At 35.9% G+C, this 288,358-nt stretch overlaps 4 protein-coding genes and 7 long non-coding RNA genes across 11 annotated transcripts; 8 read left to right on the top strand and 3 right to left on the bottom strand.

Moving 5' to 3' along the window:
• Window positions 1-11,045: 11,045 nt before the first annotated feature.
• On the top strand, window positions 11,046-12,180 carry LOC119188349. Its single transcript, XM_037438582.1, has 2 exons — window positions 11,046-11,332; window positions 11,728-12,180. The coding sequence occupies exons 1-2, from the start codon at window positions 11,049-11,051 to the stop codon at window positions 11,744-11,746; spliced, it is 303 nt and encodes a 100-aa protein (XP_037294479.1). The 5' UTR covers window positions 11,046-11,048; the 3' UTR covers window positions 11,747-12,180.
• Window positions 12,181-52,029: 39,849 nt separating this feature from the next.
• On the bottom strand, window positions 52,030-96,562 carry LOC115445261 (receptor-type guanylate cyclase Gyc76C). Its single transcript, XM_037438654.1, has 14 exons — window positions 96,306-96,562; window positions 95,869-96,003; window positions 87,676-87,798; window positions 80,008-80,121; window positions 79,469-79,594; window positions 69,836-69,964; window positions 69,181-69,310; window positions 64,826-64,948; window positions 64,360-64,449; window positions 59,990-60,113; window positions 56,731-56,819; window positions 54,235-54,364; window positions 53,857-53,948; window positions 52,030-53,529 (listed from the first exon to the last, which is right to left on the bottom strand). The coding sequence occupies exons 2-14, from the start codon at window positions 95,952-95,954 to the stop codon at window positions 53,368-53,370; spliced, it is 1,518 nt and encodes a 505-aa protein (XP_037294551.1). The 5' UTR covers window positions 95,955-96,003; window positions 96,306-96,562; the 3' UTR covers window positions 52,030-53,367.
• Window positions 96,563-125,278: 28,716 nt separating this feature from the next.
• LOC115445257 (alkaline phosphatase, tissue-nonspecific isozyme) lies at window positions 125,279-167,965 on the bottom strand. Its single transcript, XM_030171471.2, has 9 exons — window positions 167,829-167,965; window positions 136,535-136,614; window positions 136,012-136,185; window positions 135,409-135,601; window positions 134,890-135,053; window positions 133,883-134,216; window positions 132,968-133,173; window positions 131,809-131,917; window positions 125,279-128,783 (listed from the first exon to the last, which is right to left on the bottom strand). The coding sequence occupies exons 1-9, from the start codon at window positions 167,896-167,898 to the stop codon at window positions 128,596-128,598; spliced, it is 1,518 nt and encodes a 505-aa protein (XP_030027331.1). The 5' UTR covers window positions 167,899-167,965; the 3' UTR covers window positions 125,279-128,595.
• A 12,041-nt stretch (window positions 167,966-180,006) lies between these two features.
• On the bottom strand, window positions 180,007-284,598 carry LOC115445250 (atrial natriuretic peptide receptor 2). Its single transcript, XM_037438534.1, has 11 exons — window positions 284,511-284,598; window positions 275,696-275,788; window positions 268,966-269,079; window positions 267,123-267,347; window positions 265,337-265,465; window positions 259,310-259,439; window positions 193,365-193,606; window positions 190,300-190,394; window positions 189,491-189,709; window positions 188,970-189,061; window positions 180,007-180,825 (listed from the first exon to the last, which is right to left on the bottom strand). The coding sequence occupies exons 3-11, from the start codon at window positions 269,046-269,048 to the stop codon at window positions 180,700-180,702; spliced, it is 1,341 nt and encodes a 446-aa protein (XP_037294431.1). The 5' UTR covers window positions 269,049-269,079; window positions 275,696-275,788; window positions 284,511-284,598; the 3' UTR covers window positions 180,007-180,699.
• Window positions 198,927-201,263, top strand: LOC119189317. Its single transcript, XR_005112335.1, has 2 exons — window positions 198,927-199,209; window positions 200,419-201,263. It is a non-coding gene; the product is annotated as an uncharacterized LOC119189317 (long non-coding RNA).
• On the top strand, window positions 208,523-212,478 carry LOC119189313. The gene is made up of 2 exons (XR_005112331.1): window positions 208,523-208,807; window positions 211,828-212,478. It is a non-coding gene; the product is annotated as an uncharacterized LOC119189313 (long non-coding RNA).
• LOC115445255 lies at window positions 224,147-225,747 on the top strand. Its single transcript, XR_003938807.2, has 2 exons — window positions 224,147-224,392; window positions 225,036-225,747. It is a non-coding gene; the product is annotated as an uncharacterized LOC115445255 (long non-coding RNA).
• Window positions 232,661-235,257, top strand: LOC119189315. The gene is made up of 2 exons (XR_005112333.1): window positions 232,661-232,939; window positions 234,622-235,257. It is a non-coding gene; the product is annotated as an uncharacterized LOC119189315 (long non-coding RNA).
• On the top strand, window positions 238,888-242,790 carry LOC119189314. Its single transcript, XR_005112332.1, has 2 exons — window positions 238,888-239,163; window positions 242,160-242,790. It is a non-coding gene; the product is annotated as an uncharacterized LOC119189314 (long non-coding RNA).
• Window positions 244,605-247,286, top strand: LOC119189316. The gene is made up of 2 exons (XR_005112334.1): window positions 244,605-244,875; window positions 245,691-247,286. It is a non-coding gene; the product is annotated as an uncharacterized LOC119189316 (long non-coding RNA).
• On the top strand, window positions 251,400-254,147 carry LOC115445254. Its single transcript, XR_003938806.2, has 2 exons — window positions 251,400-251,651; window positions 253,944-254,147. It is a non-coding gene; the product is annotated as an uncharacterized LOC115445254 (long non-coding RNA).
• Window positions 284,599-288,358: the final 3,760 nt, after the last annotated feature.

Raw genomic sequence — 288,358 nt, 5'->3', positions numbered from 1 at the left:
TCTCTTTTTCTTCTAGATTTTTCACGAAGTGCTTTCAATTTTACAATTTTCTTTATTTTTAATTTTTTCCTTAACGTCCTTGGCGTCAACACTGGCGATATTTCCTAAAATATTAATTATTTTATTATAATATGTAGGTAGGTATATAAAAGTCATAAATAACACAGAGTAGCGCGCGATTAAATTGGGAGTAAAATTCCCGCCATAAGCCTGCCGCTCCGCTGGCCGTGCCGGCGACGCGCCGTTGTTCGGCCGGCGCCCGCTCCTCGGGCCCCCAGCTCGTCCTCCATCGGCGCGCAACGACGTGACTCAAGCGCTCCGTAACGCGACCGCGACACAGTGTGGACTGTGCGGTGCGCGGCCCCGCCGTTTTTTGTATCACACTATACTTATTTGAATTTGTATTGTTATAAGTAGACATTAGCTACAACAGTAAAAATCTTAAACAATCCAATATTAGAAACAATACTAGAGAGATACATACAATTGTAGCTATTGTGATGTATTTCACTACTACAGCAGCTTCATGGAGTTGGGGTTCTTCCATAATATTTTTTGAAAATATCCCAGTAGATGTAGATGGTATGGATTCATTACCGTATTTACATTTTATAGAACATTAAAGCTGAAAAACGCATATTGTTGTCATTAGTTTTAAATTTGCTTTAGAGGTTTAATTCGGTATCAGGATCTATAAAGGCGTTCAGTGATTATTGAGATTTCTAATTTATAGTCAGAGCGCCCTATTTCGCCTACGGGAGTGAATCCGTCTTTTAAAATTAAAACGGGATTCTAATTAAAGGATAGCTTTAAAAGCCGTATAGGTAAATAAGGGATTTTTTGGCTCTTTTACCTACACGGTTATCAAGCTGCCCTTAGATTAGTATCCTCGTAATTTCAATAAGACGGATATACCCTTATATATAATATTATCTTTTTATTTGTTCTAGCTAGCTTTAATGACTCTAAACACTACCATACCAAAAAATTGCCTAAGGGTGATTGGTAATTGCATCAAATCCAACCTTTTATCTAGGATTTAATAATGATTGCATGTTCATTAGCACCATACAAAATATAAAATAGGCAAGAATAATAATACAAGTCGATAAATAAAAATAATATAATATAATAAAAATATTACTCACAGCTGCAGCCAAAATTCAAATTTCTTCACATGGCAAGGCCACTTTTGGCACCTTACTAACTTCCTCTTCAGTATTTAAAAACTGAAATCAATAATACTGGTATCAATAATATTATAAAGACAGCAAATAGCCAAATTACGAATTATTACATGATTAAATATTTAAGCAATTTAGACAAAAAATAATCCAATACATTATCATAATTATATTAGCAAAACATTTATATTTACTTAGAAAAATATTATTTATTTATCCATAGATCCGCACGGCTCTTGCACCCAAATAAATCATATGTTTTCTCTAACTATTATGTTTGTACCTATATATATCGATTCATTATATAAATTTTATATGCGAAAATGTATGTACTATTCCTGATTTGTACCTATCTATTACGTATGTTTAATAATTAGTAATATTTTCACTGAGCACAACAATAAAATACACACACCACTCGCTATACACATTACTAATGGTACTCGCTATACACATAACTAAGATTCATTTTCAAATGATATGCCTATGAAACGAAAAGTGAGCGTTGCTTTTGGCGAGTGTGGTTGATTATGTTGTGAGTCACGGCATTCCCGACCTTGTTCATTCAACATTACATTATTCATCGTATGTTATTCTGATAAAGGTTATCAAGCTATTTCTGTTACATCAATTATAGTATTCATAAATATAGATAATTACCGCTGACATATCATTATCAGTCTTAGTTATAAACTTGTTTTACCAACATATTTTTTAAGGTTATATTATCGTTGATCGATGAAATTATTATCAAAACCATATTTGGTTAAACCGAATGTGTTTTTCCTAAATTCCACCTTACGTTTGCAACTTCTTGCAAGTTTTTTGTGAATGAAGTTACCTAAGGTTTCAAAATAAACCTTAATATGAGGGGATATCCCCCTATTGGGTGTAAGCCTATCGCCATATCGGGTACAAATTTTAGACTCTGGGTTGATACTTAGTAGAATAATATAATCCGAAAGCGATAAGTTCAGAGTGTGTGTTATGGCGCAGGTTTCCGTGCGCGCGCACGGCGCGGCTGCTGGCGCAGTGAGCCGCGAGCGTGGGCGCGCACGACGCCGTGCGATCGTGTAGTTATAGCATGATGATATATAGCCTATAGCACTCCAGGAACAAAGGTCTATTCAACACAAAAATATATTTTCAGTTCGAATCGGTAGTTCCTGAGATTAGCCATTACTGCTCCGCTCCTATTGAATATAGCGTGATGATATATAGCCTATAGCTCTCCACGCACAAAGGGCTATCCAACACAAAATTAATTTTTCAGTTTGGACCGGTAGTTCCTGAGATTAGCCATTACTGCCCCGCTCCTATTGGGTATAGCGTGATGATATATAGCCTATAGCACTCCACGAATAAAGGTCCAACGCAAAAGATTTTTTCAGTTTGGACCGGTAGTTCCTGAGATTAGCCATTACTGCCCCGCTCCTATTGAGTATAGCGTGATGATATATAGCCTATAGCACTCCACGAACAAAGGGCTATCCAACGCAAAAAGAATTTTCAGTTTGGACCGGTAGTTCCTGAGATTAGCGCGTTCAAACAAAACAAAAACAAACGCGGAAACAAACAAACAAACAAACAAACTCTTCAGCTTTATATAATAGTATAGATATAGATAATACCTCCGGTTCAGAGAGAAATGGGAAGAACCGGATTTTTTTACCTTTAACCTTGAATAAAATTTTTTGCACACATTGGATCGATGGGGTTTTTTGACATTTTATTGATAATGATGTATTTAACGTCTATACCAATATTCAGCTCTACGCGAATTTTTCCCCTAACCCAAAGGTTTTTTTTTATCTATTTTGACTGGACTAGTAATGTCGTTTCTCATTTATTAATAATGCCAAAATTCAACAGTTAAAACACCATTAATCGCGATTGCCTCCAAACTATAAAATTTCGTTATTTAGTTCTCTACGCCGACGATATGCATATTGTAACAAATATAAGAATTATCGTCATAGCATAGACGTGCGCGCATCAATTTTAATTTCATTTTCTATTATACACTCAGCAGCGGTACGATGGTATTACGTAACTTCATTGCAGATAGCCAGCAGGCCTACAACTGATATCGATCTATGCATTCGATCCCAAGCCCCGCCTCCCAAACGTAGTATTAAATTTTTTGCCAAGCTATTTTAACTCTTAAGGTGGTCGAGCGGCAACTTTTCCGATTGTACTTACGCATGGAATGATAATCTTGTTATTTTTATACTATTATCACTTCTATAGTCACACGCTAAACAGCACCATATTGAAAAGATTTAGTAAAGTTATTTACAATTTTCATAGTTTTAGAACATTTTCAAAGCAACCGATACTAAGCACAACCACTATACGACAGAGGGTTACGTCAAAATTTCTTTAGCACTTCCAGCCTCGATAAAACCGTCACGCACTACGAGACGGCAATAATATATTTCTATCCCCTTCTTTCACAGGCAATACTGCTATAAGGCATCCCTTTCTGTGGGACTAAATAGGAGCTATAACAGCAGTCTATACTTTATTCCGTCTATGGTGTTATTTATATATTTGGTTAAACCGAATGTGTTTTTCCTAAATTCCACCTTACGTTTGCAACTTTTGCAAGATTTTTGTTAATGAAGTTACTTAAGGTTTCAAAATGAACTTTATATCATTGAAATAAGATTCATTTTCAAATGATATATATAAAACGAGCGGTGAGCGTTGCATTTGGCGAGTGTGGTTGATTATGTCGTGAGTCACGGCATTCCCGACCTTCTTCATTCAACATTACATTATGCAACGTATGTTATTCTGATAAAGGTTATCAAACTATTTCTGTTACATCTATAATATTATTAATAAATATAGATAATTAAACGCTGACATATCATTATCAGTCTTACTTATAAACTTGTTTTAGCGTTAAGAGGTGGTTAAGAATTGGTTAACACGACCACATTGACGCCAACGCGGTCAATGTTGTGACGTTAAATAACATATAATAGAGAGTTGGAAACCATTCTGTATTAATAATACAAAACCTTGTGTTATTATATCTAAATAATATAAGATCAGCCCTATATTATATACTGTCCCATTGCTGAGCACGGGCCTCCTCTACAACTGAGGGATTAGGCCTTCGTCCACCACGCTGGCCTAGTGCGGATCGGAATGACTCACACCCTCGAAATTCCTATACAGAATTTCTCAGGAATGCAGGTTTCTTCACGGAGTTTTCCTTCACTGTTAAAGCAAGCGGCAATTCACAAAGAATACACACATAATTTTAGAAAAGTCAGAGGTGTGTGCCGTTGCATTTTGAAACTGCGGACATTCGTATAGGCAGTCCGTTCCACAACCAACTAGGCTATCGCTGCCGTAACTAAATAATGTAAAAAAAAGAAAACAACAAGGACAATCTATGAAATTTGGCAAAATAGGGAATTTTTACTTGGCTTGGTAGGACAAAAAAGCATCACACAACATTGCCCGCGGTGGCAGTCGATGTGTTAAATGGCTGTCAAATACATCACTGGTTGCCTAGTTTGAACTTAATCAAAAGGCAAGATGGCGGGTTTTGACTTACAGCTGATCGAGTAAATTTGTATTTCAACTAATCATAGCTTTGCGAATTTTTATAAGTAAGACTGTGTAAGTATAATTTTGTGTAATTTTTTTTAAGAAAAAATTATACGGCTTTAGAAACCACTAGTAACCAAAAAATAACTTATCATTATCTACTTATATACTGGTTACCAATTTTGGAGTCGGTGACTAATTAAAATTGCTAGTTAAGCTAGATATTTACATGCACACATGTACGATAACTTGCCCTCCTTTTTTGAAGTCGGTTAATAAATAATATCGTATCCATATTCTTTAAAGATATTTCGTTGTTTTTAGAAGTAAACGCTGAAAATGTTAAACTGATTTGGATGAATATTAGTTACTAAAACGGTAGCAATTTCATAAAACAAAACACATTATAACGCACCTTTATAATAACAATGACGTAATGCGACCATTAATTGAAAAACAAATTCATACTTAGTCATTTTAAAAAATACATACTTAAGGAAATTTCGTAAGTTTTTGCATACGTCATTGAAAATCTAGGATGTGACTAGGCAATTACAACTTCGAAAATAGGTTTTATAAATATTATTAAATATGGTGATTTCATTCCCATCACCAATCATTACCGCATATACTTTCACAGTTTTTTATAATAATATCAGCCCTGTATTATTTACTGTCCCACTGCTGGGCACCGGCCTCCTCTACTACTAAGAGGGATCAGGCCTTAGTCCACCAGGCTGGCCTAGTGCGGATTGGTAGACTTCACACACCCTCAAAATCCCTATAGATTACTTCTCAACTATGCAGGTTTCCTCACGATATTTTCCTTCACCGTCAAAGCAGGCAATAATTCACAAAGAATACACACATTATTATAGAAATATCAGAGATATGCCCTTGTTTTGAACCTGCGGACATTCGTCTCGGCAGTCCGTCCCACATCCAGCTACGTTAACGTGGAACATTTTTTTAATTGCATTTGTATAAAAAATTACTTTGTATGAAAACTCGATAAAAGTAAATTTTCAAAATAATACTCTATTTTGCGAACAATGCAAATCAATTTTATCTGCTTGCCAATACTGAAATGCGTGGAGTATGTGTGAGTAAAACTGATTTAGCGTGTTTTATTTTATTGATGCAATTTGTAGAGATAAGCTGAGACAGTCCGTCATAAAATGTGGTGTAAGAAAGTATCGCCATATACGCAACATTATCTCGTACATTACCTAATATTCATAATACTTACTATTTATTTATTCATTTCATATACAGACTTAGAAATTGAGAAAATTACACCATCTAATTATAAGTTTAAGTCGAAAACTTTCTTTTTAACCAATCAATAAGTTTACGCATATTTGGTGTATTTAATGGTGTATACGGATTTACTCGGTCATTAGGAAATGATTATAACATTTTTTGTATATTATACTAAGTACCTATAGTTATGTATCGTTACTGTTGTAAAATCTTATCAGATCTAATATAATTCTCTGTGGTTTGATAGATGCTATAATTGTGTAATTATTGTATTTTTGTGTAAACGATAATAAAAAATAAAAAAAGGCATACAGTATTTTATTAGCACTCCAAACTAAGCTGCGCTTGTATTGGGCTGCCGTAATAAAAGTTACAATGCAAGATTAGCCGCAAACAGAAAACAATGCAATTTAACCACTAAGTACTCACTGCAACTATTAAAAACTGAGATGTTTGAACATATACTTTAAAAATAAACGCGGCAGTACACAAGGTCTTAAACCACAGCGGCCCACGCGTCGCGTTTCGGGATTAGCTTGTGTATACTAGGTTTCAAGGCCGGCATAAATCTGTCGACTGGCGAGGGATAGTCACTCGTCTGTCGACACAGACGCCAGAAGACCGGCTATATGGACTTTTCCCAACTGCCTTTTTCATATGAAAAGAAAAAAAACACTAATCAAGTTTCGAAATTAATAAAGCTACTTTTATACAAGGAAAATGAGTTTATTTATTTTATATTCCACGATTGAGAAAATTCAACTGTGACATCAACTCTTACGTCATCTAGGTATAAAACTGACAATCCAATACTTCTTTGCAGAAAACAAATTGCTTTCTATAAATATATCATGAATTATTTATATTCTAGGAGTAACATTTTAAACGGAATGGGTTACTAATTATAATCTATATTTACCATTAATTATAACCAAAGTTCACAATTGAATTATAAATAGCAATTTATCAGGAAAAGGGACGGATCCAAACGTTCATTCATGTATAAATAACTCATAATATTCCTCACTCATTGATGAGCTCTTAGCATTATGGAGGGCCATTTTATTTACAAAGGCGGGTTCGTCTTACGACGAGATAAAATACACCGGAAAATTAGACAGGGCATGATTCTCTACGACAATGTCGAACTTGTAACACGGCGTGTTTCGTTAACTTCGTGTTATGACTGTGTAAGAGTATTCTGATGCTAATTTGACATTTCATAAACACGATGAGGTGTGACACATCCGCCTTATGGGCATGTTACGAATTGTCAAAATAACGTGCGGCAATCCAGCGCGTCTATGCGCGTTTAGACAAATTAATTATTTAGATACAACGACTGTATAATTTCTATTGACGATAGTATCCTCTTTACATCGTGAAAACTCAAATATAATATTCTACCTTATCAGAAACAAAACAAACATAAATCCTAAATGATCGAATTAATATTCAAACCTATGTTTTTGTATCTTGATAGTCAAATTTGTGTTATGGGCTCAGCGGTGAAAAATAAGCTACTTTACTACTGGCGAACCCCGGACTTTTGGACAACAATTGAGGTCAATCAAGTTTATTTTTATTACTTCGATGTAATATTTCTATTAGTAAATAGATAGGCCAAACAAATATAAAACACTAATGAAGGTATCTTTTAAACAATGTTTTCTTAATTATGTACATTACAATTAATACTATGTAGTTTCTTTGTGGTGAAAGTTTTGTACCTATAAAGTTTGATAACAATAAAGATTATTGAAGAAATTTTACTTGTTATACATTATTGTTGTTATAAGTAATTGGTAGAGGTCTTAATCAAGGGCTTAGCCAGCTTTAAATTAAATATCAAAATCTTCTAAATGTGAATATCGATCCAGGGAACAAAGCAAAAATTTCATGTAGGTAATCCCAATAATTTTACACAATTACAAACAAAAGTATGTAATCATGTTAAATCTAAAATAGTTTGTACAAAATCTTCATTTTTTAATTTAGGATACCAAAGGCATCTTACATAGAATACTAATGTTAACAAAACTGGATAACATCAAATGCAATAATAAAATAATTTCTTTTACAGGATAGTGAATGTAATGCAAGATATTCCAAATAAATAATAGTAAAATATACTCAGTTTTAACAACATATTATTTTGTTTTATTTTTATTTGTTGTTCAGTCTTAGATAACATAATATACTCTACATGATACCTCAAGGTCCATTTTCATACATTTTGTTTCGGCTTTAATCTGGGTAACTAAACAAACAAGGCCGAAATATCCATGATTATTAATTATTTTTACGTTTTTCTTTCAACTGCGAGAACTAATCACTAACTAGACGTGAATTTAAATTCTTTACTTGCCAATACTTGTTTAGTTACCCAGATTAAAGCCGAAACAAAATGTATGAAAATGGACCTTGAGGTATCGCCTTAAGTAAAATTTCTATACATGAGTTTGAATGTTTGTTAATTAATCAGTTTCACCTTAATAACTAAATGAATGTGTATGAAATATGCTACTCAGACAGTGAGCTGTGGATTGAATAGAGCACTTTTATTCCAAAAGATTAATGCCGGTTGAGCGGCAAATAGAAGTTACTAGGTAATAGAGCTATAATTTTTAAAAATAACGTTTAATAGGCAATATACACTTATTTTAATTATTGTTGGTAAGTCTGTTATATGTGAGTGTCTGTCTTAATAGTTATAAGGTGTCTACGGCAATGTCTATTTCTATAGCCAAGTTAAACTGTGTCCATGCACTGATGTGTACCAGTTTAGAGGAAATTGTAACTAGCGTAATTACTTTATAAGACCTAAAATCTTTGTCTCATTCTGAAAACCTACTGTGGAACGTCACATAGTGCTTTACAATTCAAAGTTCCGGATGGCATTGTAACTGTTTATGGGCGGTCGTATCGCTTATCATCAGGTAAACGGCATCCTCGTCACATTATTTAACTAAATAAAAAAAGAATTTGAGTTAATGCCTTGTCGATTTTGCAACAAATTTTATAATGGAAGGTCCGTAGAATTCCTATTAATATACGTTGTTAGCGCTAATTTAACATAAACTGCATAAGCACAACAGCATTTACTATTATTCATATAACAGCATTCGTGTAAAATCTTCAGTAGCATTCAATATATCAATTCAATTCAATTTTTGAAATGTGGCTCAGAGATGTGGCTTTAGTAAACAAATCAAGTAAATAAGTCAATGACATTGACATTTGACAATAATTTTGAAGTTATATTTTTTCGTTTGAAAACAATCACAATCTACAGAAATTTCTTTAAATTATTTTTATATTCCTTTCATGTTTCTTACATTTAAGTATATACAAAAATGGGATTAAATAAAGTTTGGCAGTGATTTATTCGAGTTACATCATTTAATACTCACGAATACAAACAAAAAAGCCTTTTCAAAAATCCGATACTTGCCGATTCGAGGGGATGAAAGATTTCTGAACGCATTAACACATAGTAATATAAAAATATTAAGCATAGACAACCTATCGTATGGCATACACAATACCTATTTATCAATTACACATCGTGGCGCGTGTATGAAACGCGTTTGTGTTTAGAGCTTGTTTTGACAACACGCGTTTACGGTGTGTTATCGCGAGTAGCATAGGAATCAACCTACAGGTAGAGAAGATTTTAGAGGTTGATACTATTTAGAAGTTTTTTGACGTCTTGAGTAAATCTTCTAAATATAAAATAAATTAGTAATATATACATATAGGTATAATACTAATATTATAAATGTGAAAGTTTGTGAGGATGGATGTATGTATGTATATAATAAATGTTTGTTCCTCTTTCTACAATTTATAATGTTTTTGTGTAGTTTGGTCATAATATAACGATACATATTAAGTAAATCGGAAAAAAATTGCTATCTTGGCCTATGCTGCCTAAACTGTTGGAGTTAGACAAAGGTGATATACCGTAGGATTGTCCGCTTAAATAGTTCTAAATAAAAGCGACAGCATATATCTACCTTTACGTGGAAGCTACTATGACCAAAACAGTGAGCCGTAAATATAATTAAATCGAATACTTTTTAACGGGACTTTTATCCCGGAAAACTCCTTCACGCGAGCGAAGCCGCGAGCAAAAGATAGTACATATATATTGCAACATCATAAGACATAAAAAATATGGTTGATCGGTCATAATGACTCAAGAAACAAAGTAAACTAAATTTCCCCGTTTGGGCGCCGCTGGCTTGTGACGCCTGCGTTTGGTCACAATTATTCCTTGTACAATTACACATTAAAAACCTTTAATCATAAGCACGCGCCGAAACAAGGTAAATTGATCGACGCGAAAACCGAGCGTTTTTCCCGACCGCGCGTGGGAAGTTTTCGGTTTCACGTAAAGTAATGACTCCATCACAACGTGTGTTGTATTTAAATGACAAATTAAACCTGTTTAGTGATAACAAACTAAGTAAGTTAATTAATATTTTTACTTTAAACTAAGACTAAGACGTTCTGTATTAACTATGATTTCGCAGCGCGCATTCTGTCAATCGCTGACAGTTATTGCAAACAATTGACAGTTGTATAAAATTAATATTTTCGTTAAGTTTTCTTAAATTTTGTAATTTTCCGCGCAATTTTTTGATTTTTTTTCTTTCATAAGAACCTTCTCCTGACAATAACAAACACAACAAAAATAGGGATTCATTTTTTTTATATATATATATATATATATATAAATGAATCCCTAATGATATTTTTTTTTTTTTTTGATTAAATACAAACGAACTGTATAATGCAAAAGTTTTAATGTCATTACTAATCACTTAATAGTATAATTATTTGTGGGACGTTTATAAAGCTATAAACCATAAATTAAGAGAAGTTATGACTTGAGTCATAATTCGTGACGTCTACAGAACGCCATAAGTTTTTCCCGCGAAGCTTACTAAGCGTAGACGCTGTGTCTCCAACACTCCGCTCCCCGTTGAGCGCGTGCGCAATCCACTTTATAAGCCAGTCGCTCGTAGCATGATTTCATTCCACGGCCGACCGTCGACAAGTGCGGTTGCAATACATTCATCGGCATTCAAGAACTTTATAAAAATGGATTTCAAGTTCCTGTTCGTGTTGTGTGTGGCGTGCCTGCTGCTAACTAGCGTGCTGTCGAAGCCTATTGCTGATGGATCTGCTGAGGCCATCGGTGATGAAAGTGCCTCATCACCTTCGTCACCGTTATTGAGGGTGAAACGACACATTGCCGGCGACCCCAAATGTCCGAAGGGCCAAGAGAAAATCAATGGCATCTGTACTGAGTAAGTAAAATATTTATTTTGAAATTATTAAGTTTTTGCATAATTGTCAAGCTCTATATTAGCTCATACTGCTACGAGACAATAAATTCAAACAAAGATAAAATCCGCAAAATAGTTTTATTTTAATATAAATTAAGTCGATATAGCATTATGCATATAAATATTTTGAATTTAAAGACATTATAATAATTGCTACCTTTAATATGTTGATGAAGTTCCTTTAAATTTAACATCTTATTCACATTGATACATTATAATTCTTTAATCGAGTCCTACTCGTGCTTTACATAGTTTGAACAAGTCATTCTCTCCGTAGAAGACTAGTTACCCTTCATTATACTATAAGGATGGTTATATTATTAAGTCATTCTAAAATTATCTTCTATTGTTTCCAGAAAGAGTGACGACTACTGAACTCCTAAGCGATGGTAGTGGATAGAGTTCTGCACCTTGAAGAACTACTTACGCTAATTATGAGAAATTGCAGATTTGTACAGAAAGGGCGAAAACGTGTTGGATCATTACAAGTGCTACTATGGGCTTTGTTACAATGAAAATAATGACAGAAATGGTAATGATTACACATTAATGGTTATAGTAGTTGCCATTCTGCGTGTTTGTTTTTTTATACTTAAGTATAGTGTAAATAAGATCTAGTCTGACGGATTTGTATTATTGTGTAAATAAAATATCATAGAATTAGATGTATTATAACAGCTATATTGCTGTTAGTACCTGTGATCTAAGCTTTATTATTTAAGTTTATTTATTAGCATTCCACGTGTATGTTGTGATTGTTCGCCATCAAAAACTGGTTGTTATAAATATAAAAATTATATTAATTTAAATATGTTTTCTTTTATGCTATAAAACATTCCAATAAACAAAATGGTACACATTTTAACACTTAAAAATACTGGAGTTAAAAGTGTTTTCCTTTGATAAATTAAACATCTTTAAAGCTTGGGATACAAATATTATATTTAATGTTATATCAAGTCATTAATTATAAAAAAGTAGTCTAGGCACGTGCTATCGTAATGATTTAATAACGTCAACAATTAGGCGTTAATTGACGATGAAAACATTCAATTCATCCAAGTATTACCTTATATATAACGATGAATCCCTATTTTCCTTGGTCACGCCATCACGCGTGAACGGCTGGACCGATTTCACAATTTTTTATTGTTGTGTTTGTTATTGTCAGGAGAAGGTTCTTATGAAAGAAAAAATTCAAAAAAATTCGCAGAAAATTGGAAAATTTAAGAAAACTTAACGAAAATATTAATTTTATATAACTGTCAATTGTTTGGTATAACTGTCAGCGATTGACAGAATGCGTGCTGCAAATTCATAGTTAAGACGGGACAATGTCTGTCGGGTCAGCTAATTAATAATAAAAATATTGCATCAATATACAAATTACTAGGAGGCGTATTTCCCGTAATATCCGAAAGAATTCGCAATATCCAAGCATGTGCCGCAAATTATAACCCATTTGCAAGTTATAGCAAAAGGTAACAGGCATGAATCATAATTTTTTTAATTTCCAAGAATTCATATTAAAAGATCACACGAAGGATTGCCGACTTCCAAACGCACATCTGTTAAATTAACACAAATTTGCAAGTTCTAGCAAAAGGTAGCAGGCATGAATCATTTTATGTTTTTTTTACAGTTGTTTTTAAAAATCGATCCCAATCTCAACCTTTAATCCGATTCCGAAAATGAACCAACCAAAATAACTCATTAGTAAACATCTCAGAAATACTTTGTTCTGATTGGTCCATTTTTGATATTGATAAAAAATCGATTGGCGTCGTTTATTGAAAACGGCGGTTAATAATTCCGAAAAAATACATATCAAAGGATCAAGCGAAGTATTGAAAGCTGAAGTTGACACTTCTCTACTCATTCCACAATGCTACACCCAATAAACTGGATAAGCTGACGAAGTTGATAACTTTACCCTTAAATATGGCAAAATTATGATAAACTAGTATTCACTGCGTTTATGCCGTAAAAAGACAATTTTAAAGGGAATAAAAGATATTGCACTATTTCAGGCGATTGTATCTTTAAGTGCAATTATTTTTGATTCGCCTGCGTGCTCGATCCACTACTAGCTGCAAAGTCACACACACTTTAGAAGTATATACTTTAGAGCGATAAACGTTAAGTTATGTTAAACAGTATGCAAAATATCTAGAATTATACTTTGGCGCTTATAAAGACAAAGTAAAACTTCTGTGCTATCTTTTTTGTTTTATTGCTTTGAATGTCGAGGCCAGTTCACCGTTAGTCTAATCGTAAGAGATATGACCGCCCATAAACAGTAGAAACACCATCCAGCACCTTGAATTGCAAAGTATTGCTTGGTATTCCACTGTGCTCGCCATCCTGAGACATGAGATGTTAAGTCTCACTATGTCCAATAGTTATACTGGCTACAATGCCCTTCAAACTGGAACACAACAGGGACTACACACTGTTGCTTAGCGGCAGAAATAGACATTGCGGTGGTACCTACTCAGGCGGACTCTCACATATAAGAGACCTACCACCAGTCATATCTGTATGTAGTATCAGTATCTGACTCCAGGGTCGGCCGTTGGGGTAACGAACTGGACAACCACCCGGAGCCTACAAGGGTCTTGAGTAGTGCCTTGGAGGACCTTATCCACGATCTTATCGACAAAACCCGGACGTAGCGTTTTTTTGCTTCCGTGTGGCGCCATTTGTTCTTTTTGCTTTCGCCCAAGGCCTTGCGTCGTTTAGGGCTGCCTCTATCTGGTATATTTGCCTTACAAAGCGGCGGAGCTAAGAGAGTTGGTCCACCAGTGGTGACACCCCTGACCTCCTCTCAGTTAATTTAATTGCCTCATGCCTTCTGTCCTTTGACTCCTGATGATACTGGTTGTAGGAGGGATATTTGTATCCGACCTGATAGCGAACACCGTACACAAGGTGTAAAACCCGCTATAATGACCTAGGTATATCGCGTTTTAGATCAGTCTTCATATATTTCAACCAGGCCGGCATAAATGTGTCAACTGGCAGCGGCAATCATCTCTCGTCAGTCGAAACTATATGGATGTTACTCCACGTATTATCAGGTGCAGTGCGATCACGTCACCGAGTAAGTATAAAAAAACTGACAAATACCGGTGCCCCTTTGAAAAGATAGCGAGACCGCTGACGTTACCTACTCCTGCGCTCGTTAAGCCTCGGCTTGCTTGGGTTTTGTTTTATTTTTCCGTTTGTTCCGAATTAATCACCTTCCTCGCATATGGTATCTAATACTTAAGTTTGTAGTATATTTATATATTTTAGTAGACTTAAAAGCTAAAACTAGTGGTTTTGGATTAAATTTGGCATAAGATAAACCACGTCTTAGGATATATACCTTGTGATTTGGGGGCACCTAGAGAATTTCACCACAATATCCATTTCCTAACAGATGACTAATGGGACTTTATCGGAGACGCGGGGTTGAGCTCTTCGCTCCCCTATTCCAATAAGGCGACCCCTAGACGGACAACACGGTTGGTTGGCAGCCCGCTGTCCTAGACGTCAAGGTCTTTCGGAATTCGGGGGCTCCTTTAGCCCCTTACTAAATGAGACGGACCAGCTTCGTACAGCTATCTTTGTGCAACAGGATATTTCGGGGCCGTCTAGCAAGCGCCGAAGAAGGTCATCGAGGGTTTCGGTCTGAAGATGCCGTACGCCCAAGTGTAGACATTGGGTCGTAAGACCGGTAAAGCCTACGTAACCGCTCCACTCATACCTTCAGTGGCGTTAGTGCTAAAACGTTTTTACCCAGCAATAAAAAAAACCTTGGAATATCATATAACTTCATGTATTTAAATATACAGTGGGCCTTTACACCAAGAAATAACTTTCACGTAGACGAGGCCATCTTTAGACAATCAAAAGTACTTAAATGCATTTAATGCATGTATTAATAAATAGCAATAAAATAATTTCAAGTCATACTTGTAAGTTATAATGGACAAATTAGGTTTCAAACATGATGTCAGCATGAGAATTTCCCGCAAAGCTTACCGAGCGCCCTGACCGGCACGTCACTTTTTGGCCGCGCTCTGTACTTTATAAGCCTTGCTTAAGTGACGTGTAATCATTCCGCCTTTGACTGTTGACAAGAGCGCGCGCAATACACTCACCGCCGTCTGCTAATTAAACAAAAATGGATTTCAAGTTCCTGTTCGTGTTGTATGTGGTGTGCCTGTTTCTGACTAGCGCGCTGTCGAAGCCGCTTACTGATGTATCTATGGAGGTCATTAGTGATGAAGATTCTGTTGGATTACCCTTGGCGAGGGTGAAACGCGCCTTGACCGTAGTCGGCTATTGCCCGGAAGGCCAGAAAAAGATTAATGGCATCTGCTCCGAGTAAGTAGAATATTTACATTGAAATTAATGAAACTCTAGCATAAATATCAAACTCTTGCTGCTAAAATACAATAAATTCTAAAGAAAAATGTGCAATTCATATATTTTAATTTAAAAATACTATTATATAGTTTTATTGTTGTTTTACACTTTGATTGAATTCCTTAGATTATTTTAATAACGTTATCTAATTTCTTATTTTTTTAGACTTTATTTCAATAGTTGCTCCTGTTTTACATACAGTTGTAGGAAAGTCATTCTTTGTAGTATAGGAGGCCCAATTCAGAACTGAACCGGTTTTATATAATTAAGTCATTCTAAAAGTAATATTTGTTGTTTCAGAACAGACAGCGACTACTGATTTAATCGGATCTGGTGGATAAAGAATTCTACGTCCCTTAAACAACCATTCATTATGCTAATTGCACGGAGAATTATTTGTATGGATAGACAAGCTCAAAGCGCATGCCCACAAATGCTCGTTGTGGGCTTATGGCGAAGGAAGTGGGAAAAGACAGCCAGAGATGTTAATGACAGGTTTCGGACCGATTATGGCAAGTAGCTGTCTGAGAGTAGCTGTCATACCTGTTTATACCTGTGTTATAATATAAATAAAATCTTATCTCAGTGACAGCTGTTCAGATGTATAAGTTATATTACTGAAAGTACCTGTGAACTAGGCTTTATTTTTTATTATTTATTTGTTTTTCGACGTATTCATATTGTCTTTTTTTTAACTGTGATCAATGAACTGATTTTATATTTAATTATTTATAATAAATGTTGATTTTTTAATAACTACTGCGTTATTTTTTTCCCTTTTTCTGATGCTATGCCAATCACTAAGATGATAGAAATTAAAAAACTTTACAACACATTGGAGTTGAATAATTCTTTCTCTCAGTTCTTTCTTTAATATACACGTCAAGTGTCTTTAATAGTGACGATGTGTGACGTGATCGAGTTATGGTAATGATTCAATAACGCCAAAAATAAGTATTTGAGAAATTTTAATTTGGTAAAGGAGAATGCCCATTTTTGTATGAGAGTTGGGCTACGCTTGCGTCTGTACAAAACCTTCAATATACTATAGGGAATATATTCTAATTTTTATACAAATTGAAAACAATTAGATATTCGTTGGGAGTTCGAAGTAATCAGAATTTTTATAGAGCGATTATTTTGAGGTTAAGTATGGACTGCAATAATGTAAGGTAGAAAGTACCTACGTGTCTAATTAAGTTCAATATTGCAGTGCCTACTTGTAATTGCTATAAGCGATTATTGGGCGGTCTTTTCACCTAGCTTTAATTGCCTTCATAAGTAACTGATAGGTACTAACATATCTGATAAGACGAAACTCCAATAAAACTTCTAAGATAGTATGGCGGAATATTAGTTTTTTCACGGAGCATACATATGTTACCTGACCTTTTTTGTATATGTTTTTCTGACTTACGACTTATTCTATTACATGGATTACCTAATCTTTATTTTCACATACTATTATCTCACTCCAATATGGGGTCAACACATATTGTAGAATAGATTAAGCTTAGTTTTTATGACCGGCCGTATGCCTGACGCGAACCCTCTTTGGAGGATTCCGACTCCACACAACTCATGTTAAAAATACCGAGATAAAATGTTGCTTGGCCTGGAAATCGAACCCAGGAACTCACAGCCTGATTAGGCTAATAGTTAATTATCATAGGGAAAGAAAAATAAAACCAGAAATACGAAATCCGATGCATATTTTTAATAGAGGTATATATTCTTGGCATCCCAAAATAAACGCAAGAATTTGATATAGCTGCAGCACGTTTACATATACACCTGAAGTGAGTGAATGACTTCTTGCAGCGCTGGTTGGGTCATATCATGTTGTTGTCTGTGACCCTCTATTAGCTGATCTCCAGCAGGCAGCACAAACTCATTCCAGCCTTGAAACCTAAAATATAATGTAGAAGTTGAGTAAACATGTTCAGATTATTATTATTGTTAAACTGTTTTCTTTAACTTTGGCAAGATTTTTCCCACATTGTGGGTATGTTACAATAATCTACATAACTTACAAACTGGACAGCTCGTCCAAGAAATATACTTATCGTTGCTGTGGCACCGTAATGGTTCAGTTAATACACCGCCGGGATATGCCGTCTCGATTAACTGTCCTGGGTCTAGGCTCTAGACGACATTGTGTTGTTTACTAAAAGCCTTCCGTCTCAAAGTTCGAAACACACACTATACACGTTGTTTTTTTTTTGAGGATTAACAGAGGATTTTTCGACTCAACATTAAAATACATTAAAAAAAACACTCCGATCTTGAGTAAGATAAAATATATTAAAATATTTTAATGATTTGACATTCAAACAAATCTGAAGTGTCAAAATGTCATGAATTTCAGTTGCCAGTGTAATAAAAATCTGTACCCATATATTCATTACTTAAAAATAAAATCCAGACATGTTTTAGCTGACTTTTGTATTTCTGTCAATGCAAGTACAAGTCGCCATTCGTTCGTTTTGGAACGATTAATATTTTCTCTTTGTTTACCACTTATTTGGAGTTTGGTCATAATTCTTAGTAAAAATATATTATTTTATAACAATATATTTGAGATGAGTAATATATTTAATACATAAATTATAGATTCAAGCATGGGCACATTTATTGTACAAAATATTTACTTTTTATTCCATTTAAAAGGGAATTTGTTATGAATTGGTATCTTTTCGCCATATTGGCAGTTAATTATCCAGTGTTTCATTTGCAACAATTAAACAACTTTTTTTTTCATATCTTTTAAACCCCCATTCGCTTATCACTGAAATAAATACAAATGAAGTAATAATTAAAATGATGATTTTTCGTGGATATTTGGTTAAGACGCATGACTGACGCAAAGATAGCCTGGTTTTGGGCATTGTCCTTTAATTTATTATGCTATGCTGCAGTGCTAGATATGTCAATAGGCCCTAACCGCAGTCTACGGGCAGGAGAGATCTAGCGTCAGTATACTTTAAGGGCACATATAAAACAGATAACTTTTCAAAATATATGTGGGATATTTTGTGGTTAGCGATGCATTATCTGATGACTTTTTTAATGTTGCCACTGTTAACCAAGTAAAGCATGTTAGTTTTGAGTTTGTTGAAACTGGTGACCTGTTTTTTGCTCACGCGATGTAAAGAAATCCAGCGCTGTTTCATCATATTATTAATTCTACTATTGTGTTAATATCAATCTCATTGTGCCCCGATAATTAATAAAACATAAAAAATAAGTATCTATTGTGTCAACAATTGAAAACTAAATCTTTCCGCAATATTTCAAAGGATTTCTTAATTAGTTTTTTCCATAGATATTAGCTGTACCTCTTTTCGCTGTCCTATATACACACTACACAAAAAGCAACGAGCTGTTGTTTTTGAGAATTCCAAATTGATGAGGAATATTTTGGCAGTTTAAAATTTTCAATGAGCCCTAAAACATATTTTATAAGTAATTTGTTCGTAAATCTTTGCATATTCTTGCCGCAACTCATGCGCCGATAACGATGGAACATCGACATATATGTAATATGTACTAGATGTGGTGTTTCGAACACTCACTGTGTTCAACTGAACTGCATTCAAACTGACTAGTATGGTGACAAAATTGACAACTATTTAAAGCGCTTCAGCGCTACATGTTTTAATAGTTTGGTTAGACTACGTTTGATGTTTTAGCCCTGCAGCGTAGTTTAGTTCAAACTGCACATTTTGAACAAAACGTTTATATTGACTTTCGTATTTATAGAATATACGTCAATGGTATGGAATGAATACGGCCATTTGCTCGAGAGAGGATTGCTTACATGTTACTAAATTCCACGCTGTTCGACTAAACTATAGCATAGCCCCATTGATATATTATTTATATATCAATGATAGCTCGAACTACGCTTTAATCATGCTGAGGAATGGAGAAAGTTGCGGTTTTATATTTTTTAAGACGGGAAATACCAAATAATCGTAATCGTCATATATTTTAAAATCAATTTACATTTTCCTTTCAATACTAAGGTAAGATTTTAGTTCTACAATGATACAAGTATAAAATTAACATAAAATGACAAATCTCAGTAACGAATATAATACATAGTATTCCAAATTAATGGTGTAGCATAAATAAAATTAACCTTTTGGTTCGAGCCGAGGTAAAAAGACTACTTGGTAGATATTTAGAAAGAGAATCATAGTTAAAGTCGGAGGTCGCAACACCTGTCATTGGTCGAAGGGTTACGTTTGTTTACTGACATTTCCGACCTTGAAAACTTCTGGGGACCTCATGGATACCTTTGACGTACAGTATGGAGAGTAGGTCAGTCGGAATTCCCTTTCTTCTAGTCATGCGCACGCGCCGATCGCGTGTTGTACACCAATCATCATTAGGTAGAACACGCACCGTGACGTATTTTTATTCAGTGGTTTTAGTATCATTCATCGTAATAATTGCCTTATTCAAATAAATTAATAAATTAGGTTAATATGTTATGTGTTACAATTAAAATTAAGATATATTTTAATACCTGATTATTTTTTTTATTTTATTACTAACGCTGTATTCGCGATCATAGTTGCTTTTACGTCTTGTTTTTTTTTTCAATATTTTTACTTATATAATTTATGGTAAATAACTAAAATTATAGGATATCTATATTTACCAGTTCTATATTTTTATGTAAAAGTAAGTATAGATATTTTACTTCTGGAAACAAATAAGGTGAGCTAAGATTTTGATGAAAATCTACACAATTATTACCGACTGAGTGGTAACTGCCCAGTCGAAGGATCACTTTTATACTATAACTATAATTAGATTTATCTGTTTAACGGTTTTTACTTCTAAGGTACTTCTTAACATTTCGGATTTATTAGTAAATAAGCAAGGTCTATCAGCACTATTTATAAATGGGATTATTGACGACAAAAAAAATTTTTTTGTACACTTGTACATGAGGAGAAAAAGACAAAGATTATGTACTTGTAAATAGAGTACAATTGGCGATCTTATCACTCGATGTAATATCATACAGACCATCTATATATTACGTACACTCATTTTGGTCGATTCAACTGTACTGCAATCCATACACCTTATGATCTTAACATTTACAGCGTGTGGTTATGTAAGGAGAGGCGCTCATAATATAACTCGAGTCTAAATGTAAACCTGGATGTGAATAAAAAATATAAGAAATAAGTAAAATTATTTGTTCAAGTGAATAAATAGGTTATAACAGTAACGTTATGGTTGCCATTTTAGTTCAGATTATGAACAAATAGTTTATATGCACGTTCGTGTCTATAGAATATACGTCAATATTACAAACATATGGCATAAACTTTGAAAAAGAAAAAAGTAAGGGCAGTTGATTTAAAAAATACGCATGTATAAAATGCTTTAAGAAATGGACTGGAATTTTGCCTTAAAAGTAACCAAACAATAAAACAAAGTCACACATTGAATTCCCGTATTAAAGCGATTGCTCACCATTCTAATAATCTTAACACTGGTGTATCACACATCTCCATATAAGGAAATAAAACTCACCTCATGAATTACGTTTAATTGTAATTTGTTTTATATAGTTTTGCGCGTCACTGAGCAAAATACTTCCTAAATATAATTTTCCAGGTTGAAGATGACCTTATATTTTTATCTACTACATGATATATATGCCAAATTTCATTCAAACTTATTCAGCTTTTTATATCCAACATTGAAACATCTTCGTAACCTTATAATTATATCTGTATGTACAGATTAAACGAAATTATTATTATTAGTTTGTCGCGGCTCAAACTATGACTTTGAAAATGGAATGGAACTCTCATAAAATTAACCGCTGTGAAAAAGAGCAACTGTATGACCTATAAGGTGCGTTGGGGTAAGATCGTAGGAGGTGCAACATCGTATAAATCAAATAACTCGCAATTGTGTTATAATTTTTGTTTTCAGACAACACTACCTGCGACCCCATCTTGTTCCCTACGTTCCACTAGTTCCCATGAATGATTCTATCAAGTAAATAATGTTTACGGTGCTAACAAACAGAATATCGGTATTTCGTCGTTCCCTTGTAGATCCGGATTAACCCCATTCAAGAATTTGCCTAATTTTATTTGAGTATTTACTGTTTTTGAATTAGTTTTGTAGCTATATAGTATCATAAAGGAAAAAAAATCTTGTGACTTGTTTATACAAATTTGTCGAAACACGTATATTTCCTGAGATCCGATCTTTACACATACGATTATTTGTCGTTGAAGAACGGATAAAAATCGTTCGATTTAGCACTTGTAAAATGTTGCAAGTTTTTGTCAAAACGTCTGAACTCAGTAATTATGTATTTTTTTTTTTAGCTTAGATGAATGGTCGATTTTGTTTATTTCTTATTTATATACACGTCTATGTACTATTTCTTCGAATATTTTTAAAAATATCTACAGTGTCACTCATGTGGGGTTAGATCGTATGCCTAGAACTATTAAAAAAAAACAAAGTTCGCTTCTAAAAATATCTTACGAACTTTATTAATTTTTTTGAATGTATATAAATGACTATCTAAACCAGAATATGCTCTTTTTATGGATTTTAGAATCCCTTTAACATAAATGGTTTTAGAGAGTAGTCCGAACTTTACTTGTGAAGGTCCTATCTTTCTCACCCATTTCTAAAAGTATGGTACATTTTTAAAGCCTTATAAAATATTAATTGTTATATAAAGGAATTTGAAAAAATATATACCATTTAGTATATTTAATAACATATAGCTAAGTTAATGATTCATTATGATAACTTCTCGACACCAACAATTTATACTAAGCTAACTCAAAAAACCGTACTTTACAGGAGAGGCGTTTAAAGGGAAAAACGTGATAACTTTTTTATTAGTTAAGATACTTATTTGAAATTTGGCACCCTTAATGATTAACTTATTAGTTATAATTTCTCATATTTATTTTTCCTCAAGTTTTTATAGTTTTTAAATTAGCGCAAGTTAGCCGTGTATACATGTAATTCCTCAATAAGATTATACATACTACACACGTCTAACTAATGTTAGCGTAGTGTGTTACGGGAGACCACAGTCCTAAAGAAGTATTATTTTGATTGCGTTGCAGTCAGAAAATTGGAGAATATTATGCATTAAATATAAAATTAGGTTCCTATATATGTTCACAAGATACATATTATAAATTCCTATGCTGAATAAAAAAATATTTAACTTAGCCTTATTTTATCGGCAAATGCTTTTCTGGCGGATATCGCATTAAAAGCCGACGAATTATACATAGCGTACTATATATACATCGACCTGTGCTCTAAGTTAGCGTATCATTTAACATTCTATTGAGCTATAATACACGTTGATTTGTATAAATTATAGATGAAATTATGAAGATAATATTACCCTATACAGGTAAATGTATAATGAAAACAAAAATAGTTTATTAATCAACTTTTTATTAAAATTACAGGTAAGTTCTTTCTTATTAATTTACGATAAGGGATCAAGTCAATCACAGTTCGATTTCGTATATTATGATATCTATCTCAAGATTGCACTTAATATTGTTATTTTTAAAAGAAAACAAAACTTCTAATTAGTAAATATAAATCACATAATTTAAGCAGTAGGTTGTAATCATTGAGTACTTCTAAACATTCAAACCTTATCATCACTTGCATTCTCCTCGTGTTCAGTTGTTAATATTTTTTTATAAAATGTATGATATTTTTCGGATGTAATGTTGTTATCATACTAATATTTTAAATCTTTATATTTTAAAATTAAACTATTTTCCGATTTTATCGCGGTTTTTTATATTTTATATTTCTCCCGACGTTTTGAAGACTGCAGCATTCGTGGTCATGGGTGGTATTTATATTTTGCTATATTTTATTTTTTATTAGGCACCGACTCCAAAATTAGTAACCAGTAAGTAAATAAATAATGTTAAATATTTTTTTTGGTTTTTAGTGGTTCTTGAAAGCGGTATGAATTTTTGTAAAAAGTTTTTGGTAAATAGAAAACTATCTTCTAATTAGCGTTAACAATATCTCTATACTGGCTGATCTCTAATTATCTAATGTTATAATTATTTTCGGCACACAACTCAACACAACTACATTTTTTTAAAAGTTAAAGTAGGATCTAAGTATTTTTTATTTATACGTTTTCTAACGTAGTGAGACTTTACAGGGGCAAAAAAAAATAATGTGATCTATTACACTCTGTTTCATTTCACTTAAAATTATATAGATATGGTTTTTATCCCAACCTCTATCATCAGAAACACCAATAAAATCATTGTTTACTTGGATTTTTAATATCAAAAATATTCAAGAACATTGTTTTGCAAACTTTAGGTGATGTGTTACCATTGTCAGAATTTATGGGAAGATGATGATATGATTCAAAGTGTGTGATCGTCGACTAGATTCGCTGTCAACATTAGTGGCAGTTTTCTAGCTGTTTTGTGTCACATATTTGGCGATGATTTTCCATTATTTCGCGTGATTACCCCAGAACTCATCAAGTAGGTCAATACGAACTTCTTCGCTTGTATTATTATGACATTGCAGGCGATAATTGACGCAACCGACTTTAATGTTTCTTGGTGCTTTAGTTTTTCCTTTTCAGGTGGTATATTCCAATTCTTTATAACACAAAAGTTTTCTCTTTCTAAGTATCCACTCATTTTCAAGTTTACGTTTGAGACCTACATCAATACTTATTTTTTAGATCTACATTTATTGTTTTTTGGGGTCGATACTGCTGAATAGTCACTATCATTAAATGCTACAGACGAAGAAATTGAATTACTGGGAGTAGATATTGTTGATACTGAATCTGTGTTTCCACTGAGGTCGTTATCCATATAAGAATCGAGAAGACTTTCCTGGGCTGACCTACTGATTTCAGGTGTGAGTGTTCTATCTTCGGTATCTTCGCAAGTCGGTACTAAAGTATTGTTTAAACATTGTGAAGATTCCGAAAAATCACAATAGGGTGAAGGTACGCGGGTATTATGTATGCAGGTTCCATACTTGGTGGAATTAACGTCAATAGAGAAGGTTTTTGGATAGAAGTCAATACGTTTGGTGAATAAATACTTATTATGTGGAACGTGGTTTAAATTCATATCTTATAATCATTTTCGTAATTAACTATATCTTGGCTTGTAGAACTGGATATAGAATAAGCATGCTCTTGAATAGGCTCATCCAACATGATGTGATTATACAAAACCACAAATTCAGGATTATCAACCTCGGCAGGATATGGCAACGATTATAGAATAATAGGCATAATGTATTGAAATCATATGATTGTTTTATAAAAAAAACACATATATGTAAAAAAACAGTTAACATACCACCAATAAACTAATTAACATACATTTTCACATAAGTATTTCAACGTAAAAGTCGCTAAGTCATCCATTTTACAAACATACAAATATAAACGAACGTATTAAAGTACGCTAACTAAGTGTTAGCGTAGTGTTACACGAAGATTGAGTTGAGCGGCTCAAATTTTCAAAAAAACGTACTGTTTTACTATAAAACATATTTATCTACTTTGACATACATTATAATTTTTAATAACACATTAAACTTACTTTTCTCAACAGTAGGAAGCAGTATCTCCCCATTTTTATCAACACTGCTCAAAGAATATTTCTCCTTTTTGGTTAAATCCACTAAATATTTAGCTCATTTTCGTGACATTTTTGTAATAATTAAGTAACACTAACAATAATTTAAATAACTTGTAACAATGAGACTATCAATCATGATTTACTGACAAGGTTTTTAAAATCTCGCGATCACATCTAACACAGCGACAAGTGTCGTTAGATTAATATAAACGAACAAGCGGTGCGTCCCCTTCCCGCGTAAACTCCGCTAACAATAGTTAGCGTAATTAAAATCGACTGATTTCAAAAAGGACCTTTACTTAGCGTTGTATAAAATTTGTAACTTCGTTATTTTTATATATTTCTTCACGATTTTTTTATTACATATAAAAGAACATATTTTAAGCAACTTGGCATAAAAAAAACGATTTTACCTAAACTTCGAGTTAGCGTAGTGTAAATTGTTGGTGTCGTTCTATAGAATTCTTGTAAATAAATAATTCGAAAACACTGTTTAACACGTTGAAAAAGCGTCCGATTTAACCCCAACGCACCTTACCTGTCTCTTTCTGTCAGTTATACGCAGTTCAAAACTTCTATGGTTGTCTGACGTACGTGTACCAATCACAAAAGCAAAAGTATCTCTCCTTCTCACTTCTTCTTTGTGATTAGTCATCGATTGACGTCAGAGATACAACTATTGTTTTGGAAATAAGTAGGAAGGAACGTCCTCTAGTGTAAAAATATAAATACTAGTATCCAATCAGTTAAAACTAATAATTATCCATGAAAAACAATTTATTAAATGTGTATATTTATAGTTCTAATGAACACCAATACCAGCAAAATGTAGCTACATATTATGTAAATTCAAAAATAGCTAAGTTCCGAATATGAATTGATAATTTTATCAATAAAGCTTTACGTTATCATATCACATGGTTCCGTCCTCGCCGCCGAGGAGCCGAGGTCGTGACCCTTTAGAGGGTGACCCTCAGCATGGTCACTTAATTATTTAAGGGTTCGAGTACATAAAGCATTCATCAGAAAGTCCGATGTGTTTGTAAAAGCCGGCCCTGCCAGGCTAACAAACGTATAGTCAATCCAAAAAAAAACACATTGCGACCCACTTCTAGAACGAATACAATTCATATACAACCATTTTATGATTCCAGTGCTTAAATAACCTATAAATGCATTAAAAGCATAATTTAATTACAAAAAAAAGATGACGATAGGCAGAGATGGAGTGTGAATCATTCAGGTATAAAAATAAATATACCTAAAGTTAAAAATACATTTCTGCAGAAAAATGTGATTTACCTGCTTGTAAAAACTACATATGTTCGTTTGTTTAAACCTGGAGTCAACTCGTAACAATAATTCATTAAATACCTCTTTAGGTGCCTATTCGTATTTTTATATTTGGCATTAAATCTATAATATATATAAAGTTGAAAATTTGTTTAAACGCGCGAATTTCAGGAATTATTAAATCGATTTAGATTTTTTATTCCATTTTAAAGCATGTTGCAAAAGAATTTTGATTTTTTTTTTTACAATCGCCCGGTTGTCCGACACAAATCTTGTCTGAAGAATCTCGATATGGGCAATGCGTGTTAAAAAGAACCTTACAAAGTAGTGGTAGACTATAGAGTTAACTGATAAAAAACGTGAACGAGTGATCTCACATTTGAAACCTGAACGAATACAAATGAGATGCATTGTATTTATTTTACGACGATTACTGATGTTACATATTATCTACATCAGAGTCATGTTACACGTCATCGTCATGCGTAGGCGTAGCGTTGTGGCTGTGACGCGTCCATTATCAACTTTCTAATTCCGTTTAGCCCCTACACTGTAGTTGGCCAAACGCTATGAAAATATCATCGCTGTAGGTGGAGAACTAAATAACTCAAAATTTCTAGTTTCGAGATAAACGCTATTAACTGTTTTTTTTTTCGTTATTTTTAAGCATTACTAAAAAACTATAAATAATTTTAACGTCGGTATTTTTATATATCTTGGGTCTTATTATCTATTATATTATATTATGCATTAACAAAAAAGCTCTGGCCTGAAGAATAAAAATATAAAAAAATAAAAACTTCTTATTTAATTCTGCCACAACAATGTTTTGTAAGTTTGCTGAAGTAAACTAATTAACTCGTATAGTTATTTAGTTTTGCCACACTAGAAACTATATGGTAAAGTAATTATAAGGTTAAATAATTACAATTATAGAGTTTATTAAAGTGAATACCATTAGAATTGTCAATGTCTAAATTAAACAAATCAAGTTGTTTAGTTCTTCTACACACTAGATTAATTTTGTTTACAAACAATAGATTCGAGGAAGAATTAAACAACTCATTTTATGTAATTTTTTTACTATTGAACAGATTATACTTAAGTCGCAGTTTATTGATTTTATTATTTAATCATTTACTTTTTCGACAACAAAATATATATTATTTGAATATATTTATTTCTCCACTTTTAACATAAAAAAAGCTATAATTTCGAAACGAGATAAGATAATGAAATGCTTGTTAGGCCAAAATACGCGCCATGTTTTGGGCAACACGAAAGTGATGAAAGTCCAAAATGGCCAAAATCCGAGTTATTTAGTTCTCCACCTACAACGATGATATAATTTACATTTTATCTCATGTTATGCCTATGCCTATAAACTGGCCTTAATATGACGAACTATACCGGAATTTTAGTTGTAGTGTTTTTCCCGTACTCCGTACGATCTTGACCTAGACTTCTGCGGCAACCTAAGACATGACATCCGTCAATGCAATGAATCACAGAACTGATTTCTTATTTCTTATATTCACATTATAGTTTAAGTTAATTAGACTAGCAAGTTCTTGCAACAATATATTGCGGAATAACTTCCAGATACGTTTACGCTAGAAGGGATATTAAGATAATTCTATACACATGCAACTTAGTGCAAGTCCTGTAAGCTTTAAAATTTGCAGAATTCAGTTTATAGCGATTGTCTATGTCTACACAGTAAAAATGAATTGCGGAAGTCAAGTCACAACATGTTTTTTTTTTAAACACAAATTAAATCGGTCTAAAATAACTGTTCCCGATTGGCATACAAGAAAACATCCTGTAATTATTGCGTCACCCGATAATAATGAAAATATTTCAAATAAAGTATTTAACATGACGTTCGTAAAGTTTTATTCGTAAAATTGAAATCTATCTGTACAACATTGCATCATACGGATTGATACAAAACTTTCTTTTCAATGCACTAACATGTTCCTACACGTTATCTACAAAATGGCGCGAAACTTCATAAACGTCATTAAAACAATGGCGCGAACGCATCGAACGATCCGCGGAATTCCCTATTTAAAAAAAATGCGTTGCAATACAGTTCAGTGCTGCACTTAGTGCTGGCACGCTCGGCTGTACGCAGCTTAATACCTCTGAAAAATATATTTTTATTAAAGCTCATTCCATTAGTGTCCGTCGATCGTAGCGCACGAAAATTATCAAAATGAAGTGGTTATTGTTGATCGTGTTGTGTTTGTGCCTTTGTACCGCGTTGGCGATGCCGTATGGATATTCTGATGCTGTGTCTACGGAGAAAATACTTTCGAGACTGAAACGATATGCACTGCGTGCATTCGCTGAGTGCCCACAGGGATACGTAAGAGTATTAAAAGAATGCATCAAGTAAGTAATAGCTGTTATTCCATGTATTGATTTATTATTATAATTTTAAATTTGGAATATTTAAACATTTGGATTTCAGATGAAATTCCTTAACGTTTTTCATTATCATTTTATTGTCTTTGTGAATTTTACAAGTTATTTAGTTCTTAATCCCATAAAAAATAAATCGTATTTTAACTGTTTTCTGTTTTTTTCCAACGATTTGTCGAGCATTAGTAATATAACAATTCTACATGCTGCTGATAACAGAAAATGATATTAGTACAATCACAAACGGGATGCATTCCGCTTTGATTCAAACTTAACAATGTTAAATTTAGATTGAGGTTAAGTAATAAAAATGAAAATATTTTGTATAAATTCGTTACAAAAAATATAATAATTGTAATAGGTGACGTGTATGTTATTTTAATTTTAAATTTATATGTTTTTATTTTGCTGGTGGTAGATATATTTATATCCGTCCAGATAGCGAACACGTGGCGGGTTTTAATTAGAGATGCCACGAATATTCGGCAGCTATTCGGTATTCGGCACTATTCGGCCACTTTTAAGCTATTCGGTATCCGGCCGAATAATACGTATTATTCGGCCGAATACCGAATAGCAAATCAATGAAAAAAGACACATTATATTACTCAAAATTATCTATTTATTTCCAAATTACAACTCTTTAGTAATTAAAATTGATCAGTGGTAAGTTGTGATGGATAAAAACAAGCTTTTCAGCATTTATTGGTAGCAAACGACTACGGTTTTCATCGTAAATGATACCAGCCTCAGAAAATAACCTCTCACTATACACGCTACTTCCAGGAGAATATCTGTAGCGACTTCCTCAAAGCGGTTCCAGAAATTGTCGTGTATTTCCATATTCCTATCATTTTCATTCAAGTTTCTTTTCTTACGAAGTGGAGAAGAATATTCGGTGGCCGAATATTCGGCGCTTCGGCCGACAGCGTTGCCGAATATTCGGTATTCGGTATTCGGCCAATCAACTATTCGTGGCATCTCTAGTTTTAATACACACATATACCCGTATATATATAACCCGCCATAGTGGCCCAAGTGTCGCGTTCCGGGATCAGCCTGTGTATAACCGGTTCCAACAGGAACTATAATTGTGTCAGTCGATATTCTATTGGACCTCGCTACACCTGATGGTAAGCGTAGTGGGATCCAGACAGTTTCGTCTCGTTGACATGATTATATCTCGCCAGTTGTCACAATTACGCCGGCTTGTTTGTATCCGGATTATGTCGTAACACAAAGGTGTGAAAATATTTGGATGTTTCTAGAATTAATCGCATAAAACTTACTCTTTGGTAATCTCTCGAAGGAATTGAATCCTTTGTATACAAAAAAGAAACTTTTTTGTGAAGATATATACAGATCATAACCATTGTATTTTTGTTACAGAATAAATGATGAAGATTATGATGACTATGAATAAATTGGAAAATGAAACAACTTATCTTCCAAACTATATAACATTTGAGAATTTCAGTTGAATTTCTCACCAATGGAGAATGGAGTTTCAATAATATCTTTTTGGGAAGATCTTCATTATTATAACGAACGTAAATGATTTTTATCTAATTATTACGAATAATTGTGAACGGTGGATGATATGGGACTGATAATAAGCTGCGACAATGTCGAAATAAAAATTTACTAACGTACCTATTACTTCTTAACTTACTTTAAGGGTTGGTTCTAATGTCGCCGATGTACTAGTGTTGTGATATACAGTAATAAGCGTTTAATTATTGTGTTAATTGCACGTAGAACATAGTTTAATTTTCATAGCTGCGTTCTGCACTAAAGTATGTATGTAAATTTATTTAAGTTCTCCAGCAGATTTTATATTTAATTTACACAGGAGTAGTGTAATGATGGTTATATTCTGATGCACAATCAACTACCCCCTTATTCATAGACGTTATTTGTCTACGGACGGGGCATTGCTGTGATAAAAAGTCAGTTTCTCAGCTTTGTTTATCTGACAGCCAACTAGATTCAAGTTGTATCTCAATATTAGCTAATCACAACGGCCCTATGTCTACGCACTGCGAAGGCTGCCATGCCGTCAGCACTGAGAAACAGAATTTTTATCACAGCAAAGATTGAGCTTAGATAAATAACGTCTATGAATAAGGGGGTTAGAGAATACACATAATTTATTAAACTAATGCGTACATTGTTAAATTATATTATTACATAATAAATTTAAAGTTAAAAATAACTAAAATGATATTATGTTATGGTTATAAGCAAACAGGATAAAAAAGGTAATCAATAATTGGCAGCATAAGAGCCAAAATGTTTAATAATGTAAGTTATCGTAGCTATGGGAGCCATATATATAGGTTCATTATAATGTATTGTGATAATGACGTTAGGTATTTGATAATTTACAGTATTTTAGGTCTTATAGCAATGGAGGATTAGACTTAAATCAATTTCGTTGCAGTATGAGGGCGCCAATATAATGTAAACGGATTTAATTGAATAATATATCGCACTTAGAACAAAAAGTGACCTAATTTAAGAGTTATATATACCTAGATATTATTAAAAAACTTCCAAAGCATGCTCTATAACCCTGTGACGAGAAAAAGACAAAATTATAAAATAGAAACAGAGATTCTTACTTTCGACGATGACCCAATTCAATGTTTTCTAAAGTGTTTTCAAATATTTTTTAGTAGTTTTTATTCCCACATAAAGTCTTATGTTAGGTCATTTTAGTTATACGGGTGCGAATTATTTTCTGGGGGTCAGTTGCGAACGGCACAGATAACCAGATTCCTACCGGCTTCACTTTTTGTAATTGTTATTAGCAAATTAGTAAAAAATTTAATGTTATTATAAACAAATAAATAATAAAAATTTATATCATAGTGGGATAAAACTCAATTATAATTTGTATTAGCACTTACATTTTGTGTCGGCTTCCCTTTTGGAAAATTTCACCTTGCGCCGCAGGAATCGGGTTATGTAGACCCTTCGCCACATATACTTATAAGTATATATATATTTATAGGTATAAATATAGGTATATCACTAACCTGTGATAGAAATAGTCACTATGGCAGGTTTTTTTTTTATTATTTTTTATTTCTATTTATAATTTTGCACACTAGTGCAGCATTTTAGTCCGTTATGTATGTCTGTTATTTGATATTGTGTGAATTTATCTGTAATACTTTTTGAAAATGTAGGATGTATAGATTCTAGATGTAGATTTTATTATCAATGACATTACACGTCATTAAAGCTTTATCTAGTATTGTATGATTTTGGTGTTAGGAAATATTATTCCCTAATATAATTATTATAATTCCAGTTACATTATGTACTACTGGTAACAGTCCTTCTACGAGCGAGTTTTGATATTACAAATGTTGTGTTCTATAATTTGTTATTAAACGACTGACTGTGTTTCTTGTATTTAAGATGTTTTGTGAATTATAAGATTACTTGAAATATTTTGTATTATTTCATAATGTGCTCTATTGAGGAGTTAATGTAGCATCAGTTAAATCAGTGGTCATAACTTAATTCATTCTCAATCTGATCTATATCATAAACCTAAGTTTAAATAAAAGTTCTCACAGCAATATGTTGTTAAATTTGGAATTTTGGCCGATAATATTTACTAGCTTCTGTCACTCAGAAGTAATGAAGCTTCCTATTAATGAAAGAATTTTCAATATCAGTTCAGTAGTTCCAGAGATTCCCCTATAAACAAACAAAGTTAGAAACTCTACCTCCTTATAATGTTAGGATAGATTCATGGTTGATTTTTGGTAAAATATTAGCAGAGGTAAAGACTAATATAATATGGTTTCATTTATAGCAGAAACGCTACGCATTTAATTGTACCGCTATAAATCTAGAAAAATAAAATAAAAAAATAAAAAATAAAATACTTTATTTATCACGTAGGCGAACAAAGTTGCACTTATGATACGTCAAAACAAAGAATAAGAATAATTATTATTTCTAAACAACTATTAAAATCACTTATATAACTATGGAGATTTTAAATTAGGGATAAAGTTTATACAAAAGACTAGGTACAAAAGTACGAAGTAACCAGCTCGGGCTGGCAAGTAGGGGAAATAGAAGGGTAACGCGTCGCGATCCTCACCGATGAAGACATGAGCCCTAGCCTAGCTAACCTACCAGCCTTCCAATAGCTACTTAAGTGATGACTACCCGAAGAAGAAAGGCAGAAAGAAACTCCGGGCTTTCTTTTTGTCATCAATTGTTCAGTACTTCTTTTGTATTTTTCCAAGTCTATCTTGTACATAGTCACAATAGTTATATACTCTAATGCACGCACATCACCGTTAACATGGGATAAGTAGAAATACAATCGACTAAACGATGAGCGGCATAAAAATAAAAATTAGCGATAGCAAATAAAAGAGAACATAGATTCATACTTAAATAACGGCGTACAGCGTGCATTCGCCTACATTTACAATCATAGTTTTCAATCATGAGAAAAGAAAAAAAAAATAGTGATATTGAACAGGCAAACACAACATGATCGGGTGGTCGTCTTTCAAAAATTACATTTCATTAAGATATGATATGATTATGTCAAAAGACGAAATATTACATCACACATTGGTTTGCCTTATCTCAAAGGGCAGCGTTTTCAATGAAAGTTGCCCGTCCACTTGATTCTATCCGACATATTTAATAAAAAAAAATATTTCTTTGAATGACAAGGCGAGCTTGCCTTTCGCCTGTTGGTAAGGGATACGACCGCCCATAAAGAGCAGAAACACCATCCAAAAACTTGAATTACAAAGTATTGTTTGGTATTCCACTGTGCTCGCTATCCTGAGGCAGCAGTTGTTAACTCTTATTATGTCCAGTAGTTGCACTGGCTTCAATATCCTTTAAAATGGAACACGACAGTGACTACACACTGTTACTTGGCGGCAGAAATAAACATTGCAGTGGTACCTACCCAGGCGGACTCTCACATCTGAAAATTATCATGATATTTCAACCAATTTATATAAAACATTAATGTATTATACATTTAAACCTTCCTCGCGAATCACTTCGTCTATTGATTATCACTGAATAAAAATCGGCTCGGTAGTTTTTGAGTTTATCGCGTTGAAACAGATAGACGCGGCTTGGGAACTTTGTTTTATAATATGTATTCATATAAAGCAGTGGCGAAAGGAGACATTTTTCAAAAGGTAACTAAAGAAAAAATTGCCTCTGCTAACATATCGGCTGATTTAACAGAAAACTAAAACTAGGGAAAACGTAAATAAATCTAAAAGGGAAGCCGGTAGACATCGGGTTGTATGGATGCTTAGCTACTGATGTAGATAAGATAATTTGATCAGAGTACAATTTAATAAAATATATGACGGGACGAGCGAGACATTCGTCTGATGGTAAACACAACTGCCCATGAATGCGGAACCAAGGTTAAATTGGAAGGCAAGTTTTAAACTGTAATTAAATATAATTTTAAGTTTCCTTATTTTTTATTACGCACGGACTGATTTTGTTGTTTATTACAACATATAAAAGAATAAAAATACGATACAATAATTGATATCGCAAATAGCATAATTATCTACGAAGATATTTATAATCTGTCAACAAACTTATCAAAGTGTAGTTAGGTATATAGAGCGTAAACACGGTACGGGAAGGCGTTTAACTGTATATACCAAAATCGTTGATGTCTCATCCTCTCCCAGTAACCGTCCGAGGTTCGTTACCCGTTAGTGGGTTGCCTTTAGCATGGTTGCTTAATTTTTAAGGGTTGCAAACGCCTAAAGCGCTCACCCAAAAGTTCATGGTATTTGTATAAGCCGGCATTTGCCAGGAGACAAACGTAGTTTCATGTTAAAAAAACCTAATGTACAACCAGCAATCCGCTCCGACTGCCCCGGTAGGAGCGCGTTTTATCGCTTCGCTACCGGCTTGATTTAATCACGAAATTATAAATAATGTATTATAACCGTAAAGATGTATTGATTTCCTACTTTCTTCCTCACATACATATTATAAACAAAGTCCCCACCAAGCATGTCTGATCGCAATAAACTCAAAAACTACCCAACGGATTTTGATGAAATTTGGTTTGGTGACAGTTTGAGATATTGGGAAGGAGATAGAGTACATTATCCCAGAAAAAATCTTACGTGGGCAAAACTGTGAGCAAAAGCTAGGGATATAACAAATGCGAGTTTGTGGTTATATACTTAAGTAAACATTTTGAGACTTTTTGGGTAAGCCTTTCTTGCATACGTGCCACGAGCAAATCCTGGTACTAATGATTATACTGGTAATTTAATTACGCAATTGCACCAAATATACTAAATTAAAAACTGGGTAAGTATATAATATATAGTACCTATTGTGTACCTCAGACAACTGCGCAACTGGATTGAGTAAAACATTGGGCAAATTGAATCTGTTAAAAGCTCACAACCTTCAATGTATTAAAAAACGACGTTGCAGTGATTTTTTTTTATTTTCACACAATATTTATGTATAAATTAGATTAGTTAAAGAAGTTAGTTATTAAGTTTAATAAAAAGGGCTTTTGATTTTTTGCCCTAGAGTTTTTTGTAGATTCGTATTTTTGTTAAAAAGTTATAAATGAATAAATTTGAAGTAAACTGAAAATTTATTTCCTAAAAAATTTATAGCCAGTGACATAAAACTATTTATAGGATATTATCGCAGTTTTTTATATTATTATTTGGCTCTCGGCATTTCGAAGGCTTAGCAATCACATGGTCACGTGGCGGACTGAAGGTAGTCCTCGAAGCGTCAGGAGAAAATTATAATTGGTTTCATATCGATGTCTAACTTAGCGTAAACATAAATCATCATTATTTTAATCAGTGTTTTTATTCACTAATATTACATCTATAGGTACCCAGTAATTTTTATTAATAAATGTTAAGTAATATTTCATTAATGTTGTGACATCAATGGGCGCCGGGAAGTAGTAAATCACAAAAAATATAAGTCACTGAATAAATCTGCAACAGTGGGAACTATGGACCACAGGGGTTTTTTTTATAATCAAGCATTTTCAGAAACCCGCGCGCTTTGAATACGAAAAAAAATTAATGATATTATGTAGTATAGTGGATAGGTGCTAATGCACCTCCTGAAAACTAATCTTGGCGGTGCCTAAGGTGACATCTATCTCTTACTTTGATACAACGTGGAAATAATTGAGTAAGGTCGGTGACGTGGCTTACGTCATGAGTTTATCGACTTCGCTCGCTCTCGGCCAAGGCCAACGCGCTTATCTAATTATAATAAAATACTGGCTTGTGCCTGTGGCTCCCCGTGAAAAAAATTCCGAGTAAATATTTTCCCGGGATAAAAAGCCTATAGAACTTGGGAGTCATATAGCTTCCTATTAGCGAAAGAATTTTTAAAATCGCTTCAGTCGTTTCAGAGATTAGCCCTTACCAACTTACAAACAAACTCAGTACTTTTGTTCACTTAATAATATTAGCATAGATATCGTGATCAGACGCTACATGTCCACACTATCGAATTATTTTTAATCATTTTAGAGTATTAGAGTTTTACCGCTGTTAAATAATAATACATACTGACACGAATTTCGGCCACGGTGGCCCATCTCAACGGAGATCAGCCAGGAACGTAGGACATTATAGTAGTGTATGTGTGCTTGAGGGAGAAATAAAATCACTAAGTCTCAACTGACAACTGTGTTTATTAAACGAACTTACATTTATACCTTACAAATACCTAAGTGTAGTATGTGCGCCAGTAGTGAATCGTCTTCATAATCCGATTCCTGCCTGCTTTCCTTTCGTAATTTACGTAAAATTTTATTATCATCAGAATAATTTGCAGACAGCATTTATGAATATAAGTACCTCCATGTTTTGTCGGGTTTCTTTACGAAAAATTTCACCTTTAGCCTTTTAAATCGACCTATCACCGATGATAATTAGATTCTACATAAAAGGAAGCCGGCAATAATCGGGTGACATTGACTCTTCGTCACTGCAATTTACTAATACGGCACCTAGTCCGTTCGTCTAAAAAGGGCCTCATTTTATAGGGGTGTTCAGTATAATCTTTATTTTATGGTTACTATAGTTATACTTAGCTAACAAGGCTTTCCACTATAACATTTGCCAAATGCCAAATGGCAATCCAAATCCGGAAAAACCAGAAAAGTTGTTTAATACAAGGAAAAATTATAACATACCACATAATTGCCCCCAATGTAGAGGTTAGTATTTTTTACTGTGATATTATGATTGTATGATGAATTAATGATTGTTATTATACTGGCATGCAATAATGTTGTTGAATAGGTGGCGCACGCGACGCTGCGGCTCCGGTCAGATCAATTATCCAATATACATACCATAATTTAATCATTATGTTGTGTTTATGCACTCTAATGCACCTCGGATTTATTATAAAAATATAGCTTTATTTATTCCATACTTTAGTAAATAAACATGCATAAGTGACATAATTATTTTTGTATGGAGCCTCTTCGGGTAAAATCCTCTTCCAAGGAATACCACTTATCTCTATCCTTCGCGACATTTAATCAATCTCTGCCTGCTTTCTATACGGTATATAATATTGTTAAAATTCTGTTGCAAAACTATAGCTAACTTAACTCCTTTACTTTTTTTTTAAACAAACCATAAACTAAATTATTTCAATAGATGGCGTTAGTTTCACAGATGTTCATATATTAAATTTCAACAAATATCAGTGGCGGTTCTTGCATAGAAGCCCAAAAGCCTGGCTTGCCTTAAAATTATTTACCTTAGTACACAAAACCGAATATGGAACAATAACCATAATTTTATAAAACAATATAAAACATTCCCGCGCTATGTCTCTTTGCATTGCATCGGTTCGCCTCAAGCGCACCTACAAACACACTACAGCACCTAACACACTACCACACCCACACCGTATCAGTATACACACATTTTGTTCATAATACCAAACACGCGCACAAAATATATTCATCACTCTCACTCTCGTTGGGTTTTATGAGGCTTTTTGCATCAATATTTCCTTCTCTCTCACACTCATGGATAGAATATGGCTAAATTTCTACCACATATTATGTATAGTTGTAGTAGGTTACTATAATATATACCATTATTTAGCACACGTGTTTTCCTTATGTATTAGTCTCGATAACATTACCGACACGCAAAATTTTAAGATTAAAGTAAGTAATTTACATTTATAATAATAAAATAATAATATCAGCCCTGTATTATATACTTGCCCACTGCTGAGCACGGGCCTCCTCTACTACTGAGAGGGATTAGGCCTTAGTCCACCACGCTGGCCTAGTGCGGATTGGTAGACTTCACACACCTTCAAAATTCCTATAGAGAACTTCTCAGATGTGCAGGTTTCCTCACGATGTTTTCTTTCACCGTTAAAGCGAACGATAAATTCACAAAGAATACACACATGATTTTTTAGAAAAGTCAGAGGTGTGCCCTTGGAATTTGAACCTGCGGACATTCGTCTTGGCAGTCCGTTCAACATACAACTAGGCTATCGCCGCTTAGTATAAATTTACATTTACTGACATCAAATAGGGAACATTAACACGTCAATTTAATAACAGTCTGAGGGTTTTTCAATGAGGTGGTAAAAACAGAGTTTAACTTTATTTATACTATATACTGTCAACAAATCTCAGGAACGACTAGTTAGAATTGAAAATATATTTTGGTGTTAGATAACCCATTTATCGAGGAAGACTAACATCACACTTTGACCATTACGAGCGCAGCAACAGCGGATTTGTCGTGTGAGTCAAGTGAAGTTATTAAAAGTGTATAAATAAGAAGGTGTAACTTCAGGGACAAGCAAGCGAAGCTTGCGAGCAAGCTACCCCCAGCGACCCTAAGATACCCCGGGTCTATCCCGTAGGCACCAAAGAAGGTCATCGCGAGTTTTGGTTGGTATGCCGGTTGTATACAGGGGTTAGGGACTCGGTCCAATGCTCGCTCGGTTGATGCAATACTCCCCAAGTGTCGACATTGGGCCGTAAGACTGATGAAACCAACATAACCGTTCCACTCACCTTAAGTGATTGTCGAGAAAACGCATTTTTTGGCCTGCACAAATAAAACAAGGTAATCTGAGAATTGCATAACTTATTATTCTATCAATGCCAGTCCGTCAATAACACATTACAGAATAAAATGCAGATTCGAACAACAATTAACTAATTGCACAATGCAATAGATGTGACTAAGATTGTATGAATGATTAGGAAAAGCGAATATATTATTTTTATATGTAAATGAGAGGATTTATGATTTCCATATCGTAAAGGCTCTCAAGGTATTTCCAGCAGTGCTCGGCCGAGAACCTATACCGGTTTTTACAAATGAAGGCCACGTGTGTGCAGAAAATACGTCTACACTCGCGAAATTACTGAATTAATTAACATAACATTAGCACGCTTTAATTTTATGACGGTATTCGGATTTTTAAATCAGATTTATATCTTATTTCATATCTATACATACTATAAAACAAAAGCACAAAAGCTGTATGTGTGTATGTTATCTATTTTCTCAAAATCTATTGATCGGATTTATATGAATTTTGGTATGGAGATAGTTTAAGACCCTGGGATGGTTATAGGCTACTTTATATCCTGGGAAAATATGCAGCGGGACTTTTATCCCGGAAAACTCCTTTACGCAGGTAAAGCCGCGAGCAAAAGTTAGCAAATTTTTGTGATAATGTTTGAATAATTGTTAGTAAACGCAGCAACCGCTGAACGGATTTGGTTGCTTGGACCACGGATAGACTATGTCCCGCTTTAACATATGAGTTACTTTCTAACCCTGTAATTTGTTCCCATGACATAAATAATAATTTTAAAATTGTTTATTTTTATTTTAGTATTACTATAATCAAACTTATATTGCACTATAATTTTCTTTTTTATAAAGTTATTGTCACATTTTCAACATCATTTTATGACATAATTTTGGTTGGAATTGGCAACACCAGTTATTTATTGAACCTGTGATAAATACAAAATATTTGTTTTTATAAAGTGATTGGCAGTGGCACGGCAAAGTAACTGCACCTGATGGTAAGTGAGATGCCGTCCAAATAGAGTATCGAATAGCAACAGATGGCTATCTCATGCCATTCGACACAATCATGCCGGCCTACTAAGATGCGTCCTCACGCTGCGGCGGTAGGACCCAGGATTATAGGAAGGAGGGAATACGCGCCCACGAACCTTATGGGTTCAGGCCGTGATAGTTTTAACCATCAAGCTGTGGCGTCTGATGCCAGCACGCGTGGTTACGCTGAGGAAATTCTTGTAGGCGAGAGCCTGTCTATTGAGTATACTATTTGCTTCTTTTCGTACCCTTTCAGAAAGATATGTCCTTTGTATACGTATTTGTAGGACTTCCCAGTATAAACAAAGCTGTATTCGAAACTATTATATGATAAATTTTTACTGCCAAACACTCAAGCACTGTTGTTTTCTGATCTAAAGGACAATGTCGCCAGCGTAAATACTGGGCATTACGGGCCTGTTTCACAACGGCCGAGTAAAGTTGCTCGAGCGATTCTTGTATGACACCATCGCATGCGAATTTTTACTTCTTTGCGTGATGCAATAATCTGACGATTAAGGCTAGTGATAATTACGTACTCCTAGTAATAATTCGTCTAAATAAGGCTTAACACGTTAACTGGTGGATAATAGTTCGAACATTAGGGATTAGGCTTTTAGACCCTTCTCATGGATAATTCACCGGGAGAAGGCAACGCCATCCAGGGATACTCAGACAGTGTAAGTCCGTAACACGCCCATGTTACGCTATCGTGGAATGGTAGTCCGTGTGAACTCAATGAATGAATCAATTTCGATTGTCATAAATGCGATGAGGCACGTTACGTACTTGTTATATACTGTCAAATAACAGGCATAGAGAATAAGGCTCAGTGCTTTGTATTCTAATTCAAATTTCGAGTAGTGTTATTGTTTTTGAGCAGTTATGCTGTTTACCATCAGGCGAGAAATTGCACTTCTTATCCTACCACTATTTTTTTTATAAAGAAAGTATACTTTCCATTTCAATTTGTTATATAATTATTATTCGAAAAACAAAAACAAGAAACACAATTTAATCCAATAAACCGCAAAACTGAACAACAAATGTGACTACGTCAATTTCATAATTTCTCATAATAGAGGTTAGTTGATTACGTCATTGTTCACTAAGCTAACGTGTGGATGCCGCCTAAGGAGGGTTTCCCGGTACCTTAGTCATGAGGAAACTATACCGAACGGTTAGCATGTGCCTGCGCATATAAATGCCCGCACGCGTCGACTACACTCACAAATTCTTAAGAGCTCAAACAGAGAGCATCTGCAAGAATTAAACAAATATTAAATTATTTAATAACTAAAAATGCATATGAAATACATCGCTGTGATCATTTTGCTGGGCGTGCTGGTTAATGTTTTGTCAAAACCGATCCAGGATGGACCCGTGGATGTTATTACAAAGTCGGAGTTCATGGACCCCAGTACATCGCAGAGGGTCAAGCGGGATATCATTAAAGCTCCGTGCCCTGCAGGAAAAGTTAAAGTTATGGGCAAATGCACCGAGTAAGTAGATGTTAATTTGTGTTTTAAATTTGGGTATTTTAAACTGTGACAATTAATTTGTGACGAATGTATGAAACCCGCGTTAATCCGTTTTGTTTTTTATTTCTAATCAACCGTCTTGATTCCATTAATTAAAAATATAAACATTCTATCTCTTGTTACAGTGATGATCCGGATTACGGCAAATAATCGCTGCCAACCCTGGAGATATGGATGAAGCTTACATGCCAGGTTCTGCTGGACCATTGACGACAATCCTAATAATAGAACTGGAGGAAAGGAACTAGTTATATTCGTGACAAGGGCCACCTCACACAGTCTGAACTCTTAACAAGACTTTACTTTGTGAAATTATCGTAAAATGGTATTTTGCCTGCCAATTTCAATTGACAGGTTACGTACTTGTTATGAACTGTCAAAAGACCTAGACTTATGAAATCAGGGGCTTTATTCTCTAGATATGTTATTTTCCACGAAGCTATTACGAAATTACACTGTCATAGAGAATAAAACGCCAGAGCTCTAAACAGATGTTATTGAGAAAGTTGAAGTTGGGCCATTTCTCTCCGAGATTGGAGACGGAATTAGAAGGTCCTGTATCTTAAGGCAGTGAAATGAGTATTATAAAAGGGCATTTGTATTTAATAGAACAAGTTATGAAGTGATAATTATACTGTGATTTCCGCATATAAATGTTGCTTACAATCTAGTCATTTAAATATAGTTTTAGTAAAGAGCAGTACCGAAGGATCCATATAATCTGATTCCTGCAGATTTCTCTTTATGTAGAATTTATATAGAATCTAATTATCATCAGATTTGTATTTGCACGTAAATACGCAAAAAGGGTCCAGCCCACAAAATTACACTTTTGGAATAGTGAAGATTGAAATTTAAATAATATTTTTGCGCCTTGATATTCTATTTTATATTTTGTTAATAAATTAACATATTTTGACTAAGATATTTATACTAATGGAAAATATAGACCTTATACTATACTTCTGTGAATTAGATCCTATTTGCGTATCTACATCTATTTATGCATATTAGTATATATATGTTGTGTCAGGATTCCATTCAGAAAATGTTACCTTTTGCCACTGGTAGATAAATTGTTTACAATGTTAGATAATAACTTAAAGCTATGTTTATAAATACAAATATGTAATAGTTTATAATTATATAACCAATGCATTTATTAAATATAAATAAAACTAAGTGTTTTGTTATTATTTCCAAGAACAGTAAATTTATTTAATTAAATACCATTCGTGGAAAACGGCTAAGGTTGATTTGCAATACATTATTGCAATACTTCAACGAGGTACAACAAAATACACTCTTAATTGAGTAACATAAATGTATTAATTATCTACAGCGTTAGGATGCGACCATAGGAGTACTTAATAATAAATTACAGAATGTTTACGTGAAATAAACACACCGTAAAACCCCAATACTTAGTATTAGGATTAGGCACGCTTTACAACTGCGCCATGACGCGTCAAAAAGCATTTTATAATCTATTATGCTCTTAGAATCAAGTTGAAATAACTTTTCTATACTTTTACCATGAAACTCCATCCATTAGAACCGATAATGTTAATTAAATACGATCCGATCCCGCGCACTTCGATTTTGGTGAAATGTACGTTATATTAATATATAATCATAATAAAGCTTTAAGAATTTCTATATCACATTATAATTTTTATGTTTACGCGAATGCAAGACATTAAAATAAATCTGTTTTTCGGATTTTATCGACGTTTCAAAGACTTCAGACGTGGTTACGGGGCGGATTAAGGTGTTGATCATCCGCAAAGTCAAAGTCACAATATCTACGTACATTTTACAATTATACATTTTTTTTAATTTTTGCTGTTGGTGGTTCGATCTACGCAGAATGAGCTCACAGTATCTTGAAGTCGGAAAAAAATTATAATATAATCGCGATAAAATCCGTAAAATAGTTTTATTATATCTATGCAATTAATGTAGTTTCATAAATGATAAGACGTAAACACGCCTTGCACAAACGTGCAAAACCCGTGGCCTTTAATGAAACCAGTCTACGCTCACAGAGCGCGACGGCCGAAGCATACCGCTGGGAATACCCGAGAAGTCTGCAATATGGAAATCAAAGCGACATTTCACTTGTATGTAACTTTTTTTATACAGCCACTCTTAAGTGACTCCATTGGCTGATATTAAGTGTACTAGGGTCCAAACGAGACTATAAGTCGCTTGATGAGAATTTGTATCAAACCTTTGTGTCAAACTGCCTCTGCTAAGTGACCACACTGCCTGATGTTAACATCAGGTAGTAGGTCTATATGGACTCTATATAACCCATATAAGTATGGTCCATATAGTGTCATCTAACGGACTTTCGTCGGCAGTAGACACAATTATGCCGGCCTATTGGAACCCGATATATAGAGGCTGATCCCGGAACGCGACACTTACGTGGGCCACTATAGCGGGTTTTAATAACTTGTGTACACTGATCACTATCAGTTATAAAATATACCCTACCAGCAATGTGTTTGCGTTTACTTCTAACTAGAGTTGCCAGATTGATTTTCAGTTTATAAGGGACAAATGCTTAAATGGGCAATAAGTATGGGACTTCACTTTTTTACCCGGGACAAATAAGAAACAAAATTATTTTGTGACATTTTTATATTTTTTTCATTTTTCCGAGGATCGAAACAGTTCTAACATATTCTTATTCGTTGCAACATATTTGTGACAATCAACACAATTTTAATCATAATTAAAAACAGGTATCAACACGCTTTTTATTAAATTTATTTTAACCGAGTTGTATTGATATGTATGCGAAAATGCGAACGTTACGCGCGTGAGCTCTTGTCAATCGTAGATCGATCGATTAACGGGACAGAGTCTATCCCGCCGGGACATTTAAAAATGTGCCTAGAATACGGGACATCCCGGTAAATACGAGACGTCTGGCAAAACTACTTCTAACATTCAAGAAACTTTCGAATTGATGCAAGAATGCTAAGTAATTCCCACATAAAATTTATTTTAACATAACCTGTTATTGTAATTTATTCATGGCAGTTTATTTTCCTTATAGTATATATTTACTAATAGATTATCCTGTTAGATGTAGTATTAGATATTGTCAGACATGAAAAGGGAAACTCACACTCAAAATAAAGGTAATCTTTTTAAATATATATTCAGTATAAATACGCGACTTCCTTCTTAAAACCACTATTTCAGAGCAAGAAGAAGAGATATCTTAGCTTCGTTTTATATGGAGATTGAGAATTTGAGGGTCCAAAATAATATTTTGTTTTTGTTCATACGGTGAATAGGACCTTGAAGGTCCTAATATATTCCTAACTACTGATTTGCTTTAAAGCCATATATGATCATTTATAAGGCATCCATGATCCTTTTTGTATTATGTTTGTAATTTGGGTATGGCGTTTGGTGAGACAAAAAACAAAGTAAAGACAAACAATAACATACAAAGCCATTAGCATTCCGAACATGAATACACCGCGGCTATTTAACATACTTTTTATTGCTTTGAATGACGAGCCGAGCTTGTCATTCGCCTGATGGTAAGCGATACGACCGCCCATAAACAATAGAAACATCATCCTGCATTACAAATTATTGTTTGGTAATCCACTGCGCTCGCCATCCTGAGACGTGAGATGTTAAGTCTTATATAGGCTACTATGTAATCAGGTAACATGTTTTTGGTAGTTCAAGGTCTCTTGACGCTTTTCCAATGTATGCTATTTCAGACTGCCATACGATAGTCCGCAGGTTTAAATCCAAGCCACGTGTCGCTGGCTTTTCAACTACGTATTTATTCTTCGATTATCGCACTTATTAACGTCTTATTTAATGTGCTTTGACTATAAGAAAATGACCGCCGAACTGTCTGACAATGTATAATAAAAATATTTTGGGTATTTCACGTCGTAAGAGGAAAGTCCGCCATTTTTCATCATAGCTATATTAGCTCACCACGCATACTTACTATACAATTAAATACGCAACAATATTCCATTTTGAAAAATCCACACCTATTTTCCGCAAACGTCTTTGCAAAAATTTGTATCTTTAACACGTTTTGTAGCGAGAACGCAGGATATAAAACTGGGTCTTAGGCCACTGTAATAAGAGTTAGTTTTGAATATATGTTGTTCACGAACACTCCACACTACAGCCAAGTGTGGGGCACCGCGTTACAGAAAAATAAACTAGAAAGCTGACAACACAGCGACTCGCATCACTATCGTCGGGCTCTTCCCTACTCGGCGTCGTAGCTTTTCGTCGGCCATTTGTTACATTTTTCTTTTTAACCATTTTGTAATTTTCCAAACAATTTTATCTTCATCAACATCGGAAGCGGCTAAACTGATTTTTGTACATGTAAATAGACTGCTTAAGAATTAAAATGTTAAGTATTCAATGCAGTTTGTATCAACTATGAGACTGACAGTCTAAAATGACTCAGTCTCGTAAATAAATAGAAAAAAAAAGTAATTTTCATAATAAATAAATAAGAACCCAATCAAGTGGATACAGTTATTTTTGAAGACATACACGATGCACTGGCGCGATCACAACAAACATAATATGTTAATATTCGCCTGAGTCACGCGGTGTTCTCGACCTTGCTCAGTCATTCACTCGCATTACATTGCGCAACGTATTATTCTGATAATGCTTTGTCACTTTACGTAACAATCATATGTTATAAAACAAAGTCCTCCACCGCATCTGTTTGAACGTGTTAAGTCAAACTACCGGATTTCGATGAAATATGGACATGGAGATAATTTGAGACCCTGGGAAGGATAAGACCTATTTTTACCCCTATATACAGCGGGAGTTTTATCCCCGATTTTTTTACTTCAAAGAGAAAGTAAGGATGTATTGCAAAAAACAGCAGTCAAGCACTGTTATACACGTTACGTACCGAGAACGCTTGTTATGCAAATATGGGTCTTAAGACACTGTAATAAGACTTACTTTTGAATACGTATTCATATACGTCTGAATCGCGGCGCGGCTTCCCCGACCTTACTCAATGCCGTTTACAGTTCACACTCATTACATTGTGCAATGTGCTCTGCTTTGTTTTGAATTATCAAAGCATTGACTTTATCACTGTGTGTAATTCAAAATGGTTTGATAATAGTGTTAAAATATAAAGTACTGGTATTTTACTGGTGGTAGGTATCATATGGTGGTAGGTGAGAGTCCGCCTGGGTACGTACTACCGCTACGTCTATTTCTGTCGCCAAGCAGCAGTGTCATTGTTGTGTTTCGGTTTAAAGGAAATTGTAGCCTGTGTAACTACTGGACATAATGAGATTTAACATCAAATGTCAGGATAGCGAGCGCAATGGCCAAACGCCAAATAATACTTCGTAATTCAAGGTGTTGGATGGTATTTCTACTATTTATGGGCGGTCGTATCGCTTACCGTCAGGCGAACGGCAAACTTGTCCCGTCATTTAAAGCAACGCTCGCAATGCTGAGACATGAAATGTTACCTAAGTAATTTTACTATAGCCAGTAGTTACACTGGCTACAATGTTCTTCAAACCGGAACACAACAGTGACTACACACTGCTGCTTGACAGCAGAAATAGAAATTACGGTTACCTACCAGGCGGACTCTCACATAAGAGAGACCAACAGTAAACATGCCTTCTTTTTGTGTGTTTCTAAAACATGCATACATTTTGACAATGTTTTGCATTTAAAATATTATATATATGTAAGGAGCGTCTTCCCTTCAGGGGTCGACTGAATGAGACAACTTCTTTTTCCAATATAAATTTCGTGTATTTTTCTTGTTTCACACAGATACATTCAAAGTAAATTTTGCACATTAGATATACTTTTCTTGATTCGAGAGCCGCTGAGTTGTCTTGCCAGTTTTCTAAATTCGTGTTGATGCTGAGTGCAATTGTCTTAGAGGCCCTCGTTTATATGCAATTTTATAACGCCACCGTGCGCGATGGGTGAGAGTTCGTACGCGCTTTAACCTGCGCCAATCACAGCCATCGGCGCACGCGTGCTACAGCGCATGCGTGGCGGCGCCGCTCTACGGCGCATGCGTGGCGGTGCGCGCTACGGCGCATGCGCGGCGACGCGGGGGATCACCCGCGGGCCGCGCTTAGTGCCTACACACCGCCATAGGTGTCGCCAAGTACCCAAACTGAGTTGCTGGTTAAAACTGGGTACGCAGCGAAAATCTGATACTGTGTACGGGCCGTGAGCGACAACAACTCGAAACCGATTCTGGTTCACTTTACTAACTGGTGTTCTGGAATAACTGATCAGATTCTGCTTTGTAGGAGGGAATTCCTCCGTATGTGGCCTCCAATACCTCCCCTTTAGCTACCCCTTACCTCACAACCGGTCTGATCCGGTCTAATTTCTGAGTCTGGACACAACAGTTCCAGACCCTTCAGAGAGCCGCAGCTCCATCTGGTCTGGTAAACACTGATAGGCACTGCAATACTTAAACACTGGCAATTCTGCTAGCAAGAACATAAATTAACTCACATTATTTACCGGTCCCTGTTTTTTCACACTGCTGCTCACAAGCATAATAATAACAATAACAAGCGCTTCTCCATGAACTTGCTCACAGACCCTTTTTCAACTAACTTCGTTTCGGTCATCGGTGTTGCCAGGTCGATAAAAAAGGGAACTAAAACATATAAAATTTCGGATTCGCGACAACAGGTGCACGATTACACAATTTCACAATTTTAACTTTATACAATTATAAAAACATCAAAAAATATAAAATAAAGAATAACAAATTATCTAACGTATAATTATTTTCAACATAGGTGACTACCTAGGTCGCCGAGGCCGGCTCATTGTCCGCAACAATATAATAATCAATAATCAGCCCTGTATTATATACTGTCCTACTATTGGGCGTGCCCAAGGCCCGTGGGCCTCCTCTACTACTGAGAGGGATTAGGCCTTAGTCCACCACGCTGGCCCAGTGCGGATTGGTAGACTTCACACACCCTCAAAATTCCTATAGATAACTTCTCAGGTATGCAGGATTCCTCACGAAGTTTCCCTTCACCGTTAAAGCAAGCGATAATTATTCACAAGGAATACATACATAATTTTTAGAAAAATCAGAGGTGTGTGCCTTTTGGGATTTGAACCTACAGACATCCGTCTCGGCAGTCAGTTCCACAACCAACTAGGCTACCGCCGCTTTAAAATATTATTAAAAATAAAATACAAGACGAATCACAACATTTAAATGACACTAAAAATATATTTTGCAATCTAAATTATATTATGAGGAAAAATATAAAATACCACTATCCATATTGCTTAGTAATAGGTCATTGACTTTTTCTGTAAGAAATTACTCATGGGTATAATATGACGTGAGCAATTTGATAAATGTTGCGTAAGATTATAATAGATAATAATTACAAAACAATTATGCAATTGCCAAATATTGCAAATAAATCCGGATCAGAAACAGCGCATATTCTATGACAAGCTATACGTTTTCAGTCTTAGGTATATATAAGAATTTTCACAGCTAAACTTAGTTAAAACACAAATTTACTCGATCAGCTGTAAGTCAAAACCCGCCATCTTGCCTCTTAATAAGGTTTAAATTAGCAAACGGTGATGTTTTTGACAGCTATTTAAGCAATTCTTAACCACCTCTTAACGTAAAAACAGTTTATAAGTAAGACTGTTAGTGATCTGCCTTAAGAAGGTGTTACTCTTATATTTTATAATATTGTTTTTCTTTTATTTAGTGTAAGCAACATTGTAACAACTACTGGCTGTCCTAAATAAATAAATAAATAAATCTAACGATGACAGTTGTCATGTGTCTGGGAACATCTTATTTTTCGATACGTGCACAGCAAAATGACCCTACTGTAAAAAAAAAATAAAAAAAATAAAAATGCTTTATTCATCACGTAGGCGAACATGGTTGCACATATGATAAGTCAAAGTACATGAGAACATTTAATTATTACTTAATTAGATTAGCTTATATAAATAAAGACAATTTATATTGAAAATAAAATAAATGAAAAATATACCTAGTAAACAAAGAAGCCAGCTCGGGCTGGCAGGGAAGAAAGAAATACAATGATGTATATATGTATTTTTGAATAAGCAATAAGGGAGAAACGCGTCGCGATCCTCACCGGTGAGGACAATAAAAGCCCTAACCTAGCTAACCTACCAGCCTTTCACTAACTACCTAAGCGATGACTACCCGAAGAAAAAAGGCAGAAAGAAACTCCGGGCTTTATTTTTTGTTTACTTACTTACTTACCTGACTTTTGTACACTTACTTACCTGATGGTAAGTGGAGTGGGGTCCAATAGAATGTCGTCTGACGAGAGATGATTACCCTTCAGCATTCGACACAATTGAGACTTTACATTTGTAGAATTGCAGTGATCCTTCATTACTCTTTATTCTTTCTTTACTGAACTGATCTAAACAACAATAAAAAACCAATTGTAATTTTCTTTCTCTCCTCTCTTCACCATGTAATGTAGTCTTTAACTTAAACTGATTTACGGATTCAAATAAATCATGTCATTACTAATGTGACATAAACTTATAGGTTAGTTTTTGTCCTTGAAAGTAGGTATGCAATAATGTTTCTACCGCGGAAAAGCCTTCATTCAAAAACCCGCGACAAAACCGAATAATGAATGCCAACCCAGACACATTAACATTGGGTTACTGTCGATTAAAAATGATGTCATATACTTCGCATGACATCACTTTTATTGGGAAAATTACAAAAGTATTAACATGTTTTTAAGACTGATCAAACCCTATTACAAACTGAAGTTATTTTAATAACTATGTTGGAACCACAGAGTAAGTCAACAGAGTTGTAATCAATTAGACTATAGGCATATACTGCTAGACCAGCCATACTCAACCTGCGGCCCGCCGGACCTTTGTGATTGGCCCATCTTGAGTTGCAGGCAAAGTTTTTAAATTCCGCACCCATCAGAAAATCATGTATTGTATAGCTCGCTTTATTGTGACCAGCTTTTCTTTTTTCAATAATTAATACATCTCCAATTTTGAACTATGTTTTTTATTAACAACTAAAAAAAAATTGCGGCCCTCGCATCAAGACCGAAACGTTTTTGTGGCCCCTTTAAAAAAAGGTTGAGTATGGCTGTGTTAGACGTAGGCCTCTGGACTCCACTAGTGAGCGCCAACCACTCCTATCTCAATCAGCCCACATCCATCTGCTAATCTCCACCAATTCCATTTAATTTTTATACACTCTCTCACTCGATAATATGTACTCATTTGTTTTTTATAGACGGAGTTTATGGTGGGCAATCTACTTTTTTAATAGAGCTAATTGCGTAGAAGGCTCCTTCTAATGAGACCATCAATGCTAGAAGTAAGTAAGTAAGAAGAAGATTACAAATGCAAAAGTTTGTCTTAATATATGGATTGTTAGAAACCATGGAGAATGCATTTATTTTTATCACGAATAATTTGTGGTTTTTATTTATTTATTTAATAAGGTACCCGAACAGCATCCTTCAATCTAAAAAAACATTTTCTGTTAACAATTGGCTTATATGCATGCCACTTACAGGTATACAGAACATTCACAAAGTAAATATAATGTGACTAAGAAACCGCAGTATTTAAGATGAATAAAATTAAAATTGGTTAGATAAAAACCATGAAATTAATGTATTTACCAGACAGGATACCTTCTATACGATTTTTGATTTTGTCGTAATCAGGTTTCGCGAAAAATGTCCCTTATTACTACCGTCCAGCCTTCGTGGGGGACGACTGAGCGATTATGCTCGGGTAACCGTGCCTCACGGCCCGGCGTTGAGCCGCCCGGATTTGATGATACCTTTGGGTGACGGCCGAGCCGAGTCCCTAACCCTATTTACAACTAACCTACGCACATACGCACGGCCTACCAGCTAAAACTCCGCGGTGGCCCTCTTCGGCGCATTAGATACGACTGCGGGCTTCCTTTGACGGGAGTGTCTAAGTCTTCGTCCGCAGCCCCGCAGTGCCGCCTTGTCCCCTGTATGATCACAATATCAAACCAATTCCTGATGATTTTTAAAAATGAAACAACGATGTAATATATCCATTTATTAATAAAATGTATTTATAAAACATTTATTAAAAGCAGGTTGCAATTGTGCAAATGTAAAATGTTCGTAGGAAGCATTGGTGATATTTTTAAATTTTGGCCATTTTATCAAAACTCGAATATTTTTTTATGAATCAATGCTGCCTATGAACATTTTAATAACAATTGGACGCAGTTAAATAAAACAAACTAATACACAATTAAATATTTTTACATAGGTAGGTGTTCTTGTTTATCATATTTTTTAAACTAAAAATTATGGCGTCTTGGATGGTTATGTCTATGCGTGGATATTGAAGATAAAGTGCAGTGAATTCAGAACTAACGGTCTGTACATAGTTTTTCTAATTTTTTCGTGTCCTTAGTGCATTCAATAATTCATTTAAATCCATAAACATAGGACTATTTCTCAAAATTGTACGTAACGAAATAATTTAATGAATATTATTGCGTTTTTTCTGTCTCATCTATTTTTGTTTGTCTAAATACACTTATACTATATGTTATTCGAAAGAACGAATTTATTTCTGAAATACTCTAAATATCATTTAGGTGTTGTCAATTTATATTCTAGCTCTAGTCTGGAAAACAGATTCTAACAGAGAAGAACAAGTAAAAAACTCTAGTGTTGCTCTTTTCAAAGTAGTTCAAAGGTATGATGTACACTGTGTAATTAATAAATAAAAGGAATTGAAGATCAGGAGCTTTTAGGTTCGATACAATTGGTGTATTTTCTAATACAATTTACCCTGGACTGATCTTTAATAACTAACTAAAGATTGACTTGTGGATAGTACTTCAATTTCGTCCAATAATGAGAACTATCCGCTTATCTTATTACTATAAAATCTATACTCTCAAATCCATAACATCTAAATTGTATAAGTACAGAATTACATGGACTTCCAGTCACACATCGCTAAATACAGAATTAATACAAAATATTATGACTTTAGCCATGAAAAGAATCAAAAATTAGATCGATTCGCACACAATAATTCAGAAAATTTACAACACCAAGTCAATTAGATTATGATTTTATTAACCCTTTAGGATATTTATTTACTAAATATCTAAAATAGTTCTTCCATTTGAGGTGACGTCCAAGCACTTACTTGCAAAATGCAACATGCGTCAAAACATGTTGCGCTGACCTCACCATGGAATACAATGAGGAAAAAGATATGATAATTAGGAGATCACTGAACAAAAAAATGCTAAATATTCCACGTGAATGCTAAAACCCAAATTTCGATTCTTCACATTCTTTAAGTCTTATCTCACCCCACTGACATTGGTAATAGCAGTAAACAGCAATAGGTATAAAAATCTACTGCTGAAGCTTCGTATCTGGTTTGTATCTTGGCGAAGCTCGTCCTTGAGAGTGGATCCTGGCTAAGAAGCTGGGAGTGCAATCCAGGGAAGGCGCTGGTCTTGCTGGCGAAGGTCCCGTGCGACCTTCCAACCAGTGAGTGGTCATCTCACCCTTACCCTGAAGAAATTGATTTAGTATGACTTATAGGGATGTTTAGGCGTCACGCAGCACAACAATGAAATATCTGGTTACTTAAACAACTTCAACAAACGTTAGCTCCATCTATCATACAAAACATTAATGAATATACACGTAAACCTACTTTTTGAATCGCTTCATCGATAAAAATCATATGAAAATTTGCTTCGTAGTTTTTGAGTTTATGGCGTTCAGAGAGACGTGGCAGAGGGACTTTATTTTATAAGTTAGATAAATAATTATAAATTTTCTGTCCATTCTCTGTAAAACTTGCATTATATCATTTAGATTATGTTAAGTGCGTACCTTAACATCCACCACCCCTCGAGGCGTCGTGATGAACATGCCTGTCTTGTCTAGGGCCTTCTTTACATCATCAGATATTTGGATTTTCATTGCTAGAACAATCATTATAACTCGTGTGATTAAAAGGTAATTTACTTTAGGCTTATATAAATACTTCTGTACGTAAATAATTCCAGACAATGGTGACCAATATTCGAGTACTTAACACACAGAGTGGTAACCTAGGAAAAAGGTCCTGTAGTTTTGAAGTTTAGGTATAGATCAGGCTCCGGAACCCACAAGTTCTTAGGGACCCGGTGAATTACACCACCTAGTCCTGTGGTAGCTACTCCTTCTAAGTAAAGACTATTCACGATACCTAAATATTTGAATTCTTACGTTCTCCAGTGCTCTCCATCCTGCTGGCTGTGTTTATTGTGTCTCCAAAGAGGCAGTACCTTGGCATCTTACTACCCACAATACCCGCTACACAGGGTCCAGTGTGAATTCCACTCCTCATGCACAGCGTCTGCCAAAATCCGTCGTATCATCACACCAAGCACATAAACATCAGAGTTAACTTTATTTTAAAAATTTGAAGCTCAAATCACATAAGCAGACTGGCTGCTGATAGCCGTTTTACCTTACTGGTTCATGGCCTCTAGCAACTAGTAGAATTTATTATCACCGATTATTTCACCTTTGAACAAACGACAAACATTTTGTCAATTCAGTAATTTACTGGAAATGTTTTTTTTTTTTTTTTTTGTTGTTCATTGTACAACCCTAGATACGTCACTTGCGAAAATATATGATCAACCAAAATACTTTTATTTTACTGACCTCCTATATGAGAAATGATCTCCCTCAAGAAACACCTACAACAAAGAATCATGCGCTACGATTTTGAAGGGAGGAAAGGATATTTGGTAACGTTACAAATTATAGAATGTCACTTACCACACAAAACGCAATAGCAACTTATCATACAGTTGTTAATTGAATATCTTTCATACTGTAGACTTTAGAATTTGATTCTATCATCTTCAGTTTTAACGCAAAAGTTAAGGTCATCTTTACTTACTAGAAATATACAGTCTTACTTATAAACTTGTTTTAGCGTTAAGAGGTGCTTAAGAATTGCCTAAATAGCTGTCAAAAAAATCACCAGTTCCCTAGTTTAACCTTATTAAGAGGCAAGATGGCGGGTTTTGACTTACAGCTGATCGAGTAAATTTGTATTTTAACTAAGCATGTTGGTTAAATGTTTATTAATGCAGTACATGTGTAATTTTACCCTTTACTTATTTAATGTGTACTGTTTTCTGTTCCTTTTGAATGAAATAAAATAATCATGGTTTTACGATTTTTTTATAATTAAGACGGATAAGGTCTACATTTCCAAGTATAGTTGAATTGATTAAATTATTCATTGTCTATGATGCAATGCTAAGCGTCAGCTCCAAGGAAGCCGCCACCTTCGTCGTATAGCTGTCGCCAGACGGACCCTTAGTCATTGATGAGCTCGAGAATTCCCGAAATATGTCGTAGGCCATGTTTAACCACAATATACCTGCAAGTCATAGCTGCACACGACCCGGACCCTTTGCGGTCATGGTCTCTTTGTGACTAATTAGTTCAAGTTTAGGCGTCATTTTGTCACATATACTTTACTAAATAAGGTAGTAATCAGTTTAACTGAACGCTGTAAATTTTTCCATTAAAACTGAACTGAAATTTGGATAATGTGTGTTTTAGTTCATTCCTAATTCCTATACATTCTTTTGTACGATAGTTAGTCTAAATTATAAGATAACGCCTAGAAGTCTGTGACGGTCGTCATCCTGAGACAATAACCAGTCGCACTGACTTTAAAGAGGAATAACCACGATTTTGGTGGCAGATACGATGATACCTACCGCCCATTATGTTTGACTAGAAATTCTCACGACGTAGATACATATGTCTGATTATGCATATGATTATTTTATTATTGTGTCGAAATAATATGCTGGGAATCGATGTTCATTGGTAAATTTCCGATATATCTCTGCATCGACATGAACGTCCATTTTGTGGGAGTCATGCCTCAAATTCGCGTGTCTCAGCAAAGAAACTATAGTTTCTTTGCTTTTTTTTCTCTCTTTCCTTACAAGGAAGCATACTTTTTGTGTGGGAAATTCCTTTTGAGTTCTTAGCAACAGAAATTTGCAAGCATTCGCATAGTCATCAAGTAAGTGGTATAATTATTTCTATTTTTAGATGGTTACGTGTGTCACCGTGTTGGTATTAATTAATATTTTATAAATATTTCTATTCTATATAAAAATACGAATCATACAGGCATAATATAAGCGCTTACGACATATCAAGCAGAAAGGGAAAATTTGATCATAACTTGCAAATTCCAGGCAATTTTTTTTAGATATAATTTGTCCATTCATTAAACTATAATCTGATGATGAACCTAACAACTAAATACCTACAACTGTCTTTTTTTAATAATTTGTTTGTATTGTAGTATACAAATATTTATATTCTCCATGAATAATCAGTTCTTAATAAACCAAATTTAACAACAAGAATGGATTAGTTGCAAGAGGGCACGAACAGCGTGGATGGGATAAGGGATCTGGACGAGTGGAAATAATATTAGATCATAACGTTATAATCTTAGGGTCGATCTTTCAATGGTCAGCTAAAAGATATCTATGGAATAAATTATACCCTGACTAATAAAAAAAAAAATGAGACAATTGATTGTCAATTTTAAAAGAACTAACGTATTCAATTTATTCATGTATTCCTACGATTTTATGTGACATTTGAAATAGATGGAAAAGCTTGATACCACGGTCTTTTAGAACACATAAACGGATTACCTAAAGAAGATACCTGATCAGGTCGGTGTGGCAGTCGACACATCGAAGTCGCCTCTAAGAGCTCCAAGGCCATACTTGCAATTTCTGTAGCATGTTTGTTTCCTATAACAAAAAATCCCTTACTGAAGCTGCCTTTGAACCAAATTTCCCAGATTATATTCCGGATAATCACAGGACTTTCGAAAAGTTATAGGCAAAAGTGGAGAAATTATTTTTTGATAAAAAAACATTTTTTTTATTTACTTGAAAACTTGATAGCGGTTTCAGTAACTTTTGGTGACAAAAACCTTTTTCAAACAAACTGATATAGCAAATTTCAATTGAAGTCCAATCTGATCAAAACCATAAACCTGCAAATCCATTAAATGCTCAGGTGGCGACATTAAGTGTCTAACCGCATTAGAGTACAGTGTGAAGTAAATTACTGTGGTCACTGAATCACCGTGGGAAATTTGCAAATATTTGTCTAATACAGAATGACTAAAAAAATCTAGGAGAGAATTTTTAACTGCCCAAATCGACTGTACCAGAAGCAGTAGGGGTAGACAGGTGCAAATAGGACTTCCACTTTTCGCCTGTGTGGTCCGTCCCATGATTTTATAGAGGGCGAGTCTATCGTCAAATCGAACAATAATTGCAAACTCTGGGCTGACACCGAACAAAAGAACGCAATAACACTTTGCCCGACCCGAGATTCGAACCCGAAACTTCAGAGTAGTGTCGTACCGCGCACACCAAAACAACTCAGTTACCGAGGCCTCAGAAATTACTTTAATCATTTTCTATTCATTAAAGCTCTATTGCGCAGTGGATGAGGCGGTTGTCGATTCCCGCCCCGATATATGTGATACATATTATATTATTATACTATCAGTTCCGTATTATATACTAGTGGTAAAGCGTCCATACAACCGGATTCTTAACGGCTTCCCTTTTAGATTTATTAGCGTTTGTCTTAATTATTGTTTTCTGTGATATTGGCCTCGATATGTTTTTTAAAGTACAGACCCCGCAATCAACACCTAGGGAAATCGAACGTTATACTGGTTCCCCCAGCTTAGCGACTGCAGGGTCCTGGAGGAAGAGAGGAAGAGGAGAAATAGGGGAGGAAAGAAGGGGAAAGAAGAGGAAGTATTAAGATGGGCGGAGTGAAGTGGAGCGGAAATGTTCACGAGTCCCTCATAGGCCTCAATGTTAAATTTCAACCATGAGGTATACACACTTAACTGTGTGTCTAGAGCCGCGACAAATGTCCCCCTGTGCATGGGCGGGCATTCGGTGTGAAGACCCAGCGCACAAGCACTGGGGGACTCACATGTTTTCTGGGGTTATCTTTTGAAAAATTTCACCCTTTACCACTATTATATACTGTCGCACTGTTGGCTACGGGCCTCCTCTACTACTGAGATGGATTACGCCTTAGTCCACCACGCTGGCCTAGTGCGGATTGGCAGACTTTACATACCCTCAAAATTCTTACAGAGAACTTCTCAGGTATGCAAGTTTCCTTTAGCATTAAAGCAAGCGATAATTGACAAAGAATACACACATAACATTAAATAACTGGTGAGCGTGCCCTTTCGTTTTGACATGCGGACATTCGTCTCAGCAGTCCGTTTCACTCCCGAGAAGGCGATTTTATAATTATATCGAAAGGATATTTTATAATTATATGGCGTGATTTTGTATGGCTTGGATTCAAACAATATATTCTTTATTTTGCCATTTCTTGTTATTTCATTAGCTATAACTTTTTTGCATCAACGAGCGTCAAAATAAAACATATTAGCATTAATAATACTTCAATGATGTAGGATAACTATCAGATAGGTTCGAGCTGCAATCATCTGCATTGATAAAGAAGATTAATAAAATTTACTTCATTAGGTAGAAGCTCTTGATGTACTATATTATAACGTGAAAGTTATAATTTTGGAGACCAGAGACTGTTATAGTAATTTATTCGTAGTCTACGTTTTGTTTAGACTAGATTACTATAAGTATTCGCTATACCAACTTGGGAAAAAAACCCATAAATTAAGCTAAGCTGCCAATGTAGCCGTTTTGAATTACAAAGAATTGTATAATTTATATGATGCGCGTAAGGTTCGGTTTCATTTAACATGTCTTGAGGGAACAACCGATCTATTCATAGGTGTAATGTCCCTTAAGCACGAGTATGTTGCACCTCATGGTATGTTAATTGGAAATAAATATGGTAATAGTGACCTTGTTGCCACAGCAAAATGAGTCAACAGTAAAACAAGATAAAGTTTAAAATTGTTCACAAAAGAAAGACATGTCACATGACATCTTTTGGTATACACTAACTAGTTCTGGCAACTCATGGAAACAAGACTATAAAGTGACAGAGACTGCAAGTTCAAGTTCCGCCAAGACTGCTACGGTGACGTAAACACATCAACTATCTCGATAAATATACTAAGCAATATCTGCTTTGAGTTTGAGTTTCGAAGTGTTTTGTAAATAAAAATAGACTCCCCAATCATCAAAGGGAATGACATAGCTACGAAATGTCGGTTGTTATATCTGCTTATTTATGAAAGGAAAAAGATAATGGCGTGATATTCTGTGTAAAAAATATCATAAATTGGCCATCATAAGATGACTCAATATTGATTCCACTTACTCGATCCCTCAGACATAAGGACGCGTCGACGTCCCATACGGCGCGGGAGTGAGTCACGAGTTCCCATAGGTTATTCACCGCTATCATATCTACAACGATCGCGAGCTCAAATGAGATCAATTATATGCCTACGACTCAGCGGCGTAGCCTAGTTTTTACGGCGCCCGGGGCAGACCCAAGTTTTATCAGCCATAGGCAACGAGAGAAAACAAAATAGACTATCACAACAGTTTATTTTGTTTTTACTCTGTGACGCCCACCTTTAAAGTGCCGGGCTGGACCGTCCCTGCTGTCTCAACCACGCTACGTCATTGCCACTATGAGAGAAGAGAACATGAAAATGATCCACTCGGATATCGTCAAGGATGCGGCCGGTAATAAAAAATAGGCAGAATTCTTCTCGCAAATAGAAAATCGTGTTTCGACTTCATACTAATTTGGAAAGGGCAGGCTTATCAAGAGTTAATGAAAAAAGCCTGCAAGATTAAAAAAACAACCACATGACTCATCACTGATGACGAAAATGTCTATTAATGACTAAAAACACTCTCCTTAAAATTAATTATTGTCCCGTGACAAAATCTTGTCATCAAATGACTCAAAAACACTCCCGATTACTCACCATTCCTCACGGGCAGTCCCGAAGCTACCATGTACGAGTCCCCAATAGTTTCAATTTTGTACACGTCATAGCACTCGATCCTCTCGTCGAATAACTTGTACACTGAATTTAGGAAGCTGATGACCTGAAAACAAAGTTGCTTTTAGAAATTGTGTGTATTGTATAGTAGTGTAGTTAGTACATAAGGACTGCATGTTTTTCTTAACGCGCAACTCAAACTAACGACCATTCCGGCGGCAAGCATTTATTATAATCTATAGTCAGATGTCAATAATGACACCCAATTTCCAAAAAGACAAAAAAAATATTTGTAATCACATCTCTATCATAATTCACAGAAAATTTCATTAAAATAGCTGCTGAGGGCAACCGTTTTGGAGTCCCTAGGGACATAAATACATTTATTTTTATATATTTTCGGGGATAGTCTGATCTCTGAGCTAGTGACAAAAAAATAATAATATAATAAATCAATTGTTTAGTACAGTAAGTAACAAATCCCATTTGGCTTTCTCTACTCTTACGCGATATTGCACTATCCCTGATGACAATTACATCAGCAACTAGGTAATTTTATGTTAATTGATCTCCACCTATAATCACTTACGATAGCAAATAATGATTGGTGCAATGATTGGTACAAGGTTGAGAGTTTGAGACAACATGTAATCTAACATTACCAGATTCTACCGACCTACTCAGAAAAAAATACGTATTTATAACACTTGCTACAATTCGTTCTTCTGGTGTCGCAATATTTAAAACTGTTACAATAACAAAAAGAATCCATGGTATCCTATAGGAACACTTCATTGTAATACCACAAAAATATATAGTTAAATCGGGAATCCCATCACTAATGTAAACGGTTATAATTTATTGCGCAACCTCCAGGGAATCACTGTGAGAATCTGATGCATTATGTAAATCAAATCACATATTGTTACGAACGCGTGGCGTTTGTATACATAATTAAGCAGCTTCATCGTAGTAGGTCTCTCGTCTGTCTCGTCCACGATGAGTAGCAGTTACCTTTTTCTTTTCTTTCAAAATAGCCTTGATTAAATACTTATTGACCTTGATACCGTGGTTATATTGCGGAATGACGGCAGTGCTAAGGGATTCAATCCCCGGGTCGGGTAAGATGACTTTGGTGTTTTCTGCTCTAAATTAGCCCGGAATCTAGTGATCTCAAATTTGTGAATGATTAGGATGAGAAAGCCGGCTAAGCAAGTATTTTAGTTGGCAACGCATGATTGATGATTCCTCTGGTATTGTAGATGTTTATGAGCAGTGGTTTATATGAGCGCAGTAGAGTGCCTCTTTTTAATTAAAAGTTCTGGATGGTGTCGTTTCTCGTTTTGGGCAGTCGTATCGCTCACCATTAGGCGATCGGCATGTTCGTCTCGTCATTCAAAACATTTACATGATTTTGGAACTCTACACCTTGTCACATACGATCACGTATGATCATAATTTTAGTAATATTTTTCTTTACTGTACGTAAAACTCTACCTAGACTTTTACGTGTGACGTCACGAAAGTTATGAATCGTCTCTTAATCATACTACGTCACGCTTTGTTGACCTCTTGATCTGTTCCATTCGCAGTGTGGCGTAATTTATGGATTACCACTATGAGTAATTCTACACCTATACCCTGCACTTATTCATTGTATTTTATACTATTATATATAACTGAAACATATTTTTTATACTGCGTCTTTTGGAGATATTGCTCCAATTCTAATAATACTTTCACTAACTGAAATTTGCGTTATCTTTGAGTGCTATAATAGTCTAATTTTGTCCTGGAGAAGTATGGAGTGACAATAATATATCAAATAATTGGTAAATGGTAAGATAATGTATACCTTTCTGGAACAACGCAAGTAATATAATTTAACTTTAGGTCACCAACTTACTCATATTGCTAGGCCTGTTTTAATGTTCCAAGTTTTTATTTGTCAATTATCGGGGATTTTATAAAAAAAATTCTGTGTTCTATTTTGTGTGTATTTTTATGTGTTGCTGTAGAGTGTGCTGTTTTGTTGATGAGTGAGGTTTATCGACAGGATTTGGGGCCTCGCCACATTGTGAGGTTTCCCAGTCCCCTACTGGCATGGTGAGTTAGTATCACCTTACACTAACTCACCATGCCAGTAGATCTTGGAGGGTCAAAAGTACGACATAGCCACGCTTTCATTCGCCTAGTTAACATATTAAACAGCTAATGTAGGTAGTATTCATTTTGTTACCATTTATTCGGGAGGACAGATTAGGTGTGGCTTTTGCGTTTAGTCGCCTTACATATTGGTGACCAGTAACTTTTACTCAGAAGTTGTGTTAGTAAAAAACACGAACTCGTGCGACGAGCATGCTTTCTGGGTCATCTACGTATTTGCGGTTAGGACATTCATGAGACATGCGAATGACGGATGGGTTGCGAAAGTAAAATATCCTGTTTCACAATATTTTTAATAATAAATGACGCGCGAAACTGTTTTAACTGCTAAGTGACGCGCCTCCAAACTGTAACAACCCATTTCGAAGCAGTGGTGGCTTTAAACGACGCGAGGCCCCATTTTAACAGTTTCATCAGTAAGATCGTAAAAAAGGTCCTTCAAGGCATCGCGCGAGATTTAGGCCGATTGCCCGGATCGCCTCCACCTATAGCCACCTCTATCCATAATAATAATAATAATATCAGCCCTGTATTATATACTTGCCCACTGCTGAGCACGGGCCTCCTCTACTACTGAGAGGGATTAGGCCTTAGTCCACCACGCTGGCCTAGTGCGGATTGGTAGACTTCACACACCTTCGAAATTCCTATAGAGAACTTCTCGGATGTGCAGGTTTCCTCACGATGTTTTCCTTCACCGTTAAAGCGAACGATAAATTCACAAAGAATACACACGTTATTTTTTTTTTTTAGAAAAGTCTGAGGTGTATGCCCTTGGGATTTGAACCTGCGGACATTCGTCTTGGCAGACCGTTCCACACCCAAATAGGCTATCGCCGCTTTCCATAAATATAATAACCTCTATCCATAAATGTGAATTGCAAGCGTGGCATCATGTGCCCGCCACCCTGAGATGTAAGATGTTATGTCATAACGCCCAAAAATAAAGCTGATTGTTCTTTTAAACCAGAACATAAGATGGCCACTGCTATGTTAGATGTTCATGCAGTCATATCACGTAGTTCGCTACAGCTGATTTTTTGAAACAATCTATCGCAAACTTCAATTCTATGGTAAGAACAAACCAATAACAATCACCATATGGAAACATATCAAACAAACTTTATTTTAATTGACGTTTCAATATCAATTGGAAGGTAAAGATTAGGATCGTCTTTGAAATCGGTATAAAAATGAACGCGCGTGGATCTGTGAACAACATTTAGTAATAAATAGTATTTGATGAGTAGTATTTACTCGGAAATCATTGCAAATGTTAAGGAACTTTATGATATAAATACACATCACGCCTTGATACCCGAAGGGAGTGTAGATAGAAATATAAATAGGGTATACGAGTACTAATTTCGTAGCGTGTGTTCCGGCACACGATGTGATAGGAAGCGAGTATTTCACCTTATCGAACACAAATCTAGATTGTAGGCTAAAAACTCAATATAAACCGACCCCAGATTCGAACCCGGGATCTCAGTGCAGTATCGTACCGTGAACGTAATAAAAACTACGCCCACGAAGCAGCCTAAGCAACTTGCTGGTGTTTACTGTTATGTTTAAACACATTTATTTATAGCGTAGGTCGGTAAGTGCGTCATCAGATCGTGTACACCATAAACATATAATGTCAGAAGAAAGTTTTTCTATTGGTGTTACCTAAAGCAGAAGAATAAGGACTAATCCTTGACATTTCCTAAAAAAGGGAGAAGGTTTCTGAAAATGTGACTTATATTACTAAACGCCGACTCACGTTGGTTATTTGGACATCAGTGAAACCGCAGTCGGACCGACATACTCTTGCTGTAGACTCAGTGCTGAGCTAAGGTAAGGCACTCCGGACGGAAATGTTTTTGGGACCCTGGTCTCGGTGAATCATCTAAACATACATATCTAGTCTTCATCATCATCAGCTACACGAAGTCCACTCTTCACCATAGGCCATCCCTAAAGATCCAGACGAACCTATCAAAAGCGGCTTGCAACGCTTTCCTGCAACCTTTATCAAGTCTTCAGTCCATTGCTAGTGTCCAACGCTGCGTTTGCGGTAATGTGGTCTACATTCGAGTTTTTATCTACCGTCAGTTTTGCGAACTAATTATGTAGTACAATGCCCACTCCCAATTCAGCTTGCTACCGATGGTAATCATACAGTGAACATAACACCATACTACCTGATATGGAGTGGAAACAGCTGCGATGGCTGTAAATCCAACGATGTCGCTGAAGTACACTGTCACCGAAGCAAAGAATTCCGCCGGCACCTGAAATTACAGAGACCATTTCAATGGCATTTATCATAATGGTAAAGAAAGTGATATTCATAGTCATATTTCCTTACATGATTTACATTAACATTCTATCGGGACCCCGCTATACCATCAAATGGGGTCACTTTGCTGTGACTAAATAAAAAATAGGAATTAAAATGGTAGATTAAACCTGGTTCTAACATTATTTACCTTACACCAACTATGACAAACTTCATTTACACATACCTCATTTGACCAAACTATATTTAACACAAAGTATGACATTGAAATATAGTTGATTCTTACAGAAGAGTTGATCAACTAAATAGTGATAACATGAAATTTTAATATTTATATTATATGGAATTTGTAAGTTCTGCCTGCCCACCTGTTGAGTCTGCTTAAGTTGCTTAGCAACGCTTGGTGGCAGCATCTGATACAGCAGAGAATCGCTCAACTCCTTTTCATGTTCCAGCTCCTTGGCCTTCTCTGATAGATTCCTCGCATAAACCTTAAAACAACGAATGAATACGAATAATAATGTAATTTCTCTCGTATCCCAATTACTGGACAAAGCCCTTCTTTCTCCGATATTAAAATTTTAATTAGAGCATTTGGATTTTAGTTCATCTCGCTTAACCAATACAGATGGGATTCCTCTAGCGTCTTATTTTAATATTGGACTGTAATATGGCACGTAATATCCATTACAGTGCAGGTCAAATATTTTTAATAATTCCAGAGGACCAAACACCCCTTCTAAGAAGAAGGAGATAAGAATCTCCTTCTACCCCGTTACTTTCTCTATGATAATGAGAAAGACATTTCGAATAAATATTGGCAATATAATTCCCCTGATATTATACAGGTACAGGAAACTGATTACTTACTCAAGGCATTATTGGCTCTTTATCTTATATGTGACTCAATATAGTCAAGGAAATCCAAAACAGGAAACAAATAATAAAGACATTTGATCACACTATGATGTCACTAGAGATAGAGGGAGGAAAACCAATGAACATATCGATGTGACGCGAAGATTAAGTTTGTTTCCTCGATTCATCTTCGATTTAGAGTACGTTCTTAGTGTGCAGTTCCTACTAATTGTTGTTTTATTAAATAATAATTATAAATTATCTTATATTTATAATAGTTAAATTCAAAAGTTTGTGGACGTCTTTGGATGTTTTTTTTTTTAATCTTTACTAAAGGAGCTTGGTCGTAATTTTACGACCATGTCGCTCCATACGTCCGCTATCACCGATGTTCACTCAATTTTCATAATTAAAAAAAATATATATTATAAAACCCAAATTGAAACTCAAAGTATGAGGTCTACTACACGCACTTCGACAAAACATTTGTGCATCTTCTATGTGGATGTTAGAAGTAAACAGTATTATTGTGTACTTAACCAGGCTGTAGGAAATTTGTATCCCAGTGATACTTTTATAGTGACTGCCTCTGTGACGTAGTTGTATTACGGTTTGACTGTAGTGCTGAGGTCTCGGGTTCGATCCCGAGGTCGGGTAAAATGATATTTGGTTTTTCTATTTAGTATCAGCTCGCTATTTGGAATACGTGCCCAATGGCAATAGGCTCGCCCTCTATCACATCGGATATTTTACGGATTTAAATAAATCATTTCATTTCATCATGGGACGGAAAGTGAGTGCACTAGTCACGCTTCTGCGTACCCATATCTCTACCCTACTCAAAACTTACACGCAAAAGCAATGTTTTTTTTTCCTGGTAAAACTATAACATCAAATTTACCATAATGCAAGGCCTTGTGCTGCTCCTATTTATATGGAATTGTGTCCTTTTCCATTAGACGAGCTACTTGCTCGTGTCATAATTCAATAGGGTACCGGACTCATTTTTGTTCTTTACTATTATCAAATATTTACGTTATATAAATTATAACACAAAAGGAATTATTAAAATCCGGTAAAAAATCAACAAGTTATAAGTCTTTGAATATCGGTGGAAGGGGTAATTAACAAGATACAGAAAAGAGACGAAATACGCACATTTGACGTCATCAGGAATTACGACGCGTGTGAAAGAAAAAGATGAAGCGATATCCCCACAACGCGCCCACTTCTGTACGTTACAATATTTGAAATATGAATTACTAGCCCATTTTTTAACCAATTTTTATGCAGTTTTCGCAGGAATGCTTCTTTTTCGTATTATTAACCATTACGTATAAAATAATGAACGAAATCAAACATAGGCCGGCTCCCTATTGCATGAAATTAACGTGACATCACTTCGTATAAAGAAATGCTAAAAACCAGATACCTATCAATGGATTTAATGCGGTTTTACATTGTTTCCACAATCGATTAATCACCAACTGTCATGTTAATAGGTTCGGTATAAACTTCATCGTTTCGTTATCAAAATTCCTGCGGTAAAAGAAATATTCGAAATTCAATTACTCATGCCTAGATATGGTCATTGTGGGATTATATGCAGGATTTCGCATTCGACAGCACCTTTGTGCTGGCACTATAAGGCATGGGCGCCGGGAAGGGGGTGCAAGTAGGTGCATCCCCTCCACCCAGAAATAAATCATATAAAATTTAAGTCACTCAATAAAACTGCAACAATGGAAACTATCGACCATAGAGGTTTTTATGACAAAGCATTTTCAAAAATCCACGCGATTTGAATTTGATTTATTTTTTTTATGATGTGCAATACGCATGTGCAGATGCACCCTCTAAAACTAATCTTGGCGGCACCTATGTCACAAGGACTATTTTAATTAAAATTGGACACCATTGGTAACCTTGGTGGTGCACCAAAAACTCGTAATCATGTTTTATTTTTGAATGTGGTTCCCCAGTACACACATTTCTTCTTAATACAAAGTACTAAAGTCACATTCTGATGTGTGAAGGGGAAGGGGAGCATAACGGGACGTGAGGCACGACGGGGTCACACACATATACAAGTAACTACGTACAATACAGCTGTGTCGTTGGCGCCAAAAGATCATTTTGCATCAGTCTTTAGTCTAACAATGACAGGCAACAGGACCGAGCGCATCGGTTTTTACACCAAAAAAACATTTTTACCATTATTTGATCAAATTTTTAGTGAATACAAAAACATACATAAAAAGATAAATGCTTGAGCTACTACTTTTGTTTTTTTATTGTGTTTTTCTAGTGATATTATTTTACGATATATTCTGAACAAAATTACTCTAACAGTCGATTTGTTTTTTCTGTTTATTATTTAAATAGGTGTTAAACGAGGGGCATAGCGGGGCATGGCTCTACGGGGTACGATGGGGTACGCCATTGTGCCCCGTAGCTGTTATGAAAATAGGTTGAAAGAATGATCTTTTCATTTGATAACAGAATTTATTTTGTTTTAGGTAATAAAACGGTACGAACGTGCATAAAAAATAGTACGAGAGGCAGTTGGTCTGCGGAGAGCATGAAACAGGCCATTGATGTTTTGAGTAAAATAGCAGGCTACAGAAAAGCCTCTCAACTATAATGTTCCGCAGACGGTCTTTCTCATTCCCTAGTAAGCTCGCAGTTTACTTGGCGTTGTTAGTTAAGTACCCCATACTGCCCCTACCCTGGGGCACAATGGGGTTTTATTGACAGTTTAATATTTTTTTATTTTCTTTTTTATTTGATTATTTATACTACCAAATTATATGCCAAATGTTAGTTTAATAAGTTACCTAAGTGTTTCAATTACATTTAATTAATAAAAGTATCCTGATTATATTTTTATTTTTTATTTACCTTAACGTCTCCGTTATGCCGGGGCATTCCACTACTAATTTACAGTTACAGGAAGAAAGATTACGTGTATTGTATGTATTTATGGTAAAATAAGAGGTTAAAATATATAAAATCTATAAATTACAGATTTACGGCAATCAGACTTTTTAATTTTAAGATACTAAGAATAACATATTGATAAATTTACATTTATTACAGATACATGCAATAATTTTATATTTAAACTATCATATCCCGATTAAACAATAGATAATAATAATAAGAGCTGCATACCAATGAAAATTAAATGGTGTAATTCGGAGAATCCCTTATCGATTCAATGCCAACTGTAAACGGTTTCAGTCTGTTATTGGACATATGCCAACTTTTCGGATACTTTATCATTATAATTAATGATATACGAAATAATATTATAAGCTGTTCTTGCTTCAATTTGCTTATACTTAAGACTAGCACACGACTTTGTCTGCGCGGACTAAAGTAAATATTACTTGAAGGTTAAAGCAAATTGCAATATAACTTTTTCCGAAAAACGGGCGAATCAACTTTTAAGGCACTCCTTTACGATGAAAATGTCAGAGATTTTAAAATATTTTGGATTAATATAACTAGCAGGATTTCTATTTTATGTAATTCTTATATTTTCTTAAGTAAGAACACACTTTGAATTATATTTCTTGTGTTTTGTGGGCATATACAAATATAAAAAAATTAAATTCACTCGTAATTTTAAACTTGTTCGTATAGGAAATGACAAATTCTACAAACGAATATATTTACTTTTGATTCCATTTTTAATTGTGGTCTAAAATTTAATACACCGAATTTTTATTTGCCTTTAAGAACCGCTAAAATTATACCCGCTTTCTATAATTTATTTCATTCTTATTATTTGACGGATAGTTATTATCTAATGATTGTTAAATTATCTAATCCTTATATATACTTTCTACGAATAACCCACCTGGATTGTGTTCACGGCGTTTTTGACCAGCGCTATTATAATGGGTGAGACTACGCACACGAGAATCAGTATGCCTGCACACACTGCCTCACTTCTTCGTGCCTCAGTCAGGCTTTCAGTTACTCCATCTCTGTAAATATTAAATTCTTTTTTATAAATTAATCTTTCTTCTTCTTTCATATTATGACTTCCAACGTTTATTTGTGGTTCTATTTTTGGATATTGGAAGATTTTTTGGTTTTGTAATTGTCACAATAGCAATGTTATCCTAAAATGATTTGTACTCATTATGTACTATAATCTGTAGTGTCTCAATTATAAGCTTTTCTTTTCTTGTCTATTATTTAGTATGGATATGGAAAAGTAACTAACTAACTAGTAAATTCACTTTTACCCGTGTCTACTGACTTTTCATGATATCTTTTTTTTTTAATAAAACACTAGCCTCTTCCGATACAGAAACCGACAAAAACTATTTATACTGCCCACATTGAAGCTCAAAGTATGAAATCCACCCCGCACACACTTCGACAAAACATGATGTACGTCATCTCTTACTCAACAGTCGGAGCAATTTAGGGAGTCTGACGCCCAAATGTCACTCATGCCATCAGTTGCTGTGAAGTCTCTTTGCTCGTAGAACAAAAATCCTCACCTTATGTATTCTCTCAACTGCTTCTGCACAGCTCTTAATTTGTCTAGAAAGGTGGCTGTCTGGTCGAAATATTCAATAGCCTCCGTGACGCTGCCTTCTTGATGCTTATTGTCAACGATTTGCTGGTTTCTGGAAAGGATATACATAAGTACATTTAAAATACCTATATTTATATATTTTTTAAATATTTCATCAATATTGAAGAAAATTTTATTTTTTTTCCACAAAAGCTGGCAAAATCGGATACAACTTGCAGGTGTAAATTTTGTTGTGATGAATCTTAGTTACGAATTGATAAAGATCGCAAGAACTCGTTACAAGTTACTACTAACAGGTTGGTCTGGAAATTTTAGGAAAAGCCTATTAGCAGTGGAGGTCAAAAGACTGATGATGAAGATGATGCTGCTAAATTCTTGGTCCCACTCTCTGAGTGAAGTATAGTCCCGTTGCTAAGATTAGTAAACGGACTAAACAAGACCAAACAATAAGTACCGATGAAAAGTCAATTCGATGTCCTGATCTCACGTGAGGTTTTACATCGTGGTTATGATGTCATATCTGTGAATGTACTTGTGGTCAAATAATGATTGTTTTAATTTTATATTAAAATTATTAAAGTAATATTTACTCACGGTAGGCATCACGTATACCTTATTGTAGGTAGACATTTGTATCGCCAACCAGCAGGTTGCATGTCCTATTGTTTAGGTTTGAATTATTGTGGCCAGCATAAACTGGGCATTATGATGGTTCTTTTAAGGTTGAGATTTAAGTTCATGAAGACGTAAAACACTCACGCCTTTTCTCTTTATAATAGGCATAGGCGCAACTGATGCACACACTTTTACGCTATGCATATTCCATCCCATGATGTGACAGAGCACAAGTTCCAGACTCTGGACTGATGCTGAGTGGAAAAAGATAATACTCTGCCATGCCTGGCGATTGCAACTGAGACTTAGCGCACACATGCGCGAGGTAGCTAAAGGTAAAGACGAGTAGTAAGGCTGTCAAATGTGACATTCGCCTATAGTCTTTGCCACCGGTGTTTACTAAGCAAAGTAAATTAAGTGCTATTAGTGTTTTATGGTCATGGTAATGTTACCCCATTGCTCCTGATGGTAAGTGGAGTGGGATTCCATTAGAATGTTGACTGAAAAGAGATTGCGGATGAACAACACCTCGGTCCCCCCCGTGACCATGAAGGCTGCAAAGTCTTCGAAACGTCGGGAGAAAAATAAAAAACAAAAAACCGCGATAGAATCCGGAAAATTAGTTTAATTTCAATGAAAAGAGATTAGCCCTCGACAGTCGACACAATTATGCCGGCTTGTTGGAACCTGATATACATAGGCTGATTTTAGAACGCGACACACTTACATGGGCCATTATGGCAAGTTTTAACATTGGGTACGGTAGTCGCTATACGGGTGGATATAAAATATACCCTACCACCAGCATCGTATCTTTTATGGTTATGCACCCTTAAACTAGGCTTTTCCCACCACTAATGAGACTAATCTATTACGTAGCAATGACGCCAGTTTTACGTCACACATGAGTATGACATGTTGACCTACTGCTTAGCTAATTAATGTAGTCTAAGTAAAATTGTTTTGTTGCTGAGCAAGCCATTGACCGCATACAACGTCATAAATTCTTGTAAAATGTGAAAAAGTTGAAAATAAAAACATTATTAAAGCTTGTTTTCTTATGATCTTCCTAAATCTCTGAAAGCAATGCTGTTTTACAATACCGACCGACTTCAGCACGCTACGTAACGTTTTAGAATGGTTTTCCTTATGCTTGCGGTATTGATAAAATATTTACCTTAATTATAGTCATAATTTAATGTACAGTTTATATAAATTAACAACATCCTAATATGGCATTTTGCACATACAGTTGAAACGTTAGGCACTTACTCACGTAGTCTAACAATTGACCGACCGCAAAAATGTGACGTATTTAATTTGCAATTGTCTTATTTAAAGGAAATTCGATTTATTAATACCGCAATTACAAAACTTATACATAACAGGATATTTTATTTTATCAGCGAAGTGAGCGCTTTTTAACTGCCTACGTGATTTTAATTTCCTCTCAATTATCAATTATAGCCTGCCAGGGTAACCTGCTTTGGGAGCGTCACTTCTGCTTCTTATTTTTAAAGTTAACTTTATTAGTACAAGAAATGAGTTCCACATTTTGACACATGGCGAGGCTTCCCCTGATCAGGGTATAATTTAATCTAATTTTTATTCAGAAATTTAACCATCATTTTCAGGGTAGTGTTTTTCTTTTATTTGCACAGTATCCCCCCTGCCCATGAACTCCGCGGTGGCTCTCTTCGGCGCATTAGGACTGCGGGCTTCCTCCGATAGAAGTGTATAAGTTGCAGCCGCGTCTGTGCGGTGCTGCCTAGTAAGGCCCACCTTCTGTTGTGAGGACGGGGCAGGGGGGGGGGGTCCGAAGCTTACGCACATCTCCAGAATATCGATTAAAGAAAGATGACTCGATGCTTTTACGCCAGCCTGTTCGAAATTGGATGTACTGTTTGATCCTGGAACGCGACATACTTGGGTAAGTCGGTAGTACGGGCTTATAGTGTGTGGTCACCAACCGGGCGTATACAAATATCCTATGCAACAATGCTAAAATTAAATTACTAAGCCCCTAAATGATTCATTTTCATGATGATTTTCCAAGAATAATTGTACGGAATTCATTTGCAATTCTTGTTACAGTGCAGGGCCAGTGCAATGACTCCTAAGTATTGGGAAAATATATTTTGACGTAAACAACACGTGCTATAAGAATGGAGTTTCACCACATGTCATTCGTCATATTTCGTGTTTTGTTTTAATGTAATATTAAATATGTATCTATATTACATATAATACAGTAATGTATGTATTTCCCTGAACTCTGAAAAGGACTGGTACGATGTCAAAAGAAGCTGTGAAGGGTGGTCACAATTGGTCTATCAGACTTCATTTGGCTAAATATTGATAAGTACGCCTATAAATTGTACCAATAAAATACGGAATTTGGCGGGATACAAAAAATGTTTAAGTTTACCTATATTATCTATACTATTATATAAAGCTGAAGAGTTTGTTTGTTTGTTTGAACGCGCTAATCTCAGGAACTACCGGTCCAAATTGAAAAATTCTTTTTGCGTTGGATAGCCCTTTGTTCGTGGAATGCTATAGGCTATATATCATCACGCTATACCCAATAGGAGCGGAGCAGTAATGACTAATCTCAGGAACTACCGGTCCAAACTGAAAAATTCTTTTTGCGTTGGATAGCCCTTTGTTCGTGGAGTGCTATAGGCTATATATCATCACGCTATGACCAATAGGAGCGGAGCAGTAATGGCTACTCTCAGGAACTACCGGTCCAAACTGAAAAATTCTTTTTGCGTTGGATAGCCCTTTGTTTGTGGAGTGCTATAGGCTACATATCATCACGCTATGACCAATAGGAGCGGAGCAGTATTGGCTAATCTCAGGAACTACCGGTTCGAACTGAAAATTTCTTTTTGTGTTGGATAGCTCTTTATTCGTATAGTACTATATATCATCACGCTATGACCAATAGGAGCGGAGCAGTAATGGCTAATCTCAGGAACTATCAGATCGAACTGAAAAAATATTTTTGTGTTGGATAGCACTTTGTTTTTGAAATGCTATAGGCTATATATCATCAAGTTATGACCAATAGGAGCGAAACAGTAATGAAACATGTTGTAAAAACGGGGAAAATTTATTAGTTTTGAGAGCTTCCGTTGCGTGCGGTGCGTAAACGGTTAAAGTTATGCAACAATGATGTATGACGGGATTGTTCCTCTTAAAAAGTTCTACAAAAATATATTATAAAACAAAGTCCCCCGCTGCATCCGACTGCCTGAACATGTTTTATTTTTTATTTTATTTTTAATGGGTTCACAAACAATTGTTACACTAATGAAAATACAAAAATACATTTACAAAATACAAAAGTAAATAATTAAACTAAGTGCACAATATAAAAAAGCGAACACTTCATGCAAATAAAGAAAGAGGACGTTTCGCCCAAAAAAAAAAAAAAAGCAGAAAGATTACTACAAACATAAATAAATAATAATAACTTGTGAACAATGTTCATAACCTAACGTTACAAAAAAATAATAATTTTTACGTTATATTTAGTATGTATATTAATTGCACTACATAGCTACGTATTTCTAAGGTGTTTTAATTGCCTTTTAAATGTAAGTAGATTTGTGCCAATCAGATCAATCTTACTAGAATGGTTATTGTAGGTATTACATAATCTTGAGATAGGCGAATTTGATCCATATGCAGTTCTACGAAAAGGTGGGCCTAGAAGTTTTATTGGATATCTAGGAAGTTTGTGGGGAATTCTGAGATTAATTTTGGCCAGTAAATCTGGGCTGTTTACATTACCATGCAATATTTTAAATAAAAACATAAGTTCCAATAAATCTCGACGCTTTTCTAAAGAGGTAATCCCGAATAATTTTAGCCTTTCAACGTAGCTGACGGTTCCTTTGGCGGCGGGTGTACAATTGGCCAAATAGTTTAAAAAGCGTTTCTGGATGCGTTCCAGTCGTAAACTATGGGTTGCATAGTGAGGACGCCACACAATTACACAATACTCAAGCAGGGAACGAACCAGACTTTCATATAGCAAAATTTTAGTTTTAACTTTACGAAATGTTCTTGCAGTTCTCATAACAAAGCCGAGTATCTTAGAGGCTTTATTTATTATGCAATTGATGTAAGGAAGAAATGTCACTTTTTGGTCAAGGATAATACCCAGATCCCGAATCGAATCAACTCTGGTCAATGCTACGTCATGAAAATTGTAATCAAAGGTGTACAAATGTAATTTTCGCGTGAAAGTAATTTGGCAACATTTTTAATGTTTAATTCCATGTGGTTACAAGCACACCAATCCAAGAACCTGTTTATATCCCTTTGAAGCAACACTGCATCCTGCTGAGATTCCACAACACGTGCAATCTTTAGGTCATCAGCGAAAAGAAAGGGTTGGGTGTTAACAAAGCAATGCGTAACATCATTTATGAAGATATTGAAGAGCAAGGGTCCCAAATGCGAACCCTGTGGTACACCAGAAGTGATATTATACACGTCAGATTTATACCCATTCGCAACAACGTAAAACAGTCTGTCAGTTAAATAGGACTTCAACCATTTTAATAACGAACCACAAATTCCATATACCAACAGCTTTTGTATCAACACACAATGAGAGACTTTGTCGAACGCTTTGGTGAAGTCCATATAGACTACATCAACTTGTTTGTTCGAATCTAATGACTCCATAATGTATTCAATAAATGTCACCAAATTGGTACATGTAGATCTGCCTGAAATAAAGCCATGTTGCCGATTTGAGACATATTTCTTGAAGTAGTCCTTTAATTTCGGACATATTATTGCTTCAAATACTTTACCTAGGGTTGGAAGAATAGATATCGGTCTATAGTTACTAACCATGTCTTTTGAATCTGCTTTAGGAATTGGCACAACCTTTGCTATTTTCCACTGGTTGGGAAAAATACCAGTCATAAGCGAGGTATTAAAAAATTAATTGTAGGGGAGTTGATAGCTCCTTAGCACAATTCACTATAAAATAAGGCGGAACACCATCCGAACCATAACCCTTGGTGACATCCAGTTTTTTAAGAGAATTTAAAACTTCCTTTTTTTCAATGTAAATAGAAGAAAAACAAGCTGAATCGTTTTGAATACTAGCTAAATAAGGAGATGTCGCGACAATATTCATGGATTGTATGACAGGATTGTAGACAGAAGAAAAGTACGCTCCAAACATGTTACATATATCATTGCCGTTACTAGCAACGATATTTCCATTGGACATTTTAGCTGGATATGTACTAGTTCCATGCCTTCTAGCTTTCATATAGGACCAGAAGAACTTGGAATTCTGAGATATTTTGTCTTCTACAAGACTTATATAGGAATTATAACACTGCCTTGCATACCTGTCACAACGTTTGCTACATAATCGAAAAGATATCTTATCCAATGGATTTTCATAAAGAATGTACTTACGTCTATACTTTTCTTTTTCACACAACAGTTTACGCAGGCGGTCATTAAACCAAGGCGGCCGCCTATTATACTGATTGCGGTTGTTTTTTCGTAATGGGACAAATTGCTTGATTAATCTATTGATTACATCGTAAAAAACACTAATCATTTCATTGGGATCTTTAACACTCGCAAATAAGCTATCCCAATTTATATTATTTAATTCATTTTTTATGGCCGTATAATTTGCTTTTCTAAAATTTTGTATACTAATAGCCTTCGACTTTAGGTGGTTAATTTTTGTTAAAAACTGTAATTGAATGTCAAGGGGTGGGTGATAGGGGTCCACTCTGCAAAGACTATTAGCGGCCTCAATTACACTACACTGTATAGACTCCACGAAGACTAAATCTAAAACTTTATTATTGATATTTTTAATATAATTACATTGCTTTAAGTTATTTATATGCGCAAAATCAATTAAATCCATATTTATTTTTGGATACGAATAAGAAGTTGATCCTGTCGCATTATTAACTAGATTCCAGTCTACGTTACTCATATTAAAGTCGCCAATTAAAACTGTTTGAAAATAACTCCTATCCGCTACTGAGTTAAAACCATTCATAAAATGTTTAAAAGTGGAAGGTAGAACCGGGGGTGGAAGATAAATTGCACAAATAGCTAGTGTAAAATTGGTACTCACTTCTACAGTTACCCATAAATCCTCACATTGACTTTCCCATTCAGTTAGTCTGTTGGCAATAAACTTTTTTGAAATAGCAATTAAAACACCTCCACCATCTTTGGTATTGTTTAATCCGGATGATTCCCTATCTCGTCTAAAAACATTATATCTATCATCAAAAAGTTCACTACTAAGGATACTGCTATTTGCCCATGTCTCAGTTAAAACAAGTGCATCATAATCTGAACATGACATATTAGTATAAAAGTCTTGGGTTTTAGAGCGCAGCCCACGAGTGTTTTGATAATACATATTGAACGAAGCGAATTTTAACATGTTCGACCACTGAGAACATTCATAATAACTAACTACCGTTATCTTAATTAATTTTACTTATAGTGTCCATATCTTTAATCAATTTATATTCTGAATCATCTGTTTTTCTGACATAAACCCGTCCTCCTCTCACCCAGACGTGTCGATATCCCTTTTCTTTCGCTCTAATGCGTACCGCAGCATGTAACGCCTTATTAGAAGGACTCAAATGTTCGACTACGTAAACAGGGACCTTTTCTCCATCAAACCCTAGATGATGACTATTTAGTTTATCATTTCTAGATTTAGATCTGTTGAAATTAATGACGGCAGCCAGAAACGTGTCCCGATCTCTCTGTTTATTAAATCTAACTATGATAGATTTTGGACGATTGTTGTTACTTTTCATTTTCATAGTACGAGTACAGCTAGAAATACAGTCCCTGGTGATATCGCAGTTAATGGTTTTTCCCATTTGAGTCACGATGCCAATGTTAAACTCAAAAACTACCCAACATATTAAGATGAAATTTGGTATGGAGACAGTTTGAGACCCTGGGAAGAACATAGGCTCCCGGGAAAATATATAGCGTGACTTTTATAACGGAATACTTTAGCCCGAAAAACTTTGTAACGCGGGCGGAGCCGCGGGCAAAAGCTAGTAATAATTATTTTGGGTAAAGGTATGAATGGTATGTTGGTGATATCGATTCGTTTAGTTGTTTCTGCTACTAGTTCTTATTTTCATAAACTTTCGTAGTTTCAATACTAGTAAGATGTTTTTTTTTTATTATTTTTTACAATACACCATCTATATTATGTAACCATAAATTCAAGTGTTTTATTGTCAACCGTTGACTAAATTTTAATGTAATTTAACACACCTACAAAGTCGTGGATTCAGATGCCTTATTTTTCTGGAATATTTCTATTCCATGATTATTCCTAACAAGCAGAACTGTAAATGAAACTAATCAAACACAATTCCGGAACATGAAGTTTCCTAATCATTTCCTATTATATCTACTGTTTATTGAATTACTTAAATAAAACTTTATGAACTATTATTCTACTAATTAAGTTAGTATTGGAATTACGTCACGGACGTCATTTTAGTATTAATATCTTTAATAGACTTTGTCCTGATTTTTATGACGTCAAATGTCACTCATAACTCACATGGTAATAAGTAACTAGCCTTCGTTTTCTTATATTGGCAACGGCGATCTGATTTATTGTCCCTTTTTATTTAATATATAGCTATTATTATCCGATATTGGCAATAATAATATAATAATAATATCAGCCCTGTATTATATACTTGCCCACTGCTGAGCACAGGCCTCCTCTACTACTGAGAGGGATTAGGCCTTAGTCCACCACGCTGGCCTAGTGCGGATTGGTAGACTTCACACACCTTCGAAATTCCTATAGAGAACTTCTCAGATGTGCAGGTTTCCTCATGATGTTTTCCTTCACCGTTAAAGCGAACGATAAATTCACAAAGAATACACACATGATTTTTTAGAAAAGTCAGAGGTGTGTGCCCTTGGGATTTGAACCTGCGGACATTCATCTCGGCAGTCCGTTCCACATCCAACTAGGCTATCGGATATTGGCAAAATCATCGATAAATAAATGGTGGCAGTAGATATAAAAGAAAAGGAAGAAGTAATAACTAAGGACTTCACCAGACTAAGAGACGGTGAAGAATATATAAGTAAGGTCGGTATAGGAAGCCTCTAAGTGAAATTATCATTACAGTATGCTATATGTTATTTTTTTAATCTTTGTTTAAGGAATTTTGTTGTTACGACTATGTCGCTCCATACGTTCAATTTAATCACTTCAACACATTTCGCACATACCATAAAAATGAAAAGGGAAAAATTAATTAATGAATGAAATTATATGTGACGATAGCCTAGTTGGGTGTAGAACGGACTACCAAAACAAATGACCGCGGGTTCAAATCCTAATATACCCCGCTGACTTTTCAAAAAATGTGTGTGTATTCTTTGTGTATTACACCTTGCTTTAACGGTGAACAAAAACATCGTGAGGAAACCTGCATACCTGAGAATTTCTCTATTGGAATTTTGAGGGTGTTTGAAGTCACTAGGCCGACTTAGTGGAATAAGGCCTATAATCCCTTTCACTAACAGAGGAAGCCCGTGCCCAGCAGTGGGACAGTATAACACCGGGCTGATATTATAATTATATAATTAAAAATTAACCGTATTCGTAGCTCCCTTAGACGCTGGAGCTGATAACACACAATTAAATTCACCTATCTTATTAGCTAAAATATTAGGTCCACTTCGCACACATTCAGCCAAATATGGTATACGTCTTCCCTCAATCCATACTCGTGATGGTTTATAAAGTTATATTGCGTTCTTCTATTCTGTATAAGCCCTGAGTCTGGAACTTACCCCTATCATATCATGGGACGGAAAACTATGGAAAAAGTGGGTGCACTAATTGCCTCGCTTTCTACCTCTTGGGGAATAAATGCGTGAATGTGTGAGAGATACTCACTTCTTCTCCAAGTCTTGATACTCTGGACTGTCTTCTTTGATGTCCTTGTGGAGCGGTATCAGAGATGGCACCAGGTTCAGCGTGTTGTCCAACAGATCTCGACCCAACACCATGTGGGTAATATATCTGAAAATATTAGGACACTAGGTATTGCCCGCGACTTCGCTCGCGTGAGAAAGCTAAGCTAAGCTAAAATTAAAATACTTTATCACGTAGGCGAACAAAGTTGCACTTATGATACGCCAAAACAATGTTAGGAATAATTATTATTATTTCTAAATAACAATTAAAATTCTATGGACATTTTTAAATTAGGGTAAAATTTATAAGGAACAGCAAGGTACAAACTAAAGAAGGCAGCTCGGGCTGGCAAGTAGGGAGATATAAAGGGATAACGCATCGCGATCCTCGCCGGCGAGGACATGAGCCCTAACCTAGCTAACCTACCAGCCTTTCAATAGCTACCTAAGTGATGACTACCCGAAGAAGAAAAGGCAAAGGCAATATAAGTCATTAAATTGTATAAGAAAAATGATCACCTTTCATGAGCTCTAGCTTGAAGATATCCTCTAGCGAAGTAGTTAATGCCAAGAACAGAAGCTATTCCTTTGCATTCGATGCTGCGTAGTAGATTTTTGAAGCCCACCAAATACCTTGAATTGGAAAAAATATAATTACTTTCTCATCTGCTATCATGGATTTAAGCCAGGATCGGCAATGACATGCATTTAAGTACGCTTTGTATTGGTCTTTGAGAGAGATACTTTTCTTTTTTTTTATTCTATAATGTACGGACTGTATTTAGTACATCATTTTAATAACAATCTCGCCTTAAGATAATAAGTTATTTAAATTTAACCTAAACTTCTAATGAGACTATGACTAAGAATATGTCCAATAACACTTTTCTTATTGCCTTTATTAAGGAGAAGACACATTGTTGGCGTGTTCTTTTGAAATAGCACTCACTGTACTGTGTTGCTAAACTACTGTTCACTAAACTAGTTCGAAGGGTTTTGTCCTCTTCAGTCTTCTCCCTAGGCCCGTGTTGTCAAGGAGTTGGATTACCTCGACGTTAACGTGATGATGAAGCCTACGTTCATGAGCTTCGGCATATTTCTTTACAATATTCGTAACAAAGTCCACTTTGAGGTCCCGATGAAGATCTTCATTTCTTACGTACCAAGGGGCATTTGCAATACCCCTAAGTACTTTGTTTTAGAATTTGGTACAACCCCACAACTGTATACTGTAAGTCCATACTGGCATTAGGACTTCTTTATACAAAAGTACTTTGTTGTGTACTGACAACGAAGAGTATTTACCAAGAAACCAATACATCTTTTTGTAGGGGAATTCCAATTCATCGCGTTTCTTTTTGACATGAGCATTCCAGCGAAGCTTTGCGTCAAGAGTCATGCCTAATTATTTGGCAGTATTTTAATATCGTATGTTTTGACAATGAGAGATACTAATTCTTTAATTATTAACAAAAAAATTACCAAATATTTTTTTTTTTGATTATACTAACAAAGGAACCGTCTCGTTAATCTACGCTCTCTGCAGTGGTCACTTCAACATGATCGTGTAAAACAAATGATGAGACATAAATTCATTGCGTAATTTATCGGATTATGTAAGTACCTATTATATAATATAAAATTTGAGCATGCTTGTTATATGACAAATAATTATTTATTTAAAAGAGTAAAACAACGTATTTTATTACAACGGTAATTCCCATATAAAATCGAATGAACCCCGCCAAATATACGGGGGTTCCCGAGGATATGTGGCGGGTCGAATGTGTTAGAAAATGAAGATGGTGTCCGTGTTTACTCATTTGAATTAAGCAGTGTTTTACTCAGCACGAATTACAACGACATGGAGTAGGTAAACCGCATGATTTGAGTGTTATTTTTGTCTTCGCTATCGTTTTTGCGAACCTCGTTTGTTCTATCACGTCAGTTAAAATATGTTCGCGAATTTTTAAATACATAGATTAAAGAATGCCAATATGAAAGAAAATTAATTGTAAAATTTTGAGACGTTCAAGTTCATTGATTCATGTGCATTTTCAACCGTTACAAAAAAAATGGGTTATCAATTCGACGTATTTTTTTCATACTTGTTACCTAGAACTCGATCATTTATGAACCGACTCCAAAATTGGTAACCTGTTATGTTAAATTATTTTTGGTGTTTGGAGGTGGTTTCATTTTTCTCTAGTTGTATACAAAAATGCTAATTGCATTCGCTTAACCCCATCTTCATCTTATAGGAAAGAAATTAACTCGTAAACACATTTTTCATTTACGCATTACTTCCTTTGACGTAAATCGAGTTCTTAGCACAACCCGATGTACAGTCAGCAACAGAAGTCGTTGAACATAATTTGTTTCCAATATTTCCTAATCATTATCATTTACCATAAGTTGCTGATTAATTTAAAAACAAAACAACTTGTCATAATTGAACTACAAAAGTAGCTGAACGCTGTCAAACCATTAATTGCTAAACATTACTAGCGACAATTTTTATGATCTGTAATAAATACAAATGTGGCTGAAATTAGCAAATTCTTTGTTTTATATGCAAGCTTTTATTTTCTATTCGTTAAATTGAACCCATCAAGCTTCAAGACACCAATATCGCGAAGCGCAGCGCACCGCGTTTTTTACTATCAAAACATTGTCGAATAAATACAACAGTCCAGGATGTTAATTAAATTGTTATTTTATAACATATTAGCTTTGGCTCGTTACTCTGCCCGCGTGAAAAAGTTTTTCAAAGATAAAAGTCGTGCTTTATATTTACTCTGGATAGAAAGTAGCGTGTAGGACTTAAGAGTAATGTAGCTTCCTATTAGTGAAATAGTTTCAAAATCAGTTAAGTAGTTCCTGAGTTTAGCGCATTCAAAGAAACAAACCCTTTAGGTTTATATAATAGTATATATTAAAGTTAATAACCAGAATTATAAATTTTTAAGTATGAACAAAACATCATAATATATTAGAAAGTAATATTACAACATTAATAGGAATAGGTTAGTTACATTTTAAACATCCTATTTTATAGAGCACTGGCCGGCTTAAAAAACAAATGTGTAAATTCAAAATTATTCTGACAGGAGATTCTCCTCGTAGGTTTCAACGTAAACGTCAGTTTATTTTTCATATTTTTTTAAGGGTGTACGAGCTTTTGCCCGCGGCTCCACCCGCGATATAAAGTTTTTCGGGCTAAAGTTTTCCCTTATAAAAGTCACGCTATATATTTTCCCGGGAGCCTATGTTCTTCCCAGAGTCTCAAACTGTCCCCATACCAAATTTCATCTTAATACGTTGGGTAGTTTTTGAGTTTGACACGTTCAGGCAGACAGATGCAGCGGGGCACTTTGTTTTATTATATATTTTTTAGAACTTTTTAAGAGGAACAATCCCGTCATACATCATTGTTGCATAACTTTAACCGTTTAAGCAGCGCACGCAACAGAAGCTCTCAAAACTAATAAATTTTGCCCGTTTTTGCAACATGTTTCATTACTGCTCCGCTCCTATTGGTCATAGCGTAATGATATATAGCCTATAGCACTCCACTAACAAAGGGTTATCCAACACAAAAATATTTTTTCAGTCTGAACCGGTAGTTCCTGAGATTAGCGCGGTCAAACAAACAAACAAACTTTTCAGCTTTATATAATAGTATAGAAGTATAGATTCAATAATGAGATTCATCAACTAATGCATTGTCAAGTTACAAAATGTTTAGCGACTTTTGTAACATTGAAATGATAACCTTAATCTGTACTCGTCTTTGGTAAGTGATTTGTGGTCCGTTTCAATGTTCAGGTGTTTTGTAAATTAGTATTTGTTCATCGACTTTTGTTGCCGATCGTACCTTTTCCACACTCGTTCGTTGTGAGTCAGTAAGTTCCGTATTACTTCACATTAACCTAACATATGAAACTCATTTTAAAACGAGTGTGTAACGAGTCGTACCAAATCCACTGTTGAACATGAGCCGCCTAAAGATTCTAAGACAGGCCTGTCGAAAGTAGCCTACATCTAGCGTGATCCTGTGAATTTATCAAATCGTCTTTCTACGTTGCAGTTGAAAGTCCAACGCTGCGTTTGCAGCTGTACGTAGATCCGTAGAAGAACGAAGGTCGTCAAAGACTATACGAAATTTTCTCGAGGGAGCAGCTGGCGAAAGGAGAACAAAAAAGGTTGCTAAATTCAACAAAAGGCCTGCACCTCGCGAGCCCCTGTTAGTGCAAGGGTTTTTCTATGGACACAGCCTGTACCTACTACCTTCCCCCCTAGCTTCGATCATGCGGCAAAGTAGCAAGCTACAGTAGAAGTAGACAGGGCACACTTCGCAGAACTAATGGGGAATGACGGCAAAAACTGTTCTCGAAAGGAGACGCTATACAAATATTATGAATGCGAATTTTGTGATATCTGGATGTATGGTACTACCATACACCAGATCAGTTGATCCTGCGTCTACACGTAGGAACCGCTGATCTGATTTGGAAAGTTAGCACGCAGATATACCATGCTATGAATTAATATAATATCACTTTACATCACGCTACTATCTCCAAAGGGGTAGGCAGAGGTCGAAATGTGTTCCGTCCAACAATGTGATAGGTGGCCTACCGCCATATATCCTGGACAATTTTTTTCACATTCGCGGACACGCGAGCAAAAGCTAGTTTCAAAGTAAATGAACTTTTTGTACGCTGTCTCCATATGTTTTCGGCCATCTGTTGTTTTGAATAACATTAAATGTGTACTCAAAAACGTGTAGTTCTTGTAATAAACATGTGTATGAGTCACAAACGCCAATTAATGAGGTGACAATTAAAGTTTCAAGTTGGCATCAGTCGAATCCGTCGTGGTACGAACGGTGTCCAGTCCTTGACTTTATGAAAACAAAATCAATGCGCATGTTTAGCAGTTTACTTTACTTGTTACCTGTGATTGGTATAAACAGTTGTAAGTTGTATAAAAATAATAATAAAAAGCGGCGATAGCCTATTTGGGTGTGGAACGGACTGCTAAGGCGAATGTCCGCAGGTTCGAAACTCAAGCGCACACACCTCTGACTTTTCTAAGTTTTATGTGTGTATTCATTGTGAATTATCGCTTGCTTTAACGGTGAAGGAAAACATCGTGAGGAAACCTGCACATCTGAGAAGTTCTCTATAGGAATTCCGAAGGTGTGTGAAGTCTACCAATCCGCACTTGGCTAGCGTGGTGGACTAAGGCCTAATCCCTCTCAGTAGTAGAGGAGGCCCGTGCTCAGCAGTGGGCAAGTATATAATACAGGGCTGATATTATTATTATTATGTTGTATCTTTCCTGCGGGAAATCACAGCATAAAGGCCGGTCCTTTTGGAAGGCTTGCGTGGGGACATGGATCCAACACATAGAGGCCCCTTTAAGATACATTACTCTAGTTGGGGTTTATACAACTTACGAGTACTCTCTCTGTCTATACTTATGGAGGGAATACAGCCAAAGACAGCGCTTGCAAGGTGCAGGGACTATTGCAGAAAAGATGGGAATTATACTGGGTCTGTGGATGGGATCTAGCTGGACTGGTTGCTGGGCTATTGATTGAGACAACGGGATTATTATTATTATTATTATGTGATTTCACGCCACATGAAATGTTTGAACTTTTTTTTATACGTGCACAATAAAGTGGCCCCACTGGACCTGACGGTATGTGGAGTGGGATTGCAAAAGAATATCGATTGACGAGTGATGTATACCCATCGGCAGTAGACATAATTATGCCAGCCAGATATACACAGAATGATCTCGGAATGCAACACTTACATGGGCCACTATGGCGGGTTTTAACACCTTGTGTACAATGATCGATATCAAGGCGGATATAAAATATATTATACAATCAGCATAATACATTGTATCCCGTAATGATCGTTACAATTATGCCGGCCTGCCTAAGTCTTCACGTTCCAGTCAACCCAATATAATAATATAATACTATCAGCCCTGTATTATATACTTGCCCACTGCTGAGCACGGGCCTCCTCTACTACTGAGAGAGATTAGGCCTTAGTCCACCACGCTGGCCTAGTGCGGATTGGTAGACTTCACACACCTTCGAAATTCCTATAGAGAACTTCTCAGATGTGATAATAAAGGATAATACATAAAATAATAACGATGACTTTTAACTGATATAATAATTATAACACCCGCGTTACCACGAGTCACACGTCCAATGACTCAATACAATATTACGTCAAAATCTTGAAAAACTGAAACATTACCCATTAATTGACGGCCATTAGACGATTACCATTAAATGGACCATAAATATCATGACTCAAGTCATCTCGGTGACAAGTTAAATCGTTAGATTTATAATATTTGACTCATCGCTCATTACCATCGTTACTCCATTTATGACGATTTGAACGAATTTTATAATTTAAAATACGTCATTCTTACTTCCGTTTGTATCATGCGAATCTGTTTCTTACGCAACATTTGTAATGTTGACGAATACATTATCCTTACAAAGGGGAAACAAGTGTAACTAGGACACCCATTGCGCTCAGTATGTTCCGTCCCATGACGTGATAGAGGGCGAGATTATCGTCATATCGGACACAAATTTCAGACTCCGGGCTGATACTGAGCAATAAGACGCAAATACCATTTTGCCCGACCCGGGATTCTAACCCTGGACCTCAGAGCGCTACCGCCCATGCAGTACGGCTACGTCACCGAGACAATATACGAATACAAAACTTCAAATCGCCAACTCTTTGAATCTTACAAAAAATGGGATTCGTGTCAAAAATGTCAGCAAAGGTGAAGACGAGTATGTGGTATCATTTAGTAACGCAATGTCAAAATGACCCTGTATATTAGTATAGGTTTATGTAAAATTCAAAAAGTTTGGAAGTCTTGACTATTTGTAGTCTAAGATTTATTTTATTTTCATCTGCAAAACTTTATATTTATTATGATTAAAATTTCTCAATGCTTCATTATTTTTGAACTATAAAAAGTTACTAACTTTAGACGAAGTAAAGTTGTGTATGTGGAACTGTTTGAAGGGTCATTGTTAAAGATATCTGATGTTTAGGCGAATGTCAGACGTTGATATGAAACTATTTATGGATTTTATGGCGGTTATTTAAATTCTTTTCTTTCGACGTTTCGAAGGCTGCAGCCTTCATGGTCACGGGCAGGGTTAATGGAACGAGATGGTAAATTTTATTAAATTTTTATACGATAAACATTCTTAGAAAAAAATATTTGCACGCTAGCAGTGCCGCCGTGCTAATATTTTAAATCGACTTCCAAAAAATATTTTAAGAAAAAAATTTACCGCCCTCAAATACCACTAAAAACCAAAAATTATTAATATGTTTATAAATTTTAAGAAATTGATCTAAACACCAAATAACCCATCACAAAAATACCACTGAAAAGGCACAGGAAAGCAAATTACGCGATTACGTCGACTTAGATGAGATATTTCTTCTAGTTATTTTATTTTAAAAGCAAACTACTAAACGGATTTTCATAAAAAAAAATATTGTACTAATATAGAAGTATATTCTTTCAAATAAAAAAATAATTTTTCTAATTGATTAATAAATGACGGAATTCTGAGATAACAAATATTTTAAAAGACGTCGAATCAAGAACCTCCTTCTTTTTCGAAGTCGATAAAAATACGAATGCACTTCACATTTGTATTTTTTTATGCATTTATCCCAATTACTTCCAGATTTGTAAAACCGTCGTATAGTTTTCGTTTTTAACAAAGAGTTCTAACATTATATAGAGCGGATAGAGATGGGAAGATTGTCATAAAAACAAAATTGCTCTAATGTGATGGTTACTCAATGTACCGTGGAATAGCATAACATTAATATAAAATACTTCATATTTTCCCCCATATCATGATTTGCACGTTTTCAATGCGCATATTTTCTGTAAATATGTTATTTTTATATTAATATCTAAGGACGCCGTGATTACTTGTCTTACGGACATTTCAAAGATTTATTACCATTTGGTAATAAATTTTGGAGCAAAACTTTGGCCCTGATGATTGTTCTATATCTATAGTTAGTTACTATATACTTTAATGGCTTTGGTTTTAAGCGGCTCTTACCGTGTGCTTACTGTGAACCAGCGATGTCTTACCTCCATATAGTGCTGCTGTCAGTATCTTTTATTTCCTTGGTGAGATGGTTCAGCAGAGCAGCATTAGCGTTGGTGTACCATTCGACCGCTTCTGTCATCGATGTTCCGGCGTTTATACTCGCTCTGTGAACATAATTATAATAATTAGACTGATTCTTGCTTAGCCGAATTTTGAACACGGCGGCTAATCTCAACGGAGATCACCCAAGTATGCGGGAAATATTATAAATGCACAAGTGTGTGCAATACACACGTGCACTCTTTGTTCCTTCACTCTCATAGTTTGGTGAGACTGAGAGAGATCAGGCACAAGACCAACGACTTTACGTACTTTTATAGTATAATAAATAGGTACATAGTAGGTACCTATAAGTTTAATTATTTTGAATTTTATAATTAAAATCAAAACTTTAAATTGCTCTACTCAAAAGTTAACTGATTATCGGCTAGACATGATTGCCTTCCAAGCGGGGATTCCATTTATTTAAAAGTCAAACTATAATCACTGTATTTTAGTTTAAAGGTATTGTAACCAGTGTAATTGCTAGGCATTATGAGAGTTAATATCTAAGCGAGCATGTTGGGACATGTGGGGTGATATAATCTTACTAATATTATAAATGCGGGAAATTATGGGAATGCTTAGATGTTTGTTAAAAGTAAACGCAGAAACAACTAAACGAATTTGGATGAAATTTGGCACACGGGTACACGGGTAAACCAAATCTTGGATTAACATTTTTATCTCGGTAATTTGTTCCCATCTGAAAAAATGATTTTTTAAATAGGCAACGCGTGTTTTTAAATCTTGTAAGTGCAAGTGCGCAGTGTTTTAGGGAATTTTATGGCAATAAGGCTGTAAACGCGGGCGAAACCGCAAGCAATACGTAATTCTTTATATTTTAAAGTTCCAATTGCACACCATCTAGCAGTCGACTATCTAATCTTGTCATTTAGTTATAAAAAATTGTGTTCATTGGAAGAGGTTCGTCTCACAAGTTATCCTTCTAACCCATCATACACCCCCCGAGACTATTGTCTACTACTATTGTTGTGCGCTCGTTCACCGAATACTCGCCCGGCACACAGTTAAGTATGTATGCATCATGTCTGCCAATTCACATTGAGGTTTATGAGAGCTCGTGAACAATTCCTGGCTTTCTTCCCTCCTCCCATTCAAAGGGTTCCTTCTCCTTCCACCACACTTCCTTCTTCAGATATCCTCTCCTAACTTTCCTCCAAGCTGCAGTTGCTAAGCCGAGGCATTCCAGTATGGCATTCATAGGTTTTCCTCAGTGTTGACTACGGAGTCCGAATAAAAAACCCTCATACAGACGGCTACAATTATGCTATAATAACGCAAGCACCTAATGATTGTACAATGGCGCGGCGTAAGAAATTCTCTTATAAACTTGGTACCGTAAAGGTACGTTTAGATTGATAAAAGGTGCTTCGAAAGGGTTATTTATTCATCGGTTATTTTTTTAGTTATATTCTTTCATTGCATAACGTAAAGGCTAGAAGTACATGCATCTAAAGGGAAGTAGTTAAGTCTATTTTTAAAGGGTAAGTTTATTGAAGGTATTTTTTTTTTATTTTGAAACACTATAACGCACGTACAATACCACTACCTATAGGTGTCACGCAGGCGTCATCTTGTTGCCAAACAACTAGACCAGAAACAGTTGCTAGCCGCAAAATCCCTATCTATACTATTATATTAAGCTGAAGCGTTAGTTTGCTTAAGCGCGTTAATCTCAGGAATTATTGGTCTGAATTGAAAAATATTTCAATTGTTGTATAGCCCATTTATCTGGATACTATTATACAAAGCTGAATGGTTTGTTTGTCTGTTTGTTTGATCCCGCTTATCTCAGGAACTACTTATCCAAATTGAAAAATATTTTACTATCGGATAGCCCATTTATCGAGAAGGCTATCACGAATATTTGGATATATTTTCGTATAAATTTTTTGTGGAAATTTTAACACTGCTCCATAAACGTATTTGTAATTAAAATGCGACGGCACGGACATTGAGTGCGTGTAAACTTCGAATATTAAGTCGTGTTTCCTTTGGATGGTAAACTCAAAAATGATTGAGAATCAGAACGAATCTCTTGACGTATCGAACTGTAGAGAAATACTTAAACGTTAACTTACTCGATACGAAGACGTGACGCAATTCTTTATTATTCATGCTATTCGTGCTGAAGCTTAAGGGACTGTTCCGTGTAGCTATCTTAGTGCAACAAGATACCTCGGGGCCGTACCTTACGTACTGAGAAGTTCTCTATAGGAATTTTGAAGGTGTGTGATGTCTACCAATCCGCCCTAGGCCAGCGTGGTGGACTAAGGTCTAATCCCTCGAAGTAGTAGAGGAGGCCCGTGCCCAGCAGTGGGACAGTATATAATATAGGCCAGATATTACATATGACGCCAGACATCCCGCGTGTTTGCCATTTGGTACAAACCTTTATAAGATACGTAATTTGGGAGTACCTTTACAAAAGTTTCCTTGTATATTCTTGTTTACGTTTGCAAGATGGGAAATTATGCCAATTATTTTTTTTATGCAACGACTAATCACACAATTTAAATGCATTATTTGTATAATTAGCTGCAACAAAAACAGAAGTTTTGTTTTGATCTCTACTTGATAGTTGTCGCTTTTATCCCCAATAGGCTAGGCGGATAATGTAGTCACATGATGTGATAGGATTATGAATGAATCTGATTCAATTTCAATAGTGATCAGCCAGGTACGCAGGAAATATTATAGTTCACAAGTGTGTGCGCAATACACATGTACACTCTCTATTCCTTCAATACATAGTCCAGTGAGACGGCAATCCGACATGACCGGAGAGAGATCAGGCGCAGAACCCATAGCTTTAGGCACGTGTTTTCCGAAATACAAGGGTATCACACCGCCATTTCCTTACTCCGAGCTACTAATTTGTAAAATGGAAAATCCAGTCACAATTATTTATAGGTCCACCCGGAATTCCAACCATGGTAGCTGTATTCTTACTGCGTACGTGTTACAACTACATATATCTCCGAAACAGTCATGATTTTCTATACTAGGTATGTAACCCAATTCTTGGCCAGAGTTGGTTTACAATGACATACAGTGTATTGAAATTAAAGTACAGTTAGGGCCGACGTTTACAGGCGGTTGAGATGCTTGCCATCAGGACAGTGGCTTGCTAATCCCGTCACTCAACGGTATCTCTACTAATATTATAAAGCTGAGGAGTTTGTACGCGATAACCTCAGGAATCATTAAACTGATTTTGGTTTTATCATTAGTCCTAAGGTTAATTTATGACCCACAAAATATTCACTTGGATTTTTTACGCGGGTGGCGCCGTAGGAAAATGCTAGTGAAAATAAAACTGTAACGAACGATGGAATACGTCGTAGTCGAAAATAATATAAAAACTAAGCAGTAAGCACAATCGATGAAAGGTCTTCATTTCTAATTCGACTGATTTGAGAGATCTAATAAAAACACAATGAGAAAATATTTCTTGCTTATATAAGCATGTTGAATTTCGACAAAGAGATAACCTTAGTAGTATTATTTTAGGTCAGTAGATATAAAGAACAAATTACAACAAATGTTTGAACACAAATAGTTAAAAAAATCTGTTACGTATAATTTATCATGAATATTAAACACAATCGAAGGGCCTTTGAATAAATTACACAAACGCCATGACAGTTCGATAAAGCTGCGTATACAAGCCTTAAATCGCTCGAGGCAAATCTGGACAAATATACGTCCGATATTGGATGTCTATTAATACTTTCTGAATGGATAGCGGCCACGGTATACCAGAACCTTGGCACAGTCACGTTCCGGTATTATTTGGGTACAGGAGTTTGTGCATATTTGGACTATGTTGTATTCAAATACACTGGAATAAAAATACTACTACTTCTTAAATGATACACTCAGTTAACATAAGGATAATACGTTAAGAATCGCTATGTAAAACTGGGAAAATAATAAAAATAGAACAATTGGTTTATAACAAACACAATATCTCGTCTTAAATATTTACCCTCTTATTCATAGACGTTATTTATCTAAGTTCTATCGTTGCTGTGATAACAAGTCTATTTCTCAGTGCTGACGGCATGGCAGCCTTCGCAGTGCGTAGACATAGGGTCGTTGTGATTGGCTAATATTGAGATACAACTTGAATCTAGTTGACAGTCAGATAAACAAATCTGAGAAACAGACTTGTTTTCACAGCATTGCTCCGTCCTTAGATAAATAATGTCTATGAATAAGGGGGTAAGTATACACACACCTTAACACAATACATATGTAGCAAAAACTCATTGATCGAACCATTAAATTTTATAGACAATGAATTATCAATCATAAAACGCAATGAGAATAGGGTATGATTTTTATTTACCTTTATAGTTATTTTATGGTACTCCCAGGGTTTTATTGGGGCCGCTCATTTCGGTAAGGACATTGTAAGGAAAATACGTAGTAAAAATAGGCAAAGTGTATTGTCCTAGATCTAATTACATTTAGATATTAAATCTAAAAGATAACAATATCTTTATAGCTTACGCTGGTAAACAAGGCAATGGGTAGCTAAGTTTTGTAACTTCCCCATGGTAGCCAAATTTCTTGTCCCTTGCTAATCGATACAATTAAATCGGTATTATTTGAAACATAACACTTATTTTACATATACAGTTCAAGTAACTTATTGTAGTGTTATTTTCAAATAGATAAGTATGTGGTTTCATTTAGTAACGCAATGTCAAAATGATTCTGTATAACTGTATAAAAAATGACAAACTTTACCCCTTATATTATTAATATATCCACAAGGAGAGCAGTCATTAAGAAAAGTGCTTACTGGATGTAATAGCTGAACACACACCGTTTAACGAAGGAGTGGCTACAATTATACCCATTATGTGTATTAGAAAAATTCCATTATACACTTCATAGAAGTCATTATGTATGAAAAATGATGTCGCGATACTCACCCTCGCTGTTACAGTGGTCAATTTAATCATAGTTTATATGCGAAGTTAAGCTATCAAAAGAAAATGAGTTACAATATCTACCTAAGTTTTACAAATTTCTTTCAAAATAATTGTAGCATTGAAAAATGTGTTAGATTTTATAGTTTTAACTTTTCGGACGACGAACTCCTCAGCCGAGTAGCCATGAAGACTGTAAAGTCTTCGAAATGTTGGGAGAAAATGATAATATAAAAAAAACGCGATAAAATTCGAAAAAGTGTGTCATAAAGATATTCCCGCGAAAATGATCCTCGACATGTTTTACAAACCACGCAACCTCTTTAACAGTAATCGATATATTTCAGTCAATTTACACAAAACTCTCATGTACTATTAACCTAAACCTCTTTCAAGAATTGCACTTTTCGTAAAAACCGTGTAAAAATCCGTTGCATAGAATTTGAGAAAATGGATCACATACAGACAGACAGCTTTTGGAGACTTTGTTCTATAATAATATGTACCTATAGATAAGTCCGACGTTTTGCAGTACACTAAGCGCTTACTGATCTAAATTAAACAATTTTATTAAAAAAATAAAATATTACAGCCGCGATAAAATCCGTAAAATAATTTAATTTAAATGTCTAACATTCGCGTAAACATAAGAAATCACTTACTGATCTAGCAATTACCAAGCTCTCTGCCTACAGATAGCCTAACTTTATTCGATAGTAATAAGGAACGTCACATCGATCACGATGCCCGCTGCACTCCAATTCAACTTCACTCCCAGTTCTGTCTTGTTTATATCGTTTTAGTTGTTACGCTCCCAGCGGCTATGTCCGTATGGATTTTAAATTATAGATTAAATTTGTTTCTAACGCCATCTAGTTTAAAATTGTGGAAATTTCCAAAATGATAATGCAAATTGTGCTATAGAGTGTATCAATGCTACGATTGGATACAATATACTTTGTGAATTATCGCTTACTTAGGAAGAAATCGTGAGGAAACCTGCATACCTGAGATGTTCTCTATAGGAATTTTGAGGCTGTGTGAAATCTACCAGTCTACACTAGGCCAGCGTGGTGGACTAAGGACTAATACCTTTCAGTAGTAGAGGCCCGTGCTCAGCAGTGGGCAAGTATATAACACAGGGCTGATATTATTGTTATTATATATATATAAGATAGAAGAACTACATGTATGTGTGAGATAGGATAAGGTTTATCTGTATATCGTTGATTCGAATGTCCTTTTTACGCAACACAAACATACTTACATTATTTTTATAACTTCTTTATACGTGCTTGATAGAGTGACTCCATTACACCCGATGGTAAGTGGAGTGGAGTCCAATAGAATATCGATGACGAGAGATGATTAACCTTCGGCAATCGACACAATAATGGCGACCTTTGGAACCGGACATACACAGGCTAATTCCGGAACGCGACTTAGGCCACTAAGGCGAATTAACACCTCATGTACCATTGTAACTATCCAGGCGGTTATAAATATCCTACCATTAGTAAACCTGTTAAACCCTTTTCGTATTTATGATATGCTAAGTTCCGAAATATACGAGGCCCTCACATCAGTGGAACAAACAAAATGATCTTTATAAATACTTCGCCATTAACAATCTAAAATGACTTTCCAATAAACCACAAAATTAATCTTGAAAGTACATAAAACTTGAAAGACATGAAGAGTCAACGGCCCTATAGATAACAGAATGTAATCCAACGGATTCCGTATTACTGCAATAAATCCGTATCAGGCAGGTGTAATGGAGTCTAAATCTGTTTCGCAATTCACTTTTAACTGAGATTAATTGTCCGGCATCTGTTTTATTGATTCAATAGACGTGGCGCGAACGAAATTTGCGATCAGGAATGACTGACGGCTTTGAAAGTTTCATCATCATCATCATCAGGCACATAAAGTCCACTGGTGAACCGGCCTCCCCCAAAGATTTCCAGACGGACCTGTCGAAAGCGGCTTGAATCCAGCGTGTTCCTGCGACCTCTATCAAGTCGTCTGTCCACATTTGAAAGTTTATTGGTTATTAAAAACACTACACCGGGTTATGCAAATATCTTAGAATAATAATAATTGCTTCTGTAGTTACATCAGTGATTGATGGAAGCCTGGAAATTAGTTTTAAATGAACATAACTAAAGTTGTACACGGTATCAGAAAATCAACAACTGCGTTACATAAGGTCTGCGAAGTTAGAAGGACGGCAAATTCCTCGTTTATATTAGGTTGGCAACGCTTGGAAATGTTTGTGGGAATTTTGTGAATTATGGACTGAAGTAGTAGTCTCAGTAGTAGAGGAGGTTCGTGCCCAACTGTGGGACAGTATATATACAGGGCTGATATTATTATTATTATATATTGACCGAAGTGATCTTTTATCAGCAAATCCACTTAAGATGTAATTAAATATCCAAGGAAAGCCTAAGACCGCACTAGTTGGTGAAATATGGAAGAGGCCTTTACTCAGCATTGGGTAGATGAAGAATGAAGACGAAAAAGAAGTAATTAAATATCAACGACATCTTGCGTCCATGGAACTTCGTCTGAATTATACCCGATTGTCTTACTAAAATATGTATACAACAGCTGGTTTCGGAATATGGTTCACTTAAACATGCAACCTTCGACAAAGATCTTGAAGAATTTTATAAACATGGCAGTCTTAGAGCCGTTCTTGTCTAAATTAGGATGTTTATATCTCATCACTCATGTCTTTTATTTTAATCCATATTAATATGATTCACTAGCTTTGGCAGCGGATTCACCCGCGTGAAAAAATCTCGGGCAAGCCTAGTAGCCTATGTCCTTCCCCGGGTCTCAAATTATCTCCACACCAAACATAAAATCCGTTAGATAGATTTTGAGTTACCGCGTTCACACAGCCAGAAGCAGCGAGGACTTTGTTTTATAATATGTAAGAATGAAGAATCTGGCTGCTAGTCGATAGGATAGTAGGGGCCGATAAATTCAAGAAAAATCTTTAAACACCGTGTTAATCGTCATCATCAGCTTTAAAAAGAAACTCATCAAAATTGATCTATTTATTTTGGATCTATGGACATACATGAGAATAAATACATTGAACTTATAACACCTCTCTTTGTGCGTCGAGGGTCAAAAAAGGTGTCAGCAACTTACCTGAGCTCATTGAGTTCTCCTTGAAAAGCGGGTCCATCGACCAGCTTGGACTTGTTCTTGAACACCAATATCGGCAGCTCGCCCATTTGTTCAATCGCGGAGTCGGTGCCAGCGAACCGCTGCGTTAAGTTTGATCTGAAATTTAATTAAAGTATACTGAATCCTTAAAAATGGAGACTAATTAATATTTTTATTCTGTTTGAGACAAAAGGTGGTTTTAGTGTTTTACTAATAAGGGTTTCAGGGTAGACGGGGGGGAGGTGCGCTATTTAAGACGTTGAGAACCATCTCAGTCAGTCGTCAGCGATAATGCTCTTGTCGGGATAAAAGTAATCTATAGCACTCAGAGATAATGTTGTTTTTTATTTGTGAATTTTCAATATTAGTTACGTAGTTTTTGAGTTTATTTATTGAAACAAAAAAACAAGAAATATTACCTTTCTAATATCACTTTTGATTAACATAGCTTGTTTATAACACGCGGCGAAAATAAGTCTGAAAAGCGGGTGTATTAATAACACCTCTGCTTACCCCTCCAGGACAAATGATAAGCCTATGAATAAAACATAGCCAAAAATATATACAGCTCATTAAAACTACGCTTAAAATAGATCACTAAAAGCGCGACCCTTAAATTATTCCGAAATAAACAAGTTTCCTGGATTGAATATAAACGATGTTTTCCCATTTTATATCTATATAAGGAGGTAAAGTTTGTGAGTTTGTTTGTGGGTTTGTAGGGGTACTAGAACTTAACCGATTTTGAAAATTCTTTCACTAACAAAAAGTTATATTATTTCTAATTAAGGAGTACTTTTTCAGAAAATCTGCTTTCAAGCGGGCGGGGCCGCGGGCGAAAGCTAGTATCTTATATAACAAACAAAACAATACAAATGGTTTCAGAGAACTAAATAGTTCTCTGAAGAAACCTTCTAACTTTCTCAGTATATTTAAAGCCCCACGTGTTCTTATGACGTGAGGTCAAATGAACTGAATAAGAGATGAAGGTATGACGGTTTGGGACAACAATGTATATATACACCAGCTTTGTATTATACTAACTACTGCTCGATACATCGGACCTACTCTACTGCTGAGAGGAATTAGGCCTTAGTCCACAACGCTAGCCTAGTGCGGATTGGCAGACTTCACATATCCTCAAAATTCTTATAGAGAACTAACGGTGAAATTCTTTCACCGTTAAAGCATAGCAATAATTTACAAGGAATACAGACATAACTTTAAAAAAATCAGAGGTGCGTTGCTTTGGGTTTTGAATCTGCGGACATTCGTCGCGGCAGTCCGTTCCACTCCCAATTAGGCTATCGCCGCTACTAAGTAAGTAAAGTAAGGATAGTTGGAAGAATAATACATCGAATAGAGTAGACCGGCATATAAATATGCCGGTCTACTTTATTGGATGTATTTTAAAGGAGATATTAAAGATTTCTATAGTTGTAATAAATACAACAATAGAAATCTTTAATATCTCCTTTAAACTTTGTATTTGAACTATATTCTACCATCGAGTGCAATGCACTTTCTCAAGAAAAATCACAAAGTTGAAGGAACTTCAGCGAATCCGTACAGAAAATGAAACCGAACGAGAAAATCTCAATCTAGCTAGATTCTAGATTTACTAGCAAATGCAAACCCAATTTGTAACATGACATACGATATGTGGAATGAAGATAGTTTTCTACAGACGAGATGACTGTAGACGTGGTAATAAGCTGATTCACTTAATAGGGTCCATTCTGTTAGTTTTGATCTTAGATTTTATGATATAAAAATCAGATTTTTAGTTAAACATTAAAATAAATTTGGCTAGAAATATGATGTATATCATAATATCAGCCCTGTATTATATACTGTATTATTTTACTAGTGGTAGGTCTCTTATATGTGAGAATCCGTCTGGGTAGGTACCACCGCAATGTCTGCCGTCAAGTAGTCACTGTTCTATTACAGTTTGAAGGACATTGCAGCCAGAGTTACTACCGGATATAATAAGACTTAACAACTCATGACTCACGATGGCGAGCGCAGTGGATTACCAAACAATACTTCTTGATTCAAGGTGTTGGATGGTGTTTCAGCTGATAATTGGCGGTTGTATCGTTTGCTATCAGGCGAAAGGCAAGCTCAACTCCTCATTCAAAAAAATAATAAAGATCCATATAGAAGCTTACCTAAGAGTACTCCCATTAGTGAAGATGAAGAATGCAACCTCAGACCTTTCTTGCTGAAGCCTTGTCACCAATTTTCCCAACTCCGTCGCCCGACTGACCTGTTAGACAAAATGAATATATTATTATAACTAAAATTCATTAAATAAAAATACCTTTATTTTGAATTAAACACCATCTTAGTTTTACACTAAAAGTATTAGTGTAATTATCAACCGAGCAGCTTGCTCGTCATTCAATAAGAAAAACTAAGAAGATGAAATGCATACACACTCACGCCTTCTAGCTCCGAAAGGGTAGGCAGATGCGCAACTGATATACCCACTTTCCGCCATGTATTCCGTCCCATGATGTGATGGGGGCGAGGGTATCACCATATATCACCATATCGAAAAGCCCAGTATCACTACCCGACCCGGGGATGGAACCGGTCAGCACTGTTGTCATATCGTAATTCAACTACGCCACTGAGCCAGTAAGTGAAATTGCAAACAACATTATCACAAAACACATACAACACTCGCGCATCCGTAAAGACAAGGTCCCTCGCTCGAGTCCTTTTTACATTATTTAAATTTGCCTCATGTAAGCGAACAGACTTTGATGTAACGAAGGAACTTTCCCGGTATTCCTTTGCCTCGTCTGCTTTATGAGTATCAACTTTGTATTATCTATCTATACTTATAATAAATCTGTAGAGAGGTCAATTCTGTACATGAAATATATTTCAAAAATAACTATCAGGGGGTGATTAGGGATCGATACTGATGCCAAAAATGCAATTAGTAAAATTTTTGTCTGTCTGTCTGTCTGTCTGTCTGTCTGTCTGTCTGTATAACCGTTATAGAAACAAAAACTACTCGACGGATTTTAATGAAACTTGGTACAATTATTTTTCATACTCCTGTGCTGGTTATAGTATACTTTTCATCACGCTACAATTAATAGGAGCAGAGCAGTGAAGGGAAATGTTGGAAAAACGGGAGAAGTTACTCCATTTTTTAAGCTTCCGTCGCGTGTGCAACCTTAATGGTTAAAGCTACATAGAAATCATGTATGACGGAAATGTTCTCCTTAAAATTATGTAAAAAATATCCCACGACAGCATATGTTGGTTTTTATGGTTGACTTTTATGGTTTTATGGTTAACTTTTATGGTTGACTCACAATGACACGTGTAACTCCCGATAGCTTAGCAGTTCGAAGCTTTCTCATTATATTTGTTTACTAATCTTAGGAACTATCCGTCCAAACTGAAAAATTCTTTTTGCGTTGGATAGCCCTTTATTTGTGGATTGCTATAGGCTATATATCATCACGCTATACCCAATAGGAGCGGAGCAGCAATGGCTAATCTCTGGAACTACCGGTCCAAACTGAAAAAATATTTTTGCGTTGGATAGCACTTTGTTCGTGGAGTGCTCTAAGTTATATATCATCACGCTATGACCAATAGGAGCGGAGCAGTAATGGCTAATCTTACGAACTACCAGTTTGAACTGAAAAATTCGTTTTGTGTTGGATAGCCCTTTATTTGTGGGGTGCTATAGGCTGTATATCATCACGCTATGACCAATAGGAGCGGAGCAGTAATGAAACATGTTACAAATACGGGGACAATTATTAGTTTTGAGAGCTTCCGTTGCGTGCGCTGCGTAAACGGTTAAAGTTATGCAACAATGATGTATGTCGGGATTATTCCTCTTAAAAAGTTCTAAAAAAATATATTATAAAACAAAGTCCCCGCTGCATCCGTTTGCCTGAACGTCTTAAACTCAAAACTACCCAACGTATTAAGATAAAATTTGGTATGGAGACAGTTTGAAACCCTGGGAAGAACATAGGCTCCCGGGAAACTACTACTTTTATAATGGAAAACTTTAGCCTGAAAAACTTTATAACGCGGGCGGAGCCGCGAGCAAAAGCTAGTAGTAAAGTAATTTAATACTTTTGTCATCTAACTTATGATTAATGATTAAAGAAGAAAACGCACAAAACTCGATGCATAAAGCACTGTGAATTTTGGATTTAATTTGGCATAGATGTAAATGTATCCTGTAGATTCCTTGTTATATATTATATTCTGTTCGGGTAAAAAGGTATTTTAACAAACTTATGTCAGAATTTTAAACTCCTACTCACTCGACATTGGCAAAATCACTAATGAAACGGTGGAGCCATGTTTAAAAGAAGTATTATATTCCGAGAAAGGATCTATATTCAGGAGTTGTAAAGAAAAACTAGTATTTAATATGATCTAAATGCTATAATTACCGCATTTATTATTGTATGTTCACTATCTTCTTTTATATTACGGCTTATACTGTTTATCTTTTAGTGATTTCGCCAATGTCGAAACGAAAAGTGACTAAATAATAAAATAAATGGTTTGACGAGATGTTCATCTGTTTACTATCAAACCCAGTGAAGGTTATTGACTTCGTAAGGATACAATGCTTCTGGCTTATTTTTTTTTAAATAGAAGAGGCAAAACAGGACATTGGTGACCTGAAGGTAAGTGCTAATTAAGTTTTGGTCTTTAAAATACCAACTCAGGTATAATGGCGCTGATTTGTTTAAAGTCTAGCTCTTTATAGACATTGTAGAATTTGTAGATAATCTATAAAAATGCTATCCATCAGATATAAACGGGAATATAAAACAAAAAGCGATAGCTTAGTTGGGACGGACAGTTCAGACAAATGTCCATAGGTCCAAAATCCAAGGGCACGCACCTCTGACTTTTTTAAAGTTATGTATGTATGCTTTGTGAGTTACCGCTTGCTTTGACGGCGAGGGAAGACATCGTGAGAAAACCTGTATACCTGAGAAGTACTCTATAATAATTTTGAGGGTATATGAACTCTGTCAACACGCACTAGGCCAGCGTGGTGGACTAAGACTAAACCCTCTCAGTGGTAGTGGAGGCCCGTGCCCTGCAATAATACCTTATACAATACAGGGCTAATATAGTTACTAATATATAAAACAGTATTCCTTTTATTACTAATCTCTACAAGTAAATAGCTTACTATTAAATTCAGTGTCAAAATAGAATAACTCGTTCATTCCAAATTCAATTTTGACGTGTTAGCTGACATGCACGATGTCGCGATGGCGTTCACAAAGTGACGTGAAATAAATTACTTTTAAAAGGGCAAATAGTGTCACAACGTACGCGTGTTGTTGCTATAGAAGCCAAAATCGTACATTTTTGGTAACGTCTTAGTTATCGTATTTTCGTGTTAGTCATAACAAGTTTAAGGCGGGTTTCACACCTTGTGGATGGTGGTCGCTATCCGTATGGATCCATATATCGCTCCCTCATCCTCCTAGCGTCGATTTCCCAAAGCTGGGGGGAGGTCGTAAGTCATCAGGGGAATAGTCTTTCGCGCACCAACTGGTCTTTCGCGCACTATGTTGTACCAACTGGTTCGGTCTTTAGCCACAAGAACCCTTCAGCCACATTAATGTTGTGTGGTGCGGACCTGATCGGTCCAGCGCGTTGGATTCCTGCCTCTCGGTCCCTTGCCCTCCATCTGTCCAGTCATTATCAATTTTTGGAGGTTGTCACCTGGTTTGTGTGTGACATATATCTCTAGCACCGGTAATGTTTTCAAATGTATCAGGCCACATCATATCAAACATTCCCTGAGCCATATAAATCACATTTTACGATCTCGTTCAATATTTATGCACTTTCTATGTCACAAATTCGATTAGAGTGTACGAGCGGCGAGTTCTTTTAAAATAAAGCTTTCAAAATGTTTCTCTTCAGGTATCGTGGCACTGATTTATTTTTTTTATTTAACAAAAGGCATAGCACAGAACACAATCATTATAAACAATGCTTAAGCACTAAATTACATTAAGACTCGAGTGTGTTCCTTAAACCTATGCCCTAATCAATAAAATAAATCTACAAAAAACAATTAACAACATTAACATCTGTTTATACTTAGTGGGTTATATAAACTAAAATTGTACGGAAACTAAATTATACTACCTATAAACTACTTAATTTTCTAATACTACGTAAAAACAAATTTCTGAAGGTGCAACGATAGGACCTAAATTTAGATTTTTTTATGTATTACAATATTCAAGAACGGAAAATTTTAAATGTGAACTATAGATACCTTCTTTAAATAAATATACATCCGATCAAACAGTCTGGCACAATTGTATCTACTGGCGATGGGTAATCATCTCTCGTCATTCGACATAATGTCTAGACCCTACTCCACTTAACATGAGTTGCAATGTGGTCAGTTATCAGTACCCGTACAAAAAAAAAAAAAAAGAAAAAAAAAAAACTAAGTTTTCGTCGCGTAACAAACATTTCCAGAGTAAATATCCAGCTATACCCTTTAAAACATTGCTTTTTAACCATAATCCAAACCCTGTAGGTTTTGAATTTCAAATCTTAAAATATGTGACATAAACGGTCATATATTTTGAACGCTTTGACTTACATCTGTTGTTTTCACAGCTGAAAGAGACCGTAAATTCGAGTATTTGATATAATTTTCAACTTGATACCCTAACAAGCTAAAAAGGACATAAAATGTTTCCTTTTCTGTTAAATTAGTTTTAGGATACGATGAGGCTGACATAATCTTGTAGATTAAAAGCGTCTATGCTTATTCATTAAATCAAGATTATAAAAAAATACTTGATACCTAATGATTAAAAGGGACTGGTCAGACAAATGGACAACGTAGATCTTATACGGGTTCTTTTTGACGCTAAAGATCTGCACAACCTATTGTATTTATAACGTGAGGAATGATATACTATTCTCAAATATTTACGTATTTCATTTATTTGTGAGGGATTTTTTTGTCATGGGTATCGAATAGAGCTAGTAATAGTTAGTCACATATAATAATAATAATATCAGCCCTGTATTATATACTTGCCCACTGCTGAGCACGGGCCTCCTCTACTAGTGAGAGGGATTAGGCCTTAGTCCACCATGCTAGCCTAGTGCGGGTTGGTAGACTTCACACACCTTCGAAATTCCTATAGAGAACTTCTCAGATGTGCAGGTTTCCTCACGATGTTTTCCTTCACCGTTAAAGCGAACGATAAATTCACAAAGAATACACACATGATTTTTTTGTTTTTTTAGAAAAGTCTGAGGTGTGTGCCCTTGGGATTTGAACCTGCGGACATTCGTCTTGGCAGTCCGTTCCACACCCAACTAGGCTATTGCCGCTTGTTGTTAGTCATATATTTTTAAGTTACACTTATACTACTTTCTTGTTTCAATTTTTTAACTATACACATTACTCAATAGTCTTAATTTATTTTAGTCCGTACTTTAAGTAATTAACTAGTATAAGGGCGCAATGTTTAGGAATACAATCTAGTTTTTATGCTTGTATATTTTATAATTAGCTTTAATTTTGCTTGTAATCTGTTTTGCGTCTTACATTTTATTAAATAAATAAATAGAAGACTTCTCTTTTCACACACCATCATCAATGAAACGCAAGGAGTTCTCCCATAGTCAGAGATATTTATAGTCAGTCAGTCAGTCATTGTCACAGAACTCAACAGCCTCCAAACAAGGGAGGATGCTTTTACAAGCACAGTTTACGAGCGACTGCACCTCCGTTATCAATCGAAGGGAGACTTTATTACTTTCATAAAAATCTATATTTGCGCACTAATAAAAAATATGAAAGCAAATTCCGTACAATGAAGTTATTGGGAGACGGCAAATCCATCGCATTCTTTAGTCACCTACATATTATGATATTATAATTATGTCACGATATTGTGTTTGTTTAATGAAGTTACTTTTAAATTAAATTATATACATGCATATCCACGCACACCAATACAAAACATGACGCTCTATAACTGGCGCTTAAATTATTTCATATTATATTAATTGGTTTCTCAAGACACAGGATTAACCTAATTTAAGAACCTTTGGCAACTATTTTCTGTACCTTTCTTATATTTAAATAAAGTTTTTTTTTTCATTTGTTGAGTTTTCCAAACTTGCGCTTACATTATAGCTATAAGTTGTAGCATTTTCAGCATTGTAATCTCAATATTATAATATAATTGTAATAATAAATAAATCAATACATATTTATTTATTCAAGACTTCAAATCGTGGGTACCTTTTGTATAAATAAAATAAACTCACTTGTTCCTCAACATCCGCGACATCCCGGCCATTGGTGACGCTGTTCTTCAAAGACAGCGTGGTCTGGACTATCAGCGCCAGGATCGGGATGAAAGGCAGTAGGAGCAGCCTCCACAACTGGCACCGACGGCTTCTGCACCATCTTCTCAACTTCACCCCGCAGCTTTCCGTCTTCTCTTCTGGTTTTGGTTTTGGCAACGCTAAAGACATAATTTTGGGTAAATAATAGGATGGGAGGAGCGCGGTCTCTTGATAGTAAAGTATCACCAGTAGGTCTCTATATGTGAGAGTCCGCCTGGGAAGGTACCTCCGCAATGTCTATTTCTGTCGCCAAACAGCAGTGCGTAGACACTGTTGTGTTCCAGTTTGAAGGACACTAGTAGCCAGTGTAACTACTGGTCATAAGACTTAACAACTCATGTCTCGGAACGACGAACGCAGTCGAATATTCAACAATGCTGTGTAATTCAAGGTATCAGATGTTATTTTTGCTGTTTATGGGCGGTCGTATCGCTTACTATCAGGCGAACGGCAACGTCTCTTTACTCAAAGTATTAAAAAAATAACTCCAGAGCAAAGATTTGCAAGAGAACGTGGATGTGACCTCAAATTCTTTTATTATTACCTAGTTTATCTACATTATTACATAATATAAACATATATTATTGAAGTCACTACTGCATTTTTGTGAATACACAGCGACGTTTCTCCACTTTTAATGTTATTGAATTCACACAATGAAAAAAAAATACACCAAATTCCAGTCTTAGTGAAGACTCGGTCGAAATTTGTAATAATTTTAAAAGCTAAAGCTAAAATATCATAGCTATTTATTTTCAATAAATATAGAGTATATTGCATACAAGCAATAGTTTTTGGGTTATTTTAACTGTTTCATTATTAAAGCTTATATATTTAGTAAATCTATCAACAATTGCAATTTAAAGCAGCCGGTCTCGTGAATAGCAGTTGTTTTACCATACATACATATTTTTATAAAATTTTCCATTACATAACGACCGCATTGCGCATCTTCTTGCAGTAGAACTTGAACAGGGGACAATATTGTTAGATAACAGAGTATGCAAGATGCAACTTATCTATACATATAATGAAACAGAAGATGCTGGTGTGAGTAATCCTAGTGTGGCTGTATGTGTAAGGAAAGGTAATAAAACAATTGAAACGGTCAAAAATTATTACTTACTCGAACGTTAAATTCATTGGAGAATACTTTTAGGATTAACTTTAATTGTAATTTATTTATTTATTTAAGGACCTCCAACGAAGGATACACGGCATTATATAGCTATAAAATATAGGCTGGTTGTTATTCCAAATAAAAAAAAGAAAAAGACTCACTAAAGAAGACAAATAGAATTTATGGTTTCAGTAATACATGCTGTAAGTTGTTTTAAATTTATTGATAGATTAAGTTCGTTTAATCTTCTACGGTTCTTTATAATTAGTCTTTTGATATAATTTTGCTGTAAGTGCTGGTTGTCTGGAAAATATCACTTTTTAGCAATATTGTTACGCATAATTCATAACTCATAATTGTATTCATTTTGCTTTATTACAATAAAGTTTTTTCATACATTCATACTTCTATTAGTCCTACTAATATTATACATGCGAAAGTTTGTGAGGTTGGGTGTATGTTTGTTCCTCTTTCACGAAAAAACTACGAAACGGATTTGGATGAAACTTTACAGTAATGTTAGTTATACCTCAGAATAACACACAGGCTACAATTTATAGTGATTTAGTGTAATTAGGTCATAATATAACGATACATACCAAGTAAGTCGGAAAAAAAAAATATCCCGGAAAACTCCTTCACGCGGGCGAAACCGCGAGCAAAAGCTAATGAACAATAAATAGTAAATATGAAATTAGAAAGTTTGTTAATATGGTTGGATATCAGAAATAATTTAAATAACCGCTGGACGGCTTTGAATGAAATTTGACAAACAGGCAGACCACGTCTTGATTAACAAACAAGCTACTTTACATTCCGAAGAAATAATCGTTAGTTTTATTTGCGCAAAAAATTCGTTGCGAACACGTTATATAAGGAACTCACAAAATTTATAATGATATGTACACAGATTTGAATTTTATTTGTTCAAACTTCTATCAACATGATTAATTACTCTTAAAGATTGAGAGAGCCTAAACCGCTCATCCAAATGCCCAGTATAGTTGTATAAGTCAACCCTTGCCAGGCTAATAAACGCAGTGCCATGTAAAAAAAAATATACTCCAAGTTCATTAGACAATCGTAATAGTACCGATGTTCTTTAGCTTTTTTTTTTGGGGGAAAGGAGGGAGATGTAGCATGGTTGAGTCTGTGGTCTTGCAATTGTCAGGTAGAAGTGTCAGCTGTCAAGTGTGACAGCTGACGTTTTTAAAAAGAGGGAGCCCTCCTCTCCCCTGTGCCCCTCGAGACCCCTGTTGTCGTAATTGCACGTTGTAGTCCGTGGACGTTAATATAAAATATAAACCAAAACTTATTAAGACTATTATTTATAAAATAACCGAGATACTACAAACAACAGGCGGTTTGAATCAATAAGGTTTTAACATACCTTAAGACCCATTAATTAATTTCCATTAAGAATTTTCCATTCTGTATTCGAGTCACAGTCACCTTAACGTATAGTTCACCTCTAATCGCAAAGGGACACAGATAGACACAACTCTGACTTTTCTATAAAATCATGTGTGTATTCTTTGTGAATTTATCGTTCGCTTTAACGGTGAAGGAAAACATCGTGAGAAAACCTGCACATCCGAGAAGTTCTCTATAGGAATTTCGAAGGTGTGTGAAATCTACCAACCCGCACTAGGCCAGCGTGGTGGACTAAGGCCTAATCCCTCTCAGTAGTAGAGGAGGCCCGTGCTCAGCAGTGGGCAAGTATATAATACAGGCCTGATATTATTATTTATAAGATAGAGACATGTGTTGCGCAGACGCTGTAAACTTGTTGCAAAGACTACAATATTAGAACTAACACTTGCTAAAATTGCTCCAGCAACTCTAAGTTTCGTAGTAGTGTCATCCAACGATCTCAAACTCACATTTCAAATGACTTTAGAAAAATGACAGAGGTCTAAGCCCTATGGATTAATATAGATTTTAATGAACACTGAGATACGAAACGCCAAATATAAAGAATTCTTACAATCTTAAAAACTCTGTCTGTTATGGAAATTTATAATTAGGTAAGTTGAATTAAAAACATTTCAGTTTTGATTATGTTTGCAAAATTCGAATAAGGTTACGATAATAAAGTTGTTCCAACTGGATAAAGAGATCTGGGTTCATTGCAGGGCCGCAATCAGGGAGATATTTCGGGGACCTATTGTAGTCTGCGGGGGTCATTGGACCCAATCGTAGAATATGCAAGTCATATTCCATAATGATTCATTACCATATTACTACAAAAGTAAGTTAAACTGGGGCCCGTACCCAAGAAACCTTTCTACAATCGTTAACGCTAACGCTAAAAATATGTGTATGATAAAACTATCGTTTGGATATGTCATGGCAATACATTTTTTGTTTTCGTTAAAGATTGTATAGGCGTCTTAACCATGGTACCCATTATTACGACGATAAACATTTTTTGCTATATATAAATCATCTGTCCTCAATTTGTGTCTACTTAAACTACCTTGACTAATATACAACCGTAGATAAAAGCGACGGTAGCCTAGTTGAATGTGGAACGGACTGCGGAAACGAATTTCCGCAGGTTCAAATCCCAAGGGCACACAGATGTGTGCCAGTCTTTAATTATCGTTCGCTTTACCAGTAAAGGAAAACATCGTGAGGAAACCTGCATACCTGAGAAGTTCTCTATAGCAATTTTGAGGGTGTGTGAAGTCTGGGTGTGGACTGCGGTGACGAATGTCCGCAGGTTCAAATCCCAAGGGTACATAGATGTGTACCAGCCTTTATGAATTATCGCTTGCATTAACGGTGAAGCAAAACATCATGTGCAAACCTGCATACTTGAGAAGTTCTCTATACGAATTTTAACGATGTGTGCAGTCTACCAATCCAACCTAGGCCAGTATGCTGGACTAGGGCCTAACTGTGGACTAAGTTGAACTGTATATAATACAGGGCTGATATTATTATTATAGGTACTATAGAGAAAAGCCATGTAAACTAGTAACTATTATGCTATATATTAGAATCATATTTATATTTACGTGTAATGATATTTATTCCATTTGTTTACATATAGAGCTCTATATCAGAGTATATTTAATGTCCAGTATTTGAGTACGGTCCTGTTCTCTCCAATTAAATTCCTGTCGTTTCGCCATACATTAAAACGGAAGCTCATATCCATTGTTTTCTTATGAAACTAACATTTTATTTCAATAATAACGTAAATCTTTTATAATATGACTGCCTCGGTGGCGTAGTTGTATTGCACGTCCGGTACAATAGCGCTCTGAGGTCCTGGGTTCGAATCCCGGGTCGGGCAAAGTGATATTTGGGTTTTTCTGCTCAGTATCAGCCCGGAGTCTGGAATTTGTGCCCGATATGGCGATAGGCTCGCCCCCTATCACATCATGGGACGGAACATACTTGGCGAAAAGTGGGTGCCCTAGTTGCGCCTCTGCATACCCCTTCGGGGATAAAATGCGTGATGTTATGTATGTATGTATCTTTTATAATCGCATTAATAATCTATCTATATTCCTATGAGCTATACCGGTATTATGTTTTTTTTATACACACAGCAACGTGCCTCCGCTGCACCTAATGACAAGCTAAGGGGATTATCCCTCGCCAGTCAACATGATTATGCCGGCCTGTTTAAAACCTCACGTGGGTCACTATGGTGGATTTTACACCTTGTATGGTAGTCGCTATTCAGGAGGAAAGTAATATGCTATAGGCTTAACTATTTTGAAGTCAAGATATATATAACTGACCTTCCTTAAAAAAATTGACTACGATCTACAGAACATGTCCTGAACATAATGATTTCTTATATTTACGCGAATGTTAGACACTAAAATTAAACCACTTTTCGGATTATTAGTTTAGTTTTTTCCCGACGTTTCGAAGACTTTGCAGCCTTCATGGTCAAAGTCTTCGAAACGTCGGGAGAAAACTAAAATATAAAAAAACCGCGATAGAATCCGAAAAGTAGTTTAATATTAATGTCTGAACTCTACAGACATAAAAATAGGTACTGTTTAGGAACTGAATTAAAATTCTGTTCCACTTAGTAATTTATTTATTTATATAATTTTAAATTAAATATTATCTTTCTTATTCATCATCATCATCATCATCAGCGGCAGGATATCTAGTCCTGAACATGGGCCTCCCCGAAAGATTTCCATATCAACCTATAAGAATAAGGGCGCATCCAGCGACCTCCTGCGATTTTTATTAGGTCATCTGTTCACCTCACCCAACTTCTTTATTATTATATATATTTTTTTATTAACCATAAATTCGTACATTGTTTTAGCATTCTGTTACATTTATTATTCCTTTCGTCAATAAGATTCAGTTTAGTTTAACTCTATCGCTGGAACAGGCTATGCCTTCTTTGGGTACACCTACAAATTTTAGTATCAAGGATCTCCATTCTATATTATTTTAAGCAGAATAAAGTCTCTGTGAGTCTGTTTTTTCAATAAACGATTTCAATACCACTTTCAATTTTATGAAAATAAACGCAGAAAATTCTAAGGCAACATACAAATAGATGTTCTGAATTAATATAATAATTTTATTATATAGGCTATTTTAACACTGAGAAATTCATAGTTAAACTTTGTAAATGTCTGTAGATGTAAAAGTAACTCTGAATTATGTATTACTAGCTTTGCTTTCATAGTGGCTTCCACATAAAAGGTAGATATATGTTGTCGCTGACTTTTAATTAGAACTATTTAAGACAAATAATGCTATGGTACATCATCTTTGTTTAATTCCAACGGATTAGGCAGCTGCGCCAAGATAGCATTTTTTCCGGCTTACTTGATATGTATCGTTATATTATGACCAAATTACACAAAATCATTATAAATTATAGCTTATGTGTTATTGTGATGTATAAATAATATTACTGTAAAGTTTCGTGCAAATCTGTTCAGTAGTTTTATCATGAAAGAGGATCAAACATGCATAAATCCATACATCCATCCATCCTCACAAACTTTCGCATTTATAATATTAGTAGGATTATCATGTATCTTGATTTGTCAAAAGTGTAACTATGTTTATTTTGACTGCCTCGGTGGCATAGTAGTATTACGCACGACTACAGCGCTGAGATCTCGGGTTCAAATCCCATGTCGGGTAATATCGAATTTTTCGCTCTTTGTCAGACCGGAGTTTAAATTTATAACCGGTATGGCGAAAGGCTCGCTCCCTATCACATGGGACATGGAGAAATTGGATACACTAGTATACCTCTACTTCATTCATTTCATTCATCTCAGCCACAGGAAGTCCACAGCTGAACATAGGCCTCCCCCAAGGATCTCCACGTCGACCTGTTGGAAGCGGCCTGCATCCAGCGACTTCCTGCGACCTTAGCCAGATCGTCCGTCCACCTTGTAGGCGGGCGTCCGATATTTCGCTTGCCTGTACGTGGCCTCCACTCTAGAATCTTTGGACCCCAACGGCCATCGGTTCTTCGAGCTATGTGCCCTCTGCTTACCCTATGTAAACAAAAGCGAGTTTGTGTGTTTTTAATTAAAAGCTTTATTGTAAACGAAGGACAAAATTTAAAGGTTCAAAGCTCCGATGTAAAAAGAACATGTTTTACGCCAAACGCAATCTCGTATCCATTAAGCTTGTCGTTCTGATTAATCACGTTTCGCTAAGCCGTCATAAAGATAACAACTGACATTTTGTCGTCCTAAGCGAGGCAGTTAAAACATTTCGTTTTCAAAAATAATACTAGAACGTCAGTAAATTACAAAAAGAAAAGCACCTAAAATATCAATATCCACAGTTGTATTGGATACAATTGATCGTAAAAAAAAGAATATTAGTTTTTTTTATTCTATTTTTAACTAGGTTTTGTAAGCAATCTGTCCCACCTGAAGACATTTCCCGCTACAAAATTCCCTAAAACACTGCACAACACTTGCCCCATCAGTTTAAACATCAGATTAAAAAATCCATTATTTGCTTTGGAAACAAATTACCGCGATAAAAAGTAACTAATGTGCTGGTCCAGGACGTAGTCTACTCGTTTGCCAGATTTCATCGAAATCCATTAAGCTGTTGTCGTTTACTTCTAACAAATATCCAAAGATTTTCACAAACTTTCGCATATAATATTACTTAGACGTAAGATTTTCTTACCTTAACTGAAAGAGTAAGGACTACAAGAGTTGAACTGATACACAATTTGGAGCCCAAATCCATCGTAAATTTAAAAGGGGACATAACCATAGAACAGAGTCCCAAATCCGTGCAACGTTTTGCATTTAAACACGCGTAGACATGGTGGTATGCCCATCGAACTAAACTCGAAATCCGTGCTCTTTTTGCATTAAAACACGCATGAGCATCAAACACCGAGGGCTTTATGTTTCACAGCCTAATCACCAACTAAATAAGGCATTAAATACTCATGGGAATCAAACCCGGGGCCATCTGTTTTGCGGCCAAACTACCACCAAGCAAATAAGACGATATATTCCCTCGCCAACAGGAAGCTGTTCTTGCCAAATTCTTCACACCACTACCCAAATTAGGTTTATAATAGTTGGCATTGCTGCTAAGTTCAGTTTCATTGAGCCTATATTCCCCTTAATGAGAACATAGACACCTAGGTATACCAGTACAATATATTTGCTGTCGGTATCCGCCCTGATAGCGACCATTGTATACGAAATGTAAAACCCGCCATAGTCACCCACGGCTTCTCTTTTAGATTTATTCACGTTTGTCTTGTTTTTGTTTTCTGTTAAATTGGCCACAATATGTTAACTAGAGCATTTTTTTTTTGCCTCGGGTTACTGTTTAAAAATTGTCACACTTCGCCACTGGTGTTGTGTAACTGCTGTGTGAACACGTAGATAAAAATAAAACAACTCCAGCTATTGTCAGACTCTGAGACCGGCTTGAACCTTACCCGCCTTCTGAAAATGTCATCCTCATAACAAAGAATTGTGTATTCTACCATTCTCTTCCAGAAATGAAAACTTTCTTGCTTATATAAATACGAAAGTTGGAGAAAATGCTTCGATGTGTGTTGGATATAAACACAGAAACAACTGAAGAGATTTCGATGAATTTTATCACACAGATAGAGCATGTCCTGGAGCAACACATAGGCTACTTTTTATCCTGGGTGATAGCGCCTATGGGAAATAATGAGAGTTTTTAAAATAGATGGTGCTGGCTTCGTACTGTTTGTACTATAAATCACTACAGTATTGAGACGTTTGTAGCGGGAAAGGCTTTTCTTATCAGTGAAGCCGAGCACTACACCTAGTATAGAATAAATTGGAGAGGCGCCTAGTCTAATGGTCTTTGGAAATGCCCTAACAAATTTATTTAGTCAAACGAGAAACATAATATACGGAGACATCAAAATGGTGGCTCTGTAATCTGTTAGTGTTTAAGCAATATGAAGCGTCAGACGATAGGGTACCTGTCAGAGGTCACAGGATAGCTCGCTCGTTTGTTTTCGGCCTAACTTATTAATCAAGATACTCTATCAGTCAATATAGGGCTTTGACATTAAAACCGTCTTTATACTAAGATATTAGAGTGATTTTTTTTTGCTTTAGGCTAGGATGAAAAGACGAGCTAGCCGCTGGTATGATGGCGATCGAAACGACTTAACTTACTAATACTGTAAATTCATGCGAAATTACGATAACATGTTTGGAGTGGTAGAGGATGCCTTGTATTAAATCTGTCTATATACAAACGTTTTAGAGTGTTTAAAATAGTTTTGCATGAATAATTAATATTCTTTTTTTATTATAAGATAGTATAAATAGACGAGATGACTGTCATTATGGTAAACGAAACGGGCTATGTTACAAATTTTATAAATTCAAACAAATGTAAGGTAAAATGTTTGGTGTTTCTTAGAGGTAAGTCATTGAACGGATTTTAGTTGAAATTCGGATACAACGTATCCTGGAATAACATTTTTATTTTTATCCAGATAATTTGCTTATATGGCAAATATTTGAATTTATATATATTTTAAATAGATGGCGCTGACGTCGTACGTTTGACGCTTATCGTCGCAGTGCTGCGTAGATCGAACCTCAAATGCAAAAAATAAAAAATATAATTCTAAAATATAGGTAGATATTGAAACTGACTTTTCGGGCGAGCAACACCTCACCGTGACCATGAAGTCTGCAGTATTAGAAACATTGGGAGAAAATATACAAATCCCCGATAAAATCCAGAAAAAATAGTTTTAAGTATTTGAATGTCTAACATTTGCGTAAACATAAATCATAACGCCACAGTGATTTAGAGATTTCTAAAGTGGGAAAAGCCTTTTAAACAAACGAACCCGCCGAGTGAAAAATAGCCAAATTTTCACACTGCTTCGTCAACTTTAGACAAAACATGTCCCATAATACTGGTCCTGTAGTGAGAAAAGCCTTTCGTGCAAACGAAACCGCCGAGTGAAAATAACCAAAATTTTGCACTGTTTCGTCAATTTACAAAACATATCCCATAATGCTGCATAACCACATGAATGTATCAAGGTATTGTCAAATTAGTATTGGAGTATGCGCTCCCGATACTTCATTTCCCTAGGGAGATCTTGAATGCAGCAACAGTATATGTAACAATGATAACGGATATTGTAAATAGATATATTTTTGACGCAACGTGCAAGCTGCCTACATCGGGCAAATCGGGTCTAGGGTCAAATTGTGTTTTGTCTTTGTTGTAAGAACCAGGTTCTTTGCAGTAAATTACAATCTAGTCTATAAGACTAATAAGTAATACAATTCTAACTTAGTTTTCTGGGTTTTAAGTTTACTACAACTGAGAATAATGTTCTAGCTACTTTCTTAGAGTCTGGTAACATAAAAAAACATTTTGTTCGTGTGTTATATATACTTAACACTGACTATTATTTGTTCGTTGTAATTACGCACTACACTTTACTATACTAGTTCGAAAGGCTTAGTTCTTTTTAGTCTTCGCACAAGGTCCGTATTATCAAATAGCTTGCGTCAAGTTGGTGGGTATTCTTCACGGTCAGATCAGAATCTGGAATTTATTCCTGATGTGGCGATAGGTTTTCCTATCCTTTGTGTATACCTGGTCCCAACAGGCCGGCATAATTGTGTCGACTATCGAGGGGTAATCATTTCTCGTCGGTCAACATTCTATTGGACCCCACTCCACTTACCATCAGTTACAATGGTACTGGCTTTGCACGCATAAGAAATCAAGGAACGGAAAAACCACGGTAAAAGTGGGTGCTTTAGTTGCACCACTGCCTACCTCCTCGGGAATAAAGGAGTGTGTGTCAGGAAGACGCTGAACTAATGGTACAAACTATAAACGTCTGCCTACGAACACCAGATATACCACCAGAACTTTGAATTACAAAGCATTGCCTGCCACTACTGAATTCGACACCCTAATATTGTATACACGTATTGTCATAATACTGTAAATTCGAAGTTTCGACAAATTACAAGTCGAACTAATAGTAGATTACAATAAACATTCAGAACTTTAATTGTAAATTTTATTTTATTGTTAATAAAGCTTTTTTCAGCTTGTGTGAACATTTTCCACTTACATTCTCAGATCTAGTGAACAACTACCCTCTCATATATGACTACTGTTATGCCCAAAATATTCATTATTCATGCTTTCAATTTATTACGCGTGTAATCCTCTTAAATCTAATACTCGTAAACCTAAATTATATGATAACATAAACAAACTAGAACAACAATAAACATTTTGTTTGTGAATTTAAAATTTGTATCAATTTAACTCTTATGTTCTTTGACGTTAGGAAGAGAGTTAATTGAACCTAGTTAAACATTAATTAATATGTTTGTGAGGGATGTATATTATTTTTGAATGTACTAGGTGAAGTGTTAGTAGTTCCACTTCGCTCACATGAAAATGCTTTAGTTATATAAGTGTGTATATTTTGAGATAAATTGTTAGAAAGCTAATTATTATATGCTAGCTTAACTTCTCTCCTGTAACATCTAGTTTAACATTTCCGGAGGGGGGGGGGGGGGTTAATGAACTAAATAACAAAACCTCTAACGTATTAAATAACAAAACCTCTAACGTATAAAATAACAAAACCTCTAAAGTATTAAATAACAAAACCTCTAACGTATTAAATAACAAAACCTCTAACGTATTAAATAACAAAACCTCTAACGTATTAAATAACAAAAGCTCTCCTCACACTATTAGAAGCATCTATAAGTAGTAGTAGTGAAAATAAAGATAGCTAATTGTGAACTCATAAAAAAAATTAAACTTATGTAGCGAACAACCTCCGTATTGCCAAGGGCCAAGTTTTTTTATCCAAACACGGCAAAGTAAATCACTACAATTAAAGTCCCTATATAAGATAAAAGTACTAATGAGGTAAGTGGAGTATTGTCTATATTTAATAACTAGATTTTAAAAATTCAGATATGTCCTATGGGAGCAAATTATCCGGCTTAAAATGCCCTATATGCTATTCCAGGTTTCAAAATTCAAATATGACCTACGGGAGCAAATTACCAGGATAAAGAATACCCTATATGCTATTCCAAGACACAGTCTATGTGTATGCAAAATTTTATCCAAATTCTTTCAGCGGTTTCTGTTTACTTCGAACAAACATGCATACATTTTCACAAACTGTCGTATTTATATTAGTAATATATGAAAGATGAATATTCAATTAGATGTTTAGGTAATAGCATTCCAATTCTATACGCTTATACTATCTTTATATTATATTAAATGTAAAACAAAAGCATAATTGAAAAGGTCCTTCATCATCCGAGAACAACTTCTCTTCTCAGAAACTTGTAATTGAAGCCTGAAGCGGTAATTACGTCCTTCTCAACGATATAGAAATATCAGACTTTAAGTATTCTTATAGATTACTAGCGACCCGCCCCGGCTTCGCACGGGTGCAATGCTGATACTAAATACACTACAGAAAAACTGTGAACGTTGTATATAAAAACATAGCGGCCCGCTCTGGCTTCGCACGGGTATAACATAACAAAATAACAGTATTTTTCCAGTATTTAATAGATGCTATTATTAGACATATAAACCGTCCTCTTGAATCACTCTATCTATTTAAAAAAAAAACGCATCTAAATCCGTTGCGTAGTTTTAAAGATTTAAGCATACAAAGGGACATAGGGACAGAGAAAGCGACTTTGTTTTATACTATGTAGTGATAAAAAAAACGTATCGTAACCTACCTATCTACCTACTTTAAGTCTTCGTATATAAATTAACAAACAAACACACATCACACATCTATCCCCGAAAGGATATGCAACCAGGGCACCCATTTTTCGACGTGTGTTCCGTCCCATGATGTGATAGGAGGCGAGCCTATCGCTATAACGCATACAAATTCCTGACTCAAGGCTGATACTGAGCAGAAAAACCCAAATATAATTTTGCCTGACTCGGGATTCGAACCTTGGACCTCAGAGCGCTGCCGCCCAAGCAGTGCGACTACGCCACCGAAGCAGTGAAAAACAAAAACATCTTTAAATATTACAGATACAGGAAACGTAAACACCTAACAACCCACTTTAAGTCTTCGTAGATGATTTAAATAAGTTGGAAAATTACTTGAAAACATATTTTTACTTTCACTTCCCTATGATAAACATTACCACGTCCATTCACAAGATTATTATTAACTTCTTATATATCACATACATTTTCGACATCACAAACTTACCCATTGTATTAAAAACGCGATTTTCAAGGGGCGAACGACGCTCCCCCACGGAGTTCGGGCGGGTACTGAGGGTTGTTCTAACAGCCCTTCTATTCGACTACGACGGATTTGAGAGGGCAATGTATTATCCGTGAGCCAAATAACTTTAAGGAACGAATCTCTGAATATACTTAGGCCTAGGAATACATTTTCAAAGATCTTTTTTTGTCATAACCTTATTTGTTTACAGCTGTATTTGTAGAGTCGTGGTGTCAGTTTAAGAACTTTATTTAGCAACTTTTGCTCGTAGCTACAACCGCGTGATAGCTTTTCCGTGATAAAAGTTTTGTTATACATTTTCCTTCGATAAAACGGGGCCTATAATTTTAGTTAGACTAGCAATAAATCTGAGGAAATTATAATCAATTCCATGCAGTAGTTTTCGCGTGATGCGTCTATAAAAATTGGCAAATAAACATAGGCAAACAAACATTCTAAAAACTGTTATTTTGGCTTTTTTTGCTTTAATAAAGACCTCCCTCCTAGTTTGTCTTCAATATCTATAGTACAGAAATCGGGCCTGTGATATTTTTATTAAATGATTAAAAATAAATTTCTGGCATTTCATGAAAACCACTACAATAAGTTTTAAATTAAACTACATCGTAGTACTACACTACACTACTGTGCTTACAGATTTAAAAGTTCTGGAATGCTCAATAAAATAAGTTAAAAAAAATCTTTGCAAATTTAAAAAGAACAACAGCACACTGTTTCTTAGGCAGAGACGGCTTTAGGGACAGTCGAACCGGGTAACCGACGCAGACCTCGCGCGGTGCCTTGGAGGACTTTTGTTTTAGAATCTTACCCACGAAACTGTTAAAACCAGGGTATTTTCTCCACCCAGGACCCCACGCCCTTTCTTTGCTTTCACCAGGGGCTTCGGGGTAGTTTAGGGACGCCACTGTCCTCAAAAGTCAAGATAATATGGTAAGAGTACGACATAATAAAATGTACTTTCTATCAAACACATGGTACTCATTTTGCTATGCTCAAATATAGTGGTTTTAAGCATCAAGCATTTTCGTTTTAAATAGACCAATATGAAATTTCCAGATTGTGATCTGAATATTAATCATTTCGATAGTTCGATGACCTGGCTCATCGATAAGGGCTTAAGCGACACGAGACTCAAATTTAAGCCACTGAATATAGTTGATCCCTCACCGAGACGAGAACTCACGTAGGTGGACACAATGGTAGTTACTTTATCTAGATTCGGTAAACGTAACGCGCGAACAGAAAAGTAAATCTAAACTTCATATTGTATCTTATTAGAATTCTGGAGTGAAATTTCGGCCTGTATTATTTTTACTTTATATCTGAGCTTTTTATACATTCCATAACTATAAAATGTACATATTTCTATACTATAGCGATCCAGTGGTCGACATTCGACAGTCAAAATTAATATAATATACGTAACACATCTTACTTCTTACTTATATAAAAGTGAAAGTTTGTGAAAATGATTGGATGTTTGTTAGATGTAAACGTGGTAGCCATTGATCAGTTCAGAATGAAATTTGGCAGTCGGATAGATCATGTCTTGGATTAACATATAGGCTTCTTTATCCCGGTTATTTGCTCCCATGGGAAATAATGGATTTTTTTATTCCATTTTTTAAATAGATGGCGCTGGTGTCGTTCAGTATTCAGGGTCTTTCTGACGGGAAAGGTCATTCACGCGGGCGAAGTCGAAACAGTTATAACGGTTATATATATATATATATATATATATATATATATATATATAACCTAAAGCTATAGTTTATTTTTTATTTGCATCTACCAATTTGGAACTGTTTTTCCAATTCTCAAAATTCTTTAGTAAGAAGTTACACTATCTCTAAGTGATATTGGTTGATTTTTTTATTCCCGAACGGACTTTCATTCCGGCGCAGCTTCAAACAACAGCTATTAAAATATAAATACAAAAGAGAGTTCTATCCAATTTGAACAGTAAATTACTGAATCTTTTTAATTTTTTTCTTTGTTGTATAGACTGCCTCGGTGGCTTAGTTGTATCATTTTAGATTGCAATAAGGTCTCGGGTCCGATTCCCTGGTTGGACAAAGTAATCTTGGATTATCCTCTCATTACTGATGATAGGCTCGAAGAAAACAAAGCGTGAGTATATGTGTGTGTAGGCAGAACTCTAGAGGTATTAGACCGTATATACTTACGAATAATGCAATTTCTCTCATTGATCGACAGTAGAATAGGTCTATACGTAGACTCCTTGGGATATTTTGATGTAGTATTCGAATAAACAATGAGTTTAACTTACAGCAACATGAAGAAAGAATTCCATTTAACCCCAAAGACAATCCCGCAAGCAGAGAGTAATATTTAAAAAACATAAATAAACAAACTATTTGTCATTTAATGCAAATCCTTTCAAACTGTCTCGTTCAAGAACAATAAAGTTAAATTAAAAAACAATCCTATTTACTCCAAAAGACTTTCCCACAAGCATAGTCGCTTCAGCAAACACAAATAAACAAACTATTTGTCATTTAATACAAATCCTCAAAAGCTGTTCCGTTCAAGAACAATAAATTCAGATTCAAACAGAATTTGTTAGTAAACACTTTGAACATCTATACTATATTAAAAAAAACAAACACACATCACGCATTTATCCCAGAAGGGGTATGCAGAGACGCAACCAGGGCACCCACTTTACGCCAAGCGTGTTCCGGCCCATGATGGGATAGGGGACGAGCCTATCGCCATATCGGGCACAAATTCCAGACTCCGGGCTGATACTGAGCAGAAAAATCCAAATATCACTTTAATCCGACCCAGGACCTCAGAGCGCTGCCGTACCGCGCATGCAGTACAACTACGCCACCGAGGCTATAATATACTATTTTTATCTATTATTGCATATTTAGATACCGATTCTCTTTGTAAACGTAGTGCTTTTTTGGTGCAGCGAAGGTGTCTTCGGTTCGGTCGTCAATGGTTTTATAAGAAAATAGCTTAAGTGACTCCACCCACGTGAAAAAAAAATTCCGCGATAAAAGGCCTATAGCACTAAAGAGTAATGTAGCTTTTCATTAGTAAAAAAATCAAATCGGTTTAATAATATATAAGTAATAATAATAATATCAACCCTGTATTATATACTGTCGCACTATTAGGCACGGGCCTCCTCTACTACTGAGAGGGATTAGACCTTAGTCCATCACGCTGATCACCTTCAAAATTCCTATAGAGAACTTCTCAAGTATGCAGGTTTCCTCACTTATTTTCCTTCACCGTTAAAGCCAGCGATAATTCAAAAAGATTACACACATAATTTTTAAAAAACTCGTAGGTGTGCCCTTGAGTTTGGAACCTGCAGACATTCGTTTCGGCAGTCCGTTCCACCACCAACTGGGCTATCGCCGCTTTTAAAATCGGTTTAATATGTTTTAAATGTTTGTATACTGTAGCTGGCTGCATGCTCAAAAAGATTTGTTGTCCTATAATAATATTGGGGTACAGCTCAAAATCAATTCTTTTTAATAGCTTATACTGAGCTGATATTCCTTCTACCAAACATCATGCAACAAATCCGTCGTATGTCTAATACTGATAACTGTGTGTGTTTGTGTGTGTGTGTGTGTGTGTGTGTGTGTGTGTGTGTGTGTGTGTGTGTAGAAAAATAAATGATTTTAAATGGTTTAGTAGTTCCTGAGATTAGTGCGTTCAAGCATACCCTTCAGCTTTATATATCAGTAATCACCTTTTAAAATGGTGTTTGGTGGCTGCGGCGGTACCTATGCAGGCTCTCATAATCTCTTATGAGAGCCTGAGACCTCTACTACCTTGTGATAAGATATATAATAAGTTACATATAAATACCGACCCAATGTGACATTAATCCGAAATATAACTAAAATTATGTAAATGGCCCAGCTTCGTAACAGTTTAGGTAGCATTAAGCGGTGTGTGGAATGAATAAGTGCTTCAAATCTTATTTTCTTGAATAGGGCCTGTTTTTATCTCTCTATAGCGTGTAACGTGGGTACAATATAATTTTTTTTCTGATTTATTACACAATAAATACCTAGGTGCCATTTTTGCGGTATTTATTTATTTATTGGTTAGAGATTGCTAACGTAATAATGTAATAATAATATCAGCCCTGTATTATATAGTGTCCCACACACCCTCGAAATTCCTAAAGAGAACTTCTCAGGTATGCAGGTTTCCTCACGATGTTTTCCTTTTTCGTTCATTTGTTTATGCAAAGATGCATAAACAAACATCAAAACCCAATAAATAGCCTATCAAAATCCTTTAAAGTTAAAACGTGACTTCGTGCCATTCATAAATAGTGGAGGGTAGAGGGCGGAGGGGGTGGTAATATAGAAATTAGGTCAGCGTGCCAACGGGCTCTGATTGCTGAGAACTAATACACTATTGAGGAAATTATATTTGTCGTGCGTACACGTGGAGTTTTGCCGTCTGTATGTTTATCAAGATTTTTTTATCGCCAGGCAACTTTGCAAGTGTGAACTAACTTATGAAACTATTAAAAAAAATGTACTTACCAGATAATACTACGTACAATCTACTTACAAGTGTATAATACTTAATTAGTTTAATAGCGTATGCATGTTGCTATTCTTGTAAATTTATAGAGGGTAGGTACTATTAAATACATTAGTTTCATGTTATCATAAAGTTTTAAAATGAAGCGAATACATTTGTCATATGACTTAACCTTTGTTATTATTTTGGGTTTCTCGCTTAGGTTCGCGCAGACAGAACCACGCACAAAAACTAGTCGTATTATATTTTCCTTAAGTTTGTAGTTACAATCTGATGGAGAAAATTGGCTTCTAATTAAATTGAACTTCTAATTTCAATTAATATCAACGCTGCACCTACTTCTAACCTTGGGAAGGTGATACGAGTAAATACATTACTTATCTTTAATTACTGATTTGGTGAAATCAACAACAAAGTCCTTATTAGCAGACGCACATCGCAGAGAAGACTGACTACACCGATAACATTACGTGTGATATCACGACTTTGTCAACGGTGCTCAACTAACAACTTCAATCAAGTGGTACCACGCACACGCACACCTTTCATCTCCGGAGACGTAGGCAGTACGCAACTAGCACATTCACCTTCCACCGTGTGTATACCATCACATGATGTGCTGGGAAACGCGCCTATCCGTTGACTTTATTTTTTTTAATACAGTCGAATGACAAGACAAGCATGTCGCTCGCTTGGTGGTAAAGAAGAATAAAAAAGAAAAAGACATTTACTGTCTCAGCGGTGAGCAAAGAATTAAAAACACGAATTGATAAGCGATACGACTGCCCGTAAACAGTAACAACACTATCAGTGGCGAAGAGTAAAACTTTTCCAAAAGGATACCCGAGGCAAAAATATGCCTTAGGCATATCACGGTGAATTTAACAGAAAACAATAACTAAGACAAACTTAAATAAACCTAAAAAGGAAGCCGGTAGGAATCGAGTTTGTATAGACGCGCCGCTACTGAAAACTATACAGATTTTGAGTTACAAAGTACTACGCGGCACTTTGCTGCATTCCTTACTCTGAGACATAAGATCTTAAATCTCATATGCCCAGTAATTCCATTATTGTATCTACGAGTATATATATAAAATGGAATCCCTATTGCCCTTGGTCACGCCATCACGCGTGAACGACTGGACCGATTTCACAATTTCTTTTATTGTGTTTGTTATTGTCAGGAGAAGGATCTTATGAAAGAAAAAATTAAGGAAGTTGAGCGGAATCTTAGAAAAATTGGGAAAAGTTAATTTCAGCGATTGACAGAATGCGCGCTGCAAATTCATAGTTAAGATGGGACAACGTCTGTTGGGTCAACCAATTTGAAATAAAAATTTATTGTATTAATTAAATTACTCAACAAAAATAACTTACATACTCACTATTTTCACCACTTTAAAAACAGCTGTTAAATCTTATATCCATTGAGAAAAGACGTGGCATTCCACTAGTCTGCACTGATTGCATCTAGTGTTTAATCAACAGTTATTAGTTCCTTCTTCAAGCTTTAGATAGTGACTCAATTACGTTCAATAATATTTTCTTGAGTCGCGGCTAACACTCATAACACTTGAGTGGAAATATCGCGGAAAAGAGGCCCTTAGTGGCCCTTTGCTCAATAAATATTTGATGTATTTGTTTCAAGCATCGATATACGTCAAAAAAAGCGGTAGCCTAGTTGCGTGTGAAACGGACTGCCGAAACGAATGTCCGCAGGTTCAAATCCCAAGGGCATACACCTCTGATTTTTCTAAAAATAATTATGTGTATCTTTGTAAATTATCGCTTGCTTTAACGGTGAAGGAATACATTGTGAGGAAACCTGCATACCTAAGAAATTCTCTATAGTAATTTTGAGGGTGTGTGAAGTCTACCAATCCGCACTAGGCCAGCGTGATAGACTAAGGCCTAATCCCTCTCAGTAGTAGAGGTGGCCCGTGCCCAGCAGTGGGACAGTATATAATACAGGGCTGATATTATTATTTTATCGATATACATCTTCTACGTACTATATTTGGCGTTCCGAACATTCACTGCGTTCAACTGAATTGAACTGCAATCCATGCAACTGCTTAAGTATGGTGTCAATATTGACAACTTGTGGTTGTGTACGGAGTAGCGCTCATATAAGAAAATCGAGTCTAAATGTGAACTTGGATGTGAATAAAAAATATTAGTTAAATAAGTAAAATTTTGTTGTTCAAGTAAATAAATAGGTTATAACAGTGGTTTGAAGTACGAGTTTCAATCGATATATTAGACTAATTTAGTCTGCCTCGGAGTTGTAGTTGTATTACGGTTCTGCAATGCTGAGGTCTCGGGTTCGATACCCGGGTCAGGGAAAAGTTGTTTGCTCAATACTAGCCCGGAGTCTGGAATTTGTAACTGGTATGATGATAAGCGGCGATAGCCTAGTTGGGTGTGGAACGGACTGCCAAGACGAATGTCCGCATGTCCTTTGACTTTTCTAAAAAAAATGTGTGTATTTTTTGTGAATTTATCGTTCGCTTTAACGGTGAAGGAAAACATCGTGAGGAAACCTGCACATCCGAAAAGTTCTCTATAGGAATTACGAAGGTGTGTGAAGTCTACCAATCCGCACTAGGCCAGCGTGGTGGACTAAGGCCTAATCGCTCTCAGTAGTAGAGGAGGCCCGTGCTCAGCAGTGGGCAAGTATATAATACAGGGCTGATATTATTATTATTATTCCTGCGGGAAATCACGGTATAAAGGCCGGTCCTTTTGGAAGGCTTGCGTGGGGACATTATTATTATTATTATTATATGACGATAAGCTCTGTTCTTATCATCAAAAAATAATAACAATATCAGCCTTGTATTCTATACTGTCCACAGATCACGGGTCTCCTCTACTACTGAGAGTATTTAGACCTTAGTCCACCACGCTCGCCTAAAGCGGATTGGCAGACTTCACAAAGCTTCGAAATTCCTATGGAGAATTCTCAGGTATATAGGTTTATTCACAATTATTCCTTTACTTTTTAGGCGAGTGAAAATTGACAATTAAAGTTCTCAGATATGTATGTTAATTTACGATGTTTTTATTCATGTTTAAGTGAGTGTAAATTAACAATTCACACGTACATTCGTAAAGTCAGTGGTGTGTTCCCTGGGTTTCTGAACTTGCGGCCTTTGGCTTTGCAGACCGTTCTATTCCCAACCAAGCTATCATCGCTAGTGTTATGTATTAATATTATATTACTTATAATAAACAATCCAAATTAATAATATAAATAATAATATCGGACCTGTATCATATACTGTCCCACTGTTGGGCACAGGCCTCCTCTACTAATGAGAGGGATTAGGCCTTAGTCCACCACGCTGGCCTAGTGGGCATTGGTAGACTTTACACACCCTCGAAAATTCCAATGGAGAACTTCTCAGGTATGCAGGTTTCCTCACGATGTTTTCCTTCACCGTTAAAGCAAGCGATAATTCACAAAGAATCTAAATCCAAAGTACGGGAGGTTTAAATAAAGATTTGTATACGAAAATATGATTTATTTAACCTTACAATAAATAACACTAGTCACAACTTAAATGTCTAATTAGTATTTTGGGTATAATCGTGTTAAAATCTTTGAAAATTACGTTCAAAATTTGCTTAGACATAATAATACTAATAGCATCAATATAAAAACTTCGACATTCAAGAGTTTTACTTTAACAGATTTTTGATACGTAAACGGCATAGCGACCAAACTACACCTCATGGTAAGTGGAGTGGGGTCCAATAGCATATCGACTGATGAGATATGATTACCCCTCGGCAGTCGTCACAATGATGCCGGCCTGTTAGGACTGGATATACACAGGCTGTTGCCGGAACGCGACACACTTACATGAGCCACTATAGCGGTTTTTAATAACTTGTGTACGGAGGTCGCTATTCGGGCGGATATAGAATATATCCTACCACCAGCAAAGATTTGAGATGATTTTATTAAAGGCCTATTCCACGATGTCTGAGGCTAATAGTCAATTTTTATAGAACGACCAAATACAAATTCAAGCTCCCAAATAAATCATAATCAAAAGTACTATATACATTAAAAGTAATACGTTAATTAAACATTATTTGAACATTGTGAAACAGGCTTTAGGGTTGATTTTTCAATAATCTAATATATATTCGTTTGATAACCCCAACAAATTAAAACGTGAAAGTGGTATTAATAAAATTGTTCAAGCATATGATAATTGTTATACGAAATCATAATCAATAACTTTCATCCGACAATTGAAAAATCCGCCAAAATCACTTTTATAATATAACTAGCTTTTACTCGCGGCTTCGCCCGTGTGAAGGAGTTTTCCGAGATAAATGTCCCACTACATAGTCCTATAACCTTGCCAGGGTCTTAAACTATCTCCATACCAAATATCATAAAAATCCGTTCAGTAGATTTGGAGAAAATCAATTACATACAAACAGACAGAAAAGGGGACTTTGTTTTATAATATGTACAGACTACCCGCCGATTGCAATAAACGATACCAATTTTTTTTTATCGATAGCAAAAATGGATCAAGCAGAATTAAGTTTTGATATTACTTACTACAAATTTATTTTGATCTTTAGGATCAAATCTAAGATTACGATTTAGATTTTTTAATGAAATAGGTCCTAAATTGAAACCGAGCAAGTCAATCAAGTCAAAGTCAGTCAAGTAAGAGTACAACTATTCCGCGGCAATGTTCTAAAGTGATAGGATATCTTTATATACCTAATTATAAATATATGTATTTTTCACTTGTTCTAGTTTTCAATTCCGTTTTTTAAGCCTAACTTTGCCGCACAGCCACAGAATATAGCAGTAACATATTCCTAAACCTAGATTTAAAATTAATTATTATAGGAGAAAGTCGGCCTTTGGCTACCTAATTTTTACACCATAAATAATTCGTACAAAATGATTTCAACCTTTATTGTTGTAGGTAAGGTTTGAGGGTTAGAATTTCGAAAATTTTAGATCACGTCACTTTCACCAGCAGCAAGAAAGGCAACAACTTACTGGAATGACGATCTGACTTTACAGTCTCTTTTTGTTTTGTATCTACTATTATTACTTGACATTGGAAAAATCACCGATAAATAAACAGTGGCAGCCATAATATAGAGGAAGAATAACTTATTAATAAAGTAGTAGAACCTCAGTCGAGCTGGCCCCTTCATATTGTAAAACTAACTACAACACGATTCTATCACAACGTGGATAATTTTGCAAGTCAAAAATAAACTAAACTACTGGTTGAAAACTTAATTAATGGAATTTACTTCCTAGAATAAAATTTGTACATATTTGACTTACGAATGTTTTACTTACGAATTAAGGAGATATATAATGACAAAGTAAACGCGATAGTGTTAGCTATGAGACGTCGCCTTAGATATTATCTATTAGTAGATGAAAACAGGCTTTAATGGCTTAAACTTACTATAATTGCGAAGACGAAATTAAAACCTAATAGCCTTAAAAATAGACTATGTTTTTGTACAGTTAATATGGAAAGCAGTGGCGAAGGTTTCCGAAAGATAACCCGACACAACGTATCTGAAAAAAAACAAAATCTTTTTTATGTCGTCAGCTAGCTCAAAGAAATACCTATCCAATGAACTTACCAAAATAACGGTATCTTGTTTAGAACTTGTTAAAAAAAACCTTCAGACTTTTCTATCTCAGTTTTACATACAAAACTATAAAACGATATTTACAAAACTTCGATTATCTCTAGGTTTTCCTGACATACCGCTTTTGCACTTATCACGACAGTATAGGTACTGATATGCAAAAAAGGGGTCTGACAATCGTTTTAAGATTTTACAAAAATTACCAAAGGGAAGACGGCAGGACTCGGGTTATATGGACCGTTCGCCTTTGGTAGAAAGGAAACCAAAATGATTAACCTAAAATATTGCACTTTGAAAATACGTCAGTTTAATTTTGGATACATTCTTTAGTAATACAAGTCTTGAAGTCCCTTAGTATATGCTACGGTTTAACCCCGTTCTCAGTCATAATGCGTTTTCCCTAGTTATAAATAGTTTTCACTAAAAACCTTGTAAAATCTAGAATTAACTGCTACTAAAAACTACGTTCTGGTAAAACTAGTTCTACCTAGACAAAACACGTCTTTCAAAAAGATTCAGTCAAAACTGTTTCTAACAAAGTTAAAGGTCTGTTTTTATATGCTGTAACGTATTATTACATATTAACCTAACCTAAGCTAAACCTTTCTCAAGAATTGCACTATCTTTTAGTAAAAACCGTACAAAAATCCGTTCAGTAGATTTTGAGAAAAGTTAGAACTAATTTTACCTAAAATTAAAATATATAAAACAGTAAATTCTAGTCATAACTAGGGAATTCTGATTTAACAAAGGCATTTAGTGAAAACTTGTTTTAACTAGGAATAACGCGATGTAACATAGAACGAGTTTTAACTGTATATACAACTTAATTAGGTGACAAGCAAGTCGCTCGCATAGTGTCATCTATTACAGTAATTTACCGCCTAGAGCATCGAATTACAAAGCTGCATCACATTGAACTGCGAGCATACGATTTTACGCTCCAATATGGCCTTGTGAGATACTGTAGTCGCAAACTTAACGATCGTTAATTCCTAACTGTACTCGTACCGATTAGTGTCAATTTGATGAATATTTAATAATGGCATCAGTTGGACTTTATGATCGCTATGTTGACATTTCATTCTAAGTATTACTACCTACATCAGGAATACTCAAAAGGACTTGAGAGATCTACACACTAATTATAAAATCTAATTTAAATTTTCTATTATTTGCATGTAGTCAACCCAGGTCCTATACAAGCCGCGAAAGCCATTGCGTGAGGAAGGTAGTTTTGCTCATAATTTCCAGTGAAGAGATGAGACCAGGGTCCCTTAGCGAAGACCGCGACGTCTTCCCCGCCGTGGGTCTCCCGAACAATCGGCACCAAAGACGGATAGGTATAGTTCAGGTGATCTGTAAAAGAAATACGTCTTTGTTATTTTATTTCTTTACTAATTATTGAATTATCAGTTATAGGTATATATACAAACGGAATATGTTACACACATACATTCACGCCATGATCCCCAAAGGGTAGGCAGAAGTGTCACTAGAGAACATTCGCCTGTGTTTCGTCTCATGTGTGGGTGCGAGCCTATCGCCATATCGGTCACAAATTGCTGACTCCGGGCTACTAAATAACCAGATAAATAATATTTTAAAGTCGACTAGATAGCGATTGCCGTAAACATGGAGAAAATTGGTTCTTCCAAGTGTTTATCACTGTTTTGGTAGTAGACTTAATGAAAAGATATACCCCCTTATTCATAAACGTCATTTATCTAAGGACGGAGCATTGCTGTGATAATAAGTCTATCTGTGTTTCTCAGTGCTGACGGTATGGCAGCCTTTGCAGTGCGTAGACATAGGGCTGTTGTGATTGGCTAATATTGAGATAAATCTTTAATCTAGTTGGCTGTCACAAAAACAAAGCTGAGAAACAGACTTATCACAGCAATGCTCCGTCCTTCAATGAAAAACGTCTAAAAGGGGATAGTCTTTAAAGACGAATTTTATTTCATACATGAAATCAGACAAATAAGAAACGGAAGAGATGGGAAGGCAACAGCAGCCAGTATTTCCCCGTATTAGAGGCATGACCAAACACCATCTTTATTAATTATAATTTTTGTCTATGTTACAATCAAGATTTACATACCAGGATAAGCTGGTTTCATATACATGCAATACTTTACTTGGCACTATCAATTATAATTTGAACTAAACTGCACTTTTTACCAAACCAAATGAATGAATAAATCCCTCCTAGCCGAATTTCGGCCACGGCGGCCAATCTCAACGGAGATCAGCCAGGTACGAAGGATATATTATAGTGTACAAGTGCGTGCGCAATACACAGGTGCACTCTTTGTTCCTTCACTCTCCTAGCCCCGTGAGACGGCGATCCAATATGACCGGAGAGAGATCAGGCGCAGGAAACCAAACTAAACCGAATATAGCTACAAAGTGAATATAAAAATTAATTCAATATTGCACAACTAATTCCCTTCTACAATTACACGACACATAATTGTATTACAAAATAATTTGAAAATATTTTCTTCATTGTTTATTGCTTTTCAATCTTCGATCTTATTACATTAACGTAATGACTATTCAAAGCGTTTGTGTAATCTTACAAAGGCGTTTGTATCTTGTTTGTCAGTTTTCTCCGCGTTTACCAATCGGATTATAAAGCAATTTAATAGATTGATTTTAAATTTAATATTTTACTTCCATATTCGTGTTTACTAATAATCTGATAAACATTTTGCAAAGTTGGATAACTATACTCAATTTTGCCAGATGATGTTAAACGACAACTAAACTAAATTTTGCTAGATAATATTTAACGTGGAGCGATGGCTATTATTGTAGTTCGGTCTTATTTTTATCATTCCAAACTTTGCAGTCTTTATATTAATTTTATTTATACTTAACCCGGCGAGCATGTGGTGAAAAAATGTAACAAGAAGTATGAGGCAGGGTATGACATACCCCTTAAAAAAATTGGCTATAAAACTTGTTTCTGAAGAAGTATTATACTATTTATTTTTTGGTATAATAAGACAATACCATCATAACGCATTGGAAATAAAACAATCGCGCCATTTTAACAATTTTATTTTTTTACCTCGATGGAAATAAGTCACTTTGAATTTCAAACAAACACTTTCAGTCTCTTAAAAACTAAAAGGAACTAAAGTAAAACCAGTTTTATGATAAAAAAACTTAATCGTATGATAGAATATGAAATAATTTTCTTTATAAACTAAAAAAAAATCACAAAAAAATTTAGGAACATCTTAGGAACTGGAGATAAAATCTGTGCAGTTTTTGCAAAAAAACATTGCATGCTCCACACTAATAGCCTTTCCTCAGCTTGTTCATGAGTATTTTGTCTTATGATTATTTTTGTTGGGGTAATCTCTACATCTAATAAAATGACCAGGAACATTTTGAGTCGATGAAAGTGATTCGTTGATCTGGGAAGAAATTCTCTGACGTATATAAATCGAAATATATATTTTTTGTCATTTCACATCTTCAGGTGTTCGTAAACTAAAGCCAAGCCTAAGTTACGGATGAAATCGGTCCATTTAGTGTCTTTGCCCTGATTTCCACGAAACATAGGACCCTGGGGGCCCGTGGGCCCCTCTCAGGGATCCGCAAGTAAAATAAAAGTTAAAAGAAAAACTATAAAGTGCACGCTTTTGCACTCTTGTATATCTAAAAAATAAATACAGAAGTAAACTGCTAGTAAAAACAAATTTAAGAATCCAACTGAACAACATCAACCCAAACATTACGACTTTGGTCGCAAAAAAGGTCGCATAAGGTGGCATTAGTGGTCCGCACTAAATAAAAGTTTGCGAAACCCTGTTCTAGTAAGTACATCTTCTATCATGGGCCGAAGTTGTTTTTTCTATTTTCAACATCCATTTTCTATTAAAATCTACAATTAAACAAAGAAAATAAGTTAAAATAGCAGAAAAAGCAATTTTAGTTTTTGTCACACCAGCTATGAGGCGGGGTATCACGTACCCGAACTCAGTTTGCAAGCGTGTAACTCGAATGCAGGTTGCCGCGACACTGTGATCACCCCACTATTACCTTCCGCAACCCTGTAACTCCAGCTACTCAAAGAGACTATAAGTTTGAAAGTCAGGCACAAAAAATATACGCCAGTAATTAACATGGGGGGTATGACATACCCCGCCACACGCTCGCCGGGTTAAAGCTATCTCCACATACATCTATTAAACGAATTTATTTAGTTATATTATCATCATACCTACATTCTAGATACAGATTATAGAATCTATCTGGTTGGGTAGAAATTGGTCCCACTACTCTCCCACCAAAAACCACTGTGCATTTTACTCACCCATCATATAAAATAAATAAAATATGCAACGTTGCTAATCTAAAAACTTACTTATATCATCCAACATAAGGTTGTGTCTCCGGAATTGTTCATGAGGCTTGTACCCCGGGCCGTTTGCATAACTCAGAGTGGTGTAGGGCAGGTTATCTGATGCGTTCATCTGTAAATAAATGTTTTTTTAATGCACATTCACTCACGCCTTTTTATCCTCGAAGGGGTAGACAGAGGCGTAACTGGTGCATCCATTTATCGTACGTATTCCGTCCCATGATATGATAGGGGGCGAGTGTGTCGTCATATCGGGCAGAAATTCCAAACTCCGGGCTAATAATTAGTAGAATATCACTTTTTCCGAGCCGGGAATTGAACCCGTAACCTCAGCACTGCTGTCGTAATGACAACTACGCCACTGAGGCAGTCATTATAATTTAATGCCACTACAATAACATGAAAATGCCCTTTGTAAGGAACGTCAATAAAAAAAAAATTAAAAGGAAAATTTTGCGGTGTCTCCCATTCGAGGACTATAAAACAAAATTCCATTGACCCGTGATAGATAAAATGTCTGAGACATCGCGAATAGATGTATGATTTTATATAAAAGTATTAAAAGCACGAACCGCAACCAAAATACCTTTCAAGATGTATAAGTCTAATTAAAAAAACAAGTACCGTTTGGGAACGACATATACTAATATTTTCCTGACGATTTTGCTATGATATAATCTCATACATAAAGTTAGCGTTAACGATTGACAACGACGGACCTATGACAGTTTCTACAATTTTAATTATTATAGTATAACAAACAGTTTTAAGCTATGCTCAGCATATCATATTTGGTAAGCTAGTAATTACCTACAAATGGCGACTGCCGTAGTTTTGACCTATGCTCAGCATATAGTATTTGGTAAGGTACCAAATTCGATATACGGTAGGTAAGGTATACCAAGTCACAACAGAGAGTCCTAAATAAACTATTAAGACATTGAAATAAAACTACTTTTCGGATTCTATCGCGGTTTTATTTCAATGTCTAACATTCGCGTAAACATAAGATATCATTATGCAAACTATTAAAAACTCTCTAAGAAGGATAAATGCCACAATTTCTGAGACTGTTTCTACTAGTTTTTTTGTCAGTTAACATACCTATATAAAGGATAGTATGGATTATAGACCAAAAATTTGAATAATATATTGCCCTCACTTTATTTGAGAATCCGAGAATATCAGTGCCTCTCTTGCTATATCCGCTGTAAGTCATGGTGTGGCTGTGGTCTGAGGTCACCACAATCAGGGTTTCTTCGATATCCACCATCCGCAATGCTGCCTCGACAGCTTTAGCCATCTCTGCAGTCTCGTCCAATGCTTTACGAGCCTTGGTTTCATGATGAGCTGTGTCTATTCGGCCACCTAGAAAAATGGAGCAAGGATTGTTTGGGAGAAAAAAAGTCTTGATCCTTGGCCATAAATTATTTAAAAAAAATGGTTTAGAAAAATTATGTAAGTAAATACGTTTTACAATCATTTGAATTGTAGGAACTTTGACCAGAATCAAAGTTGGACTAAAATGTGAAATCCATATTTTGTATTGACAATGTTAGCAAAACGAAAAAAACAAAATTAGCACCCCCAACGCAGCTGTTTAGGTATCTGGATAGGGTATATACTTGCTATTTAACAATGGCCTAATAGGGGACCGGCCTATGCTTGAATTTGTACATTATTCTATATGTAATGTTTAATAATACGAAAAAGAAGCACTGCTGCGAAAACTGCATAAAAATTTGTTAAAAAATGAGCAAGCAATTCATATTTAAAATATTGTAATGTACAGAAGTGGGCGCGATGTGGGGATATCGCTTCATCTCTTTCTTTAGCACGCGTCGTAATTCCCGATGACGTCACATGTGCGTATTTCGTCTCTTTTCAGTTTTTTGTAAATTACCCTTTCCACCGAAATTCAAAGACTTATAACTTGTTGATTTTTTACCGGATTTTAATAATTCTTTCAGTGTTATAATTTATATTATGTAAATATTTGATAATAGTAAAGAACAAAAATGAGTCCGGTACCCTATTTAAAAAAATCAAAGCCCTCAAATTTCGAAAGAAAACTCACCTTCAACAAACAAAAAGAAGCCATTTTTATTAGCAGACAGAATTTCAATAGCCTTTTGTGTCATCTCGCTTAAAGATGGATCATCGTCTTCTGCCTCCAAGCTATAAGGCATGTGATCAGGTGCGAATAGACCTAGCACACTATTGTTTTCTTCAACATCAAGTTCTAATAGCTGTTGCCTAGTATACACGTATTTTGGGAGGGCTCCCATAGAGGTCTTCTTAACAAGCCACTCCCTAACGAGGTCTGCTCCATCGCTTCTGTATCCATTGTGGCCTTCGACGTCCCTTTGTGATTTCGGGAAGAAGTTCTTTCGCCCTCCTCCAAGAACCACCTGGAAATATTTGGTATTGCTTTGAAAATTACTGTCATTATATTTATCGAATAATGTTAATACATTTTGCGTTCTTGAAAATGTCATGATCATGGCTTCAATTTCTAAGCCCCAGTTATTATTCTTCTCTTAGGAAAAATAATATGCAAGTTGCTTGGAATGGAATTGATGTCTTATAATTTGCTCTTGTCAAATGTAAATATAAATAAACTTAGCCAATCACGTATGTATAGTAATGCCATTGCTTACTGCCTTAAGGAAATTCCAATTGTCTCATGTCACTAGTAACGTATTTATACTAAACTAAATACGCGGCCTCACCTGCGTAAACAGCCTTTCCTGCTACAAAAGTTCCTAAAGCCCTTTACCAATTTACGCCACCATCTGCATAAACCTAGGGCTATTATAAAATCCTATTACTTCCTATGAGACCGTTTCTGTTCCTTTTATTATCGAGATAAAAAGTAGCCTTTGTATTACTCCGGGACATGATCTATCTGTGTGACAAATTTCATTCAAATCCGTCCAGCTGTTACTTCGTTTACTTTTAACAATCCTCCAAGCATGATTACTAACTTTCGCATTTATAATATTAGTAACAACATTATAAATTACCTTACTGCTAACGACGAACGCCAAAGAGTTCAACTGTGGTGTAATGTTAGTCACTTACATCAATCTTACTGCCCACTCTTCCCCTGACCAACTGTAAGGCAATATCATCACAGTGCAGCCCCTTCTTCGGAAGATCGGTGTCAGCCTCCCATCTCCGGTCTGCAGAATGAGCATATGATGCTGCTGGTGTGGCATGAGTTACTCTCGTGGTTGTTACTACACCTGGAAATGAAGAAACAACATTTTTGCAATGATTTCTTGTGAAATAAAACTATTTTTCGGATTCTATCGCGGTTTTTTATATAATTATTTTCTCTTGAGGTTCCAAAGACTTTGTAGTCTTTTTGGTAACGGAGGGGACTGAAGTGTTGGTCGCCTGAAATATCAAAGTTACAACTTCGACCTCAAAAAACCGGGTTAAATTCTAGAAATAATTTTATTTCAATGGACGGTATTTGTTTATTCCATACTGTTACTAAGTGACCTATTCTGAACTGCCGGAGAAACGGTCAAACATTGAGTAACGGACAAATACCGCAAGGTGGAGCGAGTTCTTACAATAAACAAAAAATATTACCAGTTGATTTGCCAGCTCTCTGTGCCCAGTCCATAAGTCCAGTAACCGAGTGGGCGCCATTCCTCTGTCCCTCACAGTCGCCTCGTTTCACTGCCGCGCTGAGTCCGACTGTCCCACTGTTGGCCTTGATGCCAGTGAGATAGGCGGTGCCGCTGCAGGCCGAGTCAGCTACGTTGTGGTCCACGCAGTATGTCTGGAATTATGATAATATTTTAGGTAGACAAAAATGTATATTCTAACAAAAAGATATATATTCGATTAATAGTGATTTAACGTCGAAATAAGACACTAAGCTGTGTTTCTCATTGTTTTGGCAATTATTAATGTTGGTACAAGAGTCTCATCCAGTTTCAGGTCTACGTTGGATAGCAGAAATTCTGGAAATCGCTTTTAATTGAATTTAAAAACGGTCGACTCAATTAGACAGTCTGTTTTTGGCAATAACCGGTTTTTAGTTAATTTTTAAATTGTTTTGAAAAACCTACATTATGCAGCATAAAATTCAAAATAATCTGAGGTTCACCCATTTTTGAACTATTTCACTGAATTCCAGTAACCATTTCGACATTACTAAACTTTACTAAATTAAAAAAGCCATTTAACCTTCGCTAATCCAGTGTAAGGGAAGGTTTCAAAGCTAAGCTTCAACTCTTCGCCGTTGTGTCCGTGCTGCTGGCCGAGGTAGACCCTCGTCGCAGCCAGAGTCGTGATGCTCATACCATCTCCAAGAAACAGGATCACATTCTTGGCCACTTTCTTGTTTAGAGGAGCTGCTACCTGGAAAATAGTAAGTGGAACGTGAGCTAAATATTTTGAAGCAATTTTACTTGTAGCTAAAGCGGTTCTTTGGTAGTAACAGCGGAACTTAAAACTATGCCCATGGTCTTGGATTCAATTTCTATGAACAGTATGTGAGTTTTCTAACATATTTGTGGGAATATGTAGAAAAATTGCTTACAAATAACCTGCATAAAACGTTGCATCTCCTAATTTATACAAAACCATGCGAAGTTTTTTAACTTCATCTAATCATCAGCTGACATCCGAATCAAATGAGACACTAGATGATCGTCAATTGTTCTGCCGTTGGGATTATAAAATATGAACTAAAGGGACCTCAACATACCTTGGACCGAAGCACCCATTGTGCTTGTATATTCCAATGGTCTTTGTTCTTTTCGTCAAATAAGAGCCTTTGCGGGGCACCTGAAAAGAAATAAAATTGAATTTACTAAGGGCCTTTTTCTCAAGTTATAAGTAAATTTTATTTGATAGTTTTCGTACTTATTACAAATTATATAGGAGTATAGATAAGAGTATATATTTTTTATTTGCGGCTTATATATTTATGTGACAAAGAACATTTCAGAAGTTGTGAAACACGCTATTAATGTTAAAAAAAGGAGTGTTCATTAATCAGTCTGTAATAATAGTCCTGACATTGTAAAGATTACGACTCGAAAGTTTAAAAACAACATTTTGTGTGGTCAATAATGTTGGTGTCATTTTCACTTTAACTATTATTATTTACATATTCTTATATTTAACATACTTGTGAGACTGTCTATTGAGCCCTGAAAAAATATTTAAAAAAGGTATTACTCCGTGGATGCTTTAAAAGTCATGTGCTTGTTTGTTAAAATTAAAGAAGACAAAATAAACATACACACATGAGCTTCATAAAAACACTTGAGCCTTCGAATGAAAGCATTGTGATTACGTTCAAGGCATGATCTAAGATCCTGGTATGTTCACGGAAAAATTATTCGTTGAATTTCGACCACAAGCGATGATACTAGGCTTCTACTGGAAATAACGTTTACTAATCGTGTTGACTTAATAGCAATGAAATGGCAAAATATAAGTCAGTACAAAGTAACCAAATCAACTTTTTATAGTTAGATAAGAAGAATTATTGGAAAGGAACAATGATTGATTCCTTCCTATCCGAATTTTGGCCACGGCAGCTTGGTAATGAATGATATAGGTCTCCTTCGTATCTAATACATCTAATAACAATCATACCTAACATTAGCAATAGTGACAGATTTAGAAAACTATGTCGTGACTTCGACTAGGTTTTTTATTGGACAGAAATCTGGCAATCACCTAGTAAAACCAATCACCCGTGACGTTTAGTATATAACAACTTATCGAAAAGTTACTAATTCGATATAAGCATCTGAAAATGTTTGTAGGTTTGGACGTATTATCGCCTTTATTTCCGACTAGCTTCCGCCAGCAGCTTCGCCCGCGTGGATTTCGGACTTAAAAAATGGAGGAGGTGCTCAATTTGTCGGGATGTTTTTTTAATGTAGGGTGGTATGCAGGTGGTCCGATTGTGCGGTCATTTCCGTCATACATGATTTCTGTGTAGCTTTAACCATTAAGGTTGCACACGCGACGGAAGCTTAAAAAATGGAGTAACTTCTCCCGTTTTCCCAACATTTCCCTTCACTGCTCTGCTCCTATTAATTGTAGCATGATGAAAAGTATACTATAACCAGCACAGGAGTATGACAAATAATTGTACCAAGTTTCGTTAAAATCCGTCGAGTAGTTTTTGTTTCTATAACGGTTATACAGACAGACAGACAGACAGACAGACCGACAAAAAATTTACTAATTGCATTTTTGGCATCAGTATCGATCCCTAATCACCCCCTGATAGTTATTTTGGAAATATATTTCATGTACAGAATTGACCTCTCTACAGATTTATTATAAGTATAGATGAGAATAAAAACAATTATACCTCCTATTATTGTCTATAGGTATTCTTTAAAGATAAGTAAATGGGGGCGAGCCTCGCCATATTGTGCACAAATCCTAGACTCTGAAATGATAGTGAGCAGAATACCCCATATCACTTTGTCCAGCCTGAGATTTGAATTTGGGACTTCAGAGCATTATACCCCTTACGTACATACATACATACATAACATCACGCATTTTATCCCCGAAGGGGTATGCAGAGGCGCAACTAGGTCACCCACTTTGCGCCAAGTATGTTCCGCCAAGATAGGGGGCGAGCTTATCGCCATATCGGGCACAAATCCCAGACTCCGGGCTGATACTGAGCAGAAAAACCCAAATATCACGTTGCCCGACCCGGGATTTGAACCCAGGACCTCAGAGCGCTATTGTACCGGACGTGCAATACAACTACGCCACCGAGGCAGTCATTATAGGTACCCCTTACGCAATACAATTATAGCACTGAGGTAATCGCGGAACAGGTTTTGAAGAAGTTCATCACTTTGGTAGACCATGTCCCGAATTATCATATAATACGTTTTATTTCACACACAAGGCAGATAGATGACCTCATAAAAGTCTCAAGAGGTCGCTGGATGCGGTCCGCTTCCAATAGGTCGATCTACAAATCTTCGGGGGAGGCCCATGTTCAGCAGTGGATATCCTGCGGCTGATGATGATGATGACGTTATATTCTGAAATAGGTGTACCACTCGAACAAAGCAGCGATCAGCACCTAGATATATTGCTTACCTAACTGGAAAATAACAAGTATACCTACATTTTTGAAAAACCCCCACACGATATGTCACTTCTTTGAGTCATTCGAAGGATAACCAACGCGGAAAAAATATTGGATACGGCAAATTAAGACCTATAGATAACAGTATTACAATTTACTAAGTATTTCTTGCAGCTGCATTCGCAGGATAAGCCTTTTCCATTACAAAGGTCATTAAATCACGAAAGTGGTCCATGGTATTACACATACGACGCTAATGCTATCTACTTAAAAATCTGATTAAATAGTCCAAATATTTTCTACGGTAGTAAATAAAAAGAAGTAAATGTTAATTGAGGATCTATCATGTGTAAGCGAAAATCCATCCAAATCCGCTCAGCGATCACTGTGTTTACTCCCAACAAACATACAAACATTTTCACTAACATTTGCATTTTATAATATTAGTAAGATTTTTTTATACAAATACCCTCAGATTTGTACAGAAAATTAAAACAGCGTAGCGAACAACAGCAGCAGCAATAAAGAATGTGAAAATTGCACCAGACCACACTACACTCGATACAAAATAACAATAATTTACAAACAAAACACTATATATCTTTATTTTATTTCCAGAGGACACTAAAAAGCAAACCTCTTTCCAATTACTAAATCAATCAATTCTCGAACTTCTTTTTAAAAACCACAATCAGTTTGTTTATTTTTGACGCCAGTAACTTGTTAAGCAAGTTCCACTTGTTTCGGGTCATTGACATAAACAAACCTTTGATGTGTTAAATATGTAGTTGGCAGAGTTGTAATTATAATGTTATGAAACAGATTTTTTTGTCAGGAACTTGAGTTAGTGCTCGAAGTGACGATACGTTTGCTATTAGAAGTGCGGGCATCATGAGGCGCATATCATTCTTCTGGAATGCGAAGCCACAGCTTTGATTAAAACCATCACGGCCCGAAACAATAGGTTCATTGCCACTTTTCTTTGCCACCTTATCAAGCTTTGGAATAGTTTGCCTGTGCGTGTTTTCCCTTCTTTCAATAATCCTGGGCCCTTTCGCCGTAGCGTGAAACATCTTAGTAGACCGGCGTGATTGTGCCTAATGAGTGTTCTTTTAAGAAAATATATTAAAGAAAAAAAAATTCTTCGAATAATTAATGTGTCAGTTGTTGCTTGAAGCCTTTGAAGAGATATGTAATGGTTAAAAACTCATTTTTCCCTCATCCATTTGCACAAATTTTGCTAGGCAAAAACTTTGTTGTCAATCGATCATTATTTTTGGTGTATCGTTATATTACAGAAAAGATGAAAATTACCAACAAACAGGCAGACTGATGGATCAATGCTCAGTCAAGACTCAAGCCTACTGGGTCTGGAAACACGAAATTTCTCACATAGGTTAAAAAAGACGTTAGTGTACATTCAGTACTATGCCGTCATTTTTGGAAATCCATCTCCTAATAATTTTACCATTACATCAAGATTTCGAATCCAACGATAAGTTAAAAATGAACTTGAATGGAATCAATTTTCTACACAATTCACAGCACTCCTTCCACTTGCATGGAGCACCCGTTCAAGAGCGTAGTCGGGGGGGGGGTGTCATAGAGTAAACGTTTTCCATTCGGCATGGATATCCAAAACATTCTTAATAGGGGAACAAATATGTAGTTGATCAAGGCTTTTCATATCCGTAGTCATACCAGTAACAACTAATGTAGACTAGAGTTAGATAAAGGATGCCCGAATCATTGAGAGTCCACTGCGCATACTTCACACTGTTCTGCTTTTAAGATACGCGGCCAAGACTTGTATGTTTTAATATAAAAATCGAAAATAATTTGTTTTTACCAAGCCAAATTACTCAGAAGTGGATTGAAATTGGTATGAACTGGGTTTACCTCACTGTGGGATTTTATCCGGGCGATGACCCATATCTATTTAAGACAGTGTACTTTTACCCTTTTATCCTTTTACTTGACAGCTGTTTTTAGACAACAAAAAAGTCATTTAACACATTAAACTATATCAAAAATCTTTTGAACAGCTACAAAAACTAAGGAAAATAAGGCATCTGTGTACTATGCAATATGCGGTACCTCTAGCACGAATTTACAACTTATAGTATAGTATTTTATGTAATAAGTGTACATTAGACGGCACCAGGGGCCTTATTCTCTATCCCGCATGTTATTTTGACAGTGTGTAACAAGCACGTAACACAACGCATCATGTTTAGGACTATAGAAATTTGGCTTACAGAATACCATTCCACGCACATTTCTCGAAGATAACATGACACGGCCGCGTTACGCGTTTACACTATTATACAGAATAAGGGCCCAGACGTCAAAAAGGAGACACGTGCTCTCGTGTCCATAGATTATGACTCATGCTTTCCTACACGTTATACTATTCGAAGTTTTCACGCACACCAATTTCGCCGTGTCGTATTTTATTTCCAAATACGCTTAAAGAGCGCTATCAAATTTCAACACGGTATACTATTCGAATTTTACACGTACGCCAATATCAATCACCCTATAGAACTTTATTTCCAAAAATCTCAAAGGGTGCTATTAAAAATTCCATACAAAAAATTCCTTAAACGAAACTATTAGGTTAACGATATGGGCCGTTTTAAAAGATTTAACATATTTTTGGTCTAAAGTTCGATATCAAGTGAGGAGATATCAAATAAAGGTAGGCATCTTAAGATAATTGATGTTTAATAAACAGGTTTAATATCTCAAATGACATGTTAAGTCACAATGTAACACATTTTGATATTGAAATAAAACTATTTACGGATTCATCCCACATTCGAAGACAGCCTACGCCTTCATGGTCACGGGGCGGACTGAGGTGTTGGTCATCCGCAAGTGAAAGCTACAATATCTACCTACATTTTACAATTATACAACAAAAATAACTATCAAACTATTTTTATACTTGAGCTTTGTTTATGTAATAGCGCTCAGTTGAGAACAAGCTCTTAAGTAGCAGTTTAAGCTCGGATTACTAAATAATTCAATACATTATCAGTCTTACTTATAAAAATTTCGCAAAGCTATGCTTAGTTAAAACACAAATTTACTCGATCAGCTGTAAGTCAAAACCCGCCATCTTGCCTCTTAATAAGGTTTAAACTAGGAACAGGTGATGGTTTTGACAACTATTTAAGCAATTCTGAACCACCTCTGAACAGTAAAACAAGTTTATAAGTAAGACTGTAAATGTATACTTACTTGAGATTTTACTCAAAGTTAGAACTGATTTATTAGTCATATAGGTAATTTAATAATTATAATCATATATTCATGCTTCTTTAACGCATTAATTCGTGCTAAGGGCACAGTATCTAATTAACACAGAGGCGCCACTAAACTATGATGAATTGCGAACCAACTAGATTCGTATGAGTCACATATTAGGGAAGGTATTACGTTGCTTTGGCGGTAAATATGCAATCGACAACGTTTTTTGTACTCTGAGTAAGCATCAAAGCCTGTCTGTCGTAGATAAATAAGATTCCGGTTTTAATATGCTATTGTTTCGTCGGTTCACTGCAATATCAATATTTGCAAAATATTATCAAGTATAGTTTATAATCCCCGAACATAATATAATATTTAACATACTCACTTGATTTTAAGAATGAAAATATTCAAGAATATGATAGAGTTTTATTTTTTTAACGTAATTATATCTAAGATGATATAGGGAAAACAATATAACTAAAACTAAAAGTGGCTTAATTCATGCTTTTGTATTTCTCAGATAATGAGTTCTTGCAGTAAACCGATGGTTTGTAGTCAGGGCAACAAATGGGTAGAAATTGTAATTTGGACGCAAAAGTAATGTAATTAAGGCGCGAAACAGACGCTTTCGAGTTTTGAAAGTGTCTGCGCGATAACTATCTGTATATATAAAAATGAATCTCTATTTCCCTTTGTCATCGCAACACGCGTGAACGGCTGGACCGATGTCACTATTTCTTTTTTGTTGTGTTTGTTATTGTCAGGAGAAGGTTCTTATGAAAGAAAAAATTTAAAAAAATGCGCGGAAAATTAGAAAATTTAAGAAAACTTAACGAAAATATTAATTTCATATAACTGTTAATTGTTTGAAATAACTGTCAGCGATTGACAGAATGCGCGCTGCAAATTCATAGTTAAGACGGGACAACGTCTGTCGGGTCAACTAGTATTTTATAAAATTGCAGGAACGTATAAAAGAAAATCCAATTTAATAAAACCAAACAAATATTTACAAACAGATTCATCTCTTGTCCGAATCAGTTATGAATGCAATAGCGATTTCTAGGGCAAGGTTGAACAACAAAAGAAAATCAAACGAATTGCAATTCTATTATAACGTGAGATAATGCTGGTTATTGAAAGTCGGTCACGTAAATAAGCATATATAACAAGTCATTTAGTATCGCAATTAGAGAATTCCATCACACAATAATAGTTCTATTAAAAATTCTGTGCCACAGGCGTTGAAAACCTAAATCCTTTGGCCACAGGGTCGTAACTCAAATACAAGACACAAACCTTGTGTCGAAGTATTTAGCACTACGATTTTTTTCTAAATGGGAACGATAAAGACTCCATTGCACGTGATGGTAAGTGTAGTGATGTTTGGATAGTGTAGACTAACGGGAGATGATTATCCCAGTCGTCACAAATATGCCGGCCTGTTTGAACTGCTTGTTGTTTTTATTATTGGTTTGAATGACGAACTAGCTTGCCGTTCGCCTGATGGTAAGCGATACGACCGCCCATAAACAGTAGAAATACCACTTACACCTTGAATTACGAAGTATTGTTTGGCATTCCACTGCGCTCGCTATCCTGAGACATGAGATGTTAAGACTTATTATGTCCAGTAGTTACAGTAGCTACAATTTCCTTTAAACGAGAACACAACAGTGACTACACACTGCTGCTTGGCGGCAGAAATAGACATTGCGGTGGTACCTAACTAGGCGAACTCTCACATATTATGAGAGATCCACCACCAGTAAGATGGTTACACAGATTAATGAACGCGATACACATAAATCCAGTATGTGTAATCTGGGTTTCGAACTCTTAAATAATGTGTAGGAGTCGTACTGCGTACGCAATACACATGTGCCACCGAGTCAGTCAATAAGACAAAGGTTGCCAAACTATTTTTCTTATAGACCTTTTTCAAAATTTTGCTGGACCCGATGACCCTTTTTGGTTTCGCAGAGAAAATGCAGTACAACTACCGCCCAGGCATCGCAAGGGGCGTTTCGGGAGTTATTTTAGGGTAACTGGGCCTCTTACGACCCCTATCAATATTATCTGCTTACATTGATAGGTGAAGTCAAGCTAACATGTTAGTACTTTACTATCAAACCAGATACATTTTCATGAATCCCGCGTACGAATTCTGTATCCCCCATTTTTAGTCACACCAACGTAGACCCCCGTTTAGTCTCCGTGGACTCCTGGGAATCCATCTGGACCACTCTGGGAATCAATAGTCTAACGCCCGAAATTAATAATCAATCCTAATCCAATGTATGCTATCGACGTTAAATGTTAAGTCGCATAGCCCAGTAACATTCAAATCGCAACATATAGCGGTAAAAATAGGTTGAGGAACCGCGTCGTCCTTACCTTACGCATAAATATGACCAACAAAAATGACAAATTTTATAACGAATTCATTTTTCATGATTTTATTTATACACCGGCTTTTCCCCATAGAAATATTGTGAAATATCTTTAAATAGATTGTTAAGGAAATAATTATTGTACTAAAATAACTTCGTTGGTCTTTCCTTAAACTTGTACGTAACGTAAGTTCGCGTAAGTTGTTACATGTTGTATGGACTTTTTGGGATACGAATGACTTGTTCTAATATTATTCACATGTTTGTAAACGGAGTACTAATACTATATGTGAATGCATTTACTAATTTATACTAATATATAAAGCTATATGATGGAACGCACTAATCGTAGAAACTACTAAATCGATTTTGAAATATTTTTCACTAGTATAAAGTTACATTAGCGATTCCTACAGGCTACTTTTATCTAGGGAATTTTGCGGAAAATAATGCAGGCAAAATCTATACTATATACAATTATATTTCACAAGTCATTCGTGTATCAAAAAAATTGAAACCAAATTCCGATAATCGAAAACCTATTTGCTTTTTTTAATTCCAAACCAGGTTTTATTTTGGACTCCTTCTACGTGGAAGTCCTTTTACGGAATAAATCAAGTTGTCTATTATCAATACAACCTAAGATATTACGTAATAATAATTACAGCCCTGTATTATATACTATCTCACTGTTGAGCACGAGCCTCCTCTATTACTGAGTGATTAGGCCTTAGTCTCCACGCTAGCCTGGTGCGGTAGACTTCACACACCCTCAAAACTCCTATGGAATACTTCTCAGGTATGCAGATTTCCTCACAATGTTTCCTTCACCGTTAAAGCAAGCTAAAATTCACAAAGAATAGACAAATAATTTTAGAAAAGTCAGAAGTGTGCCCTTAGGTTTTGAACCTGTGACCATCCGTCTCGGCAGTTTCATACCCAACTAGGCTATCATCGCTTTACGTGATATGACAATACGTAATTACGTCCAATTACTTTTGCTATCTTTCAAACCAAAATGCAAAAGTGTTTGCGTGTAGTCCAAAATTGGGTGTAATCTGTACCAACAGACCCTACTTTATTTCTAGGAGAGTTTCTATTGCTTTTCTAATATTCTCTAAATCTGTTGTTGCAAAGGTAAATATATCTAAATCCGTTTTGACCACAACTACCTGAGTCATGTTTACATCTTCAACTATCACAAAAACTACTATATTTATTATCACATGCCGGATTTATGAATCACACTGCGAAGAAACTAAACATTGTCTATATTTATTATGTTGTTACTATCCGCATGCATGGGCATTTAAGAAACCTGTTCAAGAGTACAATTCCTTAGTTCACAGTTTCTTTTCCATTAGGGTACAAGTTATCTACTGCTTTAATCATTGCTTAAAATTTACTTCCGTATATAAGACTGCTTCAGTAGGGTTGTTATATCACGCTGTCTTCGATTCGATCCCTGGGTCGGGCAAAGTGATACGGGGTTTTTCTACTTATAATCGGAGTCTGGAATTCGTGTCTCATATAGCGATAGATTCGCCTTCTATTTCATGACGCAATACACTTGGTGAAAAATGGGTGCCTTTGTTGCGTCTCTGCCTGCCCCTTCCGGAATAAAAGGCGTGTGTGTGCTATCGGGTTTGCATTTCAAGACATTAATTAAGTTACTTATTCAACATGTTTGTTGGTAAAGCCATTTGCGAACAAACAGAAATTACAGCACTTAGTTTATATACACTTGGCTGTATTATATATTATGTTCAATGACGGAATTTGTAATTTACACATTTTCAATTCCTATACATCCTCATCCTCAATACGATAGGTATGTGGACAGTATTGAAACAAACAAACTCATGGAATATAACCGATCTTCCACAATTGGAAATATCGTCCAGTAAAAACCTATCGTTGCAGAAATCCCCGATCAAAATCTTACGTGTATTCTCTGAGTTTACGCGATTCATAAAATTACAATAAATTTGCATCGCGCAATGTCATGATTACTAAATATATCTTATTGGAACGGTGGCAATTGTGAGAGGTTTACTAATGTAGCTATACGTTAGGTTTTTAAGAAACATTTTCTACCAAGGTCTTGCTTAACTACCGGTCTTCAAAAATCTTACTAAAATAAAAAAACTTTACTCAAGATCACTTCAAATGTAGAGGAATAAATTTATGCAATTTATTGTAAATACTTTTTATCTATGTAAATGAAAATCAGTTGCTGCAATGTAAGAGCATCACTTGAGAATTACTGGACCGACATGACTGATTTCTTTTTTGTTTTATTCCTAACTAGCGACCCGCCCCAGCTTCGCACGGGTGCTATATTTCTCCACTATTCAATGGATGTTATTAGACATATAAACCTTCCTCTTGAATCATTCTATCTATTAAATAAAACCGCATCAAAATCCGTTGCGTAGTTTTAAAGATTTAAGCATACAAACGTAGGGACAGAGAAAGCGACTTTGTTTTATACTATGTAGTGATTATCAGGGCATGGTTTGTTTGAAAGAATAGTTTTGACAAATCAATCGCAAAAGACGGGAAATGTTGGCAATTTGGATGATATTTTTGTATGAAAATATTCTTTGTGTACGCTAACCTTTGAAATCAACTAACCCATTTCAGTGATTATTTGTGAAAGTTTACTTAGGTCATTTTAGATCCGATAGATGGCGCTGTTGCGATCAAAAAAATGAAAGGAAGCTTTTAACGTGTGCTAGGTCTACTAGTTTAACTATAAAATTTTAAGTACTTTTTAGACATAATTTGATCAATGAAATAACTTTGTCCATGGCACGGTAATTAAGGCGTCTTTATGGCCCTTAAAATAAAGTTGAATACGACTGTGCTAGAAGCTAACGAAACCGTTCCTAATGCGTCGTAGATGGCCACCACGAATTTGGTTAGTATGACGGTGTCCAGTATATAGCATTAAATGTCCTACCGTATTTTGTAGTGTTAGCAACTCGGTCTGGTCTCAGGGGCGTAGCTGCCAGCGTATCAGCTGAATCAATGATACTGGGCCCCTGAGCCTTGGGGCCTCTTGGCCCGTACCTACATTTAACTAAGCGGACGCCCAAATTTCACAGTGCCCTGACCCGCTCCAACCAATATAGCTATAGGGCCGCTCTATGGCAAGCTACGGTACTGACTGGTCCCCGATGTTTTCCATTAGTGGCTCAACGTGGCCGTACGACACAGCCATCATCATCATCATGAGCCTATATCTTTGTCCACTGCTGGACATAGGCCTCCTCCAATATGCGCCATTTTACCCTGTCTTCGGCCTGTCGCATCCAGTTCTTACCACTCCACCTAGCTGGAGGGCGTCCTACACTACGTTTGCCGAGCCGTGGTCTCCATCACGACACAACCGAATCACCTAAAGGAATGTAGTGGCAAATACACTTTGTCAAAAAAAAATCTAAAAAATTTCCTTCTAGGGCAGTTGGATTAAGATGAAATCCTATTATCAACAATAGCTTTACGTAACCGTAATGTGATTCATACGTGAGTCACCACGTGTGAACTTCTCACCTTCGAGATATTAATAAAATATAATTGATATATGTGTGCGGGAAAATTCCGTTTGGCTTAGTATTGCTCAGGTATCTCACCGCAATTATAGAAATTGAAGACCGCAAAGGATATTTTTTACTATATACAGGGAAAACCGCTACATTTCATTGGACATGATGTTACATACCTCACGTTCTATCTCCTTACAAATATGATATAACTAGCTGACAAAATGTTTTCCTGTCTTAGCTATGATATTTTTCTGTATGTATCACTACATCTGATAGTAAGTGGAGTGGGAGATAGAATATCCACTGACGAGAGATGATTATCCCTCGGCAGTCGACACAATTATGCCAGCCTGGTGGAACCGAGTATACACAGGCTGATCCCGGAACTCGACACAATCACTATCCCTATTGCGTGGTATCAATAAGTGTGAGTTGTCGGCCCTACAAGTTATAGTAGCTACTAATGTAAGAAAGCAGTTCAATACTTACTAATACAAAAAAATTAAGCCAAATTTTAATTCCATACACAAAATTTACTTCAAAATTTAAAGAATTTACTTCAAAAACTACATACTTAATTCGTTTGTTTCGATTACGAAAATAAATTCCACTAAAAACATGTCATAATAAAACGATTATAACCGGTTACAACCAGTTTTTTTTTATTTCGCGGTGAATTCTAATAATTTATTATTTGACCTGCGCATTCCGGTTATTGAGCACGTGCATAAATAAAGGCTGATTCACACGATTATTATGACTGATTTGCAAAAAAGGTATTTGTTACTTTATTTCGCGCACATTTATGCTAAATATTGCAATTGATGTTTTCCGGCATTTAACTTTACAACATAAAATTGTATTGTAATGTTCAAATTATCTTCTATAGAAGTTATTTAAACACGATCAAATTATGTGATAACATATTGTAGGGCATACCGCGAACGAATTAAAAGTCATTTTTGAAGGTATTTAAATACATTAAACTAATAACTCTGTCATGTATAAATGTTTTGATTTACATGGAACTTTGTTGCCACGTCCGTATCACTGTTTTTTGCAGTATTTGGCATTAGATAAAGAGTCTTTTGTTCTGTTCTTGATTGAAAAAAAAAAACAGAAATTTTCGTAAATCCGTTTAAATACTGGGAATGCAGATCATGTATATTTAAAGGAAATATTCCTCTTTTAATTATTATAATAAATACACCTAGGGTCCGTTTCACAAGTTTCAAATAAATTTTATTTGACAGTTATCGTATTAAACGGCTAATTTTGTATTTATTTTATTACTATTTATTTACGAGCAAATATTAGAGACTTTTGAATTTGGTCTGCTTATAATTTTATATGACGAGTAGCATTTTCTCAGAAGCTGTGAAACATATTTATAGTTAATTTTGTTCTTTTTAACGTAGTACATGATAAAGATCTAAATTTAGGTTTGCAATGTTTTAAATGTAATTTATATTGTCTGTATCATACTTATTTTATTACTAGCTTTTGTTCGCAACTCTTGCGTAACATTTTTTCCAAATAGCCTACAGCACTCGTAGTTGTTAATAATAAAAGAATTTTCAAAATTATTGGTGATAGGTCACTCATATATGAGAGTCCGCCTGTGTAGGTATCACCGCACCGTCTATTTCTGCCGCCGAACAGCAGTGTATATTCATTGTTGTGTTCCGGTTTAAACGAAGTTGTAGCCAGTATAACTACTAAACATAATGAGACTTAAAATGGATGGCGAGCGCAGTGGAATACCAAACCATACTTCGTAATTCAAGTTGTTGGATGGTGTTTCTATTGTTTATGGGCGGTCGTATCGCTTACCTCAGGCGAACGGCAAGCTTGTCTCGTCACTCAAGCAATAAAAAAATCCCTCCAGTATTTCTATAGATTAGCCCCAACAAACCTACAAACTCACAAACATTTCCTCTTTAATTAGCATAGATCATAATCATGAATAAGGTACAATAAAATAAAACCAACGGCTTGAAAGTTGTTAAGAAAAAAGGTCGTGGGTTTCTTTATAAATATCTCGATTAATGATTATCTGAAGGCTGCTACACGACTGCGGTTTTACGCAGAAATCATTACTCATCTGATTTAAGAATGTATTACTCACACAATGGCGCGTGCGCTAGAGAGATCGAAAATTTGATATAGAAATTAATTAGACGGGCAAGTTGCTCACTTGATTGACAGCTAATAAATAGTAGCTATAGTTTGAATTACTCCTAACCGAATTTTGGCCACGGTGGCCAATCTCAACGGAAATCAGCCAAGCAGGTGATATAATAGTGCATAAGCGTGTGCGCAATACACAGGTGCACCGTGTGCCTTCACTCTCATAGTCCGATGAAACGGAAATCCGACATGACCGGACAGGGATCAGTGCAAGACCAACGCCTTTACAAGCTTCCCGAGACACGGGGGTATCACACCGCCAACTTCCTGACTCCGAGCTGCGACTTAGTAATATTTAAGATGGAAAAAACGCATCACAATTAATTTGGCCCGACCCGTGATTCGAACCCAGGACCTCAACGCGATAGTCGTACTCGTACTGCATACGCATTACAACTACGCCACCTAGGTAATCAGCAATTAACAAAAGTTACAAATTATAGAACTTTGTGTCACTGCGTTGCGCTCATAATCTTGAAATATTATACTTTAGACAATCTTACTGATAAACTTGTTTTAGCGTTAAGAGGTGGTTAAGAATTGCTTAAACAGCTGTCAAAAACATCACCGGTTTTCTAGTTTAAACTTTATTAAGAGGCAAAATGGCGGGTTTTGACTTACAGCTGATAGAGTAAATTTGTGTGTTAACTAAGCATAGCTTTGCGATTTTTTTATAAGTAAGATTGATAATGTAAGTGTGTTTTAACACTAATTAAGTAGTCAGCGACAAAAGTAGCTGAACACAATATTTTAAATCGCCTTAACTTTTGTCTACCTATCGACAATCGATTTTCTTCACTAAAATACTTATTACAAGGTTTACTTTGTTATAGCCGGATTTACCCATACTTGATATTCATTACAAGGACACATTATATTGTGCGATCGATCACTCAAATGCTTACATCATCTAACTTTTACACACTCATGCCTTTTATCCGCGATGTGGTAGGCAGAGCCGTAGGTTATATATTGTCCTACTGTTGGGCACGGGCCTCCTCTACTAATGAGAGGGAATAGGCCTTAGTCCACCACGCTAACCTAGTGCGGGTTGGTAGACTTCACACACCCTCAAAAGTTCCTATGAAGAAATTCAGGTATGCTGGTTTCCTCACGATGTTGTCCTTCACCGTTAAAGCAAGCGATAATTCACAAAGAATACACACATAATTTTAGAAAAGTCAGAGGTGTGTGCCCTGGGGATTTGAACCTGCGGACATTCGTCTCGGCAGTCCGTTCCACAACCAACTAGGCTATCGCTACTTTCATGCATATTAGTACTTACATATTATATCGGGTTCCCTATCTGAAAATTTAACCTTACGTCACTGCTAAAGTGTTTGGACTATTGTAGCAAAAAGGCTATTTATGTGGGCGAAGTCGCGAGCCAACCCTAATAATAGAAAAACAAAAACAAAACCTAAAGACTTTTTTGTATCATGAATCATTGAATGTAAATAACTAAGGACATTCTCTATCAGTTCAAACTGACGAGACGACCCGGTTATGTTATTCGTTGTATGATTCAGACAGACACGTAAGATTCTTTACATTGTACAGTTAAATAACTGGCTCTCTTATGAAACATAACCGTCAGTCCATTTCTGAAGGCAAGTAGCATTAATGAAGGTTAGCCATATTCGTTATGATTACAACTTATTATTTAAATACTTCATCAAGTTGCTTTAGGAAGTTAATTCTTTTCACCCCACTTTAATTTGAAGTACCTCATATATATATTTGCTGGTGTTAGGACATATTTTATATCCGCCTGGATAACGACCGCTGTACTCGAGATTAAAACCCGCCATAGTGGCCCACGTAAATGTCGCGTTCCAGGATCAGCCTGTGTATATCCGGTTCGAGTAGGCCGGCATAATTGTGCCGACTGTCGAGGGGTAATCGTCTCTCGTGAGTCTTCATTAGACTCCACTCCAATTACCATCAGGGGCTGTAGGGTTACATTGTCGTACCGATAAAAAAAAAACGAAAAAAATTTAGAATGCTAATATTTGCAAGGTTTGTTAGTCACAATTTCAATGTTTTTACTTTTTTTTTCACATTTTAATAGTCCATCGGAAATTCTTTAAGAGAGAATCATTCACAAATATGCAATAACTAGGTGTTGCTCGGGTCTTCATCCGCGAAGAAGCTTCCCGCTAAAGTTCCTAAAACACTAGTCATTTATTGATTTACCCGTACGACACCAACGCCACCTATTTTACAATTACATTAAAAAATACATTATTTCCTATAGGAGCAAATTACCCATATGAAAACAAGCCTATGTGTTAATCCAGGATATGGTATACCCGTATTCCAAATTTCATTCTAATCCATTCGGCTGTTTCTGAGTTTACTTCTTACAAACATCGAAACGGCGGCGGCGAGCCTAGTCGGGTGTGGAACGGACTGCCAAGACGATGTCAGCAGGTTCAAATATGAAGGGCACACACCTCTGACTTTTCTAAAATCATGTGTGTATTCTTTGTGAATTTATCGTTCGCTTTAACGGTGAAGGAAAAACATCGTGAGGAAACCTGCACATATGAGAAATTCTCTATAAAAATTTCGAAAGTGTGTGAAGTGTACCAATCCGCACCAGGCCAGCGTGGTGGACTAAGGCCTAATCCCTCTCAGTAGTAGAGGAGGCCCGTGCCCCGCTGGGACAGTATTTAATACAGGGCTCATATTGTTATAATATTATACTTAAATATAATTAACACAAAAACAATTACACATAATGCCTTTCTCCCTGAAGGGAAATGCAAAGGTGCAACCAGGGTTTATTTTCGACATGTGTGTTCCATCCAATATTGTAATAAGCCTTGATTTCTTAGTATTTATAGGCAAAGTAAATAGCTCAAGGAACCTGAAGTATATTAGTTCCATTACCGCTTATCATTTTGAAGACGCGAGCGTGAGGTTAAATGATATGTGATTTTACATATTTTACTTAATATTAGAAAAGAGATTTATTTGAGAAACCACTGAAAAAAAATGGTATAAGAGGATGTTGTCAATAGGGTATGTACTCCGCGAAAATTCTTCCACGCGGGCAAAGTCGCGAGCAATACCTAGTATACAACAAATCCAATTGTCGCACGTTAAGTATTGTCATAAATATTTTTCTCTCATCAAACATGTTTTGAGAAAATAGTGTTACAATATTGGACCCAGATTCTCAGCATTGTATGGGGATACCCACGTGAAAATAAATTATAATAGTCGAATGGTGATGGGATTTATTCCTCTTAGGGGATAGATATACAAAATCCTAGCTTGAGACCAGGACTGAATGAAATAAACTTATTTATTACTTACCTATTTATTCATTTAATACTTATAATAATAATATCAACCCTGTATTATATACTTGCCCACTGCTGAGCACGGGCCTCCTCTACTACTGAGAGGGATTAGGCCTTAGTCCACCACGCTGGCCTAGTGCGGATTGATAGACTTCACACACCTTCGAAATTCCTATAGAGAACTTCTCAGATGTGCAGGTTTCCTCACGATATTTTCCTTCACCGTTAAAGCGAACGATAAATTCACAAAGAATATACAAATGATTTTAGAAAAGTCAGAGGTGTGTGCCCTTGGGATTTGAACCTGCGGACATTCGTCTTGGCAGTCCGTTCCACACCCAACTAGGCTATCGCCGCTTAATTATGTTTAATTAAGAATACGGCATGTTGCAGAAACTGGGTATCAATAATAAATCGATGTATAGGCACTTGATACCGGCTAGAAATATTGGATTTTAAATATATTCTATACACATTCGAAATTCAATTAATTCCACATTATAATAATTGATTTTCGCTTCTATTGATAATACCTATTGTTATTGGGGTTTTATTACTAATACCTTCATTTCGAAACATCCTGTATAACGAATTCTGTGTAAAATTTTACCTGTTCGTGTGCCCATTAAATAAATACCTTGACATTAGTAAGAATGTAAATAAACAATGATACGGCATTCCTCGTATTAGTCATTATGGACGTTACAACTGTAGAGGTCAATGACATAACATGGTTTTGAGTCATCGGAAACGTGTTTAGGGTTGGCAACTTAATGCCGGTTGCAGATTGTAAACTAAACTGAGTTAGTATAGCTATATATTTCTCATTTGCGGTCTGCACCCAAATAAAACATTAATATCAGCCCTGGATTATACTGTCCCACTGCTGGGCACGGGCCTTCTTTACTAGTGAGAGGGTGTAGGCCTTAGTCCACAACGCTGGCCTTATGCGGGTTGGTAGACTTCACATACCCTCTAAATTCTTATATAGAGAACTTCTCAGATATGTAAGTTTCCTCACGATGTTTTCCTTCACCGAGCAAGCGATAATTCACAACGAATACACACATTTCTTTAAAAATATCAAAGGTGCGTGCCCTTCGGTTTTGAAGCTGCGGACATTCGTCTCGGCAGTCCGTTCAACTAGACTATCGCCGCTTTTGTCTGCACCCAAGTATGTAAATAATATCAACCTTGTTATCTAAGCTAAGTCAGCTTATTATTCTGTGTGCATATAGGAAAAGAAAAAAGAAAGATAACCAAGTTAGTTTCCCCGAGCTACTTTTTACAGTTCCCCCGACTGCAGTCAGGCGAACTGGGTCTCTCTTACTACTAAAAGGGCCGTAGTCCACTACGCTGACCTACGGGTTGGCACACTTCACTTCGAAATTCTTTACCACACTTTCGCATTGTCGACCTACTTATAAAAAAATCACTTAGTGTTTTTCTCCTCCGACCTTAGTATAAAACGTTGACAACCCTAAGTACATGTCTAGGTCAATTCTGAAGTTACAAAATTATCTCCAAATACTAGACCATGATATCAATTAGTACTTGAAGCGAAGACCTCGATTATTTAAAAATATATTGGGCACAGAGAGTGTGATATTGGCAATTAAAATTTACTTGAAGAAGTAACCAACATAGAAAAGCTATTAACTAATGCTAACTACACAAACAATCGACATAATGTATAGAACTCTATAAACATGTCAAATATAATTCCTGGAGGGTTGTAAACTCGTATAGGAAAAACAATATTTGTGATCTACATAGTTTGGGAGTATATTTATTTATTTCAGAACCTCCAACGAAGGTTACACGGCATATAATAAAAACAATGAAGTAGCATTATTACAAATAAAAAATGTGACGTGCTTCTTCAATAATTATGGGAGACCACAGTAAGCAAATTTATTGTATACTAGCTTCCGCTCGCAGCTTCGCCCGCGTGGATTTCGGACTTCAAAAATGGAGGGGGTGCTCAATTTGTCGGGATGTTTTTTTAATGTATGGTGGTATGCAGGTGGTCCGATTGTCCGGTCAGGGTCTGATGATGGGATTCAGTATTCACGCGTGATGGCTTATTATTAGCATATCATGTATAACTTTGGTGTTTCTATACCGATTTCTATGATTCTTTTTTATGGAATATTTAATAATGTTAACTTTTTTAATTAGGGATGACTGAGAGTGTTATAAACGTAAGAGTAGACAAATATAATAAGAATGCTTCGAACTGCTAAGCTATCGGGAGTTACACGTGTTATTGTGAGTCAACCATAAAAGATAGAGATATGCTGTCGTGGGATATATTTTACATAATTTTAAGGCGAACATTTCCGTCATACATGATTTCTGCGTAGCTTTAACCATTAAGGTTGCACACGCGACGGAAGCTTAAAAAATGGAGTAACTTCTCCCGTTTTCCCAACATTTCCCTTCACTGCTCTGCTCCTATTAATTGTAGCGTGATGAAAAGTATACTATAACCAGCACAGGAGTATGACAAATAATTGTACCAAGTTTCGTTAAAATCCGTCGAGTAGTTTTTGTTTCTATAACGGTTATACAGACAGACAGACAGACAGACAGACAGACAGACAAAAATTTTACTAATTGCATTTTTGGCATCAGTGTCGATCCCTAATCACCCCCTGATAGTTATTTTGGAAATATATTTCATGTACAGAATTGACCTCCCTACAGATTTATTATAAGTATAGATATAGATATAAATAAACTGCTCTGAATAATGATGAAAACAAACTAATAGATTTTTTTTTATATCAGGCACTGTAGATAATAAACTGATTTTGAAAAGAGAAACACTAGAGTTTTTTGCCAGTTCTTTGGTAAGAACTGGTTTCCAAACTGGTAGTAGAGTGATATTGACGGAATCTAATATAACATTTTACATGCTCAAATAGATTATTGCATTTCATTTTAAACTTTGTTTGAATCAGCCATGTTTTATGAAATGAAATGAGTTATTTGAACCCGTAAAATGTTATACATTATTTAGATTTCGTCAATATTAACTTTACCACCAGTTCGAAAAACAGTTCTCACCAGCGAACAGGCAAGAAACTTTGATCTGTAATATGTACATAATATATCTTGATAATAAATTCAAGGATTGCGGATCTCCACCTTACAATACGCGTGGCTCGTTTGACATTTCAATAATTATTGTTTATAGTGAAACTTGAGAGCCTTCACTCAAGTGTACGCTATATAGAAGCCATGCCTACAGTGTCCTTTAAACCAGAACACACTTTACATACATACTGTTGCTTAGCGGCAGAAATAGACATTACGATGGTTCTTACCGAGACGGTCCCTCGCATGTAAGAAACATCCGAGTAATGTAAAGTAAATACATACATACATAGTATCACGTCTCTATTCCATAAGGGTGGGCAGAAACTATGGTTTGCAACTTTCCACGATTCTGGCATACATATCTCGCTTCCTCCACCTTCATCAATCTTTTCATGCATTCCCGCCGGTTCCGGGTACTTTTGACCTGGCTTTTACTGAGAATGTCAGATATCTGACATTCGAAGGTTCTGTACGGTCGACCCCTACCGGCTCTTCCATCCACATTCGTAAATTAAATAGTATTATAGAATTAAATGATATTTGCTATGGTAGGATTTTTTGTACCTACCCAGATAGCGACCGCCGTTCAAGGTAAAACCCGCCTATAGTGGCCCATGTGTCGCGTTCCGGGATCAACCTATATATATCTGGTTTTATGAGGCCGGCATAATTGTATCTACTGTCGAGGGGTAATCATCTCTCGTCAGTCGACATGAGACCCCATTTACCATCAAGTACAGTGGGATCGCCACGCACATATAAATAATATATGATTTTAATGTCAATGTCCTAAATATAAAGCGGAAGAGGCACCACCTTAGTTCTTTATACTTATATATAACATATATATTTATGTATAATAATATTTATTTTATTTATATATATGTATACATATATTTATTATTTGAACTTTTAAATTTTCAACCCTTCTTTCATGCACCTACCATGATTATTTCTGCACCACCCTAAGGTTGACTGGTAGAGAATGCCTATGGCATTAAGTCCGCCTGTATACATTTGTATCTGAAGTGCTAAATAAATATGAAGTAAAAATCATTGATATACCTCAGTAAACTAGCGAAAGCAGTTCAATTAAAAGATGTTTTATAAAAACTGTTGAGTAACTCCGATAAGAACTTGACCTGAAATGTTGTAGGATTAAAAAATAAGTGCATTAGCCAAGACTTACAAAAAATATAAATACAAAGAGATAATGCAATGACTTTGTTGTAAAATATATCTTATCCTGCTAATATTAAAAGTAATAATATCAGCCCTGTATTATATACTGTTCCACTGCTAGGCTCGGGCCTCCTCTATTACTGAGAGGGATTAGGCCTTAGTCCACCACGCTGGCCTAGTGCGAAAATACTTTTACTACTATGAAACTCCAATATTCTTTAGTGCTATAGGCTATTTTTTATCCCGGAAAAATATGAACTAGGACTTTTATCCCGGAATAACCTCTTCAGACGGGCGGAGCCTGGGCAAAACCTAATATTATAAATGTATTTTTTTTAGTAATATAATTCTAGAGCTCCGAATAATAATCATTATTTGTTTAAAGTATATAAATATATCCCAGATAGCGACCACCGTACACAAGGTGTTAAAACCCACCATAGTGGCCTACGTATGTGTCGCGTTCCGGGATCAGAATGTATATCCGGTTCCAACAGGCCGGCATAATTGTATCGCCTGTCGAGGGATAATCAACTCTCGTAGGTCGACTATCTAGACGTTATTCTACTTATCAAAAGTGCAAAAGGTCACAGACGTGTCTATTAAAATACAATATAGATAACCACAGTAATCGATCTCATGACATATTTTTCTCTAAACCTGTTATCAAGGCCGGCAGTTACTAGGAACACATAAGTTATCGGAACATGATCTGCGGTTCCGAGAATGACTCACCGTTCCGGATCAGACAACTTTTACTTTAGAGGGTCGACTTTTGACCGCAGATTTGTTATAAAATCCATGTCCATTTATCATTCATCCAAGCCATTACAGAAGGATCGGCAGCGGCTAAAAATATTCGTTTTCCTGACTATCTCGCGTGATCTAACAGCAATGGTAACCGTTTTTTTATGAAAAAAATATATCATAGTATTATATTGTCGGTTGAAAGGCTAATTGACGTAAGCGACATGATCATTTCAGCCCTTGAGTCGTCCACTGCTGGACATAGGCCTCCCCCATTGAGCGCCACAGGGACCGGTTCTGGGCCGCCCTCATCCATCGGACTCCGGCGACCCTGACCAGATCGTCGGTCCATCTCGTGGGGGGCCTGCCTACGCTGCGTCTCCCGGTTCGTGGTCGCCACTCCAGAACTTTTCTGCCCCAACGGCCATCAGTTCTACGAGCTATGTGCCCTGCCCACTGCCACTTGAGTTTCGCAACTCTAAGGGCTATTTCGGTTACTTTGGTTTTCCTGCGGATCACCTCGTTTGTGATTCGATCCCGCAAGGAAACTCCGAGCATAGCCCTCTCCATTGCCCTCTGAGTGACTTTCAACCTTCTGACAAGGCCCATAGTGAGCGACCACGTCTCACTTCCATATGTCATCACTGGCAACACACACTGGTCAAAGACTTTCGTCTTGAGACACTGCGGTATTCGGGACGAGAAGATGTGTCGGAGCCTCCCGAACGCTGCCCAGCCGAGTTGGATTCGACGAGTGACCTCTTTCTCGAAGTTGGACCTACCTAATTGGACTGTTTGTCCCAGGTAGACGTACTCGTCGACAACTTCAAGTGTAGCGTCTCCTATCTTGACAGGGGTGGGTCTGACATGGTGGTTAGACATGACTTTTGTCTTATCCATGTTCATTCTGAGACCCACTTGTTGGGAAACGCTATTGAGGTCATCGAGCATTGCGCTAAGGTCTTCTAGGGTCTCAGCCATGACTACGATATCGTCGGCAAATCGAAGGTGAGTCAAATACTCGCCGTTGATGTTGATGCCGAGTCCTCTCCAGTCCAGAAGCTTGAAGACGTCTTCCAGTGCAGCGGTGAACAGTTTCGGAGATATTATATCTCCCTGTCTCACGCCACGCTGTAGCTGGATAGGTTTCGAGTACTGATCCTGGAGGCGGACTGACATGGTGGCGTTTTCGTATAGGCACTTCAACACTTCAATATACCGATAGTCAATTTGGCACCTCTGGAGAGACTGAAGCACTGCCCAGGTCTCGATCGAATCGAAGGCTTTCTCATAGTCCACAAACGCTAGACAGAGGGGCCGGTTATACTCCTCGGACTTCTGTATAACCTGCCGCAGCGTGTGTATATGGTCTATGGTACTATAGCCTTTTCGGAATCCGGCTTGTTCGTTCGTAAGCGACATATTTTTCGGAAAATTAAAACTAGTAAAAAAAAAAAACAAATAAAACAGAAAAAAGTGCTGATTTTAAATATGTATGATAGTATCGCAAAAAATGTCGGTTAAGTCAATTACCCTCAATCGTCGATATAGTCAGGGATCATATTCCGACTACAGGGCATATCCGTCTTTTTGCAAATACGGGCGTTCTAATCGAAGGACAGCTTTGATAGTTAAATAAGTCTTTCTCTCTCTGGTCGGTCATATCTGAGGATCAATGTTATAAGGCTAGCAGCTGGAGCAAACGACCTGCCTGCAACTGCTTCTATCCTGTATCATAGCTGTGTAGAATTAGAATTAGTCTTTCACGTGGTTGAACTGTTTCGGTGCACGATTGTATAGTCTTTTAGCTTCGGTGCCATATAGGTAAAAGAGTAAAAATATATTTTTATCCGATGTTTTATCTATACTGCCTAAGATATTTTTTATTTCATATATACGTTGTCCGAGCTCAATACTGCCAAGACGAAAGTAAGGTAATTACCCGACTTAACGGCCAATGAGCCTGCGGCACTAACGTTGTTACGTAACTGTCAATGTATATATATCCTTTTCGAACGAATGTATTCTGCAACTTTTTATTCCTTCTTCAAACCAATTTGTAATTATATGTACAGGTACGTGAATATAGCAAATAGAGCGCCGTTTTTATGTGCCATTTTGTTAGTGTATGACGCGTCTATTTGTAAAACGTCATTGTATACTACTATGAAAGTTGTCTTACAATTGGAATGCCCATAATAGCAAAAAGACGGATTCCAATAGGTTCCCATAACCACCCAGGAAAATTAAGACCAAAAAATATGATAAAATCAGTTGAAATCACATTAAAATCGATATAATGTTTTTCTCTTTAACAAGAAGCCTTGGAGATTTTCGCAAGCCGCAATTCAAAATGACACAATATTATAATGGTATTAGGATTACAAAATATACATAATATAACAACTCGATAATTTATTCAAATGCGAAATAAAGTATATTGGCCTTATTTCGAAACGACGGACATGTTGGCAAGATGATCTATTCAAACTCGTTGCATCAGTAGGAGTTTAGATATTTATTAATCGACTTCAAAACAAGGAGCTTGTCAATTTGATGTGTTTTTTTTTTTACTCAGAACTCAGCCGTTTATTAACCGATTTTAAATTTATTTTTTTTAATTGAAAGAATATACTTTCAGATTAGTCGCTTAGATTCTTTTCTGCAAATTAGTTCCTTATAGTTTTTAAAGCTTCAGTTTATAATTACGAAAAAAAGAACAATTAAATTAAACTATTTTACGAATTTTATCGTGGTTTTAATATTTTACTTTTCTCCAAAAGGGGAGAATTGTCTAACATTCGCGTAAACATAAGAAATCAAAAGAACAATTATCACATTGTTGGAACAAAAGTGATAATGATTCAATTTATTTTAGTTATTTTTCTATTTACACGGACACACTAAGGCATTTTATCCCCAAAGCGGTAGGCTGAGGCGCAACTGGTGAATCCAATTTTCGCCGTAAATTAATTACTTAATTATATTTCAGTTTATTTGGCCCTATGGTCCTATCCACTTTTCCCGAGGTGTTGCGCAAAACGGACCGCTACACCAAAAGAATCAAAATTGATAATCTTAATTAATTGAGGTTATGTCTGTTGATTAAATTAAAAACTTTAATACTTGTTTATACATTATTTAGTTTCTATGTATATTGGGGTTTTTATATAGCTGGTCAAAGGTTAAAGTGTCCCTTCTGTCCGCATTCCCAGATAAAAAAAATATATCGTGGACAAAAACGTTATCGCTAGCGCCACTGGATTCTCAGATACGTTTTTTTTAATCGCGGGAATAAACTAGTTATCACCACCGCCGATGGAAGGATGAGTAGAAGGTTTTTCAATGGTCTTAAGACCCAATGCTCGGGAGTATGGTATCGTCCGAGCGAATATGTGGAGTCACTAACACTGCACACCAGCAATTTTATTTTTATTTTTTATTTTTTTATATATATTGCTTTGAATGAGAAGACGAGTTTGCCGTTCGCCTGATGGTAAGCGATACGACCGCCCATAAACAGTAGAAACACCATCCAACATCTTGACCAAAACACGCGTTGACCTTCTTCAATGCATGAGAAGGATCCGGCATATCCTTTAGCACAAAGGTAGCACGGAGTCGTCTCTGCGCGATGCGGTCTTGCGGGCCGTCTCACTTATTAAAGAGGACTGAAGGAGCCCACGTATTCCGCAAGATGTCCGGACTTCCTCTGCTTTTTCTCATAGGATAGACAGAGGAGAGACTAATGCAACCACTTTTCAGCTAAGTATTCTTTTAATGATGTGTTATTATCAACACAGTTATCAGAAAACTAAAATCGAAATCTGACGAAAACTTACGTTGCTTGTGGATTATATTTCTAACATCTCAACAGGAAGATGAGTATGTGGTTTCAATAATTGACACAATATCAAAATGACCGTGTGGATTATTTGCAAATTGCAATCTTATGTTCTGTACATTAAGGATACTTTTTATCATCAGTAATGGCGCTCATTAAGCGCATATTGTAACAAAACAAGTATAGACTTTTACGTTAACTGGTGGAAAGCGATTACCATGACATTATGACCCCCTTAAGTTACTTTCCTACGCGACAATGCACTTTATTATTCAAATTAATAAGACAAATATGAAGTGAAACAGTAGCGAAATGTCCACATAATCAGATTCCTGCCTTCCCTTTATATTTAATTTCTTTAGATTTTAATTATCATTAGAACGATTTGCATTTATGCATATACCTGTATGTTGTGTCGGGTTCCCTAAAATGTCCACAATCGTCACTGGAGTGGAAAGTCAATACCCTACGTAAATATCTGCAATATTTTTAATTAAATATTCTGACTATTCCGTCATTTTTCTATAAGAATAGTCAAGCGGCTGGTTGTAAATTCAACCCTACAACTGAACAAATAAAATACAATAATACATTAATAATACACAAAAGAATATAGAAATTAATTAAATTCGTTTTAAAGCAATAACCATCAGCATTTGGAGATCACAATGAAGAGACATTGTTTTGTCATGCAAATATTGTAATGAAGTATTGTTCTTTTTGAACATAATATTAAAGCATATCACCAACAAACGAAGTACAGCTGTGGACCTTTAACAAAAACGTTGAACAGTGATGATTCCCTAACACTTTAACTAGTATGACGTATTATTTACAGCACATGGATAAAGTATTCTGTAATTTGCTGGTGGTGGAATGTTTTATATCCACCCGTACAGCAATCACCGTACACTAGGTGTTAAAACCCGCCATAGCGGCCCGCGTAATGATTCCGAAATCAGCCTATGTATATCCAGTTCTCACAAGCCGGCATAATTGTTTCGACTTTCACGGCTAATCATCTTTCGTCAGTCGACATTCTATTGGACCCCCACTCCACTTACCATCAGGTGCAATAATCACTGACGCGCCCGTAAAAAAAGGAATCGTTTCAAATTAGGACGTTCAAACAAAATTGATCTTTATTATACGAATAGGAAAATCATTATTTCAAATTACTGAATAAGTTTGGCATTTGTCAATGACTTTAAGTTATATGTGTATCTACTTGAAACAATAACCGCCGTTCAAGTCGGTTAAAAATAAATAGTCTCAACCAAAACATTACGAGGCGAAAACACACGTGGGCGCAGTTACACAAACCATTTATAGACAGGTTCATTTCTGGCGTTATTAAAATATCAATACAGATTGTGTGTGGCGGCTTCCCACGTAACAGCATCGTATATTTTTTATGTATGTACAATAGCAAAGTAATATGGCAAAGTAATCCCACAGCATCTGATGGTAAGTGGAATAGGGTCAAATGTCAACTGGCAAGAAACTGACGAGACAGATTACCCTCGGCAGTCGACACAATTAACACTGGTTTTAACACCTTATGTACAGTGGTCGTTATCCGGACGAATAAAAAATATATCCTACCTGCAATTGGTAGCACATGAAATGTAAGGCGTTTACCTTCGGACTTCCTTGCTAGGTCTTGGAACTTTATTCAATATATATTTATTTTTATTTATTTTCTTAGGTCCACCAACGGTTTTCACATTATTATATTATGTTATATTATAGCTTAGAATAGTGTCAAACTGAATATGACAAACCAACTTATAGGTAAACACAGCTTGCATTTATATACATAGGATTATAACTGAACTGATTGACGGTTATAAATGATGTATTATAAAATAAAAGAAAAATTATAATAATTGAAGTTTAACATGAGACAACAAATACAGGGCATTAAAGCCCTAATTTCTATGCCACACGTTATTTTGACGGTTCATAACAAGCACGTAACGCATCGTCTCTTGATTGGACTTTATCTCGTTTATGATAATCGAAATTGGCGTATAGAATACCATTTCACGATCATTTCACTAAGGTAACACGGCTGTGTACAAGTTTCTAATGTCAATAAAGTATCAGAGGTCTCGGGTTCCATTCCCGGGTCAGGTAAAGTGGTATTAATTATTTCTGTTCTTCAGTCCGGAATTTATGCTCGGTTGGCGACTGGCTTGAGTCCTGTCATATCATGGGACGGAACACACAAGGCGAAAATTGGGTGCATTGGTTACATGTCTGCCTACCCTTTCGGGAATAAGGCATGTGTTTATCAATCCAGCGTCAGATATATTCCGCGGTAAATGGCAAGGATCGCCTTCTTTTCTATAAAACCTAATTAGTAAATTGTGGATGTGATAACACCTCTGCCTAGTGCCTACCTCCAAAATTCATAAAGAATGATGCTTATATACGGGATTATTTTGACATTGCGTTTCTAAATAAAACCACATATTTATTTCCTTGGAAATAACACTTTATAATGAATTACTTGAGCCGTAGATGTAAAATAAAAAAGTGTAAGTTTCAAACAAAATAAATATTAATAAAAAGTAATTTTAATTTTACGCGCACTAATGCCACTACTACTCTAAGAGAATTCGTCGCAGCGGTAACATCATACTTTCAGTCCGAAATACACTCACGCACACACCATATTCGCATTAAACTACAAAATGATGAATAAATCAGAAAACTAAAAACAGGATTTTTGGTGAAAATATTTGTTATTAATGTATGATATTTGGCACATCAGCAAAAGTGTAGACGAATATGTAGTTCCATTTAGTAATGCAATGTCAAAATGGCCCTGTGTTTATTAAACATAACTCAATTATTCTGACTTTGTCACACCAAGGCCAGTAACTAATGCCAGATTTATTGTGTTTACAGCATAGCACACATATCGTCAATGTTATTGTGTAGAAGATAATATATTTCGATGAATGTCGCGGCCCATATTTTTATAATATTCACACCAACAATGTAAAGCGTGAGAATAATTGATAAGTCATTTCGTTAACAGCTGATAAACGTATTAGACACGCTTAAAATAAAAAATATAGCCTCAAGCCCATTACATTTGTATAATCACAAAATACATTAAATTATTCATTATAAATTTATTAACTATCCTTTGTCTCCGGCTTAGTTCGCGTGAAAAAGTTTTTCTGAGATAAAAAGTAGTCCATAACAATCAGGAGTAATGTGGCTATTATTGAAAATCAAATCGGTTTAATAATTCTTGAGTTTAGTGCGTTCAAACAAACAAATAGGCTTCAGTTTTATATATTAGATATATGCAAAACAAATTTCCGTTTACGCTTTGACAGCTAAACTGAACCGATTTTGATGAAATTTGATATAAAGTAAGCTTGAAACATAAGAAAGAAAGATTGCTTTCATCTTTTTATGCCTAACTTACACGCGAGCGAAGCCGCGAACATATAAGATTTAAAGTTTTATTTAATTTGCATGAATTATCGATAAAAATACTCATAAGTAACTTAGGAATATAATTTATTTTAGATATGGCGATAAATTGGAAATTAACAAGGTAGTCGCAATATTTCCCAGCCAAACTTTCTTATATGTTTTTTGCAGTTAAATGACGAGACGAGCATGAATCTCGCCTGACGGTAAGCAATACTACCATTATAAACAGTAACATCATACAGAATTTTAAATAATAAAGTACTGACGGCACTCCACTGCGCTCGTCATCCTGATAAGATGTTATCATATTATATATCAGCCTTGTATAATACTGTCCCACTACTGGGCACGGGCCTCCTCTACTACTGAGAGGGATTAGGCCTTAGTCCACCACGCTGGCCTAGTGCGGATTGGTAGACTTCACACACACACAAAATTCCTATAGAGACTTTCGTAAGTTGCAGGTTTTATCCCGATGTTTTCCTTCACCGTTAAATCAATAGTTTACAAAGTCGTATAATGTCCAATAATTACTGGCTACAATGCTCCAAATCGGAATACAACAGTGCATCATTTCTCCTGCTTGGAGATAGAAGATGATGGTATTTACTCGGGCAACTCCTTGCATTCGAGAGACCTACGGTCAGCATATACTATTTGTATGAATATGAGAAAGAAGTTTCTAAGTTTAGACGTAGGGGATCATTTCTGAATGTAATGGCCCGATTATAAATACGCTTTGTTTCCTTTTTGATAGGCAAAGGAGTTATCACACCCATATTGCTATTAATGTTAGGTTCCATGGGAAACGGGGCGAGCCTTATCACTTATCACATAATACCTGACGTCAGACTGATACACAAACATCACGCATTTATCCTCGAAAGGGTAGGCAGAATCAGGCACCCACTCTCCGCTATTTATTTCTATGATGTCTATGACTTTATCAGGCTTAAATGATCAAATAATCAACTTTACCTATCACTCTGGGGATACAAGCGTGAAGATATATATATATATATATATATGAGCTTCTAATTTGCTTCGAGATTTGTTAAAGGCAAAACTAAATAATTTAATTCTTTTACCTAACTTTAGACAATGTATGTAAATAATATTATTATCTATTAAGTATTTGTTATCATTATTATTGTTTCACATGTTTGTATTATTTTATTGTTTTATATGTTTCATTAAAAGTTTAATAAACTAAGATAACAATTTACTGAGTTTAGTCAATCATTCATTATTTAATTAATAATATTTCTAACCAGAGAATAGACATTTGTACAAGTTATTATTAGATGCATTTATAACCACGAATATAATAAAATTAGGTAGGTTTATCAAAATTTGCATTATCAGTTGAATCTCTAAAACGAATGCATTTAGGGACCTTTTTCATTAAAGGTCATTTGCCTAAAGGAACAAATGTGAGGTTCATAAAATTTCTAATACGATGAATACAAACTTCTCTCACCGATCCTATATAGGGATTCCTTGCACGATTATCAACCAAGTATCAATAACAATAAAGTATTTTATCGTATAATTAATTAAATCCAGTATACTAAAATAAATCAACTTACTAAGCATTTAAAATATTAACATTCGATTTTAAATTAATATATCTATGATATTCTGTCGATTATTCTAGTGTAAAACAATAATCATTGGCATGGCATTATGTTTGAATTAATAAATAGAATTTAGATCAAAATATTAAATAACCTGTGCTCGTAACCGCATTAACCGCATATTCATTAAGAATCAAAGCACATATGATTTAGTTATACATTATATTCTAACCAATTCAAAGTAAGTGACAACCGCAAATAACCTAAAAATTATATTCATTGTTAATTATACATAAAAAAATACCTTTATTTTTCAAACTCCGTCCACCGACGTTGACACACACAGCAATCACTAATAAAGTACGTAAAAACATTTTTAACACTACCTTTCACAGCATCCAAGCCGAGTTCAACTAAATGATAATATTCACGACAATAGCATATAAAGTAATTCGTAACAGAGACAACCGTGGAGTTGTTTTGCTACAAAATTTTATAATTAACTTCACCCTGAACTGGTTATTGGACCTTGAATTTGTACGTGTTAGTGGATAGAAATTCCCTTTAGTTTGTTGACCTCGTTACCAATCCCTAAGTATCGTGAAGGAATGCTGGCCCTTGATTGATTTTGGCGTCTATTTAGTTTGAAGGACAATGTTGGAGTTATTAGTCTTAGGATGACAGTGATGGGGGCTGCAGAAACCTTTCTCTAGTTGTAAATGCTTACGTTATTTATGAGAATTAAATCTCCTAGCTAGCTTATCGTTAGTTTAATTCATTTGCAAATATATTATCTGTTTTCTAATCGTTAATGATTCGACCTTCTTAATTGATCGTCGAAGCGGACCAATCAGAACGAAGATTCGTCATTATTTCAAGTAGCGTTTCTGTTTTACTAGTGTTTGATTTTTCGATCGTAGAATAATAAAAGATACTCTTATACATTAACTGTGCTAAATATAAACAGTTCCTGAGGAAAACCCGACCGACATAGATAAGCAAATCTAACTCGCAATTATTCCAGAGTATTAATCATGAGTTCATAATACTATATTAATATTTATAAATGGGAATGTAATTGTCTGTCGCTTTCAAGGCTAAACTACTGAGCGGATTTCGATGAGATTCTATGTGGAGATAGTTTTTTTAAATGAGTTAACAAATTTCTTATTTTATTTTATAAATAACTAGCTGACCCGACATACGTTATCGTGTCTCAACTATGTAAGCACGCGCGCATTCTGTCGATCGCTGACAGTGATGTAACATTAATATTGTCGTTAAGTTTTCTTAAATTTTTTAATATTCCGCGCAATTTTTTGAATTTTTTCTTTCATAAGAACCTTCCCCTGACAAAAACAAATACAACAAAAAAAGAATTTACGAAATTCCATCCGTTCACGCGTGATGCGTTGACCAAGGGAAATAGATATTCATTTTTATATACATAGATAGATTTTTAATTACTATACAACTAACATGTTGGACTTGTGTGTTCGCAGATGGGTGGTGGAGGGAAACAAGGTTCCACGATTTAATACGTCACTCACCCCATGTGGAAATAGTTTGAGACTAAAAAATATGGTAAATATTATGCCACGATAAACAGTGGGACTTTTATCCCAGAACAACTTTTTCACGCCAGCGGAGTTGCGAGTATAAGCTACTCATATCTTAAAAAATAATATAGGCCAAATAAACATAAACATCTGTACATTCTACTTGCGAATTTTGCTGCTGTTCTTACCAGCATATTTTCGAAGTAGGTGAGATGTCCTAAGTGTAGATTATGACATCTCACCGCTGCAAATTGAATTGATTCTGTTGGAGGTAAAAATATTTATGATGTAAAACTGGTTACATATAATATAACGAAATTAATAAATTCCTTGATCAAGGTTTCTCTCACAAAGATTTCACCACCCCACATTATTTTTTTTATATTTATATTATTAATGCAAAAAACGTCAGAACTAATGATTTCTTAATCAAAAGACCGGCTTTCAGACTTGAAAACATTGTACGCTTATTCTGCGTATATCGGACCACCAACAGCTAAAATAAAAAATAATAATAATTGTAAAATGTAGGTAGATAGTGTAACTTTAACTTTTCGGATGTCCAACACCTAAGTCTCCCCCGTGACCACGAAGGCTACAAAGTCTTCGAAACGTTGGGAGAAAATAATAATATAAATAACCGCGATATACAGTAAAATAGTCTGATTTCAACGTCAAAACTACTTTACAAGGGATTTAAGGCTTTGGCAATAAACAATAGACGCGCTTTATTTATATGCCTTTTCTTTATATGGAGAAAGCAGAGGTGCATCTATTGTACCTAATTTTCATTGTGTGGTCCATCCCATGAAGACGGAAGCGAGCGTATCGCCATATCAAAAATATTAGACTCCAAGCTGTAATGAGCAAAAAAACCCAATTATTGTTTATTCATAATGAGATTTGTAAATCTTCGCGTGTCATACTAAAAACAAACTGAAAGAAATAGGCAAAGGTAAATTGCATGGTAATAAATATAGCGTGTTGAGTTTTTTCTATTTATGGTAATGCGTTTATTCTTAGTAAAGTGCATTAAAGTTTCTGTAATTCGAGTTCTACCATGAATTTTACTTTTTTAAAATAATTAGTCAGGGTATAATTATATATATTTTTTTTTCATTTTATATTCTATTTTTATTAAAAACTTATTGTTAAACGACAATTTCGCAGGAAAATTATGTAGGTATTGCTGTCTAATTAGCAAGTGTCAAACACAAAGTACCTACTATTTTAACAATATAAGAATAAATAAAAATTAAATTAATAAAAACGTTAAAACTTAGTTTACATTTTATGTCATTTACGAATATCTTGCTAACTTACAATGAAACTGGAAATCATATAATATGAGGTCTTTCAAGAAAGTTAAAAGCAATTAAGCAGACCGACATAATTGTACTAACCGACCAAGGATGCTTTCGTCCATTTGGCAATTTCCCTTTACTAACCACTACTCTCCCTTTACTTCACCTAACCACTTGCTTTGAAGTCTATTTTGCCGAGCATTCAATAAAAAAACACGGAAGCAGTGAAGTCTACTTCACCCGTCAAAATTAAAAAAACACCTAATTAATATTTAACAAAGACTCAACAGATTTATTGTTCCATACCAATATTGTTAATTGTACGCGCTGGTTTGCGTGTCTGTGGTCACACGCGCCGTATTTCCCTTGTCACACTTTCGCTTCCAGATTCTGGGTTTTCCAAAATCCCTTAGGGTTTTCGAGTCAAGTCATCCCTTATTGCCAATTATTATACAGCATGTATGGTTAGTCGAAAGATCTGTTTAAGAAGGGTATGTTGTGCTCGATTCTCTTATCAAAATATTCATTGTGTTGCGTTTTTAATGAAACCATATACTAATATTATGCCAAAAAAACATTCATGAATAATGAGAATTCTCACCAAAAATCCAGGTTTTATTTTTCAGTTTTTTTTTATTGTATAGTTTAGTACAAATATGGCATATGTGCATGTATTTTTGATTGTAAGTGTGATGTTGCCGCTGCGACGAATCCTCATTAAGTAGTATTAGGTATTGTAATATTAAAGTTAATTCGTTTGATATTTTTGTTTGTTCGTAACTGACACTTTTTTATTTTATATCTACGGGTCAGGTAACTTATGACAAAGAGTTATTTCAAGATTATAAATATGTCGTTTAATAAAAAAATGTCAAATGGCCCTGTATAAGATATGTTATGACATTGTATTTTATTTGAATTTTAGCTTAGGGTATTTTACCTTCCTAAACAAAGCTTGACGTATTAAGGGAAAACGAATTATACTTAAGGTCATTCGCATACGTTATGACCGATAAGTAAGTCAAACAAAGCAGCTAGCACACTTTTTTGTTTTTTTTTATTTTTTTTATTGCTTTGTCATTTTTGTGACGTCACAAAAAATCCTTTCTTTTTTTTATTATCAGTACACCTTTTTTAATGTAAGTTTAGGAGGAAATATTATTATTATACTCTTTATTTTTAAAGTTTTTTTTCCTTTTTGAAATGTCTTTAATAAAAAACAATGCATATAAAGTACAAAAAAATTACCCTTTCATCAATTTACTGGTCGTAGGTCTCTCATATGCATGTGAGAGTCCGCCTTGGTAGGTACCATCACAATGTCTATTTTGGCCGCCAAGTAGCAGTGTTGTGTTTTAGTCACTGTTGTGTTCCAATTCTCAGAATTGCGAGCGCAGTAAAATACCTAACAAATACAATACGTTGTAATTCAAGATGTTGGATGGTCATTCTACTGTCTATGGGCGGTCGTATCGCTTACCATCAGGCGAAAGACAGGCTCGTCCCATCATTCAAAACAATAAAAAGAAACCCTCCGACAGCGAAGCTCAAGACCCAAGCCACGGGCGGTTACAATATAGATTTTGATTACTAACCACTAGATGACAGCACGTGTATTTGAAAGGCAATGCAACTAAATGATAATATAAGGTCGCGCACCTAGGGTCGTAACCAAACCTTTCTACAGTCGTTTACGCTCATAGAAAACAAACATAATATGTATAGGAATATATATATATATATATATATGAGTGCAACATCTTGTGAAACAGTATGTAAATAATAACAGAGGTTGTAAACTACATAGACTTTGTAGATAAGACGGAATTTCCGTGCTTTCCGACGTTTTTGCCATGACGAATCAAATCTAACAGCTCATAACGGACCCTTTCCTCTTCATTCGTGATGGTTTACAATTGGCTTGTCTAGTTGTAAGTGGTAGGGACATTTACATGTAAGGTTAAAATGCCTTACGTAATTATTTTGACTCCCGCTAATTTTTTTTTGTTTCGCGGAAAATGTGCTTTATTAGTACCGCCCAGCCTTCGTGGGAGAGGGGGCGACTGAGCAGTTATGTTGGGGTCACCGTGCCTTACGACCCGGCATATTGCCGCCATGAAAGTCTGTTATGTTTTTTTTTTCTATTGACATGAAAGATTGTAGAAAAACATCTTAGCTACTATATTGTAATGTCACGACTAGCTAATTTACCACCCAGAAGTTTATTTAAAAAGTGTCAGATGGCGCCACACAGCGCTCATCAAACTTTAATTTACGCCACGACAAAGTGTTTCGCACCAAATAGTAAAAGGAGTGGCGTACAATAACATATGGGGCATTCCACGTGAAGCGGGCACGAAAAAAAACTCGATGTCTCAGATTTTCGTAATATTTGATTATGTTATACCTGTATATGTCCTCGATCCAGATACAAAATATTATTAAAGTATAAAGCCTGGTAAGCGAGTTAAAGGACTTTGAAGTTTTAACTGGCCGGCTGGTATACGCCACTTCGAATCCAATTATCAAGTTTTTAAATGTTACAATAAAATAAATAAAGCAATGAAATAAATACTTCATTTAATGAGCATTTTATTGTATTTTTGGAAATTGAAAAATTTTTTTTCTTTGAAAAAAATGTGTTTGAAAGTTTCAAACTTGAATTTCACAAAGTTGGCATATTTATATTTTTTTTATTTTTTTTCTAAAAATAGCTACTATTGTATAGATAATCCCTGCGAAGTTTCATAATGGGCTGAGAAGTAGTTTAGGAGCTAGACCGATTACAGTGCCGAAGCGCGGCGGTCGCCAAAAGAGCGAAGTAGTAAAAACTTTCAATTAAACTAAATACTTTCGATTAGAGTATTTTATCATGTTTTGCATCGCTCTAACGATTCAATTACATCTGATTATAATATAAAAAATATATTTATATTACTGACGGTGCACAACAACATTTTAAAAAGATTTAATTGTATTAACTTGTTATATTTCAAACAGGATTGTGGTAAAGATGCAGAATTTCATTTTCGTGCCACTTCACATGGCAGAAGGGCAATTTGACGGTCTCGGTGGTAACCTAAAACGCCTGGAGACACAGGCTAGTTTACACAACGCATTAAACAAAGCCATCACGATACCCGACCGCTTATACATGTAGGCTAGAACATCAATGCCACAAACTCATATTATTATTACTACTACTATTTATTATTATTATTCATATATATTTTAATGTTTCAAACTTGTATTTCACAAAGTTGGCATATTTATATAATAACTTTTTTCTACTAAAATAGCCAATATTGTATATATATATTATCCTTGCCAAGTTTCAAATGTTGTTGTGCACCGTCAGTAATATAAATATATTTTTTTATATTATAATCAGATGTAATTGAATCGTTAGAGCGATGCAAAACATGATAAAATACTCTAATCGAAAGTATTTCGTTTAATTGAAAGTTTTACTACTTCGCTCTTTCTGGCGACCGCCGCGCTTCGGCACTGTAATCGGTCTAGCTCCTAAACTACTTTTCAGCCCATTATGAAACTTCGCAGGGATTATCTATACAATAGTAGCTATTTTTAGAAAAAAATAAAAAAATATAAATATGCCAACTTTGGGAAATTCAAGTTTGAAACTTTCAAACACCTTTTTTCAAAGAAAAAAAAACATTTTTCAATTTCAAAAATACAATAAAAAGCTCATTAAATGAAGTATTTATTTCATTGCTTTATTTATTTTATTGTAACATTTAAAAACTTGATAATTGGATTCGAAGTGGCGTATACCAGCCGGCCAGTCAAAACTTCAAAGTCCTTTAACTCGCTTACCAGGCTTTATACTTTAATAATATTTTGTATCTGGATCGAGGACATATACAGGTATAACATAATGAAATATTACGAAAATCTGAGACATCGAGTTTTTTTTCGTGCCCGCTTCACGTGGAATGCCCCATATTGTCCATTGAAAGACATGAGCCGCTTACTTCATTATTGCTAATGTTTCTCGGACCCCACAGCTACTTTCATCGATGAGGTGGAAGTAACTTATCGAGATTATGCAAAGAAACATTGATAATCTTTGCCTACATGTAGAATACGATAGATATATTGTTTGAAATGAAATGAAATGAAAAGTAATGAAATAATTTATTTGCACCCGAAAAATATAATACATTATTTAGATTATTTAGATTCCGTCAATAATAAGTCTACCACCAGTTCGGAAAGCAGTTCTCACCAGAGAAGAACGGGCAAAAAACTCTGATATTGCTATTTCAAAATCAGTTTAAGGTATAAACTACAGTACATGATACACAGAAAAGAGAAAAATTACAATTGTTTTCTTTTTATTGCTTCATAGAGCAGTTCATTTACATGCTCGTAAAATAGGTAGCAAATGTAATAAATAATATTCAATATATACATTAAGTATGTACTTTTTATCTCCAGTTAGACCACAGTGTTTTAGAAAAGCTTGAGCGGCGATAGCCTAGTTGGGTGTGGAACGGACTGCCGAGACGAAGGTCCGCAGAATTAAATCCTAAGGGCAAACCTATGTCTTTTCTAAAATTATGTATGTATTCTTCGAAAATTATCGCTTGCTTTGACGTTGAAGGAAAACATCGTGAGGAAACCTGCATACTTGAAAAATTCCCTATAGGAATTTTGAGGGTGTGTGAAGTCTACCAACTCGCATTACACCAACACGGTGAACTAAGGCCTAATCTCTCTTAGTAGTAGAGGAAGCTCGTGACCAGCAGTAGGACAGTATATAATAGAGAGCTAATATTATTATTTCTAGAAAAGAACTATAATGTGGAAGCAGCCGCGAGCAACGATTAGTTTTAATGTTTACAAGATTAGAAATTATCAATTTATGTTGCAGTCAAAATGTCTACTTAGAAAAAACGAAATCCGTAGTTTCAGATGACGGATCGCACATTTTGTTACTACGAAGTGTTACGGATCCGATGACAGATTCGACGACGGATCCAATTCATTCATAATATTTCAGACAATTTGTAAGAACTTATAGGGTTTTGCCATCCCTTTTTAAAACTATCTGCGAGGAATAAGTTCGACTGCTTTCTCAAATAAAAAACGAGGAATTGATCCTACCACTAAGGTAAACTACAGAACGGTGACGGATCCGAAGTAATTTTGTAGTAGAATTGAATCCGAAGTTCGTCGTGCCTTCGTTTCGGATCGACGTTTCAACGTTCGTTTTTCGAAGTAAACCCCCAGAACCATGCCGGACTTATATTTTTTATGAGTGTAAGCCACTTTACCATTTGTTTGTATTGTGGAAGGCATTAAAGTTAAATAAACGAATGATTAATGAAATCAAGTTAGCGTCTTCTGAAATCTACCGCCCCCAGGAGGCTGCCGCCCATAGGCCGCGGCCTATACCTACGGCATATTTACAAATCCAGTACAGCTCAGAACGCTGCTCTGCAATACATAACTTAAGGTTGCATATGCCTCACGTTTATGACTCACATATTATTCACTGTTCACATGTCTATAAATAAATTAACAATAGCAAATGAGTTTCATGAAAATTTATCACACATGTACGACAATTCTATAATAGGATTTGTAAATGCACCCTGAATTTGTCATTGAATGCATAAGTGGGTTTTTTATGCTACTGAATGACGAGAACTAGACTCTTGCTTGATAATACAATTACCTATAAACAGTAACATCACCACCTGAATACACTGATCTCGTCACAAAGACCAGCCTTAGGTACTCGGGCGCTCTGAGCGAAACATTTTTGGCGCGTGGTTTGGCGACAGTTTTTTTTAGATTCCAAATATATCTGTACTCCTAGAGACTGCATCCCTAGAACCTGGCGCCCCAGCCACTCCATCTTTTAGCCGACATTCTTAACCCAAAACGGAAGCTCTTTGGATGTTAGATTTTTTGCAGAAACAATCTTAACAAATGCAAACTTGCAATGCAAGAAATGCAGGTAATAAATTATTTAAATTTAGTTTTTTTCCTTTCATGATTATTTTAAAAGTAATGAAACTCTTTTTCTATTAAGACCTATTTGAATAAAATTTTGCTTAGGCGTGATGTATCATTTATTTGCCTACCTCAAAACAAACATACGGAATATACACAGGTGCATTTTACGATAATGAAGGCCATTATGGTTAGCGCGCACGCGCGTTTAAAGTTACCCGCAGTCGAAAAAACGCCTTGTATTTTTTTTATAATAGCATGACAATGCAAATACATTTCATAGGAAGTCGAGTAGGGACCAGATAGAGTGTTGAGTGCCGCAATGATTCTCCTCGCCAGTTGACAGAGTTATGCCGGCCTTTTGGAAACAAGATAAACACAGGCTAATCCCGGAACGCGACACTTGCATAGATCATTAGGATAGGTTTTACACCTTATGTACAGTTGTCGATATCCGGACGCATGCAGATTTCCCCTTCAGTAAGAATAATATAATATTTCAAAAATTATTTTTGACTGCCTCCGTGGTAATTATAATGCGTATGCGGATTCGGATCCCGGATCAAGCCAAAATAATTGCGAGTGGGTTTTTCCATCTTAAAAATAACTTAGTCTCAGCTTAGAGTCAGGAAGTTAGCGGTGTGACTCCCGTATCTTGAATAACACATAAAGTCGTTGGTCCAGTGCCCGATTTTTCTCCAGTCATGTCGGATTGCCGTCTCACCGGACTATAATAGTGAAGGAACCGAGATTGCATATCTGTATTTCGCACATATTTGTGCACTAAAATATCTCCTGCGTACCTGACTGATCTACGTTGAGATTAGCCGCCGTGGCCGAAATCTGGCTAGTAGCGATTCATAATAATTTACCAACATAATATAGTTTATGTCCTTTTCCAACACTCCATTTTACCGTCAGTCTCTCTAAAACCCGGTCGTGCGCGGATACCCTTAAGATATTATATATCATAGGTTACCTGTTTAGTTATTACTTATATCTTAGTTTTCTTCCTTTTTGCAACACGTTCCCGAACGATGATAACTTTGTGACGATTAATATATAATACTTACTTACTAATATTATATAGAGGAAAAGTTTGTTTGTTTGTAGAAGCTAATCTCTGGAACTACTGAAAAAAAAAAAGAAATTCTTTCTCTTTTAGGAAACTACATAACTATAGGCTACTTTTTATCATGCAATAACTTTTCACGCGGGCGGAGCTGTAGGCAATAGCTAGTACAGAAATATACTTAATCTTGATTTTCATTCTACCTCCATGCTTTAATTATTTATTATTATATTATATTTTTTACAGTTTATAGAAAAACAAAGTACTAAATAGCATTATGTACGTGTGTACTTATAAACTTATTTCGTTAAGAGTTGCCAATATCAATAACATGTGTAATAATAATAATAATATCAGCCCTGTATTATATACTTGCCCACTGCTGAGCACGGGCCTCCTCTACTTTTGATGGATTGGTAGACTTCACACACCTTTGAAATTCCTATAGAGAACTTCTCAGATGTGCAGGTTTCCTCACGATGTTTTTCTTCACCGTTAAAGCGAACGATAAATTCACAAAGAATACACACATGATTTTAGAAGTCAGAGGTGTGTGCCCTTGGGATTTGAACCTGCCGACATTCGTCTTGGCAGTCCGTTCCACACTCAACTAGGCTATCGCCGCTTACTAGGCTATCGCCGCTTACTAGGCTATCGCCGCTTATAACATAACATGTGTAAAAAAAACAAACTCATTTGAATTTTTTAAGAGAAAATAAACATTTGATATGGTGACAAAGATTGAAAGAAGTATGGTAAGATTAGACACGGGGAGAGGATGAATGAAACTCAGGTCACAAAAGGTATTTATTAAGCTAAGGTAGAAGGAATGGCTGGAAGAGATCATCCGAGAAGACTGTATATTATTCTAATAAATTGTTACGCGCTGCTATTCTAGCCGATGACATCGGGCGTTTCCGGAAGTATTCGGCTGCGCGCTCAGGCTGGCAGAAGAGAAGATATGTCACGCGGCGACTATTCTATTATTCTCTCTGGTTGCACGTAGTCAAAAAATGACTAAAATTGAATTCTGTAATTATTTTAGCTAATATAATGTTTAATACTGTAAAAATAGCGTTTAACAAAATGATATCTAAAAAAGCAGCTCAGGAGTACTGTCTACCAGCGAAAATTTATAAGAAAAACTATGGGAAGAAAGGAAAAAGGTGTGTCAAGATCGTAGCATGTAGTCAATAGTCTCTGCCTACCCCTATAGGAGAAAGGCTTGTGTGTATGGGGCCGTTCAAGTATTACGTAACGCAATTTTTGAAAATTTTTGTTACGTAACGCTTTGTACGAGACTCCCGCTCCTGTAACGCACCGTAACGTTTTACAAGAAATAATTGCGTTACGTAATAATTGAAAGGCCCCTATGTGTATATTTTTTTTATTTTGCCTTAATAGCAAACGAGGAAGAAGTCCTGGGCCCTTAGTCTGTATGATAGTGTAAACGCGTAACGCGGCCGTGTCATGTTATCTTCGAGAAATGTGCGTGGAATGGTATTCTGTAAGCCAAATTTCTATAGTCCTAAACATGATGCGTTGTGTTATGTGCTTGTTACGCACTGTTAAAATAACGTGCGGGATAGAGAATAAGGCCCCTGATGATAAGCAACATCTACCGCCCATAGACTGCAATGCCAGGCACAGCCAAGCCGCTGCCTATCAGGAGAGGAGCAATCTTTTTAAGCCTCATTTCAAGGACAAGTCATAGCGCTCGAGAAACACCGATGCAAGGAGTTATTCCAAAGTTTCCACATGCACGGCAGTCTTGTATTTACTGAGTTTATTCTAAATCCATTTAAAAATAAAACAACATTTAAACATCAATAAAAATACTTTAATTGACATAACGTCTCGCTTAGACAATAAGTAACAAGAACTTAGAATAGACTTAGTTTATTTACAGAGCACTACGATAGATACTATTTTATAAATACATCATAAGTGAATCAAATTTTATACAAACAAAGACAGCCGATTACCGGCTAATGGGAAAATAATATTGAAAAATAGACCTAAAGCATGTGGCATTAAATCTATTTTTGAATATTTTTATTACTTCTTTCGATATTTAAATTTAGAACAAATATGCTGATTCATAGATAAATATGTACCCTGTGCTACATACTTTAGGGTCAGTTTTTGAATATCACGAGAGGTTTCGCTAATGCGTTAGGTATGTAAAATATGTTTTTGCTGCATTTGACAGACTAGCGCAGCGAATAAAAATAAATTCTTAAAAGAAATCATCTTTAATTACACATCCTCTATTAGAATTTAATTAAGTACAACCTTATTTAGTTTTATTACAATAACTGGACCTGTTTATCATACGCGATATCCGAATAATAATAATAATATCAGCCCTGTATTATATACTGTCCCACTGCTGGGCACGGGCCTCCTCTACTACTGAGAGGGATTAGGCTTTAATCCACCACGTTGGCCTAGTGCGGATTGGTAGACTTCATACACCTTCGAAATTCCTATAGAGAACTTCTCAGATGTGCAGGTTTCCTCACGATATTTGCCTTCACCGTTAAAGCAAGCGATAATTCACAAAGAATGCACACATCATTTTAGATAAGTCAGAGGTGCATGCCCTTGGGTTTTGAACCTGCAGACATTCATCTCGGCAGTCCGTGCCACGTCCTACTAGACTATCGCCGATATAAAATACCTTCCAGTAAAATGATGTTTCGGTCGTATCCGAAAAAATATACGAATAACTGAAAAATATCCGCAGCTGTAAACGATATCCGCGTATACCTAACCAGGCCTTTACAATAATTTACAAATTATTCACAAGGAAACCTCACACTATTATCTATTTCTAAGAATACACGAAGAATAAAATTGTACAGCTTCGAGCTTAACCAGTTTTACATTTTAGACTGTAAATTCGTTTATATAAAGACTATTTTTCGATGAATGAAATTATTTTGACACGTTATTCTATACATATACCTATTATATATACGCTAATGTAACTTACATACGTTTTATTATTTTATCGTCATTGATTGACCTGCATTTATCATTTTTGCGAAACTATTGAAACATTAAGTTGATTTGTTCTAACAATCAAAATAGCCTTGAATAAAATTAAGAAAGAATGATTATTTTATTTTATTTTAATTCAAAATTAAATGCGCAGACGCCGTTAAGGCAAAGGAATAAGGTTCAAGAAGTATTGTTTTTACACCTGTGGATAAAAAACATTAGGTTATGCACGCAATCTTAGAGATATGCTTAGGACCTTATTATTAATTCTAGAAGGTTCTGATCGTAATCGTTGAGGCGCATGCACCGGGGGCTCTCAGATTGCACGTTGCCCATTTTGCCCAGCAGCCAGAACGTCTCCATGCTGCCTTTGCCCTGGAATGTAGAGTAAATATTACTATATTAAAATAAAACTATTTTATTTATTTATTTATTTGCACTTCACATACAAAAATTGGACACAGGCGGACTTAATGCCTTAGGCAATTTCTCCCAGTCAGCTTTAGGGTGGAGCAGAGATAATCATGGTGGGTACATTAAAGAAATATGTTGCGGTGAGCAAATACATTATATATATTTTATAGATTTTATCACGATTTTGATATTATAATAGTCTCACGACGTTTCAAAAACTTTACAACAAAGTAGATAAGTATATGGTTTCATTTAGTAACGTAATGCAAATGACCCTGTATATAAAAATAAATAGCTAATTTCGATTCCTTTGATCTGTGATTATTTTTTTTTTGGCAATATGCTATACATTAAAATTAAACATTTTTTTCGGATTTTATTGCGGTTTTAATATTTTACTTTTCTCCCGACGTTTCGAAGACTGCAACCTTCGTGGTCAAGGGGACTGAGGTGTTGGACATCCGAAAAGTCAGTAACAATATCTACCTACATTTTACAATTCAAACCAATTCGTCCCCTATTACGTGCATAATAGCTGGCAAATTAATATGGCTGGTATACCTCTTTCTTTCCCTGTAGGAAACGTCGTGATGCTATGTATTTTGCTGATGATATAATATATTTTATATCCACCTGAATAGCGACCTAACACAAGGTATCAAACCTGCTATTATGACCCACGTAAGTGTGTCGCGTTCCGGGATCAGCCTGTGTATATCCGGTTTCAATAGACATAATTGTATCGACTGTCCCCGCCTTAGTGACCCACGTCGTGGTCCGGGATCAGCTTGTGTATATCCGATTCTAACAGGCCGGCATAATTGTGTCGACTGTAGAGGATAATCACCTCTCAGACATTCTATTGGACCCCACTTCACCTACCATCAGTTGCAGTGAGGTCACTAAGCCGTGCAGAAAAGACCTAAAATTGTATAAATATCAGATGATTCATTAGCCGTAATTTGAACATCAAGTTGTTATTGAGGACAAATTGACGTCTAAAAAATAGTTTGACCTCTATTTAATGCAATTCAAGTGACGTGTAATTGACATACTGGTAAATGTTGGGATGAAATTCTTAGAATAGAAAGTATCGTCAACATCATTCAGAGAACGCAGATGTAGGAATATAATTTGGCTTACGATAGCATATAGGTTTTTAAAGATATAAGAGCGACGGTTGTCTATACTGTCGTGCTAAGCTCTAAAGCGGTATTTCAAAAATAAACAATATCTTGATTTTTATGTCGTCAGATAGCTTAAAAAAATAGCTATCCAATGAACTTACCTAAATAACGGTATCTTGTTCAGAAAGTGTTCAAAAAAACCTTAAAAGAGTGTCTCTATCTCAGTTACATCTATCTATATCTATCTATACTTATAATAAATCTGTAGAGAGGTCAATTCTGTACATGAAATATATTTCCAAAATAACTATCAGGGGGTGATTAGGGATCGATACTGATGCCAAAAATGCAATTAGTAATATTTTTGTCTGTCTGTCTGTCTGTCTGTCTGTATAACCGTTATAGAAACAAAAACTACTCGACGGATTTTAACGAAACTTGGTACAATTATTTTTCATACTCCTGTGGTGGTTATAGTATACTTTTCATCACGCTACAACTAATAGGAGCAGAGCAGTGAAGGGAAATGTTAGGAAAACGGGAGAAGTTACACCATTTTTTAAGCTTCCGTCGCGTGTGCAACCTTAATGGTTAAAGCTACATAGAAATCATGTATCACGGAAATGTTCTCCTTAAAATGATGTAAAAAATATCCCACGACAGCATATGTCTATCTTTTATGCTTGACTCACAATAACACGTGTAACTCCCAATAGCTTAGCAGTTCGAAGCTTTCTCATTATATTTGTCTACTCTTACGTTTATAACACTCTCAGTCATCCCTAATTAAAAAAGTTAACATTATTAAATATTCCATACAAAAGAATCATAGAAATCGGTATAGAAACACCAAAGTTATACATGAAATACGCTAATAATAAGCCATCATGCGTGAATACTGAATCATGCTATAAGGATTATTTCTGTATATATATAAGGTCGCGAACGCACAGGCAGGCGGCTTGCTTGGCACCTAGAGGCTAGCGAATCACCTAGCGAGTAGCTTCGTAAAACGAACATTCTCGAACGTTCGCGACCGGCTACATTTTTGAAGTCCGAAATCCACGCGGGCGAAGCTGCGGGCGGAAGCTAGTACAAAATAAAACTGTATTTACGAAACTGCGATTATCTCGAAATAAGGTTTCCCTGACATAACGCTTTTGCACTTAGCATGGCAGTATACTTGTGACTCCGCGCATGGGCAAGACGTCTCTGGATTCGACTACCAATACAGGCAAAACTTTGTTTAGACTTTTTAATGTTTTCCCGGAATTGTATAACGTTTTTTTTTGTTTGTTGTATCTGACCTAGCAGTCAATATCGGAGGAAACCTACGAATGGGATACTGGAGGCCCTCTGTTTAGCGACTGCAGGGACCTGGAGGAAAGTTGGGAGGAATATGAGGAAGGAAGTGTGAGGGAAGGAGGAGGAATCCTTTTAGGATAGAAGTAGGGGAAAAAAGCGGCAATAGCCTTGTTGGTTGTGGAACGGACTGCCGAGACGAATGTCCGCAGGTTCGAAACCCAAGGACATGCACCTCTAACTTTTCTAAAATGTGTGTATTCTTTCTGAATTATCGCTTGCTTTAACGGTAAAAAAAACATCGTGAGGAAACTTGCATACCTGAGAAGTTCCCTATAGGAATTTCGAGGGTGTGCGAAGTCTACCAATCCGCACTAAGCCAGCGTGGTGGACTAAGGCCTAATCCCTCTCAGTAGTAGAGGAGGCCCGTGCCCCACACTGGGTCAGTATATAATACAGGGCTTATATTATATTATATAGGAGAGAAGATCAAGAAATGTTCGTGAACCCTTATAGGCCTCAATGTGAATTGGCAACCATGAGGTATACACTTAACTGTGTGCCTAGGGCCGGGACAAATGTCCCCCGTGCATACGTGCATTCGGTGTGGAGACCCAGCGCACAGGAATATAACGAATTGATATCACGCATACGAAATCATCAGTATTGTTAGTTTTTGAGTTTATAGCATTCAGACAAAAACAGCGAGATACTTTGAGTTTATAGCGTTCAAAATACACGGCGGGGTAATTGTTTTATAATATGTAAGGATAGTATACTCGCAGACACTTGTTTCATATAACAGTAGCATATGTACTCGGAAATAAGGTTAAAATACTCCATGCGTCACAATGTTTGTAAACCATAACTCATATTAATGAGTTATTTTCATGTTTCCTCGAACACTTCTGTGCATAAAGGTAAACACAAAGATCCTTGAGAGAAACTTGACCGCACATTTTGTATCTAATGTCAATAGGGTTGGCACGTGCATGGCGTATAACACGAGTGTAAAGAAATTAATGGAAATTTGTTCTAGAAATAGGCGCAGAAGCTGCCAAATGAATTTGGGTCATGCATAGACCATGTCCCATTATCATAAGGTTTATTTTTAATCCGCAAAAGGCTGCAAGTTTGTTTGAAGGTTAAATAGGCAAAACATGAATTTGAAAACATTATGAAATCCTCGTCCCTGATAAAGGCGAGAAAGATACTTTTAAAATGAAAATAAAATATTTTTCAACAAAAAAAAATTACGAGTGATACCTCTAAACTAATGATGAGTAAGCATCTGTTTAATACTTATTAGGATCGCACCGTTTCTGACCTCCGGCAACCCTAAATAAGGCGCCAATAACTCATTAACAACTACATAATAACAAGGTGCTCGCTGTAATACTAAACTAAATGCGACACGCGAATTGTTCATTAGAGAATGAGACACCTTAAGAATCTGTATCCAATTGAAGATAGTATAAACTAATGGTGAAGAAAATTTTCCAAAAGGGAACTTGACACATGGTACCAGTCCTGGATTTGTAAATAGGCCGTATAGGCCGCGACCTATGGGCGGCAGATTTCAGAGGACGCTCACTCGATTCAATTAATCATTCGTTTATTTAACTTTAGTGCCTTCCATTATACAAACAAATGGAAAATTATTAAGTATTTTAGAAACCTACATACATAAACTTACCTACATGGGGCGGCGGAAATAAAGTGGCCTACACTAATAAAAAATATAAATCCGACACTCCACGATACAGGTACTATGCATAAACGTGATCTGCAAACCTTTCTAATAATAATAAGATTTTACATAAAATATGAAAAGGAAGCAGGAATCAGTTTATATGGACACTTCACCATTGGCATAAACTCTATAGTCACTGGAAAACTTAAAAATTTCGAAGGTATGTGAAGACCGCAAACTCGCAGTAGGTCAGCGTGGCAGAACAAGGCCTAAAACCTCTTAGTAGAGGATAAATCCCTCTCAGTAGAGTGGCCGAATCCAAGCAGGGAAATACTTTAAATAATAGACTACTCCGCATGCATCTAAAAAAAATTTGGAGATATTTCCCCAGGATAGAAAGTAGCCTTTAGCACTCAGGAGTAATGTAGCTATTAGTGAAAAAGTCAAAACCGGTTTATCAGTTTCCGAGATAAGCACGTTCAAACAAACAAACTCTATAGATTTATATATGAACGTAGACACATGCAGGATCCGTACAAAAGATTTCCTTCTACAATCGTTAATGCTAATAGTAAATAAAAATAAATATGGGAATTACATAGTCTAGCAATACTCAGACGTTATTACTTCGGTGAATTGACGAACAATATTTTGTTTATACAGTACGTCGCGTTAATTGCGCAGGATTGGAAAGTATTTGAATTAATGGGACAGTGGGACAATATAAAATACAGGGCTGATATTATTATTAATTAAAATATAAATACATATTTAGTAAGATTATTGTGATAGATAACGATTGAGTCACTTCTCTTAGCACGCGGTAGTGTGTTATACATAATAATACGTATACAGTTATGTTATAGGAATGATGAGTCAATTTTGTTTAAGTCCAGTATTAGGTAAATCGAGTGACCTGTTTAAGGTATTTAATGTTCTACTCTCGTCGAAAATATATAGAAAAGATATTGGTCACAGAGTGATGTTATATAGCTTATAGACTTTTTGAATAAATGGACTATACAACAATGGCGAAAGGTGTTTTTTTTTTAAAGGGAACCCGACATAACATATAGGTTATAAATGCTGTTAGCAAATCATTCTGATGATAATTAGATTCTACATAAAAGGAAGCCGGCAGGAATCGGGGTATATGGATCCTTCGCCACTGCTATAGTCTGTTCAGAAAAAAGAACTTTCGTGGGATTTGAGGTCGCCACTGTGCTTTCTTTTGTTCAATTCTAGTATGTTTCTATACAAAAAAACTTAAAAACAACACGTAAGATCAAGATAAGGCAATACGATATGACAAATTACTTTAACATTTACCCAATGGCGGGGAAGTGTTGCTATGTAAAATTAGAAAGTTAGTTCACTTTTCGGCCACGACGATTCTCTTTCTGAACAACTCTTCTCTTCTTCTCGACCCTCTCGAGTAGTTCCCGAAATAAGCGCGGTCAAACGAACAATATTCAGCTTTATATAATAGTATAGATTATTGTGATAGATAACGACTGAGTCACTTCTCTTAGCACGCGGCAGTGTGCTATACACATAATATGCATGCAGTTAGGTAGTAGGATGAGTCAATTACGTTCAAGTCCAGTAGTAGGTAAGTCGACTGACCTGTTTAAGGTATTTAGTGTTCTATTCTCGTACCAAATACTTATATGACAACTTTACGAGAATTTAGCACGTAATTATTTTTGCCATCTAAAGTCAAGTTTTAAGTAAAAAGCTAAAACATAACATACATCTAAAGGTTGAGATAAGTAAAAAAACCTAGAACAAGTGTACACACGCGTTGGGAGCCTATTTTCATTAGTTACATTCTGCATAAACTGTCGCGTGTTGAAATAAGTCCCTCAACTAAGAATACATACTGTTAAACCGTCCCTCTAGTAACAACAAACATCTCAATTATCAACATTTGAAAAGAACAAAATATTAAAACTTTCAATTTTAAAATCTTCATCCAAATGTAGGTTTAGATATAATAGAGATGACAGACCAAAAGCTGCAAAAATTCAGCTTAGCTCGTTTAGCTGAGAAAATTATTCGGCCGGTATAATTGTGTTGAAACAGAAGCGGCTTTACCTATCGTGCAGGGTGTGCGCTGCACACGGGCGCAGTGTGTTAGGAGGACGCCAGACACGACACTTTCAAAGAGACATGCGTCGCTCGCGACACTGGCGCTCTCAAACAACCCGCGCCCGCGCTAAAGTCGGCGAGCGGCTTTACTTTACACAATAACTTTTGATTTGATATTTAGTATCAAATTTATTAAAGATTACATCGTCTCCTAGGGGGCGCGAAGGAATTTATTGCACACGGACGACACATGAGCTAGAGACGCCTCTGGTCGAATGGCTTGAGATAGCCATCTGTTGCTATTCGATACTCTATCAGGACGGCATCGTGCTTTCCATCAGGTGCAGTGTAGCTACTTGGCCGTGCCAGGAATAATAAGAATTACAAGGGTACTGCTTACTTTACATGGTTTACGGTCTCCGACAAGTATGACAATATCTTAGTTATACAAGTTAAGCAATAATAATAATATCATGCCTGTATTATATATTGTCCGTGTATTATATATTAGAGAGTGAAGGAACAGAGAGTGCACCTGTGTATTGCGCACACGCTTGTGCACTATAATATCTTCTGCGTACCTGGCTGATCTCCGTTGAGATTGGCCGTCGTGGCCGAAATTCGGCTAGGAGGGATTCATTCATTCATATATTATCCCACTGCTGGGCTAGGGCCTTCTCTACTGACCGGTCCTGGATAGCACGTAACACATGCCATATATATTTTTTAGCAATAATAATAATATCATGCCTGTATTATATATTGTCCGTGTATTATATATTAGAGAGTGAAGGAACAGAGAGTGCACCTGTGTATTGCGCACACGCTTGTGCACTATAATATCTTCTGCGTACCTGGCTGATCTCCGTTGAGATTGGCCGTCGTGGCCGAAATTCGGCTAGGAGGGATTCATTCATTCATATATTATCCCACTGCTGGGCTAGGGCCTTCTCTACTGACCGGTCCTGGATAGCACGTAACACATGCCATATATATTTTTTTATAAATTATGGCACGTTAATCATTAATCCCTGGTATAGGGGATAACCTTATCTCTATATCAGGCAAAAATTCCAGACCAAATCAAATACTTTTCTGATAAATGTAATGTATAGGATATGACTCAGAAAATCACTTATCAGCTCTCAAACTTTTAACGTTTGAAATTAAAGTAGCCATTTTATTTTAACTTTATTTCGGTATCACAGAGTTTAATTTTATTTATTCGAAGAGATTATTATTACACGTATTATGAAATGTTATTAAAACGGTATGCGAAATGACTCAGAAACAGTTATCGGTTTCTAAAATTTTTGAGATAAATAAAAAGTAATACAACTTGAATCATCCTTCGAGGGAACATTATCGAGTGACTCCAAGGGACGGAATTCGTGGTTGCTAACATGTTTTATTTATATTTTTATTGCAATATAACGACGAGACGAGCATACCTTGCCTGATGATATTGATATGAACACCCATAAACAGTAGCAACACTATATAGACGTCAGAAAGAGCTGCGTCGCACTCCGTGGCACTTTTGCTGATGGCAGAATAAATTTTATATCCGCCAGGACAGCGACCACCGTACACAAGGTGTTACAACCCTTAATAGTGACCCACGTAAATGTATCGCGTTCCGGGATCAGCTTGTGTATATCCGATTATAAGAGGCCGGCATAATTGTGTCGACTGTCAAAGGGTAATCATCTCTCGTTAATCGACATTTTATTGGACCCCACTCCACTTTCCATCAGGTGTAGTGGAGTCACATTTCTGTGTGTGTAAAAAAAACAACAAATAATATGAGTGTATAAAAAACAATGTCCACACCGAGACAACTAAATGGTCAACTCAACCCAATTTTACAAGATTTGAGTAAATAAACTTACGGGAATATCGATCTTTCCTCGAGACTCCACGATGTAGTTTCCTATTTCGTCGAGCGCCTTCTTTGTTGTGTGTGATATGTGGATCTTCATGGCTGGAAATGAGAAAATAAATACATAATTAACTCACGAGACGTGCGTTTATAAACATTAGACTCTAAATATTAGAGTTTAGACACTAGTTTAGTATGACTGAGATACGTTTGTATATATGATAGGTCTGGATCAACTGGTGTAGTATCGCTATCTTAAAGAAAATCGATATTAATTACTGTTGTGTTTTGATTGAAAGAAGTTTCCAGAAAACAAAAAAGTATCTAAAGTAAAATCTCCCAATTCATGAGTTTTTCTTCAAAACCGACAGTATTTTTTTTTTGTATGTATTTTAGGTCTAAGATTATTATCTCGTAGCCCATTTACTCATTTCTAATCGATATCCTAAAAAACTATGGAGCTTGATGCTATTTATACTATTTTCCACACGCGACTGCCATTTTCTACTATATTAAAATGAATCTGATCACCTTCTCCAGTGGTCTCCATCCTGCTAGCAGTATTAATTGTGTCACCGAAGAGGCAATAGCGCGGCATGGTGGCACCAACCACCCCGGCCACACAGGGTCCCGTGTTCACACCAGCTCGGATCTTGAGCAAATCAGCCGGCCGGTGCGGGACCCTCGCGTCTCGGAGACTGTCCACCAACGCCAGCGACATGTCAGCGATTTCCGAAGCGTGACGGTTGCCTGGCCATCAAACTTCTACAATGGGGATTTGTCTTCTTTATTCTTAATTAATTTTTTACTGACATCGTATAGCCTAGACCGATTTGGAAACCTTGCATTTTGATGATACAACTATTCATTAATGGATATGGTGAGCAATGATAAAGATGAAAACATAATAGCAACAAGCACGATTAAAGTAAACTAAAAACAAAGTTTTTTTATGAAACTGAATGAGAAAACAAGCAGGACCCTTGTCTTATAGTAGCACCTGTAACCAGTGTAACTACTGGACATTATAAGACAACATCTCATGTCTCAGGATGGCGAGCGCAGTGAAATACCAAACAATACTTTTTAATTCAAGGTGTTGAATGGTGTGTCTACTGTTTATGGGCGGTCGTATCGCTTACCATCAGGCGAACGGCAAGCTCGTCTCGTCATTCAAAGCCATAAAAAATCCATGGCTGTCAATTGGAGTAGAAAATTTACATAATACTCATGGTTGAGATCGGTCAATATTTTCAAGAAAATTGACTATTGAAGTAAGAATAATCTCTTAAACGTGATATTTAGTCTTTCTCTGTAATAAACTTAATTGATGAACTTACCATTCCTCTGAGGCAGTCCAGACACCACCATGTACGCGTCGCCTATAGTCTCCACTTTGTAAACGTTGTACTGCATTATCTTCTCATCGAATAACCTGTAAATAGTCAAGTGAATTTTGAAACAAAGTACCTATCTCTCTTCAAGAATAGACCGAATTAGTATTTCGTTTTGTTTATTTTTTACTCTTTGGGCTCGGCAGAGTGACTTGTACCTTATGGTGAGCGGGTTAGGGTTAAATTAATATTGACTGGCGAGAGATTACTCCTCGCCACAATTATGCCGGCCCGTTTAAAACCGGATTTACACGACTGAGGCTAGTCCCGGAACGCGACACACTTACGTGGGTTCTAGAGGATTTTATATCGGGCGGATACAAATAACTTACTGCTAGCATTGACGTATATTCTATAGACACGAACGTCCATATAAACTATTTTTCAACAACTGAACAAAAATAGAAACCAAAACGTCACTATTAACCTATTTATTCACTTGAACAACAAATAATTTTATTTATTTGACTAATATTTTTTACTCACATCCAGGTTTGCACTTACACTCGCGTTTTTATATTATGAGCGCCATTCTGTACACAACCACAAGCATCAATATTGACACCATACTAAAATAAGTTTGAATGGATTGCAGTTCAATTCAGTTGAACAGAGTGAATGTTCGGAACGCCAAATCTAGAACGTAGTACATGTATATCGATTGCAAGCAACTTGTTCTTCATCCGTAATGATATAAGTGAATTAGAAAGATGGTAAGTGTACGGTACAATTACACACACATCTGCATACGTAAACACCGTTAGACTCAGCATTTATCACAACATGCATTCATTTTTAAAATTTCAGTCAGTTCGTCATCAAACAGCGTTCGTGTAGCACATTTACCACTAGCCTTAGTGAACTCAATATTACATCAGTTATTTAAAACTGACTGACTGATTAATTGACTCTCCTAGCATATACAGGGTCATTTTGACATCGCGTTACTAAATGGAACCACATAATTATCTGCTTGGAAATAATACTTTGCAATAAGTTACTTCAGCCATAGATGTAAAATAAAAAAGTGTATGTTTCGAACAAAATAAATACTAATAAAAAGTAATTTTAATTTTACGCGCCCTAAAGCCACTACTCTAAGAAAATTCGTGGCAGTAGCGACATCATACATGCAGTCAGAAATACACCCACGCACGCGCCATATTTGCATTAAATTACAAAACGATTAAAAAATCAGAAAACTAAAGCGAGGATTTTTCGTGAAAATATTACTTATTAATGGATGATTTTTGTCAGCAAAGGTGAAGACGAGTATGTGGTTTCATTTAGTAACGCAATGTCAAAATGAACGTGTATAATGTGCGATTGACTAACTCCAAAATGTTATACGCCCTGTCGTATCTGTTTACTAAATACCGCGAGCTTTAGCATTAACTCCACACAGACGCTACAAAAATGTTTCGCGCTCGGCTTACGTGTATTCCCATTTGTTCTAACCCATCCTAACCTATCCAGTTGTATACCTAATCATTATAATAATTGCATTTTTAGCACGATTATTACTGTTATAAAGGCAGCATAGGGTTTCAGAATCCAAATGACGATTTATAATAAACTTTTAAGGAAGTTAACTAATTTGCACCTTATGATAAGTGGAATAACGTCTAGCTAGAGTTTTAATTGACGAGGATAATAACCCCTCGCCAGTCGACACAGTTATGCCGGCCTGTTAGAAACTGAATGTATGCAGGTTTATCAAAGAACCCTATGCACCTACGTAGGCCATTATGGTACGGTGGTCGCTATCCGGGCGGATATAAAATATATCCTACCACCAGTAAATTATTTATTTATAGGGCGTATAATTTTATAATCATCTACGTAATTTTCACCGCCATAATCTCAAATTACATGGTTTACATTGTTTGAAACCCCATGCAAGATTCTTGTAGAAAAGCATGTAGCTAAAAATATTGTGATTAATATTCAAATTTACTTTGTATTTCCTAATCAGCATTATTAAAATGCTGCTTAAATTAGACAAACTTGAATGCTAAATATGAATGTCAGAGAACACATTAGCTAACATGAATATTGAATAATAATTATGTTGTATGACATTAAAGCGCAAAATAATAAAAAAAATGGCACGACATTTCGTTTTCATTTAAAAATACATTAAAGATAGTCTTAAAGTGGACAACTAGGTACTGGTTTATTTAAAAAACGATATAAATATTTGCTATAGTTCTTGTTTTCGATGTAAATTAATGTTTTTGTTCCTGTAATGGAACCACTAGCTTTTGCCCACAGCTCCGTCCGCATGACAAAGTTTTTCCGGCATATAAAATAATCTATAGCACTCGGGACCAATATAGCTTCCCATTATTAAAAACTAGCGACCCGCTCCGGCTTCGCACGGGTGCAATGCTGACTATTATTTAATGGATATTATTATTATACATATAAACCTTCCTCTTGAATCACTCTATCTATTAAAAAAAACGCATCAAAATCCGTTGCGTAGTTTTAAAGATTTAAGCCCACATAGAGACAGAAAAAGCGACTTTGTTTTATACTATGTAGTTATAATCAAACACGGTTCAGTAGTTCCAGAAATTAGCCCCTATAAACAGAAAAACTATCTTTTCCCCTTCATAATATTAGTATAGATTATATCAAAGTATTGGCTCACAAATTCTCCTCGTATAATAACAAATGAAGCCATTAGAGCCGGTTGTTTGCAAATTATAAACCAATGCCAATGACTGTATTTTAATATGTAATTATATATACAATAATAACTGTGTAACTACTAGACCCCAACTAAAATAATGAGTTGAATCCATGTCCCCACCGAAGCTTGCAAAAAGACCGGCCTTTATGCCGTGTTTCCCACAAGAAAGATACAAAATAATAGCTATGTAATAATATATATAAAATTAAACAGCTAAGTTTGATTCCTTTGATCTGTAATTTTTTTTGACTGTATGCTATACCTAATTTCCTGGTATCCATACACGGGCGGAGTTGTAGTTTGTTTAACATACCTATAAAGCATGTTGAGCATATTGATAACTTCCATGGGAGTGCTGTTAGCTGCAATAGTGGTGAAGCCGACGATATCACTGAAGAATATGGTGACGGCATCAAAGGCCTCTGCCGGGACCGCTCTCTGCGCGCGCAGCCGCCGCAGCACCGGCAGCGGCAGCATCCGCGACAGCAGGAGATCGCTCTTCTGTTTCTCAGCCACCAGCCTTTGCGTACTTGTCTCTATTGAGTTGGCGAATGCCTAGAAATATTATGAATTTTTCATTGTTTTCCATTTGGCCAGAGATGATGAAAGGTATGCGCCGGCGCAATTATGTATTCAGAGTTGATATTTCGTTTTTAAGGGGGTAAAAAAAATATCTGGTTTTCTAAATATTTCTGAATGTTTAAAACCATATTGACAGATAATAGATTTACATATATTTTTTACTACACTAAGTTTCATACATATTTAAAATCAGCAGTTTTTTCTATGTTTTTTTAACTTAGTTTTGAAAAACAATCGAAAAATGTCGTTTAAGTCAATTAGCCTTTCCACCTTTGATATAATATTTATCAATAAGGTTGAGTAAGCTTCCGATGGCGCACAAAATCATTCACAAGATACAGGGAAATAATCTACTGATAACTCAGTAGTCAGTTTAATAATAAAATACTCACATGTTCCATTACCTAAATTCTTAGAATTAAATCAGTTGCTACGTAATACAGAGGTATTTCCAAAATTGATTATTTTTAATGTTTCCTTTTTTATTCTCTAATACAAATGCGTTGGTGTGTTTGTTCTTTGACAAAGAATCGGTGCACCAACGACTCGCCAGAAATGATTTTATTAAAGATCAGGGGTAAATCTACTGGACATTATGAGACATTTATTTTATGCCATTAAGTACATGAAATTATATTTAATAGACCTAATAGTAGCTAAAGGTTTGTTTATCTCAGAAAAAAACACTGCTATTTATTTTTATAGTACACCAAAAGCAAATATATTTGAAGAAAATTAAACCATTGGTAACCATTAGCTAATAAATAGCGAACGGGCTTTTTTATTTTACTTTATTGCTTTGAATGACGAGACGAGCTTGCCGTTCGCCTGATGGTAAGCGATACGACCGCCCATAAACAATAGAAAAACCATCCAACACCTTGAATTACAAAGTATTGTTTGGTATTCCACTGCACTCGCCATCTTGAAACATGAGATGTTAAGTCTCATTATGTCGAGTAGTTACATTGGCTACAATATCCTTCAAAACCGGGACACAACAGTGACTACACACTGCTGCTTGGCGGCAGAAATAGACATTGCGGTGGTACCTACCCAGGCGGACTCTCACATACTAGAGACCTACCACCAGTTTACGAAGTTATATCGAAATGAGAAGTTATGTTAAGTGAATAAATATTAAGAAATATTAAATCGGTAATAAATTGCGCTATGGTAAGACTTCTATCCTTGTAAAAGTCAAGAAAACCCGAGGTCTTAAGTTAAGACATGAGAAAAGGATAAAATAATTATCAATACGGTAATTTACCTTATGAACATTTACGATTTCATTAAAGGTAAATTCTCTAATTACTCATCTCAGTTGGAAAATGAATATCGTTTTCCCGAACCGGCTATCGAACGTAAGACCTCTATGACATCACAATCTAAGAATGTAATGATACAAGCAGTATCGGAATCAATTAATCCTTTCATTTACTGATAACTTATCAGGCATTGTGTACCGTAAACATAATTCATTGTAAGATTTTTATGAATAAGTGTGTGCTCGTAGCTTTGCGATCCGAAAAGAATAACAATTATATTGTATAGATTTTCAGGATAAAATCGCTGAGTTAATGGGGCATGGTCTATCTATATGCCTTTTATCAAAACAAAATTTCGACGAAAATGTACACATATCCTAAAAAATCCAAATTAAAAACTTTTTAACTAAAAATTAAATCGCCTTCAAAAACAACTAAAAACCAAAAAATATATACTGATTACTAATTTTGGAGGTGATGGCTAATAAAAATTAAATATAAACTCCTCCTTTTTTGAAGTCGGTTAATAATATTAGTACGAGTAACACAGTCGAATGAGATGATCAAGTCATTGTGATGATAAAGACCATAGTTGCCTATACCTAGCAGCAACGTCACCCAGAATTCGAAAATTGCAATGGCAAAATACTGCGTGGTGTTATACTAAACTATGCTAATATGTCTGAAACATTAAATAAGTAACTTAATGCATGCAAATTTTACTGGATTCAATATGTTTCAATAATATTCGCTCTCAGCTGACGGCAGCCATAAACAGCTTATCATTACCTACACATATAGACGTTCGCGCATGAAACACAATCTAGTAAATCTTACTCTTTCATAACCCTACCTGTCCATTCGAGAAGCAGGCGCGTTCTTGTTGTATTATTCAGCCAAGTTTAATCTATAGTTTTTAATTTAACTATTCTTTTTTATGATTGCTATTATATTATGTTATCATTGACGTGTATAGTTCAAAATAGAACATTATTTATTTCTGACATGCTGAAGCGGGGGCCACACAGAAAAGACCATGGGGCGCCGTCATATTTTTTTAAAACATATAGAAAAGTCGAAGCACTGACGTGACGCTGGGCGCCGCAAGAGATGACGGTTTTCAGCTGTCCGATTTTGACATGATATCATGTCTTCTTCCGCAGATGAAGATGTGTTAGCACTGGTGCATCTGGCTAATATACAGAGGGTTATTGCAATACTTTGGCCTATATAATTATAAAGAACTGGATGATTTTAGCAAAAACAGCATGACACGAGTCCGTGTCATTCCATAGTGATTGGTCGAGCGACAAACACGTTACTGATGCATTGGACTCTCGAACAATCTCAAACTCCCAATTAAACGACATCGACATTCGTGTCGTGGTTTTTTCCATATTCTAAAGAGGTCTAAGAGAGGAGATCTTATTCTCTGTGATAGTGTGAACTCGTAACAAACCTATCCGGGTTACGTTATTTTCGTGTAATTTGCATGAAATGGTCTTCTGTATGCCAACTTCAATTGTCAGATACTCGATGAGGTAACGTGCTTAACAAAATAGCGTAACATACGGATTCAAGAGACTGAAGAATTTTATAATTTTAACACATTAATCTAACGGTCAAGGTTGTAGGTGTTCAATAATCTGCAATTAGGTACATATTAGAAAGTGAGTTGTTCAGATGAATCATTGTGGACATATGTCAGCCCGACGGCGATCGCGCTAGTATAGGTGCATGAATCATGCGATCAAACAAAAATATTGATGGTGACAATGTTCTCCTGTCAGCTTATCGCTGTTCACTACGGAACTCAGGTCTTCAAGCCTCTGATATCCCGCAGCAGGACTGGGGCAGCTCGCATCGTCTCAATATGTATTCTTAAGAATACATCTTCTCATTCTTAAGAAGGTATTTTAGTAACTTTCATTATCATGAGTGCACTCTATTTTAGAGTGTGTCCATTACTTGACACAGGTGACAATTCGGTGCAATCCAGAAGAGACAGGCCTCTCCTTCGTCACACTGTTCTACGCTAATTTATTTAGTTTTTGCCGTTCTTTGATATCGTCATCCCATTTGGCTGACGGTCTTACTTATTTCTCTTGACGTCAATTTTATTACTAATAGTATCACATCAATGTTGAATACACTGTCCCCGCATAACTTAACTTTAACATTAACATTATTTTGACGCAACGCAGTGAATCGTCATACGTCATTGTAGACATTACAGCAGGAAAATAAATCCTTCTACGTGAACGGATTTTTAAGGACAAAAATGCAAGTTGTGTTTAAATTTTTTTGTCCCGGATTCTGGAACTTTCGGGTCGAGATTCAAGACATGATTATTTAAATTGCACTTACTGTAATAATTTTATTGTCAGCAGGTCATACACTATTTATTTCTTTTATTGTTATTATCTATAATCTACCGAAGTGTTATACTTTACAATCAGCTTTATTGACTTGGAAGGCCAACTATTACTCCTATTTGGGTTAAAGTGACGACTGTAGAAATAAACTATTGTATTTAGTTTTAATTAAGAATTCTATTGATAAAGTTCTGGAGAAACTGGTTGTGACGGGAAAGATCGAAGGCACAAGACTCAGAAGTCGAAACCCGAAGAGATGGTCGGACCAGATCTCCGAACAGCTGAAAATCCCCATCAACACCGCCCTTCATCATGCGACGCATCGTACCAACTGGAAACAGATTTCGAAACGCAGACGGAGTCACGATCCTCGGTAATGAGAGAACCATTAAGAAGATGGTAAAGTTCATTGTCTATATTTCACAAAATCCTCAATAACTTTATAACCACTCAGTTTCGGGTAAAACACATGGGTATTATTTATTTAGTAACCAAGTAGTTTGCAGTATTCTGCAGAAAACTATACAGTGCCAAAGAATAAAGCATCTTTAACCAAGTCTATGCAGTATATGTACGATAGAAAACAGTAATGTAACTCAAATGTAGGTGTATGATATCATAAGGAACACCTTCAGGATCAGCGATGGAATAAAAGAATGATAGCATGGAAGAGCCCACAAGGAAACGAAAAGAAGACAAGACCTAATACTAGATGGGCGAAGACATTAAGGAAATAGGAGGTCCAAACTGGATTAGAATAACTCAGCCTCTAGAACATTGCTTAGCAATGAACTACTTTACTAGTTTCTCCATACATACAGGCCTCTGCCTCATAGAGAGGTTCTTACGAATTGAAGATTTTACTTTAAAAATAGCTCTTTAGGTGTCATGCTATTTTTAATTAATGAATGGATGCAAACACGTTATTTTTAATGAAGAACCCTACAGGTCCTAACAGTCTTCTAGCGCTTTCAATACCTATCGGAATATGTCGCACTCTGAATAAAATAATGACCTATTTCAAAATTGTTTATTTGTGGCAGTCGTCGGAAAACTAATTTTTGTTTGCTACCTTTTTTTGAAGTTATTATAAAATTAAGCTTATTAAAGATAGCTAAAAAATTAAACCTATAGCATGAAAAAAAAGCGAAAAAACTAAAAGGTCGCAAACATAAATTGGTTATTTGACGATTCCCACAAATTGGCAATTTTGGAATGGGTCATTATTTTATAAAGAGTGCGATGTGACATGCGCCTACTTATTGCTCATGACACTTGACTTGCTATCTCAATCAAATTAAATCCATGACTACACCAGGCCATTGTGTTCAATGCCAAAAATCTATTCCACAGTTTATAGGTCATCTGAAAGAGCCCTTAGTAGTCCTAAACAAGGAAAAGCTCTGGTACTATGTAACCATATATTTAACTTTAATAATACTACAGTGACGTCGATATGGACCGTGCGACATATGCAAGACTTAGTAACATGACGAGGTAAATAATTTTTGTAAATCATGGTATTCCCGCAATAATATACAGCACGCAGTCAGACTATTAGGCCTTATACAATAAATCCTTAATGCCATGTGACAAAAGCCGGTTTTTAACTTATACTCATTGCTTTGCATATAAATGAGAATACGTTTGCGACTACATCAGTTGTGTGCCAATTTCCAAAGGTAGTGCAAGCTTGTCTCTAGTGTTCAGTGTGGTCCGTTCGTGCCATGAAGCTACAAGTATTGTGTGTGTGCGCGCTGCTCTGTGCTGTGGCGTGTCGCAGTCTGGATGAGGGGCGACAGGGACACATCCCGACTGAGCAGCTTGATGACGGTATTTTCAAAAGCAGAGCGAAAAGATGTGTCGTCAATTGTATTATTCAATGTAGTAAAGGGTCCGTGCTATTGTTGGATAGATGTATAACATGTGAAGAGTGAGTATTATATTATTATTTCATAAGGATAAATTATTTATTTAGTAATTTGTACTTGCGGATCTGCCCACGTGTCTTTTTTTCTGAGATGATAGGGCCACTATATATTTATACGGGATAAAAAGTAGCTTATGTCCTTCCCAGGATCTCAAACTAAGTCAATACCAAATGTTATTAAATCCTGTGTTTCAACCGTAAAAACGTAACACAGATATACAAAGCTGCTTCCGCATTTATAATATAAATATGTATATCTGACGGCCGCGAAACGTACGTCTTATTTAGCATAAATAAGCATGAAACAACTTTCACATTCATTTAACTTTTTATTCGTCAATTACAATGGTAAGTTTCTAGATAGCATAACAACATAAGACATGATATTATATTACATGATTAAGAAATATTTATTTATAAAAATTTACTAAACTATCTGTTTAAAAATTCTGATTAATGAATTCCATTATTTCCTATTGAACCAAATTAAAAGGATATAAAAACTTCTTAACAAAAAATGATACCGCTTTCAAAAACCACTAAAAACAAAAAAATAATTTACATTACCTATACACTAGTTACCAATTTTGGAGTCAGTGTCTAATAATTAGTTATGTAAAATGAATATAGTCGTCAAGTTTTCTTAAATGTTTTAATGTTTCGCTCAAGTTCCTTAATATTGTCTTTCATAAGAACCTTTTTCTGTCAATAATTTACACAACAAAAGAAAAGCGAAATTGTTCCTTCCGTTCACACGTGATTTTATGACCAAGGGAAATAGATATTCATTTTTATACATATAATAATAATATGAGGCCTGTATTATATATTGGCCTACTGCTGGGCACAGACCTCCTCTACTACGGAGAGGGATTAGGCCTTAGTCCACCACGCTGGCCTAGTGCGGATTTCCTCACGATGTTTGCCTTCACCGATAATTAACAAAGAATACACACATTATTATTAAGAAAAGTCAAAGGCCCTTGGGATTTGAACCTGCGGACATTCGTCCCGGCAGTCCGTTCCACACCCAACTAGGCTATCGCCGCTTATACAGATAATAATTTTAAGTTCCTTGTATTCTTAGGTTCCAGAATACTTAATATACGTATTGTTAATGTATTTAAGACATTGTAGGACAGATTAGATTAATTATTCTTCAGACTAAAGTACTTAATTATGGTGCGTGACGTATTTTATTTTTCTGTACAGCTATGAGCAGGTACAGGGCGAAAAATGCCCGGCGACAAATCGTTGAAAACAAGGATTTACTACAACGGAGTCATCTTGGTGACCAGGCAGGAAAGAACTCGCTCCCGGTGCGCCAACTTAGAGAAAACATACCAAAGACGTCGTAATTAAGTATTACGCTTTCAAAGGACTACGACGGCCCGGAAGACTACCTTACTTATTTTTATCATTCAAGAATAATATTTCGCCCATGAAAAAATAATATTAATGTTATGTAAACTAATCCTTATTGTATTAAATGATGTAATTGTAAACATTAGGTAATATAAACACATTAAACTTTCATAAATTTAAATTAATGTTAAGTAATATGATTTAGTTCTGTTTGTTTATGTGCCGTTCTCGCTTTTACGATGTCAACACAGTCTCAACACAGTGTTAGCGCAATCGATGCGTCGGAACACGTGTCTTGCGCCTTATTGCTCAAATCAACCTGACTTGCTCAATTTATTTATACTTAATTTGAATAAATATTTAATAACATTAAGTTGTATTTTGATATAAAATTATCTCAGACTAAATGAAGACAATATATAAATTTATTATCTCTGTTTCTAAAATAATAAAATATATAGAAAAATAAATACATTTCTATGTATATTTTTTAAATTATCATATACTTCATAAGTACACCTCACGTTGCTCCATATTATTTCGTTTTCTCTTATACCCATCACATGGTTACCTTATAAGACCGCCATTTGTACGATTTCTCTTTTCTTATTCCATAATTTATGTCTCTGGTGTACAATAAAGTGTAAATAATAATTAAAATATTGCAAATAAAATGTTTATTGCTATTCATATTTTAGTGTCTTTATTCCTTTAACATGCATATACTTACATAAATTATTATATTTTTTCAATTTCCCTCTAGCCTGGAATAGAGTTTGAATATACCAATAATTCGCGCCTCGTGGAGAAGATTGCTGAATAAACTTGGACGGGATCACAATCCTCAATAATGAGGAGCCGACTGAAGGGAAAAATACCAACACTAAAGCCGCAGTATTAGATTTTTTTTATTGTTTTAAATCACGAGACGAGCTTGTCGTTCGCCTAATGGTAAGTGATACGGATACCCATAAACAGCAGAAACACCATCCAACCCCTTGTATTACAAATTATATTTGGTATTCTACTGCGCTCGCCATCTTGAGACATGAGATGGTAATGTGAACAGAACAGTGACTACACACTGCAGCTTGGCGGCAGAAATAATTGCGGTGGTACCTACGTACGTACTGTCACATATGAGAAACCTAGCACCAGTAAATGTATGCAACATAGTATTATTAAAACTTAGCGCGACATATTAAATAACTAGATAACAAAACGGTTTCATTCACGTATTCTTAGTCAAAATTTCCAACCAGCTTCAATCTATGAAGTGAGTCATCTTCGCGGGTTAGTACTGAGAGGACGTCGCGTCACGGAGAATATTTAGTACGTATCTAAATTTCTCTCTCAAGTGCGATATCAACCGTGACCCTGTCAAATTACAGTCATCATCTTAAGATCATCGCTATTTAATAAACAGATATCAATAACAACTCAAATGATATCTTGTCACAGTGCGTGACGGATTGTGACTGAGTTTTGTTTAATAAACATCGCGAACTCAGCCGACCACAGGAGCTCAATATTGATTATTAATTTCAAGATCTTAAATGTCTACTTAAGATCATACTCAAGAGTGATATCGATTTATTAATACGGTCTTTAGACATTGCGATAGTTTCGAGACGATTAGTCGATTTCTAATCGCTAATGTTATGTAGGACATATAAGAGGCAGTACATTTGTCCTGCACAAGACGATAAAATGTAAGAGCGCGCTTTGAAGCGACTGTTTTGAAGTCTTGAATATACGAATGTACTAGAGACAGTGACTAGTGCAAAAGATTTAAATTGATGCGTTGTTTGTCTCTAATTTAACTGCAATAACATCAAAACATATTTGTGCCCGTTACTTCAAATGTATCACCTAGCTACACTATGTCTCGCCTTATTTGAACATTATACTGGCACAGTCCAAAAAGTGACTACTCTTACAAACTCTTTTTAATGTATCCTACCCATCACTAAATCGCAACGTGATACCGCCCAAAGCTGTCTATTTTGTACAATACTAGTTTTAAGCTCGCGGCATCGTCCGCGTGAAAACTTTACGGGTCTTAAACTATATCCATACCAAATTTCTTAAAAATCCGTTCAATAGATTTTGTGAAAATCGATAACGTACAAAGAGTCAGAAAAAGGTGACTTTTGTTTTTATAATATGTATAATATACACTGTTCGGTTACCTTTAAAATCTGTTAATCTACTGATACCATACCACCTGGTTACCGTCAACGTCCAATCACACTAAATAAGACGCAAATAAACCGCGTTAAATTATAAACAACTCTCAAATACCAAGCACGGCCTCGTTCTTTAAAACATCCTAGTAAAAAATATTTGACGTCACAGATAAGAATGACAGTAAAGTGACACAATATCTCAGCATATCAACTCTGAGATATCAACAGTATGACGCGACGCCTAAAATTATTACTGGCGCATGCGTGTAAAAATAATAATAGGCCTGTATAATACTATCCACTGTTGAGAGAGACCCCCGTCTATTGCGAGGGTTCAGGTTATAGGTATTAACAAATCAATCTCACTCTTGAGTAAGATTTCAAGTAGACATATACAGTCTTACTTATAAACTTGACTTAGCGTTAAGAGGTGGTTAAAAATTGCTTAAATAGCTGTTAAAAACAGCACCAGTTTGCTAGTTTCTACCTTATTAAGAAGCAAAATGACGGGTTTTGACTTACAGCTGATAGAGTAAATTTGTGTTTTAACTAAGCATAGCTTAGCGATTTTTTTATAAGTAAGACTGTTAATGTACTGAGATATATTTTAATAAGCAAAACTTAAGTTGACGTTTGAGAGCTTGCTCTCAGCTAAAACGGCGTTATTTAATAAATAAAACTCAGCTATCAAAATCCGTCATATGCGGCAACTCAAGATATCATTTGAGATGTTGTAGAAATCTGTTTATTAAACAGCAATGACCTTCAGATGTTGGCTTTATTTGACAGCGTTTTAGCTGATATCGTCCTTTAGAGCGAAACTGAGTAGAATTTTTAATAAACTCTACTATAGTCCTTAGTCTACCACACTGGTCTAGTGCGGGTTGAGTTCTTATTATGCTTTGCATGACTGAGACGAGCTTGCCGTTCGCCTGATGGTAAGCGATACGACCGCCCATAACCCGTAGACACACCACACAACACCTTGAATTATAAAGTATTATTTGGTATTACTCTGCGCTCACCATCCTAAGACATTATTATGTCCAATAATTCACTGGCTACAATATTCTTCAAACAGGAAAACAGCAAGGACTATTCACTACCGCTTGGCGGCAGAAATAATTGCGGTGGTACCTACGTACGTACTGTCACATATGAGAAACCTAGCACCAGTAAATGTATGCAACACAGTATTATTAAAACTTAGCGCGACATATTAAATAACTAGATAACAAAACGGTTTCATTCACGTATTCTTAGTCAAAATTTCCGACCAGCTTCAATCTATGAAGTGAGTCATCTTCGCGGGTTAGTAGTGAGAGGACGTCACGTCACGGAGAATATTTAGTACGTAACTAAATTTATCTCTCAAGTGCGATATCAACCGTGACCCTGTCAAATTACAGTCATCATCTTAAGATCATCGCTATTTAATAAACAGATATCAATAACAACTCAAATGATATCTTGTCACAGTGCGTGACGGATTGTGACTGAGTTTTGTTTAATAAACATCGCGAACTCAGCCGACCACAGGAGCTCAATATTGATTATTAATTTCAAGATCTTAAATGTCTACTTAAGATCATACTCAAGAGTGATATCGATTTATTAATACGGTCTTTAGACATTGCGATAGTTTCGAGACGATTAGTCGATTTCTAATCGCTAATGTTATGTAGGACATATAAGAGGCAGTACATTTGTCCTGCACAAGACGATAAAATGTAAGAGCGCGCTTTGAAGCGACTGTTTTGAAGTCTTGAATATACGAATGTACTAGAGACAGTGACTAGTGCAAAAGATTTAAATTGATGCGTTGTTTGTCTCTAATTTAACTGCAATAACATCAAAACATATTTGTGCCCGTTACTTCAAATGTATCACCTAGCTACACTATGTCTCGCCTTATTTGAACATTATACTGGCACAGTCCAAAAGTGACTACTCTTACAAACTCTTTTTAATGTATCCTACCCATCACTAAATCGCAACGTGATACCGCCCAAAGCTGTCTATTTTGTACAATACTAGTTTTAAGCTCGCGGCATCGTCCGCGTGAAAACTTTACGGGTCTTAAACTATATCCATACCAAATTTCTTAAAAATCCGTTCAATAGATTTTGTGAAAATCGATAACGTACAAAGAGTCAGAAAAGGTGACTTTGTTTTATAATATGTATAATATACACTGTTCGGTTACCTTTAAAATCTGTTAATCTACTGATACCATACCACCTGGTTACCGTCAACGTCCAATCACACTAAATAAGACGCAAATAAACCGCGTTAAATTATAAACAACTCTCAAATACCAAGCACGGCCTCGTTCTTTAAAACATCCTAGTAAAAATATTTGACGTCACAGATAAGAATGACAGTAAAGTGACACAATATCTCAGCATATCAACTCTGAGATATCAACAGTATGACGCGACGCCTAAAATTATTACTGGCGCATGCGTGTAAAAATAATAATAGGCCTGTATAATACTATCCACTGTTGAGAGAGACCCCCGTCTATTGCGAGGGTTCAGGTTATAGGTATTAACAAATCAATCTCACTCTTGAGTAAGATTTCAAGTAGACATATACAGTCTTACTTATAAACTTGACTTAGCGTTAAGAGGTGGTTAAAAATTGCTTAAATAGCTGTTAAAAACAGCACCAGTTTGCTAGTTTCTACCTTATTAAGAAGCAAAATGACGGGTTTTGACTTACAGCTGATAGAGTAAATTTGTGTTTTAACTAAGCATAGCTTAGCGATTTTTTTATAAGTAAGACTGTTAATGTACTGAGATATATTTTAATAAGCAAAACTTAAGTTGACGTTTGAGAGCTTGCTCTCAGCTAAAACGGCGTTATTTAATAAATAAAACTCAGCTATCAAAATCCGTCATATGCGGCAACTCAAGATATCATTTGAGATGTTGTAGAAATCTGTTTATTAAACAGCAATGACCTTCAGATGTTGGCTTTATTTGACAGCGTTTTAGCTGATATCGTCCTTTAGAGCGAAACTGAGTAGAATTTTTAATAAACTCTACTATAGTCCTTAGTCTACCACACTGGTCTAGTGCGGGTTGAGTTCTTATTATGCTTTGCATGACTGAGACGAGCTTGCCGTTCGCCTGATGGTAAGCGATACGACCGCCCATAACCCGTAGACACACCACACAACACCTTGAATTATAAAGTATTATTTGGTATTACTCTGCGCTCACCATCCTAAGACATTATTATGTCCAATAATTCACTGGCTACAATATTCTTCAAACAGGAAAACAGCAAGGACTATTCACTACCGCTTAGCGGCAAAAATAGACATTGCGGTGGTACCTACCCAGGCGGACTTTCACGTATGAGAGAACTACCACTAGTTCATACATACATACCTCCGAAATTCTTGTAGAGAGATGTTTGCTTTCAGTGTTAAAATGTACCATAATTATTAAATAGTACATTCGTAATTTCGAAAAAACCTTCATTTTCGTCCTTTCTGTTGCCAGATAAACTATTGATCGCTCTAACGCTGACACTCACATGTGTATTAATCATGGTGGAAATTAAGATCAGTGTACGTAACATTATAGTGTACGTCACATTGGTAGTCACACAATGTCACTGTCAAGGTGCGCAGACGCTGAGAGATTAGATAACAAAATGGATTTCTATAATGAGAACAAGTTATGGTAGCGACATGATTCATTAACAATGGTGAGATATTCCAAAAGCGCCACTATTCCCTCGACCTAAGCATCAATATGAACAAACATGAGATCACATAGCGATGAGGCTGGCGATACATAATATCACGCCTCTATCTCATAGGGTAGGCAGAGACTATGGATTACCACTTTGCACGACTCTGACATACTTCTCTCGCTTCCTCCACCTTCATCAATCTTTTCATGCATTCCCGCCGGTTCAGGGTCCTTGCAACCAGGCCTTTACTAAGAATGTCAGGTATTACTCGAAAGTTCGGTGGGGTCGACCCCTACCGGCTCTTCTATCCACATTCGACGCAGGCGATGGGATAAGATAATGCTGTAACGATACACCTAAAAAAAACAGCAGTATTCAGGCCAAGTCTCAATTCGTCTGTGCCTACAATATTTTTTTAGAATAAAATGTTAAACATTATTAAGATTCAGTATTTTTTACTGTACCACCAGTTTGCAGTACTTCAGTATTGCTCTTTTCAAAATTAGTTTAAAGTTGTAAAATAGATACAGTGTATAATTTAAAAAAACATATCGTTATTAGTTTTATTTAGAGCATACATCAGGTGAGAAATAATTATTAATTTCCATAGGAGTGTGTAACCCTTTCAGGAATAATTAAATAATTTAATTATCATTTTTTTAAATATATTAGCTAATAGCTAATACTTAGATACAATAAGCGAAATACGAAAACTAGTCCAAACAATCAACCTACATTCTCCAGTATGTCGCACGCACCTGTAGATCTACTACGAAAAACGAACACCGAAACGTTGCGTCGCGTTGTTCCGAAACGAAGAAACGTCCAGCTTCGGATCTAACCCTGTTACTTCGTATGCGTCATCGTTCCTTTCGGAACCATGAACAATCGTTCGAATGAAAATATTGTGTCGGATTAGAGATGTATATCTTCAAAAACCGTAAATTTCTACCTATTATGATATTCTTGTGAAAAAAAACATATAAATTGGATGTCTAATTAGGTTTTCTGTAATGTAACTATTATTTCATAACTCTAAATATTTATTAGTTACGATAAAACGCAGTATAGCGCAGTCAAAATATGGAATTATCATACAAATATAGGTCATTTCAGTGTACAATGCATAAAAAATCAAAAGCAAGATTATTTCGACGTTAAGAATACTACTACCTACCAGCTAGGTTCTTGAGAAAGGTAGAAAGTTATATTTATTCTGTAGCTTACCTCAGTTGTAGTATCAATTATTTCCCGTATATGTTCTTTAGAGGAATCAATGGAACTATATCCGCGCAGATGGTTTCAAAAAGGTGTGGAAATTCCTATAAGTTCTTACCAATTTCATGTAACGAAGGTTTTACGCAGTTGGAGACGCTTCCAACTTTGCTTAGCACTTTCCTTTCGAAACAATTCTTCAAACAGGAGTTATTGAGCAATTTTAAAACCTCTGAAGTACCAAACGAAAATCAAACGAAAGGCTTAGAGCTTTCTTAAAATTGACGCTAAGATCCGAACGAAGAAACGATGTATTTCATGTCAAATTTGTTTTCATAGTGCGGTCGACGAAAGAAAAAATGTCATTAATGTCAAAATGTATTTACGGATCCGTCGTCGAATCCGTCATCGGATCCGTAACACTTCGTAATAACAAAACGTGCGATCCGTCATCCGAAACTACGAATTTCGTTTTTCGAAGTAGACCCTCAGTAGTTCCCAAAATACACACACGACGCCGCTACAGGGACAGTTATGTACTATCATACCCGATTCGCTTATAATCAATTATATTACATTATTACGTATAAAAAACAATGAAAGTGATAACTGTGTGTAAAATGTTAAACACAATAAACAAAGATTGTTTATAAGCAAATAATTTAAACAACCAAACCAGAAAAATGTCGTGTCAAAATTCTATTCTAGTAAATATCTTCGTAGTTCATTATCCCGTTAATCATTAACGCATGTATGAATGAGGCTTAGCCAGACTATTGAAAGTATATCACACATCGATGCCTCATCGGTCGGACGAATATAAAAACGTACTAACTGCCTTCACACGTCAGTTGTGTGGCAATTGCTAAAGGTGGCGGACGCGTATTTTAGTTGAAGCGGTTCGTGCAGTTAGATCGTGTCATGAAGCTACAGGTGTTGTGTGTGTGCGCTCTGCTCTGCACTGTAGCGTGTCGCAGTCTGGACGAGGGGAGGCAGGGACTCATCCCGACTGCGCAGCTTGATGATGGAGTCGTCAAAAGCAGAGCGAAAAGACAAATCATCGGTTCTTGTGGTTGTCCTAAAGGATATGCCAAATTATTTGGAATATGTGTACCGTGTCCAGAGTAAGTAGTACATTTCTCATGTTTTTATATACTTTTTTAGTATTAAATTGCTTTGATAGACCAGTTTGGACACGAGTGCGGAATGTCGTTTTACCAAGAATATCCTTGATATTTAGTTTTTTATGTTCATATATTGCAACGTCACTGATTTAGGCCAATAACCTTATAACAAAATGAATGATTAGCAAACAAGATATGAAATTCCTTCACAAGGTTAAAAACATACCATTGTCATATTAGATTATTGTTTTTCATTTGTTTATTTTGTTCACACTTGTATACGTGCATTGTCGTCGCAGATCAAATGCAAGTTAGAGTAAATCGCGTCTTACGTAACATGATATATTGTTCTTGGTAGTAGTGTTTACTTTATCAGCATTATTTGCCGTGCTGTGAGAGGTTCCATTGGGTTATTATTTAACGTATGCTCTTTCCGCGTGTAGGTGGCCTGGCAGATCGAACCTTGCAGCGTAATCATGTTTCACTTCTCAGTTATGGTGTCATTACGCTAAATAATTAGCGAGTTATAAATTTGTAGAAAAGCTATGGCTGTAAATTTATTGTGGCACAAGTTTTTTATATTTTTATATTAACGAAATGTGTATCAACAAAGTGCCATTTCATTCAAGAAGTATCAAATACTGATCCTCACTTTGATACATATAAAATTATACCGAAATTTTAGGATATAAATAAAATTGATTCGTAGCCTTTTGATATTATAAATCCGAAGCTGTGTTACTACATTCGGTTATTTGTCCTATTTGGTTAATGTAATAACAAAAGGTCTGTTGAAAGAATGAACAATTTAACTTGAAGTAGGCACTGGACTGAGCAAGTCGTATATCAAGTTAATGTTTTCAACGCAAATTCTCATAGTACACTAGCCATATCCGTATGTTTTAATTTTATCTCAATAATGAAATATAATCAACATAAAATTGATAAGCGGCGATAGCCTAGTTGGGAGTGGAACGGACTGCCGTGGCGAATGTCCGCAGGTTCAAAACAGAAGGGCACACATCTTTGACTTTTCTAAACTTATGTGTGGATTCTTTATGAATTATCGCTTGCTAAAGATTAAGGAAAATATCGTGAGGAAACCTACATATCTGAGAAATTCTTTATGTGAATTTTGAGGGTGTGTGAAGTCTACTAATCCGCACTAGGCCGGCGTGGTGGACTAAGGTCTAATCCCTCTCAATAGTAAAGAGGCCCGTGCCCAGCAGTGGAAGTATATAATACAGTGCTGATCTTATTATTATATACCTTAAAATTTTGTAGTAATCGTTAAACGAATAAATAGTAATTAATATTCAACTCGGAAAATGTCACACAATACTAAATACAAACTTTAGATAAAATTTTGAGAACGGGGTGATTTTAATATTTCTTTTAACCTCTGAAAGGTCACGTCAGTCAGCAAAAGGCGTTCCGACGTTAAGGCAGTTTATATTCACTCATTCCAAGTGTTTGCGGGATGGCGCATATATTCTTAACTTTAGCTTCTGTTATACATTGAGTTCCCAAAATACACAATAAACAAATAAAAAAATAAATAAAGGGCCTTACTAGTAATCGTACATAATAATTAAATAAACGTAATTAAATGTTTTCTTCCTGCTTCTGTAGTTAAGTGACATCAACATAGCAAGACAAAACACTAAACAACAATCACACATTTAACTTTTATAAGTGCGTTGGGGTTAAATCGGACGCTTTTTCGACGTGTTAAACAGTGTTTTCGAATTATTTTTTTTACAAGAATTCTATAGAAGTTATCATAATGAATCATTAACATAGCTACATGTTATTAAATATACTAAATGGTATATATTTTTTCAATTCTTTATATATAACAGTAAATGTTTTATAAGGCTTTAAAAAAGTACCATACTTTTAGAAATGGGTGAGAAAGATAGGACCTTCACAGGTATAGTTCGGACTACTATCTAAAAGCGTCTATGATACAGAGATTCTAAAATCCGTAAAAAGAGCATATTCTGATCTAGATAGTAATTTTTAAACATATAAAAAAAATTATAAATATCTTCAGATATTTTTAGAAGCGATCTTTGTTTTTTTAATAGTTCTAGGCATACGATCTTACCTCATATGAGTGACACTGTGGATATTTTTAAAAATATTCGAAGAAATAGTTCATACACGTGTAAATAAATAACAAATAAACAAAATCGACCTTTCACCTGATCTAAAAAATATTACATAATTAATGAATTCACACGTCTTCGTGTATAAATTTTGACAAAAACTTGCAACATTTTACAAGTGCTAGATGCAACGATTTTAATCCATTCTTTAATGACAAGTAATTGTAAGGGTAAAGATCGGATCTCAGTAAACAAGTCGCAAGATTTATTTGCTTTATGATACTATATAGCTACAAAATTAATTAAAAACATTAAATACTCAATTAAAATTAGGCAAATTCTTGCATGGGGTTAATTCGGATCTGCCAGGGAACGACGAAATACCATATTCTGTTTGTTAGCACCGTAAACATTATTTACTTGACGGAATCATTCATGTGAACTAGTGGAACGTAGGGAACAAGATTGGGTCGCAGGTAGTGTTGTCCGAAAACAAAAATTACAACACAATTACGAGTTATTTGATTTATACGATGTTACACCTCCTACGATCTTACCCCAACGCGCCTTACATAATACATATTTAACTGTTATGATAATATATCTCAGATACTCAATATAGTATGATATATCTTCTAATGGCATCTGCTCTTCTAAAACTCGACAATTCAAAAATGTTTTGGTTTAGTTCCTATGACGGGCCGCTTACTTGAAATGACTCCTCTCTGGCCCCAGAGATCTATTTCCAAATCGTAATAGAAAATTCATACATATTTCCCGAAGGTAGAATCGAACGCAAACCTTTTTCAATGAAATGGTAGCCCAACTGCCGCTACACTAAGAAATCTACCAGACATTCGCGGTAATAATATTGTTTGCTAATGATATGTAATTTTTTTTTCTGTTTAGTTACGAGGACATAGTGGGCCAGGAGTGTCCTGCACAATGCTGACCAGGATCCACGATAACAAAGTACTCCTGGTGGCCAGGCAGAGCAGACTAGGACTGAGAGGAGCTCGCTTGCGCGTGCGCCGGCTCAGGTGCAACGTACCAAAGACTTGAAGACCCGGCCATGACGTCGCGCCTTCAGACTTAATAGTAGATCGAAAGAAGTGTTCAACGGAAAAAACGGCCTAACTGATATTTTATGGAATGATTTTGTTAACCTGAACACACTGGAATATAATTTTTATGTACATGCAATATGGCCTTTATTAGCTTTGTAGAATTGATAGTCTCAAACATTTGTTAAGTAACGAAAACTGCTCAATGAAAATTTACCGATATTAACGAAATTGTAAGCAGTTACAAAAATAACCGACATTTTAGCGACTTACACCTTACCTAATTAACTTATGCAAATAAAGCTAACAATTTATATAATTACAACCATTTAAAAAAAAATATTTGGATCATTTTACTCTTGCAGTAATAAATATACAAACATGTTACTCTAATGGTTGCTATAAGTCCTAACAGGGCAATCAATATGTGTCCTTAAGTCATATCTTAATTGCTCAACTTATTTATTTGTTAATTAAAATTAAATTTGTAAATAAATAGATTGTTTTTATTTATGTATGACAGCAGAATGTTACAATAATAAAAGTGTATGCATTAAATGCACCTCTGTCCACCACTTTGGGGATAAAAGGATAAACAGATTTTTTTATGTACACGATAACTGCAATGTTAAATATCTTAATCCTTATAAATTATTAGAGTAAATATATAATAATAAATAGGTTGTTTTATTTTTGAGTGTAAAAATTTGTGGATATTGTGATTCCTTCCTAAAAGAATTTCGGCTACGGCGGTCAATCTCAACAGAAGTCATGCAAGTACGCAAAAACTTTGTGCACAAATATATGTGCATACACAGGTGCTCTCTCGGTTCCTCCATTCTCATAGTCCGGAGAGACGGCAATCTGACATGACCGGAGAGATCAGGCGCAAGACCGATGGCTTTACGTACTTTCTGAGGCACGGGGGTGGTATCACACCGCCAACTTCCCGACTCCGAGCTGCGACTGAGTATTTTTTTTAAAATGGAAAATGCCACTGGCAGTTATTGTGGTCTAACCCGTGATTCGAACCCAGGACCACAGCCTTCTCGTACTCGTACCGTGTACATTTACAACTACGACACCGAGGCATTCAATATAATATATTATTATATTCTGAATATTATATTATGTTCCTATAGATGTTTGTTACCCCGGATCCACACTCTCAGGAGGCAAGGCGAGGCGATGCGAGTGAAAGTGTAGATGGCGCCTCGTCTCGCAACGCGCGCAATCCGCTTTCTTGTCTTTTTTTTATCGGAGTCAAATACCCGAGGCGGCAAGCCACCCACACTCTCACAGATTGCAGCGCACACGCAGTGTGATATTTTGTCCTGTTGCGATGTATTTTCTTCAATAACCATCTTTTCCTTTTTAGGCTGTCTTCTTTTTACATTTATATGATAAGATGTCATAATATTTGTAAGCACACAGTGCAGCAGTGCTAGTTATTTCAATGGCGTCCATCTTGTAATATTCATAGAGGCCAACTGAATGAAATGAGTGTGGGCGGGTACCATTCGCGGAGTCTCCGCTTGCTGCGCCTAGTGCGAGGGCTTCCACGAGCGCTCTCACGAGAGTGGCTCTGAGATTAGAAGTTAACGAAGAACCTTCCTAATATATCTTCACAATGTGTAGGTTAATGTGCAACATTGTAAAACCATAGTTTATCCTGTAAATTATTTTCGCATGCCAGTTATAAATTATTCTACTATTGTTAGTCTATCTTTAAATTAGTTTTCAAATTGATTTGCTGTCAGATCTAGCGATTGTAAAGTTTTACAAATAATGTATACACCTGTAAAGGTTTATCACCTACTACCTAGTATAAGAAAATTCATTGTGTTAGTGTTAAGGTTATAGTGGTAAACCGATGGTGCAACTATTGAATACATAAATAAATAAATATATCGCATTCTTAATAAAATAATGACCCATTCCAAAATTGCCAATTTGCGGAAATCGTCAACCAATTTCTGTTTGCGACCTTTCATCTATCTTTAATAAGCTCAATTTTATAGCAACTTCAAAAAAAGGTAGCAAAGACAATTTAGTTTTCCGACGACTGCCACAAACCAACAATTTTGAAATAGGTCATTTATTAAGATTGCGATATGTGACGAACTTAGAACACCTACACGTAGACCATGACCGGGATCGACTTATAAGCTACTTTTTATCCCGGAAAAGTATCTACATAGATAGCTTTTATCCTGGGATTAATCTTATGTTCCTTCATATTTATTTATATCTTTTTTGTACACCATAAGTGTTAAAAAAACAAATATGTTTACATATTATGATGGAAATAGTTTAAACATTGGTGGTACAAATGGCGGTCTTATCGCTCGAGGCGATCTCTACCAGATAACCATTGGATGGAGATGATAAAAAAATCTTCTTATCTTACTAATATAAATGCCAATGTTTGTAATATTTTTATGTTGGTATGTTCTGATGTTACGTTCAATTAAATGAAACCGCTGACCGAATTTGGATGGAATTAGGCACATGAATAGACCATGCGTTGGATTATCGTATAGATTACTTTTTATACCGGTCATTTGCGCTCGAGTGAAAAATTTCCTCTGAGAAAAAAAATATAATTTTTTTATTTAGATTGTTTAAATAGATACTGCTGGCGAAATATAGATGGCGCTACATATCACTATAGTGTTTTAGGAAATTTTATAAGAGTAAGGCTGTTAAAGCGAACAACACCTAGTATTCTATATTTAAGAGCGTTTACGCATCCGCGCGCCGTATGTCTCAAAAACAGCACTTTTCGAAGGAGATAATATCCATCAAAACATTATTTTAAAAACATATGAATTAGAAATTATTATAGAAAATTTTGTTGTCTAAAAAGTTAGTAGAGAAAAATTTTTAGATTTATTGAGTATTTGTAAATTGTTTAATGATTACTGAACAGAGGTTTTCAAATTTGCGCTTCGAACGTCTATTTCGAAGCTCAAAATGTCTTAAACCACTAAGGAACATAACAATATGTTATTTTTATCTAACTAAAAAGATCCTGAAGAAAAAGGTTAGTAGAGAAAAAATATCTTTTTATGTTTAATTCATGAGAAATAAAAATTCAAAGAATTCGAAAATTTCAGAAATGTTGGTCATTTAAATGATTTTTTTATCACTATATCTTACTTAATTTAATATAATATTGGATTACTATAATAGAAGAACATCTCCTTAAAAACATACAATTTAAAAATTCTACAAAATTAGTTCTGTTATTTTTCTATAAATATTTTAAATACCACTATAAAACGCAACGCGCAAATCGTTTCAAATTAGTCCGCCTTGAGGCTTTCTAGAGAGAGGACGTATCGCTCGTCGCTCCGGCGAGACTCGTTGGACTTTGCTGTGCGTAGAAAAATAGTCACGTGTATACAGTGATTGCCACATCTTAGTACTTTAGTAAGTAAAATTTTTTTTCTTTAATGATTGACAATAATTTTAGTAGTTACTATAAATTATTATTATATTATTATGTTTCAGACACAATGGGAAGTAAAGCTATTTCTAGGCAAGAAAAGGAAACGTAACAACGCTGAAACTTCGGCTAAAGCAAAAGCTAAAAGATTGATGTACTAATGTTATAACATGCGTCTGTAGTTATGGTTGTTGCTTTTTTTACTCATTAAACACTTGAGCATAGTTACTCGAAGGAAAAAATGGAACCTTAAGCTAAAAACAATTAGCCCATTTAAATGTTACATGAGCTTTGTATTTTTAGAGGATCCAATTTTATTTTTAGAACATGTGTGGGGGTCAATAGAAGCTTAATCTCAAGTTTGTGAGGTCGCCCCCTTGTCCCCTGGCCGCCATCATGGAAAAAGGGGTGAAAACACTTTTTTCGCGATATCTCGGAAACTATGCGTCTTACATAAATTTTGTAAAGTCATAATTTGTAGCAAATTGTTTTTCCTACAAATATATTTATATAACTTTTTGCCCTAAATTAAAAATTAAAGAAGTTATAAGCAAAAATGTGAGAAAATGTTTATAAAAGTTTTCTTTTTTGCTCTATAACTTTTTTACATTTTACAAAAAAATTACCTCAAACTAACTTGTAAATGATCTTTTGAGGAAAATTGTTCCCTATATTTTTTTTATTTCATTCATTTAAAACGCTGTTACAGCGCTCCAAAGTTTACCGGGTTCGTCAATGCTCATGAGAATCCGGTCGAAACAAAATGTTTAACTTATTTTTGTTTTTTTTTATTGTAAATATATTATTACAATTTTATAGTTAAATTCGTATAACTTTACTTATTTATTCCTAACTCTTTTCTTTGCCATAGAACTTACCAAATTTAACTTATCGAATGTTATGCAGGTAGAAAAGGTATGAGTTACCATTTGGGGATAAAGGAGAAAATATACATATTTGCAGGCAAAACAATTTGCTACAAATCATGGCTTTACAAAATTTTTGTAAGACGTATAGTTTCCGAGATATCGCGAAAAAGTGTTTTCACCCCTTTTCCAAGATGGCGGCCAGGGGACAAGGGTGGCGACCCCACAAACTTGAGGTTAAGCTTCTATTGACCCCCCACACATGGCCCAAAAACAAAATTGCGTCCTCCAAGAAATGCAATATTCGGTCCTTAAATTGTAACATTTCAATGGACTAAACGCACATTTCAAAACTCGTTTTACGCCCGCGGCGTGCGTGGTTGTATGCGGTACCCGCTGTATTGGCGGCCAACTAGTAGAATCGTGCGGGCCACGGTAGCACCAGCGCGCTCTGTGGTTAGTAGGTGGGCGACTGCAGTAGTCGGTAGGGGAGGGGTGGTTACAGAAATCTGACGCCATTTTCCTCCATTGTGATCGTTTCTGATATGTGTCCATGGCGTTCTGGAACTCAACTGACCGTTAACTGTCCATCTTGTAACCGCCCGCCTTGCAATAATCGCTCGCCAAGTTTGCAGGACATAATCGGAACCGCGGTGGTTACAAATCGCACAGATCTCCGGTCGTCATGAGTTTGGAAATAAAACAGCCGTTTCTCAACCACGGCGGGCGCGAGTAAAAACCGCTTCGTGAGTTCTTAGCCTTATAGAATCACTTTGCTGTCCCGTTGTCAAAACGTTTACAACTCGCCAAATACCCAGTGCGCGAGTCCCACTCGCACTTGGCTGATTTTTTTGCATAATGCATAGGTACGCTTACTTTCAAATAACAAGGTTTTTGTGTTCACTGATGCGCACTGTTAAGAAAATTCAAGTGACGAGAGACGGAATCGTATATCTTTCTCCTCTTTGAACCTTAGAAATAAGGGATTTGGTATGTAGCTAGTGAATAAAACTACTAGTAGTAGTTAGTTTACCTATCTTCTTAACTATTTGGGCTAGTTTAGGTTTACACGCTCACATCAATTTTACATATAATTTTATCCTGACGTTTAACCCTGTGCAGGTTTCGGCGTCATTATACTTGTATAAATTAAACGCGTCTAGATCCATATGCAGTTTTACTTTAGTATGTAGTGTTTGCGTAAACTTCGATAACAATAATAGTATATTCTATATATTTTTTTTAATTTTTAGGTAATCGTGCCTGATATTACACTCAAAATAAATAAGGTTATTAAAAGCCGCAAAATTATAGATTTTCAATATTTTTTGGATCAAATTAAAACACTCAATAACCACAACAGAGCAACAGGTTGTAGTATCGAACATTTACAACTATTGAAAGAGAATGTTTGCTTGCAGTCAACATTTTTAATGAAGTGTAATATGTGCAATATGGAATTTAAGCTATTTAAGCGCTAAGAGATATACTGATAGTATGGACGTATATCGTGGAACTGTGAATGGAGCTATGATGACTGAAGTTGGTAGATCAAATTTAAACGAACAGTTAGCTTCCATAGATTTACCAATATTAACGCAAAATGTTTACATAAAATGTTACGACGAGTTAGCTAAATGATTGAAATTAGCTGCAGAGGACAGGATGCAAGAGGCCGCTAGGGAAGAAACTGATAAAGATGTTGCCTGTGGCGATGTAAAAGACGGTATTCCCATACTTACAGTCAAAGCTGACTGCTGTTGGTCAAAAAAGTACAGAACCAACTATTTTGCTTCGTCGTGTGTCGCAAATATTATGCAAAACTATGGATATAAAATTGGTAAATTGTTATACATGGATGTACAATCGATCGATTGATGATCGATGTCACTGAGAAGCAATACCTATTAAAAAAACTATCCAAAAAATATAACCAACTTCCGAAAAAGAAGTCTTTTATTTCTCACTTTTTAGTTATACACCTAAAAATGACATCTCATTACATACACCTTCTGACTCAAAATATAAATTCCAATATGTAATTTCTAATGACTTAATTTAAACTTTCAATACGCTAAATATTAAAAACTGCAGATCTATGGAGTAATTATGTGGTCCATTATAAACATCGTAGCACAGTAATTTTCCTGATTTATCGTCTGATTACGGAGTTCTGGTGCCTATCTTTCGGCTTCATGATGAGCTCCACTTTACTAAAGGTACTTTTCTAAATGCAAAAGCTTAAATTTTTTAAGCATTTGCATTTAAAAGTGAAAATAACAATTTGTAAAATTGCCGTTAAAATTTGTTAAAAATGTTTATTTTTTTATGATTACAAAATGATACATATAAACTATTTCATGATGAATTCTTATATATTTAATAATAGAATTCTTCATTTATCATAAATTCATAAATCATAAGTTACATTCCAATTAGATAATTAAAGCGAAAAGATCAAAATTGGTTGGTCTGACTATAAAGATAGCCGACGCGCTAACTCTACGCACACAGCTACGCAACGGCTCTGTGTGAGTGAATTTTGCGAAGAATTACCTATAGTTGACTTCACGCGCGGCACGTAAACGCTCTTAAATGTTTCGTAACAGGCACCTACAACACGCAAATGAAAATATCTTGTATGCCTCGAATGCCTCGGTGGCGTAGTTGTACTGCATGCGCGGTTCGGCAGCGCCCTGAGGTCCTGGGTTCGAATCCCGGTTCGGGCAAAGTGATATCTGGGTTTTTCTGCTCGGTATCAGCCCGGAGTCTGAAATTTGTGCCCGATATGGCGATAGGCTCGCCCCCTATCACATCATGGGACGGAACACACTTGGCGAAAAGTGGGTGCCCTAGTTGCGCCTCTGCATACCTCTTTGGGGATAAAATGCGTGATGTTGTGTGTGTGTGTGTGTTGTATGCCTAAAAAGAGGTACAATGTTTATTTCCAACTTAGTACATAGATTTAATATTGATCATTAATACATGACGTTGACGTGGTACGCGTATACCTACGCAATACACACCCTTAGCAACATGAACAGTATCGTCACGCAGTATAATGAATAACCACACGCCATAGAAGGCGTCACCGCAGTCTTCCCAAACCTAAACACAATAGTATTATATCTATTAAATACTTAAGGAATTTCCTTACTTGTACTCATCGGTACATTCAATATAATACGCAAATATCTACGTAAGTACATCGAAGTGTTTCTCTATAAGAGAACGGCAAAGTGTGCCCAACAGTGGGACAGAATATAATACAGGTCTGATGTTATATATACCCTTTGAAAAATTCCACCTTTCGCCACTGGATACCCATCGCTTGTCGACATCACACATTACGATGATGCGAACATATGTGCCGGATTTTACAATGACTATTAACATTCTATTGGAATTTATTATTCATATGGAAAATAAATAATCAATAAAGTTTCCATTTATAGAAAGCTACTATACAGTACTATGTAGGTAGATATTATTGGTAAAATTTATTTATCACTAACATAAAAAAAACAAGTGAATAAATAGTTGTTTCCAGTGATGGAGTTTTGATTGTGAAACTCTTATTAGTGGTAATAATAATATATCGTTATTAACGCAGGATAATTTTACATCAATTATTCGTCATCGTCAGCGTAGAAAGGGTTTCAGTTGAGCCGTACCCTTTCCAAGACATTGAGGCCCAAAAATACCCAAATCAATACAGTAAAAACCGGTTATAACGACTTCGGTTATAGCGACGCATCGCTTATAACGACTAAATAATAAGGTCTCTTTAAATAAATGCATATAAAAAGACTATCGTTTATAACAACTATCGGATATAGCGCCCAGATGCGGTGGTCCCTTCAATGTCGCTATAACCGGTTTTCACTGTATATTATAAATCGCCAGCGATAGCCTAGTTGCGTGTAGAACGGACTGCCGAGATGAACGTCCGCAGGTTCGAATCCCAAGGGTACACACCTCTAACTTTTCCATTAATTATGTGTGTATTCTTTGTGAATTATCGCTTGCTTTAACGGTAAAGGAAAAAATCGTGAGCAAACCTGCATACTACTGGTGATGGGTGAACTTTTTCAAAAGGTAACCAGAGGCAAAAATAATGCTCTAGTTAACAAATCGCGGCCAATTGAACCGAAAACAAAAACTAGGACAAACGCAAATAAACCGAAAGGGAAGCCGGTAGGAATCGGGTTGTGTGGACGCTTCGCCATTGCTGCATACCTGAGAAATTTCTCTATAGGAATGTTGAGGTTATGTGAAGTCTACCAATCCGCACTAAGCCAGCGTGGTGGACTAAGGCCTAATCCCTCTCAGTAGTAGAGGAGGCCCGTGCCCAACAGTGGGATAGTATATAATACAGCTCGCGCATACTTTGAAAAGGACACGGCAACACAAAGCGACGCCGCGCGGCGCTTTTGCTCGCGACTTCACCCGAGTGAAGAATTTTTTGAACTAGTATTTCTTGAGATTAACTCGTTTAAACAAACTTCAGCTTTATATAATAGTATAGATAAAGATAGATTTCCAGAACACAAGAACGACCTAATGAATATTTTTTTAGAACTAGTATCTCAATTTGATGTTATCGGAAAACAGATTTTATATACTTAAAATCAAAACCCTTGTTAGCTTGTAGATAAGAGTAAGAGTTTAAAGTTAACACAGACGTAAAAGATTACAACTATACGGCCAATTTTAAATTGAGATAATAAATGACTGCCTCGATGGCGTAGTTGTTCTGCGCGGTACGGCAGCGCTCTGAGGTCCTGGGTGCGAATCCCTGGTCGGGCAAAGTGATATTTGGGTTTTTCTGCTCAGTATCAGCCCGGAGTCTAGAATTTTTTCGCGATATGGCGATAGGCGCGACCCGTATCACATCATGGGACGGAACACGAACATCCTCAGACCGCCCCGTGACCACAAAGACTGTAGTCTTCGAAGGGTCGAGAAAGTTATAATATAAAAAACCGCAATGAAATCCCTCAAATAGTTTTAATTTTAATGTCTAACTTTCGTGTAAACATAAGAAATTTTTATCACTATAATTTTAACTAAAATATATCGTCGTTGTAGGTGGAGAACTAAATAACTCCGATTTTGGCCATTTTGGACTTTCATCACTTTTGTGTTGCCCAAAACATGACGCATATTTTGGCCTAACAAGCATTTCATTATCTTATCCCGTTTCGAAATTATAGCTTTTTTATGTTAAAAGTGGAGAAATAAATATATTCAAATAATATATATTTTGTTGTAGAAAAAGTAAATAATTCAATAATAAAATTAATAAACTGCGACTTATAATCTGTTCAATAGTAAAGAAATTAAATAAAATGAGTTGTTTAATTCTTCCTCGAGTCTATTGTTTGTAAACAAAATTAACCAAGTGTGTAGAAGAACTAAACAACTTGATTTGTTTAATTTAGACATTGAAAATCCTAATGGTATTCACTTTAATAAACTCTATAATTGTAATTATTTAACCTTGTAATTACTTTACCATATGTTTTCTAGTGTGGCAAAACTAAATAACTATACGAGTTATTTAGTTTATTTCAGCAAACTTACAAAATATCTTGTGGCAGAATTAAATAAGAAGTTTTTATTTTTTTATATTTTTATTCTTCAGGTCAGAGTCTTTTTTGTTAATGCATAATATAATAGATAATAAGACCCAAGATATATAAAAATACCGACACAAAAATTATTTATAGTTTTTTAGTAATGCTTAAAAATAATGAAAAACAAAACAGTTAATCGCGTTTATCTCGAAACTAAAAATTTTGAGTTATTTAGTTCTCCACCTACAGCGACGATATACCTATTGTGAAAAATAAATGAATAAAATAAATTAAATGCATCATCTAGAGGCATATTTAATATGACATGGGCATGGGCTATGTAGAATAAAATAAAAAATATAAAATAAATCAGTCACTACGCGGACTTTACAATCACCCAGCAAATTCATCGGTGATCTAACAGATTTATTTTTTTTCCTCATAGCTCGCATCAGCTCGAACGTGTGACAGCAAACCGAGCCACGAGCCGCCATATTGTTAAAAAAATCGCATCGGTATAATTAATAAATTTTCCTAAATAACTACTGTAGGATTTGTAAGAGTATCTCTTGACGTAATTCTTATTATTACATTCATTAAAAACATAAACGCTTTCTTTTAGTTAACCATTCCTTTACCTAGACTCCCGTTTACATCTGATTTTATATTTTAACTGACTTCAAAAAAAGGAGGAGGTTATCAATACGACGTGATTTTTTTTTATGTTTGTTTCCTCAGAACTCGCTCATTTATGAACCGATTTGGAAAATTCTTTTTTTATTCGAAAGAATATCTCTGCAGATTGATCCCATACAATTTTTTTCAACATCGGTTCAGTAGTTTGATTTGAAACTAAAAATATTAGAATAATTATGTCGTCCAAGAACTCAAAATCGCAAATTTATCTTTCCTGTGACGTTTTTAGTTATGTTTTTGCATTGAGTTTGCTTGAGTGTACTTCTCACATACTTATACACATAGCATAACACCTTTTCGTCGACAACGCGATAGTCGTACTGTGTGTGAAACATATCAGTTGTGTTTTTGGGTTGAGTTTAGTTGACCCTACCTCTTACATATATACATATATGTATACAGCATCACACCTTTTCCTCTTTTTAGGGGTAGGCAGAGATGTAACACCACAGCGCGATAGTTGTACTATGATCGAAATATATCAGTTGTGTTTTTGCGGTAGGTTTGCTTGAATCTACTTCTTACATACATGCATATATTATATAGCATCACACCTTTTCCCCTTTTCAGGGGTAGGCAGAGGTGTATCATTTCAGCGCGATAATTGTACTGCGTGTGAAACACATTAGTTGTGTTTTTGCGTTGGGTTTAGTTGACTCTACTTCTTACATACATACATATATATAGCATCACACCTTTTCCCCTTTTCAGGGGTAGGCAGAGGTGTATCATTTCAGCGCGATAATTGTACTGCGTGCGAAACACATTAGTTGTGTTTTTGCGTTGGGTTTAGTTGACTCTACTTCTTACATACATACATATATATAGCATCACACCTTTTCCCCTTTTCAGGGGTACTCAGAGGTGTAACACCACAGCGCGATAGTCATACCGTGAGCGAAACACAACTACGCCATCGAGACGATCTATTTTTTACTAACACAAAAAAGCAAAAAATAAAAATAATTTTAACAAAAAATTAAACCGCCTCCAAAAACCACTCAAAACTAAAAAATAATTTCACATAACAGGTATATATTGGATATCAATTTTGGAGTCGGTGCCTAATTAAAATTTCGTCCACTGCTGGACACAGGCCTTCCCCATTGAGCGGCACAGGGACCGATTCTGGGCCGCCCTCATCCATCGGACTCCGGCGACCCTCATCAGATCGTCGGTCCATCTCGTGGGGGGCCTGCCTACGCTGCGTCTCCCGGTTCATGATTGCCACTCCAGAACTTTCCCGCTCCAACGGCCTTCAGATCTACGAGCTATGTGCCCTGCCCACTGTCACTTGAGTTTCCCCACTCTAAGGGCTATGTCGGTTACTTTGGTTCTCCTGCGGATCAACTCATTTTTGTTTCGATCCCGCAAGGAAACTCCAAGCATAGCCCTCTCCATTGCCCTCTGGGAGACTCAGCAACGTAAAATAAATTCTACTCACGAGGCTACACAAATACCTCCAAAAGTGGTATTTTCTGTACCACGTACCAATGACTAATGAAGGTTATACTCATCTCTGCGCAGTATATAAGACAAAACCTTTACGACTATATCAGTAGTGTTATAACTTCCAAACACAATCGAAGTGTTCAGAGTGTATTGCGAGCGTGCCATGAAGCTACAAGTGTTGTGTGTGTGCGCGCTGCTCTGTGCTGTGGCGTGTCGCAGTCTGGACGAGGGGAGGCAGGGACATATCCCGACTGCGCAGCTTGATGACGGTGATGTCATGAGCAGGGCGAAAAGACATAACATCGATTCTCCTAAGTGTCCTAAGGACACAAAATTATGTTTTGGACTTTGCATGAACAGTACGGAGTGAGTATGCGACTGTTTTATCTGATAGTCATAAAACATCCTGTAAACCTCTCTTTGTTCATACGTGCGAGGTTTGCCTCTCTGTGAAGTCACTTCTCTATCCTCCGCACTTAATTTTTTTTCTTCACGAATAAGAATAGATCTCACACATCGAATAATTTTGGAACAAGACTTACTTACTTGGACCTCTACGGCAAGTTTTATATCAAAGGAGGTCATCATACCAGTCAAGTCTTAAAATAAGGACCGCCACATGCTTAGAATATTTTACCCATAGCAAAAATAATGTGACAATGCGATACACAAATAGGCATATTCCGGATTTAACCGTGACTAAGAAAAGTATAAGTAAATTCTAAAATTTTTTTCCTGGATCGTACCAGTCTCATAAAAGCAAGATAATTTTACAATCATCAAATTAGTTTAAAATAATCAAACGAAGTTAGAACGAGGAGCGGATGTCGGATGAGCTGGGCTCACTGCGCAACCTCAACGCGCATATCCTTATATAAAGTTCACAAAACACTATTCATATACAGTTAGTACCGTTAGTATTTAGGGCGATGCTAGCAATGCGTACTGCCCAAGCATAGAGCTTAGACTCTGAAAGGGCGTAGAAATTACATTACTTTATTCTACTCAGGTGCGAAGAGGTGACGGGGAAAAAATTACCGTCATCCTGGCGTCCAGGTGGACCCGACGAAGAGTCTTTGACAACCTAATAAATGATTTTGTGCGTCAATACAATTTGCTTTTAACATTTTTATCCAAGATTAAAAATATATTATACTTACTTAAATGATGATTTATATAAAATAAATGCAAAAAAAATCATAATACATTTTCTTAATTGACTTTTGACAAAAATATTTCCTGTTAAAAATCTTGCAAGTGCTGTATATTTTTTTGGTTAAAGTAACATAACATTGGACATTGTCATTGTTCTAAATATTAAATATGTTGAGGGCAAGAAGCCTGTTGATTGCTGATTTATCCCGAAAGTTAAATAAAGGAAGAACCATGAATTATTGTCTTTTCTAATTTTTAGAGTGAAAATTTTAAATTTCATTTTTGCAACATTAATAAAAACAAACAGAGGACATTGTAATAGTAAGCCAGCGATATGTTACAAATAATTTTGTAGCACTGAAATAATTGTCAATAAATGTTTTATTTTTTTTTAAATATAAGCATCACTTAATTAGGGGACCCTATCTGTTACTAACAATTTATTGTAAACACTAATATTTATGTTTATTTACATTTTGAACCAAAACATGTTTATCTATGCGAAATAAACGTATTCCATAATCAATATTTTGTACTAAAACATTTGCAATAAATATATGAAAAAATCCTAAAATGTTTTTCTTTCTATTTAATTATTTTATCCACATGTACGAATACTAATTATAGTACCTATTATAACAATCGACATATCCATCGTCAGAGTGTATGTGGATCTGTTGTAACTGATCATTAACACTAACCGTTATTCAATAAACGATCCCGATCGCTATTTTCAATCTATCTCAAAAATTGACCAATCAGACAAAGTATTTTGTGACATGCGCACAATTTAGTTATTTTGATTGGTTCATTCACAGAATCGGATTGAAGATTGAGATTGGAGTTGATTATTGAAAGCGGCTGTTAATTGCACTCTAGTTGGGTGTTGAACGGATTGCCGAGACTAATGTCCGCCAGTTCAAATCCCAAGAGCACACACCTCTGATTTTATAAAATGATGTACGTATTCTTTGTGAATTATCGCTTGCCTTAACGGTTAAGGAAAACATCGTGAGGTACCTAAGAAATTCTCTATAGGTATTTCGAGGGTGTGTGAAGTCTACCAATCCGTACTAGCCAGCGTGGTGGACTAAGGCCTAATCCCTCTTAGTAGTAGAGGAGGCCCGTGCCCAGCAGTGGGACAGTATATAATACAGGGCTGATATTATTATCATGAGTTTAAAATTAATTTTACTCTAACTTTAATAAAAATAAGAAGTTGTTGTTTACTATTTTTCTAAGCAATAAACTATTAATCATTATACAGGTAGTTAAAAGACGGATTGTAAAGCAAACAAATTATGCGTAAATTCATTTCTATATAATTGCTTAATGTATAGTTTTTTAACGATTTTATGATACAATTTAACTTCGACCTTGAACTATTTTTTTTCGCACACAGGTTCTATGGCGACTTATGATTTTGTTTACGTTGGTGCTCCCAACATTTGTACCATTTTTCAGTATCATGCGATTTTTTTTAAGTTTGAATGTCTATTTTGATCGGAGTAGTGACCAGTGAAATTTCTTTACTGGTCGAAAAAATAACATTTTGTATTATAGGTATTTTAGACTGCCTCAGTGTTCCAGTGGCAACCTTAGAAAAGAGCGAGGGGGAGTGCGCACGGGCATGTACCCAGGGCCTCGTATTAGTTCAGGCCGCCACTGCGTAATTGTTTTGCGGTACGACGAATGCACTGAGGTCTTCCGCCTCGGAGTCGGATTATTAACTCCAGGTAGAGCAGGGACTCCATATTAGAATTCTTTAGTCAGCACCAGCGCGGAGGCTAAAATTTGTACCCGATATTTTTTTATTGCTTTGAGTGGGGAGACGAGCTTGTCGTTCGCCTGGTGGTAAGCGATACAACAGCCCATAAACATTAGAAACACCATCTAACAGCCTGCATTACAAAGTATTTTTTGATATTCTACTACGCTCGCCATCCTGATACTTGAGATGTTATGTCTTATTTTGTCCAGTAGTTGCACTGGCTACAATATTCTTCAAACGGAAACACAACAGTGACTACGCACTGTTGCTTGGCGGTAAAAAAAGACATTGCAGTGGTACCTACCCAGGTGGACTCTCACATATGAGAGGCCTACCTCCAGTAAGTATGGCGATTGATTCGCCCCCTATCATACATGAAACGTAACACATGGGGTGAAAAGGGTGCCCTGGTTGCACTTCTGCCTACTCCCACAGGTACAAGACAAAACATTCGGTAACATTTCACAATAAACCAATGAACTGTATTATATTTTATGAATCATTTTTTTTGATCACTTTACCGACGTCGGTTAAATCATAATGAATAAATGAGTCAATTTGAGGAATAACTTTAGTTATCCTCATGGCTAGCTATAAAAGATCAAACGATTTTATAACAAAGTCAGTAGAAGCTGTCAATTGAAGTGTTCAGACTGCGGTCCTTTCGTGCCATGAAGCTACAGGCAGTGGCGGTACTTTCATAGAAGCCCAAAAGCCTGGCTTGCCTGAAATTATTTACTTAAGTACACAAAACCGAATATGGAACAATAACCTTAATTTTATAAAACGATATAAAACATTCCCGCGCTATGTCTCGCTGCACTGCAACGGTTCGCATCGAGCGCACCTACAAACACACTACTGCACCTAACACACACTATCACACCCACACCGTATCAGTATACACACATTTTGTTCATAATACCAAACACGCACACAAAATATATTCATCACTCTCACTCTCGTTGGGTTTTACGAGGGTTTTTGCATCAATATTTCCTTCTCTCTCACACTCATGGAAAGCATATGACTAAAATTCTACCACATAATATGTATAGCTGTAATAGGTTTCTATATCAATCAGTACTGAAAAATAACCCAGGCTTTTGCCTGCATAGATATTGTATAAAATTCGAGGTTGCCAAGTTAAACTTACATTTATCATAGTAGCATTTGTTCTGCGTAATATTCCTTCCTTCTGGTGATTTTAGTATTAATTTAATTATAATTGCATTATTATAATTATTGTAATGTATTTGCACTATAGCTTTACGTATCAAAAATATTTCTATCACATTTTGAGCAGTAATTTTATATATTTTTTTTTCGGAACTGGCAACATCAGTTATTTGTTTTGATTGAGCCGGTGATACATTATTAAGTATTTGTGTTTATTAAGTTTATTTTCGATATTTTAAACATTTAAATACAAAGTAAATTAGTGAAATGATTTTCTGTGATGGTTTAAAGTGTGTGAAAAGTTTTTATCGGCAAGAATAGGTAAATTTGTGAGGTTATGGTGGACAACAACAACTTCATACTAGCTGGCGAGTGGCGCGAATTGTACGCCTGACTTCAAGAAACTATAAGGTATTTACAACGGCAAAACTAATTGTCGTTTTCGATGCTCCCATACGAATAATCATTAAATTGTATTTGTTGTTGTTGCGCATTTTCTCGAACGAGGCAAGTGTTTGGAATACATCTGGTTGAAAATAATGATACCTACCTAAGATGTTTTTGTAAAACGTCATTGATACCTACAATTTAATCGGTGCTATCAACAGAATATATTCTAAATCACATTCAGTTTTATTTTAAATGCATTTTATTTTATAATTTTGGTAAACAGCGAATTTTAACTAGATTATCTCGTCAATTGAGTAGGTACAGTATGTGACGAAATTTTAAAACAAATCGTGCGCGTCGACACCAGAGTAATAGTAGTGTTTCTACTTTTTATGACATTAGTTGATAATTTATACAGTTTATTTGTTATTACACCACATGAAATTTCTTTAGAATTCACGATGGGTCAAAGCCATCTTTAGATTAAAGTGCCTAATATATTATAAGTTATCTCAGTGGCATAGTTGTATTGCGTGCGCAGCACGACTACCACTCTCCGAGACAGGCAAACTTATATTCAATACCTATTTTATTTTCTAACGCACATTTTATATGAACCGAAGACGCGATCTTTTTTTTTGCTGCTTTGGCTTGCCCATACCCAAAGCAGTAGGCACGCCACTGGCTCCAGGTGTTGTGTGTGTGCGCGCTGCTCTGCGCTGTGGCGTGTCGCAGTCTGGATGAGGGGTGGCAGGAACACATCCCGACTGCACAGCTTGATGACGGTGTTGTCAAAAGCCGAGCGAAAAGAGCTTATATTATCTTGGATTCTATTCATTGTCCTGACGAAAAAGCATATATTTCGAGCCAAGTGCGATTCGGACTCACGCACCGAGGGTTCCGTACAAACGTGTTAGTAAATAAAAGTTCACTCATCGCGACGATCGAGTCATAGTTATGATATTTTTATTGCAAAATGAATTCCATAACATTACAATATAGAAAGCTGGAGGAGCATAAATTAAGGACATAGGTCAAGAAATGTAAAGTTTTCGGAATTTTTTCTTTATATCTGCTACAAAACCTTGCTACATGCCAAGTTTCAAGATTCTAGGTCGACTGGAAGTACCCTTTGGGTTTTGATTCCCTTGCGAGCAGTTACGAGTTTGAAAATATGCGACTTAACTTGCTGTTTCTTTTGATTGCGTTGACATAGAAGTTTGATTGTTTCACAGCTTCAAGGGACAGAAGATCTGAGTATTTGATATAAATTTCAGCTTAATACCTTCACGCGTTCCTAGGAAAAAGGGTCTTGACAGACGGACCGACGGATGGACAAACGGACGGAGGGACAACAAAGTGATCCTATAAGGGTTCCGTTTTTCCTTTTGTGGTATGGAACCCTAAAAAATATAGAAAAGTCGAGGCACGGACGTGACGCTGGGCGCCGCAAGAGATGACGGTTTTCAGCTGTACGATTTTGACACGATTACATGTCTTCTTCCGAAGATGAAGATGTGTCAGCACTGGTGTATCTAGCTTATACACAGAGAGTTATTATAGAATATATATATAATTATAGAAAACAGGATAATTTTCAATAAAACTACAAAATTTAAAGTTGAATACATAATCGACCCGCATTTTCAGCTTTCCGCAGGCTTCCCAAACCTAAACACAATAGTATTATATCTATTAAATACTTAAGGAATTTCCTTACTTATACTCATCGGTACATTCAATATAAACGCAAATATCTAGCACATCGAAATGTTTTCTTTATACTGCCACGGCAAACTGACCCCACTGCACACGATGGTAAGTGAGTGGGGTTCAATAGAATGTCGACTGACGAGAGATGGGTACCCTTCGACATTCGATACAATTATCCCGGCCTGTTGGTACGCGATGTACACAGGCTGATCCTGGAACGCAATACACTTATGGCACAGGCTGATCCTGGAACGCAATACACTTACATGGCACAGGCTGATCCTGGAACGCAATACACATACATGGCACAGGCTGATCCTGGAACGCGATACATTTACATGGCACAGGCTGATCCTGGAACGCAATACACTTACATGGCACTAGCTGATCCTGGAACGCGATACATTTACATGGCACAGGCTGATCCTGGAACGCAATACACTTACATGACACAGGCTGATCCTGGAACGCAATACACTTACATGGCACAGGCTGATCCTGGAACGCGATACATTTACATGGCACAGGCTGATCCTGGAACGCAATACACTTACATGGCACAGGCTGGTCCTGGAACGCAATACACTTACATGACACAGGCTGATCCTGGAACGCAATACACTTACATGGCACAGGCTGATCATGGAACGCAATACACTTACGTGGCACAGGCTGATCATGGAACGCAATACACTTACATGGCACAGGCTGATCATGGAACGCAATACACTTACATGGCACAGGCTGGTCCTGGAACGCAATACACTTACATGACACAGGCTGATCCTGGAACGCAATACACTTACATGGCACAGGCTGATCCTGGAACGCGATACATTTACATGGCACAGGCTGATCCTGGAACGCAATACACTTACATGGCACAGGCTGATCCTGGAACGCAATACACTTACATGGCACAGGCTGATCCTGGAACGCAATACACTTACATGGCACAGGCTGATCCTGGAACGCAATACACTTACATGGCACAGGCTGATCCTGGAACGCGATACACTTACATGGCACAGGCTGATCCTGGAACGCAATACACTTACATGGCACAGGCTGATCCTGGAACGCGATACACTTACATGGCACAGGCTGATCCTGGAACGCAATACACTTACATGGCACAGGCTGATCCTGGAACGCGATACACTTACATGGCACAGGCTAGTCCTGGAACGCAATACACTTACATGGCACAGGCTGGTCCTGGAACGCAATACACTTACATGGCACAGGCTGATCATGGAACGCAATACACTTATGTGGCACAGGCTGATCATGGAACGCAATACACTTACATGGCACAGGCTGATCATGGAACGCAATACACTTACATGGCACAGGCTGGTCCTGGAACGCAATACACTTACATGACACAGGCTGATCCTGGAACGCAATACACTTACATGGCACAGGCTGATCCTGGAACGCGATACATTTACATGGCACAGGCTGATCCTGGAACGCAATACACTTTACATGGCACAGGCTGGTCCTGGAACGCAATACACTTACATGGCACAGGCTGATCCTAGAACGCAATACACTTACATGGTACAGGCTGATCCTGGAACGCAATACACTTACATGGCACAGGCTGATCCTGGAACGCAATACACTTACATGGCACAGGCTGATCATGGAACGCAATACACGTACGTGGCACAGGCTGATCATGGAACGCAATACACTTACATGGCACAGGCTGATCATGGAACGCAATACACTTACATGGGCCACTATAGCGGGTTTTACATCGGACGTCGATGGAATTAGATATTGAGATACATAGTTCGAGACTCTGAAAAGGACATGGGTTTGATATAATAAAATAAAAAACATTAAATACATCAGTCACTACGCGGACTTTAACATCGCCGAGCAAGTTCGTCGGTGATCTAACAAATTTCAAATAATTCCTCATAGCTCGCGACAACTCGAACGTGTGACAGCAAACCGAGCCACGAGCCGCCATATTGTTTATAAAATCGAGTCGGTATAATAAATAAATTTTCTTAAATAATTACTGTGGGAGTTTTAAGAGTATCTCTTGACATAATTCTTCTTATTAAATTCATAAAAAAGAACTATTTTTTGGTTAACTATTCCTTTACCTAGACTCCCATTTACATCTGATTTTATGTTTTTCATAACATATGAAATATGAATTGGTAGGTATTTCTAATAACTCAAGAACGGTGTACAACGTTGGGCTGAATAAATACGCGTTACTTTAAACCGCGAGTTTGAAGCTCGTAATTGCCCTCTGGGTGATTTTCCGCAACGTAGGCAAAATAAATTCTAAGCACGAGGCTACACTTTAAAATACCTCCAAAAGTGGTATTTTCTGTACCACGTGACAATGACTTATAAAGGTTATACTCATCTCTGCGCAGTATATAAGACAAAACCTTTACGACTATATCAGTAGTGTTTTAACTTCCAAAGGCAATTGAAGTGTTTAGAGTGTATTGCCAGCGTGTCATGAAGCTACAAGTGTTGTGTTTGTGCGCGCTGCTCTGCGCTGTGGCGTGTCGCAGTCTGGACGAGGGGAGGCAGGGACACATCCTCACCCAGCAGCCTGATGACGGTGTCGTCAAAAGGAGAGCGAAAATAGCTTTTACTCTCATAGATTCTGTTCATTGTCCTGGCGGAAATATATTTATTTCTGGATATTGTATAGACTGTGCCGAGTGAGTATGCGACTATTTTATCTGATATTCATAAAATATCCTGTAAGCCTCTCTTTGTTCATGCGTGCGAGGTTTGCCTCTCTGTGAAGTCACTTCTCTACCCTCTGCACTTAAATTTTTTCTTCACGTATTATAATAGATTTCACACATCAAATAATTTTGGAATACGATTTACTTACGTTGACTTCTACGGCAGCTTTTATATCAAAGGAAGTCATCATACCAGTCAAGTGTTAAAATAAGGACCACCATATTCTTAGAATATTTTACCCATAAAAAAATTTAGTGTCATTGCGATACACAAATAGGCATATTCCGGGTTTAACGTGACTAAGAAAAGTATAAGTAATTTCTAACATTTTTTTGTTGTTGTATCGTACCAGTCTCATAAAAGCAAGATAATTTTACAATCATCAAATTAGTTTAAAATAATCAGACGAAGTTAGAACGAGGAGCGGATGTCGAGTGAGCTGGACTCACTGCGCTACCTCAACGCGCATATCCTTATACTAGCTTTTGCCCGCGGCTCCGCCCGCGTTATAAAGTTTTTCAGGCTAAAGTTTTCCGTTATAAAAGTAGTAGTTTCCCGGGAGCCTATGTTCTTCCCAGGGTCTCAAACTGTCTCCATACCAAATTTCATCTTAATATGTTGGGTAGTTTTTGAGTTTAACACGTTCAGGCAGACAGATGCAGCGGGGGACTTTGTTTTTATAATATATTTTTTAGAACTTTTTAAGAGGAACAATCCCGTCATACATCATTGTTGCATAACTTTAACCGTTTACGCAGCGCACACAACGGAAGCTCTCAAAACTAATAATTTTTCCCCGTTTTTGCAACATGTTTCATTACTGCTCCACTCCTATTGGTCATAGCGTGATGATATATAGCCTATAGCACTCCAGGAACAAAGGGCTATCCAACACAAAAAGATTTTTTCAGTTCAAACCGGTAGTTCTTGAGATTAGCCATTACTGCTCCGCTCCTATTGGTCATAGCGTGATGATATATAGCCTATAGCGCTCCACAAATAAAGGGCTATCCAACACAAAACGAATTTTTCAGTTGAAACTGGTAGTTCTTGAGATTAAACATTACTGCTCCGCTCCTATTGGTCATAGCGTGATGATATATAACTTTGAGCACTCCACAAACAAAGGACTATTCAACACAAAAAGAATTTTTCAGTTCGAATCGGTAGTTTCTGAGATTAGCCATTACTGCTCCGCTCCTATTGGGTATAGCGTGATGATATATAGCCTATAGCACTCCATGAACAAAGGGCTATCCAACACAAAAAGAATTTTCAGTTTGGACCGGTAGTTCCTGAGATTAGCGCGTTCAAACAAACAAACAAACTCTTCAGCTTTATATAATAGTGTAGATAAGGTTCACAAAACACTTCATTTACAGTTAGTACCGTTAGAATTTAGGGCGATGCTCTAGCAATGCGTACTGCCCAAGCACAGAGCTTAGACTTAAAATTATTTAGACAGAAAATAATCAAGTATTACAGAGATGGAAACAGGCACTTAAAAGCTATATATATTTAGCACTGTATACAGCACCGAGCTGCATCTACGACGCTGATTGCGATTTAGACACGTCGTCAGCGTTTAAAACTTAAACATTAAACAAACCCTTGAGACACGATTTACAAGGTATTACTTTATTCTGCTCAGGTACGAAGAGGTGACGGGAGAAAAATGTCCGACTCAATCCTAACCGAGATCCGCGATGACGACGTCATCCTGGCCTCCAGGTGGACCCGACGAGGAGTTTTGACAACCTAACAAATGATTTCCATAATTGACTTTTGACAAAAATATTTCTTGTTCTCAAATCTTGCAAATGCTGTATATTTTTTTGGTCAATATAACATAACATTGGACATTACCATTGTTCTAAATATTAAATATGTTGAGGGCAAGAAGCCTGTTGATTGTTGATTTATCCCGAAAGGTAAATAAAGGAAGAACCATGAATTGTCTTTTCTAATTTTTAGAGTGAAAAATTTATATTTCATTTTTGCAACATTAATAAAAACAAACAGAGGACATTGTAATAGTAAGCCAGCGTTATGTTACAAATAATTTTGTAGCACTGAAATAATTGTCAATTAATGTTTTATTTCTTTTAAAATATAAGCATCACTTAATTAGGGGTACCCTATCTGTTACTAACAATTTATTATAAACACTTATTATTATATTTATTTACATTTTGAACCAAAACATGTTTATCTGTGCGAAATAAACGTATTCCATAATTAATATTTTGTACTAAAATATTTGCAATAAATATATGAAAAAATCCAATTATATATTTTTCTCTATTTAACTATTTTATACACGTGTACAAATACAAATTATAGTACCTATTATAACAATCGACATATCCATCGTGAGAGTGTATGTGGATCTGTTGTAACTGATCACACTAACCGTTATTCAATAAACGAACCCGATCGCTTTTTTCAATCTATCTCAAAATTTAACCAATCAGAACAATGTATTTTGTGACATGCGCACAAATGAGTTACTGGATTCGGATTTGGATTGGTTGGATTGAAGATTGAGATAAAGGTTGATTATTGAAAGCGGCTGTTAATTGCACCCTAGTTGGGTGTTGAACCGACTGCCGAGACGAATGTCCGCAAGTTCAAATCCGAAGAGCACACATCTCTGACTTTATTAATTAACTAGCTTTTGCCCGCGGCTCCGCCCGCGTTATAAAGTTTTTCAGGCTAAAGTTTTCCGTTATAAATGTAGTAGTTTCCCGGGAGCCTATGTTCTTCCCAGGGTCTCAAACTGTCTCCATACCAAATTTCATCTTAATACGTTGGGTAGTTTTGAGTTTAACACGTTCAGACAGACAGATACAGCGGGGGACTTTGTTTTATAATATATTTTTTAGAACTTTTAAAGTGGAACAATCCCGTCATACATCATTGTTGCATAACTTTAACCGTTTACGCAGCGCAGGCAACGGAAGCTCTCAAAACTTATAAGTTTCCCTGTTTTTGCAACATGTTTCATTACTGCTCCGCTCATATTGGTCATAGCGTGATGATATATAGCCTATAGCACTCCAGGAACAAAGGGCTATCCAACACAAAAAGATTTTTTCAGTTAAAGCTGGTAGTTCCTGAGATTAGCCATTACTGCTCCGCTCCTATTGGTCATAGCGTGATGATATATAGCTTATAGCGGTCCACAAATAAAGGGCTATCCAACACAGAACGAATTTTTCAATTGAAACCGGTAGTTCCTGAGATTAGCCATGCCTGCTCCGCTCCTATTGGGTATAGCGTGATGATATATAGCCTATAGCACTCCACGAACAAAGGGCTATCCAACGCAAAAAGAATGTTTCGGTTTGGATCGGTAGTTCCTGAGATTAGCGCGTTCAAACAAACAAACAAACTCTTCAGCTTTATATAATAGTATAGAGTATAGATGTATATATTCGTTGTAAATTATCGCTTGCTTTAACGGTTAAGGAAAACATCGTGAGGAAACATACCTAAGAACTTCTCTATTGGTATTTTAAGGGTGTGTGCAGTCTACCAATCCGCACTAACCAGCGTGGTGGACTAAGGCCTAATCCCTCTTAGTAGTAGAGGAGGCTCGTGACCAGCAGTGGAACAGCATATAATATAGGGCTGATATCATTATCATGAGTTTAAAATAACTTTACTCTAACTTTAATAAAAATAAGAAGTTGTAGTTTACTATTTTTCTAAGCAATAAACTATTAATCATATAGGTAGTTAAAAGACGGATTCTAAAGCAAACAAATTATCCGTAAATTCATTTCTATCGATAGAGGGCGTTACTTATCCGTTTCACATTGGATATAGCGTAGTAGAAACGAACCTTACGTAAATTGAAACAACTCTATGTGCACCCATAACTGCAACATGACGTCAAATTTAGCACCAGGGGAACGCTCTAGTATTCTGCCTCCAAATTATGGAGAACACGATTAACTTTCATAACCGCTACATCTCAGAAATGTTCATTGTGATAGCAGAAAAAGCGTTAAAAGAATTATTTTTCTAGATAATTGCTTAATGTATAGTTTTTTAACGATTTTATGATACAATTTAACTTCGACCTTGAACTATTTTTTTTCGCACACAGGTTCTATGGCGACTTATGATTTTGTTTACGTTGGTGCTCCCAACATTTGTACCATTTTTCAGTATCATGCGATTTTTTGTAAGTTTGAATGTCTATTTTGATCGGACTAGTGACCAGTGAAATTTCTTTACTGGTCGAAAAAATAACATTTTGTATTATAGGTATATTAGACTGCCACAGTGTTCCAGTGGCGGCCTTAGAAGGGAGCGGGGGGAGTGCGCTCGGGCATGTACCCATTTTCAATTAAACTACAAAATTTAACGTTAAATACATAATCGTCCCGCATTTTCAGCTTCCCGCAGGCTTCCCAAACCTAAACACAATATCTATTAAATATTTAAGGAATTTCCTTACTTATACTCATCGGTACATTCAATATAAACGCAAATATCTAGCACATCGAAATGTTTTCTTTATACTGCCACGGCAAACTGACCCCTCTACACCTGATGGTAAGTGAGTGGGGTTCAATAGAATGTCGACTGACGAGAGATGGGTACCCTTCAACATTCGATACAATTATCCCGGCCTGTTGGTACGCGATGTACACAGGCTGATCCTGGAACGCAATACACTTATGGCACAGGCTGATCCTGGAACGCAATATACTTACATGGCACAGGCTGATCCTGGAACGCAATACACTTACATGGCACAGGCTGATCCTGGAACGCAATACACTTACATGGCACAGGCTGATCCTGAAACGCAATACACTTACATGGCACAGGCTGGTCCTGGAACGCAATACACTTACATGGCACAGGCTGATCCTGGAACGCAATACACTTACATGGCACAGGCTGGTCCTGGAACGCAATACACTTACATGACACAGGCTGATCCTGGAACGCAATACACTTACATGGCACAGGCTGGTCCTGGAACGCAATACACTTACATGGCACAGGCTGGTCCTGGAACGAAATACACTTACATGGCACAGGCATCCTGGAACGCAATACACTTACATGGCACAGGCTGATCCTGGAACGCAATACACTTACATGGCACAGGCTGATCCTGGAACGCAATACACTTACTTGGCACAGGCTGATCCTGGAACGCAATACACTAACATGGCACAGGCGGATCCTGGAACGCAATACACTTACATGAGCCACTATAGCGGGTTTTACATCGGATGTCGATGGAATTTGATGTTGAGATACATAGTTCGACACTCTGAAAAGGACATGGGTTTGATATAATAAAATAAAAAAATATTAAATACATCAGTCACTACGCGGACCCTAAAATCGCAGAACAAGTTCGTCGGTGACCTGATTTAAAAAATTTCCTCGTAGCTCGCGTCAGCTCGTACGTGTGACAGCAAACCGAGCCACGAGCCGCCATGTTGTTTAAAAAATCAAGTCGATATAATTAATAAATTTTCGTAAATACTTACTGTGGGATTTCTAAGAGTATCTCTTGACGTAATTCTTCTTATTAAATTCATAGAAAACATAATCGCTTTCTTTTAATTAACCATTCCTTTACCTAGACTCCCGTTTACATCTGATTTTATATTTTTCATAACATATGAAATATGAATTGGTAGGTATTCCTAATAACTCAAGAGCGGTGTACAACATAGAGCAGAATAAATACGCGTTACTTTAAACCGCGAGTTTGAAGCTTGTAATTGCCCTCTGGGTGACTTTCCGCAACGTAGGCAAAATAAATTCTAAGCACGAGACTACACTTTAAAATACCTCCAAAAATGGTATTTTCTGTACCACGTGACAATGACTTATGAAGGTTATACTCATCTCTGCGCAGTATATAAGACAAAACCTTTACGACTACAACAGTAGTGTTATAACTTCCAAAGTCAGTTGAAGTGTTCAGGGTGCAGTTTGATCGTGCCATGAAGCTACAAGTATTGTGTGTGTGCGCGCTGCTCTGCGCTGTGGCGTGTCGCAGTCTGGATGAGGGGAGGCAGGGACTCATCCCGACTACGCAGCTTGGTGACGATGTCGTCAAAAGCAGAGCGAAAAGACAATCTGTTCTCACGGATTCTACTTATTGTCCTGCCGGAAAAACATATATTTTTGAACGTTGTATAGACTGTACCGAGTGAGTATGCGACTGTTTTATCTGATATTCATAAAATATCCTGTAAGCCTGTCTTTGTTCATACATGCGAGGTTTGCCTTACTTACATTTTTTCTTCACATATTATAATAGATCTCAGACATCGAATAATTTTGGAACAAGACTTACTTACGTGGACCTCTACGGCAGGTTTTATAATAACGGAAGTCATCATACCAGTCAAGTGTTAACATAAGGACCGCCACATGCTTAGAATATTTTACCCATAGCAAAAATAATGTGACAATGCGATATACACATAGACATATTCCGGATTTAACCGTGACTAAGAAAAGTATAAGTAAATTTCAAGATTCTTTGGTTGTTGTATCGTAGCAGTCTCATAAAAGCAAGATAATTTTACAATCATCAAATTAGTTTAAAATAATCAGAAGAAGTTAGAACGAGGAGCTGATGTCGAGTCACCTGGACTCACTGCGCAACCTCAACGCGCATATCCTTATATAAAGTTCACAAAACACTATTCATATACAGTTAGTACCGTTAGTATTTAGGACGACGCTAGCAATGCGCACTGCCCAAGCACAGAGCTTAGACTCTGAAAGGGTGCAGAAATGTCTAGAAAATAATCAAGTATTACAGACATGGAAAGAGGCACTTAAGGCGATACCTCAAGGTCCATTTTCATACATTTTGTTTCGCCATTTAAAGGCCGAAATATCCATGATTATTAATTATTTTTACGTTTTTCTTTCAACTGCGAGAACTAATCACTAAGTAGACGTGAATTTAAATTCTTTACTTGCCAATACTTGTTTAGTTACCCAGATTAAAGCCGAAACAAAATGTATGAAAATGGACCTTGAGGTATCGCCTTAAAAGCTATATATATTTAGCAGTAGCGTGCCTACCATGTCGGGTATGGGCAAGCCAAAGCAGTACTTACAAAAAAAAATCGTCTCCGTTTCACATAGAACTAGTGTTAAAAAAAATTGGCCCGTCATGACCTCTAAAAGAAAATAAATTACCTATATCGATTATCAACCAATCTCAGAAAAAATAACAATACGACGACTGTCGAGTGTCGACGCGCAACGTTTTGTTTTGAAATTTCGTCACATATGTACCTACTGTACCTACTTAATTGCTGAAATAATAAGGTTACATGTCGCTGTTTACCGAAATTATTACGTTTATATGTTTTTGTAAATTGGAATATCTCTTACATACAGCGCCGATTAAATAATTATCCTTAACCAGAAGTATCCCAAACACTTGTCTCGTTCGAGAGAAATGTGCAAAGCCAATGATACAACTTAGGTAATGTGTGTTCGTATGGAAGTATCCATCACGCCAATTAGCTAATAAATACCTTATAAGGTTCTTCAACTCAGGAGTACATTTCGCGCCTCTCGCCAGCTTGTTGAATGTTGTTTTTCATCATAACCTAACAAATTTACTTTCTTCTCGACTATCAAACTTAAACACACTTGAAACTATTATAAGGTATCATTTCACTCATCTTCTTTATATTTAAATGTTTGAAATCATTCAAAAACACATAATAAACACAAAAACTTTAAAAAATGTATCGCCGGCTCAATCAAAACAAACAACTAGTGTTGCCAGTTACTAACCGCAAATTATACTCAAAATTTCTACTAAAATTATACGAAAGGTTTAATTAAAATACATTTAATACATAAAAATAATTATTATTATGTAAATAGAATTATGTTAATTCTAAAATCATTAATTATACATGAAAAATAAAAGATTATTCATCCAAATAAGGAATATTATTTAGAATAAATGTTTAATATTAGTAGAAGTGCAAAGACTTGGCAACACTGTTTATAAAGGCTATATTTCTAGTACTGATTGCTATAGAAACTTACTATAGCTATACGTGTGTGGTAGGATTTTATCTGTATTCAATCTATAAGTGTGAAAGAGAAAAAATACCGAGGCAAAAAGCCTCATAGAAGCCCACGAGAGAGAGAGTGATGGAATATATTTTGTGCGCGTGTTTTATATTAAAAACTAGTAAACCCGGCGAACTCTGTTTCGCCACCAGATGGCTTCGTTTTTTGTAACATTTCGTTTGGAGATTAAAAGATGAAGAAAAATTATTTTTTTTTGTTTTATATTGGACCATGCAAATGATATATTTGTCTTTGTATCTGTGATGGCAAACAATCATTTGTTGAAGAATACGGTGTGACTTCTGATCGTGTGATGGTGTAGTGTGTAATACCGGTTTTAAGTTAGTGTTTGAAAGAACGTGCGCATAATAATTGTCACATAAAATTAACTGAGCAGAGTACAATGAGTAGCTGTCAAACAATGTATCACGCACCGGCGCCATCTACTTAAAATGAAACGTACTTATTTTCGTGAAGGATAATCACACACTACGTACTGGCGCCGTTGTAGTACATACTATGTATCAGAGATGGCGCTGTATGTGAAAAATGATTTTCCCTGTTTTCCTGCTTTTCTCTTGAAATTTTTCCTGAATTTTCTTTACTATAAACCTCACGGAACCCGAGACCTTTCCAACGAATGCAAAACCGTGGAAATCGGTTCATGCGTTCTGGAGTTATAGCGTCAGGAAGGAAAACCCGACTTATTTTTATATTATAGATGAAATGCGTGCATACTGATATGGTTTAGATGTGGTATGTGTTAGAATGTATTGGTGTGTGTGTAGGTGCGCTCGAGGTGAATCGGCTCGGTGCAGACACTTAGCGCGGGAATTTTTATCTTTACAGTACCACCCGTAAAATTATGATTATTGTTCCATATTCCGTTTTGTGCAAATAATTTTAGGGCAAGCCAGGCTTTTGAGCTTCTATGGAAGAACCGTCACTGATATGTAGCACTGTATACAGCACCGAACTACATCTACGGCGCTAGTTGCGATTTAGACACGTCGTCAGCACATAAAACTTAAACAAAAGCATTAAGCAAATCCTTGAGACACGATTTATAAGATATTACTTTATTCTGCTCAGGTACGAAGAGGTGACGGGAGAAAAATGTCCGACTCAATCTTAACCGAGATCTGCGACGACGACGTCATCCTGGCGTCCAGGTGGACCCGACGAGGAGTTTTGACAACCTAACAAATGATTTCTATAACTGACTTTTGACAAAAATATTTCTTGTTCTCAAAAATCTTGCAAGTGCTGTATATTTTTTTGGTTAAAGTAACATAAGATTGGACATTATCATTGTTCTTAATATTAAATCTGTTGAGAGCAAGAAGCTAATTGCTGATTTATCGCGAAAGGTAAATAAAGGAAGAACCATGAATTATTGTTTTTTCTAATTTTTAAAGAAAAAAAATTTAATTTCATTCTTGCAACATTAATAAAAATAAATGACATTCTAATAATAAGCCAGCGTTATGTTACAAATAATTTTGTAGCACTGAAATAATTGAAAATAAATGTTTTATTTCTTTTAAAATATAAGCATCACTTCATTAGGGGTACCCTATTTGTTACTAACAATTTATTGTAAACACTTATTATTATATTTATTTCCATTTTGAACCAAAATATGTTTATCTATGCGAAATAAACGTATTCCATAATCAATATTTTGTACTAAAACATTTGCAATAGATATATGAAAAAATCCTAAAATGTTTTTCTTTCTATTTAATTATTTTATCCACATGTACGAATACTAATTATAGTACCTATTATAACAATCGACATATCCATCGTGAGAGTGTATGTGGATCTGTTGTAACTGATCACACTAACCGTTATTCAATAAACGAACCCGATCGCTTTTTTCAATCTATCTCAAAAATGGACCAATCAGAACAAAGTATTTTGTGACATGCGCACAATTTAGTTATTTTGATTGGTTCATTCACAGAATCGGATTGAAGATTGAGATTGGGGTTGATTATTGAAAGCGGCTGTTAATTGCACCCTACTTGGGTGTTGAACGGACTGCCGAGACGAATGTCCGCCAGTTCAAATCCCAAGAGCACACACCTCTGATTTTATAAAATGATGTACGTATTCTTTGTGAATTATCGCTTGCCTTAACGGTTAAGGAAAACATCGTGAGGAAACATACCTAAGAACTTCTCTATTGGTATTTCGAGGGTGAGTGAAGTCTACCAATCCGTACTAGCCAGCGCGGTGGACTGAGGCCTAATCCCTCTTAGTAGTAGAGGAGGCCCGTGACCAGCAGTGGGACAGTATATAACACAGGGCTGATATTATTATCATGAGTTTAAAATTAACTTTACTTTACTAACTTTAATAAAAATAAGAAGTTGTAGTTTACTATTTTTCTAAGCAATAAACTATTAATCATTATATAGGTATTTATAAGACGGATTGTAAAGCAAACAAATTATGCGTAAATTCGTCTCTATATAATTGCTTAATGTATAGTTTTTTTAACGATTTTATGATAAAATTTAACTTCGACCTTGAACCATTTCTTTCGCACACAGGTTCTATGGCGACTTATGATTTTGTTTACGTTGGTGCTCCCAACATTTGTACCATTTTTCGGTATCATGCGATTTTTTTAAGTTTGAATGCCTATTTTGATCGGACTAGTGACCAGTGAAATTTCTTTACTGGTCGAAAAAATAACATTTTGTATTATAGGTATTTTAGCCTACCTCAGTGTTCCAGTGACGACCTTAGAAAGCAGCGGGGGGAGTGTGCTCGGGCATGTACCCAGGGCCTCGTGTTAGTTCAGGCCGCCACTGCGTAATTGTTTTGCGGTACGACGAACGCACTGAGGTCTTCCGCCTCGGAGTCGGATTATTAACTCCAGGTAGAGCAGGGACTTCATATTAGGGTTCTTTAGTCAGCATCAGCGCGGAGGCTAAAATTTGGACCCGATATTTTTTTTATTGCTTTGAGTGGCGAGACGAGCTTGTCGTTCGCCTGATTGTAAACGATAAGACAGCCCATAAACAGTAGAAACACCATCTAACAGCTTGAATTACAAAGTATTTTTTGATATTCTACGCTTGCCATCCTGATACTTGAGGTGTTATGTCTTATTTTGTCCAGTAGTTGCACTGGCTACAATATTCTTCAAACGGAAACACAACAGTGACTACACACTGTTGCTTGGTGGTAAAAGTAGACATTGCAGAGGTACCTACCCAGGTGGACTCTCACGTATGAGAGGCCTACCTCCAGTAAGTATGGGGATTGATTCGCCCCCTATCACACATGAAACGTAACACACGGACTGAAAAGTTGGTGCCCTGGTTGCACTTCTGCCTACTCCCACAGGTACAAGACAAAACATGCGATAACAGTTCACAACAAACCAATGAACTGTATTATATTTTATGAATCATGTTTTTTGATCACTTTACCGACGTCGGTTAAATCATAATGAATAAATGAGTCAATTTGAGGAATAATTTTAGTTATCCTCATGGCTAGCAATAAAAGACCAAACCATTCTATAACTAAGGCAGTGGAAACTGTCAATTGAAGTGTTCAGAGTGTGGTCCGTTCGTGCCATGAAGCTACAGGTGTTGTGTGTGTGCGCGCTGCTCTGCGCTGTGGCGTGTCGCAGTCTGGATGAGGGGAGGCAGGGACACATCCCGACCAAGCAGCTTGATGACGATGTTGTCAAAATCAGAGCGAAAAGAGCTTATATTATCGTAGATTCTCCTCATTGTCCTGCCAGAAAAGCATATATGTATGGATATTGTATAGACTGTGCCGAGTGAGTATGCATCTGTTTTATCTGATAGTCATAAAACATCCTGTAAGCCTGTCTTTGTTCATACGTGCGAGGTTTGCCTCTCTGTGAAGTCACTTCTCTACCCTCTGCACTTATATTTTTTCTTCACGTATTATAATAGATCTCAGACATCGAATAAATTTGGAACAAGACTTACTTACGTGGACCTCTACGGCAGGTTTTATAATAACGGAAGTCATCATACCAAGTCAAGTGTTAACATAAGGACCGCCACATGCTTAGAATATTTTACCCATAGCAAAAATAATATGACAATGCGATACACAAATAGGCATATTACGGATTTAACCGTGACTAAGAAAAGTATAAGTAAATTCTAAGATTCTTTGGTTGTTGTATCGTAGCAGTCTCATAAAAGCAAGATAATTTTACAATCATCAAATTAGTTTAAAATAATCAGAAGAAGTTAGAACGAGGAGCGGATGTCGAGTCACCTGGACTCACTGCGCAACCTCAACGCGCATATCCTTATATAAAGTTCACAAAACAGTATTCATATACAGTTAGTACCGTTAGAATTTAGGGCGATGCTAGCAATGCGTACTGCCATAGCACAGAGCTTAGACTTAAAATTATTTAGACAGAAAATAATCAAGTATTACAGAGATGGAAACAGGCACTTAAAAGCTATATATATTTAGCACTGTATACAGCACCGAGCTGCATCTACGGCGCTGGTTGCGATTTAGACACGTCGTCAGCACATAAAACTTAAACAAAAGCATTAAAAAAACCCTTGAGACACGGTTTAAAAGGTATTACTTTATTCTGCTCAGGTACGAAAAGGAGACGGGAGAAAAATGTCCGACTCAATCTTAACCGAGATCCGCGACGACGACGTCATTCTGGCGTGCAGGTGGACCCGACGAGGAGTTTTGACAACCTAACAAATGATTTCTATAACTGACTTTTGACAAAAATATTTCTTGTTCTCAAAAATCTTGCAAGTGCTGTATATTTTTTTGGTCAAACTAACATAACATTGAACATTACCACTGTTCTAAATATTAAATATGTTGAGAGCAAGAAGCCTGTTGATTGCTGATTTATAGATCTCAGACATCGAATAAATTTGGAACAAGACTTACTTACGTGGACCTCTACGGCAGGTTTTATAATAACGGAAGTCATCATACCAAGTCAAGTGTTAACATAAGGACCGCCACATGCTTAGAATATTTTACCCATAGCAAAAATAATATGACAATGCGATACACAAATAGGCATATTACGGATTTAACCGTGACTAAGAAAAGTATAAGTAAATTCTAAGATTCTTTGGTTGTTGTATCGTAGCAGTCTCATAAAAGCAAGATAATTTTACAATCATCAAATTAGTTTAAAATAATCAGAAGAAGTTAGAACGAGGAGCGGATGTCGAGTCACCTGGACTCACTGCGCAACCTCAACGCGCATATCCTTATATAAAGTTCACAAAACAGTATTCATATACAGTTAGTACCGTTAGAATTTAGGGCGATGCTAGCAATGCGTACTGCCATAGCACAGAGCTTAGACTTAAAATTATTTAGACAGAAAATAATCAAGTATTACAGAGATGGAAACAGGCACTTAAAAGCTATATATATTTAGCACTGTATACAGCACCGAGCTGCATCTACGGCGCTGGTTGCGATTTAGACACGTCGTCAGCACATAAAACTTAAACAAAAGCATTAAAAAAACCCTTGAGACACGGTTTAAAAGGTATTACTTTATTCTGCTCAGGTACGAAAAGGAGACGGGAGAAAAATGTCCGACTCAATCTTAACCGAGATCCGCGACGACGACGTCATTCTGGCGTGCAGGTGGACCCGACGAGGAGTTTTGACAACCTAACAAATGATTTCTATAACTGACTTTTGACAAAAATATTTCTTGTTCTCAAAAATCTTGCAAGTGCTGTATATTTTTTTGGTCAAACTAACATAACATTGAACATTACCACTGTTCTAAATATTAAATATGTTGAGAGCAAGAAGCCTGTTGATTGCTGATTTATCTCGAAAGGTAAATAAAGGAAGAACCATGAATTATTGTCTTTTCTAATTTTTAGAGTGAAAATGTTAAATTTCATTTTTGCAACATTAATAAAAATAAATGACATTGTAATAATAAGCCAGCGATATGTTACAAATAATTTTGTAGCACTGAAATACTTAATTGTCAATAAATGTTTTATTTCTTTTAAAATATAAGCATCACTTAATTAGGGGTACCCTATCTGTTACTAACAATTTATTGTAAACACTAATTATTATATTTATTTACATTTTGAACCAAAACATGTTTATCTGTGCGAAATAAAAGTATTCCATAATCAATATTTTGTACTAAAACATTTGCAATAAATGTATGAAAAATTTCAAAAATATTTTTTTCTATTTAACTATTTTACGCACATGTCGCTGCTTGAATTCAAAACTACCACAAATGAAAATTATACTTTTTTACAGGAGTGCTAATTAAAGAAAAAAAAATCATTTTATCTAATTTTTCGTTATTTTATAAAAAATATAGTATGAATATTATATATACTTAGAAGCGTATTTTTAAGCTGCATTAAATGTTTTAAGTGGTTTTGTGATCTACTGAATGCTAGAGGAGATATAAGCATATAAGTTACTTTTGAATATAATTTTTTTTTTTTTTGAAATATACTAAATATGGGAGAAAACAACCACAAATAAAAAAATAATTATCTCTATAAAATGTTTAAGAAATACAATAAAAGTCACCATGCAATATAATAAAATAACTAAAATGCTATCTAAAACTTAAAAGCAATCAAAGTTTTCCTCAAATTAACAAATAAAAAACTTCGAAAGTGTTGTAAAATAATCAATAAATATTTTTTAAGTTGTATTCAAACTATGTAAACATAAAAGAAAATGTATAAAATTGGCCAAGCTAATTATCAAAAGTAACGAAAGATTTTTAAAACTTACCATAAGACAAAAACTTTACAAATATCAAGAAAATATTTAAAACTTTTAAACAAAATTCTTTGCCATTATGCTGTAACTTTTAAATCAACAATATTATTATTAAAACGTTATCTTATTGCCATAATAGAATATTAAATGCAATTGGGACATGAGATGACAGGACATGATGCATATGAGACCACAAAATCACAACAATTTGAAAATATAAACACATTAAAACGTGTAAGTCTTTTCAATTTGCTTAACCTAGTATGTGAACACTCAATGCTCACTGTGTCTCTCTTAATTTAAATATCGTCCTCGCAGATTTGCAAGGAACGATTCATAGTATTTTCGAATAAAATTTCTATTAATAAAATTAAGCCAAAGGTTTTAAATCAACAAAACTATCACGCGTAAGTTCTTCAACTATATAAGGCGAAGCTTTAATTCTTGCAGTTTTAAACATCGTTACGTATTAATTAGGTACATAAATGCGCGATGATTTTAATGCTTGAATTATATATTTTTGGATAGTAGAATGAACTGCATCTCCTTCGTTTTGTGTGTGATCCTTAATCAAAAAGTTATGCGTAATACTTCATATATGAAATGATTTATTTGAACCCGTAAAATCATATACATTATTTAGATTCCGCCAATATTAACTCTTCCACCAGTTCGGAAAGTAATTCTCACCAGAGAAGAACGGGTAAGAAACTCTGGTGTTGCTCTTTTCAAAATCAGTTTAAGGTATAAACTACAGTACAGTATTTTACTGATTTTTAGAGCAATTCATTTAAAACTAGTAATATATATAATATAAACCAGAGGGTCCAGGTTCAAGAGATAATTATTGTAGTCTGTTTTGAACTGTTCTGTTCTGAATCACTTAAAGCTAGCTTAAAGGTGTTTCCTATTTTGAAGAGAAATTTGAACTGGAACTGGTCGAACTCGTAGACTCAGAAGTGTCGCTATCATACTGATTTTGTAGAACAACTAAGTTTGGTTTTCTTTTTAAACGCTTATCATCAAGTACAACCTGCGACCGTGCTGACTATCAGGAATACCATTACTCTCAAAAGACGCATTGAGGAAAAATCTGGTTCTTCCAATATTGGCTAGTTTGCGGTTGTTTTTCCTAGTCTTGAACATTTTCGCTTTTACTTCTGCTGTTATATTTTAACTATACTTGAGCCCTTAATTACTATATTCGGGCCTCATCGCGGAATTTCCGAGATTTCTGCAAATAGATGACAGAGGTATACACTTTTCTTAAGTGGTTATAATTTTATAATAGAGTATGTCAAAAGTGCTAATAATAGCGCAGATTATTTATCTCGCGCAAGTTTAGATGATTGTGAGTCATGCCAGATGGATGACCACGTAACAAACGGAGTTCCAAGATACGTTGAGGATAAGGCAACATATGTAAATTTTGTCATAGTCTCTAGTTTACCTGTAACGCTTCAGACGTTACGCGAAGAAACTCATAAAGATGTGATTTAATGTAAAGTGGTAAAACATACTTTGAATGGCTGGCCGAAAAAAGTTACAGACGAAAATATAGGTAAATTTATTCTATTTAGAGACCAACTTTCATTTGAAAATGGTGTAATCATGCGAGGTTTTAAGGTTGTAATTCCTAACACGTTACGAGTGAGTATATTGTCAGAGCTTCATAAATCACACTTAGGCATTGTAAAGTCTAAAGCTGAAGCTCGTAGTAGACTTTGGTTTCCGGCTATCGACAAAGCGATAGAATCTATGATCGCTGGCTGTGAAATTTGTACACAGCTAAGACCGTCACCGGCGCGGGCACCGCTTGCCGTGTGGCCGCACCCGTTACAACCATTTTATAGAGTTCATGGATACTTCTTAGGTCCTGTTAATTGTGAGTTATTTTTTGTCATTGTGGATGCACATTCCAAATGTGGGGAAGTGTACAGGGTGAATTATGCTTCTTCGGCCACAGTAATAGCAAAATTATACGATTTCATGTCACGATTCTCGTTAATTCACACGTTAGTTAGTAATAATGCTACACGTTTTGTTACTGAAGTATTTACAAAAAATTGTATAGCAAATGATATATCGCATGTAACGCCCGCCTATTATCCAGCTAGCAATGGCCAGGCGGAGAGCTATGTAAAAATTATCAAAAAAAAGTATTAAATCCTGTTTGTTATCTAGTAGTAACTAGCTTTTGCTTGCGGCTTCGCCCGCGTGAGGGAGTTTTCCGGAATAAAAGTCCCGCTATACATTTTCCCGGGATAGTAGCCTATAACCTTCCCAGGGTCTTAAACTATCTCCATACCAAATTTCGTTTTGTTATACCACATTTTATGTCACGTCTCGTTCCCATGGGAACGGGATAAAAAGTACCCTATGTCCGGCTCCTGGTTCTAAGTTACCTCCTCACCAAATTTCAGCCAAATCGATTCAGCCGTTCTCGAGTTATAAATAGTGTAGCTAACACAACTTTCTTTTATATATATAGATTTAAAAGAACGTTACGAAAAGTTATTAAAATACTTTTTCGATTATAGAAATTCGGTCCATTCTACAACTGTCTCTTCACCTGCGCAGTTGGTATTTGGGCGGAAACTTCGTTTGCGCCTAGATTAGATTAATCCTAATTCGCCGCCATCCCCTGAATCTCTTACCAAACTCGTGAAACGACAACAGTGTTCACAGAGGAGGGCCTATGGAGGTTCCAACCGACTAAGTTTTAAAGCGGGTGATGGTGATGTACAAGAAATATCAAGGAAATAAACAATTGTAACGCGAACGTAAGTTACATACATCTAAACCCGGCTTATAGCACTGTCCGAACCGAGCGTATGCACTATGCCTCGTTCCCGCACCGTCCCCTCCGTCACCGCACACCGCCCGCTAGCGTCCGGCGACGACACTCGAGAATGGGACACGCGCGCGCCTACGTCGTATGGATAATTTAATCGTAATAGCCCGTTTTATGTTACTTTGTTTGTTTAATATGACACCCCAACACCCAACACGAAGCATTTCAGCATTACACAATTATTTTTATTGCTTTGAGTGGCGAGATGAGGTTGTGGTTCGTCTGATGGTAAGCGATACGACAGCCCATAAACTGTAGAAACACCATCTAGCAGCTTGAATTACAAAGTATTGTTTGGTATTCCACTGCGCTCGCCATCGTGAGACATGAGATGTTAAGTCTTATTATGTCTAGTAGTTTCACTAGTTACAATATTCTTCAACACAGTGTTGTTTGTATGAGAGACCTATCACCAGTAGATAAATAGGGCGATAGATTCGCCCCCTATCACACATGATATGTAACACACGGGGTGAAAAGTGGGTGCCCTGGATGCACCTCTGCCTACCCCCTCGGGTACGAGACAAAACATGCGGTAACATTTATGTTACCAAACCAATGAACTATATTATATTTTATGAATCATGTTTTTTATCACTTTACCGACGTCGGTTAAATCATAATAAATAAATGAGTCAATTTGAGGAATAATTTTAGTTATCCTCATGGCTAGGTATAAAAGACCAAGCCATTTTATAACAAAGGCAGTGGAAGCTGTCAATTGAAGTGTTCAGAGTGTGGTCCGTTCGTGCCATGAAGCTACAGGTGTTGTGTGTGTGCGCGCTGCTCTGTGCTGTGGCGTGTCGCAGTCTGGACGAGAGGCGACAGGGAGACATCCCCCAGCTTAGCGATGATATCAAAGTCAGAGCGAAGAGACGAATCGTGCCAGCTCAAGTGTGTGAGTTCGGCCGAATACGAATATATGGATTGTGTATACCATGTGACGTGTGAGTACTAAATTATGTGCTAAGATCGGCCACTATGTTACGCCAACTTATTGTTAATATTTATTGTAGCCTGTGCAACAAGTGGACATAAAACATCTCATCTCACAGGATGGCGAGCGCAGTGGAATACCGAACAATACTTTGTAATTAATGGTAGTGTTATATTGTTAATGGGCGGTCGTATCGCTTACCATCAGGCGAACGACAAGCTCGTGTCATCATTCAAAGGAAAAAGAAAACCTTAAGAAGTTTATACAGAAATGAACTGTTAAAATGTTGGTCTATTAGAGTAGTTGACTACGTATGTTTAAATAAATTTACCAAAAATATATGTCATCCAGGCACTAATAAATAAGTTATACAGCTTTGAAATTTGGTGGAAAGATGCGGTTAAATAACAAGCTATGAGGGAGTTATTTCATATTCATTCATATTACCTTAGAGATAGTTGTTCGGCAGAGCTTGCATTACACATTATAGTAATTGCAGTTTAATAGGAATAACTTCTGGTGACTTTCAATCCCTACTCCACTTTAACTAGCGGTTCCACTGTATTCCAATTTTATGAACTCAACCTCTTTTATTTAGTGCAGCGCCTGGGGCGTTAAAAACGTTAAATCCTCGGATTTCTTGGGATGAAGATGAAATTAAATGATTTTTGCGGGGATGTGTTATTTATAATATAAATAACAATCTCTACCTATTTAAAAATTGTGCATTTGATTTTATAATACAAAAAAATATGATTGCAGTATAATGATTTTTTATGTTTACGCGAATGTTGGACATTGAAATAAAACATTTATCGGATTTTATCGCGGTTTTTATGTTATACTTTTTTCCTGACGTTTCGAAGACTGCAGCCGTCATAGCCACAGGGCGACTGAGGTGTCGATCATCCGAAATGTCAGTCACAATATCTACCTACATTATACAATAATAGTTTTTTATGACATTTAAAATACATGATGGGTATCAACTGCATCGGAGATGATTCGTTGATATTAGTTGCGGGGGTCTTAAGACTCAACGTCAACGCTCCAGAGTATAAAGTCGTCCGAGCGAATATTGTTTGACTCCTTAACACTATAATATTTAAAATTTAAGTGTGTGCTTAATTTCACGCACTATACTCATTGTTTATTTTATTTTGTATTATTTTGTTAAGTTGCTTGTGTTTCAATGCATGCCGTGTACGCCTAGTATTGTATCGACATTGAGCTTTAGATTACCATTAACTTTGTTATTTTATGAATTTTGTGTTAATGTACGTTACGTTGACGTTACTAAATAAATAAATAAATACCGGTAAAGCAACTAAAACCCTGCAGAGACCTTCTTCAGCGCTAATCATACGGGCCTGGGATATCCTGCTGCACTAAGATACCTGAGCCGTACCTACCATAGGAGGGGTTTACTCTGAAGGGGGATTTTGGTATCTATAACTATGCCGTTTCGGGGTCGCTTCTGTTCACTCTACAACCTCCTACGCCCAAGATAGTGCCTCTTATTACTGGCAGGGGATTCTGTGGAGGAATTATGTAAATGCTTTCGGCCCACAGAGCACAAAGACGAACCCTAGAACTTAGACCCCCCCGTCCCCCGTCCCGAGGCAATTCTTGTGCGTTCTGTCTCCACACCGAATGCACGCTCATGCACGGGAGGACGTTTGTCGAGGCTCTAGGCACACAGTTAAGTGTATACCTCATGGTTACCAATTCACATTGAGGCCTATAAGTATTGGGATAGTTAATGCAAGAATATAGGAAAACTTGTGGATAGTTTTTGTTAAACACAATTTTATTATTAAGAATATAAATCAACGACATTTGTTATACGACATATTGACAAAGGGACACGGAGGAGGTCAAAGACAATTATTTCTTTTGAAATATAATAGATGGCGCCACACGTATGATTCAGTAACAGATTATAATATTTGCATAATACAACAATAAGGGCTCGCGAACATTTCCCTTCTTTCCCCTTCGCCCATCCTAGGATGGTTCCTTTTCCTTCCCCCACATTTCCGTCCCACCTATCCCTTCCCACTTTCCTCCAGGGCCCTGCAGTCACTAAGCCGCGGGAATCTTGTATCCCATTCGCTGTTTTCCCCTGGTGTTCAGTGCAGGGTCTGTATCCAAAAAAAAACCCTAGAACCTTGATATAAGTATTGTCTCAAAAGTATATAATTATTTAATTTATAGGACATAAACTATTAAAACAATGATGTGTCCCCCATACCTAAGACTAAAGTGCGCGAAATGTTTTAATTTAACTTTTTCACTGCAGATACAAAGACATAATGGAAGAAGACTGTCCCTAAACAAACCGAGATCTAAGAATGGCAGTCCCGAAGTCCATCGAGAGTCGCCGAGGGTGTGACACTAATTAGAACCTCGCCACGGTGCACTTGTATTTCAAGATTAAAGTATTATTACTAATGTATACAGTCTTAAACATTAATAATAAATATGTAATTCTATCCTAAATAAATATTTGTTTCAATATTCGCGTTTATTCTGCCTACCCGTCAAGTATAAAGGTATGTTGTTGTGCTTTGTAGTATATATTAGGACATTCCCACTGGTATAAAAAATCCTAAATCTGCATTTGGGTTTTTACGTGCATTAAGTATGTTATTACGTGTAATATGTATATATTCGCGAAAGTAATTTAATTTGCATATTTATTTATCCTCATCTCTGCATTTATAAATGATACGATGGTCATAATCAATACATTTGCGTTTGAAAGTTCAGAGTGTAGTCTGTTCGTGCCATGAAGCTACAGGTGTTGTGTGTGTGCGTGCTGCTCTGCGCTGTGGCGTGTCGCAGTCTGGACGAGGGGAGGCAGGGACACATCCTGACCGAGCAGCCTGATGACGGTGTTGTCAAAAGCAGAACGAGAAGGGAACAAAATCTTGATCGTTGCCCTGTAGGATATATAAAAGTGTCTGGAGTGTGTGTACCTTGTGAAGAGTGAGTTCTGTAACATTAATTATTATGTGCTTTAGTCGAGTAAGTCAAATATATTATCGATCTACGAATTTGGTACCAACCCGCACTAGGCCAGCATGGTGGACTTAGGCCTAATCCTCTCAGTAGTAGAGAAGGCCCGTGCTAGCAGTGGAACAGTATGTCATTCAGAGCTAATATTATGTTGTACCTTTCCTACGGACAATCACGGCATAAAGATCGGTTCTTTTGGAAGACTTGTGTAGGGACATAGATCCAACACGTAGAGTCCCCTTTAAGATGCATTACCCTAGTAGGAGTTTATACACCTCGCAAGTACTCTCTCTGTCGAATACAGGGCTGATATTATTATTTTTACGAATTTGGTTCGTCCTTTACTGAGTGTAACTATTTAATTGAATTTGGCTTTTTCTTTCATAAAGAGATTTATATCGTTGAACTATAGCTATAACATAATTGTGGCGCTACGAATTAGAAAGTTTGTAAAAATGTTTGGATGTTTGTCAAAAGTTTGTATTACTGCTGAACGAATTTGGAAAAAAAATTGGCACACGGGTAGGCCATGTCCTGGAGGCTCCATTTTATCCCGGTAATTTGCTCCAATCGGAAATATTTTCATATTGAACAGCCTTGAGAATTGCTAGTGATTTAGGGATATGTAGCGAGAAAGACTTTTCACACGGACGAAGCCGCGAGCAACCCTTAGCTATTAAAAACTACACGATTTTACTTAAACAGCAACCTCCCCAACAAGAAATTTAAACACTTGATGTTAAGTCACATAAAGCCCAGTAATTATTACAAACGTCGAGTTACATTACTTATACCTGCCATATTTCCACATAACTGTGTTCCGGAATCATCCTGTATATATGCCAAACATGCCCGTACTGGCGAGAGAAGTGGCGGTCTTGACTATTCGAGGATCTCAGCAGCAGATCCAGTGAGGCTTTAATAATATTGATGGTAGGTCCCTCATATGTGAAAGTCCGCCTGGGTAGATACCACCGCAATGTCTATTTCTGCCGCCAAGCAGCAGTGTGTAGTCACTGTTTTATTCCGGTTTGAAAGACATTGTAGCCAGTTTAACTACTGGCCATAGTGAGACTTAACATCTCATGTATCAGGATGGCGAGCACAGTGGAATACCAAACAATACTTTGTAAGGTGTTGGATGGTGTTTCTGCTGTTCATGGGGGGTCGTATCGCTTACCATCAGACAAACGGCGAACTCGTCTGATCATTAAAAGCAAAAACAAAAAAAAACAGATTGCCAAAGAAGGGTAATGCAATATTATTTTCTTTGTGTTCTTTGCAAGCGCGAGGCCCTGGTGGTCATGGCGTCCGCCACCTGAGCCTAGCACTGGACGAGAGTTCGACTGTTAGAAAATATTTAAACGAAGGACCTACCTTAGACTTTATAACATCTAAGTTGCGTAATGTTTTTAATTTATTTTTCCAGTTGCTCATAAGGGATTCAGAGCGTCTACCACAATGTTGACCGGGACCTTTCAACCTGGTATCGAAATGGAACAATCAACGAACTTGGACTAACTTGATTGGCTGCCTATAGTGTTTTAAGACTAAAATATCTTAATGTTGTTGTGTAACTATAGTAGTAAACCAGTTCCCTCATAAAACATCTTTGAATATCAACAACCAAAATATTATGTACAAAAATGTCTACACTTGATAATATGTGCCTACTTATATTATTTGACCACATAGGAATGGTTCTATGTGGTCAAATAATATAATTTAATATGGATTAATAACGACATTCCCTGAGATGCTATCAAGCTGAGGTCAGCATCTTAAGATAGTCGTTATATAATAGACTCATATTAACATCAACTCAAAACATGTCCCAAGTTATATCATATCACGGATTTGGACGCCTACATTTCGTTTATCAAACAGCGCCTACTCAGCCGACAATACGCACTCAAGTGACAGCTCAAGTTTGATTTATTAAACAGTTCAATACACCCAATATCTATTTAGGATGTTGCTCAAGGTAAGATTGATTTATAAATACGCCCCTGAGCTTCAAAGGTAGATATCCTGTTCAGAGGTTCATATATTGCTGCGCATTTAACATAACCTTAAATCAAGTATGCAACCTAAGAGTTAAAATGTGAACATCCAATGATTCACGCGAGTAGGTAATACCTATCAGTGCGAACGAGAATTTGCGAGGCATTTGCGCATTCCTTTATGAATCGGACATGCAAGGCAATAAAATTGCTTCATATAGGAAAATTGAAACAATAAAAGAAGTTCTTTATTGTTGGGACAAACAATTCCAAAACAACATTATAATCACATTAAACTATATAGTTAGTTATAGACGGACATTAGGGCCCAATTTTTGCTCCAAAAGTTATTACCGAATTGGTAATAATTCGCTGTTTTATTTCAAATGTCCGTATGACACGATGTCACAGCGTCCTTAGATATTAATACAAAAATAATATATTTACAGAAAGCATGCTAATATTCGCATTAAAACCATGCAGATCATGATATGGAAAAAAAATTGAAAATTGATGTCATGCTACTTCGCGATAGATTGAGTAACCATCACATAAGCGCATAATTTTTGTACGACAATCTTTTCAATGTCCACTCTCTATAATCATAGAACTCTGATTATACTATATTATAATTGTCCGCTCTATATACATTTATGATATATAATATTGTGTCAATAATGCGCACTGTCATTCAGCTCCTTACAAAACACTTTTTTTTTTAAATACTCATCTTCAAATCAGGTAAAATTTAGAGTTGTTGCTATAAATAAACGAACTGTTTATAGCATTAAACCAGTATTTGTTTCTAATTCAAATAAAAATCTTGTTTCAAGTATATTTTAGCTCAATAAATAGTTATAAAATAAGCAGATTGCCAGTATGTAGTACATTTATTTTTATTGTCAAGTGTAAAATTTCTGTTGCATATCCATTCCTTGCATGACTTCAGTGATGTCACTTTTGATACAGACTATATAAAAAATATACATGAGATGCAAATAAGAATACAAATACCTCATTTGCGTCGGAGCTGTTATTTTCCTGAATACAAACAGCATAATCAATTTGTAAATTATATCACCATGGGCTCAATTTCTACCGCCGGAAAATCAAAGTCTGTGCGAGATTTTTCATTCCATAAGATAAGACAGCCGAGTTATACCAATATTATAAGCTTGCCCCTCATCCCATCAGAACACCTTAACTTGCCTATAAGTATATACTAGTTACTCCTCTGCGTATCCTTTCAAATCAATCAACAATCCGACATACCCGGAGAGAAATCAGACTAAATACCAACGGTTATACGTGCTTTCCGAGGCACGGGTTATCATACCGCCAACTTCGAACTGTGACTCAGTAATTTATAATACGGAAAAGCCAAGTCACAATTATTTTAGCCCGAACCAGGATTCGAACCCAGAACCTCAGCGCAGTAGTCTTATTCATACCCCATACACATTACAACTACGCCACTAAGGCAGTCCACGCAATTTGCAAGGCAGTAGAAGGTCTCAATTGAAATGTTCAGAGTGTACTGCGAGCGTGCCTTGAAGATACAAGTGTTGTTTGTGTGCGCCCTGAACAGCGTAATGGCGTGTCGCAGTCTGAGGGAGGGGCGGCAGGGACACATCCCCACGGCGCAGCTTGATGACGATGTTTTCAAAAGCAGAGCGAAACCACAAGATTCTTATAAATATACATATATGTTATAAAACCAAAATTCTCCTAGAGTAACACCAATCTTTTTACATTTGACGTGTTTAATTGTTCTTATTCTAAATAACCACACTGTTCGGTTTATATTGAGGAACCGTTAGATACCGAATAATTTACCGATTAGCCAGCTTGACAATCACGAGTTGCCAACAAACAAAAAGCAGTCGCTGTGGGAAAACAAATGAAAAACGACCAATCCATTCGCCTCATAACTATCATGACAGATCTGAATTGTATTTCAGAACGATTGTTTTCAAATTAGATATCACATAATTTCCCAAAACCTTAGAGTGCAGCGACGATAGCCTAGTTGGGTGTGGAACGGACTGCCGAGGCGAATGTCCGCAGGTTCAAATCCCAAGGGCACACACCTCTGACTTTTCTAAAAAAAAATCATGTGTGTATTCTTTGTGAATTTATCGTTCGCTTTAACGGTGAAGGAAAACATCATGAGGAAACCTGCACATCTGAGAAGTACTCTATAGGAATTTCGGAGGTGTGTGAAGTCTACCAATCCGCACTAGGCCAGCGTGGTGGACTAAGGCCTAATCCCCTCTCAGTAGTAGAGGAGGCCCGTGCTCAGCAGTGGGCAAGTATATAATACAGGGCTGATATTATTATTATTATTAGAGTGCAGTGCCGCGCACTATGTTTTTTTTTTATGTACGGACGCGATAATGAGACCCCTTTACACCTGAATGAGACCGGAGGGGCTCCAGATAGTGTCGAAACATTTATGCCGGTCTGTTTGAACCGAAATATACTACGAATATACACAAGGTGATTCCGGAACGCGACACACTTACACTATGAAGTTTTGTTTCTGTACGATGGTAGCTATTCGGATACAAAATATGGCCGGGTAAGACGATTACCATCAGGTTTGCTCTTCTTGCTGGTCTTATTTAGATAGAATGTGCGTTACCTTTATAGTGTTGACGACGTATCGCAGCAGCAGCACCAGCACGGGTGAAGCCAAGAGTACCACGACGAGGATGGTCACGCCGACTGCCAGCGTCCGCCGAGCGACCCACACCTCGTGACGAACCGAGTCCCTATGACATGGAAACATTTGATTAACTTTAAATCAACATAAGTTATAACATAAGATGTTTTTATGTTTTGTCACTTATTATGTTTTATCCTTTTTTCTGTTTTAAGTTTCTACTTATATATCTAAATAACATTAACAACAAATATTATTTTTGCCGCTGTACTAATATATAAATTTGAATGCTGTCGTCACCTATAATTGAAGAGGCACGTCACATTGCTAATTGTAAAAATGCTACATTGTATTTATTATATGCCGAGTATCCTTCATTGGAGGTCCTTAAATAAATAAATCACAGTATCATGCCAAATACGTTCGGTAGACTACGTAATGTATTTATTGATAGTATTTCTCTCCTATGCAATGTCTATTTCTAGCGCCAAGCAGCAGTGGATATCCACTGTTCCGGTTTGAAGGATATTTTAGCCAACGTCGCTCCTGGGCATTATAAGACTTAAAATCATGTCCCAGGGTGTCGAGCGCTGTGGGATGCCGCGCTTACTAAGTCCTGTATGGCGTTATTATTGTTTATGGGCAGTCGTATCGCTTACCATCAGGCGAGCGGTATGGTCAACTCGTCATTCAACTGCCATTGAAAATTTCATTGCGGCGAACTAGGCTATGAGCATTAGCACAATATATGGAGTACAAAATGTATTTGATCCAGATGGTAATTGTTTTGAGGAAAATTATTTTAAGAATTTTATTTCGCATTTTGAAGAAGTTATATTTTTCCTTATTTGCGCATCGCGATCAAGTTTATGTTTGTTTTCTATAAAGCCTGTTTTTTGTGTAATTAAATCACTCTAGTCCATGCACGTTCAAATCATAAATTATAAGGAAACAATAAATTACCAAAACTATGCCAAGCCGTTTTGGCGGCAACTTAAAAACACATATTTAACAATAATATTGTCAAATCAGTTTATTTGACCATACTGCCTTTTAACAGCACTATTTTGAAAAAAATTACGAACTTAATACTCGATATTAATTGAATAGAAATATTATAAACAGGCATAGGGCACGAAACTATATATAACATATTTTCTAAATTCCCGCCAAAACTCACCAAAATTAATTCATTGCATATGTACTGGCAGCATAAATTATTGAACTATTTTTAGATTTTTTATATTTTTTTCCACAGAGATTTAAAGTTTTCCCGCCTAAATTGTATTTGAAATAAGAACCATTTATAAATAAAGGCGATGACAAAAATCATTTTTTATTCGACAAAAAAGTTAATCAAGATAATTTATATAATAATTATTTGGATATAAATCCTTGAAGAGATTATTAAAATAATCATAAAATTTAAAAGATGTCTGTTTTTGAAATTTTTGTTATTTTATTTTATTTCAAAATTACACTTAAAATGAACGTTTATGTTATATAAAAAAATTGGTCACTTGTCTCAACCATTAAACATTATAAAATAAAATAAAATAAATAAAATAAAAATGCTTTATTCATCACGTAGGCGAACATAGTTGCACTTATGATAAGTCAAGGTACATGAGAATATTCAATTATTACTTAATTAGATTAGCTTATATAAACAAAGACAATAAAATAAATGAAAAATATACTTAGTAAACAAAGAAGCCAGCTCGGGCTGGCAGGGAAGAAGAAATAAAATTATGTATGTATGTATTTTTAAATAAGCAATAAGGGAGAAACGCGTCGCGATCCTCACCGGTGAGGACAATAAAAGCCCTAACCTAGCTAACCTACCAGCCTTTCACTAACTACCTAAGCGATGACTACCCGAAGAAGAAAGGCAGAAAGAAACTCCGGGCTCTTCTATACAAAGTCTGATTAATTATATAAGCTAATACACGCACATCACCGTAAAATTGCGGAGAAAATCCACATAAAAGTATTTAGCAATAACTAAAAACTAACGGAAAATAACAATAATACTAAAAAATTATAAAAACTATGAAACAGTCAGTGTACAGCGTGCATACGCCTACATTTACAAACATAATATTTTCATTTCATATTTTGTCGCAGATCTTGGTCAATATAATTAAGATTATAAATTTTAAGGCTGGTGCAACAAAATGATCGGTCGGTCGTCTATTATACATTGATAATTCAATGAGTCAATATAAAATAAAATATGTCACATAAATTTAAAACTGTTACCCAGTATAATGTCAAAATTGTAGAAAGGTACACATGAGACGTTTATGTAGTTAATTTATAATATTGGCGTTAACATAGGGTTGGACAGGGTGTGCAGGACTGTTTTTCCAAACCGTCTGATCATCGAGGTAATCCTTTACATTATAATACCCCTTTGACATTAATTCACGCTTAACATGACACTTAAATTTGTAGCCGGGCAGATTGGTTATTTCAAGAGGGATTTTATTATAGAATTTGATACAATTCGCTAGATAAGATTTATTTGTTTTACAGAGCCGGAAATTTGGAACAACTAGTTTATTCTTATTTCTAGTGTTCAAACAGTGCAAGTCACTGTTTTTCATAAAAGTACCTAGGTTCTTACGGACATACATAATATTTTGAAAAATGTATTCAGCTGGCAAAATCAGTATATTCACCTCCTTAAACAGTTCTCTAAGGGAATCGCGAGACCGAAGGTTATAAATTGCACGAATCGCTCTTTTCTGTAAAATAAAAATGGTCTGCAGATCTACTGCAGTACCCCACAGAAGAATGCAATAAGACATAATGCTGTGGAAGTAAGCGAAATATACTAACCTTGCCGTAGCCACATCAGTTAAATATCTGATCTTCCTAATAGCAAAGACTGCAGAACTCAATTTACTCGAAATTCTTTGAATGTGGGGTCCCCATTGTAATTTCCTATCGATAGAAACCCCAAGGAAGACTGTAGAGGGTACTAATTCTAGTTTATTCCCGTCTAAATCAATATCAGTTCCATTAATCTTGTTCAGTAACGAGAATCGAACACATTTAGTTTTTGCTGCATTTAATAGAAGATTATTGGCAGAAAACCAGTCAGAAATCAATTTAAATACTTTATTTGGCTCTACAAAATTTCCTTCCCTTCTATTTAGTTTAAATATTAGTGAAGTGTCGTCAGCGAATAATACAACTTCAGCCATTTTGTTAATAATGTACGGTAGATCATTAATATAAACTAAAAACAGAAATGGTCCCAAAATTGAACCCTGGGGGACCCCAATCCCAACTGTGGACCCTGCAGAGGAAACGTTGTTGATAAAAACTTTTTGTTTCCGACCCGATAAATATGAAGATATTAGTTTAAGCCCCACTCCCCTGATGCCGTAATAGTGGAGCTTTAAAATGAGGGTTCCATGATCAACGCAATCGAACGCCTTGGAAAGATCACAAAATACCCCTAAAGCATCCTGCGATCCCTCCCAGGCATCCAACACAGCTTTAACTAATGCACGTCCTGCATCTTGCGTGGACCTACCCTTTGTAAAACCGAATTGCCTGTCATGTAGAATCTCATTTTTATTAAAGAACACCAGCATTTGATTAAGCATTAACTTTTCGAATATTTTACTTAAAGCTGGTAAAATAGAAATAGGCCTATAATTGGAGGGGGGTGTTGGAGCAACCAGTTTTAAAAATTGGTACTACTTTACTTATCTTCATAAGATCAGGGAATATGCCGTCTCTTATGCAGCAATTAAAAATATCAGAAAGGATTGGGGCGATGCTAACTATCACTGACTGCAACGCTTTAACAGACAAACCCCAAAGATCTTCAGTACTCTTCATGTTTAAGCTCCTGAATACTTTTATAACATCATAATGAGTAACACATTCAAATTCGAAATTTGGAATTGATAAATCTAAATATTGTTTTAAGAATGACTCAGCTGCCTCTGGTGAGGATGGCAGACATTTTGTCGTCTCAAATGGTATGTTATTGAAAAACTTTTCGAAGTAATTAGCCACAGAATTATTGTCTGAAACTAGTTCGTCATTAATGTTTAATACAATCTTGTCATTACACTTAGTTTTGCCAGTTTCAGTATTAATTATTCTCCAAGTTGTTTTAATTTTATTATCCGATTTTTTTATATTTCTACTAATATAAGCAGCTTTGGCATACCTACATACACTTTTAAAAATTTTAGAGTATGTTCTTACATAATTAGTAAATTTGACATCAGGTGTAAAGGACCTTCTGTCATATAATTCGTATAGAACATCTCTACTACGCCTAATACCTTTGGTTGCCCAAGCACTGAAAGATATTTTATTTTTAGTGTTACTGATTTTACACTACATGTTTTATTGAATACATTTGTCACACTATTTAATAATGTTTCAAACATATTATTTGGGTTGTCCGAGTCGCAAGTCAGCATAGGCAGCACGGAATTAAGTTTTGTGCTAAATTTCTGCAAATTACGTAGGGATAGTGGTCTAAATTTAATAATGTTTTTACTTCTTTGTTTTACACAATTAAGTTTGACCATTTACACATACCAATGACGTTTTACAAATAGACGCGTCATACACTAACAAAATTGCACATAAAAACAGCGCAGTATTCACTATAATCACAGCCCAAGCGGCTCACATTGATACGGGCCGAGTGAGCCCGAGTATGTCCGAATGGGCCCGCGCGTCGACCGCCCCGTCGCCATGACGTTCGAATAAAATGAATTTATTAGTTAAAAAATAAGTTAAGTAGTGTATACTTATTACTAACGTATGAAATGAAACGTTTTTTTCATTTACAGTTGGAGTATAATTTGTACATCGTCTGAAAACACAGGAAGGCATTTTATTTATAAAAATACAAAAGTTAGTAAGCCGACTAGCTGCCACAGTGGTTGGAGGTTGACTAAGTGAATGTCGGGCAATTACCTTACTTTCGTCTTGCCAGTATTGAGCTCGGACAACGTATCTATGTCATAAAAACATCTTAGACCCATACCTCCTCTTTTGACGAATCAATGAAGTTATTTTTGAGTTACTTTGCCAAGACTATTCTCTTATTTTTCTTATAAGTGGACGGGTCTAAATTATTCTTTTAATGATTCCAAACTCCACATTTCTGCCACTTTATTGTGTAATAAGTTTGAGATTGGTTGTAATTTGTCCAAATAAAGAACCACCATCCATACAAAAAGCAGGCATGTCCTTGATGGTCATGACATACCCTATTAGTAATACTATCGCTAAATTATGTCATTATCATGCGTTAGCGTTAGCGTTAACGATTGTAGAAAGGCATAATGGTTACAGCCCCAGGTATTTCTAATCCTGACTTGGAAGTATGATCTTTGATCTAAGCCGGTTTCCAATGACTTAGAAAAAAAATATAAATTAAAATAAAACTATTTTGCGGATTTTATCGCGGTTTTTATATTATAATTTTCTCCCGCCGTTTCGAAGACTTCGCAGCCTTTGTGGTCACGGGGCGGACTGAGATCTACTGACAATTATTTACAATTATATTTTTTTTTAAATTATAACTGTTGGTGGTCTATTCTATGCAGAATGAGCTCATAATGTCTTGAAGTCATCAGCGGATTTTATTTTAATGTAACGTAAACATAAGAAATCATTACATACAATGTACAATGAGCAAGGTGACGAGGCCAGTCATGCGAAAAAAAAAAAGAAGAAAAAGGGCGCGAAACTGAACCGGCTGGCCAGCGGACCACTGCGTCGGCGGAACACTTTTGCTTGTATTTTGCTTAAACGGACGTTCACAATCGTTGAATTACGCTAGCTATATTTTTATGTTCTTGCACTTTTGCTTATTTGTTAACTAATTTGATTAAAATTGTTATAAGTAAGTACTAAATACTATTTTAGTTTTGAATTGATTGTCAAACAAATAAGTGTTAAAACGCTTAATATATATTAAGTATTCCATGATTTTATTGAGAGTTGAAAAAAACATACCTGACATATACCCACATACGAATGTGCGCCTCCTTAAGTCTCTCTAGACACGCCCTAATCTGCATCACACTTTGTTGAGCATCGACTCGACTCTGCGATCCGTTGTATGCCACTTTTGCGTCTCCATACCTGAAATAACATCTTAACTTACTAATATAAATGTGAAAGCTGGTATAATGTTCAGATATTTCTGAGAAGAAAACAGAAACCAGTCATGAATGAATTTTGGCACACAGAAAGACCATAGATTAGCATTATGAGCTCATATTTATCGGATTGACCGGTATCCTCACAAAAAATACTTTAAGAGACAGCTTGTTGTCGCACTTACTATTGGAAGTATTAACTCCTCACAACTAAATTCGAGTAGATTTGAACCACAGAGACTTTCCTGCCCACACCCACCATTAGAACTCCTGTAAGCCAGGACCAGCAGTGGCACGCATTTTATGACACCGAGCGGTGAAGCTCGGCGAGTCTCAGAGAAAATTAATGTCATTATCCCGCAACGAAATTAATCAAATAGAAAGATAGGGAGGAGTTGGAAATATTTAAACCACAGTAACAATTCTCCACTACAGCCTTACGTTACGGCGCCTGACGATGAACTGACCTTTCGGTAGTATTGTAATACTCTTTGCACTGAGCCGACCATTGCAGCGAAGGAAACTATGAAATGGCATCTATCAATCTGTTTAACTACCTTCATAATGTATATCCACGGGTGAAAAGTTAATTGACTTAAGCGTCATTTTGTATGATACTAAGTTTCATACATATTTATTTATTTTTTTCTATATTTTTTTAAACTAGTTAACATTTTTCGAAAACAAATGTCGCTTGAGTGGATTAGCTATTCAACCGTCGATATATTCGTTTAACAGTTTAGATATTATCTAATTGATTTTTACTTTAGTGAAAGATCTTATTGCAGCCTAATTTACCATCCCTATTCGCATTTCCGTCCTAGTATATTCTGATTTTAAAGGCATTAGAAATCACAATTAATATGTAGTGACGCACTTATTACGGTAAATTTAAAAAATGGTTTATTCTAGCGCCATTTATTCCACCAGAGAATACGCAGCGACAAATCTCATGTAACCTTATAAATAGATCGAGTGTGCTTGGACACCTAAATAAAAATACTCTAAAGCTATTTATTTTACCGAGAAATACACATAGTTGCATTTCAAGCTAAAAATTTTCGCCATGCTTATTCCGTCCTAAGGTAACAGACTGGTAATTTTACGAAGATTGATGATTTCATGAACAAATATACTTAAAAACCTTTGAATAAATTTCAACATATAAATGTGAAAAATAAATGAAAACAAAAAAATATTCCTAGTATATTACATAGGAAATCGGTATGGAAATATCGAGAAAAAAATATGATGGCACGAGGTTGTCATAATATTTCACTAACTTCTGCCCTCATCTTCGCTTCTCCCTTGTTTATTTTTACGCATTCATTTATTTTGTCTATATAAATATATTAATACAAGGCTGATATTATTTATTATTATTATTTATTATATGAAATGTCTGTAATGATATGTGACTTAATTGGAGGAATAATTAAATATCCTCATGTATCTTGACTTATCATACGCGCAACCATGTTCGCCTACGTGATAAATAAAGCATTTTATTTTAAATTAAATCTCGATTTGGATATCTCTATAATATTATTTAAATTAACAAACATCTAAGCCATTGGAACATTTACAAAAACTGTTCCAATATTATTTAATTCAATTTAGTTATATTAGGTGTAACTTACAACACAGAAATTGTTTCTAAATTCTTCACATCATCTACTAGCTTCTCAGCTTCAAGATACTGAATCGCGGAGACCAGGAACTCATGACCGGAGTGGAAATGGCTTTGGAACTCTGCCGTAGTCTCCGCCGAAGACCCCTTGGCGTATATCTGGTAAGCCAGGGTAGTGTGCGCGAGCGACAGCTGCTCTGAACACTTGAGTAGTTCTTGACACGCTGATAACTGGCTGGAAAAAATATTTATAGCGATAAATAAATATGATCTGATAATATTTTTATTAACGGACCAGCTTTTGCAGCTTCGCCCGTGTGAAAAAAACCAAGGTAAAAGTTCCGCATTATATTTCCTCAAGAAAAATGGAGTCTAGATTTTTAGTTAGACTTCTGATAATACATCAGTAAAACTACATTAAATTCCATGAAATAGTTTTTGCGCGATGCGAACATACAGATAGACAGACAAAAATTCTAAAAATTATTGTTTTTAAAAAAAAAATGAAAAACCGGAATTTTTGTAGAAATATTCATTATTCATGCATAATTTTTGGCACAATGTTAATGGGGGTAAAGGCAAGTATGTTGTTTCGTTTATTAACCCAATATTAAAAGACCCTGTATACCTAGAGTCTCAGATGTTTTTATTACATAGATACGTTGTCAGAGCTCAATACTGGCAAGATGAAAGTAAGGTAATTGCCCGACATTCACTTAATCAATCTCCAACCACAGTCGCGGCTAGTCGGCTTACACACATTTGTATTTTTATAAATAAAATGCCTTCCCGTGTTTTTAGACGATGTACAAATTATACCCCAACTGTGAATGAAAAACTTTTCAGTTCTTACGTTAGTAATAAGTATACACTATTTAACTTATTTTTTAACTAATAAATGCATTTTGTTCGACTGTAATGGCGACGGGGCGGTCGACGCTCGGGCCCACGCAAGCCGTATCAATGCGAGCCGCCAGGGCTGTGACTATAGTAAATAGTGCGCTGTTTTTATGTGCAATTTTGTTAGTTTATGACGCGTCTATTTGTAAAACGTCATTGCGTAGAGTCATAAGAGTTAATTTAAATAAGAAAAAACTTGTCGCGCTTTCCTTTTCTCACTCACGCAGTGTCATGGCGATGGCACTGGATGTCGTCACTTTTCACTATTATTGTAATTTGACAGCATCCCTATCCACCAAATTTCAAAGCTTTATAACTCATTTATTATTGTGTGGATTTTGAATATTCTTTTTCCGATAGATATAAGATAAAACACATTTTTAAATGCATTTAAAAAGACATCAACTACGCTATTAACACTAATAATTTGACATTGATATTCTGCTATGGTTACCGTTCGAATCGCTAAGAGTTTTTTTGCTTCTTTAAACAGAAAACATGTTCCGAAATACTTATTAGTAAGAACAAGAACAGGTTTTTATGTAAATAAATTGAACATTTACGTTCTGATTTGCTAATTGACATTCCTCAAAATATTTAATCGACATTGAAACTTGGATGTGGTTTATCGTCTATTATTCTCCGAAAGGTGTTCGAAAAGGCGACATCTATTATTGGTCACAGGAATAAGTACTGACGTACAGTACATTTTCTTTATCGCGATTGGTGGATTGTTCCCCTCCTTTTTACTCTATGAACATTGTAACACACCTGATTTGCTTTCTATTGTAACGACTAGGTTAATTTTAAAAATTAGTAAATTCAAGTTCAAATATCCGAAGTCTACTTATTTATCCCACGATCCAAAGTTCAAAATAAGTCTAAACCAGCACCGAGCCACAACAAAGATAACAAATACCATCACATGTCTGAAGGGGTCGGCAGTTACTTACCGCCATAAGGATGACGAAGTAGACTTCACGTGTTTGGTGATGTACATCAGAAAAACGGAATTGATGTCTGCATAAACCGCCATCCTTTTGAACGAGTCGCTTATCTTCAAGTTTCTGAAATGGTTGAAATGTTCAATCAATCATCTTTGTTGTTTACTGTTTTTTTCCCTTAAGGAGCTTGATCGTGCATCTTGATTGGTTCATTCTCGGAATCAGATTAGAGATTCAGATTTGGATCCTATATTGAAAAAGGCTTTAAGTCGCTCCTTACACTCTCTTTGATTAGTATCTACACATTTACTTTTACTTTTAAATTACTTTTTATCTAAATCCCTAGCCCCATCTGACGTAAGAGCCGAGGACACGACATGAATATACCCTATACCATTATTTAATATATTAGCTCCACTCCGCACACACTCAAATAAAATTCTGATTAATTTTAAATTTTATTCCCAGTAGGCAACGGCTTGGCTGTACCTCTGGCATTGCTTTAGTTCATGGAAGGCGAATACTGCTTACCATCAAGACCTCTTGCTCGTTTGCCTACTAATGCAATTAAAAAAACATATATGGAGTACGTCTTCCCTTATTCTCCACTCGGATTCATTTGATGAGTCCGACTCCCGCCCTAGATATTATTTATTACCTTATTAGTTAAGTAATATTAAGCTACGGGTTTCAAATAAATTACCACTGAAAAAGATTCCTATAGATTTTTATTAGTACTTTTAATGTACTGCGTTAGATTGTTTTACATAGAAAGAGCAACGCCTGGGCAGAATGAAAATTTATTCTTTTAAACAAATGCAAAAATATTAAGACCAATAAATACAATAACATTGATTCATTTTTGCTAGTAAATAACGACTTCCAGAGGAGGTAGGAGGTCCAGTGACCACCGTGAATTACTCTATATAATTCCTACTTCATAAATAAAATCTTTGAACACACCTAAGTTAGCTAGGATTGACAGTAAAAAATAGGGCAACACGCTTCTCTTTGTACGAATTCCAATGTGTCTATCCGATTTCAAACCGGCATAATTGTGTCGACTGGCCACACCATCTGGACACCAATTAACAGGTAAATAAGGGTCACTTTGCCATAGCCATCAAAAGACATAAAATAGGGATCATACATTCTTCTGATCGTCATAATTGTGTCGACTGTCGATGGATAATCATATCTCGTTAGTCAATTCCATCTGCCTCTACCTAGCTCTTTGGAAAAAAGGCAGAAATTTATCTAAAAAAATCAGTTTTCTCTTCCTCGCTCTTTAATAAATGATATTACAATAGCGTCATATAGCTTAATAAATATATGGCTGTTACAAAACCCGGGTCTTAAATAGCATTTTCCTTAGTTTTATAACTAGACATAAATCATTACTAACTGCCTTCGAAATCGCATTTTCCAGAACAAACAAATTATTAAATCCCGTCGTAAAAAAGTTAATTATGCAGACGCGGTCTTGTGACGCAATCTAAGCCGACTAGATTGTGTTTCAATTCCCCATTTATTTGTATATTTTTTTTCTTAAGTCCGTGAACCTATACAAATCATAACATGTTCAAAAAGCTTACTAAAAATTTAAATAACCTCCAAAACAAATGTTCAATTTTATTTGAATCAATAAAAACCGTTTAAAAACCAATATTTCAATTTAAATTCCAAAAATAATTACACTTCAGTCAGTAGGTTTCAATTAGTCTTCGATGTGCTGTAATTAGAGTCATGAAACTGAAAGGCTTCAGCTATCGAGTGAAATTGGCGAACCAATCCCTTAGAAATCCAGGCTAAAAATGTACGAAATAAATGAACATTCTACGCTTTTAACATAATTGCTTTTAAAAACATAATTGGTTGATAAAAACAAGCACTATCTGTTTCGTCAAGAGTTCTGGTAGAGAATATAGTAGTGTAGTACGTGACCCCACTGCACCTGATGGTAAGTCGAGTGGGGTCCCATAGAATGTCGACTGACGAGAGCTGATTACCCTCCGGCAGTCGACACAATTATGCCGGCCTGTTGGAACCGGATAAACAGGCTTATCCCGGAACGCGACACACTTACGTGGGCCACTATGGCGGGTTTTAACACCTTGTGTACAGTGGTCGCTATTCGGGCGGACATAAAATATATCTTACCACCAGCGAAATTTACTAAGCTTATGTTATAAAGGCTAAATCCGTCGCCATATCGGACGTAATCATCATCATCCCAGCCACAGGAAGTCCACTGCTGAACATAGGCCTCCCCCAATGATCGGACCTAATACTATTATATATTTTGTGATATCGAGCACAAATTCCAACAGCGGGCAACTTAATTGTGTTCGTTGAATCGTAAATTACTGATATTTTTCCCGCCCTGAGGGCTGAGAAACAAACTGATGAGAGATATAAAGTTCCAAGTAAACTACGACTTGACATAGATGTATTATTATACAGGGCCATGTCGACATTGCGTTAATAAATGAAACCATGTATTTGTGTTCTCGAAAATAACACTTTACCATTAGTTATTTTAACCATAGATGTATAAAAAAGTGTAAATCTCAAACAAAATAAATACTAATACAAAGTTGTTTTAATTTTACATACCTCAAGGCCAGTACTACTACTCAAAGGAATTTCTCGGAGCAGCAACATGATACTTTGATTAAATTGAAACTATTTTTTCGGATTTTTAAGTGGTTTTTATATTACCATTTTCAATGTTTCGAAGATTTTGCAGCCTTTACAAATACGAGGGGGACTCCCCGTAACCTTGTCCCGGGACTAATAATACAAAAAAACACGATAAAATCCGGACAACAGTTTTATTTCAATGTTTAACATAAGAAATTAAAATCACAATTTAGTCAGAAAAACATTTACCCACACACCATACTCCCATTAAACTACAAAAGATGAATAATCCAGAAATTTTATACCGGTATTTCTGGCGATAATATTTGTTATTTTTTTTACTATGTTAGCAGAACTAAAAAAGAATATGTGGTTTCATTTACTAACAAAAATAAAAAATGTCACTGTATATTTTTAAGTACATTGTATGTATACGGATTTGGATGTTCCTAGTTTTATACAAGAAGGTAGACTAAGTACTAAACGTTTTACGCAGAATCTGAGAGTTGTAGTAGGGAAGAGTAACTACAGAATGGGGCCCGTAATATATTATTATAAACTTAGTCCTTATTAAAGACGGGGTAAAGATTAATTTATTTAAACTTAAGAATTTCCCCATAATAATAATAAATATTATAAATGTAAAGTAATAAATAAAATGTGATTGATTGAATTTATGTAAAGTAACCCAACTGCCCTTATATTTAATATTATTTTCGGCCAAAAATTTTAGCCCTGTAATGGTAAAATATGGTGAGACTTTCCAACTTTATATTATTATAATACCTGCATGTAACCTTTATTAAACAAACAGGTAAATGATTGAATTTAAACATTGTTGTGGAACTAAATGATATCACTTACCGTATATTGACAACATCCTCTCGAAAATGGCTGCATGTAAAATTTTATACATATGAATAAACAAAGTATATTTACAAGAGCGAATATTATATGTACGCAATGCTGTATACTTATTATTTTGAAGAGCCGGTAGGGGTCGACCGCACTGAACCTTCGAATGTCAGATATCTTACATTCTTACTAAAGGACAGGTCAAAAGTACCCTGAACCGGCGGGAATGCATGAAAAGATTGATGAAGGTGGAGGAAGCGAGAGAAGTATGCCAGAATCGTGAAAAATGGTAATCCATAGTCTCTGCCTACCTTTATGAGATAGAGGCGTGATACTATCTATGTATGTATGTAAGAAATAAATATTGAAGTGCTAAGCTTATTTTTTATTGCTTTGAATGATGAGACCAGCTTGGTGTTCGCCTAATGATAAGCGATACGACCGCCCATAAACTGTAGAAACACCATCCAACAACTTAAATTACAATCTATCTTTTAGTAACCCACTGCGCTTGCCGTCTCGAGACATGAGATGTTAAGTCTTATTATGTCCAGTAGTTACACTGGCTACAATGTTCTTGGCGGCTGAAGTAGTCATTGCGATATACCTACCAGGCGGACTGTCACATATGAGAAACCTACCACCAGTAATTGTGGTTGTAACAACTTTTCCAGAATGGAAGAGTTGTTTTCATTTCATGGCGGAGTACAGACGAATTGTGACGAACACAAGCGCGTAAACAGCTCATTCGGGGGTATTCGTTAATCATAATTCATATTTATAATTGTGTACAAGTTATTTGCCAAGTTATTCAGTGATTTGTCCATAATACTCTTAATGAGTCATAAGGACTTCTCTGTCTGAGTAATCGGTAAACGATAATACATCGTGATTTTATAGTTGTTTTGGAACGAGTAGTAACTTAGAACAATTTATAGGACCAAAAAACATTGTGAATTCATTGTAGTGTTGATAATTAAAAATAAACGTTATGTACCTACCTAAGGACGCGGCGCGCCGGTCTCATTGTTTTTTTTTATATTTTTCCGCTTAGGTATGAATGGCTCCGATCATAGTGATCATAGTACGTGAGATTTAGATTAAACACCACGAGTTCTCATTTATTATTAGTAAACGTGAATTTTAGTTTATATATATTTTTTTTTTCTATTACATTGGTAAATTTTGACACTCTATTATTGATACAGAATTAAAAATGTTTCGGTTCCAAAACGACTATAAAATTACGGTGTATTCAATACCGGGATTTCTGCCGACAATATTTGTTATTTTTTTTACTATGTTAGCAGAAGTAAAGAAGAATATGTGGTTTCATTTACTAACAAAAACAAAAAATGACACTGACAATGAGCGATCAAAAATCTAATTATTGACATTATTATAGGACGCTGTTATTTTGTAAATTGATTTATGTTATGCAAACCTTTTTTCTTGCATGCCATCCGACAGAATATATCGGAACATATAAATTACAATACTATATTATGTTTTGTACCTACATTCGATCCAAATAATATATTACGTAGTATCTTTCCTGCGGGAAATCACGGTATAAAGCTTATAACATACGATTATGATCAAATACAAATCAAGCGCCTAAATAAATGACAAATAAAACCATACACATTAACTGTCAACGTTAACTCGTGGTTAATATTTACTAGAATTGTGAAGCGGCTTTAAGTAGCTCAAGGTTATGCCGTCGATTTCAATATTTTCGTATTAGGCATCTGAATGTGTCGGAAATTATCAATTGTATGTAAATTCGCTTTTCCAATTCTCACAATAATAGAGTTTCTATCGATTTTACCCGACACCCCAATTACGTTCTAAGAGTATCTGTATTCCTAGTACAGTCAGCAACAAAAGTAATTGAACAAATAAAAATTTTCAAAATGCTTTTACAATAACTACGAACGATTTTTTTCTTGTATTTAAATAAAATAAATTAAGAAGTTTTTAACGTAGACAAAACGATTGTGATTTTGTTTTCAGCAACTTTTTTCATTTATTACACTTTATATATAGAGAAGCGGACTTAATGCCGAAGTCATTTTCTACCAGTCAACCTTAGGTGGTGCAGAGACTAAAGAAAGTAGGTGTGCACATCGAAAGATGATAGTGGACAAAACATTAACTAAAAAAGTCTAATATAATTTATAAATATCAGTGGCGAAGGGTCCATATAATCCGATTCCTGCCGGCTTCCCTTTATTTAGAATAGTGTAGAATATAGTTATCATTAGAACGATTAGCAGATCGCACTTATGCATATTAGTACCAATATTTTGTGTCGGGTTACCTTTCGGAAAATTTCATGCTTCGCCACTGATAAATATAAAACCTACTTAATATAATATGCAGGACTTTTTTTGTCACTACTTTTTTGGGATCACGCTAATTCTCAAAAGGTATAAGTCCATAATTTTTGTACCCCCTCCCTTCCTGTAATTTTTAATGGCAATTTTTTCCATATTTTCGAAATATCCTTTGGGGCCCTGCCTCCCTAGAGTATAGTTATTATATACATGCCTACATAAATAATATTATACAGTACACGACTTTTGTAGCTGATTGTACAATGAATGATGTCACGAGCGGGTCGACTCGACTCCAAAGCGACCTGTCTATAAATAGAAGCCTCATAACTGAATTACAGAATGCTGCATCTCTAAAAATAACAAAAGAACTAACTTCTTTATGTATAAAGTACCGCAAGGTACAACCCGCGCCACTTGGAAATAGTAAATGTTGTCTTATAATTATTACCATAAAGTGCAAATTTGTGCAAAGTCGTACTCGTACCGTGTACAACTACGCCACCGAGGTAGTCAAAAATAAATAACCAATAAGAAGGTAACCATGACAACCAAAATGTTTGTTTACTGTGGCGAAAGGATGACCCAATTCCTGCCGACTTCCCTTACGTAATTTATGTAAAACATAATTATTATTAGAACGATTTTCAGACGGCATATATACATATTTTTAGTACCTATAAGCTGGGTCGGGTACTTGTAAACTTGTTTTAGCGTTAAGAGGTGGTTAAGAATCGCTTAAATAGCTGTCAATAACATCACCGGTTTCCTAGTTTTAAATTTTATTAAGAGACAAGATGGCGGCTTTTGACTAACAGCTGATCGACTAAATTTGTGGTTTAAATAAGCATAGGTTTGCGAATTTTTTATAAGTAAGACTGTGAATGTTTATGATTACTCACTACAGCGTCATCTTGTAGTCATCTAACGTCAGCTTCGGCAGCATTTGTCCCAACAGCGCGTCTGTGTTTGAAAACTTGTCACCCAACTTCGTTCTGAAAACAAATCAAACGTAATATAAGCTCACGCTTTTGTTCCTTACGGGTAGGTAGGGGAGCAACAAGTGGACCTACATTGCTGTTGAAAAATATGCTCGACAGTGCGAGAGGAAAAAATGAATATTGCACTAGACGTTGCTCACGACTTTGTCTTCGAATAGGGTTGCCAAAAATTCTTCGCTGAAATATAGTATTTTTAAAACAAGGTATAAAAAATAAAGTATTTAATGGAAAAAGCAAAAAAATAGACAAATATATATTTGTTACTGATTTATTTCTATAAAAGTTCGGATACATGCTATCCCATCAGTCAAAAGTTAATGTAAAGGTGTGTTCATATATTTTAAAAATGAAGGATTTATTTATTAGATGAGATGTTGAATATATAGTATTTTTGCGTACTATATATTTCTTAAACAATACATAGTATGCAGACCCAAAACATAGTACAATACTATATATTATAGTACGGTTGGCAACCCTATCTACGGGTCTTCGAGTGTAAAACCTTTTTCGAATTAAATTAAGTATATAATGTTTCTTTTATTGTGTAAGTATTCTTCATGCTTTTTGAGCTAAAGCCAAAACTATTTTTTTAATAATAATATTATAGTGAAATAACTATTTCAATTTCAACATACAACTGTATGTCTAATGAAATTAGAACTCTTTAAAGGTATTTTTTTCTAAAATCGATAGAACTCTTAAAAACGAGCCTGAAATAAATCATTTCATTTTAAACACCTCAGGTTATGAGGTTATTGTATTTTATTTTTACTTAAATATTACAATTAAAATAAACGCTTTTGAAATTTTATATAATAATAACAGCCCTGTATTATATACTTGCCCACTGTTGAGCACGGGCCTCCTCTACTACTGAGAGGGATTAGGCCTTAGTCCACCACGCTGGCCTAGTGCGGATTGGTAGACTTCACACACCTTCGAAATTCCTATAGAGAACTTCTCAGATGTGCAGGTTTCCTCACGATGTTTTCCTTCACCGTTATACCGAACGATAAATTCACAAAGAAATTTAATATAAAGTGCCAAAGATAAATTATTTTGCTATGAAAAAAAAATTAACTGGATAAATTTTTCGGCGAGGCGTTTTCACGTATAATTTTGTTGTCGATATGTAAGGAAAACAACATGGTTCGTCTTACTGTTGTTTTTTTCCTCGTCTGAAGTTTTTCTAAGGCTATTGAATATCCCTGATTACATGAGGTAATCCTTGAGAACCTTTCACCGTATCTTCTCAACAGGTCCTAATTGGGTTATAATAATCGTTTAAACTAGACGTTACATTAAATATTAATATAATAATTATAAATAATAAGAATATCAGCCCTGTATTATATACTGTCCCACTGCTGGGCACAGCCTTCCTCTACTACTGAGAAGGACTAATCCTTCTTTATTTCCAAGGCCTAAGCCTTAGTCGACCACGCTGTCCTAGTGCGGATTGGTAAACTTCGCACAGCCTCAAAATACCTATAGAGAACTTCTCAGGTATGCATGCAGGTTTCCTCTTGATGCTTTCCTTCACCGTTAAAGTAAGCGATAATTCACAGAAAATATACACATAATTTTTAGAAGTCAGAGGTGTGTGCCCTTGTGATTGGAACCTGCGGACATTCGTCTTGGCAATCCGTTCCACACCAAACTAGGCTATCGCCGCTAACATATCCAAATATAGCTATCAAAGGTATACGTTTTATATTGTATATATCCACTGCATTTAAAGTCCTTTGTCAGATAACATCTCCTTTATTATAAAACTAATCGATGAATAGCTACTAAACAGTAAACTTCTATTATTTTTTACTTATAAAACTACTTTGTATAACTTCTAAAAGTAAAATTGCATCATTTTCCCTTACAGCCAAAACAATACTGCACACACACTTCTACACTTAGATATGTTGAAATAATTCCAAAAAAATTATAAACCTAAATGTATTGCAAGACATTTGGCTTGTTCCCAATGTACCATCTTGTATAACAATCAACAACTATTTATAAAAATAATTTACAACTGTATAACGGAGCCAAAAGAAAACGTTTAATAAATTTTCATACTAATAGAAAAGTAAGATAAATATTTTTTTATTTAATAAAAGGCAAAACATTTGTTGTAACTATGCGTTTTTTATACTCTTAACAGGAATTTCGAGAAAGTTCGATATTGGACAATTTGTTATAACTCTAATGGAGTTGCGCAGGCCATGAAGCTAGACGAAGTGATAACAAGTGGAGAAAGGCGTTGACTTAGCGGTGGTGCTGATTTAGTATGAAGTTATTTATATCAAATTTGCATTACTGGTGGTACGTTTCCCATATGTGAGAGTCCGCCTGGGTAGGTACCAAGCAGCAGTATGTAGTGACTGTTGTATTCCGGTTTGATGACAGTGTAGCCAGTGTAACTACTGCACATAATAATATTCTCTCGCACTCTCTATTTCTTTACTCTCATAGTCCGGTGAGACGGCAATCCAGCATGAGCGGAGAGCGATCAGGCGCAGGACAAACGGCTTTACATGCTTTCTAAAGCACTGGGATATCAAACCGCCAACTTCCTGCCTCCGAGCTGCGGCTGGGTAATTTAAAGATATAAAAACTTAGTCACAATTATTTTGAACCTACCCGGAATTCGAACCTAGAACCTCAACGCGGTAGTCGTACCGTGTACAATTACAACTATGCCACCAAGGCAGTCAAAAACCTACATTTTAGAACATAAAACTTTTATAAAAGCAATTTCCAATAATTACTTTTCGAATTCAAAAATTGTGCATGACGTAAATACAAAAACCGAATTCTACGTTTCGCTGACGGCAGAATTCACAACTCACAATACAATACTGTGAATCAGAGCAATCATTACCCGAACAGGCTTTAATATTTGTAATCGAAATATTTTTCAACGAACAGGCCTGACAAGCTTTTGTTTACGAATCCGCTGCGTAAATGTTTTGTTCCAAGATAAAATATCAGGAGAGTCCATTACAATGATTAAAATAAGCCTAGCTGTAAATCCAGTGTGAATACTGGGTCTACAGGTCGTCTATTATTTATCTTATTTTGTTTTCTGAGGGAAGGCAACAGGCCAAATTTACAAGTATTGCAATATCAATAATAAGGAAGGTCCAGGCTTTTGCTAAACATGCACGAAAAGTAATAAATAAACTAACAAATAATATTGACGTATATTCTACATATATATAGATGACAAGTAATAAATAGTTTTAATGCACAGAATGATAAATGCATTCATTCTAAACAAATTCCTACGTGTACTCATTAATAATAAGATGTACTAAATAAAGCTCGGTAATTATTGTCAGGAGATTCCTCATTTTGAATCTCTAACCACGTGGTTTGGGTCCTTAGACCTTGTCATCAGAGGGAGATTAATTTTTATATTTTTAAACGCATTGATCGTTTTGAGATATTATATAATTATTTTTAGTATATTACAAACCCGAAATTAGTTTATAGAGAATCAGTAGCACAATCCATTGCATTCATTTGCAACATATGTTATTTAACCCAAAAACCTATTCAAATTTCGTCAAGCTGGTTACCTTTTATATTAATTAAAATCCGGCGCATGTCGGTCGCTCCCTGATATCTACTATTACAGCTGACCGGTATAAACACACCCTTCCCCACCCCGCGGCCCCGCACATGTCCTGCTAACTCCCTGCGGCTAGGCGGTACGTTGGATGCATCAATTCCGCGTGAGTTTTCATTGTTATTATTATTTTTATATTTTTATGTGTGATACCAAAAACTAATTTGGATGTCTCTGCTTTATGATATACAAAAGTTAATATTGTATATATAACAATAAATATTATACATAAGATATACTGACATAAGTACTATAGAGGATCTAATCTGCCGTAAACTAAATTCAATGTAAATTATTATCTCTGACTTCCAAACTTAACTGTATAGTTGTTTTGCTCGAATGATCAGGGTTAATGTAACGAGACTAAAGTGGGAACTAACTTTCCCATTTAACAAACAATATCAGATAACAATAACAAAACCTTTGTTTGTACAATATTAGTTTGAAATTTGAATAGATAGATATTTACACTATTCAAAATGGCCTATAATGGATTAGTTTTATTCGCTTCACTTTATTAAACTCAATAACAAATACACAGATACCGTTTATGAATATAATTCATGTGGGATTTGATTTCATAATAAAAATGTGATTTTTTTACCAGCTCGGTGAAGTGCACTTGATGCCCCTCTCTGCGCCTAATGGTAAGTGGAGTGGAGTGGAGTCCAATAGAATGTCGACTGACCCCTCCATATTCGACACAATTATGCCGGCCTGTTGGAACCGGATGTACTTAGGCTGATCCAAGAACGCGACACACTTACCTGGGCCACTGTGGCGAGTTTTAACACCTTGTACGGTGGTCGCTATAAAGTCATTCCAAAACTTTGTCAATTCACTCTTCTCTCTTTCATCTTGCTTACTTTGTATTATATCCCTTGCATCACACTAAAGTTCAATTCCCACATATATTCCATAACTCATTTGTAAGCATGTCATAAAATACTTTGATTGCATTTTTGATCTAAAAAAAAAAGTAATCGGGATCGTTTACTAAAAATCGCCGTGTATCAAGTATTTTAGAGAACCTCATTACGTGTACAAACAAATTTTACTTTTTTTAACTTCGGATATTACATAACAAACCACCAATAAGGTATTTTTAACTAACACCAATTATTTACCACAGCGTGTCCCTTTAATTATTAGGCCAATACCCTAAATAAACACTGTAATACGCCAGCGAAATTTACGTAAACACGGCAATGTATGTACAATTTAAAAGGACAACCCTTAATGGAATGTTTAAGAGCCTGCAATCCCAGGGCCGGCCTTAGCTATTCCGGCGCCCTGAGCGAAATATTTTTGGCGCCGCTTTTTCCTAGCGACCTTTTTCAGTCCCAAGTATATGTCCGTGCCTTTAGAGCCTTTGCCCCTTCACTAGGACCTGGATCCCGGCAACCCCCGTCCAATCCACTCCATTAACGCTAAGGGCGCCGCGGGTAGCGCCTGACGCCTCGAGCGACCGCTCCGTTCGCGTTATAAACGGTCCCGTACAATCCACCCTTATTTGCGGCGGGCAATAAACAAATTATATCACAGAGGGAATACTTGCGAGGAATCATTTGCCAGAGGCAACAGAGCTATATTTTTAGAGAACTAATCTCGTCGGATTTATATCTATACTAATATTATGAAGTTGAAGGGTTTGTTTGTTTCTTTGTTTGAACTCAAGAATCTCAGGAACTACTTAATCGATTTTGATTTTTTTCTTTTTCAGTAACAGGACGCCATAGGTAACCACATTACTCCACGGTGCTGTGGGCTACTTTTTATCCCGGAAAAACTTGTTCACACGGGTGTAGTTACAAGCAAAAGCTATTTAATAATATACCAATGTGTTTATTAATTTGCATAGGATATAAGAAATGTTCTTAACTTGGTATGACTGAAACATTTAACTCATTTCAGTTTTTCTAGAGGTTACCCTTGTCTTTGGCCTCCTTGGGGGCTGCCACTATTTCACAAGATTCACAGCTCACAAACGCTGATTTATAACCTGTGAAACAGGTCTTGGATTCAAATCCCAGGTCTGTCATTACTTAGTGGCTATTCTAATATTTGCCGAGTGCATACTACATACATTAGGATTAAAGTCAGATCAGTCGTAAACATTTCAATAAATTATAGTAAGAAGGAAAAGAAGAGGTGTAAAATTGTCCTACAATGTCATAAACTTTACTTTTCTGTATAGACCAGGAAAATAAAAAACTTCACCGAGTAAAGATTTCTTATGTTAACGCGAATATTAGATATTTAAATTAAACTGTTTTTCGGATTTAATCGCGGTTTAATATTTTAATTTTCTCTCGTAGTTTCGAAGACTTTGCAGCCTTGCTGACTGGCTTCGAGTTCCCCCCGTGACCATACAAAACATGGAATTAATTTATTGTACTGAAAACATTAAAACAAGCAGCAAAAGATACGTCTCCAAAGCAAGTTTTTTATTTTCCTGGTCAAGTATAACTAGCGTAACTCAGAAATAAACCTACTTTATCGCGGTTTTTTATTTTATTATTTTTCCCGAAGTTTCCTAGACTGCAGCCTTCATGGCCACAGGGGGACTTGGGTATTGGTCGTCCGAAAAGTCAGTTACAATATCTACCTACAATTAACAATTATACAATTGAATTATTATATAAAAACTAGAATAAAATAGTTTTACAACAATGTCTAACATTCGCATAAACTTAAGAAATCATTAATGTAGCATCTGATGCAATATAAAACCCTATACATATAATTTTATCATGTAGTATAAATATTTTGTAAAAACCGATATGACGTCCGAAAATAGAGTAAGTCTGCAAACAAATAGTGTGCTTTACGTCAAAAAGTTGAGATAAATTGGTCTATATGAAAACCTTTATTATCTATCACGTTGCCATTTAAATTCCACGCGAAATTGTTATTTATATCACACTTCGTATCGTGTCACTTGCCGAATATTATCTAAAATAGTAATAAAAAAAATTATAGCCAGTAATCTCTGGAAACACTCAATCGTTTAAAAAAATGAGGTTATCAGAGATCAGAAATATCTTATTTACTTTTATTTCGCAACACGCCTTTTAAAAGTGCAAAATTTGATGCAATAACTTTACCTATCTATTTTTCTAAGTCATACGAAGTGAGTCTTCTCTAACTACAATAATTAAATGTTCTGCGTTGTTCTTATTAAATTACTAATTATTATATAAGCGTTTGGGTGTACCTTCACTGCAAGCTTATATTCGATTTTAAATAAATAAATGAAAGACAAAAATCCCTCACGACGTAATTCCTTGTCTTAAACCTTGCGGATTCCCCGCATTATACATAGAATAAACCTCACACAATGAACGCAAATAACTGAAGGCTTGTGAGATAACGTGAAGTTTACTTTAGGAGACAGACGTATCCGATTATTACCTGACATCTCTAATTTTTCGTCGCAGTTATAAATCATTTATTTTGTAAATCTCTTTTAGACCAAACTATCTATTGATTTAATTTTTTGTATGTATACAATTATTTATTATATCATACGATTGACTGTGATTTTTATTGACGAAAATACCAGCTTTCGCTCACTGTATAATGTATACATCCAAAATACGGTAATAAAAAATAGGCGCGATGAAAACTTAATATATTAATACAAGGGATATAAAAAGTTTACTTATACTCTTACAAATAGTGATGACGGTAATGTGACGTCACGTCGTGACGTAATATTTGTCACTTTAATTATATTTTGTGACTAATCGCCATATTATGGGAATTACACTATAATTAATTGCCAAATGTGGAACGATGCGACCCCTATCTTTTTTTTTTCAGTATGTGTAAATATAAAAATAAAAAATATGTATATTAGAAAACTTCAACCACTTGGGCACAATATAAAGAACCCTTGGAAATGTGATAGGCATCGATTCCATTGTCTTACCAGCTCATGCTTGCCGAGCAAAAAATATTATCTTACACCTTGTCATATAATTTCTCTTTGCTTACCTACCTAACCTCATCTAAAATGCGGCGATAGCCTAGTTGGGTGTGGAACGGACTGCCAAGACGAATGTCTGCAGGTTCAAATCCCAAGGGCACACACCTCTGACTTTTCTAAAAATCACGTGTGTATTCTTTGTGAATTTATCGTTCGCTTCAACGGTGAAGGAAAACATCGCGAGGAAACCTGCACATCTGAGAAGTTCTCTATAGGAATTTCGAAGGTGTGTGAAGTCTACTAATCCGCACTAGGCCAGCGTGGTGAACTAAGGCCTAATCGCTCTCAGTAGTAGAGGAGGCCCGTGCTCAGCAGTGGGCAAGTATATAATACAGGGCTGATATTATTATTATTATTAGCCTTGTCTTCTTCTTTTTACACGAGCACGGCCAAGTGACCCCACTACACCGGATGCTAAGTGGAGATCCAGTAGAATGTCGGCTGACGAGAGATGATTACCCCTTGGCAGTCGACACAATCATACCGGCCTGTTGGAACTGGATATGCACAGGCTGATCTCTGAACGCGACACACTTACGTGGGGCTATAGCGGGTTTTTATACCTTGTGTACGGTGGTCGCTATCCGGGCGGATATAAAATATATCCTACCACCAGCAAAACTTACCCAGCTTATGTTAGTGCCAATACCTTCCTGCCAAGATGCTCATATTTCTCCTTTTTCTATCTGCCATTATACGAATGTGGATTCCACTCAAATTACTCTTAAAGCATGACGCAGTAAGTTTAAGGTTTAGTCTTTACAATCAGCTCATCTAACACTTCCACTTTGAAAAATAGTCCCGAGTAGATAGGGTCAAAAAAACCCATAGTAAATGTTGGCCAGCGTGGTGGACAAAGGCCTAATCCCTCTCAGTAGTAGAGGACGCCCGTGCCCAACAGTGGGACAGTATATAATACAGAGCTGATGTTATCATTATTGTTATTAAATGTTTGTCCGAATTACGACTCGAAATCTGAACCCGGGATCTCCCAGTCTACTGTATGTAGACGGCACCATCAAACCAAGAAAGCGACAGATGCTTTTACTTTACCTGATAGTAAATATCAATAGAAAGTGATGTATACTTACTTGTCGACCTGCGTGTCGTCGGAAAACAAGCATTGCGTCACGAGAAGCCGTTCGTCTTCTAAGCTCACCACCAGCTCGCTGAGGGAGAGGATCGTGTTTACCTACAAACAAAGAATCAAGTCAAAATTTGAAGAGTCAACAATTTATTTCAATAAACTAAATTCGCAATAAAATCTTAAAAGGCTGTTTCATTGCATTTTCTAACATCCTCGAAAATTTAAGAAACAATATACAGTAGGGCCTCCTTAATCCAAACTCCCGCTTGTCCGGTGATCGCTGTAATCCGGTAGGGCAATGAGGTTCGTGAGGAAGGTGGATGTACCTACACCCACGCTGCCATAAGTCAACCCGTCGACAGTCTGTTTATCAAGAAAAATTAACTAATGTTTTATTTTAACTTACTGTCTTTATTACATGGTTGTAATTCTGAACATGTATAATTTTGTCTTTATGCTTTAATTTAAAAATTAATTAAAGAAACTAATGTTAAAAATGTGTTTTATTACCATTAAATATGGCATACTATAATCCGGACCCCTGGATAATCCGCAAATGGTCTTGTTATTGCCACTGCGGATTAACGAGGCCCTACTGTACTATGACCTATACCAGCAACAAGATCACACATCATAATAAAGACCAACTGATGTCATAATGCTATGTACCTTACCTCGGCATTTAGGTTGACTGAGGAGTCCAGGGTCTGCGACAATTGTGCCATGATGGTGCAGTTCTGCATGATGAGCGCCGCGTGGGGCACAAAGCACAGCACCAGCATTTGCAGCAGAAATATGCGACGGCCTCGCCTGGTGAAAGTATAATTTTTATTAAGTCATATTGCTTAACGTAAAAATATTGAATTGCATTATATTTTTTTTTTTAACCTCACATTACTAAAATCGTAAAACTAAAATGCGGAAACCACGGTTGACGGTTGACATGGTCAGTGTCGCAGCTGCGACCATGAAGGCTGCAAAGTCTTCGAAACGTCGGGTGAAAATAATTATATAAAAATCCGGAGAATAGTCTTGTATCAATAACATTTCATATTCAAATACTAATAAACAATACTAGATGTATGAGCTACTTCTATTTCAATTCTTTCATGAAACAGTGTACTTACCTATGATTGAATTTGTACACAGATTTTATATGTAACAGAAAATAATGCGAAAAAGAAATACATCTGTGAAATTCATTAAAACCTAAGCAGTCATAATATTATTGAATTAAAAAAAGAATTACGGTTAAATAGAACTTCAAGCAATCATAACAAGTATGATTCTTACAAAAGTACTTTACTGGTTCTCTTATATGTGAGAGTCCGCCTGGGTAGGTACTACCGCAATGTCTATTTCTGACGACAAGCAGCAGTGTGTAGTCACTGTTGTGTTCCGGTTTAAAGAACATTATAGTGTGTGTAACTACTGGACATAATTACGCTTAACATATCATGTCTCAGGATGGCGAGCGCAGTGGAATACCAAACAATACTTTTTAATTCAAATTGTGGGATGGTGTTTCTATTGTTTATGGACGGTCATATCGCTTACCATCGGGCGAACGGCAAGCTGGTCTCGTCATTCAAAGCAATAAAAAAAAATAACAAAAAAATTTAACAAAGGTTTCTCGGATTTCATAACAATAACACATAGATTCCTTGACGTAGTGGAACTTTCCTGTAAACGACATACTTGCAGATTGTCTGTTTTTAATGAACATTATTAAGACACCTAAAAATTTCAATACTAATAATCAACAATGAGCAAGATGACATGGTCAGACGTGCGAAATAAAAAAATTAAAAAAGGCGCGATACTGCACCGGTTGCCGCGCGGACCACTACGTCGGCGATATACTTTTGGCTTGCTTTTTGCTTTGAATCGGACGGACGTCCACAATCGTTGCATTGAAATATTTGATTAATTGTTTTCTTGTAAATTAGTAAGATTTTGTTATAAATATTAAATACTATTTTAGTTTTGTGTTAATTTTCAAAGAAATAAATGTTAAAATCAATATATTTGTAATATTCCTAGCATGCCACTAAGACAAGTTATTTGTAGGGAAATAAGAGAGACTTCCAATACCACAATTCAGATCCCATATAAATATTTAGAGTTTACTACGCAATCAGCTATATGCTGTTCTGAATTAAGTATATAGGGCTACATTGCAGTTTAATTACACATAACACAAGAAGTTTCAACACGTGTATTCCCACAGGCGAAGTCCCGACGCTCGCCTAGTTACCAAAATTAAACATTTACAAGATTAATTAAAACAATGTTCATTTTGAGACTAGGTTGACGTACACGTGATGAAAAATACAAACCATCGTATGGTAGAAGAGGCAGCATAGTAACCGCTCCGAGAAGTCACGTATGCCGGCAAACTAGTATAAGTCAATGAAACTTACACGCTCGCGTGCCTTTTACCCCAAAAGGGTAAAGGGAGCAACTAATGTATAAATCTTCACGGTACTAATACAATTTTATACAATGCATTTAAATGTTTATTATTACAATTGAAGGCTTCATGCTATATGTTTAGACTTTATTGATGCTTGTTCAATGCGTTGTCATGACAACTGATGCGTGTTTATTCACAGATACTTGTGAATTTGTGGTACGCACCAACTTTCGGTCATCTACCTATACCCACTTTTCGCTATGCTTATTCCATCCCACGATGTGATAGGATGCGATACTATGTCCATGCCGATTACAAATTCCATACACCCGGCTTATGACAGAAGCAAACTAAAAAACCTAACCACTTTACCCGAACTGAAAATCGAATTCCAGACCATACCACGGCAGTCGCCCACTGAGATAGTCTAAAAAAACAATAATACTCACGAAGAAGCCAAGTTAATGTGGAAGCATCCAACTTTAATGGGGATGAGGTCTGGTGCAATCCTCTCGGAGGGCGTGGTGCAGTGAGACGAACAGTTCTCCACCTTCAGCGAGTGAGGAGTCATTTTGCTGCAACAAAAATTATTATCAATCATCATCATCATCATCATCAGCCTACATCTTTGTCCACTGCTGGACATAGGCCTCCTCCGATATACGCCATTTTACCCTGTCTTCGGCCTGTCGCATCCAGTTCTTACCAGCGACCTTTCACAGATCGTCACTCCACCTAGCTGGAGGGCGTCCTACACTACGTTTGCCGAGCCGTGGTCTCCACTCAAGAACTCGTTTACCCCATCGGTTATCGGTTCTTCGACAGATATATTATTATCAATGACGTTTTACAAAAAGACGCGTCATAGACTAACAAAATTGCACATAAAAACAGCGCAGTATTTACTATAGTCACAGCCCTCGCGGCTCGCATTGATACGACCCGAGTGATCCCGAGTGGGCCCGAGCGTCAACCGCCCCGTCGCCATGACAGTCGAATAAAATGTATTTATTAGTAAAAAATTTGTTAAATAGTGTATACTTATTACTAACGTATGAAATGAAACGTTTTTTTCATTCACAGTTGGAGTATAATTTGTACTCCGTCTAAAAACACAGGAAGGTATTTTATTTATAAAAATCCAAAAGTTAGTACGCCCACTAGCCGCGACAGTGGTTGGAGGTTGACTAAGTGAATGTCGGGTAATTACCTTGCTTTCGTCTTGCCATTATTGAGCTCGGACTACGTATCTATGTAATAAAAACATCTTAGCATTATGATAAATAACTTTTATGTGTCAACCCGCACTCAGCCACCGCAACGACTAAGGGTCGTATTAATACACCAAAATTATCTATGAGTAGCAGCTTAAGTAATCGTTTAAGATACTGAACTTTTAATAAACAAAACTTAGGTTGTTATTTTAGATTTTTTTT

The sequence above is a fragment of the Manduca sexta genome, chromosome 14 (genome assembly GCF_014839805.1).
Source record: "Manduca sexta isolate Smith_Timp_Sample1 chromosome 14, JHU_Msex_v1.0, whole genome shotgun sequence".
Taxonomy (NCBI): Eukaryota; Metazoa; Arthropoda; class Insecta; order Lepidoptera; family Sphingidae; genus Manduca; species Manduca sexta.
Note: the sequence above shows the minus strand (reverse complement) of the source record. Positions and strands in the feature narration are given on the sequence as shown.

What these genes read in the sequence shown, in the direction of transcription:
- LOC115445250 (XM_037438534.1), bottom strand. Translation starts at nt 269,048, where the DNA reads ATGGCGGTTTATGCAGACATCAATTCCGTTTTTCTGATGTACATCACC. An exon ending in ACTTCGTCATCCTTATGGCG is followed by an intron (nt 267,348 to 268,965) that starts GTAAGTAACTGC and finishes TATTTTTTCCAG; the next exon opens with CCAGTTATCAGCGTGTCAAG. An exon ending in CGTATGTGGGTATATGTCAG is followed by an intron (nt 259,440 to 265,336) that starts GTATGTTTTTTT and finishes TCCATGTCATAG; the next exon opens with GGACTCGGTTCGTCACGAGG.
- LOC115445257 (XM_030171471.2), bottom strand. Translation starts at nt 167,898, where the DNA reads ATGTTTTTACGTACTTTATTAGTGATTGCTGTGTGTGTCAACGTCGGT. An exon ending in ACGGAGTTTGAAAAATAAAG is followed by an intron (nt 136,615 to 167,828) that starts GTATTTTTTTAT and finishes ATTTCTTTTCAG; the next exon opens with GTGCCCCGCAAAGGCTCTTA. An exon ending in GAGAGCTGGCAAATCAACTG is followed by an intron (nt 135,054 to 135,408) that starts GTAATATTTTTT and finishes CTTCATTTCCAG; the next exon opens with GTGTAGTAACAACCACGAGA.
- LOC119188349 (XM_037438582.1), top strand. Translation starts at nt 11,049, where the DNA reads ATGATTTCATTCCACGGCCGACCGTCGACAAGTGCGGTTGCAATACAT.
- LOC115445261 (XM_037438654.1), bottom strand. Translation starts at nt 95,954, where the DNA reads ATGGGCGAGCTGCCGATATTGGTGTTCAAGAACAAGTCCAAGCTGGTC. An exon ending in TATCAAGACTTGGAGAAGAA is followed by an intron (nt 69,965 to 79,468) that starts GTGAGTATCTCT and finishes TATCCTTTCCAG; the next exon opens with AAACCAGCAAATCGTTGACA. An exon ending in ACGCCGTGAACACAATCCAG is followed by an intron (nt 64,949 to 69,180) that starts GTGGGTTATTCG and finishes CGTTGTTTTAAG; the next exon opens with GTTTATGCGAGGAATCTATC.